At 45.3% G+C, this 285936-nt stretch overlaps 8 protein-coding genes, 4 long non-coding RNA genes and 4 pseudogenes across 41 annotated transcripts in view; 10 read left to right on the top strand and 6 right to left on the bottom strand.

The window, feature by feature from the left end:
* The window catches only part of Zfp638 (zinc finger protein 638), a 119117-nt gene extending 48456 nt beyond the window's left edge, over positions 1-70661 (bottom strand). For 13 of the 20 annotated variants that reach the window (XM_006236749.5, XM_006236751.5, XM_039107597.2 and 10 more), the window contains exons 1-4: positions 70507-70661; positions 10662-12174; positions 5804-5865; positions 462-500 (exon numbers count right to left, since the gene is read on the bottom strand). In XM_006236749.5, the coding sequence (XP_006236811.1) occupies positions 462-500; positions 5804-5865; positions 10662-12174; positions 70507-70592 (1700 nt within the window). In that variant the 5' untranslated portion in view covers positions 70593-70661. Of the gene's footprint in view, positions 1-461; positions 501-5803; positions 5866-10661; positions 12175-24037; positions 24205-70506 lie in introns of those variants that run through there. The other 7 variants (XM_063286054.1, XM_063286055.1, XM_006236754.5 and 4 more) reach the window with 6 other exon arrangements.
* LOC120102555 (U4 spliceosomal RNA) lies at positions 3275-3423 on the top strand (annotated as a pseudogene).
* Rps15-ps12 (ribosomal protein S15, pseudogene 12) lies at positions 52351-52845 on the top strand (annotated as a pseudogene).
* A 144-nt stretch (positions 70662-70805) lies between the features above and the next one.
* On the top strand, positions 70806-74290 carry LOC134486808 (uncharacterized). Its single transcript, XR_010066201.1, has 2 exons — positions 70806-71001; positions 73661-74290. It is a non-coding gene; the product is annotated as an uncharacterized LOC134486808 (long non-coding RNA).
* A 28877-nt stretch (positions 74291-103167) lies between these two features.
* Positions 103168-134564, top strand: Paip2b (poly(A) binding protein interacting protein 2B). 2 transcript variants are annotated; one of them, NM_001399545.1, is made up of 5 exons: positions 103183-103293; positions 103631-103688; positions 126248-126395; positions 130312-130488; positions 131761-134564. In NM_001399545.1, the coding sequence occupies exons 2-5, from the start codon at positions 103660-103662 to the stop codon at positions 131815-131817; spliced, it is 411 nt and encodes a 136-aa protein (NP_001386474.1). In that variant the 5' UTR covers positions 103183-103293; positions 103631-103659; the 3' UTR covers positions 131818-134564. The 2 variants fall into 2 exon arrangements, with proteins under 2 accessions (XP_063142123.1, NP_001386474.1); XM_063286053.1 differs by lacking the exon at positions 131761-134564 and having other exon boundaries at positions 103168-103293; positions 130312-130731.
* Positions 134565-137884: 3320 nt separating this feature from the next.
* Positions 137885-145428, bottom strand: Nagk (N-acetylglucosamine kinase). Of its 5 annotated transcripts, NM_001037768.1 has the most exons (10): positions 145143-145208; positions 143575-143659; positions 143327-143425; positions 142547-142688; positions 141609-141719; positions 140921-141033; positions 140088-140175; positions 139258-139355; positions 138894-138972; positions 137885-138187 (listed from the first exon to the last, which is right to left on the bottom strand). In NM_001037768.1, the coding sequence occupies exons 1-10, from the start codon at positions 145169-145171 to the stop codon at positions 138000-138002; spliced, it is 1032 nt and encodes a 343-aa protein (NP_001032857.1). In that variant the 5' UTR covers positions 145172-145208; the 3' UTR covers positions 137885-137999. The 5 variants fall into 5 exon arrangements, with proteins under 5 accessions (NP_001032857.1, XP_006236802.1, XP_038963273.1 ...); XM_006236740.5 differs by lacking the exon at positions 139258-139355 and having other exon boundaries at positions 137903-138187; positions 145143-145428; XM_039107345.2 differs by lacking the exons at positions 143575-143659; positions 145143-145208 and having other exon boundaries at positions 137903-138187; positions 141609-141780.
* Positions 145429-145688: 260 nt separating this feature from the next.
* On the top strand, positions 145689-159072 carry LOC108350722 (60S ribosomal protein L27 pseudogene; annotated as a pseudogene).
* On the bottom strand, positions 158464-166082 carry LOC134486595 (uncharacterized). Its single transcript, XR_010065838.1, has 3 exons — positions 165954-166082; positions 159830-163921; positions 158464-158596 (listed from the first exon to the last, which is right to left on the bottom strand). It is a non-coding gene; the product is annotated as an uncharacterized LOC134486595 (long non-coding RNA).
* Positions 165781-171139, top strand: Tex261 (testis expressed 261). 5 transcript variants are annotated; one of them, XM_017592548.3, is made up of 6 exons: positions 165781-165899; positions 166820-166899; positions 168024-168177; positions 169559-169626; positions 170366-170492; positions 170583-171139. In XM_017592548.3, exons 2-6 carry the CDS (start codon positions 166891-166893, stop codon positions 170696-170698), a joined length of 474 nt encoding a protein of 157 aa, XP_017448037.1. In that variant the 5' UTR covers positions 165781-165899; positions 166820-166890; the 3' UTR covers positions 170699-171139. The 5 variants fall into 5 exon arrangements, with proteins under 5 accessions (XP_017448037.1, XP_008761281.1, NP_001017537.1 ...); XM_008763059.4 differs by lacking the exon at positions 165781-165899 and adding an exon at positions 166093-166268; NM_001017537.1 differs by lacking the exon at positions 165781-165899 and adding an exon at positions 166181-166268 and having other exon boundaries at positions 170366-170468; positions 170583-171134.
* Positions 171140-173538: 2399 nt separating this feature from the next.
* On the bottom strand, positions 173539-179487 carry Ankrd53 (ankyrin repeat domain 53; the record flags this gene model as incomplete). Its single annotated transcript, XM_056985480.2, has 6 exons — positions 173539-174259; positions 176014-176134; positions 176535-176699; positions 178513-178712; positions 179009-179138; positions 179225-179487. Coding segments are annotated over 6 exons (1536 nt in total), but the record flags the coding sequence as incomplete, so codon positions are not given.
* A 4598-nt stretch (positions 179488-184085) lies between these two features.
* Atp6v1b1 (ATPase H+ transporting V1 subunit B1) lies at positions 184086-202745 on the bottom strand. Its single transcript, NM_001107867.2, is given in 14 exon segments — positions 184086-185137; positions 185223-185352; positions 185513-185617; positions 186609-186691; positions 186840-186990; positions 187185-187308; positions 188072-188169; positions 188740-188841; positions 189591-189730; positions 190581-190658; positions 191065-191158; positions 191324-191422; positions 196182-196237; positions 202567-202745. Coding segments are annotated over 14 exon segments (1542 nt in total). The 5' UTR covers positions 202685-202745; the 3' UTR covers positions 184086-184973.
* A 4201-nt stretch (positions 202746-206946) lies between these two features.
* Positions 206947-231009, bottom strand: Vax2 (ventral anterior homeobox 2). 2 transcript variants are annotated; one of them, NM_022637.2, is given in 3 exon segments: positions 206947-207747; positions 210874-211061; positions 230715-231009. In NM_022637.2, coding segments are annotated over 3 exon segments (879 nt in total). In that variant the 5' UTR covers positions 230962-231009; the 3' UTR covers positions 206947-207303.
* On the top strand, positions 207706-215505 carry LOC108350721 (uncharacterized). Its single transcript, XR_001837622.3, has 3 exons — positions 207706-210988; positions 211624-213534; positions 213968-215505. It is a non-coding gene; the product is annotated as an uncharacterized LOC108350721 (long non-coding RNA).
* Positions 231010-231304: 295 nt separating the features above from the next.
* On the top strand, positions 231305-245506 carry Vax2l (ventral anterior homeobox 2 like). The gene is made up of 3 exons (XR_005503337.2): positions 231305-231527; positions 244885-245153; positions 245371-245506. It is a non-coding gene; the product is annotated as a ventral anterior homeobox 2 like (long non-coding RNA).
* Positions 245507-263681: 18175 nt separating this feature from the next.
* Positions 263682-264596, top strand: Gapdh-ps70 (Glyceraldehyde-3-phosphate dehydrogenase, pseudogene 70; annotated as a pseudogene).
* Positions 264597-264997: 401 nt separating this feature from the next.
* Cd207 (CD207 molecule) lies at positions 264998-271310 on the top strand. The gene is made up of 6 exons (NM_001427630.1): positions 264998-265093; positions 265185-265301; positions 266944-267318; positions 268275-268426; positions 269785-269903; positions 270688-271310. Exons 1-6 carry the CDS (start codon positions 265009-265011, stop codon positions 270836-270838), a joined length of 999 nt encoding a protein of 332 aa, NP_001414559.1. The 5' UTR covers positions 264998-265008; the 3' UTR covers positions 270839-271310.
* The last annotated feature ends 14626 nt before the right edge of the window (positions 271311-285936 follow it).

The raw sequence follows: 285936 nt of genomic DNA, 5'->3' as shown, positions 1-285936 counted from the left end.
CATATCTATATAGACCCTAAAGGAACTCAGAACTAAATAAGACAACTATGAGCTTTCAAGGTATAATTAAGTTCCCACAAACAAAAAATGGTAATAGGATCAGAACAAAATATTAAGACTAAAGAAAGTGAAACCCATAGAAGAAAACGCATTTAAGCTGGAATAAAAATATCTATCAACTTTTGGATTTTCCAACTGTTTAAAAATAAATACAATAGCAGAGTGTTGTGGTGTTATGTCTTTAATCCCAGCATTTGAGATGCAGAAGTAGATGGATCTCTCTGAGTTCAAGACCAGCCTGTTCTATATACAGAGTTCCAAGCTAGCCAGACTCTATCTACAACAAAATACAAAACCAAACATGATAAAAATAGTACAATTTCAAAAATTTTTTAAAAATTTCCTGTTTACTTTTAAATGGAAATAAAGTTGTAATAATTAATATTGTTAAAAAATATTACCTTCTAGATGGGAGGATCTCAGGATTCCAATCAGGGTATCTATTTGAAAAATAAACACCATTAACAACAGTTCAAAAAACAAAAAACTTCAATTCATCTTTAACTGAAATGTGTTAAAACTGTTCAATCTTAAATTTGTATGGTGATGTAAGAACTTGTAATATAAATATTTCTTGAGGATAACATTTTATATATAATCCACTATATAATAAAGGTATATATGCTAGTAGATACATCAGAGAACCATTCGTTAAGACCTCAATTTTTTAAAAGTCAAATAAATAGGATAAACAAAAGTGTTTCATGGTACAAAATGTAAGTCTAGGTAGTGGTAAACAGAAAGTAGAGAAAATAAATGATAGGCATGGCGGTGCATACCTGGTTTCCCAGGACATGGAAGGTAGAAACAAAAGAATTGAGGGTCTTCGCCTACATCAGCCTTTCTCAACCTGTGGGTCGAGACCCCTTTGGGAGGTCAAATAACCCTTTTACAGGAGTCATATCAGATATTTACATTACAATTCAGAACAGTAGCAAAATTATAGATATCAAATATCAACAAAAATAATTTTATGGTTGCGGTCACCACACTATGAGGAACTATTAAAAAGGAGCAACATGGGGTTGGGGATTTAGCTCAGTGGAAGAGCGCTTGCCTAGCAAGCGCAAGGCCCTGGGTTCGGTCCCCAGCTCCGAAAAAAAGAAAAGGAAAAAAAAAAAGAAAAAGAAAAAAAAAAAAACTAGCAACATTAGGAAGGTTGAGAACCACTGGTCTACATGGTTCAGAGACCAGCTGAACTATGGATCATGTGAGATATGGGCTGAAAAGATAGCTTAGTCTATAAAGGACTTGCTATACAAAACAGAAGACCAGAGTTTGAGCTCCAAACTCATGTAAAAAGCTTGGCACTAAAACTGTGTGTTTGTAATCTCAATGCAGTAGAAGTAGAGACATGCCATTAACTTGGGCTCATGAGTCAGCCAGCCTAACATAATGATGAACACCAGGCAGGTCTCAGTGAAAGATCCTATCTCAAGAAAGTAGGTGGAAGATCAAAACATCCAACACTGACCTATGGCCAATAGAAGCCCCACCACCACCACCATCACCACACACTCAAACAGAAAGTGGGGAGCAGGGAGAGAGAGAAAAGGACAAAGAAAAAAAGTATCTCACCCACTTTATAAAACAGTATATAGAGGAAGGCTGAAAAGAAGGCTTAGCAAGGTTAAAAGGGTATTCGCTTGAAGAGGAGCACTCATATCTAGTTTGAGGAGGAACTTATATTTCTGGCATCATAGGCACCTACATTCATATGCACATACCCATAAACTGACACAATATTCATGGACATAAGTTAAAAACAAATCACTAGGGGACATTACCATTTTCATACTTTCTATCGAAACACACAGAACACAGTATTATATCAAACTCTAAGTTATATCCAGCAGCACTTGGAAAAATATATCAAAGAAAGAGGAATTGAAAGAAAATATGGCATTTTAAAGAAGCCCTTTAAAAACTTGATCTGGGCATTAGAGAGGCAAAGGCAGACATTACCTCTATAGGTTCAAAACCATCTAATTTACATAAATACGTTCCAGACCAACCAGGGTTACATAGAGATAACCTGTCTGAAATGAAAGAAAGGATAGCACAAAGGGAAGGGAGGGGAGGGGAGGAGGGAATATATTAGCAGGCCTGGATTTGGTTAAAGCTCACATGGTAGAACAAAGAACCTGGAGGCAAACCCCATATGCTCCCACTCCGGGCACTGGTTGCTGTAGCACAGAAATAACAGACAATAAAAAGGAGACAACCTAGAAAGTTTCATTTAAAACAGTGATTTTCAATCTTCCTCATGCTGCAATCCTTTAATACAATTCCTCATGTTGTGGTAACCCAACCATAAAATTTTTATTGTCACTTCATAACTGCAATTTTGCTACTGTTATGAGTTTATGTAAATATCTGTGTTTTGCAATGTTTTAAGCATACAGGTTGAAAACCACTACCTTAGAAGAAGTAAATTAGGAAGGGCCCTGGAATCAGGTTATAAGCTTACATAAAAAAAAACTAAGTGGCAGATGATCAACAAATTATCTTTCAAAAAAGTAAATCAAGCCAAAACCCTTGGAAAAGGTAAAGCAGTTTCCTGTTGCTGTTTTTGTATTCTTCAGATGTTGTTAAAAAGCTAACGCAACAACACTCTGAATTTCCTTTTCCCTTACCTGCCCACCATTCAAAAAAATGAAATAAGTTGCGTATCTGCTTTCCCACATCCCTAGAAAGAAATCAGCAATAGGTCTAACCCTCACCCGTCAAACCAACTAGTAGAAAATGACCAACAAGAAGCCAGGCATATGCATCATCTATGAATATTTGTGACAGAACATTCAATCTGAACTTATTAAGGAACAACACAAAAGTAGAGAATGAATATGAGACAGTCTACACATTTTTATAAAAAGGGTCAACATTGTGAAAGCACCCGTGAAGGAAACAAGAGGGAGGGAAGTCTTTCCAGACGAAGAAATTGCAATACATGAGTTTTGGCAGAATCCTGAATGTGGGATACAGATGGGTACTCTCAGTAACACTTGTAAAGGCTCTGAGTCAGGTTTGTATATTAGAAGATTGTGGAATTAGTGTTTATGTTCTTAATGTGGTGTGTTGTGACTGAAAAACTTCCTTATTCTTAGAAGACAAATGTTAAATTTGAATAAATGAACTAACTAAATGTTAACAAGTACATTCCATACCAACTTCTCTGTGACTTGAAATTTTTTCATATTAAAATACTAAAGAGAGCTTTGCACAGTGGCAGTATCGTAGCCAATGAGGTTTATCTGAGGCGCGATTATTGCTAAAATACTAAAGAGAAAAAAAAAGAACAAAGGGCCATGAGCTACATGAACTAATTGTATTAAATATTTGGTGTAGGGAAACTGTCTCCCTGTGTCTCCGTTTCCTCATTTGGATGAAATTAGCAATAATATATCGTGGATGATAATAAGATTAAATCAAGCATATATTATAAAGTATTCAGTATATCTGTGTTTAATAATAAAATTATGGCACAATGTCTTTTTGCCCCTCAGGCTAACCAGCTACTCCTTGTTCTATATATAATCCAGAAAAAGAAAACATAAGCCTTAAGGACTAAAGACACTGAGTATGTATCCATGTAGACTACATATAGTATATACACATAATGGAACTCAATGCACCTTAGGAGAACAAAGAATGAAGATGACAATTTATTTAAGTAGGTAAATATGTTGCAGCTGAGGAGAAGCCATGAGAAAAAGAAGAGAAATTCCTCCCATCACATAATAGTTAAAACACCAAATGCACAAAACAAAGAAAGAATATTAAAAGCAGTAAGGGAAAAGGGTCAAGTAACATATAAAGACAGACCTAACAGAATTACACCAGACTTCTCAACAGAGACTATGAAATCCAGAAGATCCTGGGCAGATGTCATACAGACCCTAAGAGAACACAAATGCCAGCCCAGGCTACTATATCCAGCAAAACTCTCAATTAACATAGATGGAGAAACCAAGATATTCCATGACAAAACCAAAATTACACAGTATCTTTCCACAAATCCAGCCCTACAAAGGATAATAAATGAAAAACTCCAACACAAGGAGGGAAACTACACCCTAGAAAAAGCAAGAAAGTAATCTCCTTACAACAAAATCAAAAGAAGAGAGCAATACAAACATAATTCCACCTCTAACAACGAAAATAACAGAAAACAACAATCACTATTCCTTAATATCTCTTAACATCGACGGACTCAATTCCTCAATATAAAAAGACATAGACTAACAGACTGGATACGGAAAGAGAACCCAGCATTTTGCTGGATACAGGAAACACACCTCAGGGACAAAGACAGACACTACCTCAGAGTAAAAGGCTGGAGAACAATTTTCCAAGCAAATGGTCCCAAGAAACAAGCTGGAGTAGCCATTCTAATATCAAACAAAATTGACTTTCAATCAAAAGTTATCAAAAAAAGATAAGGAAGGGCACTTCATATTCATCAAAGGAAAAATCCACCAAGATGAACTGAGAACAGGAAACTCCTGATGGGGTAGTTAGAGAAAGAACTGAAGGAGCTGAAGGGGCCTGCAACCCTATAAAAACAACAATACCAACCAGGGACTAAACCACTACACAAAGAGTACACATGGACATGCCCATGTCTCCAGCTGTGTATGTAGCAGAAGATGGCCTTGTTGGGGACCAATGGGAGGAGATGCCCTTGGTCCTGCCAAGGCTGAACCTCCCCTTCCCCCTACTGTAGGGGAATGTCATGGCAGTGAGGCAGGAAGGGGGGTGGTTGAGGAAGGGGACACCCTTATAGAAGGGGGAGGAGGATGGGATAGGGGACTTATGGACAGAAAACCAGTTAAGGGAATAACATTTGAAATGTATATAAAAAATATCCAATTAAAAAAAAGGAATAACTGTGGATGCTGGAGAGCTAACTAGTAGTTAAGGGCACTTGTTGCTCTTACAGATGCCTTGGGTTCAGGTGTCAGCATCCATGCAGTGACTCACAAACCATTCATAACTCCAGTTTCAGGGGGATTTGACAACTTTTGACCTCTGACAACTTTTGACCTCTGAAGTAACCAGGAATGCTTGTGGTGGCATAAACATACATGCAGACAATACTCACACACAAAAAATAAGTAAAAACAATCAAAGAATATTTTGAGTTAGGTTTATGACTTTATACTTGAAGAATCCTGAATAATCTCAAAACCCAAGAGAATATCAAGCTGGTGACTAGAACTATTTAACAATGTTAGGGAAACAATTTAACTTTGTTATTCAAAGGGAAAGAGGATAAGACAGTTAAGATTATAAATTCCATGTCTATGACGATCAGGAAAACCCTCCCAAATACCTCACTTAAAGAAAAGAGCTGATCAGGTTCTCCTTAAGCTTCATTCTAAAAACATGACCTAGAGCAGAGAAAATCTTATACTGGAAATTAAATACTGGCATATGGTCTGAGTTATGTTTAAATTATGTAACCTTTGAAAAATGGCCCAAGATAATGGAAAAGAATAGTATCTGTTCTCAACCATTCTAAGAAAGGTAAACAAGACAAGGAAAATCAATTAAAAAGATTTCTATAATTATCTACTAGGGTTTAAGTTAGAATGGAGTCAGTAAAAGATCACATGAAGCTCTCCTTTTGGAAAGCTAAACATACTTCTCTAAGATTACTATTTTAAATAACCAATAGCTTTAAAAGTATTTAACAAATTATCACGCCTGTAAAAAAAAAAAGGGAAGAAAATGTTCTTACTGTTGACGTAACTGCCGACAGCTCTCAATATGGGTGGAAGTATTTTGATGCTGAATCCAGTCCTATTGTAAAAAAAGAGAAGGCTGAATTAAAACAATCCTCACAATGACATATAAATTAAGACTTTTTTAAATGACAAAGAGTATTTGAGAAATTTACAAATCTAACCATAAATAGCATTTAGATATAACAGAATTTACACAAAAATTAAAGTACTCCAAACAAATACATTTAACCCCATACTGTGTTGAACCCATTTAACAAATACTAATATGAATATTTCTTGAATCAAGAATCAAAACATTCATTTTGAAATGCACATAGATTATATTTAGATTTGAAGAAAAGCGTAAGTTAACAAATAACACCTCAAATATAAAAACACTTCAAAAACCACCAGAATTCTATCAAGTAGTCCGATGGCTTCCTCCTCTAAGGTCAATCAAGCAAATGACACTGAGCACCAAAACATGTGAGCTAAAAAGCTAGTGGCATCCCAAACAAAATACTCATTATACTGGGGAAACGATTGGTAAAATAGTAAAACCTGCCACTGATCAAATCTAATTTCAAGATTTATAAGGGAAAGTAACACCATTTCAAAGACATGATATTCCCTTACATATATACACACAGCTTTATAATTAACAAAAAAAAATGCTTTCTTATATACTGTTTACAAATAAATGTCCTAAAATTACAATCTATAACAATAATTAGCTCCTAGAAGATGTGTTTGATTAAAAGAGAGGGCAAAGAAGGGAGGGCAGGCAATACAGTTTTTTAATATAATAGTCTCAAGGTGAAACAATGAATTAATTAGTTCACACCATCAAGTCTATCAGTGCTTTATTGTTCCTCCAGCAGTTGGAAAGGGAAAAAAGACAAAAACAAATCCTCACTAAACAGCTTTGTGTTAAACTTTCAGAGAAAAACTTCGTTCCCATTTCAAAAACACTTTAATTTGTATCATTCCTGAAGACAAAGCCTCCACAATTAAACTATGGTTGACTTTAATTCTGAATTCTCCTTGGCAAGAACTACCTGAATGTCAAGCTACTTCCAACACAGTGTATATATATAAAAGCTTTGGCCAACTCAAGGATTTCATTAAACTTCTTAAATTAATTGTACACTGTGAAAACAAAATGTCTGCTACCCTCCTTAGTGATACAACCAGGAAGCTAAAAGAAACCAGCAATCAAGAATCCATAGCAGTGCCCAACCCATGTCTTTGATATAAATGAGGTATTGTTTTTACCAAACAGACACACTGGCAGGCAGGAAATTAGGCATGATTTATTTGCACCATAAAATGTTTTATTTGAATAGTTACCAACATTTAAAATCCAGATTACACCCCCAAATCTCATTTTCAGCTCCGCTTTAAACACATACAAAGAAATGATGATAATAATGAATATGCTTCTTTGTCACATCTATGTAAGCTGAAGGTGGTCACTGCCCTGCTCATTCTAATTCAATTCACACATGCACACTGATACCCAAACCTCAGTAAATATAACCATGCAACCCCAATTTCTAGGCTTCATAATGACAGTACCCAGATATCTGTTCAAAAGCACCACTACTTCTATAGGAAAAAATAATTACCTGAGAAGCAAGGATGGTCCAAGAACTATAGACTTGGGCTGGCTCTGAACCAAACTATGAAAACACTGACTCCTATCAAAGCTTGCTCTTTATCCTCCTCTGATTAGCTTCAAAAAAAATTTTTTAAATAAAAAAATAAATAAAAAGTTTGTTTCCAATGTTGCCAGAGTTCAATCCTAACCTGGACCCACATGATGAAAGGAGATCGCCTGACTCTCACAATATTTTGACCTCCAGACTCACTATGGACGCATGTGCCCACACTAACAAACACACAAAATATATAAATAAGTAGATAAATTGGGGAATTTTTTTGACTCAAGTTATTTCAATCGGAAGGGCATAAGAAATCAAGTTAAGTTCCTTTAAAACCTGAACCCCAGTTTCTAAGAAAACACATTCTACATTCTATTATTACACTTTCACATTACATCTCAGGCTATAGTTTGAAAGACTCAAAAATAGAAAGCAAGGATATTGTAGGATTTACTTGGTAAGAAAAAGTCTGAAATTAGAAATTCACAATTACAGGCTACATATTTCTAATGTCACAAATATACAAATACACAAGGCAATAAAATATATCATGGAAACAAGAGGCAACTTGTACATCTAAATCCACATTCACATGCTAACACTGTCCATCAATCTATGAGGAATTCTATAATTAGATGAGCCCCAATCTGTTATGCTGATTAAAAAGACTGGGAGTAAAGCATGTGCATACATGTACAATGTATGTTAACTCACAGTATACAAGACAAGCTATGGCAAGCTTATGGAAGTCAGAGGACAACCTTGGAGTCAGTCCTCACCTTCCACCTTGAGACAGTCTCTGCTGTTTTGTCACTGCATACACCAAGCTAGGTGGCCTGCAAGCTTCCGAAGTTTTTGGTCTCTATTTATCCATCTCCCAATATGAGTGCTAGGATTGCTGTAGATGTTCATGCTGTAAGGTTTTGACATGGATCCTGAGGATTTGAACTCAGGTCCTCACACTTGTGTGGCAAGTGCTTTTACTCACTGAGCCATCTCCACAATCTAAAAGAGGTGTGTTTTTTAATGACTAAATGATTTTCCTCTGCTCTCAAAATTTTATTCTATCTTATTAATGCTTGTCCACCTTAGACTTGAATATCTAGGGAACGCTTCCTTAAGTGGCCCACCCCATATCCTTTCTTCCTATTCCTCTACATTGAAATCTCCCTGAAACACTTTCAATGTGTCACTTCATATACCAAAAATTTAATTAGCTCCCCAATGTCTTCCACCTGAAACTAAATTGACAACAGCTTTTCAAGGCCCTGCACATTTATTTCTAGTATGTTCTTCACTGCATCCTACCACAAGGCCTTCTCTTTTAAGAACCTTTTACTTTGCAAATGCTATAGTTCCCATCTGGAATGCCACTTCCTCTTTAGATAGGCATATTTAACCCTTTCAGCATTCAAAACTGTCTTCAAACTATTCCAAACAACTTAGTACAACTGCTAACTACCACTCTCTCAGTCTTATCTAACTAGGCTATAAAAGACTTCTGATACTAAGAGTATATGTACGTTTTTCTTTTTCATCGCGAATTGCTAGCTAATCTACAGGTATTGTAAAGCTGGACTGACCACTACAAATCTGAAATCAATGTAGAAATAATAAAAATCTTTCCCTTGTGGCATGTACAAATGGTTAAATATCACCAAACTATTTGTTTCTAACTTTTAAAATTTCATCAGGTATGTGGTTTTTTTTTTCATTGATGAGACTGTATAAATTGCTTTACAAAACAGTTTGATTTTATACAGTTCTTTATTTCTGTCTACTGAACAATCACACACAAAACTAAATTGGTAAATATACTAAAAATATTGTACTTTCTACAATACAAAATATCAATAAAAACACAAGTTCTTTAAGATGTATTTTCTTCAACTCATTAAGACAGTTCAAAATATATGGGAGAGTTAGTATGCCCAGTTAAAATAACAAAGAGCACCCAATACTCTGTCCAGAGCTACTTATAAATTACAAAACTCAATGAGTAAATTATTCTGAGATTTTTCTGAGAGACAAGTGACATCTATTCTCCTTTGGTGGAATAAGGCAACTACTACTGTATTAAAATTCAGCATACTTTTCTATGGACAGATTGCTGCTTTCTGATTGAACCCAGGGCCTGGTATGTGTTAAACATGTGCCCTACCCCTGAACTACATGCTCAGCCCAGAATGATGTTTTCTCTTGCTAAAGTTAACCTAAGACAAAAGCAACCAATTCAGGTTTTAGATCACTGACTGAAAACTGATAAATGAATACAAAGACAATAAAATGGCAGTATTTGCAGGAAAAAAAATAACAAAAGAACCAAAACCTACACATTTGTAAACCTCTTCAAGCTACCTAGCCAATTCCAGGCTAAACTTTTAAATCAAAGCTTCTTAAGGTACATTCACTCCTCCCTACCATCCTTACTTATAAACTGCATCAGTAAACAAAAGAATCAGTGGTTGCTATACATATATGTTAAAAAAGGGGAAATGTGGTAGTTCCTGCTCAAATTTACCAATAGTTACTATCAAACAGCATACACTACATAATACTATTCTTGAGCATCTGTGCAAAATTTTCCTTCTGTCTACACTAACCACAAAGGTACCTTAAGCATATATTCTGGATGTTTCTCTCTGAATTTCCAGCATTTTACTCTATTTTCTGAGCCCACAGTTGGTTCCATAATCATAATCATCTTTACATCCTGAATCATTATATGAAATTATTTTAAAAGTACCTTCTCAAGAAACACTAAAAAAAAAATCACTGGTCTATACAAAAATCAGAAACACTTAAAGCAACATTAAGATCTTTATCTTAGAACAGGTATGTGCAAGGCTGGAATATATATTAGTCTTCAAAAGTGTATATTACAAATGAGTTTTATATTTTTATTCTAATAAATCTTAAACATACTTTTTCATGTAACATTGTTATGAGTTCACAATTTATTAAATAAATTGGATGCTATATAAGTGGGATAACTAAAAGTTCAAAATAAAGGCAAACTATACAGTATGCCAAGTAACGTGATGTAGAAAGCCAAACATTCATTTCAGTACTAAGGTTACTTACGATTACAAGTAGGTGCTGGGGTTGCACTTTGTTAACGCTTTGTTAACAGCAGCATACGTAACAGATTTTAGAGAAAACCTGGGCACTGAGCATCATTGTACAGCAATCTTTTAAAAACACTCACCTTCAAATGACTACATTCTACGTTACACAGAGAACACAAATGTGGAAATATTCTTGGAGATGCTGCATAATAATCATTCATCATAGAAGGGGTTGGCAGTCTCTTCATTTTCTGGGCACCAGCTTGTGTAAACTTTGGTAGCCACGAAGCTTTCACAATCCCAAAGGGAGACCGAATAGGCAAGTCAGCCTCTGTTTGGTAACTCTTTTTACTTCCTCTAGGTCCACCATGTGTATCAGCTGAACTGATCACAGACTTCTGTGGGATCCGCTCTTGTTGGCTTAAAGCTGAAATTAATTCAGATGAAAAGGGTGGCTGGTTCATAGATGGACGATTCAGAGACTGGCTTGTTGTCTGGCTAACTGTTTGGCTAATAGACTGGCTGATGGATTTTACAGGTTCAAGGACTGACTGTCCTGAAATGTGTAAGCCTGACATCTTGGTTCCACTCTCAACTGGGAAAAAAGACTGACTGGAGGACTCACCAGGGAAGTCCATCTGACGAAATACATCTTCACCAGGAAACACAGAATTACATATCACATTTGGAGTGGAAACAGTTGCAGAAATGCTCTGCTGAGACTGAAATTCATTCTTGACTTCATCAGTTGGAATTTCAGGATCATAAATACGTACTTCAAGTGGATCTTCTGTATAACCATATTTGCTTGCATGCCCATAATCAATCACATTACTTGAAACTGTTTCATTACTAAGTGTTTCCTTATTTCTGCTGTGAGAAGGTAAATTAGGTAATCGGCGGCCCATTTTTCGCATTCTTATATCCCTCAATATTAATGGCATATTTTCAGGAGTTAGCTGTTCATCGGGATAACGACTTAGTTCTTCTAGGTCTTCATTTGATAATCCAAAACTTGCTAAAATACTTGAAGCACTTTCTTTTGTATAGCGGCTCTGTACTTTAGGACTCTGCTCTGTAACCTGGGTTACAGAACTCTGTTTCACTTCTACTGGTGGAGTTATATGAGGCTCATCATCCCATCGACTACCGTGAGGCTTCCCCTTCTTTTGTTGTGCTTCAGGAAAATCCAATTTCTCTTTGGTTAATCTTGGATCAGTTCGATGTTGAGTTACCTGAACATTCATTCTCTGTGGTCCCATGTTCTGATAAGATCCGTGGCCAGGAAATCTGTGTGGAATTCCACGGGCTCTCCCTGCTGGGTAAAATCTTGGAAGACCCATAGATCCAGGCCTCACAAATGGTCCTGGAGGCCTCATCCCAGGAGGATTAGGTGCTCGTGGCCTTTGAAGTGGAAAGGTCCCTCGAGGATTAAACCTGGGTCTCGACATGGCTACTTTCAAGAATGCCTGATTTAATAAAGTATAAGGTGGTGTTGAACCATGAGAGGCAACGGCATTCAGCTGCTGAAGCGCCAACTGAGTCTTAATCTGAGCAAAGTGCAAAGGAGATGGGCCCAACAGAAGTGGGTTTGCAATGCCCAGGCTCAAGGAATTCACAAGTGGTGCGAAATTTTCCAAGAATAACACAAAGCTGAAAGTTAAAACACAAATATTAGATCATTTTAACTCAAACTACTTCATGAAGTGGGTTCTACAGCCAGAGTAAAACATTTTGAAATCAAGCCATGATATAATTTTGCACTGCATATACTTTTAGAGTAAGGGCTTACAAAGATTTAAAATTCCCTCTAAAACTTTCTCTTCTTTTCTGAATCCAGAACACAAACCCCAAACCTCAAGCCAGAGTTCATGTACATTGCAGAGCAGTACTGGGTGCTGTCCTAGGTGCTGAGATGTAATTCACAAGTCCTTTTACATTATCTTGAAAAAAACTGAGGATTTATTTTTGTGCTTTTATACTGGAAAAAAAAAGACGAAGGAATTAAGATTCTTAGATATGAACACACACTCACCACATGTGTGGTCAGACATGAACAATGAAAGAACTGTAATTAAAGTTTTATTTAGAACCATTTTTTAAAGATACATTCTTCCTTGGAATCAGCCTTCACATGTACTAAATTCCATATGGCAATTAAACTACACTCACATTCCTGTTATTGAACAGTTGTTTCTGGTAAAGAAAAATGTGTCACCAGGAATCTAATTACAAAGTCTTTAACAAAGCAGTGCTGGGGCGTGGAACTCCTTATAATATACAACATAACATGGTAACAAAACCAGTTGGGGTTTGTTGTTGTTCTTCTTCTTCTTCTTTCCATTGTTGAGAATACAGACAAAATACATAGGTAACAATGATTAACTTTATAGACAACATCCATACTGTAGTTACTGTCCTAAATACTTTACATGAATTTAGTCGTTTAGTTCTCACAAGTCCCAGAAATATACATAGTTTTACACTGAGAGATTAAGTAACACATAGGTATGTGAGGCTGGGATTTGCATTCAGATCAAATTCAGACTCAATTTAGCCCCACAATTGATGCTTACAACCACTTAACAGATGCAAACAACACTATCCTGCAAGTTCCAGACATTAATTTTTCTAAAGGCGATTACCAAACAACTCCTCACATTGCTACACTACTAAAACAACTTCAAAGAGAGTAGTTCAGCTCTCATTCAGGACCAAGGACAGCAGCCATGGGGGCGGCTTCTCTCTTCATGCATTTAAAGATTTACTTTATTTTAAAATATATTCGTGTGTTTAATTAAATACATGCAAGCATGACTGCATGGGGAAGCTAAAGGCATCAGATTCCCTGAACTAGTTATAAGGGTTTGTGAGTTGCCCGACATGGATGTTAGAAAAACCTGAATCTCCAAGTTAGACAGAGCCATCACCAGAGTAGTTTTCTATTTATGTATATGCAATTAGAAGAGGATTTATTTCTGTTATTATTATTATTGTTATTATTGTTGTTGTTGTTGTTGTTGTTGTTGTTGTATTTTTTAAAACAAGGGTTTCTGTGTATTCCTGTCTGTCTTGGAACTCACTCTGTAAATCAGCCTGACCTGGAACTCACTGAGATCCGCCAGCCTCTGCCTTCTGAGTGCCTGGATTAAAGGCATACAATACCACCACCCAGCTCATCAAATTTTATTTTTAGACAGATTTTTTTATGTGTATATGTGTATGCCTCTATGCATATGACTGCAGGTGTCCAAGGAGGGCAGAAGACATCAGATCTGCTGGAACTGCAAGTAGATATGAGTTATCCAGCATGGCTACTGTAAACTAAACTCAGATAATCTAAGAGCAGCAAGTGCCCATAACCACTAAGCAAAAAAAAAAAAAAAAAAATCTCTCCAGCCAACAAAGTACTATTATTAAATTATTTGAAGAACAAATATCCAGGGTCTCCAGCTACTCTATCCCCAGCCTATTTGCTGTTTTCAACTAACATTTTAATCTCTACTTAATACTTTTCATAACAGAGTATTTAATGGTAAATCATTTGAACTGTCTTATTTTGATGAATAGCAATCTTAAGTTCTTTTCAATGTCCTTTAAGAAAACATATTACTCTGAAACAAAAATTTTATGTATCTGGTTAAGAACACTGACTGTTCTTTCAGAAGTCCTGAGTTCAATTCTCAGCAACCACATGGTGGCTCACAACCATCTGTAATGAGATCTGATGCCCTCTTTTGGTGTGTCTGAAGACAGCTACAGTGTACTCATATACACTAAATAAACAATTAAAAATATTTTAAAAAAGAAACTAGTAGCAATGTCAGTGAGAAAGCTCGGTAACTAAGGCACTTGCTGCCAAGCCTTACAATTTATGTTTAATCCCCAGAGCCTATAGGGTAGAAGGAGAGAGCTAACTCCTAAATGTTATCTTCTGACCTCCGCACAGACCCAATAACAGAAATTGGTTTCTTAACACAAGCATGAAGAAATGGCTTGACTGATTTAAAAAAAAATATATATATATATTGCCATTAGATCCCATTAAGTCTTTCTGAGATGTCCATTTCCATGGAAAAACCAAGAACTGCCTATTATTTTGATATCTTTCAGAAGGAAAGATATTTATTGATATTTCTGTGTAAATATCAATAAATCTGAAATTTCTTAGTATTTAGATCATCAAAAGTTAGCCAGCTAAATCATGACGCCTCCACTGCATTGATTATGAAAGAATTTACATATAACTCCACCCTTAGGGCAGTGAAATTGCTCAGTGGTAAAGGTGCTTGTCATACAAACCTAATAACCTGAGTTTGACCCTCAAAATCCATATAAAAGTAGAAGTAGAGAAAACTAATTTCATAAAGCGGGCCACTGGCCTCTACCTGAATAATTTGGCAGACACACACACACACACACACACACACACACAAAAGGGGATACATATATACATACATACTAATACATTAAAATTTTAAAACATTACACTTCAGACTTTATAAAGTCTCATGGTTTGCAATACTACTCAATACTCATTTCATTTTACATACACAAAATCCCGGAAACCAAAGCATATCCAATTTAAAGATTAATCCTTAGAACACAGCTAGAAAGTAACTACATCTCAATAGAACCTACATCCCTGCTCTCACTATTCTTTTCATGCTGCATTCTAGATATATACAGTAAATTTATCTTATAGCTTTTTTCTAATTTTTTAAAAATGTTTACTCTTCACCAAAACCAAAAAAAAAAAAAAAGAAGAAAAACAAGCAAACAAACCAACAAACAAAAAACCATCCTATAAACAAAACCCAAAGAAAAGTTTTCTATGAATTCATCACATTCTTTTATAGGTCTAGTCCCTCTATACTATTGTATGCTGCTCTGTTAGAACACAATTGCAAAATATATCAATTAACTTTGGCACTTAGGGACACAGCTAAGACAATAGTCAGTTAGAACAACAGTCCAATTGTTCATTGATTCACAAAAATAACATGCATTCTGTGCTTTTCTTCCATCTGTTGCTATCTCCTACCATGCAGATAAATCCATTCAGCCAACTCTGACATCTGACAACTTACTGACATTGGTTCTATTATGCTGTGTCTCACAAAAGAGATAACAGTCACAATTTATGTATCACAGTATGGCTTGGATAAGCTCCACTTTAGATGCCAAACTACCAAAATGTGTCATTTTTATAGAACTAGTCAAGCAAACACAATCAGAAGCACTAACCGGCATCACTAAAAGTAGCATTAACTTTCCTGATACTTGAAGGCTTCACATCTAACATTTAAAAACCAAAGACGGGGGCTAGAGATAATTGTGGCTGTTAAGAGCATTTGCTGCTCTCTTCCTAAGGACCCAGGTTTGGTTCCTAGCACCCATGTGAGATAGGTCACAAACATAACTCTATCTTCAAAGGATCTCATGGCCTCTTCGGCAGCTTCAGGCATCTGCACATACACACATGCACGCGTGCACGCAGACAGACAGACAGACAGACAGACAGACAGACACACACACACACACACACACACACCCTTAAAAGATTTTAAACCAAAGATCAATTGCTACTATGCAATGCTAGGGACAAATCGCCAAAAGACCACATATTAACCACCTCACTAGCAGTAATCTAATAGTTATTATTACCAGGAAAACAGCTTTTTGAAAAAAATACATGTAATAAACAGATAACTTTATTTTTTAGGAATATATTCTACATAAATAAATGCATCTCCACCGCATAGCATTAATTTGATTATAAAAGATGTTCTCCTGAACACAGGAAGATAGTCTCACCTATCTTGCCATCCTTAAACATATTAGAGTTGGGAAAATGGATCAGTAAGTATGGAGCACCTGGGTTTGATTCCCAAAGCTGGGTATAGTTTTGAACTGGGGAGAGAGAAGCAGACAGATCTTTGGGGGCTCACTGGCCAATCAGCCTAGACTACTTGTTAAGTTCAAGAACACTAAGAGACAAGGTCTCCAAAAAGGAAAAGACTGGGCTGGAGAGATGACTTAAGCATGTTAAGAGGGCTTGTTGCGGGCTGGAGAGATGGCTCAGTGGTTAAGAGCACCCGACTGCTCTTCCAGAGGTCACGAGTTCAATTCCCAGCAACCACATGGTGGCTCACAACCATCTGTAAAGAGTTCTGATGCCCTCTTCTGGTGTATCTGAAGACAGCTACAGTGTACTTATATATAATAAATAAATAAATCTTTAAAAAAAAAAAAAAAAAGAGGGCTTGTTGCACTACACTAACATAAGGATCCGAGTACAAATTCCCTCAAATTCACAGAAAAAGTGGGGCAGCCCAGTCAGTGCTTCAGGAGATAGAGACAACAGTATCACTGGAACTTGCTGGCCACTAGCTTACCTCTAGGTCCAGTGAGATTCCACTTTACAGTAGAAATAAGATACAGAGTAAAAAAATAAATAGGACACAAAAAGGTAGATAGTACCTAAAGAACATCCAAGGTATTCTCTGACTTCCATACAAACATGCATATGTGCACAAACATACAGACACACAAATAAATGGGTTAACTCAAGAGAAACTACTAGATCCAAGCTGGAATAAAGAAATCATCCTGGGGAGTAGTTAGTCATAATTACAAATGAGAAAAGAGGTGAATGTTTACAAAACTCAGATACTGTTAAGAACTCTATTTACCACCTTACTAAGAAAGCACAAGCACTAAAACAAAACAAAGCCACAATACAGGAAAGTAAGTAAGTCCAAAGGTAAACAAAACTGAAGGTTTAGATGTCCACCTCCATGTGTTTCTGAGATGCAACTCTTATCCTTGTCCAACCTTGTGGTTATATTCTTCTCTCAAGTAGGATATAGGCCAAAAATTGTTTCCACCTGCCTAAAGCAGATTCCAACATCTTAAAATAAGAATACTTAATTAAGGGGTTGGGGATTTGGCTCAGAGGTAGAGCGCTTGCCTAGCAACCGCAAGGCTCTGGGTTCGGTCCCCAGCTCCGAAAAAAAGAAAAAAAAGAATACTTAATTAAGGGGGCTGGAGAGATGGCTCTGTGGTTAAGAGCACTGACTGCTCTTCCAGAGGTCCTGAGTTCAATTCCCAGCAACCACATGGTGGCTCACAACCATCTGTAATGAGATCTGATGCCCTCTTCTGGTGTGTCTGAAGACAGCTACAGTGTACTCACCATATATAGAGAATAAATAAAATCTTTAAAAAAAATAATTATTGTGCCTTAAAGTGTCAAAAACCATAAGATACATAAGTGCATATAGAGCATGGTTTTCAATCTATGGGCCCTTGCATATTAGATATTAATAATTGACAACAGTGGCAAAATTATAGTTATAAAGTAGCAATAAAAATAATTTTGGGGGGTCATCACAACATGAAGAACTGTACTAAATAAATGGTCACTGCATTAGGAAGGTTGAGAAGCATTGATATAAAGTATCTTTTCTTTTAAGGGGGGCATTACTCATCTACAAAACACAAGAGTAACAGTAGAGAAAACCAGTTATTTATAAAAGGCAATGGTTTAAAAACACTAATAAGACATGGGAACATTTCAAGTAGGACATCATTTGTATGGTTTTGTCCTTAGGAGGCATGTGAAATTAAATCAATGAGGACAGAAAGGGAAGAAATATCTTTATCTAAACTAAAAGGAAACTGGTATAACCATAATTTACACGAACAATCACAATCCACTTCAGAAGGAAAAGAAAATTCATGCAAATAAGATATAAATCTAGGGCTGGAGAGATGGCTCAGTGGTTAAGAGCACTGACTGCTCTTCCAGAGGTCTTGAGTTCAATTCCCAGAAACCACATGGTGGCTCACAACCATCTGCAATGGATCCGATGCCCTCTTCTAGTGTGTCTGAAGACAGCTACAGTGTACTCATATATAATATATAAATACATTTTTTAAAAAAGATATAAATCTACTATTCAATTTAAATATGCTCAGTTTTGGCAGAGCTGAAGGAAAGAGAACAAAATTGTATTGTTTTCAGTGATATGAAAGAAACAATTCCTCTATCACTAGATATGGAAACAGTTTATTATTATTGAATTGAACAAGTAAATATTTTCATGGTGTTGGGAGTCAGAGCTCTTGTTGTAGAAGACAAGACATACAAATAGAAAATAGAAGGAAGAAATAATGAATTGAATAGTAATAAAGTACAAAATACTGACATCTGTACAATAAATTAACTGATGAAGAGAAAGCAAAGCTCTTCTTGAGTGCAGAGCACCAAAATGGAGAGGAAAGGTAGAATAAAAAAAAGTCATCAGGGGGCTGGGGATTTAGCTCAGTGGTAGAGCGCTTACCTAGGAAGCGCAAGGCCCTGGGTTCGGTCCCCAGCTCCGGAAAAAAAAAAAAAAAAAAAAAAAAAGAACCAAAAAACAAACAAACAAACAACAAAAAAAAAGTCATTAGTTTTAAACTATCGGTAAAGAATATCTTAAACAAGAATGCAAGTGTAATACTCAGAATGCCGGGGTGATATCTTCTATGTCTTCAAATGTCTCTCCACAGCAAACTATTTAACCAACATATGATGAAACAGCATCACCCATGAAGGGCTGATGGACATATGCAGTCAGATCTTACACATATAGTCACTATGTTTAATTAAGAATACCAGACAACTAGGAAATAGTATATAAAAAAAATAAATAGTATATGAAAACATTCCAGATTAAGCAAGTATAAAGATACATGACAACTACATACAGTGTCTGGTCCTAGACACATCTTAAATTTCAGGGGGAGAAAAAAAAAGTCTATAGAGAGCACTAATGAGTGAAGCAACAAACAAGAATACAGTCTAAAGAATTTTATCAGTTAAATTTACTGATATTGGTAATTGTACTATTAAAAAAGATCTTATCCCTATAATACACATGCTAAATATTTAGAGATAAAGGAGCACAATGTACAAAATTCATAGTCAAATAGTGACCGAGAAGAGAAAATTCATTTTCCTGTCACTCAAGAGTTTAAGTTCACACAATATTAATGATTCAACATTTTATGACCAACACTCGACTATATAACTTCTTAATTGTATCTTAGGTCAAAAGATTACAAACAAATAAAACAAAAGACAGAAAACTTCCAATATAATCAAGAGCATTAGCTGTAAAATTCTATTTAGCCCTCTTTTTTCTACATCATGTACTCTTCCTAACAACTATTAGTCGGCCAATTACAAAACTCCCAATAATCTAATCTTTGGGGAAATTTCCACTGATTTGAACATACCCACCCAGGCTAGGAGGAGTGCCAATACTGACTTCATACAAAGCTGGTTTACTCCCCTAAGGAAAACTTAACACTATCAACTAACTTTTAGAGAGGCAGCACAGAAAACTGCCTAAAAGTCTAGACCCTGAAAAAAGAATTTTGACCCTATATTCAGTGTTTTGGTTCTAATTCTGCTGTTTATTAACAATGTGGCCTTAAGCAAGCAAAGTGTGATTTGAAATGGAAATTTTAAAAAATATTTAAGGATGTCTCAACAAATAAGAGCCCTTGCTACTCTTACAGAGGATCCAGGTTTGGTTCCCAGCACCCAAATGGTGGCTCGGAACTGTCAGTAACTGCTATTCCAGGAATCCAATACTCTTTTCTGGTCCCCTCAAGCGCTGCATACATAGATCACAAACATACATTCAAGCATTCATATGCATAAATAAAAATTTAAAACCCTCAAGAATATTCTGTGATAGTTAATTAAAATTACAACTCCTGGCATGCAACAGGCACTCAACATTTAGGTAACTAAACGAAATTTTTTTTTTCCGGAGCTGGGGACCAAACCCAGGGCCTTGCGCTCTAGCAAGCGCTCTACCACTGAGCTAAATCCCCAACCCTAAACAAAATATTTTTAAACAGATAGGTGTTCTTTTATTAAACTTTTACTAAGATAGTTAACTCCTTCCTGAAAGCACTGTGTTGGAAACAGTACTTGTACATGTCTACCTTTCTCTCAGTAGTTCCTAAACTGAGATCTAGAAGTTCCTGAGTAATTTTAAAACACATTTTTATTCATTTGGAGATGAGGGGGTGTGGGTGTCATGGAGATTTGAGGAAAACTTGGAGCAAAGTGTGTCATCTCTTTCTATGGTGGGTTCTGGAGATCAAAGTTGTCATTTTGCAGCAAGCCACTTTGCCCACTAAGTACATATTTAAAGTTGCGTCAACGTGCATAGATTCAAATGTTGATGAATTAAGGCATTACTTATCAATTATTTAACATTTATGAAACAAAGTATTTCTTGGATAAAATAAAAAGCAGCCGAGGAACTTATAAATGAACTTAAGGGATATATCAAACAATTACAATAATAAACTATACCAGGTACAAATCTTATTTGGATCTTGGCTTCAATAAATTTATTATCTGCATGTATGGTAAAGGGGAAATTTCAATAGTCTGAATAGTCAGTTATTAAGAAATTTTTTTTTTTGGTTCTTTTTTTTTTTCGGAGCTGGGGACCGAACCCAGGGCCTTGCGCTTCCTAGGTAAGCGCTCTACCACTGTGCTAAATCCCCAGCCCCAAGAAATTTTTATTAACGACTTAATTTTAAAAAATTTAATCTGGTAAACAAGCATTTGGAAAGTTGAAGCAGACGGACTTACGAGCCAGTCTGAGCTACCTTGCTACCCTGTTTTCAAATACAAAAATAAAATTCAAAAAAAAAAGAGGCAATTTTCACTAAGAACAGACAATTTTAAAAACTACTTAAAAGTTTAATTTTAAAAAGTATGAAAATAAAAATATAAAGACAATTTAGGACTAGAACATGAACAGAGTTTGATTTCAAAAGAATGAGAAATAATCAAAATATTTACATCCCAAGTAATCACTATGCTCATACAAGCACCTTGAAGCTATTGCTATGTTCCCTACCCTGTCAATCCAAAACTTATTATTCTTGATTCTCATAGAAACAATATGGCTATGAGTTTTAATTCTACACATCACCTTCTCTCACAATTCTTTTCACTATTCTTTTCTGATTGTCTATATATTTTCCTTCCACTTTTATTTTCAACCACAAACAATGGAACAAATTTAGAATAATAAAAACAATAAAAGATTGGATATAAATGAGGGCTTATTAACTTTAGTCACAGCAAATGTTTTATTTGCTAATCTACTAACATCAACATTTCAATATTCATTAGTCCACTGTATTACTAGGTGCCTATTTTAGAAGCACTGTTTCTTAGTTTACTATAACATTTCATTAAGAAACTGGATACTTATTCAAACTGTCATCAATGTCAAGGCACAGTGAAATAAGCATGAGAACCCACCCAGGCTCTTGCACCTGTGGGCTGAGTTCATACATTTAATACTGGAGCATCCAATACATACACCAGTCACTCAGACACGAAGACTGACGTAATTATTTAGTTGCTACAAAGCAGGGGTCATGTCTGTAATCCTAGCACTTGGAGTTATCATCCTACTTCTGCCTCCAAATGCAAGGGCACCCTGATCTAATCAACACATTGAGTTCTAGGCTAATCTGCTACCTAGCAAGATTTTGTAAATAATCAATAAACTATTACACTAAATTCTGGTTAAATGCAATAAATTTATAGATGCAAGACATTTTCAAGTTTGATAGTTTTCAATTCTGTTAATCTAAATTCCATCTTTTAGTTAAAAGGAAGTATCCATAGGCTACAATTTTCTATTAGAAGATGTTACCTAGTCAAGTTAAATTTTGAAACAAGTAAAACTTGAAATAATTAAGAAACATCTATCTGCTGAAGGATAGGAGTATTCCATACTGGATCTCAGTATACTAAAAGAAAGTTCAAACAAGTAGCGAAGTTTACAAATAACATAAAATTTCACAAAGACTAAAACAACTGAAGTCTCACACATAATAATAGTAAGAGAACAATGTATTTAAATCCATAACTTCTGGTCCCAAAACCTATTCTCTGTCCATTAGACTCATCATTTTTATTACATAAAAATCAAAATTCAGAGATCTTAAGACATTCTTACAACATCCAGAAAATGATGACTGTGAGAACTTTTTAGAACTAGAATTTATGGTTAAAGCACACTCCATCACAACAAATGCAAAAAACTGCAATGTATCCAATGTACAAGGTAATATATGTCATATAAATACATTTGAAAACCAGTTAATCAAAACAAATGAAGGACATTTTTGTGATTTCTTTCAACTGTTTTGTCTTTACCCATTGGTTCCAACACAATGACAAGGCGGGGAATAGCCTAGGATATTTTAGTATATTACATTTTGGATTCCACAAATATGAAGGTACACACTACAGAATATGGAAATATAAAAGTCAAATTTTGTAAAGCAGAATGCAGCATAAGCCCATTATGGTTAAGTGTATAATCAATAACATTTTGAAAATATGTAATAAAAAAAATGTAATAAACAAACTTATTTTCCTGTGTTAACGTCCTTATATTAATATTTCTTGTAATCTTTTTCCAGTCTGTCATTTTAAATTTATAAACATAAGCAGTAAACGCAACTCTTTTGAAAAACAAGTTAACCCTTCATACACAAAATGACAAGAGGGAGAATTTTGTGTATGAACAATTTCAAAACTGGGTAGGAAAAAGATGACTTCACATGGTCGGGTGGATGCTGGTGAAGAAGCTTTTCTTCAGAACTTTTCACATTGAGTGTTCCTTCTAGAATTCCCAAACTGCCAAGGGTAATTTTAATATTAAATAGCTCGAGGCTACGATCATTGTCAAGCTCAAAGATTTTGTAATACTGAGACTCCCTCATAGGCAATTACTTCAAACAACAAAGGACGTCTGAAACATCCTCGGGGATGAGAGTCAGTGGTACAGACCTCCCTGCTCTTTAACAAAACAGGCCCAAGTTAGGAACCACACCAACAGAAGCAAATATCCCCACATCGGTGTTCTCGACTCCTCTAAGAATGTGGAAGTGTCACCGCCATTTTCGACGACATCCCAGGACCAACAATCTCGACTTCGGTGCTCACTGGGGCGCTTAGCCCACAACACCCCGCACACCCCACTCCCACCCCCTGCAGGGACGCTCTTCCAGCCCGGCTAAGGGCGCACGCGGCCCACGGGTCTCCGAAAGGCGCTCGGGCACGCGGCAGCCTCCCCGCTAGCTGTCAGGCCTGAGAGGCAGACCCGCGGCGCTGAGGAAGGGGCGGCAGGGATTCCCGGAGGACGCCACCCGCTCCTCCGCAAGCGGCGGCATTAGGCGGCTGCGCCGAGCGGCACTGCGGCGCAACGGCGCGGTCAGCGAGTGACAAGGGGAACAGGCCACGGCCGAGGCCCACCCGGGGTCCCTCAGCTCCGCCCGCCCCACCGCCGCCATCTTGTACGCAGCGGCTGCGACACATACAATAGTCGACCGCGACCTCACAGGGACGGCTCGGGGCCTGCGCTCAGGGCCTCCGCCTTCCAGTCCCCGGCTCCCCGCAAGGCAGCGGCCCTACCTATGCCTACCGACTAACAGCTGGATCCCATCCGTGCCCCACACAGTTTAGCACTCGGCCTCCAGTCACAGCGACGAAGCAGCTACCGCCTCCATGGGGCTACACGCATGCGCATCTTCGCCTAAAGCCCTCGTCCGCTCACCGCGCCTGCGTGCCTCAGGCTCAGCGTTCTCTGAAGACTCTGTCAGGGGCAAGGCCGCACTCTTCCAGAAGGGGGCGATCGCCAGCTATGGCTGGCCCCACACCTGCAGTTGTCTGGGTAGCATCACTCGGGTTTTAGAACCTGCAAACTATGCTGGTCTTGTTTGTCCTCCTCTCTTTCATGAGGCCTTCTCTGATTACTATTTCCTCAGTATCACAAAGTTATATTCACATAGCACTTATTTGCAATATGGTACTCGCGCCTTTACTGCTCACCCCCTCCACACACACTTTTTCAAGAAAAGTCTGGAACACCCTATGTAGCTCTAGGCTGGTTTTGAACTCACATAGCTCCTACCTGCTTCTGCCTTTCAACTGCTGGAATTATAGGCATAATTCTTATCTCCCACCTCTTAAATGGGAAATTAGGCTGCGCTGTGTTGGCATAGGCAAGAGGCAGGCAGGTATCTGTGAAAGAAGCCAGACTGGTCTAGAGAGGATATTCCAGGAAAACCAAAGCTACACAGAGAATCCCTGTTTCAAAAAACAAAAAGATAGATAGATAGATAGACAGACAGACAGACAGATAGAATAATAAAATGGGAAAATAGAATGGAATACAAGTTTAAGTCAAAGGACTAATATTGAAAATCCTTTTGTCATTTCACTATACAAGGAGGGAAAAAAACCTGGGTGGTAAACATCTATAATCCTGATTAATTTTACCCATGAAAAACAATGGGTTAAGACAATTTTAAAACTGTTTTCCTCATTGTTCTATCTTCTCAAGTAGACTCAGTTATGCCAATATAAACAGATCAATCAAAATTAAAGGACCATCTCCTTTGATGAAATTCTTAGGAGGCCGGTGGTATGGGGCTTCCGAGGGGAAAGATAAGCTATTGCACCTGGTTCCTCCCACTACCAAGAAAGAAGCACAATGTTTAGTGGGTCTATTTGGATTCTGGAATTAACTACAATCCAGAAAGGAGTTGTCATGCTGCAGCTGTCCACTTCTTGGTGGTGCTGGCATAATGTGTAGAACTGCCAGTAAACCAGGTCCGAGTCTTCTCTCCCTCAGTCAACAGATCATAGGGAACACTCTTTCTTTTTTTTTTTTTTTTTTTTTTTTGGTTCTTTTTTTCGGAGCTGGGGACCGAACCCAGGGCCTTGCGCTTCCTAGGCAAGCGCTCTACCACTGAGCTAAATTCCCAGCCATAGGGAACACTCTTAAGGCTATATATGCTTGGCAGCAGACAGCTAGCTCAGTTGGTCCAGCCTCATGCATTGTTCCAGCCAGGGCTTCAGTTATGCTCTGCAATTTCCCATCACATGGAGACTAGACAGAAAGCAACTGATTAAGCTAGCTAAATGATAAAGCAAGTGTCTTAGAGCCCCAAAAGATGCCTTCGCCCCAGACAGCCGGAAGCAGTTTTAAGAGAACAATGGCTTCACTCCCAAGAGGTGGAGTAGGTGGGTTTTTGGTCATCCCATGGGTGATAGAAGTTTGTCATCATTAAAGGGGGTTGGTCCAAGTTGTAAATGGTCTTGATTAAGAAAGAATAAAATATAGGAGGTTAGATTCAAGAATCTCCTCTCTTTCGCTTTATCCTTCTTTCTCTCCTATCTAGTGTTAGGAGGGAAGGGGGGAGGGGATGAAAAGAAAAAAGGGGGGATATAGGAATAATAGGATAAAGGGGTAGATTACTGAAGCTACTTTTAAAATAAAGAGCATCAACAAGCTAAATATTTAGATTGGCATGGAGTTTTATATATTGGTAGAAATTTAAGATTCTATTTCACTATATAATGTATTGCGTATATGTCTGACTCCTGTTTTAGGTATTTTACCATTGTGACTCATTTTAAAATGTGATGTAAAGTCCTCTAGTCCTTTTTTTTTTTTTTTTTTTTTTCCTTTTCTTCGGAGCTGGGGACCTAACCCAGGGCCTTGCGCTTGCTAGGCAAGCGCTCTACCACTGAGCTAAATCCCCAACCAAGTCCTCTAGTCCTTAAAACCTACTATTACAAACTATTTAGGATAACTAAGAAATGTAAGTTAGCAGTCAGTCAAACTTGTTTAAGATAGATGGTATTTAAACACTTCAGAGATCTGTAGAATATGGCATTTAAGATGCTTTATTAATAAAAAGCTTTTTGTGACGAGACACGTCTGTGCCTGGCAGCAATCTAATAATACTTGTAAGAAGACAAATAGCATCAAAGAACCTCCATATGGAATTTGCTTCAAATGTGCCAAAGCCAGACACCAGGCAAAAAACCTGCCCTTGCCTTAACTGTTGACAGCATACTGTCCAAAACTTAAACAAGAAAGACACAGAGGGGGCTGGAGAGATGGCTCAGCGGTTAAGAGCACCCGACTACTGTTCCAGAGGTCCTGAGTTCAATTCCCAGCAACCACATGGTGGCTCACAACCATCTGTAATGAGATCCGATGACCTCTTCTGGTGTGTCTGAAGACAGCTACAGTGTACTTACATATAATAAATGAATAAACCTTTGAAAGAAAGGAAGGAAGGAAGGAAGGAAGGAAGGAAGGAAGGAAGGAGGAAGGAAAGAAAGAAAGAAAGAAAGAAAGAAAGAAAGAAAGAAAGAAAGAAAGAAAGAAAGAGAGAAAGAAAGACACAGAGGAAGACGACTGCAGAACTTTGCCAAGACAAGGTAGGCCAATCCTCATAATTCCTAATTTATAAAAGTCTGTAGCCATATTCTGGGCCAGTAGGCCAAAGATGTACACTCAAATGCTGCAGAAGTTTGGGGGACTGACCAGGCAGCCAGCAGTCTCTGTCATTTCTATAATTTTAGAAGCTGATTCTCTGTAATTCCTGTTTACTCAGGTAATATATATATACTTCTCAGGTCTCTGATGGGATTGAAGACTACACAGTTATAGTCAGACATTATGCTTAAGTTGTTTAGGATTTAAGAAAATGTTATAAGGTCTACAATGAAGTCTTTAGGTTGATAAATCCAAGTTAACAATAGAAAGTGATTTAGGTGTAGAACTTTTGAACCTGCCAAGATAGAATGGATAATAGAGTGCTTATTCCAAGGCTGACAAATACATATTGACTGGACATTGTGAATGTAATTCTTACCTAATAGTTCTCATAATAGTTCTTATTCTGTATAGTTTATTGTTGTTAAAGAAAGAAACTTTTATTATAGTAAATGGGGGAGATCTTGGGAGATTCTTTTTGTAAGCTATTTCTCTGTCGTTCACCTACCTAAGGCATTCTCTGATTGGCTTTAATAAAAACTCTGATAGCCAATAGCTAGGCAGAAAGTGGACTGTGGGAGAAAGGGATGATGGAAAAAAGAGATGAGAAGAAGGGATTCAGCGAGTGGATGCTGTGGTTGATGGACATAAACATAAACAGAGAATAGACCAGGTCATGGTGGGATGTACACAGAATTAATCAGGTTAGAGGAACTGGGAGGTAGCCCAAAGTTAAACACCTAGGCTTTTAAAATATGTAAGAGTCTCTCCCCCCCCCCCACATAAACTCATATATTTGAATTCTTAGTCCCCAGGGAGTGAAGCTCTTTGATAGAAATAGAAGGATTAGGAAGTGTAGCCTTGGTTTCAAAAGCCCAATCTAGGTCCATTGTCACTCTCTCTGCCTGAAGATCTGAATGTATCTCCCCCTGGCTGCTGCCATGCTCCCTGACACCCTCCTCCCTGTGGTCATGGTCACTGCCATGATAATAATGGACTAAGCCCCTGGAACTGTAGGTAAGCCCTCGATCAGTTAAATGCATTCTTTTATAAGAGTTTCCTTGGTCGTTGTCTCAGTCAGGGTTTCTATTCCTGCACAAACATCATGACCAAGAAGCAAGCTGGGGAGGAAAGGGTTTATCCAGCTTACACTTCCACATTGCTGTTTCATCACCAAAGGAAGTCAGGACTGGAACTCAAGCAGGTCAGGAAGCAGGAGCTGATGCAGAGGCCATGGAGGGATATTTCTTACTGGCTTGCTTCCCCTGGCTTGCTCAGTTTGCTTTCTTATAGAACCCAAGACCACCAGCCCAGGGACAGCACCACCCCCAATGAGCTTGGTCCTCCCACCTTGACCACTAGTTGAGAAAATGCCTTACAACGGGTCTCATGAAGGCATTTCCACAAATGAGGCTTCTTTTCTGTGATGCTTGTATCAAGTTGACACACAAAACTAGCCAGTACAGCCATTGTGTCTCTTCACAGCAATAGAACAGTAACTAAGAAAACCTAGAAGAATGTCCAAAAATCATATAAAAGTCTCTAGATATTTCTAAATTTTTAAAAACTGTCTCAGGTACCTTTGTCAGTTCAACACAGCCTTAAATCATCCGAGAGCCTCAGATGAGAAATTGTCTGATAACTAGTAGGTTGAAAAGCATATACGGATACACACGTGTATATGTATGTGTATATCTGTGTGCATTTATATGTCTGTGTGAGTCAGAGGGTGGAGAGTGTTGTACACATGAATGCAGATGCCCAAGAAAGCAAGAGCCATCATAGTCTACCAGAACTAGAGTTACAGGCAAGAGTAAGCTGCCTGACACAAGTACAGGGAACTAAACTAGGAACTGTTTTTATTATGATTGGTGTCGGAGGGCCCAGCCCACTATATGTCCACTGTCATCCCTGGACAGGTGACCCTGGACAACATAAGAAAGCTAGCTAAGCCCATGAGCAAGCCAGCAAGCAGTGTCGCTCATGTTACTCCGTGGTTCCTTTCTACAAGTTCATGCCTTCAAGCTTCTGCTTTGACATCTCTCAAAGATGAATTGTGACCTGAAAGTAGAAGCTTAATAAACCCTTTCTTACCCAAGTTGCTTTTGATCACATTGTTCGATCAGAGCAATAGAATGCAAAGTAGAACGCCATAACAATTTTCTTGTCTTGGCACTTAAACATTTAATCAATCTAACATTTTTTTTAAAAAAAAATAAGATCTAACTTTACGTTCTTACAAATGAATAAAGTCAGTCACAAAAATTTCAAGTGCTAATCCTTTTGCCATAACTGACATTTATCTTCCCTTTAACATAAATAGATGACAAGGGCCAGTGAAATGTTTAGCTGGTAAAGGCACCAGCTGCCAATTATGATGACCTGGGGTTGATCCCTAGAACCATATAACAGAAGGAGCAGACTGACTCAAGCAAATTCTAACCTTCATACATGTATGTATATGGTACCATGCAAATTCATGTGCATGTGCATGTGCACAAACAAATACACATGCCCTTGCTAAAATAAACAAGTAAATATATGGTTTGGTTTTGGTTTTGCTTTTGCTTTCTTTTCACAAAACTTACAAAAACTATCTAGTTCCTGAATGCCGAGTTCACAGAACAAATGTGGATTAATGATGTACCTGTTGTACTGTCATTTGGTCATCCATTTACTAATCCACTAAACGTGTATCACATATATCTTTAGTTACGTTCATATTATGAATTGTGACATCCAAAAATCTTGGATAAGGAGAAATTATATTTCCTAGGACTACTCATTGCGGGTGGTGCTGTCCCTGGGCTGGTGGTCTTGGGTTCTATAAGAAAGCAAACTGAGCAAGCCAGGGGAAGCAAGCCAGTAAGAAATATCCCTCCATGGCCTCTGCATCAGCTCCTGCTTCCTGACCTGCTTGAGTTCCAATCCTGACTAGGACTAGCATATTCATAGAAAGAAGCTCTTCAAGGCATACTACTAATCCAGAGCCATCCTCCTTCATAGGTCCCAACTCTCCAGAAAGTCATATTCCTCAGCCTAGATCAATCATCCCAAGGTCAGAGACCAGGCAACCAAAGTCACCTATCTAACGAGGAGCCCAGCCTAAGCTGTTCACCCTGCATTCCTCACCCTTGCCTCTCCCTTCATCGCTCACCTGTCTACCACAGGACTGACTTAGGTGCTTCTCTCCACACATCATACTTCCTATCTCTAAGACTTAAGTGTCTGGGAAATTCTGTTTCCTGGGCCTCACCTCCATGGCTATTCTTGGGACAGCATCTGACTGACCATCCTATAAGAGAGCACAGGACAAAATGCCACCATAGGGAGTGATGTTGAACAATTCTTGGCATCAAGTCAGTGGCAAGTCAAAAGGTAACACTAAGTCCTGCAGTCAGGGCACATGAGACCTAGTACAAGAAGATAGGCATATCTTTGACAGGTATATGGCCAAAGAAATGCTGGAAACAAAAACAAGATCCAGAAATAGAGAAAAAGGGAGGCTATAAGCTGTCAACTGAAGTAAGACGGTCAAGGATTACATTGCTGAGGAAGAAACATTTGAGCAGGGAACTGAACTGGGAGGTATGAATATATAGCATAGACATATGAGAGGAAAAATGGTCAAACAGAAAGTTCTGAGAAGAAAGCACGCATTGGGGGGCCATTCACAGCTTGAGTAAGGGAATACAGGAGGTGGGTGAATAGGGTAAGTATGCCAGGAATGCCATAACAAAGTACCACACACTGGGTAGCTTAGCAAGCATCAGAGTCATAAACCACAAAACATTTTTTGTCAACAATATGTTGCAGGATATTTGATCACATTGAGAAACCCAAGATTGTGCTATTTACTGGAAAAAATAACTTCTTAGTTGTGGTGTGGTTCAACCTTAGCACACACCTTTAATCCAAGAGCTTTCTGCTTGAATATTGTAAACAAGATTAAATAAAATCGACCATAGGCCAAGAGACTGAACAAGCAGCCAGTTGACAGGAAGTGAACATTGGATTATTAAGACAAAGCAGAGTAAGAAGGAGTTGGGGGGATGGAGAGAGACGCACAGGAAGTAGAAGGGAGGGGCATTAAATCGAAGTTTTTTTGAGATAGCGTGAGAAAGGAGCATTCCTTCCGGAACGTCGGATGAGGAAGGTCAGCTGTGTATTTTCTCTGCTTCTCTGAGCTTGTAGGCTTTCATCTTAGCATCTGGCCCCCAAGTCTTCATTGGTAAAATTGAACAATTGAGATTTTGCTAGAAAACAACAACAGTAAGCCATGCGTGTGGCACCAGAACTGAAAGGTAATTGTCTTTGGGTTTCTATTGCTGTGAAGAGATACCGTGATCATGACAACAAAAAACCAAGCAAGCAATTGCAACAAAAATCAAATAAAGAACCCCATTTAATCGGGGCCTGATTATAGTTCAGAGGTTTAGCCCATTATCATCAATGGTGGGAAACATGACGGCACACAGGCAAACATGGTGCTGGAAAAGGAGCTGCGAGCTCTACACCTGAGTCAGCAGGCAGCAGAAAAAGAGAGACACTGGACCTGTCATGAGTATCTGAAACCTCAAAACTCACAAGCAGTGACACACTTCCTTCCCTAGACCAGACCTCCTACCAGCCCCACTCCCTAGGACCCCACGGGGACCATTTTCATTCAAATCACCAAAGTAGTTATAACAACGTCAAGGACACAAGATTTGTATCTGTAGTAAATACCTACGGTACAAACAACCTATATCTCTGCTAGCCATTTAATAGTATGCAAACTTATGTACAACACACGAGTAGCAACGATAATCGGTGATGAACGTTGTTTGATATACTTACTATGTTTGCTGCTATTATTTTATTTCTGGTTTTTTTGTTTGTTTGTTTGTTTTGTTTTTTGGTTCTTCTTTTCGGAGCTGGGGACCAAACCCAGGGCCTTGCGCTTCCTAGGCAAGCGCTCTACCACTGAGCTAAATCCCCAACCCCTCTGTTTTATTTTTTAGACTGGGTTTCATCTGTAGTTCAGATTGGCCTCAAATTCATAACCCTCGGTCTCCTAGTGTTGGGATTGCAGGCATGTATCTCCATTGTTAGCTCTGTGACCATTCTTTAGAATACACCCAACCTACAAAAAAGCTTACCGTCTGACAACATGCCATGACACATCAACAGCAGTCTTCTATTTATTTAGCATTTCTCATGTGTCTAGCAGGCACTTAAGTCAACTGACTGATACTATCTAGTTCTGTGCAAATGTATCCTGTGTTTTGCATTTCTCAGAAATTTCCTGTTATTAAGCAATGCATGACTGTATCTTGCTTAGTTCTGGAGGTCAAGGTGTCAATGGGTTCCTCTGAGGCCTTAGTCTTTGGTTCTCACTATTTTTTTTCACATGGCCTCTTCTCCATTCACAGCATCCCTAGTATCCCTTCTTCCTCTCACAAGGCCACTGATAACATTGATTTAGAGCCCCATGTTTATTAATTCACTTATCTTTAAGCCCATTTGCAAAAGCGTCTAACTGTAGCAACTTTCTAGAGAGCACTGGAGTTGACTTCAACACATGAATATAGGTGAGTATAGAAATAGATAAGAGCACAACTCAATTATACCACAGGCTACTGTAAGGGCTTTAGCAATGAAAGGTTCAAGGCGAAGAAGTAACACAGCTGAACCAATATTATGTGAGTATTTACTCTATGTAAGTATAGTATTCTATGCACTGCAAGACAGGGCGACACAAAATAAAGTTCTTACCCTCAAAGAATTCACCTTCAGTGGTATGAAATAATAAACAAATATATAATGTCATGATATAAAATATAATTTTCCATTTCCAAAAGAAATTGGGAAATAATGAACAGAGAGTTAAGGAATCTTTTATATGGGGGCTCAAGGAAGCCCTCTCTGAGGAGGCTGCATCTGAGAATAGATATAAAGGAAGCCATGCAGACATCTAGAAAAAGAGTTTTGGAACTAGAGAAGCGTCGAGTGCCAAGGCACAGTCTATGGGAGTCAGTAGGAAGCCAGTTCAATTGAAAAAGAGTGATGGAGAGGAAAGAGGAGGTGGGACCCTGTGGCACAGGGAACACTTGACCTTATAGGACACTTGCGATAAATAGACTTTGAATGAAACACTGGAATCACAAGTCATCTCTCTACCTTACTTTATCCTCTAAACTTATTGGAGTTCAGTTTTCTAATATGTAAATGATGAAAGGAGGGAAAATGGATTAGTTTATTCTTTTTTTTAAAGATTTATTTATTTATTATATATAAGTACACTGTAGCTGTCTTCAGACACACCAGAAGAGGGCACCAGATCCCATTTCAGATGGTTGTGAGCCACCATGTGGTTGCTGGGAATTGAACTCAGGACCTCTGGAAGAGCAGTCAGTGCTCTTAACCGCTGAGCCATCTCTCCAGCCCGGATTAGTTTATTCTTAAAATTTGAATCTGAAAATCTTATGTAAACTTAAAGATGGTCATAAAGACTTATGTCAAAAGAAAAATGTTTTCCCACAGACTCTTATATCCACGATAATCCCAGTTTTTATGCTTCCTTAAAAACTTCTTCACGGGGTTGGGGATTTAGCTCAGTGGTAGAGCGCTTGCCTAGCAAGCGCAAGGCCCTGGATTCGGTCCCCAGCTCCGAAAAAAAGAAAAAAAACAAAAAAAACAAAAAAAAACCTTCTTCACTAAGTCCTTATTTCCACCTAAAACTGCCAGTAATCTCTGCTGTGCGTGGGATGTGAAGTGCACCTGTCCTAGTTAGCTTCAACTGTCACTACAGCAATGTCACTACAAACAAAAGTGTCACTACAATTTAGGTTAATGACCTAAAAGTCTCAGGTGGACCTAGAAGCTCTGAATAGGAAAGCTGATTTCACTGATAAAATCTGTGAGCTCTTAGGTTCCAGCGCACTTCTGCTAACCTCTCTGAAGTGGTTACTTGTTGTGGTTTACCAGGAAGTTATCTGTATTTTGATACTAATTCCACTGCCCCTAGGACAGCTACCTAGTCACTACTCAGAAGTCAGATGACTTCACCAGAACCACCTCCCCATTGAATTTGTAAAGTACAGGTGAAGGGCAGGTACAGGATAGAAGGAAGCCTGTTATTGGAGGAGAAGGAAGGATGGGCGGGAGAGAAGTTTGAAGGAGGAGGAGGAGACTAGGAGAGAGAGGAGAGAGAGAGGGGAGAAGCCATGGCAGGTGATGTTAAGATTCTGCTCTGTTTATTTACAGGTTGTTATTAATGTTCTCAAGGGATAGATGGTACCGGGCTTTGTATGTTTAAGTGGGCAATTATATCTTACCAATTGGGTCAAAGATTATTGTGTTGTGTGTTCTTTTATGTGAGGGTTTGAGTGTAGGAAAGTGTGCGGCTGGGATATGTTTCCACCTAGATATCTAGCAGATATCTTGGGGCACCGCGGTGCGGACCAAAGTGGGTAAAAGACAACCCATACTTTTTTATTTTTATATTTTTACAACAACAGTTACCTACCTCTGAGACTGGAAGGGAACTGACCTGCAGAAGAATCTTCTACAAGTCCCCCTTTTGCCTTATTTACATAAAATAACCAAGCACCCCTCTGTCCGACTCCATGTCCCGTGTGTACATCTCCACTTCTGCAGAGAGACTGTGGATCTTTAGTTGTTTTGATTAAAAAACAATTCTGCTTCTGGAGATGGGGGTCTGATTTTTTATTTCCACTTCATCTCCATCCATCACAATTTAACAGACACAGCCAAGACTCACCTGTGAAGAGTCTCAATTAAAGAATTTCTCACATCATACTGGCTCATTGGCATGTCTGTGGGGAGCTGTCATTATTGTTAATTGATGTCGTATATTAAATGAGGTAGGCTGCACCATTCCATGGACAAGTATTCCTTGACTGTATAAGAAAGCTAGCTAAGCATGACCCTGAAAATGAGCCTTCAAACATCTCTTCTCCACAGTTTACGTGTACTTCCTTGGTTGGGAGTTCCTTGGTTACAAGTAATGCTGTGTGGATTATCAAGCAGGCCTGCATTGAGCTCCTGCCTTCACTTCCCTCAGTGATAGACTGATCTGTAAGTGCAAGCTAAATAAACCCTTCCCTCTCCTAGACTGCTTTTCGTTAGAGTATTTTATCACTGCAACAGAAAGGAAAGAATGGTATCCCAAAAGGCTCAAGTTGTCTCCAGCTGGAGGCACTACTGAAAGATGATGGATCATGACGTTGCTGATTTTTAATCACTGGATTGCTCCATGGAAGGAATCATGATTTGATACCATTAGTGGGCAGTCAAGTGAAAACTAGAAGGCGGTAATTGGTTAGAGGAAGTAGGTCATGTAGGTATGTGAGTCATGCACACTTGGGGGTCATGCCTTGAAAAGTGTCCAGTCCCCACCTCTCCTAATCTCTCTGCCTCTTGTCTATCATGAGATAAACCACTTTCCTCCACCCTCTGCCACAATGCTCTGCATCACCACACACAGATCTAGAAGCAACAGGACCAAGTTACAACGGGGACTGAAGCCTTTAAATCAATAGGCAACAATAATAAATCCTTCCAAACTTACATTGTATTTCTCAGGCATTCTGTTACAGAGAAAGAACACTAATACATACATACATACATGCTTGCATAGATAGATAGATAGATAGATAGATAGATAGATAGATAGATAGATAGATAGATGTAAAGAAAAAAATGCTCCCTAAAACTCCTTCTTCGAACTCCACAACTCCCCAATCTATTCTTTTATCTGCCCTGCTTTCCAATTAGTGTGGTGGTTTGAATAGGTATGGCCCACAAAGATTCGTGTGTTTGAATGCTTGGCCATAAGGAGTGACACTATTAGAAGATATGGTCTTGTTAGAAGTGTGTCACTGTGGCGGCTGGGCTTTGAGGTCTTAAATGCTCAAGCTATGCCCAGTGTGAAACATATCCAGTCTCTTCCTGCTGCCTGTGGATCAAGATATAGAACTCTCAGCTCCTTCTCCAGCACCATGTCTACCTGGACACTGAATTGCTTTCCACCATGATGATGTGGAACATTGAACCATGCCAGAAAACTTGGTAAGGTTGAGTGGGTTCAGAGTCCCTGGCACACAGGCGCCCACCTGAGATGGTAGGCCACTACCAGCTCCCTACCAGATTCCTGGCCTAGAATACTTGCCACACTTAACCACATAGGAAGCATTACCTGTGGTCACATAGCCCAGGACTCTATGCTAATAAGGTATTTAGAGGCCCTGAGGGTTTGTCCAATAAGCTAGGACATTCCTCGATGAAAAAAGTATTTAATCTCTGGTCCACCCTGAGGTGGTGGTATGCACCCATTTTCCACAATGAACAATCAATAAATAGTTTGGAACCAACTGTGGGGAGCATGGAGAAGGCCTTTGCCTACAGAGCTGAGCTGCCTAAGCCTCCCACAGAATGCTCCTCTGTGCTTCACTAAGCTAAGGACCTCCACCGATGAGCCAAGCCGGAGTGCCCCTCACCCTGGCCTCTTTGCAGGTTCGTGGACCCCCAACTCCCTGTGACCCAGCAGTGTGTCAGTATGTCCAGGAATTTGGAGGCCCACGGCTGGTCCCCTCACTGTGGGCCTGTGGACCCCAGCCCTTCGGTACTGATTCCATGTGGTTTCCAGCAGCTACTGGATGCCCAGGAGCTTGGGTACCCCAGCTTCGGCCTCCTACATCCTAGGCTGCGTTTCCCCAACCTCTGAGTAGTGTATTGGCGCTTTGCTTGAGGCCAACATCCAGCCGAGGCTGTGCAGGGTAAATGCAGTCACGCTCAGTGTTTAGTTTGCCCAGCACCCCAGCAGCTGGGCAAAACAGGGACCCACATTTGGTGCCCAAAGTGGGGCCTATGAGCTGACACATACCCCAGCTGGCAACCCACACAGAACCACATATGAACTCTGGATTAATCCAGGACTGTGAGTAACCCCTGGCACTAGCCTCAAAGAGCCAGGCCTGTCCCAATCAAGCCCTAACTAATTCTTCAAATGCTAACAGATTGAGTTGACATCCTGAAAGCAGCAGTATAAGAAACAGCAAAGAATTACCTGGTGAAGTTGGTCCTAAATTCTTGACTCATGGAAACAGTCTATTAGTGACTGTTCTATAGCTGTGATGGTTAAATGTCACACTCAAGACTAAGAGCTGAGGTGACTATTTAACATCAAAATGGAACTAGCCTCCAGGTTCTCCCAGCATCAGTCCCTACCAGTTACTAGGTGTAGCTCACACACTATGCCCTCTACCCTGACCTTTCCAGCCCAGGGGCTGGCTGGCCCTTCCCCTAAAGGCTCTTTCCTATATAATCCAGACATTTTGGTTATCTGCCCCTTTTGTATTTTGGCCTCCTGGCCGCTGCACCCAGTTGCCCGCCCCCTCTTGCCCACATGGTCCAGTTCAGCACTGTCAAGTCCACTCTAGACTACCCAAAATGTCCCTTCCTGTATTAGTCATGGTTCTCTAGAGTCACAGAACTATGAATTGTCTCTCTATATTGAGGAAATTTATTGTGATAACTTACAGTCTGCAGTCCAACTTACCCAACAATGGGCAGCTGTGGATGTCCAAGAATCTAGTACTTGCTCTAGTACTAGCCACAAGGCTAGTTGTTTCAGCTGGTCTTCTATTTAATCTAGAATCCTGAAGAAGTAGTTCCAACAGATGTGCTGGCAAGTAAGTGCAAGCAATTGAAGAAAAGCGAGTGTTTCTTCTTTCAATGTCCTTATGTAGGTATCCAGCAGAAGGTGTGGTGTGGCCCAGGTTAAAGGTGTGTACCACCACACCTGGATCTGGAACTTGCTTTGTCCTTGGCTGACCTTCAACTCAGTGATCTCCTTGCCTCAGTCTCCTGGGAGTAAAGGCCTGTATTACCTTGCCTATGCCTAAGCTTTTCAAGGGCACTATGCCTCAAGATCTCCATGCCAAGACCCAGGTCAGAAACTTGTGTCTTCCAGCCTCAAGATCTGGATCACAGGTGAGCCCTCCAATTCTAGGTTGTAGTTCATTCCAGATAAAGTCAAGTTGACAACCAGAAATAGCCATTACACCTCCTCTGCCTACATTCTCCATTTTATCTACAATAAACTTCCTCTTTCACCATACCTAAGAGCAGTCATGTCCTTCCCTCTCCTTTTTCTTTTTTCATTCATCTGATACTAAAACCCAGGAGTGGCTTAAATAAGTTCCCTCCCCAAGAAATGTGGACTCTCCAAACCAAGCTGCTGATCTGATTCTCCTAAGGTATATAATGATCATTTGTTTGATTCTAAGTTCCCCTCTTCAGCAGCTTCTCCCCTCCGCCTTAACTAACAATCTTTCTCTCCTCACCTACTCAGCAAGTGTCCTCTCTCTCTGCTATGGCTTTTTGAGCCACCTACCACATGAGCAGCCACCTCCTACATCCGTTTCGGCTGCACACCACGTGGGCACTTCCCTATTACCATCCTCTGGGCCCCATGTGAGTAGTTCCACTTACTAAAACACTTACGCCTCTCTAGCTGTTTTCTCCTCTAACCGCTTGTCTCTCTCCTACTGGATAGCACTATAGAGCCCCTTGCTTTGTCTTTTATTACAAAAGCCACACCCATGTGCCTAGAAGCTTCCTCTTACCCAACCAGATTCTCATCATATAGAAAGGGATGTCTCGGGCTGAAGAGATGGCTCAGAGGTTAAGAGCATTGGCTGCTCTTCCAGAGGTCCTGAGTTCAATTCCCAGCAACCACATGGTGGCTCACAACCATCTGTAATGGGATCTGTGCCCTCTTCTGGTGCATAGGTGTACATGCAGGCAGAATGCTGTATACATAATAAATAAATCTTAAAAAAAAAAAAAAAAGAGAATTGAAAGGGATGTCTCCGGCTGGAGAGATGGCTCAGCAGTTAAGAGCACCGACTGCTCTTCCAGAGGTCCTGAGTTCAAGTCCCACCAACCACATGGTGGCTCACAACCATCTGTAAAGAGATCTGATGCCCTCTTCTGGTGTGTCTGAGGACAGCTACAGTGTACCTATACATAATAAATGAATAAATCTTTAAAAAAAAAGACTATTGTGTATGTAAACACTCTATCTCAAGATTGATTTGTCACTTTGCTGGTTGTGGCTAAAGGATCTACAAAATCTGTAACAAATTTGGCTTTAAACTTATTTTTAAAAAAAGGTTTATGGTTAAAACCTATACATAGGAGTTTTAATTTGCTACAACACCCTATATATGTTGTTCAACTCTGCTTTAGAGTCTATATGTAACTTGGATTCAACTCTCATTTAAAAAATAGATCTACTAGGAAAACATGTTTTAAAGAGCAACCACGTGACTTGTCTCTATCGTGGCTAAGGACCTCATCAAGATGTAAGCAGCCACATGACTGGCTTCCATCTTTACTGAGGTTAAGGAATACATGTCCTGTGACTTCATCATCTTAAGATGACTACACGGGGGCTGGAGAGTTGGCTCAGCGGTTAAGAGCACTGACTGCTCTTCCAGAGGTCCTGAGTTCAATTCCAGCAACCACATGATGGCTCACAACCATCTGTAATGGGATCTGATGCCCTCTTCTGTGTGTCTGAAGACAGCTACAGTGTACTCATATAAATAAAATAAATCTTAAAAAAAAAAAAAAAGATGACTACATGGTATACAGCAATTACAAAACTTAGTCCTACTAAGCACTTAGTTCATCCTTTTATCATCTTTTAGACTAAGGAAGCAACAACAATTCTCCAAAATATTTTAGATTAGTATAAATTTTTATATGATGATAAAAATTTAAGGTTATATTTGACACAACATAACTGCATGTGTGATTCAACTCTGATTAACAATATACTCTCTATAGTGATAAAATTTTAAGGTTATAAAGGTCTATTTAGATTAACAAAAGTTGACTTAGAGATTTACACCTAAGAATTTATGCCTTTGTTAATTGGTCAACACCAAACTTCTAGAAAATTTAGATAAGTAACAAAATATGTTTGATAAATAAGATACGTTTGATTATTTAAAGCTAAACCTAACAAAGATAAAACTGCAAAATACTAATCTTGTAAAAGCAACTAACTTTTTATAAACTGTTAAAGATGATTAAGACACGCAAGCTAATAGTCACCTTATAAATGATCAAATTCTTTAACGTATTCAGAACTATCTTATAGTCATGCTACTTACTAATGTAATTAATTACAGGAAAAGCTTTAATCTCCTCCAAAGAAGATGATAGGCTTGGGAGAACACCTTCTGGAGCTTGCTTTAAATGTAGCAAAGCTGGACACTGGGTGAAAAACTGTTGTTCACCTCACCTACTGCCAGGACTCTGTGCAAACTGTATACAAGCAGGACACTGGGGAGTAGGTTGCCCTGCTTTGCCTAGACAAGGTAGGCTGGTCCTACTCCACAGGAAGTTTCTTGGATCTTCTGGCCCTGGAGGCTGAAGACTGACACCGCCCTGGGACCTCTGCCATCAACAACCACAGAGGAAGCTAGGGTGACTGTCCGGATAGCCAGTACAGTTCTGTCATTGTAATAGAAACTGCTTGGTCTGTACTTTTGGCTTACTCTGGTGAAATACATCCTTCTCCGAGCTCTGATGGCGTTGACAACCAGCTCAGTGATAGCTCTGTAGTTTGACAGCAGCAACCAAGGCTTCAGCTGCCTTCTCAGTGCTTTTTATGTGTAAACATCAGGCCAGAAGCCTCACTTTCCTAGAGCTACTACTAGGTCCAGACACAGTTTACCTTGCTACCAGACTCCAAAAACAAGATATGCTCACAAAACAGATTTCAACGTAACTTTTTACTATTCCTTTATTTAAAAGGAACTCACTTTACAATGACTGTTTTCAGAAATCAGCTACTTGTGTCTCATGGTGAATGGTTAGATAGAAAAAGAAGGTGTAAAGTTTACTTAAGGTCCAAGGATGAGAAGGCTTAAGTTGTAAGGATCTAAGAAAATGAGGGTCTAAGAAGGTGATTTAGGATGTGTGATTGCAAGTAATAAAGATCTGAGGATGGGAAAGTGTTAAGTTTTTTGTTTTTTGGTTTTTTTTAAAGATTTTATTTATTTATTGTATATAAGTACACTGTAGCTGTCTTCAGACACGCCAGAAGAGGGCATCGGATCTCATTACAGATGGTTGTGAGCCACCATGTGGTTGCTGGGAATTGAACTCAGGACCTCTGGAAGAGCAGTCAGTGCTCTTAACCACTGAGCCACCTCTCCAGCCCCGTGTTAAGTTTTAAAAAGAAAGTTGACTTAAGGTATGGAAAAATTAAAAATGTTTCAGATTGGGGCTGGGGATTTAGCTCAGTGGTAGAGCGCTTACCTAGGAAGCGCAAAGCCCTGGGTTCGGTCCCCAGCTCCGAAAAAAAGAACCAAAAAAAAAAAAAAAAAAGTTTCAGATTTCTTTCCCTCGCTATGCTATGCTACTATTATACTAAGACTTCAAAAGCTCAGTTTGAACATTCATCAGTGGAGTTCTGAGAAGCTATTAACCTGGCTCTGGTAAGCACTGAGTACTCACAACCTCAACATTTTATATTCCCTTTGGTTGTCGTCTAAGTATAAACTTAAAAGTGTTTGTTAGAAACATCTGTCTAACCTATATACTGTCTTCTGGATAGAGAAAAGAGTGTAAGGATTTTAATCAAAATCATTTTTGGGTCTCCAACAATGATGTCCCAATGTTAGCAGGAAGTACTTATAGATTATTTTACCCCCTATCATTATCAACAAAAAGCTAAGATGTTAAGTTTCAAACCCAAGACAAAGGATTCAGGTGCCTATTTAGCATATCAAAATGGACCAGGCCTCCAAATTCTGCTAGCATCCCTCAGTCCCTACCTGTTATAAGGCAAAGCTCATATATCACCAACCCCCTCTTCCCTGAACTCTCCAGCCCAGAGGCTAGGCTGTCCATCCCACTGAGGCTCTTCCCTAAATAATCCAGACACTTTGATTATCTGCCCCTTTTGTACCTTTGGCCTCCTAGTTGTTGCACCTGACTCCTATCTCTCCCTTCTTCCTTGCCTTCCTCCCCTTTTCACGTGGTCCAACTCAGTCTCGTCATCTCCTCTATAGACCCTCCCCATGCTCCTGCTGTAATAAACTTTCTCTTCCACCATACCTAGGAACAGTCATGTCCTTTTTTTCTTTCTTTCTTTTTTTAATTTTAATTAAAACTTAATTCTTTTTTTAATTGGACTTTTTATTTTACATTTCAAATGTTATCTCCTTTCCCAGTTTCCTGTCCATAAACCCACTATCCTATCCCACATTCCCCTTCTTCCATGCAGGTGTTCCCCCACTCATCCACCTACTCCTTCCCGCCTCCCCACCCTGACATTCCTTTACACTGGGGGTTACAGCCTGGACAGGACCATGGGCTTCTCCTCCCATTGGTGCCCAACAAGGCCATCCTCTGCTACATATGCAGCTAGAGCCATGGGTCTGTCCATGTGTACTCTTTGGATGGTGGTTTAGTCCCTGAGAGCTCTGGTTGGTTGGTATTGTTGTTCTTATGGGGTTGCAAATCCCTTCAGCTCCTTCAATCCTTTCTTTAACTTCTCCAACTGGGACCCCATTCTCAGTTCAATGGTTGGCTGCTATCATCCACCTCTGTATTTGTCTTGCTCTGGCAGAGCCTCTCAGGAGACAGCTATATCAGGCTCCTGTCAGCATGCACTTCTTGGCATCAGCAATATTGTCTGGGTTTGGTGGCTGTATGTATATGGGCTGGATCCCTAGGTGGGGCAGGCTCTGGATGGCCTTTCCTTCAGTCTCTGCTCCAAAATTTGTCTCCATATTTCCTCCTATGCATATTTTTGTTCCCCCTTTTAAGAAGGACTGAAGCATCCACATTTTGGTCATTCTTCTTCTTGAACTTCATGTGGTCTGTGGATTGTATCTTGGGTAATCTGAGTTTTGGGGCTAGTGTCCACTTATCAGTGAGTGCATACGATGTGTGTTTTTTTGTGATTGGGCTACCTCACTCAGGATGATATTTTCTAGTTCCATCCATTTGCCTAAGAATTCATGATGTCAGGGGTTGGAGATTTAGCTCAGTGGTAGAGCGCTTGCCTAGCAAGCACAGGCCCTGGGTTCGGTCCCCAGCTCCGAAAAAAAAAAAAATTCATGATGTCATTGTTTTTAATAGCTGAGTAGTACTCCATTCAATAACCATGTGACAGGCAATATTAGGCTGTCTTGAAGTCTCCACCATAAAAATTATTCCATTACCTTTATATTTAGCCTCAGGCAAGTCCATAAAACATGGGTAGAAAGTTGCCACTCTTCTCCCAAACTGTCACCAAATCATTCTCTAGATCAATTGCTAATATCATTGCCCACATGAAGCCATTTGCCTTGGGCTTCTCAGTCTGTGTGGCTCTCATAACTGTCTACCAAGCTCCCACTGAACAGCGTTCAACCAGTCAGTATTTTAGTCCAAAGTTTTTTATGTTATTCTAAAAGAGAGCCTGGTTAGCTCTGTCACAGAAGGAGCCCATTCCCTGGTACCAACGCCTACAGGAGTTACATTTTTTTAAGTCAGGGTCTCTGACTAGACTGGAACTTGCTATGTAAACCAGACTCTCCTCAAACTCGGAAATCCATCTGCCTCTGCCTCTGCCTCTGGAGTGCTGCGACTAAACCCATGCACCACCATGCCCAGCACGCAGTAAATTTTCTATTGTTGTGATAAAACACCATAACCAAGGCAGCTTACAAAAGGATGGGTTTATTGTGCTTCTGGTTCCTGAGGGGTGAGAATCCATCTATGCTGACACAGCAGGGAAGCTTAGCAGCAGGGAGGCATAGTGCTCAGATGGAGCTGAAAGCTCACTTTTAAAAATTAACTTATTGACTCATTTCCATCCCAATTGCTACCTCCCTTCTTAGTCTCCCCTGAAACCTCACATATTAAACCACAAGCATAAAACAAACACAGAAAACTGGAATGGCAGTGGCTTTTGAAACCTTAAAGTCTGCCTTCAGTGACATACTTCCTCTCTCAAGTTCTCATCTCCTAAACCTACCCAGATAGTACCACCAAATGAGGGCCAAGTATTTAAATGCCGGAGACTATGAAAGACATACCATTCAAACCATCAAAAATGGTAAGAATGAAAACATGTACACAGTTGTTACTGTCAAGTACCTGTTTATAAGGTGGTACTGTATAAACAAATATTCTTATCTGAATTTGAGGGATCCTCTTCATTAAAATCATGATTCAGAAGCATGACATCAACCATAAAGCAAAAAAGCTGTTTATTTAAGTACTAATTCAAGCAGCATTAATAGTTTCCTCAAGCATAAAATGAGATTATTCTGTTGCTACAAGATTGTTATCTGTCTCCTGCCCTGACAACCGTGTGTGGAGTTCACATACAGCCTACGAAAAGCAATTCAAGACAGAGGCCCACTTTGGAGAATGAATTATTGTGGTGGTTTGAATGAGAATGGCCCCCACAGGCTCATAGGGAATGGCATTATAGAAGGTGTGCCCTGTTGGAGTAAGTATAGGTACCAAGACAAAAGTGGGTACCAGGGACTGAGGCACTGCTGTGATTGGCCTCACTATGTTGATGCCTGCAGGATTATGGAACACTTTGAGACTTTTGACTAGAAAGTGACTAGACACTCTAGTGGGGCTTAATGGGCCATCTAAAGTATAAACATGGTTAGAGCCACACCAGAGTATTTTAAATTCTTTGGGACTATTGAACGACTATTGGTGTTTCCCTAGTTTCTTTTATTTTTTAAAAATTTATTCATTTATTATATATAGGTATGCTGTAGCTGTCTTCAGACACACCAGAAGAGGGCATCAGATCTCTTTACAGATGGTTGTGAGCCACCATGTGGTTGCTGGGAATTGAACTCAGGACATCTGGAAGAGCAGTCGGTGCTCTTAACCACTGAGCCATCTCTCCAGTCCGTTTCCCTAGTTTCTTTCTCAGCCTTTTTATCCTTTGAGTACTGATTTGTTTGAGTTAATTTTATTACCAGCCACTTTGCTGAAGTTGTTTATCAGCTGTAGGAGTTCTCTGGTGGAATTTTTGGGGTCACTTAAGTATACTATCATATCATCTGTAAATAGTGATATTTTGACTTCTTCCTTTCCAATTTGTATCTCTTTGACCTCCTTTTGTTGTCTAATTGCTCTGGCTAGGACTTCAAGTACTATATTGAATAGGTAGTGAGAGAGTGGGCAACCTTGTCTAGTCCCTGATTTTAGTGAAATTGCTTCAAGTTTCTCTCCATTTAGTTTGATGTTGGCTTCTGGTTTGTTGTATGTTGCTTTTATTAGGTTTAGGTATGCACCTTGAATTCCTGATCTCTCCAATACTTTTATCATGAAGGGGTGTTGAATTTTGTCAAATGCTTTCTCCACAAATGAAAGATCTGTATGACAAGAACTTTAAGTCTCTGAAGAAAGAAATTGAAGAAGATCTCAGAAGATGGAAAGATCTTCCATGCTCATGGATTGGCAGGATTAATATAGTAAAAATGGCCATCTTGGGCTGGAGAGATGGCTCACTGGTTAAGAGCACTGTCTGCTTTTCCAGAGGGTCTGAGTTCAAATCCCAACAACCACATGGTGGCTCACAACCATCTGTAATGAAATCTGATGCCCTCTTCTGGTGTGTCTGAAGACAGCTACAGTGTACTTATATATAAATAAATAAATCTTTTTTAAAAAAAATGGCCATCTTGCCAAAAACAATCTATGGATTCAATGCAATCCCCATCAAAATTCCAACTCAACTTCATAGAGAAAGAGCAATTTGCAAATTCATTTGGAAAGGTAAAAAACCCAGGATAGATAAACTATTCTCAACAAATAAAAGAACTTCTGGGTAAATCACCATCTCTGACCTCAAGCTGTACTACAGAGCAAGCTGTACTACAGAGCAGTACTACATGATAAAAACTGTATGGTATTGGTACAGAGATGGGCAGGTAGATCAATAAAATAGAATTGAAGACCCAGAAATGAACCTATGGTCACTTGATCTTTGACAAAGGAGCTAAAAGCATCCAATGGAAAAAAGATAGCATTTTCAACAAATGGTGCTGGTTCAACTGGAGGTCAGCATGTAGAAGAATGCACATTGACTCATTCTTATCTCCTTGTACAAAGCTCAAGTCCAAGTGGACCAAGGACCTCCACATAAAGACAGATACAGTGACACTAATAGAAGAGAAATTGGGGAAGAGCCTCAAACACATGGGCACAGGTAAAATTTTCCTGAACAGAACACCAGTGGCTTATGCTCTAAGATCAAGAATCAACAAATAGGATCTTATAAAATTGCAAAGTTTCTGTAAGGTAAAGGACACTGTCAACAGGACAAAACAGCAACCAACAGATTGGGAAAAGATCTTTACCAATCCTACATCCAATAGAGGGCTAATATCCAATATATACAAAGAACTCAAGAAGTTAGACTCCAGAGAATCAAATCATCCTATTTAAAAATGGGGTTCAGAGCTAAACAAAGAATTCTTAACTGAGGAATACCAAATGTCTGAGAAGTACCTAAAGAAATGTTCAGCATTAGGCATCAGGGAAATAAATGCAAATCAAAACAACCCTGAGATGCCACCTCACTGAGTCAGAATGACTAAGATAAAAAACTCAGGTGACAGCAGAAACTGGTGAGGATGTGGAGAAAGAGGAACACTCCTCCATTGTTGGTGGGATTGCAAGCTGGTACAACCACTCTGGAAAACAGTCTGGTAGTTCCTCAGAAAATTGGGCATAGTACTACCTGAGGACCCAGCTATACCATTCCTGGGAATACACCCAAAAGACACGTGCTCCACTATTTTATAGAAACCTTATTTATAATAGCCTGAAGCTGGAAAGAACCCAGATGTCCCTCAACAGAGGAATGGATACAGAAAATGTGGTACACATTTACACAATGGAGTACTACTCAGCTATTAAAAACAATGACTATATGAAAGTCTTAGGCAAATGGAACTAGAAAATATCATCCTGAGTGAGGTAATCCCATCACAAAAGAACACACATGGTATGCACTCACTCTTAAGTGGATATTAGCTCAAAAACATGGAATAGCTAAGAAAAAATTTACAGATCATATGAAGCTCAAGAAGAAGACCAAAATGTGGATGCTTCCTTCCTTCTTAGAAGGGAGAACAAAATACTCACAGGAAGAAATACAGGGACAAAGAGTGGAGCAGGGACTGAAGAAAAGGTCGTCCAGAGACTGCCCTACCTGGGATCCATCCCATATGCAGCCACCAAACCCATTCACTATGCCAAGAAGTGTTTGCTGACAGGAGCCAGATATGGGTGTCCCAAGAGGCTCTGCCAGAGCCCTACTGATACAGAAGAGGATGCTTGCAGCTAACCTTTGGACTGAACAAGGGGGCCTCAATGGAAGAGTTAGAAAAAAGACTGAAGGAATCAAAGGGGTTTGCAACACCATAGGAAGAGCAACAGTCTCAACCAACCAGAGCTCCCAGGGACTAAACCACCAACAAATGAATACAGATGGAGGGACCAATGGCTCCAGTCACATATGTAGCAGAGGATGTCATTGTCCGGCATCAACAGGAGAAGCCCTTGGTCCTGTGAAGGCTCCGAAAAAAAAAGAAAAAAGAAAAAAAAAAAAAAAAAAGAGCAAAAAGAGAGAGAGAGAGAGGATGCCAATACATTACTCATGCTAGTTTTTAACATGTGAACTCAAGTGCTCTGCTCACGTCAGCCTTCCAAAAGTAGGCGCCACAGGCACATGCCAGTGAACCTGGCAAGATTTTAAATTTTATCAGAAATTCATAAAGCATAGTGAGTAAGAACCCTCAAATTATGACTAAAGTTTGCCAGAGTCACCTAAGGATTCTTTGAAAAAGTAACCTCTCAGGCATGCTAAAGTTGAATGTGCTTCTAGCTTTGTCTCTATCTCAACAACACATTAGCTATAGAAAATTATGATTTATAAAAATGTAAAAAGCATAAAAGGTACTATAGTGGAGAATACATATCTAAGAACAGCATATCCTTAACACACATTACTAAGGGCTATTCCCTCATAAAACCATCAGTAAAATAAAAGTGACTCATCCGTCACCAACGTCTCCTCTTTGTCTCTGCTTCCCATCTCCTGTCTGGACTCTTCACATTTCACACCCACCTGATCCGGTGTGATCTCAGATTGACTTTTAGCTCTAACTGCTGCAGATGCTGGTTCCCAGTCAGGTTACATTTTGAGGATCTAGGCAACATGATTTCAGACCCTATTCAGCCTACTGCACCTATTTCTATCTGTGCTTTTGTTCTCGCTGACGTTTTACAGTATGAGGGTGGACCTACCTAATGAAGTAAAGAAGGGGGAAAAAAAGGTATAAAGATCAGAAATAAGATTACCACTCTGCAGATGACAGCGTGACTGATAGGCTATTTCTCTGCCAGTGAAATGAACCAGTTCAAGTCAAAGTAGATTATAGTAAAGGCCGGTTTATTGGGAAGCTGCTCTCAGGTGAATCACTGGCCCCAAGGATTGAGGCCAGGGGAGTTGCCATGGAGATGGGGTAGGGAGAGAAAGACAGAAAGGGCGAATACAGAAAGAGAGAAGAGGGGAGAGGGGCCAAATGTCTGGATTATATAGGAAGAAGCCTAAACTTAACCTACAGATGCTCAACTATAATTGATAATATAATCTAATTAAGTATCTTTTTAAAAAAGATTTATTTATTTTATGTATATGAGTACATTGTGGCTGTCTTCAGACACACCAGAAGAGGGCATTGATTCCCATTACAGATGGTTGTGAGCCACCATGTGGTTGCTAAGGGCAAGGAAGAGCTAAGGACCTCTGGAAGAGCAGTCAGTGCTCTTAACCACTGAGCCATCTCTCCAGCCCCAGCCCAAGTATCTTAATATAAGATTAAATCACAGCTGTCAAGATGTCTCAGTGTCTCAGGAACCTGCTTCCAAACCTAACAATCTGAGTTGGATTCAAACGTGGAAGAAGAGAACTGACTCCCGGTAGTTGCTCTTAACTGTGTAGCCAGTTCTCCATCCCTAACAATTTCTTATATAACACTCAAGACAAACGTGAAGGGATATTAATAAACTTGACCATTTAGAAGTAAAACAAAACTTATAAAATGTAATGAAAATTGTTACATTATGCCATAAAGGATAATATGACTTCATAAAGAACACCTACAATGCAATAAGAAAATATGAAACAGCCCATTAGAAAAATGGACAAAGTATCTGAGTAGGTATTTTATGGCCAAGGACATAAAAATGGCCAAGAAAAATATAATCTACTTCATTAGTGATCAAGAAAAGCAAATGGAATCTCAATGAAAATCATTCAGTAAAGTCAGCAAATGCTTACTGAAGTAGGCTATGGGCGTCCTACTTGCTCTAAGTTCTAGGTATAGCAATGGGCTGGACTTGCAAACTCCCCATTACCACAGCTTTCCTCTGTGGTGAACGTGCACTGGGGAAAAGCAAAGAAGGTAGGGTTAAGGAAAGGGGGAAGAAGCATGGGGTTTTAAAAGGGTTGAACAAGGAAGGACTCAGACAACCCGAGAAGTTGAGAGAACAAACAATGGAGTCTATAGATTTATGCTGGTTAATTTTCGTCAAAGCTAAGATCACCTGAGAAGAGGGACCCTCAACTCAGAAAATGTCTCCATCAGTGGCCAGTGGCACATTTCCTTGATAGATGTTTGATGTTGAAGAGGGCTAGTCCTGACCACGTGGTGCTGGATTGTATAAGAAAGCAGACAGCTGGGGTTGAGCTCAGTGGTAGAGCGCTTGCCTAGCAAGCGCAAGGCCCTGGTTTCGGTTCCCAGCTCCGGAAAAAAGAAAAAAAAAAAAAAAAAAAAAAAGCAGACAGCTGTCATGGAGGAGCAAGCCAGTAAACAGCATTCATTCCCCCATGGCCTCTGTTTCAGTTCTTGCCTTCTGGTTCCTGCCCTGGTTGAGTTCCTGCCTTAGTTTTTCTCAGTAGCAGACAGTGACTGGGAAGTATAAGTCACATAAAACCCTCTTCTCACCAAGTTTCTTTTGCTTAGTGTTTTATCACAGCAACAGAAACAAACTAGGACAAGAACCTCTAGGCAGAAGAAAAACTAAGTGCAAAGGTCATAAGGAAAATTCAAGAAGCCAGAAAAACTGAAGCAGAAATACCACACTGCACAAGCCAAATAAGAGTCAAAGAGCAGATGTTGATAAAGACTGTAACAGTGACTCTTGTACACTACTGGTACAAAGGTACAAGTGTAACAATCCCCTTACAAAACACTATTGGTCTTTGCAACATCACTAGATATTGCAACATCACTGTTCTAGATATATCTTCCAGAAAAAAATGTCAATATGTCTCAGGACACAGGTACAAATGTTCATGACAGCAGTCCTGGTTAAACTCTATGGGTCACAAAACAAAAACAAAGGGGCCAGGTGTCTTAGTTATGGCTTCTATTGATGAGGTGAAACACCACAACCAAAAAGCAGCTTGGAGAGAAAGGGGCCTATTTGGCTTATATTTCTTTACCAATGTTCATCACTGAAGGAAGTCAGACAGGAACTCAGGAACCTGGAGACAGGAGCTGATGCACAGACTGTTGAGGGATGCTGCTTACTGGGTTGTTCCTCATGGCTTGCTCAGCTTACCTTCTTTTTTTTTTTTGGTTCTTTTTTTTTGGAGCTGGGGACCGAACCCAGGGCCTTGCGCTTCCTAGGTAAGCGCTCTACCACTGAGCTAAATCCCCAGCCCCAATTACCTTCTTATATCACCCAGGACCGCTGGCACAGAGAGAGCACCACCCACAATGGGCTGGGCTCTCTCCCATCAGTCACTCAAGACAATGCCCTACAGGCTTGCCTACAGATTGATCTTATGGAGTCACTTTCTTTCTTTCTCCCTTCCTTCCTTTCTTTCTTTGAAATTTATTTATTTTAAATTTTATTTCTATGAGTACACTGTAGCTGTCTTCAGATACACCAGAAGAGGGCATCAGATCCCATTACAGATGGTTGTGAGCCACCATGTGGTTGCTGGGAATTGAACTCAGGACCTCTGGAAGAACAGGCAGTGTTCTTAACCGCTGGGCCATCTCTATAGCCCAGGATGTATTTTTTTTTTTTAATTGAGGTTCCCTCCCCTCAGATGACTTTAGTTTGTGTCAAGTTGACATAAAACTGTCATACCAGGTGTGGTGGCACACAGAGGCAAGCTGACCTCTGTGAGTTCCAGGTCACCCATGGTTACACAGTGTTTCAAAACAAACAAGTAGACAAACAACACTCCCTCCCCCACAAGAAAGAAATGAAAGTGAGAGGGAGGCATAAAGGGAGGAGTGGGAGGTTGAAGGGAAGGTGTTACAGGATTGTTGATTATTGTGCATAGAAAACCTAATTGTTAGCAACATATAAAAGCTTAAATGGATGTCAGAAGCAGTTAGGTGTGTCCTGAAGAGAGTGTTTGTGTGTGCTTCTAAAAGCCTACATAGATAAGGATCCTAAACAATGGCACGTTCCTGCCTAGCTTAAGGCAAGTAGCTGGGGAGAAGTTTTGTGGTCTTTGCTCTATGGCCCAAGGCAAAGTCAGCTAGGTGGTCTTGAGCTACCCTAACATAAAGGTGAAACACACACACACACACACACACACACACACACACACACACACACACCATGATGGTGGCATGGTTCAGCCTATCAAGGGTGTAGAGGGGAGCTAGAGACTTCCTTTATAGCAATTGGACCTTGGATAGGTGCTCTGTTTTGGCTCTCTTCATGGAAGGAGCTCTGGTAAGAGATAGAGATTTTCTCCTTGGGTTTTCAGGAACAACAGAGAAGCAGTGGGCAGGACACAGGTAAAACAGTATTCTGGGAAAGAGAGCTAAGGAGCCCTCTTGGGTTTGGAGGAGCTCAAGGGAAAGGTAGACTAGCTCGGTAGAATGACACAGGTAGAAAGCAATTTCTAAAGAGCTGGCAGTTGAAGACTGAACCCCCAGTGAACGTGATTGTTGGGGGGAGGGCGGTAATGGGGGAAGGATGGGGAGGGGAACACCACTATAGAGGGGGAGGGGTTAGGGGATGTTGGCCCAGAAACCAGGAAAGGGAATAACAATCGAAATGTAAATAAGAAATACCCAAGTTAATAAAGATGGAGAGAAAAAAGAAAAAGCTGGCAGTTTAGTTGTAGAGTCAGGCTTGTAGATATATATTTCGTATATAGTTAAGAAAATAAAGTTACCTCCTGAACTAGCAGGTTTTTGCCTCAGTCTACGACTCCCTCCTGTGTCTTTATTGGTATAAATATTAGTAAAGAAGGGTGAGTGTGGTCAAATACATTAGATAGGTGTATAAAACTGTCAGGATAAGTTTCATTAAAAAAAAAAAAAGTCACTTTTCCGAGTAGCCGCCAAGATGGCGGAAGTGGAGCAGAAGAAGAAGCGAACCTTCCGCAAGTTCACCTACCGTGGCGTGGACCTCGACCAGCTGCTGGACATGTCCTATGAGTAGCTGATGCAGTTGTACAGCGCCCGGCAGAGACGGCGCCTGAACCGAGGCCTGCGGACGAAGCAGCACTCCACTGCTCAAGTGCTTGAGGAAGGCCAAGAAGGAGGCGCCACCCATGGAGAAGCCGGAGGTGGTGAAGACCCACCTTAGGGACATGATCATTCTGCCCTAGAGGGTCTGCAGCATGGTGGGTGTGTACAACGGCAAGACCTTCAACCAGGTGGAGATCAAACCCGAGGTGATCGGCCACTACCTGGGCGTGTTCTCCATCACCTACAAGCCTGTGAAGCACAGCCGGCCCGGCATTGGCGCCACCCACTCATCCCAATTTATCCCCCTCAAGTAGTGGGGACAATAAAGACTCGTTTTAAAAAAAAAAAAAAAAAAAGTCAGTTTTGGTGGCACAGGCCAGTAAGGTTTGCTAGAGGAAGTAGAGACAGGTGAATGAGTTCAAGGTCAGCCTGGTCTACAAAGTGAGTTCCAGGGCAGCAAGAAATACCCAGGGAAACCCTGTGTACAAAAAGATGTTCCTAACAACTCTGGCTTTAATGGCAATGTTAAAAGTTTTCTTGATTTAGTACCATTTTCCTAGGACAGAGTAATAGTAACCTAGATGATATAATCACATATTACTAGAGAGCAGTCAAACCAAATGTGTTCTAGCTAAACCCATCTAAGTGGATTAACTAAACAGTTACCAGGAGCCAAGTACACTCAGGGATGTTCTGCTCATTATATGGTCCCTATCTCCAGGAAAATTAAGCCAGTTACAGCCTGCAGCCTTGGGACACCTAGCCAGTTGTCTGTTCTTATCAGTGTATAACTGCAATTTATGGTTTAGGACTATAAGGAGGGTGGTGGCAGTGATGGATCGGTCCTGGGTGACCTTTCTGCCTGCGTGTCTTTGTAAGCCGCTGTTTTTTGAAATAAAGTTTGAGAGCTTGATCAGAACACAGACTTGCTCTTCTTTGCGCCTCCTGTCCCCCATTCTTTCACCCCCTCCCAGGTCTCCTCTGAACCCCCACAGGCCGGGGCAAACGGTCACAATGTGTGGCAAGAGAAATGGCTCAGTGGCTAAAGAGCACTTGCTGCTTTTGGAGCAGAGAAACCACATGGCAGCTCACAATCATTTGTAACTCTAGTTCCCTGGGATCAAACAACCTTTCTGGCTTCTATGGACACCAGAATGGTACATACATGTAGGCAAACACTCACCTACATAAAATAAAATAAAACCTTCGTATCACCACACCCTGCTTGGATTTATGTGTGTTTGTGTATCTGTTGGTATGCACCCACTGGCCAGAGGTCAATCTTGGTCATCGTCAAGGGCCATCCACCTTGTTTTTTGAGATAGGGACTTCCACTGGTCAGGAGCTCGCCAATTTTGTTGAGACCGTCATCAAGCCCTCTCCTTAATGTTGGGTTTATAAGGGTGTACCACCCTACTCAACCTTTTTATCTGGGCCCAGGATCAAACTCCAATCCTCGTGCTTTGCATGGCAAGCACTTCACTATGCTATTTCCTCAAGCCCCTAAACTTAATTTTTCACACTAAAAAAAAAAAAAAAAATGCCATAGTGTATGTGTAAGGAAGGTGTCAGAGGACAATTTGTGAGAGTGGGTTCTCTCTTTCCACCATGTAGGTCCTAGGACCTGAACTCAGGTCATTGTCAAGATTGGTAGTAAGTGCCTTACTTAACCCAATGAGCTATCTCACTGACCCTAGATTTTTTTTTTTCTTAAGACAGAGTCTTAAGACCGTGTAAACCTGACCTAGAACTGTATAAACCAGGCTAGCCTCAAATTCAACAGAGATCTGTTCTTGGAATTTCCAACCCCAGTAAGCCCATATAAACATGCAATCTATTATAATTATAAATTGTTTATTATATTATAATTATTTCAAGTTATAAGCTTAGATTGGGCAGATGTAATACTATATTAACTTACTTCCCAGCTCTAAGACCCCTTGTTACTTATGCTTTTTCTTGGCCCTGTAGTTCTGTTTTATCTTGGCTTTTTCCTCTTCCTTTTAAATCCTCTCTCCTTTCCCTCTCAAAGTCTTCTCCCTGCTCCCACTCTCAAACACCACCCCCCACTCCCCACCTCCCCACCCCTCCACTCCCACCCCCCACCCTGCTCTAGCCTTTGTTTACCAGTTTGAACTGAGATCACCTAAGTGATCAACTGCTGTGGGGGAGGGGAGCAGCCCTCTTGAGCAATCTGAATTAACATCAGAATACAAACAGCATCAGGACCGCCCACAACTGAGGTCTGCCTACCTCAGTGTCGCACACTGGGATTAAAGACACTACACCCAGCCCTAAACTTTGTTTTTTGTTTTTTTGTTTTTTGTTTTTTTTTTTTCCGGAGCTGGGGGACGGAACCCAGGGCCTTGCGCTTCCTAGGCAAGCGCTCTTCCACTGAGCTAAATCCCCAACCCCCTAAACTTTGTTTTTTAATCATGGAAAATCCTGAGTAGTTCACTCATCTGGTTAATAGATCAAATTGAGGTAACTCCATCATGAATAAAGAAAAACAAAAAAAAAATTGAAAATTTAATTCCATAGAATTTTACATCTCATGTGCAATCTAGGATTGTTCGAAGTCCATTCACACTCTTAGACTCATCTAATCCCAAGAATAATACAGAATAAGGGGCACTACTGCAGCCTCTATTCTACAGACAGAGAAATGAGACACAAAGGTGAGTAGTTCACTGAATACCACACAGTAACTTGTGGGCTAACAAGCAGGAAGCCTCTGGAATCCACACCTTACCACTGCTTTGCACACCTTCCCTAGCTTATGAAGTTCTTTTAAGATTTATTTCAAAAATCATTTATTTATCGAAATTATAATTGCATCACCCCCCCCCCCTCATTTTCTTTCTTTCAAGGCCTCCCACGTACCCTTCTTTGGGTGCCTGCATGAGTTTTGGTGTACCACATGCATGCAGAAATTTAAGGAAGCCAGAAGAGTTGGCTTCTCTGGAGCTATTGTTACTTACTGGAGACTGTGAGCTTCTATTTAAGTGCTGAGAAACAGATTCTGCAAGAGCACTAAGCATTCTTAACTGCCCAGCCATTCTTCAGCCCTGCTGGCAGGGGGCAGGGGCTACGGAGACAGAGAGAGCAAAGAGCGACGGAAGCTGTACTTAACGTCTGCTAGAACCCGAGACAGACCTCAAATTCACTCAGCGGTATTGCTCTTTGATCGTGTTAATTGCCTTGAAAGGGGTTATGCCTTGCAAAAACTGGCCAGAGCAAGCATCGGGACTTATCCATAAATTCCGAAAGGGACATTCTTAAACTTTTACTTTCATCAGGGCAACACGAGATCTTTTCCAAGTCTACTTTTAAAAAGTATTTGAGTTCTGTCGCCACCTTGTGGTGCTTTGTTGTAGTACTGAACTGAAAACATCTCAGAATCTATGGAAGAAGTCAAAGCCGATTGATTTTAAGACTTATGTTTTATCTGCTTTTTATAATTTTGGTCACTTTCTATTGTGAACTTATCTACATCATTTTAAAAAGCAAAATGATAGAATTGGACACGTCAGTCTATTATTGAAGTACTAGGCCAAGAATGGCTACTCCAGGCTCCTTAGAGGCCTGTGTGACTTTTCTGTTACTGTCTGAAGACAGTTCTTTTTGTGGGGGGATTAGAGGGGTGTGTGTGCGAACAAAGACCAGAAAGAGGATGACACATCCACAGGAAGTGAGGCTACATGCAGTTGTGAACCACTTTCTGGGAAATGAACTAGGGTCCTCTAGAATTGCAGACCACTCTCTTGAAGACAAATCCATCTCTTTAACCCCTAAAGATCCAGCAGTATGTCACACATACACACACATGTGTGTTTACACATATACACACATATATACATATACATATATACATATGTACACATATACATATATACAAACATACATGTATATATACACACACACACACACTCACATAATACATACTTATTGTGTAGCCCTGGATAACCTGGAACTTGCTGTCTATAAACCAGGCGGGTCTTGAAGTGATAAGGGATACATACACCTGCCTCAGCCTCCTGGGTGTTGAGATTATAGGAATATGCTATCACTACACATTTTTTTCTTGCTTTATTTTATTTTTTACATTTTATTTTAGTTACAACATTTCTCCATTCCCTTTCCTCTCCTGTACATATTTTTAGTAGAATATCTTCTATTTATTCTTGGAAAGCTCTGCATGTGCATACAATGTATCTTGATTCTATCTACCACAAACTCCCTCCTTCCACTCCCACTAAACAGCACTAAAAGCCCCCCTCCCACTTTCCTGTCTCTTTTTGCCCTTAGCAACCCACTGAGCCCAAATAGTGCTTCCTGATGGAATGACTGGCTGATGTTGTTGACTTGATCTTGTGCAGATAACCAAAGCTGCAGTGAGTCCATGACACTGTGGCCGTGTCTCATCCAAAGACAACATTTTACAGCATAGTTCCCACCCTTTGTCTGGTCCTTACTTTCTTCTCTACCACTCTTCTACAATGTATCTAGAGTCTTTTTTTTTTTTTTTTTTGGTTCTTTTTTTCGGAGCTGGGGACCGAACCCAGGGCCTTGCGCTTCCTAGGCAAGCGCTCTACCACTGAGCTAAATCCCCAACCCCGTATCTAGAGTCTTGATTGAGTTATTACAAATGTCTCATTTAAGGCTGAGCACTCTGATTCTCAGCACTCTAACTAGTTAGTCATCTCTCTTATGCTATATGGTTGTCTGTCTTTTCTTCCTTCCTTCCTTCCTTTCTTCCTTCTTTTCTTTTCTTTTTGGATTTTCAATACAGGGTTTCTCTGTGTAGCCCCTGGCTCTCCTGGAACTCACTCTGTAGATCAGGCTGGCTCAAACTCACAGAGATTTGCCTGCCTCTACCTCCCCAGTGTTAGAATTAAAAGCATACACCACCACCACCCATCCTATATGTATTCTATATGGTTTCATTTTCAATGTTCTTTTATTATTTCTATAAAAATTCTGTTATTGAACACACTAATTTATTGCTCTGTTGTGAATTATTAAATTTTCTACTAATGCAACTGTCTTGTCTCACCACCTGGGCATATTTTCCTTTCTGGTTTTTTATTTGTTTGTTTGTTTGTTTTTTGTTTTTTGTCTTTTCATTCTCCTTCTATACCTTGTTACATAGATGCAAACTTACTCTAGAGATTTAGGAAGCCATGAATGAGTTAAATCCTGAGTGAAGTTTGCTGTGGGCATTGGCACAGCCATGTCAAGGATCCTATAGCCTAGGATTCAAAGGAATGGCAAAACCTTCTTCAGGGGACCAAGGGCTAGTGTTGACAGTGTAAGCAGAAAATATCCAGCATAGCTTCTCCTACCCTAGGATATTTACAGCCTGAAAACTGTTCCCCACAGAGACCACTCCTGTCTAGATTAGCTGAACCTGCCTCCTTGATGCAGCTGTATACCATAAATCTGTCTCCGTGTTGATCTGTGTGTAATGACCCATCTCCTGTTCAGTTGTGTGCAATGACCCCATGTCTCTGTTAAACTCCATATAATAAACATGCTGAGCCTCCAAGGTGCTGCAGTATCTCTATCAGAGCCCACCACACAATCCCAGCTTTTCTGTGTGTACATGTGTTCATCTGTCTGTCTTTTCTTCACTGTTTCACCACCACAGTCAGGACTATCCCTGGAGTCATTGCAAAGGACATGATAACTTCCTACACCATTCTTAATTGTGATCTCATAGGAAAACCATCCAGGCTGGGAAAATAACTTAGTCAGTAAAGCACTTTCCTTGCAAGCTCGAGGAGCAGAATTTGGTCTCTAGAACCTACATTTAAAAGCCACGTGTACACTTATAATCTCAGCAATGGGGAGGCAGAGACTGGAGGATCACGGGAGCTCTGTGGCCAGCCAGTCGAACCTAGTCAGTGATCTTTCTCCAAAGGACAGATACTATTGCTAGGGGTGGCCATGTTCTGAGAATGATACCCAAGGTTGTTCTCTAGCCACTTCTATTCTACATAGGAAGTGAAGGTCTAGTCAGAGTAATAGGCAAAACAAATAAATAAATAGCATCCAAATCATAAATAAAAAAGTATTCCTAAATGACGGGATACAGTATACTAGATCCTAAAGATCACACTCCAACATACCCCACTCCCCCACATGCAATACTTACCTGTGGAATTAATAAACTCAATAATCTTGAAAGATTTAAAAAACAACCAACACACAAATCACCTATGCTCCTGTACACTAAATATAAGGAATTTGAAAAGAATTAAGAAAACAATGACTTTGCTTTGTGGCTCACTCACTAGGGGGCAGGGGCAGGGGCAGGGGCAGGGGCAAGGGCAGGGGCAGGGGCAGGGGCAGGGGCAGGGGCAGGGGCAGGGGCAGAGGCAGAGGCAGAGGCAGAGGCAGAGGCAGAGGCAGAGGCATGTGCATCTCTGAGTTTGAAACCAGTTGCTTATACAGAGCTCGTTCCAGAACAGACAGGACTGCACAAAGAAACCCTCAAAAAAAACAAAAACAAAAACAAAACAAACAAACAAACAAACAAAACAAAGAACAAAGGAAACAGAACAAAAAGGAAAGAAAACAGTATCTTTATAGCAGCATCATAAATAATACTTCTAGGAATAAACTTCGGCCATGACCTCAAAAAGATGTACACTGAAAATCACAAAACACTATTGAGAGAAATCAAAGACACAAATAAAAGGAAAGAAACCCCATGTTCACAGGTTAGAGGATGGAGTATGGTCAAATGGCAATTCTACTCCCAGCAGGCTACACAGTTAATGCAATCCCTTTCAAGACCTATTTGCTTCAACATTTTACACATTGACTTGCCCAGTATCATATATCATGGGAACCACCTTCTTTTCTTTGATCTCTTGAAGAATCTTCAATGAGAATGTTAGAGCTTCAAGAAACATCTTCCTAGGGTGTGTTTAACCATGAACGGATCAGTTGAGGCACCAGTCCTCACTGTATTATTATTATTTTTTTTAAATACACTAATTTTGCTGCAGCACTGACAGTCTGGTTCTGAGGCAGATGTCTGCAGCCTGTGAGAAGCTGCCTTGTCTCCTTCTCCCTGGCGGTACTACCCTTTCCCTGGCTCAAATGCAGCTATGGATCTTCCTTCTCGATTGCTCACTGTGTGTTGTGTTGTCATAAAAGTGCAGACAGGAGCCTAGCATAACTATCTCCTGAGAGGCTTCATACAGCAGCCGATGGAAACAGATGCAGAGACCCACAGCCAGACATCAGGTGGAATTCTGGGAGCGTTGTGGAAGAGGGAGATAGGATTGGATTGAGGGAGCCTGAGGGGTCAAGGACACCATAAAGAAGACCTACAGAGTCAACTAACCTGGGCCCACGAGGGCTGCCAGAGATCAAATCACCAACCAGAGAGCGTGCAGGGGCTGGACCCAAGCCACCTACACATTTGTAGCAGATGGGCAGCTTGGTCTTCATGTGGGTCCCCTAACAATTGGAGCAGTGCTGTCTCTGACTCTGTTGCCTGTCACTGATCCCCTTCCCCTAGCTGGGCTGTCCTGTATGGCCTCTGTGAGAGAGGACATGTGTGCTTAGTCCTGCTGTGACTTGATATCCCAGGGAAGGGCAGTACCCAAGGGGAGGGAGTAATGGGAGGAGGATTTGTGAGGGTGGGACTGGGAAGCAGGGAGAGGCTGTGATTAAATTAATGAAAAACTTGGCCTTTTCCTTGCCCATGTTTGATCTTTCTCTGGGTAGGAACAGTGCAATTTCCATCCCTCTGCTTTTCTGTTCGCTGGAGACAGGGTCTCACTAGAGGTGGAACTGCTAGATCACATGGTGATCCTATGCTTGATTTTGTCTTTTAAATAACCACTTTTTTTTTAAAAAAATGCATTTCATTTGACTCCATTTCTGTTTTAGAGACCGTCTTGGTTTTAGTCTGGCCTTGAACTTGCTATCCTCCGCCTCTTCCTCTTGACAGATTCAGGAGTGTGTTTTCACACCCAGCGTGGCATCCGTTTAAGGAAGGTGGCTGAAGAAGGTTATGCTTCCACCATCAATTCACAGTTTTATTTATGTCTCTTCCTACACTAACATCACAGTTTTAATCACTATACCTTTGTAGAAAGTTTTGAAATCAACAAGTGTGAATCCTTCAGATTTGTCTTTTAGAATCATTTTAACCGTGCAGGATCCCTTATGAATTTTAGATGGATTTTTATTCCTCCTTCTATCAACTATCATTAGATTTTTGTTGTTTGTTTGTTTGTTTGTTTGCTACTGATTTTTGAGACAGGGTCTCACTATGTAACCGTGGCTGACCTGCACCTTGCTATGTAGACCTGGGTTAGCCAAACTCATAGGGATCTGCCTGCCTCTGCTACCCAAGTGCTGGGATTAAAGGCCTGTGCCACCTACCCAGCCATCACTGGGCTTTGATAGGGATTGCGTGAAGGGGGATCCCGTGGTATATGATACCAGTCTGATAAGTACGTAAAATGGCAAAACAAATAGACATTTTCCAAGTCCATTTCCTACAACTGTCACAATGAAACAATACAACACAAGAAAATAGGCTTAGTGCTCAACTAAGAATAAAAATGGCAGAAATGTAATAATAGTAATTAAAATAATGTGATCATCACATTTTCATAGACATCTACATTGGTTAGGGTTTTTTCTTTTTCTTTTTTTTTTTTTTTTTTTTTTTTTTTGGTTCTTTTTTTCGGAGCTGGGGACCGAACCCAGGGCCTTGCGCTTCCTAGGCAAGCGCTCTACCACTGAGCTAAATCCCCAACCCCTAGGGTTTTTTCTAGAGTAATAAGAAGAGGAATCCCCATCAGTTAGGCCTGCAGGAGTCCTGTGGAGCATTTTCTTGATTGATGTGAAAGGGCAAGCACACTGTGGGCAGTGCCATCCCTGGGCAGGTAGTCCTGGGGTATATAAGAAAGCAGGCTGGGGTTGGGGATTTAGCTCAGCGGTAGAGCGCTTGCCTAGGAAGCGCAAGGCCCTGGGTTTGGTCCCCAGCTCCGGAAAAAAAGAAAAAAAAAAAAAAGCAGGCTGATCTAGCCATTCAGAAAACACCAATAAACAGTGCTCCTCCATATTGTCTGCTTCGCATTTCTGCTTCCAAGTTCCTGCCTTGAGTTCTTTGACTTCCCCCGATGATGGACTGTTACAAATCCTTTTCTTCCCAATTTGTTTTGGTTATGGAGTTTTATTACAGCAATAGAAAGCAAACTAAGACAACATCTTACCCAAGAATATAGTTATGATTCTGCTCTGCCTCCCACCAATGATAAGGGTCATAATATAAAGACATCTGTAGGGCTGGAGAGATGGCTCAGCGGTTAAGAGCACTGTCTGCGGGGCTGGGGATTTAGCTCAGTGGTAGAGCGCTTACCTAGGAAGCGCAAGGCCCTGGGTTCGGTCCCCAGCTCCGAAAAAAAAAAAAAAAAAAGAACCAAAAAAAAAAAAAAAAAAAAAAAGAGCACTGTCTGCTCATCCAGAGGTCATGAGTTCAATTCCCAGCAACCACATGGTGGCTCACAACCATCTATAATGAGATTTGGTGCCCTCTTCTGGCCTGCACGTGTACATGCAGGTGCAACGCTGTATACATAATAAATAAATCAAAAAAAAAAAAAAAATCTGTAGGAGCCACAACAGTAAACTGCATGGCTAAAATGACCAAGATAAAAAGAAAACCCAGAAATCTGAAATCATGAAGGATAGTTCAGGCATGTCAGAGAACCAAGCATTTATTATCACAGTCCCTAAATCTGAAATTGAAAAAAATTAAAATTAAAGCTGGCCATAGTGGCTCATTCCTATAATCCCAGCACTGTGGAGTCTGTGGCAAGAGGGTCACCTATTATCCAAGGTCAGCCTGGGCTGTGAATTCCAGGCCAGCCAGAAGAACAATGTGAGATCCTGTCTCAAAAAAACAAAACAGCAATCAGGAGTACTTACTTCGTTTTTCTCACAGTTCCTAATATCCTTGACCTAAAACCCAAAACTTGATATAACTTCCCTTGTGCCAAGATGTCAATGTGACCTCCTGTAGAGTTACATGCAATAGATAATACAGAATGAAGGACTAGAGTAAAGAACTAAGTTTTCATTTTTTATTTTTTGTTTTGTTTTGTTTTTTTTAAACGGGGTTTCTGCCAGTTGCTGTAGCTGGTACAGTGAGTGAAAGCAATTGCTATTTAAGCCTAACTCCCTGAATTTGATCCCAGCATTCTTAGAGGGAAGTGGGAGTCAGAGACAGGAGAAGCCGGAGCCTGAAGTCTAGCTAAGCTATACAGTACAACAGTAGAAGAGAGATCCTGTCTCAAACAAAGTGAAAGAGAGAAACCTCACTTGTCATGCATGCCTACACACACACACACACACACACACACACACACTTCATTTTTTTAACTCAAGTTTTATGTGAGAAAGGAACACAGATACTTTTTGTTCAAAGATAAACACTTTACCAGTTAATGTTTTAAATTATGAAATGGTTTCAAAATATATCTGTAGAGTTCTGATGCTTTGTTGTGGGTTTGGGTAAGAAGTGTCCCACATGGGTTCATATGTTTGAACAATTAGTCACCAGTTGTTGGTACTGTTTGGGAAGATTACAGACCTCTAGAAGGTAGAGGCTTGCTGGAGAAAGTACATTACAGGGGAGAGGATTTGAGGTTTTAGAGCCTGCTCCTACTTCCTGCTGTTTTTTGCCTCCTGAGTGTGGATACAAGATAGCCAGCTTTCTATCTCTGCTACCATGGCCCCACCAATGCCTTCCTGCCATGGTGGGCTGTATCCCCCTAGAACTATAAGCCAAAAACTCTTTGAACCTTCAGTTGCTTTTGTCACAGCAACAGAGAAGGATCTATTGCATGTTCCAGTGATAAAATATTTACTCTTGGTACCTTCACCTGTAGAGTTACATGAAGTGTAGAATACGGAATGCATTCACACATTGTTATTCAGAATGCTGGTTCATTATCATGATGTGTACAATCAGGGAGCCTGCTTTGGAATTCGTTCTTAAATCCTACCATTTTAAGAATAAAGTTAAAGTTGTGATTTTCACTTCTGGGAACCATTTTCAACGTACATAAAAATGACCTATATTATTTCTTATTAAAACACTTTGCTTAAATACTTTTTATTAGAAATGAGAAAACTGGTTCATGTAAATACGGTACTCATAATGAATATTTCTTCAAAGAAATATTTGCAGTGTTTAGGTGGGCTGTAATGGAAATGAAACACAAGAGAGCTGCAAGCCAATCATTAGAGGTAAACTGAGGCAAAGAATGTTCAAATGTGTTTGGACGACTGCACGTGGTCCCCGTGTGGAAGAGCTCATGTGACAGACCTGACACTTCAACCTTTAGAAAGGATGGTTGCAAGGTCAGCCCTTGGCTGATATCTAGGAACTCAGATTTCTGGAAGGCTTCCACAATTCCCTAAGGAAGAAGGATGGCTCACTGCACCTAAACAGTATAAATAATATAGTTTGTATGAAACACCTGCTTTCCAAGAGTCCAGAACTCAGATACGCACTACACCAGTGCCTACACCACACTGCAGCCCCCAACAGAAACCTCACACAGACATTTTGTCACACCTATAATTGTACCCTGTGGAACTGCACGGAAGAAGGACTTTTGGAGCTTGTACCTTGGTGTTTGTTGGTTTTTTTTTTTTTTAAAGTGAATGTACTTTTTATTTCTTGATAATGGTAATTCTTTTTTTTCTTTTAATTTTTTTTATTTATTCATTTATTATATATAAGTACACTGTAGCTGTCTTCAGATACACTAGAAGAGGGCATCAGATCTCTTTACAGATGGTTGTGAGCCACCATGTGGTTGCTGGGAATTGAACTCATGACCTCTGGAAGAGCAGTCGGGTGCTCTTAACCGCTGAGCCATCTCTCCAGCCCCCGGTTTGTTGGTTTTTTTGTTTTGTTTTGTTTTGTTTTTTGCTTTCATTTTTCTACATGGTTTCTCTGTGTAACCTGGCTCTCCTGGAAATCCCTATGTAGACCAGGCTGGCCTTGAACTCAGAAATCTACCTATCTCCGCTTCCTGAATGTTGCCCTGCTACCCCATAGATGTGCCTTGCTTTTTGAAGACTTCATTCTATGAATCTTTTCCTTTTGCCACATTTCCTCCATGTCCTTTTACTGTTAAACATCCTAGCTGAGAACAGGAGTGTATTAAAGTCCCACGAGTCCTCTTATGACGCTGAACACCAAGATAGTCATGGAGATTTTACCGTATTCCATTCAGTGGTTCTGCTCCCAATATTTTATCCTGCATTCAGAGAAAATGGAACCTCAAAGAGTTAAATGGACTTCAATTGACAGAAACAAAGAAATAGAAGAAAAACTAGAATCAAAAAATTAATACAGTCTGATTCTCTATACCCCTTTAAAAAGGAGGTAGTGTGTGGCTGGAGAGATGGCTCAGTGGTTAAGAGCACAGAGGTCTTCCAGAGGTCCAGAGTTCAATTCCCAGCAACTACTATGGTTCACAACCATCTATAATGGGATCTGATGCCCTCTTCTGGTGTGTCTGAAGACAGCGACAGTGTACTCCCATACTCACATAAAAATAAATAAATCTTAAAAAAAAAAAAGGAGGTAGTGTAACAGCAGCTCAGGAGAGGCAGGGACAGGCAAATCCATAACTTGTGTTAGAAAGACACCTCTCAATTCCAGTGATAGAACCTGTCTCAGAAAACAAGGTGACAGCTCCTGAAGAACAACAGAGGTTGACTTATGGCCTACACACACACACACACACACACACACACACACACACACACACTCACCTGTACACATATGTGCACTCATAGACACTTGAACACACAAAATTTTTAAGACATACAAAGACTAAAAAGAGATTAAGAAAAATGATCTTTTCTTTTTTTTTTTTGGTTCTTTTTTTCGGAGCTGGGGACCGAACCCAGGGCCTTGCGCTTCCTAGGTAAGCGTTCTACCACTGAGCTAAATCCCCAGCCCCGAAAAATGATCTTTTCTTGGAAATAACTGGACTAAATGCTTCACCAAAATAAGTAAACTAGGACTAGTGAGACAGCTCAGTATTTGTTACACAACCTGATAGTCTGAGCGCAGCCCCCAGATCCCACAGTAGAAGAGAAATGATTCCCAAGTTATTCTCTGACCTTCACTTGTGTGTGCATACAGAAACACAAAAGAATAATAACTAACTTTTTTTTCACGTGAGTAAACCAGCCAGATGTGGTAGTGCAGGCCTTTAATCCCAGCACTCAGAAAGGAGTGACAAGTGCACCTCTGTGAGTTCGAGGCCAACCTGGTCAACATAGTGAGTTCCAGGTCAGCTAGGAATCCGCAGGGAAACCCTGTTTAAGCAAAAACAGGGTCTAACAGCAAAGGAATTATACCAGGAAAGATCACATGAACAACCCAGGACTCAGGCTGGAGAGTAGTTAAATATATTTATGGGGATGGAGAGATGGCTCAGTGGTTAAGAGCATTGGCTGCTCATCTAGAGTACCCGGGGTTCAATTCTCAGCATCCACATGACAGCTCACAGCTCCATGTTCCAGGGGATCCTCACACCAATGTACATAAAATAAAATAAATAGCATTCGCCGTCCTTACAGAAGAACAGAGCTACCTGCACCCATTGGCAGCTCCCAGTGGTCTGTAGCTCCAGTTCCAGGAGATCTGACACCCTTTCTGGCTAGTGTGGACACTGCATGCATATGGTGCATTTATATAAATGCAGATAAAACACTTGTACAGATAAAGTAAAAATAACTAAATCATAAAAAAGAAAGACTCAGAACCGTGTTGTACCTCAAACTCTGACAACATTGTTGTCTAGTCTTTTCATTCTCACTTCCATTTGGATTCCAGTTTTTATTTCCCAGAGCTCTGATGGTTTCCTTCCCTGCTGCTCTTGTGTGAGAACCTATCTCCTTGCCTCTTTAAAGATATTGTTCTTGAAAGAGCAGACGAGAGTGTAGATATGAGAGACATGAAGAAGCAGACTTTCTAAAACTGAGATTGACAGAGCCCTGCATCGTCTGGCCTATTTGATGGCATTAAAACAATTAGAGGGGGGTTGGGGATTTAGCTCAGTGGTAGAGCGCTTGCCTAGCAAGCGCAAGGCCCTGGGTTCGGTCCCCAGCTCCGAAAAAAAAGAAAAAAGAAAAAAAAACATTTAGAGGAAGGACTCAAAGAATGACAGAAAGATAAATAAAAGCAGCCTCATTTGGCTTTAAAGTAGCCATATTTACCCACATAATAATAGAACAGCTAAATAAGCTTCTCTTCTCACCAAACCCCAAACCTCTGGTGGCACTAACGCTTCAATGGAGAAAAACTGAAATCTTAATAAGGCCTATTGGGCTTCCACCCACTCACCCTAAAATGGCATATTCCATATATTAGCATTCTAAAATTAAAAGCTGAGCATGTAGCTGTGGGTGAAAGCAAGCAGAAGCAACTGTACTACTAATGATGATGATCCTTGGAAAAGAAGGGGTGGACGCATTAGTGCCCTAGGTAGCCTTATTCTCACCTTCACACAGCTTACAGTCGTCTGACACAGGAGAGCCTCGACTGAGGAACTGCCTAGATCAGACTGGTCAGTGGGCATGTCTGTGGAGGATTATCTTGATTATTAATCGATGTGAGAGGACCCAGCTAACTGAGGGTGGTATCATCCCCAGGTAGGTGGTCTGCGTTACACGTAAAGGCTAACTATGCATTGTGCTTTGACAGCATTGTTTCCTCACAGTTCCCGCCTAGAGCTCCTGCTCTGACTTCCTTCAGTGAGAGACCAAGACCCACAAGTGTAAGCCAAATAATCCCTTTCCTCCCCAAGTTATTTTTGGTCAGAGCATTCATTTATCATAAGAACAATAAGGAAGCTAGAACAACTAGGTATTTTTAGATTTTTTTTGCACTATTTCTTTAATGAAAGATGATACATTACCAAAAATAAAAGAGCTCAAAATTACTATTTAGTAAACAAAAGCGCAAATGTTCCATTCCAATGATTATCTTGACATTTAGAATTGTTTTAGATGAGGTACAGCATACTCTACCATTCTACAAATCATAGTACACTTTTAAAAAATAGTCAACTTAATATATGTTTTTTAAAACATGTTTTTAAATTTTATGTATATTGGTTGAGGATATCAAATGCCCTGGAACTGGAGATAGACAGTTCTGGGCTGCCATGTGGATGCTGGGACTTGAACAGTTATTATTATAACATTCTCCTTCTCTCTCTCTCCATACACACACACACACACACACACACACACACACACACACACACACACACAGAGTCTCACAACGTAGTTAGTTCTGGCTGTTCTGGAACTCACTATGGAGACCAGGGTATCCTTGAATTTAGAGATCTGCCTGCATCTGCTTCCTAAGTGCTGGGATTAAAGGCATGCACCACCACTACCTGAAAAGCATTTGACTTTTTTGTTTTGTTTTTCAAGACAGAGTGTCTCTGGCTGTCCTGGAACTAGCTCTGTAGACCAGACTGGCTTTGAACTCAGAGATCTGCCCGTCTCTGTCTCCTACGTGCTAGGATTAAAGGTATGTGCCAACACACCAGGCTAAAATAAAAAAATCAAGTCTATTTAGATTTATTTCCTTTATATGTATGAGTGTTTTGCCTGAATGTGTATGTGCAACATGTGCCTGCCTGGTAAGTGCAGAGGCCAAAAGAGAGCATCAGGTCCCTGAGACTGGAGTTACGGATGGTTGTGAGCCAATGTGGTGGATGCCAGGAACCAAAACCAAAATTTTCCCGAAAGCAACAAGTACTCTGAACTTCTGAGTCATCTCTCCAGTCCTATGTTCTCTAAATTATTCTATTGCCATAAAGCATTATTAAGCTTTTCCATTCTGAGAAGCTACAATAAGGAATAATACATTTTATAACCTCCCTTCTTAAAATATACTTAACTCTAAAAGAAAGACACTAAAAAGTTTTGACAAGTAGGGACAGCAAATCGATCTTTAAGCCTATGGCAAAGCAAAATGAACAGAAGATATAAATTCAAGGGTGTCTCAGTTATTGCTCTATTGCTGTGAAGAGACACCATGACCAAGACAACTTAACGAGAGCATTGTGGGCTTGCTCACAGTTTCATGGTCAGTCCATTGTTCTCAGGGTGGGAAGCGAACAGGCATGGAGCTAGAGCAGCGGTTCAGAGCTTTACATTCTGACTGGCAAACAGCAGGCAGAGATAAAGAGGCTGGGGCTTGTGTGGGCTTTTGAAACCTCAAAGCCCACTCCCAGCGACACCCCTCTTCCAGCAAGACCACAGCCCCTCCAGCAAGACCACAGCCCCTCCAGCAAGGCCACACCTCCTAAACAGTTCACCAACTTGGGATAAGCATGCAAGTATATGACCCTACGGAGGCCATTCTCATTTAAACCACCCCAAAGTGCTAGCAAATTCTCTGTAGCAATGTTGGTTTTGAAAAGGTCCATTCGAAGTTCTTCCTACTTACCGAATAAAATTAGTGTTTGTACATTCTTGTCCTCAAGTAAGAACAATCTCTAATATACACTCCTTTTAAAAGTCAGTAATACTATCATCGTTTAAAGACTTCAGATTAAGTTGCAGCACACACACACACACACACACACACACACACACGCACGCACGCACGCACGCGTGCGGGCACAAAACCAAACCAAACCAAACCCAGCAATTAAAACCACCTAGTGCCACCACTCCTTTTCACTCAAACCAACCCTGGGGGCTGAGAAAGGGCAAGGCAGACTGAAACAATGTCACAAGAACTTGACTCAAAAAGTTGGCACCAAGAAGGATGACATAACACCAAAGCGTTTCTCCACAATGCTTGTCATTCACACACACACACACACACACACACACACACACACACACACACACACACTAGGAGTGCAAAATGCAAAGTGATTCCCAGCAGGTCCCTACAGAAAACCAAAGAAGATTCCAGCCAGAAGGATGAATCTCTGGGACTGACGATTCCTCTTAGTGCCAATTCCTCTTAGTGCCCCCAATGCCTGCATGTAAACAGTGTCCCTTGTGACTCATGGGACATGCCAGTAGCTGCCCTGATTAGGGGCTGCTGCCTCCTATGCTGAGCTGTGGGTTGACTACTCCAACTGCCAGGTGCCGCCCACTTTCCCTCCGCTAAGGGGGGCGCTGTTAAACATTTTCTGAATCTAAGCCTGGGTGTCAGTGGGTGAAAATCACACAAATGGAAGAAATACAGCCTTTCAAGAACGTCCCAAATGCTGTGCAAGGCTCCTTTCATTTTTCCCATTCTTCAATATGTATGGTGGGCTTTTTTTTTTCTTGTTTGTTTTTTGTTTTTAAGTGCTGAGGATGAAACTCAGGGGGCTTTGCACAGAAGGTAAGCGCTCCACCCCTGAGCTTCCACAGCAGCCCCTCCCCCAACTTCTGATGACAGAAGCTTCTTACTAGCCAAATAAGAAAGCTCGAAAGTTACTCTTGGATGGGGGAATGTGACGGTCTTGCATTCGAACGTCTACAGTCTTGACATCAAAAACTATTTTAAGATGAGCCACAGCAAGTTATGCAAGTGTCATTTTTGAAAAAGATCAAGCTTTTCAAAGCTGAGCTCATCCCAGCCATTTCGCTGCACCGACGCTGAGCGGCCAGCCCTCCACCTATCCTCTCAGGGGTCTCCGTCATGTATGCTCCTTCGCAGAACCCAGGGCTTCGCGCTGAGCCTGTCCAAAGTGGCCAGGGACTGTGGCCGCAAATGTGGCCAAGGGCCTGTGCAGCCTAGGGGCTGGTGTCACCAAGGGCGCAAGCCCAGGCGTCCCGCGCCTTTAACTGACAGCCAGCCACCTCCTACACGCCCAGCGCTCAACGAGCGCAGGAGCCAGGGAGTGACTGACAGCCACAGGGGACTTGGCGGCCCGCCCCTTGAAACCTCAGCGCGGGCGTCTAGGGGCACCTGGGACAAGGGAAGCGCTCACCGCCTCAGGGAGTCCGACACCTGCAACGCCCCGGAGGCCCCGGACTTGGGGCTCGACGCCGCTGCCGGAACACCAGCCCCGGGCATCGCCGACCTGCACAGCTCTGAGCTCCTCCCTCACCTCGTTCGCCTCTGCCGTGTCCCCAGGCGTTGAGCTCCGTGCAGGGTCCCGCCCACCAACAAGCCAGCCAATAGGAGACGAGCGCGGGAATCCGGGGGCGGGGTCTGACCAGCCGATCCCCGCCCCCCGCCCCCCCCCCCCCCCCCCCCCCCCCCCCGCCCTGGTCACTCAAAGCTCAGCGAAGCATCAGTGAGAATTCAGGCTGGAGCTGACAGCAGAGGGGAAAGGTCTGTATCGCCAGAGACTTGCTTCTGATCTGGAGGGCTCTTCCCTGTTTAGACCAAATAGGTCTTGGTTGAATAATGGTTAATAGTCAACCTGACAGGATCTAGAATCACCCAGAAGACAAACCTCTGGGCACATCTGTGAGATAAGGTAAGTGGAGGTGGTAAGACCCATCCTGACTGTGCGCAGCACCATCTCAAGGGCTGGAAGGCCCTGGATTGACTAAGAAGAACACGACTCAGTTCGAGTGAGGATGCAATGACCATTCCCTCATGCTCCTGCTGTCTTGATTTCCACCATGACTTTCAAACTGGGCCAAACTAAGTACTTCCATAACTTGTTTTTGTCGGCCATTTGTTATTTTTAAAAGATTTGTTTTTATATGTGTGCTTGCTTACATGTATGTGCCCACAATCACGTCTTTATGTAATACAGCAATTGTCGACATCTCTGCTGCTCGTTATCTTTGCTTATTTTTCTCTTTTAGTTCGGTATGGTTTAGGATTGTAAAGTTCCTCTAAAGCACATGTGTTACAGTTGGTCGTGTTAGAAACTTTCCCAAATAGTGCACGCATGGGTATGGAGGTCATCAGTACCTCGCCCTCCAAAGGTATGTAGGCTCACCTTCTGCCTTTACATTTAGAGTTGCAATGTGGTGAACTGCTTCAGCCGAGGCAGCCGGTCTCACCACAGACACAAAGGCGGCCAGAGCAAGTGGACATGGTTAGAAAGTTCTGAAATCATGAGTCAAAATAAGCGGCGTTGGGATTTAGCTTAGTGGAAGAACGCTTGCCTAGTAAGTGCAAGGCCCTGGGTTTGGTCCTCAGCTCCGGAAAAAGAAAAAAAAAAAAAAGACAAACTAACAAATAAATCTTTTCTTTTCTTTTTTTTTCCAGAGCTGAGGACCGAACCCAGGGCCTTGTGCTTGCTAGGCAAGCGCTCTACCACTGAGCTAAATCCCCAAACCCCAAATAAATCTTTTCCACTTTGACTTTTCACGGGTCTTTTGTCGCAGAAACAGAAATCTGACACACAAACATACACATGCCAATTTATTATTTATCTTTTAACTTTTTAAATTAAATGTATTTGCTTTTGTGTGTTTGCACACACATCCACATGTGCACAGGTACAAAGGCATTTGTGCAGAGATCAACTTGTTAGGGTCGGTTTTGACCATGCTGGACAGGTTGTAAGGCATCTCACCAGTCCTCATGCTTTTGTTTTGTTTTCCTGATTTAATTCTTATTTTGGAGGAAGAGCACACGTCAGGTGTAGGTTCTCATGTATGTAGGTGTGTGGGAGCTAGAGGTCATCTTTTGGGTATCATCTTTTTTTTTTTTTTTTTTTTTTTTTTTGGTTCTTTTTTTTTCAGAGCTGGGGACCGAACCCAGGGCCTTGCGCTTCCTAGGCAAGCGCTCTACCACTGAGCTAAATCCCCAACCCCTTTGGGTATCATCTTAAGAGATTGACCACCTAATTTTTTGATACAGGTTCTCTCACCAGACCTGGGGCTTGCTGATTCACCGAGACTGGCTGGCCAGCAAGCCCTAGAGAGCCTCCAGTTTCTGCCTCCCCAGCACCAAGCAAGAAACGAGTCTTGGCCACAATGTCCAGCTTTTTAAATGGGTGCTCTGGGTCAAATTCAGGTCCTTTTGATCCACATCCTCCTGTTGGCATGGCAAGCACTTTACTGTGACCTATTGCCCCAGCCCACAATACATCATCTCTTTATGTAGTATACTATCTATTGACCATTTTAAAATGCAGATTATATATGTATTTATAAAGTATGTGTATAAAAATTAGTCCGTTGGGGTTGGGGATTTGGCTCAGTGGTAGAGCGCTTGCCTAGGAAGCGCAAGGTCCTGGGTTCAATCCCCAGCCCCGAAAAAAAGAAAAGAAAAAAAAAATTAGTCCGTTGTGAATAGTCTTTTACCCACCATACCTTTTGGCTTAATTAGTTTGGTTACATTTTGGGAAATGACTGTATTCATTTTCATGTAGTTACACTAAATGATTTTAAAATGTTTTTAGAGGTTTTTGTTTTTGTTTTTTTAATCTTTCTTAGAAAGTCTGTCATGGTTATTTAAAAAATAGGACACAAAGTTGGCATAGGGTAGAAAGATGGTGTATAGATCTGGGTGGGGTTGGGAGGAATTTGGAGGGAATATGATCAAAATACATTCTATGCATGTATTATAGTCTCAAAGAATTAATTAAAAATATTTAAAAGTCTATCATTAACCCCAAGGTTTAGAAAAAGTCTACTATGGTTAATTTCCCAATAATCAATAATGTATATTATCTATAACAGAAATAATATATGACATGACAAAAGGTAAATCATAACTTTTTCTTTAGAGAAGATGTATAAATGCCAACAAGCATGTAAAATATGCCTAGGTATTAATAGCTGCTAATGGCTTAGATATGAAATGTACCCTATACGTCCTCAGATACCGAAGCAGTGTTTCAGAGGTGGGACATTGGAGAAGTGATTGACTCATGATGGCTCTACCTTCATTGAAAGACTTAAAACACTGATAGATTCAAAGTCTGAATAGTCAGGAAGTGGTACAGCTATGGAAGAGGGTCTGAGTTAGAAGCACTGGGTTCCTGAGGACCTTTTTAAAAGTTGTCTTCCTGTGGTCCCTTCCTGACTCTTTTCTGTTTCCAAACCACTGAGGGGAAGACTCTCCTACTGCTGTGGTGTGCTGCCAAAGCCCATGGAGGCCAGCAACCATGGACTGAGGCTTCTGGAACCACAAACCAAAACAAATCTTTCCTCTTTTGAATTGTCTATCAGGTTTTTTGATACAGTGACAGAAAGGAAGAAAGAAAGGAAGAAAGGAAGAAAGGAAGAAAGGAAGAAAGGAAGAAAGGAAGAAAGAAAGAAAAAAAAAGAAAGGAAGGAAAGAAGTCAAAACAGTAGCCATCAAGCAAATGCAAATCAAAACCACATCACCATATTAATATTTTCTTATATATTAATAAAAAGATAGCGATTTTATATAGTATATATAATTTAGAAAAATATTGCAGCAAGTGTCAAGTGTTATGGACTGAATTGTGTCCTCTAACAATTAATACTGAAGCTTTAACCATCCCAACTTAAGAGAGGTGATTAAGGTTAAATGTCATCATAAGGGAAAGTCCCAACCCAGTATGACAGTCATCCTTATGAGAGGAGGAAGAGATAGGTATATGTGCAAAGACTCGGGGCTCAGCAGAGAGGTGCAAACCTGTAAACCGATCTCTGGAGAGGCTGAGACTGAAAGACCGTCACAAGTTTGAGGCCATGCCAGTTCTATAGGGAGACGGTTACTAAAACAAACAAACAAAACTCCATGCCACAGGGAGAAGACATCATCTGCTGATAACCATCTTGAATTTCTACCCTCTAGACCCGTGAGAAAATAAAAGTTCTGGTCTTTAATCAGCTCAGTCTGCGGTATTTTGTTCTGATAGTTCTAGCCAGCGAACACAGCATGTATGTGAAGAAACTGGAACTAATGCTCACTGTTATACACAAATAGTAAAAAAACGTAAGGTGGGAGACTACTTTGGACGACAGTGTAGTCACTCTAGTCCAGTCAAAGAGTTATGAGACGACCCAGCCCTGGCACGCTTACATACATACACAACACAGGCAGCACATGCCTCACAAAAACTGAGGAGTGAAGCAGGATTATTTATAATGGAGAAAAGGTGATGATGGCTCACATACCCATCAACTAGTACATAGGTAAAACAACGAAATACATCTACATGGTTATTCAATAATGGCAAGGGCTGACGAACAGACATGCTGCAGCATGGTGAACCTCCAGAGCGTCGTGCTAAGTTAAGTCTTTTGGTTAAAAATCACGTGTTGTAGAATTCCACTTATAAGACACATCAAAACAGACCCAACTATAAAAAACAGAAAAATTAGTGGTTATTTAAGACTAAAAAGGAAGAGAATTGGTAAGAATTAAGACTTAATACAAGGGTTTTTTTTTTTGTTTTGTTTTGTTTGTTTTATTTAGGGGGAATGATGAATTAATTGTTCTATGATTGACTGAAGTGTTAACTGCACATCTCCAAATATACAGAGATTCGATCAAGTACTTCAGTGGAAGAACTGTATGTAGGTGAGCCGTAGCTCAATGAAGGTGTGAAAACAAACCGTCTGGATCAAAGAGTTTACAGAAGAACAAACCCAAAGAGATAAACCTTGGAGGAAGTTTTAGCCTTACTGCAATGCTAATTGAAAGTTATAAAAAGGGTTGGGGATTTGACTCAGTGGTAGAGCGCTTGCTTAGCAAGCACAAGGCCCTGGGTTCGGTCCCCAGCTCCAAAAAAAAAAAAAAAGTTATAAAAAGAGACCATCGATGAAGCTAGGAAAAATAGATAAATATATGCTCATAGAACGATTTAGCAGAGTAACCATTTTTTAAGAATGCTGTATCAAGGAACAAGCCTGGTGAAATTACTCACTTTCTCCTGATCTATATTGGGAATACACCTACTCGAAATAATCCAAGTGAAAGAAAATTACTTTCAGACACTGCCTATGGCAGCAGCATTTGTGATGGGAAGCAAGCTGAAGCTGGAAACCACCTGCATATTTAATAATTGGGAGGATATGTATTAAACTAGTCATCATGGAGTCCGTTCATTAATGAAGAAGCATACATAAAATAATAAGCATGCATGAATTAGTTCAGAAATGTAAATGAGTGTACACTTATGTAATGAGGGGGAATTTTAGTGACATAATAAATACCAGTATTCCTCTTATGGGCAAACACTGTCTTTGGGAAAATGGCAAGCCACTCTGGGGGAAAGGAAACTATGTCAGTATGTGTAAGGGAAGTCCTAGCAAGATAAGAAAGACTTACCTGCATGAAAACTTTGGGGAGGATTTATCATTGGTTTTAGATAAAAGAGATAGGATGGGGAAGAAGGGGATTGGAGCCCTGAGTAAAATGAGAAGTCTGGGTGTGCACCAAGTGAAGGGCTAATAGGAAATTGTTGGTGATAGAATGGGGAAACTGACTTTTAAAAGAGGTAGGGTTAGTATATCAATTTAAAAGCTGTCTCCCTAATGTTAAAATCTCAGTGAAGCTTTGTGTGAATGGGATTTTTTTTAATTGGATATTTTTTATTTACATTTCAAACGTTATTCCCTTTCCCAGTTTCCCATCCATACGTCCCCTGTCCCATCCCCCTCCCCTTCTTCTATAAGGGTGTTCCCCCTCCTTAACCACCCCCTACCCACCTCCCTGCCCTGACATTCCCCTACACTGGGGGTTCCAGACTTGGCAGGACTCAGGGCTTCTCCTCCCATTGGTGTGTGTCCATGCAGCTCGACCCATGGGTCTGTCCATGTGCAGTCTTTGGGTAGTGATTTAGTCCCTGGGAGCTCTGGTTGGATGGTATTGTTGTTCTTATGGGGTTGCAAATTCCTTCAGCTCCTTCAAGGGATTTTTTTTTTTTTTTTTTTTAAGAAAACGAAAAGGAAACTGAACTTGAAGCCATTGGAACCATAAAAAGACACCTCACATGAAACAAGCTCAGGTAGTGTCTTAGTTAGGGGTTTACTGCTATGAACAGACACTGTGAGCAAGGCAACTCTTACAAAGACAACATTTAATTGGGGCTGGCTTACAGGTTCAGAGGTTCAGTCCGTTTCATCAAGGCAGGAGTATATGGGAGCATTCAGGCAGGCACGGTGCAATTCAGGCAGGCACGGTGCAGAAGATGCTGAGAGTTCTACATCTTGTTCTGAAAGAAGCTAGGAGAAGACTGATGTCCAGGCAGCTAGGATGAGGGTCTTAAAGCCTATATCACAATGACACACTTCCTCCAACAGGGCCACACCTCCTAACAGTGTCACTCCCCGGGCCAAGCATATTCAAAGCACCACATGTAGAAAGGCTGGAAGAATGAGGTGGGGGCTCAGAGCACCCTTGTAAGACTGCTATTTGGAGGATCAGAAGTTCAGGGTCATTCTTGGCTGAATGAGTTTGGGGATAGCTGGACTACATGAGGCCCCGGCCTCGCCCCAACAAAAAAGAGAAGACTCCTATAAATTACTAGTAATTGGGGGCTGGAGAAATGACTCAGCATTTCAAAGTATACCCACATTCGGCAGCTCACAACCATCTCTAACTCCAGTTCCAGGAGATCTAATGACTTTTTCTGACCTCTTCGAGCACCCATATACATGTAGTACATATTAATATACACACATATACATACTCATACATAACCCTTAAAAATAAGCATTGGTAATCATGGGGAAGGATGTGGATACTCATGTTGGATGTTTTGAATGAGTTCAGTTAGACTGCAAGAGGAGATGCTGTAGCTGAACCTTGCATTGCATTAAGATATGAAAACTGCACGAAATAGATGTATTTCAAGTTCGTCCATCTTAAATATATGGCTTTTGTATCCTATTTTGACAATATTGCTCACCATCTGTTGACTAACAACGCAGGAATAAACCTACAGAACACAGAATCCAGTGTAAGTAACAAGGTCAAGAATACTCTGAGAAAGAGAAATGGAGATGAATGTGTGAGGTGGAAAACCTTTTTCCACTCTCAGTTTAAAAGAGGTTTAGTTAGGCCGGACGAGTCCAATAGCCTCAGTACATTGGGCTCTCTGCAGAAGTGCTATCAGAGCGAAAAGTATCAACTGCTCAGTAAGGCTGGCCTGTGAGAAAAGTTCAAAAGAATACATGTGCAGATGGCACTGTTAGGGAGCGTCTTCAAGTTCTTAATCACCAGACTTCAGAAGTCATGACTGCACTGACTTAGACAGAGGAAGGTCACTAACCAGCCCTGATTTAGAGACGGCAGGTTGGTGGCACAGGGCCTAGAAGTGATTTTCCCAAGGTTAGAAAGCAAGCCAGAGGGTGAGCTGAAAATAGCTGCAGAGCTCACACTCCCATGCAGGCTATATGATAACTTGTGTACTGTCAGCACAGAATGGAGGAGTGAATGTCCTGGCGAGGTTAGCACATTTCTATGGCTGAAGGAGACTTGCTCAACCATCACAAATGCTGCTTAATATCAACAAATCACTTGCCTTATTTTATTAACTATAATCTCCTGGACATGTAATTGAAAGTCTCAGGAATAACAAAATTCCTCTCTGATTACAAAAAAAAAAAAAAAAAAGGACAGAGTCACTCCATCATACCTCTGGAAGGCTTAAAACTCCACCTTTGACTCTCACCTTTTATAAAGACTAAACAATCTTCAAACAGTGACTCTTCAGTTCTGTTTTAACAGCAACCTCGTAGGGTCTTGCAGGTGTGTCTAAATATTTTTGTAAATTCAGAATTTTCTGGAGACTTGGGCACTCACCAGTGACTTCTTGTAAGTTTCTTTACTGAACGTACAGACCTGAAACATTGAAGGACAGTCTAAAAGGTTTCACAAGGCAGGCACGAAGTTATGTCTCCAGGCACCCCAGCTGTGGAGATTGCTTATCTAGCTCCTATGCTCAGAGCTGCGGACGTGTAAGGGAAACAACGAAAGGCAAGCCCACTGGTAGACCCACCCTTTCCGAGATAGTCTCACGCAGTCCAGTGACTCTGTCAACACAAAGTGGTTTTAGAAGTGAAGGCAATCCCATCTTACTTCTCATTGAGGATTCTCTCTGATGGTGGCTGTGTAAGGTGGGACCATACTTCCTGGCCAACCCTAAGTGGGAATATTACCCTAGACTCCGGACTCCAGAATGCTTATTCCCTTTCCTTTATCTAAAGAGTCACTCGGTCACGGACTCTGCCCAGTTCTTTTCAACTGTACTTTCTGCAAGACCCTGGACAGAGAAAAGGTTAAGTGTACTGTAGAAGGTAATGTGTTCGGGGTTGGGGATTTAGCTCAGTGGTAGAGTGCTTGCCTAGCAAGCGCAAGGCCCTGGGTTCGGTCCCTAGCTTCGAAAAAAAAAAAAAAAAAAAAAAAAAGAAAAGAAAAGAAAAGAAAAGAAAAGAAAAGAAAAGAAAAGAAAAGAAGGTAATGTGTTCATTAACTGCCCGTGAGCTCTTACTTACCTGGCTGAGGCCAAGCCTTCTCACAGCATAACATGGTACCTGAAAAGCAAGACCCAGCTACCTGGACAAAAAGCATGCAAGCGACTACATTTTTTAGGGGGTGTCGGGGAGTAATTTTTTGGATAGCAAGAACTAATTCGAAGGGATAAAATATTCCTTGCAGAGTTACTGTGGGATTTAGGACACACATGGAGATGCTGAAGATCACCGTGAAGTATTTACAGGGTACAGATAAGCTTGTCTTATGGCTCAGAATCTGGTAGAAATTATTTGTAAAGAAAATATTTTTAGCCTGGCGGTGATAGCACACACCTTTAGTCCCAGCCCTCGGGAGTCGGAAACAGTTCCAGGATAGCCAAGGCTACACAGAGAAACCGTACCTCAAAACAAAAACAAAAAAAGAAGAAAATACATTTAGTTCTTAACTAAGCCCTGAGGAGTATAAGAGATGGAGACATGAGAAGTAGGGACCATGTTCCTCACTCGGTCCCATTAGATAATCTGACTCTGATAGAAAAGAGCTTTCCAAGAGGGGTAGGGGAGGGAGAGGGAGAGGAAGGGGGAGAGAGGGAGAGGGAGGGGGAGAGGGGGAGAGAGAGAGATTGAGTAGCAGCTTTGTAAAACTGAACAAGAAATGCTGAATGAGGGCCCAAGTTACAAAGTTTGACAGGACAGTAAAAACAGACTTATTCTCCCACATAGGCTAAATCTAAGTGTAACTATTGCCATGTTTGTGGTTGGAGAACAGGAAAGAGGCTGCAGGGGAAGGAGCCCAAGTGTAGTTGATTCTGTGTAGCTCCTAAGAGGGAAAGCTAAGGACAAATGTCACTGTCAGTCAGCATGATAGGTTAATGGTGTCTTAAAACTATGCAGTTTTGATATGTAAAGAAAGGTAGACATTCTAAACTAAGCGTAAAGCACAGTGAAGAACCAGAACAATGGAGCCGGCAGTGTATGGAGGAGCTTATGTCCATGACTCACAACCCCAGGACTGGCATGGGAAAAGGAGAAAACTGACTTCCACAAGTTGTCATCTGATTTACACACACACACACAGAGGGGGCGGGGGAGGGAGACAGACAATAAATAAGTAATTAAAATAATAAAATCTAATAAAATTACTTGAAGATATTTAGAACAATGAAAAGAAAAAGTGGTCTTAGGTTAACTAAACAAGGGCATGGAAACTGGCCAATTCTTCCAGGTCTGACTCAGTCCCCAGAGTAATGATTCTCAAAATTCTTAGCGTTAATTTCTTCTGTGCCTTTAAAATTGGGCTGGGGTTATAGCTTACTTAGTAGAGTATGAAGCACTAGGCTCAAAGCCCCAGGACTCCACAAGCAGAGTGTGGTGGCATAGGCTTGTACTCCTAGCATGTGGGCAGTGGAGGCAGGAGAATCAGAAACTCAAGGTCATCCTTGGCTACATAGTGAGTTCATAGCCAGCCTGGGCTTCATGAGACCCTGTCTAAAACAGGTAGATAATGTCTTTCAAATATTTATCACATTCATATTTTTAAAAATTAAAATCCAAACGTTTAGTTTTGATTTGTCTAACAGAAACAGGTCAGCTCCCTGACCCTAGTTGCCCTTAGGGGTTGGAGGTGTGGTAGCTAGGAGTGAACCCCTCCCCCACCCCCCAGCAAGCACCTCTAAATGCTGCTGCAAGCTCCTGTAATACCCCTCACCCACGCCCCATTGTTCCCAAGAAAGTGTATCTTTTAAACAGTAGTTCCCGATTGGCTGGCATTGTCTGTGCCAGCAATCATGGGTCTCTCAGGCAGTCCTCAATTAGGTCCTCCTGCAAGAGAGACCTTTGCAGCTGACATTTTATTAAAAAAACAACTATAACTTTGAAACCACACACAAAACTACATGGGAAGAGTAAATTTAAAATCACACACACACACACACACACACACACACACACACACACACACACACACACAACACACACCCCTCTTCCTCTTTATTAAGACTAGCTGGATTCTCTAGCTAGTTTCTGTTGCAGTGTCATTCATCATACTGCCAGTAAAAAGCCTCACTACATACTTCGGAAAAGGAGAGAGTGGAAAGGCTAATCATGCCTTTGTAATTTAAATTCATTTACCACTCAGACTCCAGGAAAGACCCTTGTGGAACTCCAGGATCCCCAGATCACGCGCCGGACATTGCTGCTAACAGGAATACCAAGGGGAAACCAGAATGGCCAGGCGTCCTGGTAATGCGATAGCTTAGTAATACTGTCCTACGTGCTCTAAGCACTTACAATGTTCCTTCAGAAACGAGGAAGCCAAAGCCAGAGAAGTGACTTCCCAACTTTGTACAGCAAGTCAGCAGCCTGACTCCAAAGGACCACTCTGCCTCCCTGCCACCCTAAAGGACAAAGGCCTGCAGTACAGGGAACAAAGGCCCAAGTCATCCTGTTGGCCCGCCCCTTCTCCACCCTCTCCCTGCCTTTTCAGAGGTCAATGCTCTTTTCTCTCCCTGCCTAGTTTGCGAACTCATGTTTCTTTTCACTATGGAGTAAGTCCTTGTCCACTGCCTGTTGTCCATTCTTCCCACCACTCCATAGAAACTGCTCTCTCCAGAGGCAACAGTGGCATTACAATGATGGGATTCAGTGCTGCTTCTCAGTCCTCATCTTCCTTGCTTCTGGAGACAAGGGATATTGACTACCGTCATTTTATTAACAATTTAATTTAAACAAAATTCCACCTATGCAGTATCTTTTCAGGAAAGCTTTTACTGGGGTGGTCTCTTTTGGCCTCTCTGCCCGTTTCTGTCCCTGGGCCTTTCTTGTTTCTCATTCTGTGTCTTCTTCCATAATCACACTATTTCTATCCATGACTTTAATTATTGGGTACATACATACTATTGACATCAGAAAATGCTATTTATAGACCAACCAAGTTCCATCATGTGCTCAGATGATGCCTAGTCATTTCCTTGGTACCCTAAAGATTGAATTATTTATCATCCAATTGGGTAGGAAAATATGAAAAGGATGACAAAGGAGCCCGGAAATATCAGAGATAATCTATGACCTCTTCTTTCCATACTTTCTCTCTTTGGCTACACATGGACACAGATGGAATTATTATTCACGATGTTCATATTTGAAAAGACGTCTTTGCATGCTATTGTATCTAGACTATCATTTGTGTGCCTGTTACACACATGTATATACCACGTGTGTATATCCATGTGCCTGTATTTTTGTGTGTGTGTACATACAGAGGCAAGAGGACAACTTCAGGTATATTCCGCAAACATCCTCCGCCTTCATTATTAAGACAGGTTCTCTTACTGAATCTGGAACTCACTGATTCAGCTAGGAACAAGAACTGTCTCCACCTCCCCAGTACTGGGTGGACAGGATGTACCTTCAGGCCTGGGTTTCGTTTTTTGTTTTTTTTTGTTTTTTTTTGCGTTTTTTTTTGTTTTGTTTTGTTTCGTTTTGTTTGTTTGTTTGAATTGGGCTTAAATTCAGGCCCTTATGCTGACATGGCAAGTACTTTACACAACTAAGCTAGTTCTCATCCCCAGAAAGGACAATTTTTTTTTCTTTTGTTTGCAATTTTTCTTTTGCTTTCCTTGGGGAGCATATATACAAGTGAAAGCCAGACTGTCAGGTGTCTTCCTTTCTCTCTCTCTCTCTCTCTCTCTCTCTCTCTCTCTCCTCCCTCCTGTCCCCCTTCTCTCTCTTCCTTCCTCTCTCTTTTTGAGACAGGGTCTCTCTGTGTAGTTACATCTGTCCTGGAACTCACTATATGGACCAGGCTGGCCTTGAACTCACAGAGCTCCTCCTATCCCTGCTTCCCAAGTGCTGGGATTAAAGAAGTGAATCACCACATTCGGCTTCCACCACCTTTTGTGACAACCTCTCATTGAACATAGCATTCAGTCAGCTAGGCTGGTTGGCCAGTGCCCACCAGGATCCACTTGTCCCCACCCTTCATGTGCTAAGATTATAGAAGTGAGTTGCAACCATTCCTGGCTTTTGTGCTGGGATCCAACTCAGGTCCAGCATTTTATTGACTGAGACAATTCTCCAGACCCAGGTGTAGGTCGATGTCTATATGTAGACATTGTGAGGACTGGCACAAGTTAGGTTAAGGCCATGATGGGACAGTAAAAAATAAGGCAGGGACAAAGTTTTTGTAAGGCAGGAAGAGGAAAGAGAGGAGAATCAAGATGGAGACAGAGAAGGATGACCCAGATCTGGGTGGTCCTGAATTGCTACAGTAGTTGGAATGGATTTCTGTAGGCAAATTTATCTTATCTCGGTGGGCAGTTTGTATCCTTATCAATTGGTTGTGAGTTCATTGTGAGGATGTATTGTGGATTGAGAATTTAACATATAAATCTGATTGATAAATTACAGTTTGTTGAGTCTTGATTTCACCGGGTAGTTGGGAGTTTAACTACCAGGGAGCAGTTGTTGGGAGTGTGAGCAGAGTTCGTGGCAGGGAGCTGTGTTAGGCCAACCCATGCTGGACTTCTAGAGCCCTGATTTTACCATGTAACTGGCACCGGAGAGTTCACGGCTAGCAGAGTCGCTGGGAGAGATACTAATCAGAGATAAATTATGGTTAGTTCCATTGGTCCCACGGGTGCCAGAACTAACACTAGAGACCAGCGTGGCAAGGTGCCATGCTGGAATGGCCCGCAGACCGCCTGGGTCAGAGAGTACTTGGGAGCAATGTGGAGCCACTGAGATAAATCAGCGATCATTCCTATGCCCCGACGAAGCCCGAACTACTGAGAGAGTGATGGCCCAGATCAGATAGAGCCCACGGAGTGGTACACGCAGGAACTGGTCGCACCACTTTCTTACCACAACACCCATTATGTGTAGTGCCTTCACACAATGTCATGCAGAGAGCACTGTTAGTTCCTTGCCTGCTAGGCTGCCTTCATTCCGGCCTGTTTGAAAGAGGCAGCCCATTGGCTCTTGTGACCTCCCTTAGTTGGGTGGAGATTTGGCCTTCAGATTATTAGCATTCCAGGCTGACTGCATGTCCTGATGTCATCCTCCTTAGTTACCTTAAGAAGTAAGAACCTGGGGCTGGAGAGATGGCTCAGCGGTTAAGAGCACTGACTGCTCTTCCAGAGGTCCTGAGTTCAATTCCCAGCAACCACATGGGTAATGGGATCCGATGCCCTCTTCTGGTGTGTCTGAAGACAGCTACAGTGTACTCGTATAAATAAATAAATAAATAAATAAATAAATAAATAAATAAATAAATAAATAAATAAATAAATAAATAAATAAATAAATCTTTAAAAAAAAAAAAGAAGAAGTAAGAATCTGCCCAAGTACAACCAAAATGCAGAAAACCTTTTGCAGTGAGGCCTGGAGTATAACAGAAAAGGATAGTCCAATGACTCTTCGGTTTGAATTTCCCAGAGAAGCAGGAGTCAGGGAACCTGTGGACAGTTATTAACCACAGGAAGGCAAGGACAGAGTGACAGAACTGAGCACTGCAGATCCAGGGTGCTTGAGTGGCCCTCCATCTCTCTCACTAAGGCTAAATGCAAAAATGCTCAAGGCTCCACCTCCCCCAATGGGGCCACAGTACACCTCAAAGACAGAGTTTGGCCAGAGCTACAGTGTACTCGTATAAATAAAAAACAATTCAAAATAGCTTTCCTGAAGTCCCTGAAACTGAGCGGATTTACTAGGCCCTTTCCTGTCAGAGAAAGCAGTAACAACTGAGAGTCCTTTTCAGATGAGATGCTGAGCTGCAAAGAAGACTCTAGCTGAAGCACCTGGAGAGGACGCCCTCCCATGTGTTAAGTCGCCTGTTCTCAGTGGGTTGACTTGCAGGCTGTGCAGTGTGCTCCAGGTTCTCAGCTTTGTGAGCTGTCACCCATGCTTTGGTGATACAGCTGTCTTTGCACCATTTCTGGTACTGTAAGTAACCCCTTACCCATGATCCTGTAAATAACAATAAAACTCATTGGTTCACCAAATTGGTCTTTGATGGTGTCTGTTCTTTGGTCTGTCCTGGCTTCCCTATCTGAGGTGAGTAGTAGACGTCTGTTTGGTCACAAAACAGCTTCCTTCAACAATTACTTCATGATTGCCGTTCCCATGCTGCTGAACCTGTGCTGTGGGACTCATGAGTGAATGAGCCGTGGATCTTGTTCTTGAAGGGCACACAATATGGGGAAGGGTTAAAAATGTAAGTTGCGTCACAGGGGCTTTCCAATTCCATTGGGTACAGAGAGCACACATACAGGAATGGAATGAACTGTGGTTAGCAATTGTTCTTATACAATGGTTTGGAACAATCTATATCTGCATTTAACAAATGGGGTAGGGTGGTACATGCTTGTAATCCTAGTCCTTGGACATAGACACACACAGAGAGAAAGAGAGAGAGAGAGAGAGAGAGAGAGAGAGAGAGAGAGAGAGAGAGAGAGAGAGAGGAAGAGAGAGGGAGAATGCAGTGCTTAGCTCCTCAGCAGCTCTTGGAACCTTCCTCTGGATCTCTTCCTTCAGCTGTCTATCCTAACTGACTTAACCATCTCCAATTTGGCCAAACTCTGTCTTTGAGGTGTACTGTGGCCCCATTGGGGGAGGTGGAGCCTTGAGCATTTTTGCATTTAGCCTTAGTGAGAGAGATGGAGGGCCACTCAAGCACCCTGGATCTGCAGTGCTCAGTTCTGTCACTCTGTCCTTGCCTTCCTGTGGTTAATAACTGTCCACAGGTTCCCTGACTCCTGCTTCTCTGGGAAATTCAAACCGAAGAGTCATTGGACTATCCTTTTCTGTTATACTCCAGGCCTCACTGCAAAAGGTTTTCTGCATTTTGGTTGTACTTGGGCAGATTCTTACTTCTTTTTTTTTTTTAAAGATTTATTTATTTATTATATGTAAGTACACTGTAGCTGTCTTCAGACACACCAGAAGAGGGCATCGGATCCCATTACAGATGGTTGTGAGCCACCATGTGATTGCTGGGAATTGAACTCAGGACCTCTGGAAGAGCAGTCAGTGCTCTTAACCGATGAGCCATCTCTCCAGCCCCAGGTTCTTACTTCTTAAGGTAACTAAGGAGGATGACATCAGGACATGCAGTCGGCCTGGAATGCTAATAATCTGAAGGCCCACCAAAAGCACGTACATAGTACTCAGTGTTCCTGGAATGTCCAAGAGCACACACCTCTTTAGAGGAGAAGGGACCCTAGACGGAGAGGCATGGAGAAAGACTACGGGTCCCTGTGTTTGTGTTTGCCTGACTCCACAAAGCAAAGCCTGCAATTAGCCGATTAACTGAATCTGTCAATGTTAGGAAAAAGAGCGAAACAAGCTTTGCTAAGGTTTGGGGCAGACAGAAAGGACAGTGCACTAGAAGGCTGCTGCATCGAGCTGTCCATAGCAGCTATATGTCCAGAGCCAGCTGCTGCCAGTCACAGGCTGTGCTTATTGTATGGACTTCCTGGCTTCTCTAACAGGAAAGCCAATGGCCAAAGCCCCTCCCAAAGTATACCAGCAAGGAGCGTCAGATCTTCTGTCAATTCCAGAGGCTCCAGATGTGCACTCATTTGATTATCGCCCTCCCTAGTACAAATGTCTGCTTGAACTCCTGTGCTAACCTGCCTGCAGCTAGCCAGGCATCTGTACTCCCCTCTTCTGAACTGGAAATTTTTCTCACAGTCTGAAACACCAATTCCTCATGCAGACCCTGGTGACCTTTATTGAAAGCTCCAGAAATTCTTAAAAAATTATTTAAAAAAAAAAAAAAAAGGGCTGGAGAGATGGCTCAGCGGTTAGGAGCACCGACTGCTCTTCCAGAGGTTCTGAGTTCAATTCCCAGCAACCACATGGTGGCTCACAACCATCTGTAATGAGATCTGATGCCCTCTTCTGGTGTGTCTGAGGACAGCTACAGTGTACTTATATACATAAAATAAATAAATCTTAAAAATTATTAAAAAAAAAAAAAGAAAGCTCCAGACATGTCTACAGCCAGAGTGTAGCTCATCCTCATATTAGAGACAGTGGACATTACTGGTGGCTCATTTACTGGTTTCCTATTGTTGTCATTGTTGGGAGTTTTTATTTGCTTGCTCATTTGGTTTGGGTTTTGGTTTTTCAAGACAAGGTTTCTCTGTGTAGCCATGGCTATCTAGAACAAGATTTGTAGACCAACTTGGCCTCAAACTCACAGATCCACCAGCCTCTGCCTCATGAATGCTGGCTCACAGCACCATGCTCAACTTAAATTTTCATAAATTTTTATGTGTATGAGTGTTTTGCCTGCTTGCATATCTGTGCACTATTTGCATGTCTAGTGCCCTCAGAGACCAGAAGAGGGCACTGGATTCCCCAGAACTGGAGTTGTGAACCACCATATGGGTGCTGGGAATTGAATCTTCTGGAAGAGTAGCTTTAACTGCTGAATCATCTCTCTAGCCCTGGAAAGATGATTTTTTTCCCCTTGAGATCCCTCAAAGTTGCTCTATAATCCAGAGCCTGGAGGCTTTGCCTTTCTCTTCTTGTACCTTGTGTGTGCCAATGTATTTTATAGTCTCTAGGTTTGTGTTAGTTATTTTTTTCCTGTTGTGATCTTGACAAGAAGTAGCTTAAAGGGAGGAAGGGTTTGCGTTGGCTCCTAAGTCAAGGGGATATAGCCATCACGAAGAGGAAGGCATGCAGCAAGGGTTCCCTGATGCTAGGCTGCAGGGACTCCTTTACCTTCTCACACCTTAGTGGACTGAGAGGCAGAGAGCAGACAGGAAGTGGGATTGAGCAGTAACACCTCACATTTAGCCCCCATAGTGACCTACTTCCTACAGGAAAGCTCCACCTCTTAAAAGTTCCACAACCTTACAAAACCATCATCTGGGGACTTACTTAAACACATGAACCTATGAGGGGACATTTCATATTTCACATTTGAACCATAACAAGCTCTTAGCTTGTGGCAATATTATAAGGGAATTGGTATCCCAAAAGGACATTAAGCCTGCTGATCACAAGTCTGTGAGTAGTTCTCATTCAAGCTAACTCTGGGGTAGGATGTACTATTCCAAGGAATGGGAATTCAAGTTTGTAGGTATTGTTCATCAGGGCTCAGCATCCGAGGCTAGTACACACATCTCATCACAGCCTGTGACAGCTACCACATGTATGGCCTCTTCTTCACAAGAAGGTTGCCTTTTTACTGTTCTGAGTTCTCAATCTTAGGTATAGCCCAGATGACTAGGTGGCCATTGTCCCAGAAGCTTATGTACATGTGCCAGGGCTCTGTCACTGTGCTTCTTGACAAGTCTCCAATCCCAGCATCAAAAATGGCATCCTGCACCTTTCTGAGACTCCCAGGCTTGAGGAATTATTGTGTCATCTCTGTTATCAATGCTTCCCTGGGAGTTTCTGACTCAGCATTCTAGCAAGGGCCTTTCTCATCCTAGCCAGTGATGTGGGTTGATTTTGAAATGTCTTCCTAACAGACTCATGGTTTGAACCCTTGGTCCCCACCTCATAGTGTCATTTGGGGGAAGTTCTTGAAGCTGAAGCCTAGCTTAAAGAAGTAGGTCACAAGAGAGAAAAATCTTTGGGGATTGTATCAGTCAGGGTTCTCTTGAGTCACAGAACTTATGAAATGTCTCTCTATTTTAAGGGAATGTATGTAATGACTTACAGTCTGCAGTCCAACTAACGCAACAATGGGCAGCTGTGAATGGGAAGTCAAAGAATCTAGTGGTATCTCAGTCCACAAGATGAGGTGTTTCAGCTGGCCTTCTGTGTAAGGTGGAATCTCGAAGGAGCAGGTTCCAACAGATGTGCTGGCAAGTAAGTGCAAGCAGGGAAAGAAGAAAGCCTTCTTTCTTCCAATGTCCTTATGTAGGCCTCCAACAGGAGGTGTGGCCCAGATTAAAAGTGTGTACTCCCATTCCTGGATTTTGAATTTACTCTGTCCAAGGCTGGCCTTGAACTCAGAAATCTGCTTGTCTCAATCTCCTGGGATTAAAGGCATGTACCACCTTACACGGTCCTAAGTTGTTTTTTTTTTAACCTTACATGGGCCTAGGTTTTTTATTGCCGCTACGCCTCAAGATCCAGATCAAAAGCATGTGTCATTGAGTGTCCAGATTTGCATCAGAAGCCTGCATTTTTCCAGGCTCAAGATCTGGAGCACAGGTGAGTCCTCCATTTCTGGATTCTCCAGTTCATTGCAGATGTAGTCAAGTTGACAACCAGGAATAGCCATCACAGGGATATCTTGTCAGTAGTCCCTTTCCGCCACACTCATTACTTTCTCCTTGAATGAACAGCTCCCCACTGTGGCTTGCCTCACCCCGAGCTCAGAATCAGTGGAATCCAGCATGCTGAACTGAACTCTCTGAAACTATAAACCAAAACATGTCCTTCCTTTAAGTTCTTTTGCCAGGTAGTTTGCCAAGGGATGAAAAGCAAGCAACTCAGCCTCTTCGTGCACCTTTATCATCTACACATCAAGCCTTCCTCTCCAGAAGTCACCACCATTTGACTTCAGACCTGGTCTCTCAGTTACCGAGGTTTAGAAGATGACATCATCGTTTGTCCATCTGAATTCTGCCCACCACTCACGGTGGTGATGAGAAGAGCATCTCATCCAAAGGCTTGCACAGTACCTCCCACTGATGCTGTGCCTTGCGGAGTCCTCACTGTGTGGCTTATGCTCCACAGGCCTCTTTTTTTTTTTTTTTTTTTTTTTTTTTTGGTTCTTTTTTCGGAGCTGGGGGAACGAACCCAGGACCTTGCGCTTCCTAGGTAAGCGCTCTACCACTGAGCTAAATCCCCAGCCCCTCCACAAGCCTCTTTAATCTGAGCACTCGCACAAGTCCTCGGACGCTGCAGCAGCGAGACCTCAGCAGCTTGTTCCAAGCCACCTGATGAGCTTGTGGATCAGAGCTGAAAGAATGTTAAACACAAGTATTGCTCAGTTTGGTTTTCTTCCTTCCTACAATAATCTAGCTTTTATCAGCTTTTGACTCAACCATGTCATCATTTGAGGCTCCGTTCCTACTTCTTAAGCTTTCTGAATGAACTTGGTTTTCTCAGCTCAATCATCAAGTGTTTAAAGACTATACATGGTGTTAACTACTCTGGTACTTCAGGACCTGTATCAGCCCTGTTAGGTTAGGGCAGAATACAATAGCAAACCATACCAGTATCCCAGAAACCTAAATGCAAGAGGTTGTTACCATCTGTACATCCATATGATCATATGACGTATAGGGACACTCGTTTACTCAGGACATCCAGACTCTTGGAGACTCTGTATCAACACCTGCTAGAAATGGCTGTGCTAGATATATGCTGGCCATGATGGCTCATCCCCATAGTCCAAACACAAGAAAGACAACAGGTGGGGTTGCAACAAGTTTTAGGCCAACCTGGTCTAAATAGTGCTTTCCAGTCTAGCCAAGGCTACAAAGTAAGGCCCTGTCTCAAGAAATTAATTAATTATTAGGTAATTAATTAAACACCTCCACAGAAAGAATATAAATTCCTACTTACATTTTATGTCTAGGCTTAACTTCAAGGAAGTAGGAAGTACTGTTAAGTACGAAGTGGGCCTCCAAAATGGCAGTGTTACTGACAATGTCCTAAATGACAGACTAGGCTCAGTTCAGGTTGGACTCTGAATAAAGAGAAAGATGGCTATCTAAACTAAGCATTCGTCAGGAGTCTTGTGAAGTGAGTTTCTGTTCGTTAGGAAAACTGTTACTTTCCTTAGCTGCCCCCTACAGCCAACTGCTTCCAGCAAGGGCATCTAATTCCTGATTGACTCAAGCCAGTAACAAAGTCCCAGGCTACTCCAGCACACACGCGCGCACACACACACACACACACACACACACACACACACACACTCTCTCTCTCTCTCTCTCTCTCTGACTCTACCTGCTCTCCTTAAAATTAGCAAGGCTCTCCCGTTTCCACTGTTTTCTCTGTCTCATGAAAGAATCTGGCAATTTGATTCCTCAATAAACCTTTCTTTCTACCCACAGAGTAGTTTAGTCCAGTGGTTTCACTGTACCCTTGCTTACAAAACCACTTACTAGGAATAGGAAAACCACTGGAGGGGCTGTCTGAATGACAGGCACAATAAGGCATGACTCATGTGACCCACATCAAGGTCCTCTCCAGTGTCCTGGTCCTCTCTGCCACTCCCTCCGTTCTTGGAAGGTGTCCTAGTTGGTTTTCTGTTGCTGTGATGAAACACTCTGACCAAAAGCAATTTAGGGAAGAATAGGATTTATTTGGTTTACACTTTCAGGTCACAAGCTATCATCTGGAGAAGTCAGGGCATGAGCCGAAGCAGCAACCACAGGGAAATGTTGCTTGCTGGCATTATTCTCAAGGCTCATGATAGTCTTTACAATAGCTTTGTCGGGGGGGGGGGGGTCAATTTTTGAGACAAGGTGTCTCTGGCTGTCCTAGAACTCACTCTGCAGACCAGGCTGGCTGTCTCAAACTCACAGAGATTCCCCTGCCTCTTCTTTTTGTGAATTGGGACTAAGGGTATGAACCACCACTGACCCGATTTAGCTAGCTTTCTTATACAGCCTAGGGAAGAGTGCTGCCCCACAGTGGATTGGGTATCTATCAACAATCTCTCACATCTATCAACAATCAAGAGTCCCGTACAGACATACCTGTAGGCCAACTAGATTCAGGCAATTTCTCAACCAAGGCTTTCTTCCCAGATGACTCTGGGCTATGTCAAGTTGACAGTTAAAGTTAAGTAGGACAAAAGGAGATTTCATTCTCCACATCTGTGTGTACATTTCATATTGTCTCAGCACCCTGGCTGCTGTTCTTCCCCTTGAGTAACTCTCTGTGTATGATCTCTTTTCTAGCCTTTGGTGCTGATCTCAGCCCTCTGGTCCCAGGTCACAGAAACTTGAGAGAAAAGTATTTTTTCTTATAGGCCACGCCTGGAGCCCTTCAAAGCAAAGTTAAGTCTTTTATAACCACACTGTAATGGAAGATACCTAGAGACTCAGAGTCCCCGACTTGTAAGTAGAGGACAGATTGCAGGGCTGTGTCCAAGACTGGGTGCTAAGGCTGGAGTGATCCTGCCAAACCTATCTATCATGGCAAGTAATGAGATCTCAAAACAAGGTCAGGGAGCCGGAAACATGAGAGTGAATACTGGCAGGGAAGGCTCTGCAGATAGAAACTCTGTAACAATCCCCCAGAGTCAACCTTGGGATTTTCTATGGAACTGTGTATTAGGCCAAAGTAATACCTAAGAATCATTTTTAAAATCAGTTGGCTTTAAATAGTGAAAAATCATCAGTCGACTTCTCCATTGAGGCAAATTTTTCAACATTTTTTAGCTGCTTCTTTTGATGATAGGTAGGTAAAGAGATAGATATAAGTAGATAGATGATAGATATTAGGTAGAGGATAGGTAGATTATAGATGTTAGTTAAACATAATAGATATGTAATATATAAATATATAGAGGATAGATACATAAATGATTAGTAGATCAATAGATGATTGATTGGTTGACAGATGATTAACAGGTAGATGATAGGTAGATGATAGATAAATGGTAAGTACATAGATAATGATAATAGACATAGACGATACATAGATATCTTCACATATTCATAACATGCTTATGTATTTATTGTTGCAGTTGTCTTGGGTTTTTTTTTTTCGGATCTGGGGACCGAACCCAGGGCCTTAGCGCTTGCTCTACCACTGAGCTAAATCCCCAGCCCAGTTGTCTTGGTTTTAAGGTACCTAATTTATGGGGCTGGGGATTTAGCTCAGTGGTAGAGCGCTTACCTAGGAAGCGCAAGGCCCTGGGTTCGGTCCCCAGCTCCGAAAAAAAAAGAACCAAAAAAAAAAAAAAAAAAAAAAAAGTACCTAATTTATCTCTTGCCTTTCTGCAACGAACTATGGGAAATCAGCTCTGACGGCTCTCACCTCCTCTCTGTCTCTCCACGTGGGTACTCCTAAATTTTGTTGTGTTCAATATGCACAAAATCACAAGATGTAAACATTGCTACAGAGCACAGTGATGAAGAACTCTGGACCTAGATGCTTCCTGTCGCCTTTTGAAGGATTCCCATGCAGGGATGCCACATACTGGTCACGAGAAGCCATGCGGGCTTAACATCCAAGGTAGGGCACGCTGAGCTGGAGAGATGATCCTGAGTTGCTGAGGAGAGGGGTCAGCAGCATCACAAGACTCCTTTCCAGAGGAAGGAAGAAGAACCAGTCAAGAGCTAGGAAGACAGGACAGGTATCAGAAGGAGATAAATCACTGCATTTCTGACCTTGAAGATGGGGGAAGAGGGTACAACCCAAGGACTACGAGGTCACCCCTAGAGCAGCAGTTCTCAATTTGTGGGTCATGACTCCTTTGGGGGCCAAACAACCCTTTCATAGAGGTAGTCTAAGACCACGGGAAAACACAGATATTTACATTATGATTCATAAAAGTAGCAAAATGAAGTTATGAAATAGCAAGGAGAATAACTTTATGGTTGGGGGTCACCACAGCCTGAGGAACTTATTAAGGGGTCGCAGCACTGGGAAGGTTAAGAACTGCTGCTCTGCTTTAGAGGGCAGATGAACTGAGTTCTCCCTGAGAGCCTCTAGAAAGTGCTCAAACCTGCCAGTGCCTTCACTTCAGCACTTGGAACATTCCAGAAGTGGGAGAAGTATCTCAGTGGTGAGTGCCTGCCCAGCATGTGTGTTTGAGTCCCGACACTAAACTAAACAACTCCAAAATTGTATTGTGGCTTTCTGCCTCTTAAACCTGTACATGTGTGTTTTTAAAAGTAATTCAGCTCTCTTCTCTCTTGCTCTTTGTTCTTCTCTGTTCTTGCCCCCTTCCCCCTTCCCAGCACGTGCCCATAGCTGGCCACCTTTCCTCTCCTCTACTCTTCTTCCCTCACTAAACCTCTCCACTTGGAAAAAATAAATAAAAGTAATTCGGTGGAGTAAAAAGAAATTGGTACACTGTGGGTTCTCTGGCAGGTGTATACCTTCAGCCTCTGTGCTAAAGATTCCTTTCTTGCAAAATAAATTGATATGAACAATAAATGAATTCAGCGTTTAGAACAGAGGACAGGCGAGGGGCATGGGCCTGTAGTTTCAGCACTCAGGCAGAGCAGGAAGATAGGAATGAGTTGAAGGTCAACCTTATCTATATAATGAGTTGCACACCAGCCAGAGCTACATAGAGAGAACCTCCTCTCTGAGAGATAAAGCAAGATAATTGGCCCTTGAGAGATTGCTCAGTGGCTAGGAGGACTGGCTGCTGTTGTAGAGGACCTGGGTTTGATTCCACAAACCTGTATGGCAGCTCACAGTCTATTATAACTCCAATTCTAGGACATGCATTACACATACATGCATGCACAACTCAATCATACACATGAAGTAAAAAAAGTTAAATATTTTTTTTTTGTTCTTTTTTTTTTCGGAGCTGGGGACCGAACCCAGGGCCTTGCGCTTCCTAGGTAAGCGCTCTACCACTGAGCTAAATCCCCAGCCCCTAAATATTTTTTAAAAAAAAGGTAGTTTCTATCCCAATTCTTCCCAATGTCACACATCACACTACAGAGAATTAAAAATACAGTCAACATGATGGTATACATAAAGGGCCCATGACAGGTAAATCCCTAAGACCCAATTTGTCTGTGAATGTCTTTATCCCACTCCCATGCTGCCTGGAATTAGATTTGTAGCTCAGAAGAATCAACCCTCAGAGTTTTAAAAGTATTCCCTCACTAGTTTCTGTCTTCTTGTTTTGGCTTTAAAAAGCGTGGTATGGCTATGTTCTGATTCCTGGTTTATTTTATTTTTATTGATACTTTTAAAAAGAGAGTCTTGCTGTATAGCCCTGGCTAGCTTGGGACTTAGTAAGTAATGACACTTGCCACTGCTGTGGAATGCTGAGATTATAAGCATGTGCTGCAATGCCCAGCCTGGTTTATTTTTGTATGTATGTATTTGTGTGGGTGTGTGCACATGTATTCAGGTATGCATTCACATGTGGAGGCTGTAGATTGGCATCAGGTGTTTTTCTCCATCTCTCTCCAATGTTTTTTGTTTTGTTTTGTTTTGAGATAGTGCCTCTAACCAAATCTGGAGTTTACTGGTTCAGCTAGACTGACTGGCCAGCCAGTTCCAGGGTTTCTCCTATCCCTCCCTCCCAAGGGCCGGGATTAGAGATACACACTGCCATGCCTGGTTTTTTACACAGGTTCTAGGGATCTGAACTCAGGTGTAGCAAGCACTTTATGGGAGGAACCATTTTCCCAGCCTACCTGGTTCATCTTTATGTGACTATTTCCTCTCTGGACGTTTATTAAATCTTTGTCTCTTGCTTTACAGAGCTTTGACTTGAGGTGGAGCAATGAAGACTCTGACTCCTCTTGCTCCCAAATGAACCAGAAGTGCTCCCTATAGTGGCCTAATCATCCCTCCTTTAGAGATTGCAAGCCCCAGCATAGCAGTGAAAATCCTTGCCAAGTTTCCAGATGAGCACAATTAAACCTGAAGGCAGTCCCACAGTCTGTCTCTTTGGGCACTGGTCATCTGCCTGGGAGCCTTAGACACAGGAGCTGTCACGGGGTTTATAGTACATTTCTCCATGCCTCCTGCTTTGTGTGTAATTTCATCAGTATGGTATCTGAGTCCACTTCTCCTCTGTGGGGACACAGAGTGCCTCCAGCTGCATGATCTGTCTCAGCCTGGCTGGTCCCTAAGTGGGGATTTTACAGCACTCATTCTGTTGCTGTGAAGATATAATGAGATTATCCAAATTTTGTGCTCAAAGTCATAGTTGGCTTATAGTTAAAACTGGTCCGGTATTGATCATTACTAATACAGGCCTTCTCCACTCAAAATGTGTTGTTTTTGTTGTTTTTTGTTTTGTTTGTTTTACCTTGGTAGCCTACGATGGGCTTGAACTCAGGAGCCTCCTTTCTCCCGAGTGATGGACTTGTAGTCATGCGCCACCACACTGGGCTTCGTGTTGAGTTCATTTTAATAAGAGACTTGGGTTATTTCAGCTAAACTACAAGATCTGTCTTCATTATCACTTTTACCCTCCCCATTGGAAACTACTTTCTCCTGGAACATTTTTCATAATGCCTCTCATGTCTTCTGTGTACGTTTCTCTTTTTATTTCACTCCATGAGACCTTTAATCAACTCTTTTCCAGCTCTACATCCATTTCCCTCGTTTTAGTTAACCATTTGTTCATAAATATTCCATTTTCTAGATTTTCTTGCAGCTAGATTTGTCCACGTAACCTAAGTTCTGAGTGGCCAGTGAAAATGCAAGTGCTGGGTGAAACATAGCTCTTGAAGTCACACACACACACGCACGCGCGCGCGCGCGCGCGCACACACACACACACACACACACACACACACACTTTTTTTTTGAGACAGGACTTTGCCTGGCCTTGAACTCATTCACTATTCAGCCTAGGATGACTTCAAAGTTCTGACCTCATCTTTACCTCACAACTGAGGATGTGCAGATTACACGTCTGGTCTACACAGGTCTAGAGGTTAGTCAAGCACTCTATTGACTAGGCTGCACCCCCTGTCCTCCCTTAAATCTCTCAAAAGGACAAAGCCAGGAGTTGTGGTACATAACCTTAATGCCAGCAGTTGGGAGGCAGAGACAGGTGGATCTCTGTCAGTTCTGGGCCAGCCTGGTCTACATAGCAAGTTCCAGATTAAGGCTACCTAGCAAGAGGAGGCATAGGTTTCTTGTCCCTGCCGATGTGTAGAATGAGGGAGCCTGCTCTCCTCCTTTCAATTGTTAGGGTAAAATAATGCTTCAGATTCTGAGGAAATTTTTAATTTTCTAGAACTGTTTGGTATTTTCTGAATATTTCTCATTTGAGAGCTTCATTTGTTGTATAAAGTTTTGTCTCATCTTTTCATTGTTTCTTTTTTTTTTTTTTTTTTTTTCGGAGCTGGGGACCGAACCCAGGGCCTTGTGCTTCCTAGGTAAGCGCTCTACCACTGAGCTAAATCCCCACCCCCTTTTCATTGTTTCTTTTGGAGCCAGTACCTCATCTTGCTGTACAAACCAGGCTGGCTTTGGACTTGTGATCCTCCTATCACAAACTTTTCAATGCTGGGTTTATAGGTGTGACCCACCACGGCTAGGCTGTCACCATTTGTCTCTGTCTCCACAGAGCTCATTTTTGTCTGTTTATCTGTGCTTACCTTGTCTTTCTGGTGATTGGCTTTCCTCAATTATCTGTCTGTCTTTAACTGTGTATATTAAAAGATGATGTACTAAAGGCTGTGGCATGGTTCGTTAGGAGAGCACCTTTTTAGCATGCATGAAACTGGGTTTTAATCTCTAACGCTGAAAACAAACAAACAAACAAACAAACAAACAAAGCAGGCATGATAAAAGGAAGTCTCCATAAAGGGGATTGCTGACCCACTGATCTCTCTGTGGGGAGTAAGGTAGCAGCACCCTTACATTTACTGGAAACCTCCAAATACCCAAATTTCCAGCTCTTATGTTGGTTAGTCAGTGCCTCTGTAGGAAGACTCTGGGGGTAGAATCATGACTGCTTAGACTTGTCAGTGGACCAGTGACTTGTAGAACATCAAAAAGAAGTGTGATATGGGTTAGTGGCTAAGAATGCTTGCTGCTCTTACAGAGGTCCCAGGTTTGTTTCTAACACACACACACACACACACACACACACACACACACACACACACACACGCACGCGCACACCATGTGGCTCACAGCCAAGTGTAACTCTAGTTCTATGGAATGATGCCTTTTTTCTGGCCCTAAGGACACCTGCATGCATGTGGAGCACATGGATATGTTCAGTTCATTCCCTAAACACGTATAATTTTAAAATAAACCTTTATTTTTCAAGTGTATTTAAAAATCCCTCCAGGATTGGCAACCTGAGTGGTAGTCGTCCTTCTGTTTTGAACATGCATAAGTAGAAGAAAAAAGTCAATGGCCTCTCCCTGGGACCACACAGCGGAGCCACACACCCTTAAAGATGTACTGCAAGGCTCTGTGATGGCTGTGCTGCTCCCAGTGGCCCTCTGTTCGTGTCAATTGACCTCTTGAGTGGCTTTGATTTTTCTTCCAGGAACCATGCTGGGTCGTGCCTGCCCCTCTCCCTCCATAAGTGTGGACGTGTGCTCTCATGCTCGTGTGTTCCTATAATCCAGAGAGATTCTGGATTCTCCATGATAATTTGAATCTTCATCTGGCTCAGCTGTACCACTGATACACTGTCCCCAAGAACTATGATTCATCCCGTCACAGAGACACTTGCCACATCAATGCTCTCTGTGCCACTAGTCACCATAGCTAAGCTGTGCAAACAGTCTAGATGCCCATCGATGGAGAAATGGATAAAGCAAATTCGATATTTATACACAGTGGACCCCCCCCCCCCCCCCGCTATGAAAGAGAATGAAATTGTTTCATTTGTAAGAAAGTGGGTGGGATGGGAGATCATCATATTAAACAAGTAAGGTCAATTGCAGGAAGGCAAATTTCATATGCTTTCTCTAATATGTGGTTCCTAGATTTTTATATAAACACATAAAATCATGTAGATATGTATGCCACGAAAGTAGATGCAAAGCTGCCCTAGAGGACACAGGGGACGATCTAGAGAGAGGATTGGCCAGGAAGAAGGCCGGGGGAGGGGGACTAGGGACTATACCAAACACACAGTACATGCTTGTATGACAATATCTCATGTAATACAGTATTATGTACAATGAATATACATATATATTTATGTATATTACATATGTATATGTAATACAGAAGAAAAGCTTGTCTCCACAGCAGGCTTCCCATGCCCCTGACTGCTTCTTCCTGGGGTGCTTGTAGGTACTGCTAAGAAAGAAGGGCTTGGGGTTGGGGATTTAGCTCAGTGGTAGAGCGAGCGCTTGCCTAGCAAGCGCAAGGCCCTGGGTTCGGTCCCCAGCTCTGAAAAGTAGAAAAAAAAAAAAAAAAAAAGAAGGGCTTAATCGATCTGAGATTCCTTGGGTCCACACAATCAGAAATACGTCTTAAACATTAAAAGAATTGTGAGTTTGAGGACAACCTGGGGGGTGTGTAGTTAGACTCTGTCTCAAAAGCTGAAAAAGGGAAAAAAGGGAGCGAAGGAAAGAAGAACGGAAGGGAAGATCAGGGCACAGTGGCACACACCTTTAATTCTAGCACTCATGAGGCAGAGGCAGGCGGATCTCTGAGTTCAAGGCTAACCTGGCTTACAGAATGAAGGCCAGGACAGCTGGGGCTACAGGAAGAAATCTTCTTTTGAAAAACAAAAGGAAACGAAACGAATTTCTATGATTCCGAAGCCAGCAAAGGATTTAAATGAGAATGTCCATCATGGGTCTGAGCAATGCATCCAGCCCCGGGTATTACATCTTTTTTTTTTTTTTTTTTTTGGTTCTTTTTTTCGGAGCTGGGGACCGAACCCAGGGGAGCTGGGGACCGAACCCAGGGGAGCTGGGGGACCGAACCCAGGGGAGCTGGGGGACCGAACCCAGGGGAGCTGGGGGACCGAACCCAGGGCCTTGCGCTTCCTAGGCAAGCGCTCTACCACTGAGCTAAATCCCCAACCACCCGGGTATTACATCTTAAAGGGAGTGCTGTACTGATACGTGAACTGGGAAGGCACTGAACTACAAAAAGAACAAAAGGACAAACCCAGTGCGATTTCACTAATAGGAGATTCTCCCATAGTGCTTGCGTTTACAGACACGAAAAGTAGAATTGAAACGACAAGCATAAAGCTGGCTCAGTAACCTGAGACCTAGGGCTTTGCACACACCCCTCTTCTAACAAGGCACCTAGAAACCCAGCCTCTTCACCTGCGTCAAACTGCAGGCACTCTTACTCAAACAATGAAAGACGTCTTGAGGAAGCCACTCCTCCCTAGCAGCTCTTGAAAGCTCCCTCCTTTGATGTCAGTTTCCTTCCCAGCATATTGAAATATGTAGTACAGGAGACAGGGGCTAATCCAGCCTGAATTACTTTGGGGTAAATTTTAAATAAGGCAAACTATATTGTGAGTGAACTTTGAAGAGAAAACCCCTTGTGATGACTGTTCTCTGACTGTCCTGGAACTCACTCTGTACACCAGGCTGGCCTTAGAGATCTGCCTGCCTCTGCCTCCCAAGTGCTGGGATTAAAGCCATGTGCCATCATGGCCTCGGTATGAGGGATTTTCTTAATCAGATTATTTGAATCAGAAAGACTCATCCTAAATCTGGGCCATACATTCTAGTGGCAGCCCAGATAAAAGGGAATAAGACAGCTCCCTTTTGCCTGCTTGCCCTCACTCTTACTGACAGTATCTATCCTGGTGCTTCAGCACTCCTTCATCAGTATCAGAACCAGCATCTTTAGGATTCCAGCACGGAATGATGACCAGCAGCTCTCCAGGAATCCTCTCCGACTCTAGCACCAGATTTGGACTCATGAGGCATCCAGCCTTGTGGATTGAACAACTCACCGGTTCTTGGCCTCTCCAGTGTAAGACAGTCATTGTTGGACTACCTGGACCACATCCTATAAACCAGTCTAATAAATATCATCATCTTCCTCTTCCTCTTCCTCTTCCTCTTCCTCCTCCTCCTCCTCCTCCTCCTCCTCCTCTTCTTCTTCTTCTTCTTCTTCTTCTTCTTCTTCCTCCTCCTCCTCCTCTTCTCTTCTCTTCTTCTTCTTCTTCTTCTTCTTCTTCTTCTTCTTCTTCTTCTTCCTCCTCCTCCTCCTCCTCCTCTTCCTCCTCCTCCTCTTCTCCTCCTCCTCCTCCTCTTCTTCTTCTTCTTCTTCTTCTTCTTCTTCTTCCTTCTCTCTCTCTCTCTCTCTCTCTCTCTCTCTCTCTGTCTCTGTCTCTATCTCTGTTCTGTTCCTTTAGAGAATTCTAATATACACCTATTTACCTTCTTATGCTTATGCATAGCTAGGCATGCGATGAAAATGAGATGCCTCGTGGGAAAGAACGTATGCAGTAAGCAAATGCATATATAATCCAAACAGAGACCTTCACTTTTATACTCTTGAGTAGCCAGCTCACAATTACCTATAACTTTAATTCCAAGGAAATCCAATGCCTTTGGCCTCCATGGGCATCTGTACTCATGCTTACCTACACAGGTACACACATAAACACACATTAAACTCTCTCTCTCTCTCTCTCTCTCTCTCTCTCTCTCTCTCTCTCTCTCACACACACACACACACACACACACACAGAGGAATTTGGGCCTTCAAGAAGCTCAGAGGGTAAAGCCATCTGCTACTGAGCCTAGCCACTAGAGGTTGATCCACAGCACGTACATGGTCAAGGGAGATAACAGATTTCTATAAGGTGTCCTCTGACTTCCTCACATTACCACACGAATAAACAAACAAATGTGTACAGTTTAAAAAAATCCATCCATTAGAAGTAGATTGGTTGAGAAAAAGAATGGGTGATAGACCTGGAGTACATAAGGGACCAATTATGGGAGAATGTCCTTTAGGAGAGAGGAGGAAAGGTTAATGTTAGATGATGAATTTATCCAAGTATCTTCATTACTTGAAGATATCCAAATATCTTTATCTACTCCTTTACTAAACCTACATATTGTGTTGTGGTTGTAATTAGCACAGTGGGTGGGAGGAGAGTGATGTATGAGGAGTTTCTTTTTTTAAATTCCACTTTAATAAAAAGATCTGTGTGCAGGAGTGTTTTAACTGCAAGTCTGTATGTGATGAATACCTTGGAGGCCAGAAGAGGGCGTCTAATTCCCCGGAGCAGGAGCTAACTGGTGGTCGTAAGCCACCATGTGCTGCTGAAAACTGATGTCTTCTGCATTAGCAGCAAATGCTCTTAACTGTTGATCCTCCTCCTCCTCCTCCTCCTCCTCCTCCTCCTCCTCCTCCTCCTCCTCCTCCTCCTCCTCCTCCTCCTCCTCCTCCTCTATTCTATTTTCGTTTTTTGGACATAACTTAAGGTTTGGATATTGTCTTAGTCAGGGTTTCTATCCCTGCACAAACATCATGACCAAGAAACAAGTTGGGGAGGAAAGGATCTATTCAGCTTACACTTCTGTATGGCTGTACATCACCCAAGGAAGTCAGGACTGGAACTCAAGGGGGTCAAGGAAGCAGGAGCTGATGCAGGGGTCATGGAGGGGTGGTGCTTACTGGATTGCTTCCTGTGGCTTGCTCAGCTTGCTTTTCTACAGAACCCAGGACTACCAGCCCAGGGATGGCACCACCATCAATAGGCCCTCCCACCCTTGATCACTAATGTCTTACAGCCGCATCTCATAGAGGCATTTCCTCAAGGGAGACTCCTTTCTCTATGATAACTGTAACTTATGTCAAGTTGACACATTAAACCGAATGGATAGAACAAATCTCTCTCTCTCTCTCTCTCTCTCTCTCTCTCTCTCTCTCTCTCTCTCTCTCTCTCTCTCTCTCTCTCTCTCTCTCTCTCTGTGCGTGCGTGCGTGCGTGTGTGTGCCTTGTTTTTCTGAGACTTGGTCGCACAATGATTTCAGGCTGGCCCCGAGGAATTTGCGATTCTCCTGCCTCAGTCTCGAGCCTGCTGGAACTGTAGAAGTCAAGTTTGTTTCTAAAAACGTGGAAGTGTCCACTTCTGTTCTTCCAAACTCTTAAATAGTCCCACATTTTTTTTTTCTTTTTTTTTTTCGGAGCTGGGGATTGAACCTAGGGCCTTGCGCTTGCTAGGCAAGTGCTCTACCGCTGAGCTAAATCCCCAGCCCCTTAATAGTCCCACATTTTAACCTCGCGACTTAACACATAAACAAATTCCCGCTCTCAAAACTCATTTCTAGCTAGTGGACAGCTGAGGAAATCCCTGAGTCTGACTCTTTCATAGTGACCTAGACAAGTGAGACTGGCTTCCAGCTTAGCCAATGGACGAAGCCGGAGCAGAAGCCGTTGTAAACAAACCCGGAGTCGTCGCGCTCCGGCTCCTCCCCCACGTGGGGGTGATTCATCCCTAGGATGGAAATCTAGGCGTGACCAATGCTTCTTCAACCAATCAGAGATTGGAATTTCCAATGAGGGCGGAGCCAATGGACAGACGTTAAGACCAATCACAAGCTGGAACTTCTGAAAGAGCTGGGCGGGCATTGTTTCACATTTAGACCAATCAAAACCAGGTAAGTGAGCGGCATTCTCTGCTGTCCAATAGATGAATGGGGCGTTGTCCGGCAGCCAATGACTGGCGCTAGGGGGCGGGGCGAGACGCGCGTGTGAGGCCAAGGTACCTCGAGCGTTTGTGCGCCGTGGCTCGCGCTCTCAGGAGGCGGCGCTGTGCTGTGGTACAGACCTCGGGGCGGCGTTGTCCGCGCGGCCAGGTGGGTTCAAGCGTCCGGGCTGGGTCCTCTGGCCATCCGAGGAAGCACACAGCCCCACTCCTCTCGGACTGCCCGGGAGTGCGCAGAGCCCCTCTCCCCGCGGGCTGTCCGAGAGCGCGCAAAGCTCCTTCCCGGCGCGGCCCGGGCCCAGGCCGTCGGACGCTCCGGCGCTCGCGGGCCAGCTCCTCTCACCTCATTCTTTTTCACCATCCTTGCTATGACCTGCCGACTCCGGCCGCCTCTCCTCTCTCTTGCCTTCCGAAAGGTTCGCCCTCAACCTCGGCATTTGAGCCCCATTTTCCCTGGAAACTAACATCTCTCACTTTGCTTTTTGTAGGCACCTGGGAGGGTGAAGGCGAGAGGCAGATGACGACGCTGAACACAGGCTCTGCAAGGTTCGGAACTGCAATGGGCTTGCTTAATCTATCTCTGCCTCCCCTTACATGCCATTTAATCACTCTCTTCTAGAATCTTTGTCCTCATAAAGTGCTTTTGCTCAAAACTGCTGAAAATGCAGGTGAAAAGGCTTGCCAGCAGCAACCAATTTGAAATCTGTTACGTGGATGGAACGGGATTCTGACACAGCTTAGAGCACTAATTTACACTCTAAGGAGGGGCCTGGTTATCCGGACGCCCATAAGATACGGGACATACGTGATTATCACACACAACCTCTGAGAGAATTACAACAGCTCAGAGGCTACCTTCAGCATTGTCTTCACAGAGAATTTGTTTGTGCCTCATAGTATGGTAGTGTTTGGCTTCCTGTGGTGGTTCTAGCCATATGTTTCTAGATGGTCTTTCACACCGTCTCACACCCAAATAAAAATTTGCCAGACATTTCCTGCGAATAAATTAGCTCATCACTGGTCGTCTTAACTGAGATTTTAGAAATTGAGGAATATTAGACAATAGGGGTTTTATTTTGGAAGCTAGAGGAAATTGAGTCCAAATTGAGTAAGAGTCTAGTACTTTGGGCCGAAAGGGAGGGAGAATAAGAATATATATATGTGCCCAAAACTGCATCGTTCTCATGTTATCATTTTCATGACTATATCTGAAATTGTTTTTCTTAGTTCTCAAAAAAGGAAAAGTAAATTGTAGTTTAGCATCAGGTTGACTGTTGTGGATTTGATAAGCTTTGCTTTACTAATATCCAACTTGTAGCGCATAACATATAGCTCCTTGTGTTTTGCTGTGGTAAGATTTTTTTTTTTCCATTGTAGTAGAGAAAGAAGTCTGTTAGAGGGAATTAAAAGCAGCTTTCACTGTTAGGTGACCGCATTGCCTCATAGGCCATATGTTTGAGCCATATTAGTGAATCACATGGAAAGAACGGGATCTTGAAACTCTTGTGATTTATGTCAGTTATAGCAGTTGTCAAAGTCATGGGCAAGCTACAGATCTCTGAGTTGCTCACTATTTGTGGTAAGTTGGCATTTGAAGATCAAATGTACCTACCATGTCTTTGATAAATCTGTGCTTAGTGGTTACTTGGTTAGAAATTTAGAAGATGGTAGCTTGTACTTCCTTCCCTTGGTCTTAAAGTTTAGTAGAGGAGAAACCTATAAGCCAGGGATTAAACGCACAGAGAGTTCTGTAGTTTAGGGTGTAGGACACAAGAGAAACCCTTTCCTCCATGTTCAAACCTCAACGCATTCCTCCAGACTTCCTCAAGTGCATTTCCTTAACCTTTGTGTCTTATGTAGATCATAGTCTTACATCCTGAAAACCACTTATGTTAGATTTTTGTTCCCTATGTTTTACACAACAGAAAATGATTTTCACAGGTGTGATTTCCCACTAACAGGTGCCAGAGTTAAAACACAAACTCTGTCCATTTAACACCAAAACTAGAACTTAGTAGGAAACTACCCCCTATTGCTCTGTCCTCTGGCATCTGTGAGCACCAAACCAAGAAGGTCCAACTTATTCCACCTTAGCTTAGGACAAGGGCAAAGAGCAAGTATGCTGCTATCAATATGCATGACTTCGTTTTCTTTTTTGTGACAGATACCTGACAAAAACAGCTTAAGGAAAGGAGTTCAAAGATTGAAGGGTCTATCATTGCAGTAGGAGCTGGGGTCCCATTGCATCCATAGTCAGGAAGTAAAGAGAGATGAATGCTCAGCTCACCACATGCACTCAAATGTACCAGCTTCTGATGCTGCTCACAATCTGGGTGGATTGGGTTATCTCTCCTCCATTAAGCTTTATGTCATACCTAGAGGCATGGTGATTTCCATGGTGATTCTAAATCTAGTCAAGATAGAAATGAAAATTAACTATCATACCAAGAATGACTTCAGAGGTACCACAGTATTAGTTTGGGGGTTATATGCAAATTTTAGCAAGAAAGATTTGCATCTAAGAATTGTACTTGTGAATGATCCCTAGTCCTCATTTCATGGTCTTTCTTTCCTCCAAATTCATCTCGGATAGTCTTTTAGTGTATTGGGGAATTTGTTCACTTCTTCATTCATTCTACTGTACTCTAGATGATAGCAAATGAGCTAGAGATTAAGATCCTGCCCTCTTGTATTTGAGCCAGAAAGATAGACAATTAGAACTCGAGTGGGTGAAATTAGAATTATCTCATCTGAGTTGACACTAAGTGTACTCTTTCTTGATTCAAGACCCAAGAGGTCTTCCAGACCATTTCTGCTTTTACAGTTCCTGATGTTGTGGTAACCCCCCCACCCCCGACAAAACTATTCTGTTGCTACTTTATAACTATAATTTTGCAATTGTTATGAATCATAATGTAAGTACCTGATATGCAGGATCTTTGATATTTGACCCTGTTCGACCTCCAAAAGGGTCATGACCCACAGGTTGAGAATCATTAGTATAGAGCAACAGTTGGTAATATTTAAGATAGGATTTTAGTCCTGAGTACCCACTTTCTCATGCTTTGCCTATCTAACATTTATATCTTCCAAAGAAGACTTAAAACTACCATATCTTTAATCTTCTAAAACAGTAGATTCCTATTAGGCAGAATTTTGAGTCAAGCCAGGTTCTTGGTGCTTAATCTCCAAGTTTAACCTATATATTGTCTTTAGCTGAGATACTGAGTCCTGGTCTGGTCTCACATGAACAAAGAAAAGGGGTTGGTCTCATGTCTTCTCTGTCTCATATACTAGTATATTTGAGTAGGATTCTGGAGACAGTAGGCTTCTGTGTGGACACCTATCTTACAAGATAATAGATACTGTCAGATAGAGCATCTAGCAAAATGGTTGACACATGTCAAATATTCACTATATCTTCCTCCTGGTGCTGCATCTGATTGTGGTAGAACTACTTGTTCATATGGCTCTCTTCCTGAGTATACTGAGCTCCATGACAACAGGCTTCACAGTCCCATCCCTCTACCTTTGATTCTTAGTTGAGAACCTGATACATGGCAACTATTCACAGGTATCTGATCTGGGACTTCTCAACTCCTCCTGAAAGGCTTTTCAGATATTATGCAAATAGGTTTCCCCTCATACTCAGCCACCTGTCCCAATCCTTTCTTCTTCCGCACACAGACTATCTTTCTTCCTCTGTTACTTCATAGAGTACCATGGTTTACTTCTGTGGTTAACATTGTACTGTAACAAACAGTAATGATAAACACAGTCACACACCCAGTTCATGCTTATACACCCTTGATGAGTCCTCTACAATCACTCAGATTGGATTCCCAACTAGTCACGTTTAGTAGGCTGAAAGCTCCATTCCTAATTTTTTTTTGGTTCTTTTTTTCGGAACTGGGGACCGAACCCAGGGCCTTGCGCTTCCTAGGCAAGCGCTCTACCACTGAGCTAAATCCCCAACCCCCCTAATTTTTTTTTAATTTATTTGTTTATTATATATAAGTACACTGTAGCTGTCTTCAGACACACCAGAAGAGGGCATCGGATCATGTGGTTGCTGGGAATTGAACTCAGGACCTCTGGAAGAGCAGTCAGTGCTCTTAACCACTGAGCCATCTCTCCAGGTCCCCCCCCCCCCATTCCTAATTCTTATTATATACAGTAACACAAAGCAAGACTTCTTTGGATGAAGCCAGTATACGCTTATGGGATGTATATTTATCTCGTTAAAATGACTAAACTCCAAACATTAACCTATTTCTCAACATACACAGCAGGTATAAAATAAAAACTACTGTGTGAGGAAGGTGTCTCTATGCAGCGCTCTATAGGTTCCCATTGTTTTGTCTCTTCATTTGTGTGTCTGGGAAGCCCAGTGGTGTCGCACTCCTTTATTTACAGCACTTGGAAAGAGAAGCAGACAAATCTCTCTTGTGTTTGAGGACAGCCTGGTATACAGACAGGACAGCCAGGTATATAGAAAAACCCTAATTGGGATGGGAGTGGGGAGTAGAAAACCAATTCAAGCAAAGTAGGACCCACTCATCTGCATGTCTGTACAGCACCTCTATGTGCTTGAAGAGCACATCCTAGAAAACTCCCCTCAGCAATCTGCATGTCACTGCATTTTACTCCTATCTCTTCTCATTACATGGTAAATCAGTTGTTGGTCTATCTGTCTCTGCTGTGTGAGCTCTATTTAGAGTGAGTTTCATATTTTCAGCACTTAAAACAGTGAATGATGCATGGGAGATTCATAGTGGTGAGTGAGTAAACGACTTCACTGTGTTACACACTGAAGAACTTAATATCTGCATTAATAAATTGTTATAGACCCCTCAGCACCAACCAGAATTTATATGTTTTTGTTTGTGTTTGTTCATTTGTTTTGAGATAATGGCATGTGGCCCAGGTTGGCCTGGAACTCTGTGTAACCAACATGCTAGGATTACAGGTGCATGTCAGTACACTCAGCTACAGATAATTTTTAGATTTTTTATTGTTTGCTAGAGGAACTATGTGAACTGAGGCAGCAATTGCAGGATGTCAGGGTGAGGAGAAGAGGAGCTCTGGAAGCCAAATCTCTATATAGAGGAGTTCTGCTTCAGTGAGCTTTTCTGGCTTGTCAGCTCTCTAATGTCTGCTTTCCTTTCTCAATCTCTCTTTTCAAACTGAGCAGCTAGGTTTTGAACCAGCATTTGGACAAGATGCTCATTTTGTTCCTTCATCCCAGAGAAAAGTTTGGGTGGGGAAAAGGAAAGGAGAATTAGATTGTAGGCTAGCCACTGTTTTAAAGTCTGGCAACACATCAGAAACAACCCAGGCATTTTCTAAAAAACAATTTGGGTTTCTTGGGCTTCTCTAAACTGTCTTGAGTTGTAATCCCTTAGTGTGGGGCCTCAGAGATTATGTGTTTAGAAACTTCAATATTTATGTATGTGTGCCTGTGTATGTATTTGTGGACCAGAGGTCAGTGTTGAATGTCTTTTTGAGACAGGTAACTCACCACATCTGTGTCTCATTGATTCAGCTAGATTACCTAGGTGGTGAGCTTCTGGGGATCTTCCTGTTTCTGCCTCTCCAGTCTTGGGGTTACTGGTATTTTACCTAACTCAGGTCCTCATAATCAAGCACTTTGCTGACAGCCATCTCTTCAAACCAGTGACCTAAAGTCATTTTATATAAATATCTTGGTGCTAAGTCTTGGATCAAATTAGTGCTGGTCTGTTGTGAATTTTCATCAGTCTGTAGAATAAGAAAATTAACCATATGGAAGGTGAATCTGTAGAGGCTCGTAAGCCTGTAAGGCCAGATGAGACTCAGTTCTGAACCATGTCCTTTTTGTTGTATATGATACTGTGAAGCTTCTAGGGCATCACTATTAGACATATTCATACTTCTGAACAAATAGGAATATTTGCACCAAGTGGATAAATGAAGGTACTACATCAGTTGAGGTCAAATTTTACTACCAACTAAGTCCTGACATGAAATATGAAATACATGGGATAAAAATTAAGTTTTTATAGCTTTTGGGATATTAGAATTTCTTATAAGAAACATTCTGAAACTATTAGCAAGCTTCATTTTCTTTAGCTTTTACTTCCTAGCCATTTGTAGTATTTGAGAAAAATCAGTTTGTTTTCATAGCTTTTTTCTGAAACTAAACAGGTAGTAATTAAGAACATGGACTTAGGGGCTGGGGATTTAGCTCAGTGGTAGAGCGCTTACCTAGGAAGCGCAAGGCCCCGGGTTCGGTCCCCAGCTCCGAAAAAAAGAACCAAAAAAAAAAAAAAAAAGAACATGGACTTATTAGGTGAGATAATACATGCAGTTAATTCCAGATGCCCAGGAGGCTGGGGCAGAAAATGGCAAGTTTTCAGCCAACCTGAACAACTTAATAATACCCTATCCAAAAAACAAAACAAGCCAAGTATGGTGGTACCTTCTTTTAATTCCTGTACTTGGGAGGCAAAGGCAGGCACATCTCATTCAAGGCCAGCCTGATCTACATAAGTGAGATACAGGTTAGCTAGGATTACCCAGTGAGACTCTTAGAATTAAAAAAATAAAATGAAATGAAATAAAATAAAAAGGAAAGGAGCAGCAGTATAGCTCATTAGTAAGACACTTGCTTCCAGCATGGGCTTCAGGAAGGAAATACGTAAGCTAAAGTCAGGTACTTCCACAGGTGAAGTAACACCTCAGGCCAGAGTCACTGCTCAGTGATGCTGGATAGCAGAGATCTTTCTAGAAGAGCCTGTGAGAGGAGAACAACCAGCAAGTACTTGGAAGAGCTGATACTTTAATCTGGATTTTGGGTGATTCACTTGTTTTGTTGTTTGTTTGTTTTTTTCCCTACATAAGTTATCCATAGAGGGCTTCTCTTTCTAAAAGGTCAGCATAGTGGTTCTCAACCTTCCTAAGTGCTGTGACCCTTTAATACAATTTCTCATGTTGTGGTGACCCTCCACTGTAAAATTATTTCATTGCTACTTCATAACTCCAATTTTGCTACTGTTACAAATTGTATTGTACATATCTGATATGCAGGATGTCTTATATGTGAACATCCCCTCTCCCCTCAAAGGTGTCGGACTTACAGGCTGAAAATCTTTGGTCTAGTGGAACTTGGTTTAAATGCTTTCTCACTTCATGATGACTTTAGTTCTGTTCTTACAGTTTACACATTCCAAGGCTCAAGCAGTTTTTCCAAAAGTCCTGAAGTGTAGTCCACATTCCACGACTGAAGCCTTTCCCTCTCTTAAAACCTGTCCATCCCTGATTGATTTTGTCTTCCTTGTCCTGTAGCACAGGGAAGCACTCTTTCTGGGAGAGCAATTCTGTCCTGACCTTGGCCTGCTGGACAAGTTTGAAAGTTTGTCCCACTTGAAATATGGCTCTTGCCAGTGGACTTTATTATATATGTGTATCTACTATGTTCAGTCTCATTATAATGTATTTAGGCTCTCTTCTCCCCTCTTAGCTATGATACATTTTTTTTTTTACTCAAAATCATATCAAATACAATGGTCATTTGAGTGAATTTGTTGGTCTTGGTAGTGAAGAATTCAGATGATTTGAGTTCAGATGATTCACTGTGGTAGCTTTTGTGTTTGGCCTTCAACTCACAGGAGAAGATCATTAGCCACTCATGTCATTGAGGGCTAACTAGTAACAAAAGCACATAAACATTTTCTAGAAGTCAGTTTTAAGTAACTAAGCCTGTCAGAAACAGATTGTAGTGGAGAGTCATCAGTGTTGGTCATCAGCCAAATGATGACCCTTGAAAGGCACAGATGCCCTTCTACCTAAGGAGGGAGATTTAGAATACTGGTAACATCTGAGAAATGTCAGTCAGAAAATCTTCTACTGAGGCCCAGGAGGTGGTTACACAGATGCATGCTAGAAACTCACTCTCAGGAAGCCATCACTGGTATAAGAAAACTTTTTAATACAAATAATTTGAGTCCTATTTTCTCAAGTGTGTGGTCAGGTGTCAAATGGAGATGATTACAGGGAGATCCTTGACAGAAATTATTCAGACTTCTAGAGTGAGGAAGATCCATAGCAGAGATGTATTCAAACTTCCATTGTGTCATTTGAGACAATTTTGCTTTTGTTATCAGTTGACAACAGTAGAGATTTGGTGAGAAAATAATTTTTTTTTCTTTTTCTTTTTCTTTTTTCTTTTTTTCGGAGCTGGGGACCGAACCCAGGGCCTTGCGCTTGCTAGGGAATCGCTCTACCACTGAGCTAAATCCCCAACCCCGAGAAAATAATTTACATGTAACAATTGCCTTTTTAAAAAAATTAGTCTTCATTAAAACATCATTTTACAGAAGAGTATATTTCATTTTGAATCTAAGCTGAAGAAGTCAGAGTCCCTCTGCTGACCCCTTTTGATGTTTTTCTGGAAAGATGATTGACTGCCTTCAACTAGAGAAAATTTGAAGGCTAGATACAATCTTTTTTTTTTTTTTTCTTTTTTTCGGAGCTGGGGACCGAACCCAGGGCCTTGTGCTTGCTAGGCAAGCGTTCTACCACTGAGCTAAATCCCCAACCCCGGCTAGGTACAATCTTAAGATTAAATATTAGTAAGTCTTTTGGTTCTACCTTTGGAAGTGGTTTTAAGTGCATTATGGAGCCTATTTTTGTATATAATTAGTAGGATAATGTCACAGTATCTTTCGGCTATTGTTTATAAAAGTCTGTAACAGTTAATAGGCATTAAGTTAAAAATAAAATAGCCAGTTGTGGTAGTGCACACCTTAAACCACACTCTAGAGGCTGAGACAAATGGATCTCTGTGAGTGGTCTGGTCTACAAAGTGAGTTCCAGGACAGCCAGGACTATATGTATAGTGGAACCCAACCTTAAATAAAGATGAATGAATAAACAAACAGCTGAATGGATGACAAAGAAAGAATGAATAAAGAAATAGATGTCTGATTGTGCAGCTATAATAAATATCTTTGACTGGATATTTACAAAGAACAGAAGTTTTATTTCCTTGTAGCTCTGTATGTTAGGATCAAGGCAGTGACCGGCTTGCTTTTCTGGTGAGGCTGTTTTGCTTACAGAATGGCATATTTCATCTTCTCTGCTGTCACCAGGTATAAGGCAAAAGCATGAGAGAGCCAGATACTGTTGGAAAGCTTTTAATCCTAAGCCTCATCCCTTCCTCAAAAGGATGCTCTTTCTTACTGCTATTATGTGGTAAGCAGCTCCTGAATTTTGGATGAACTACATTCATATCATAGCAATAATAAATTAATAGATATTATAAAAGAAATGACTAAATTAATAAAATTAGGAAATATTTAGTAAGTTGGATAAGGCTTCTTAGCTGTGAATTCCCATGATGGTGTGTGCACTTATAGGCTTATTATACAAGCACATATGTGCACATACAGAGGCCAGAGGTCAACATTAGATATCTATCTATTGTTCTCTGCCTTATTTTTTTTTCTTTTTTCTTTTTTTCGGAGCTGGGGACCGAACCCAGGGCCTTGCACTTGCTAGGCAAGTGCTCTACCGCTGAGCTAAATCCCCAACCCTCTGCCTTATTTTTTAAAACATTTTTCACTGAATCCAGAGCTCCTTGATATCTCAAGACTGGCTTGCCAGCCCGCCCAGGGATCCTTTTCTCCTATATCCATGCCCAGCCTTGGGATTATAGGTACATACCGCTGTATCTGGCTTTTTCACATAGGTGGTAGAGAAGGATTCAGGCTCTCCGTGCTTACACAGCAAGTACTGTACCCACTGAGTATCTCCCCAGCACTCAGCTGTGGGTTGTTGTTTGTTTCAAAGATTTCCTTAGATGTTAGTTTGAAGAATGCCAATTTGGGAACTGCTGTTGTAGAAATTTTACTCTAGATTTTCTATTCCACACAGAGTTTTACCACTATATTAAGGGAATGGCCTGTAGTCTATTCTACAGTCCCTCTATAAGAATGATCTATGGCAAATTAACAAGCAAAAATGACAGTGTTGGCTTAGACCTGACAAAGCAGAATTGGAAGGGGTGCTGGGGGAGCCTTGTAGAAATGCTTTCAAGTGATATGTTACTGAGAACTATGGACCAGAAGGATGTGCTTTCTCAATGCTTGTCAAATGCTTTTTAATTCTGTATGTTTTGTGTTCTTGACTCTGGTCCAGGAACCTGCCTTAAACTCGTGTTTGTGATTCTTCCTTCCCAGATGGACTGTATCAGTCTGTCACTGTGGGGTGCACTGTAACATCAGCAAAGAAGTTATGTTTCATTTACACCATCTTTCTTTTTTTTTTTTTTTTTTTAAAGATTTATTTATTTATTATATATAAGTACACTGTAGCTGTCTTCAGATACACCAGAAGAGGGCATCAGATCTCTTTACAGATGGTTGTGAGCCACCATGTGGTTGCTGGGAATTGAACTCATGACCTCTGGAAGAGCAGTCGGGTGCTCTTAACCGCTGAGCCATCTCTCCAGCCCTACACCATCTTTCTAAGCTGGGAGTCTTTAATTTAAAAGCTGCCTTTATAATTCATCTTTGTTTTTTGTTGTATTTTACTCTTAGGAATCACTTAAGTGATTTTTCTCAGTTTCTTGACATTCTCATCCATTAGTAATTCTTTTGTTATTTGGGGGTGTTGTGGTTTTACTTTGATTTGATTTTTAAGGGAGCAGTCAGGGTATTGCTGTTTATATCAAGGTAACCTGAAATTGGCAACCCTTCTATCTCATCTTCCCTGGTGTTAGTAAGTTTTTAAAAGTTGGTGTGTGTTGTGTTGTTTTGTGTGTGTGTGTGTGTGTGTGTGTGTGTGTGTGTGTGTGTGTGTGTTTTACTACTACAGGGCTTCTCACATGACAGGAAATGGATCTGTCACTAAACTGTATTTCCAGTCCTATTTATACTTAAAATTATTTTAAACACAGAACTCATTAAGTTACTCACTCTGATCTTGATGTAACTATAGTACTATAGTTCAGTTAGGCCTTGACTTTCAATCCTCTGTCTCAGCTTTCTGAGTAGCTGGAATTACAGGCCAATACCTCAGACCTAGCTTTGTCAACTTATAATTAGAGGACAGTTGCATTTCCTGTGTTTTTGATAAGCACATCAAAAGTGTGTTTGGAAGTGTTTTGTACTAGGTAGAGGGTAACCAGTGGAGTGTTTGTGTCTGTGGTCAGAAAAGGAAAGCCTGATAGGATGGTTCCGTATTTGTTTTCTGCTGAAGTCTGTGCATCCTCTCATAAAAATGGAAATGTGGAAGATAAGATCATTTTAATTAGGGGATATCTGGGACTTGGTTTTTCAATCTCTGCACATTGGTTCATTTTAAAATGAGCCACTCTTCCAGCTTTTATCTTGCCTGGGCCCCTTCCAAATGATGAGTTTGTAGTATGTGTAAAGAAAGACTGTCAAATATGAAGAGAGAAATATTCATAGTATGAAGTAAAATATGGCACATAAAACAAGTTCTACATAAAAGGCTCATGAAGTTGAGTGTTAGTATTGTTTGTTTGAGACAGTGTCTCTTTTTCTAGCAAAGAATAGCTTCAGACTCTGATCTTCTGACTCCACAATGCTAAGGTAACTGTGTAAACCATCACACCAGGCTATAATTTTTTTTTTCTTTCTTTGGTACTATAGATCTAACCCTATATAGTATGTGTCTTCCAGCACCTGACAAGATGAAGTAGGTGAACTTCAAGTTCAAGGCCAGCTTGGACTACATATAGTAAGACCCTGTCTCAAAAAAAACAAAAAAAAACAACACATGTGTATGGAAATGACCCCACGCAAATAATTAGGAGAAACCAAAAGGTAACCAGGAAGTTGGGAGTTTGATAAGGTGGTTTGGCAGCTGTGTAGTAACAATACTGCCACAGGTTGGAGCTCATATGGTTCTGTAGGAGATGATCTCCCTCTATATGCTCTTCCTCTTCTGATTACGTGCTCATCATGCCATCATTGGTTATCAGGATGAATCCCAGGCATTTGGACTTTAGATCACAGGAACATCTTATTCAAAAATAACAATTGGGCCAAGCATCGTGGTACAGATCTTTAATCCTAGCGTGGACTGGTGGATCTCTATGAGGGCAAGCCAGCCTGGACGGTGGGAGCCATGGTGAGACCCTGAATGATGTTGATGATGATGATGGTGGTGGTGGTGGTGGTGGTGGTGGTGGTGGTGGTGGTGGTGGTGGTGGTAGTAGTAGTAGTAGTAGTAGTAGTAACAGTAACAGTCTATTCTCCTCCCCTCCCAAGACCTAGACTATCCTTTATTTCTTTCTCAACTAGAGCCTTCTACAGTCACTTAAACATGCACTGACCGTACCAGCATAAAGATAAAAGCTTCTGCTAACCTCTTGTTCCTCTAGGTCCCACAAAGGCCTGCTACTTCCTTTGGAATCGGTTTGTCCCACTCCTCCTTTGTTTTCATGGAGAGAGCTCTCATTCTGATCTTAAGTAGCCTCCATGTTTCTTTCTGCCCTCGGTAGAAACAGAAACTTCTCAGCTCCTTTTTTTTTTTGTTGTTGTTGTTTAGTTTTGGTTTTATTTTTTTTTTTTTTATTTTCAAGGTATGGTTTTACTGTGTAGCCTTGGCTGCCCTGGAACTAGCTCATAGACTAGGCTGGCCTTGAACTCACAGAGACCTACCTCTCTGCATCTGCTTCCCAAGTGCTGGGTTTAAAGGCATGCACCCGTTCAGCTGCTTCTTATTCAACCTTTCAATAGTCTTCAACATCCATAAACACTTAACTGGATGTGTATTAGTATCTTACAGCAGCTATAACAAAATCTCTATAAACTGGTGGCTTAAAATTGATTCACAGGGGCTGGAGAATGGCTCAGCCAAGTAAGAACACAGACTGTTCTTCCAGAGGTTCCGAATTCAATTCCCAGCAACCACATGCTGGCTTATAATCATCTGTAATAGGATACAGCGCCCTCTTCTAGTGTGTCTGAAGACAGCGACAGTGTACTCATACACATAAATTGAATAAATAAATCTTTTTAAAAAAACAAAAACAAAACTTATTCACAGTTCTGTAGGCTTGTAATCTTCGAAAGCAGTGTATCTGAGACCCACAATCCTTAATGGCTCCAGGGAAGGCTCTGTCCTTGCCTCTTTCAGCTTCTGTGGGTATTGGCCCTTTTTAAAAGAGATGTCACTCTGGGCTCTGCCTCCCTGGTTACATTACCTCCCCTTTCCTGTCTATACTCACCCCCTCTTTGTGTTTCTTTTATAGTAACATTTATTAATGTTCACTTGATAATTTCAGATGGTCTTTGTCTCAGGGACCTTCATTTAATTACATCTACAAAGTCCCTTTTTAAAAATAAAATAATAATTACTGATTCTAGACTAGCATGTGGACATATCTTGATGGGGATGGGGGTTAGGGGGAGGTGCTCACTTATCTGAGTGCACTGGATTTATCTCATCTCAGCTTCATTTTCATGTTGTCTTCCTCCACCTGATTCCTTCAGGTCCTGGCACACATCAGAGCTGGGTCCTCTTTCCATCTGTCTTGCTCTTTCCCTCCATAGTGTCATTAATTACCATTTATACAAATGACTACTCCACCTGTCTGTGTTTAGCCAGGCTTCCTTCTGTTCTTGCTGTTTGTAGCCAAGCCTCTTAACATCAGCACTTGAGTGGTTCAGAGGCCTTGCAGATTTATCATGTCCACACATGAGCTTAGCTGTTTCTCCCACCCGCCACTAACACCCAAGAAAGGTTTGCTCTTCTCAAAGTTCTGTAGCCAGTGAACAACTACATCCTCCTGGATCCTTGGCAGTTCCCTAGTTCAACCCAGAAAGCCTCCTCCAGTAGTCTGGAGTCTGTCTCTTTTCCTTTCACTGCCACCATCCTAACTCAGCAACGCTGGGTGAGTCTCCTCAGTGATGTGCCCTCAGCTCTGATCCAGTTCCTACACAGCAAAACAGAATTTGAACCATTTTGCTTTGTTTCTGAGAATTCCTTACAATGGCTTCTTTGGTTTTAAGATAAAGCTCAAAGTATTTCTTGTGGTCTTGGATCCTGTAAGTTCTGGCCATGTTTACCTTCCCATCGTGTCTTTCTTCTCATTCTCCTGTGTGCACAGCTATCTTTTTTGAGTTTCCAAAAGTTCTCTCCATGATGAATCTTTGAACATGTTTTTCCCTGCTTTTACTCATTGCTAACTAACTTACATCCCTAGGTATAAGTGAAATTGCCCACTCCTAGATTAGATTGCCCCCACCTTGAGAGTTCAAATAGTCTTTTTATTTTCCCTTTTATGGCACAAACTACAGTAATTCTGTTTTTTGTTTGTTTTTGTTTTAGTGAGTATTGCTACAGGCTGGCCTGGAGCTGGTGATCTTCCTCTTCCTCCTGGGTGCTGGAATTAAGGCATGTTCTACCACACCTGACTCATAATTATTCTTATTTATTAATTTTTCTCTTGAGAGCACATATGTGCCACCAGGGCAGGAGCTGTGTATATTGTCAAGACAGTAGCCTAAGTAGACTCAGATTTTAATGAATGAATAAGTTAATAACTTGAGTTGCTAAGATGTCATTTAAAGGGGTATATTTGGAATAAATTTAGCAAGAGAGACAGACAGACAAGGTCTCACTGTGTATCTCTGGAATTTGCTATGTAGAACAGGCTAATCTTGAACTGGCATAGATCTGCCTTCTCTGCCCCCATTCCCAAGGCATGTACCACTATGCCAACTCAAAATAAAATTTAGCTAGCCAGCCTGAATGGAGTAATGAAACTAGAAAGTAGAATAACTTGTGAGTGCGCCAGTATGTCCGCATGCGTACACTTTGATATGGGCTCCATGCAGCCCGGGCTGGCTACATTTTCCATGTAGCCAAAGATTATGTTATACTCCTAATTCTCCTGTCTCTCTCCTGAAGCCAAATTTACAATTTTGTTTTATGTGATGCCAGGTATTAAATCCAGGACTTTGTTAGAAAATACAATTGCTTTTTTTTTTTTTTTTTTTTTTTTTTTTTTTGGTTCTTTTTTTCGGAGCTGGGGACCGAACCCAGGGCCTTGCGCTTTCTAGGCAAGCGCTCTACCACTGAGCTAAATCCCCAACCCCTACAATTGCTTTTATTAACTCTTCAGTACACTTTGTTAACAATAATTTGCTCAAAAATACTAAATATTCATTATGGAAAAATTGTAACCATGGGCACAATGCAGATTATAGCTTCTAAAAGGCCAGGAATGGTACTCAGTAGAGCATTTGCCTGGCAAGCAAGATGCCCTGGGTTTGAGTCAATAGTTCCCACATTATAGGTAGGGGTGTGTGTGTGTGTGTGTGTGTGTGTGTGTGTGTGTGCGCGCGCAAACTAAATTTGGTTCAGAGAACAGTCAGGTTTGTGTGTGTTGATCTGAGAGTTAATCAAGTTCAGAGTGTTGAACTGGCAAAGCATGTATTTTTAAACATTAAGAGTCCTGAGGCACGGTAAGGCTGGAAACTGGGACCTCTCTTTTAAACTCTTGACTGCAGTCATTCCGGTGTTTCATGAGTGTAGAAGTCATTCAGGTCTTGTACAACCTCTGTGCTACCTCCTGTGGACAGGGTTGCATACCCTGAATTTACTGTGCTTTCCTGGCATTAGCCATAATGACATTTGCCATTGTCAGCATGTTTCGTGTTAGTGGTTTGAATGTAAAGTGTCTTCCAAAAAGCTCATGTGATGAAGAATTGGTCTCCAACTGTTGTCACTATTGAGGTAATTAGATCACCAGGATACTAACTTCATCGGGGAATTCATCTGTTGTTGATTTCATTGATCATTGAACATAAGGACTTTGAGGAAGTCAGTCACTAGAAGTGACGTCTCTGTTTCCTGATGCTGTGAGGTGGAGCAGTTTTCTACTATGCCCTTCTGCTGTGATTTTTTTTTTTTTTTTTTTTTTTTTTTTACTGTGGCACAGGCCTAAAAATAGTGAAGCCAACTGGCAATGGATTAAAATCGTGAGCCAAAATAAACCTTTCCTCTTCTAAAATGTTTGTCAAATATTTTGTCAAGACATCAAAACTGAAAGAATAATTTTCAAATTGTTCTTGGATATCTGTCGTGCAGTCTAGATGCAGGCTAGACCTAAAATCTGTCTCATGTTAAGTCTGATCTTGAAGCACTCCTTGAACACTTTCCTACTTCACACTTACATGTTACCACATTGCTACTTAAGAATTAAAACAGCAGATATATACTCTGTGGTGAGGAATCTAGGAGTAACCCAGTCCTGTCTTGTTCCTGATAGTCTCGTGAAGTAGCAGGCAGGCTGTCAGCAGAGGCTGTGCTTGACAAAGCTTGAGTGTGGGAGGATGTTCTTCCAAGCTTACACACAATTGGCTCGCTCCCCTGTCATAGGGCAGCTCTGTTGTGGCTGACTGACATCGTGGCAGATACTCTTACTCTTAGTCTGGTTTATGAAACTGAACATTTTCTTTATCACTGACAGCCATGGGCATATTTTTTTCTTCATACCCACTACATTAGACTTTCCTCAGCATGTGTCTTGCTGTGAGAAAGGGTCCTGTTAAACAGTGCAGACTGACGAAATGGAATATCCAGGACCAGCTCATTGTTAATATCCAGGAGCATCTGGGTGGTAAGCTGGGGAAGCACTGTGGACAGAACGGACATGAAACTGGGAGCTTGGGAATCAGGGATATTAAGAATAGTGACCTCACATCACCACATATCTTCCCCACCCCTTAACATCTATGCTTCCCAAACTGCAATCTCCAGCAGAATCTCCTGTTTCCTAAACGAAGTTAGGGACACATTAAGGTACCGGTTCACACTCACCCAACAGTGTGATTCTTTGTTTTGTTTTTCTTTTTTTCGGAGCTGGGGACCGAACCCAGGGCCTTGCGATTGCTAGGCAAGCGCTCTACCACTGAGCTAAATCCCCAACCCCATGAGAAACCTCTTAAATTGCAATTGAGGGCAACTGGTAGCTCTGCGGTCAGGGACACACCCATCATACATAAGACCCTTGGTTCACTCCAGCTCCAAAAAAAAAATTGTTGGATGGATTATGTCTAGTCACTCAGAATATAGATGTGAGAGTACTTTGTTTTTAAAGCCTGTACAGTTATATGGTCATATTATACAACTATATAGATTGCTGCTGTTTAGAAAAGCCAACTTTGTACTTAGTGGAAGCCGCAGATTGGATGTAAAGTACAGCCTTAGTAGTCAGCACTGAGAACTGCAAAATCTTTTCTCTCTGTTTGTTTTTTTCCTCAAGATTTATATTCAGTTCTATAACATGATACTAAAAGAAAAGCAAATTCAGCATCTATTACTGTGTGTTTACAGTACAGATCACTTCTATGATCTCAAAATGTGTGTGCCTAAGCAGTCTGTTCTGCACAGAAACCAGCTGGGCAGTTTAATTCTGACATTGTCTACTTAGAGATAGCATCAGGTCCCGCAGCTGAGAGCTCAGTCTCAACATAAATTCAGATACCAGTTGAAATTTGTAGACCTTTGAAACTTTTGACCATATGGCTGTCATTTGGGGTTTCTGTCACATCCATCCTTGGGTTTAGCTTGCTGGTCAGCTCACAACTCAGTGGAATACTGTTTACAAGTTTAATTTAAAGAATATTTTGTAGGAAATAAATACCACTGAGTTTCGTGCTACATGCCTGTAATCCTAGCATCTGGGAGGCAGAGGCAAAGGATCGCACTGAGGCCTGGTCCACATAGCCAGTTTCAGACCAACCAGGGATACATAATGAGACTCCTATTACAAAAGTAAAGAAGACAACAACAAAGGGACAGATAGCCAGACAGAAATTGGTCAGATGAGGTTGGGAAATATCTTGTTTCCAGAAATTTCCATTCCTGTGGAGCTTGAGTCACCCCCTCCCAGCTCATGAATGAGTTCACTTTCCTACAAGCTTCCTGTGTTCAGCTGTGTAGAAATGCTCCAAACCCACTTCTTTGAGTTCTTTATGAAGGCTTCATTATAAAAGCATAATTGAAACAGGATGACTGACCCTATAATAGTGTGACCAGATGGAGAGGGTGTGGTCTAATGCTATAAGACTGCATAGGAAACCCCAGCAGGGCCTGTCTATCCAGATTCTTCTTGGACTCTGCACAACAATCTGTCCCCAGCTATGGGGCAGGGCCTCTGTTGAAATGGGGTTTTATGATCAATACACAAGTTCAGAGAATTTGTTTCTGGCAAGTCAGAGGCAGAAAGATAGGGGGAAATTCAGAATATATCTTTGTTTTCAATTACTTGTCTAGGGGAAAAGAAGTTTTAGTTTTTATGGCCTTCTGGGAGAAGGGGCAGAGGGAGATTCCTGAGATCTAACGCCCCTCAGCATTACAGGAGACTGTCCAGGGCTGGGATGCAGCTCAGTGGCAAAGTGCTTGCCTACATGTGCAAGGCCCTGGGTTCCATCCCCAGCACTAGAGAATGAAGAGAAGGATAAAGGACTGCCTTCCACCCTTATTGATAAGAAGCCAAAATGAACCAAAAAAGGCTGTGGTTCTGTGAGCCAGAAACCATGGATGAGACCTAAGATGGGCCTGCCTTAAAATCAAAAGCCAACACACCCATGTGGTGCCTGGTTTCCATTCCAGCTCTCATGAACTAGTGTGTCCTGCAGTTTACTGTGTTTTGTCTTGCTCTACACCAGAGGTATTCTTTTGCTCCCTTCCTTTTTATCCTTACAGTTGTATGGACAGGATTTCTTTATTCATTTTGGACAAAGGTAGAGAGTTTCAGAAAACTGAACTCTTTCTCTGGATGGTTTCTGAATTGGTGGACAGGAGTAACTGCCCATTATAACAGCTACCACTAAGGCCTTGAGAAGACAGCCCAGCACAACCTGCTGCACAACAAGGCCTAGTTCCTGTGTGTCTCTGTGCCTAGGAATACCATCTCATTTTATATAGGTGCATTGGCATTCAAAGCAGGCTTCTGTCCTCATACACTGCATATGGAAGGATCAGCAGTACTAAGCCGGATTTCCCCTCCTGGGGGAGCAATTGGAAATAGACTGTGATTTCTTCTGTCTCTGTCTGTCTGCAGTATGCTAAACACATGTATTGCTTTTTTTTTTTTTTTTTTTTTTTTCGGAGCTGGGGACTGAACCCAGGGCCTTGCGCGCTTGCTAGGCAAGTGCTCTACCACTGAGCTAAATCCCCAACCCCAGTATTGCTTGCTTTTGATATGCTACTTACACATCTGTTTAAAATGAAGTCATGGGGAATGGGCAAAGTCTCATTATGGCACAGTCTGACCTGGAGCTCACAATAAGCCTCCTGCCTCAGCCTCTAGAGTACTGGTGTTGCAGTCATGAGGTACCATAGATGTCCTAATATGAAATTCTCTTAGAACTCTTGAGCTGGTTTTTTTTTTTTTTTGTTTGTTTTTTTTTTTTTTTGTGCAGTACTAGAGGTTGTACCCAAGACCTGGCATGCACTGAGATAAGTTCCCAGCACATTTGTTTGTGACAGATTTTCCCTGGATAAACTCCAGCTTGCAGGTGTCTGAAGATGACCTTGAACTGCTGATCCTCCTACCTCCGCCTCCCAAGTTCTAAGAGTAAAAGCCTTTGCTATCATAAGTGTTCTCAAAGAATAGATAACTTTCAGGTGTGTTGCCTAGATGGCAACAAGAGAAAAATAATTCGTTAAAGGAAACTTAAGTCCCAGCAGCCAGAGGGGTAGAGTGGAGATGAGAGAGCAAGACTAAGCCCAACTAGGCCAGTTGGCACACGAATGGCAGTGTGTGTAGACTTTGGCTTTGTTTCTTTTTAAAAATACTTATTTTTATGCATATGGGTGTTTCACCTGCATCCACATTTGCACCACAGCCGTGGCTGGTGCCCACAGAGGCCAGAAGAGGGTGCCAGATCTCTCAGAACTTGAGAGTTAACAGATGGTTGTAAGCCATTGTGTGGTTGTTGGGAAGTGAACCCAGGTCTATTGAAAGAGCAACAAATGCTCTTAACTGTGGAGCCATCTCTCCAGCCCCCTGTTTGTTTCTCAAAAGTAGAGAATCTGATTGGAAGAAGAAAATGTATGCAGAGGAACTGGAACAGTGAATACTATTAATGGTGTGCTCCTAAGGCACAGCAGCTTAGAGGGGGAAGAGAGGAGTAATAACTGTAGAAAAAGACATAAATGATATAAAAATACCAAACTGAATTTAAAATTGCTGTGATGTTTATATTGATGGCCATTGTGGTGAGATCTATCTAGAATTATCTAGGAGGTCAATCTCTGAACATGTCAGTGCGGGAGTTTCTAGATTAGAAGTGCATAGCACAATCCCATGGGTTAGGATTCAAGACTGAATAAGAAGGTGTTGTTGTAAAAATATAAAAAATAAAAAAAGTATGGTGGTCTTTTACCCCACTTGGTCCGCACCATAGTGCTCCAAGATATCTGCTAGATATCTTGGCAGAAACACATCCCAACTCCGAGGCAGCCCAGTGTCTCCTGCCACCGCACACTTTCCTACACTCAAACCGTCACATAAAAGAACACACAACACAATAATCTTTGACCCAATTGATAAGATATAATTGCCCACTTAATCATACAAAGCCCGGTGCCATCCATCCCTTAAGAACATTAATAACAACCTGTAAATACACAGAGCGGAATCTTAACATCGGCCTCCATTGTCCTGCCACGGCTTCTCCCCTTCTCCTCCTTTTCGTTCCAGTCTCCTCCTCTTCCTTCAAACTTCTCTCCTGCCAATCCTTCCTTCCTTCTCCAATGACAGGCCTCCTTCTATCTTGTACCTGCCCCTCACCTGTATTTTACAAATTCAATGGGGAGAAGGTTCTGGTGAAGTCACCTGATTCCTGAGTAAGTGACTAGGCAGCTGTCCTTGGGGCAGTGGAATTAGCATCAAAATACAGATAACTCCAGGGCAAACCACTGCAAGAAGGGAAGCTGAGCCACTAGCATTCATTACTGTCTGCTTCCTGACTCTAGTGCCTTGTAAATGCTTCTCAAATACTTGTCACCATGCCTTCCCCACAATGGACTGTGCCTTGAAACCATGAGCCAAAACACCCTTCCTTAAGCTGCTGTTTTCAAGATTTTGGTTCTAGTAGAACTAATAAAGTAACTGATGTAGAAGCCAAAGAAAACAGTTATAGACATATGAACCTAGGCTGGAGACAAACCACTGCACTATTTGAATTCACCCATGTTTGCCTTTAAATAAGGACAGCTAAGGGCTGGTGAGATGGCTTAGTGAGTAAATTGTATAAAATTATTTGTCTTCCTTCTACCACGTGGGATCCATGAATAATATAACTCAGTCATCAGTCTTAGCAGTAAGTACATTTACCCTCTGAGCCATCTCACCAGGGAGGCAACAAATTAAGAACTTCAAATAAATAAAACCAATAATGCAGTGGCTGTGTTTCTGGCAGATAGTCTAAGAAAATCAATAAGATGATCAGAAAGATGGACAGACTCTTCCAGACTATGTCACATAGAGACACTGGACTCAGTTCCCAAGACAGGTTTTCATGCTGATAAGAAACATCATGCCATCCTAGTAGGGAGAAGGGAACAGGGGAATGTATGTATGTAGCTGCAGAGATCAGGAGTTAGGGCTAGGAAGGCTTTGTGCATGTGTTGCTCATTGTTCTTAACTAGGTGGTTGAACAGCTGGTGAACTTCTTTGATTTTGCTTAGCAATACGGTGATTTTTTTTTTTTTTTGTAGTCTCCAACCTCACCTCTCATGAATTCTGTTATTTTTTTTTAAATACATTTTAAAGAGAAACAGAACTTTATACCCAGAATGGAGATTAGGTGCTTTTTCATTATCAGTGCATCTGTAGGGGGCTGGAACGATGGCTCAGCTGTTAGGAGCACCTGCTGCTCTTGCACAGGATGCTAGTGTTGGGTTCAGTTCCCAGTACAGACCTTAAGGCAGTTCACGATTACATAGAACCCAGCTCCAAGTGGTCTGCTGCCCTCTTCTGACCTCTGAGCACCCTCACGCATGGTATACACTCATACAGATACAACATGCATAAATAAAAATCTATTTTTCAGAAGAATATACTTCTTCCTGTCTAAATGGTAAGGAAGCTGATCTGCAGTAGGTTCTAGGACTTTTAGGAATTTGGCATAGGATACTCCTTCCACACCATTTGGCTTTTTTTAGAAAAAAATAAGCTTAAACAGTTTTTCATATTCCCTTTTGTTTTTGTTTGTTTGTTTTGTTTGTTTGAGACAGGTTTCACAATAGCCGCCTAACCTGAAACTTGAGGCAGTCTTCCTGTTTTGACCTCTGAGACCTGAGATGACAGGTGTGAGGCCACCATGTCCCACTCCTCTCAATTCTTAAAAGAACTGTACATCTGTGTGGTTGGTAACTATGTAGATGTGAGGATGCCTTAACAGTTGCAGACTAACAGTTGTGTTCATGTAAAGTAATTAATTCTGTCCCTGTTAGCTTCCAAATGAATGAGACTGGAACCATAACTTATTTATTTAGCTTTGGCATAATTGCTGGGGGAATATCCCTAATCTATTTTTTCTAGCCCTAGACTTAGTCTCCAGGTGGTGCTCCCAAGTACTTGCTGTCTGAGTCTCACCTGAGTTACTTCTGCTCCAGCAGCCGACCCTGGGGAGGCAATTCACTCGGGCATGTGCTCCTGGTCTGTCATTCTAATGGAGACTTCCTGATCTGTCTTCTTCCTTCTTCACTCTCCTCTCCTTTCTCCTGCTTCCTCATAATCCCTACCTTTGACCCTCAGCCCAAAAACTAATCTCTGCCTCCTTTTCTGTTCTTCCCAGTATTTGGTTGTAGCCACTTTATTTTAACCAATAGTTTTTAATTGGGGTTTGCATAGTATCACTTAGTAACTGAGGAACATCTGCTCATTGGGGCCATCCAGATCTTGGGACCAGTACTTAGCATTTGACTACATAGCAGCACCAAATCAACACACAACATTTTCATTCAAGTCATCAGCCTACAACTTGAGAAGCTTCTGAAAGGAACTGGGTGTTTTAAAGTCATATTTTCTCAGTCCTTTATTTTTTGCTTTTTTAAAAATATCTGTTTAGAATCTCCATAATGAATGGATCCAGTGTGGCAAGTACATCACCCAGTGTGAAATGCAAAGAGGACCAAGGGTTAAATGGACATGAGGAGAAAGAAAACCCTTTTGCAGAATACATGTGGATGGAAAATGAAGAGGATTTCAACAGACAGGTAGGCAAAGGCAGAAGAGTCACTATCTCAGTGACTACTGCGATCTTTTTGCTGTACTTATAGATAAAGTATTAATAAAGTCCCAACACACTCAGAAATTCAGGAGTTCCAGGCCTTAGCAGCCCGAGGTTTATAACTCAAGTTAGAGTCTATAGCTCTGTGTTCTGAGCCAAGGCCTTAACCTTCTAAATCTTCATAAATCCTCATGGAACTGTAGTCTCTCCCTCCCTCTTCCCCTCCGCCATCTGTATGTCTCTGTCTTTCCTATACTTCCACCTAACCATTGATTACATTGCTGTAGTCAGCATAAAAGTGTTGCTCATGGTAAATTATATGGTAAAAGTGTTTTCCCTGGAAAATGCTTCTTTATGAAATCAAGTTTGAGTAAAATAATTAATAATACACAATTCATGATAAAATATGTAGTATTTGAAAACCTACTCAGGAAGAAAACAGCTTCTCTAGCTGGAGCATCAGCTATCCAGCAGAAAGCATGCACCCAGTGGAAGTCAAAGCAGTGCAGCTGACTGGAAAGCACTCCACAGGAGTGGCGGATCCTCGCTCACGGGAAGGATGGTGATCCTTCACTGTCTCTGCTGCTTGTGTGGAGTTTTCCCCCGTCCTCTCATCTGCTCATTGTCTACTACAACACTTTACTGACATGCTTGCCCTCTTGTGTATCATTCTGGAAAGTCATATTAAAATTGATAAGGCAAGAAGATACTTTATCTAGGTTTCCAGGCAGGCTACAGGTTCTTTACCCTAAGAGTCAACTCAGATTTCATGGGGCCTGTGAGATGGCTCAGTTGACAGTTGCTACAATGCTTTACAAACCTGAGTTTAATCTCCATGACCCACACACTGAAAAGAGAACAAACCTCTACAAGTTGTCATCTGACTTCCACAATAAATAAGTAAATAAACATAATAAAACCTTTTAAGTCTATAGTCCCTAATCCTAGTGTTGCCATTGGTTGGAGCAGAAGGTACACATTCACATGCACTTATGCATGACTTCTTCAGTTTCTGCCTCTGGACGCTAAGATTACAGGTACACACATAAAACATGAATGCTGAGGCTCCAAACTCAGGCCTTCATGTTTGTGCCGTAAGCACTTCACCTACTGAGCCATTTCTCCAGCCCCATTATTGATCTTTTGTGTGTGCGTGTGTCGGGGGAGGCGGTGTTCTTTGAAAGATGGTCATGGTGGTGCATGCCTGTAATCTCAACACTTGCAAGGTAGGAGTTCAGGAGTTCAAGGATTTGTCTCAAAAAAAGAAAAGAAAAAGATGAACAAGTATGAGGCTTGTAGAATCAGATTGGAATGTCATCTTGAGGAGAAAACTGCTAGGTCCTAAACAAGGAAATACCATTTGAGATCTCAGCAAGCAATATATGATTATGTACTACAGAGTCAAGAACAGTTGGAGGTCAGCTTCTTCACATTGAGTTTGAGTCCATCCACAGATATATGAGACCCTCACTCAGACAACAAATGTGATCTCAGGAAGTGTAACTCAAGGAGCTGAAGAGATAACTCGACAATTAAGAGTGCTTGGTTTCCAGCACCTAAATGGCAGCCCACAACCATGTGTAACTCCAGCTGCAGTGTATCCAGTGCTTTTCTTCTGGCCTTCTTATTTACCTGTACCAGTGTGCACTTACTCCCCCTCCCAGTTAAAGATAATATTTTAGAAGAAGGATAACTCAGGAAAGGGAAGAATTCTTGTAAGAAACACATTAGTTATATTTGTGAATGAGTTATATTCATACTCCGATAATTTTAATATTAAAAAGAAAAGGGACTCAGTTCTGCTAAGCAGGAGGCAAACAGCAATTCTCTGCAACTTGGAGGTGTTGCCAGTGGCAAGACATGACATAGAGTGTCAGAAGAGGAAACTGCTCAGTTGTTGCTAGGGGTTTTTTACATTCATGTTCTCTGACGGGGATTTTTTTCTTAAGCTCCTATCATTTCCCCGTGAGCAGGAAGTAATTCTCATTCATGCCTCAGAGTTGATGCTCAGGGTCTTTTGTTTGTTTTTCTTTTTTCTTTTTTATGTTCTTAGTGCTAATTTCCCAACTCTTATGCAAAGAAAATGCTATAATAAGAGAAATATGTACATGGCAAGGTCCTAAATGAAACAGCTATGGTAAAATATTTGAGCAAGGAAATATGTAAGAGAAAGGAGAGCAGAAATGTGGCAGCTTATAGCTCTGGTCCTAAGACCTGGTAGGCTGAGACAGGATGGTCAGTGTGAGTTCAAAAATATCAGACATTTCAAACACAAAGCTATGACTTAAAAATACTTTATTGTAATTATTTAAGATCTTCATAACTATAGAATTTATGAGATTTAAAAATATTTTGGCAATTATTAATTTAATTTGCTTTTCTTAGGTTGGGTAGTAGAACATGCCTATGATCCCAGCACTTTGGAGGGTCAGAAGTTCAAGGCCAGCCTTAGCTACAAGAGAGTTCAAGGCCACCTTGTGATATATGAAACTTTGTCTAAAAAAGAAAGTTAAAAATTTGTTATTAGTAACTTTTTCTGAGCCTATGATTCACAACTGAGTGATTGTTGTTGATGTTTGATCTATCTTGTGGAGTCAATGAGCTGGGAACTATTACCCAGCGGGAAATGGAAAAGAGGTTTGGCAAGTGTGGAGTGGCTCATGAAGTCACCGAAATCTACTGAGTAAACACTATCTGCAAAAGATTGAAAAATACTAGATCTCTTTGCTTCAGTTTGTAACAATGTTTAAGAAGTACAGAGTAATTTAAATATTCAGTGTTCTTGTTTTGAGAGGCTACTATACTGTGACATACATTTCTGGTGATGCGCCAGAAAGTATCCTTTGAATCTAAGATTCTGAAAGTATTTTTCTGCCTTGGGGTTCTTATTATTAGAAAAGTAAATCAAGAGCTAATGTTTTTTATTAAGTTTCAGAATACTAGTTGCAGACCAGTTACATACTTTGTCTTTTGCATGTTCCCTGTAAAGTAGAGAATTTAGGAATTTTATTTTGTTTTTTGAATCAGGGTCTCACTATGTGGCCCTGGCTGGTCTAGAACATAGACTAGGCTGGCCTTGAACTTACAGAGACCCACCTGTCTCTGCTTCCAGAGTGCTGGAATAACAGGTGCCACAAAGTCTGGCTAGAAAGAAAGTTTTTAACAAGGTCAAGGAAAGAATACAAGGTATAAAAAGATTCTTCCACACCACCATAAAAGTAGAGAATAAAAAAATAAGAGCAAGGGGTTGGGGATTTAGCTCAGTGGTAGAGCGCTTGCCTAGGAAGCGCAAGGCCCTGGGTTCAGTCCCCAGCTCCGAAGAAAAAAAGAAAAAAAAAAAATAAGAGCAAGAATCAAAAGTAATAATAAAAAGTGTCCCATAAAGATCTGTGAAGACCTCAAGTTTCTGCCATTTTGAATAACTAATATCATGTTTTCTTTATGGTTTCTGTGATTCCATGACCAAAAGCAACTTGGAGAAAAGGGTTTATTTTAACTTACAGTTCTATAGGGATACAGTCAGCCCATCATATCTGAGAAGGCATGGCAACAAACAGGCATTGCAACAGGAGCAAGAAGCTGGCTGATCACATGTTATCTACTAATTGGAAGCAGAGAGAACAAGACATTGGGTAAGGCTGTAAATCTCAAAGCCTGCCTCCAGTGACATACTTTCTCCATCACGGCTTCACCCTGCATACAGGTTCTGTGATGTCCCTAAACAGCACCACCAACTAGGGACCAAGTATGCAGAAACATGAGCCAATTGGGAATGTTTCTCATTTAAACCACAGTAGTCATTAGAAGCATCATTAGCTCCCGCCCATCTGGAGGGAAGGGCTGAGGACTCTGGAAGATCATCCTCTGGGACAGCACCTCTGAGCTTTCCCCTTTGTTGGCAGGTGGAGGAAGAGCTGCAGGAGCAAGACTTCTTGGACCGATGCTTCCAGGAGATGCTGGATGAAGAGGACCAGGACTGGTTCATCCCAGCACGAGACCTGCCTCAGGCTGTGGGACACTTACAGCAGCAGTTAAATGGACTATCAGTTGGTGACAGTCATGAATCTGAAGACATTTTGGTAAGAGCCTTTACTAGTTCCACCTGTAACATCCTGAAAAGAATATGGTATTTAAAGGCATAGATGCTCTGTGTGGTTCTATACCCTACATCAAGTCTCTGGAGCCTATGAGTTGCCATGCCTTCAACCCCTTAAATGACCCCCAAGCTCTGTGAAACTGTAGTCATCAGCCTTCATTTACCTGATGCTCTACACTGGGGATAAAGGTTAGAAGCCTGAATTGGGCTCCAGTAGACTACTTGATACTTTTTTCTCTTTGACTTCTGTATCTATGTACTCTCTCTTTCTCTGCTAGGAAAGCTGTTTCTATTAGAAGGAACATACCCGGCAGGCCAGTTTGCATGTCAGTTAAATCAGGGAAGTGAGTTCCTTGCCTTGTTTTGATGTGGCACTTTGAGTACTATTCAAAGAGTTATGTTCCTATATAGCTTGTAAGTGGCTGTGCCCTGCAGTGAGCCAAGACTTAGGCTGTTTACAAGTGCACCAACCGGCACAGAAAAATGAGGAAAACAGGTTCTGATATCCAAGCTAGCTTTGAGGATTATTTTTTTTTTTTACCATGTTCAGTGGCTTGAAGTGCTATTTGGAATGAATATCATTTACACATTCAGGGATATCCTGTAATGAAATGGAGCACATGAAGGAAGAGCCTCTGAGAACAATTCAGTTATAGCCTAGGGTATTACTACTCTTCCTTCTTTCAGACACTGGGTTCAGTCCTCAGAACTTCAAAAACAAATGATTTTTTTTTCTTTTTTTTTTTTTTCTTCTTCTTCTTCTTCTTCTTCTTCTTCTTCTTCTTCTTCTTCTTCTTCTTCTTCTTCTTCTTCTTCTTCCTCTTCTTCTTCTTCTTCTTCTTCTTCTTCTTCTTCTTCTTTTTTTTTTTTTTTTTTCTTTTTTGGAGCTGGGGACCAAACCCAGGGCCTTGCGCTTGCTAGGCAAGCGCTCTACCACTGAGCTAAATCCCCAACCCTACAAATGATTTTTTTTAATCCCTGTCCCTCTCCTCCTTCCTCTCTCTCTACCTGCAGGACTGGAGAGTTGAGTCTTGTATATGCTAGACATGTACTCCATCAGTTAGTTACATCCCTAGCTTAGAAGTAAGTTTTAAAGTGCACTTTAACATGAAAGCACAAAGACAGCCATTAGCATGGGGAGGGCGGTCACAGACACCCACTTGCCTCTGCCTCCTAAGTACTGTGATTAAAGGTGTGTACCACCCAAGGCGTGTACCACCATGCCTGGCATGTTTTCTCTTGGTTCTTATTTCAGAGCAAAAGTAACCTGAATCCAGATGCCAAGGAGTTTATTCCAGGAGTGAAGTACTGAGCTGTTGGAAGCTTCCAGAAGGACTTGTCTTGTCCCCGTACCTGGGGCCAGCAATGCACAAAAAGGCGGAGCTGAAGGGGGGTGGCAAGGGTGTGCAGCCAGGGCGGGTTGGGTTGGGAAGGTGGCTTAACTGGATATTGTGACTGAGTAACTAATGTGCGAGGTACTACTCTCCAAGCCTGAGCATGGCTCTTCTCTTGTGCTGACTTGCTCAGAGCAGTTTCCAATTTTACTTTATTTTTGATGAGCTCTTTGGAGTTAAGGAACTGCAGTTGTTTTTCCCTTGTAAGGAATGTTGTCTGCATTTTAGCAAAATAAGCTGACCAAGAAAAACAGTATTTAAGAAATAATTTTCCCTGCTGTGTACCTACCAGGAGCAGGGTACCTGGAGAGTTTAAGGAGTTTGCAGCTGGGTAGTAGAGGGAAAAACAGGAGATACAAACCAGATACAGCACTCAGCTCCCCATCCCCTGACATTTCCATGATGAACTGGGATACCAGTGGCCCATAAAGCTCTTGTCTCCTGTCCTGAACTCAAGAGAAAACAGATTTGAAAGTTCTTGGATGAATGTAACTTTGGATGGATGTGAGTTGTACATCAGGAAAGCAGGGCTTGATGGTGACTCATTTAGTGACTGCTGTCCTGTCCTCAGTGTATAGCTGCTGTCACTCATCTGGGTTGCTTTGCCTTCATGATCTTCATAGGGGCTGCTTCTGGCTCTTTTCCCCCTCAGCTCTAAAAGACACTATTAGTCAAAGTCTGCAATGGGCCTTTAGCTGTGTTAATTACATCTTGAATCTTTTTGGACAGTTTTGTTTTCCTAAGTCCCTTCAGTATCTGATTCTTATGATGTCTTAATTCCCTTAAATTTTCTGCTTTTTTTTTTTTTTTTTTCAAGGAAATACATGTTTCCAGACACTAGCAAGCTGCTTAGTTCAGTTTGGGTGTTTCTTATGCCTTCCAGAGTGATTCCCAGAAACTGAGCTGCTGCGCGGCCCCACCCAAGTGCACAAGACCGGGCTTTCTGTGTACATGAAGCTGTTACTAGGTGTTACTGCTTCCACAGACCAACCTCTCTAGTTTCCTCATGGTCCTGTCTGGTGCACTCTTAGTTCTACTTGTCACTCACTAAGGTTTTTGTTGATACTCTGTGGAACTGAATCTTACCAAGAGCTGCTGCTATGAGTAGAGGTGAGGTGGTCGTGTCTGAGGGTGAAAGAACAAGTGTCCTGTCCTGATCATACTCCAAGGACAAGGGACTTGGGAGGATTGATAGTGCTGTGACTTCTGTGTGGCTATCACTGTGCTGTATGATAGGTCTGGAAAGATCATGCAGCTTCCAGTAGTTCGTCAGATCAGCATGTAGATATGGGCAGAGACTGGAAGGAAAGGACTGCGGTCTGGAAAGTTGTTCCCCTTTTCAAATGGACTGGTTTGCTGAGTTTCCATTTTGTCTTGGTGCCATGGATAGAACCCAGAGTCTCACTTGTGCCAGGTTAGTCCTACCCTTTAGCTGTTCTCAACCCTCCCTTGATTTGAACACAGTCCCAGCAGTTAAAAAAGTCCCTCTTTTTCCTGTTTGAGTCTCATAAGATGGCATCTTGTGAAAGTGGCCTCCCACTCATGTCACATCTTAGCAGCTCAGGGAACTTGTATCAATTCCCAAAACCTCGCCATCAAGAGAGAATGAAACTAGGAACTCCTTCTGAAAGGACTTTATTCCTGCTTAAGCTTTTAGCTTGGCTTGTCACCTCTTATAAGAAGAAAGGGAGGGTATGGGTAGGACATTCAAAAAGATTCTCTTGTAGTCTCCATGAGATCAAAATTTATCAGGATTGCAGGAAGATCCTTGAGAATCTTTGTCTCCATAGTGCACCTTTCTCTGAGTACCCGTCTGGGAAGCTTATGCAAGCCTGAGGTGTCTTTGTTCCATCCTTAAGTTTTGCTCTTTGGAAGCTAAGCTGCTAGGAGTGGTCCAAGAGGCTGGCCTCCCTCCCTGTGCTGGCTCTTTTATTTGGATGTCATTTTCTAGCCTGGTTTCAGGGGTGTGTGCTGTTGGGTATACCTGGAATTCAAGGGCTGGTGTGTTGAGTCCACCTCAGAGGCAAGGTACTGTAGGCTTGGGATGCAGCCAATGAACTGGTTCTTAGTAATTTATGGAAAGACTTATTCCTGTGACCCAACTCTTCTACCGTCCAATGTTGTGAGGAAGCACAGTTGTACCCTAGACTACAGACTCAGCCCCAATTATGAGTTTTAGGTTGTTTTTGGAATTCTCAAACTCAAATTGCTATATAAATTCTTATACAGCAATAGAAAGCATTCTAAATAGTTGCTAGTCTGGCTGGTCACAGTATCCATTTATTAGAGACTGAGTTCTGTGATTATTTGACCTTATTAACTTGGGGGGGGGTGCCTCTTCATGAATTTTGGACTGCATCACAAATCTGAGGTAGCCAAAGCCTTGGTACTGTAGCTCAGGGTCAGGACCAGTTTCTATCTGTAGTGTACCTGACTTGAGGTTATCATATAAACAAGCCAGAAGATACTCAGAAGATTGGGTCTTTTTTATTGAACCCAGGCCCTCACATGTGCTATGCAAGCACTACACCAAGCTGTATTCCAGGCCTGCTAAAGGCTGAGACTGGGGTAGCATTCCTATTTCCAAAGTCACATGACCTATGATTGCTTCATTAAGATTGTAAGGTTAACCATGGCTTAAAAATAAATGGTTTTGGTGAACTAAGTATTTTCCAGGTTATTGTTATGTCAAGGTTTTGTTTTTAGAGAGACGAAGGTGTGGTTAAACAGCCCTGAGTTATCACCAACACTCTCAAGGAGCTGGGAAAGAGGGGAAGCCAGAGTAGACCTCTTGATTGGGACTGTGGCAATGAGCATGTAACTGCCTGGCCTTCTGAGTTTGTCCCCTATTGCCAGAGGGGACAGGCCTCTTCAGTAAAGGTCTTGATTTACAGGATGCCAAGGATGGGAACTCAGGAGCCTGACAAATTTTACTAGAAGTACCTACCTGATGGAAAAGCACAGCCCAGCCATTCTCCTCTGGGAAAATGGGTAAAGAGCATCCGTTTGCTAAGCAGAGAGAGTAGGATGCTGATATGTGAAGCAGGGACCCTGACCGATTGTGTCCACGATTGCCATGAGACTTGTTGCTCCTAGGATTGTCAGTGCTGAGATGGCTGAGAAGTGGGTATGAGCACCCACTAAAGCCCATCCTACTACCCTGAGGGTGTCACCAGACAGCAGTTACAATCTGGAAGGTGAGGTTTTTTTCCTCCCACACAGCACTATGGGTGGTAATAGGAACAGAGCAGGAATCTATTCAAGCAAACAATAAAGCTGACTGCATACTACCTGGCCTCTGTCTGTCACCTAACCCACTGCTGGACCCAGAACATTAGACTAGGACATTAGACACTGCTTTCTTCAGAGTATCAAGCTTAGAAGCCACACTTCCTATCTTTGGGGAACAGGAGGGAATTCAAGGACACATATATCTTTTCTTTTTTAATGTAAAAACCTCCCTACATTTTATTACTTATAATTTAAATGGAAGATTTGCTGAGCTCTTCTCCCCAAATTTAATTTTTTTTCTTTAAAATGAATAAACATTCTAGGCTACTTGATGCTCTAAAGGAAAAAACTTGGAAGTTCTTAGGATCAAACTCAGAACCTCACACAGCTAGGCAAGCATTCTACCACTGAGGTTAATATCTTAACCCTAGGCAAGGCTATTAAAAAATACTTGTTTTGAGTCAGTCTTCTGGTGGACTAGACTTGAACCTCTGATCCCCTACTTCAGCCTCTCCAGTGCTGACATTGTAGGTGTGGCTCACCAGGCTGTCCTAATACCTTAAGATATGATGTATAAATATAATATTTAACCTGAGGACTAAATGGAAGATTTCATGCATAGCTGAGAAAGTGTTCCAATAGCAAACTGCGTCCCTTGAGTATAAAATATATTTCCTATAAAGCAGTAAATGTCTCATTCCTCAAACACATATGGAGAATTTTGTCCTGATTGTGATCCTTCAAAAAACAGCCAGATGTGGGTGGTACACATCCTTAATCCCAGGACTTGGGAGGCAGAGATAGGCAGAACACTAGTTTGAGGCCAACATAAGAGTTCAGACCAGCCAGGTCTATATAGCAAGACTCCGTCTATAAATAAGTTAATAAAAATAAACTAATGCTCGAAAGGTGGAAACAGGGCCCTCAAAACAAAACACAGCTTTGAGCTAGGGTAGTTGTTCACTAATGAAGCCTACCATATAAATCGTGAGACTTACTATCCAAGTCACTGAGTGAACCACCATATTCATCTTTCTCAGTAAGCTCTTTCACATCAGGGCCCTGATATGGCTAGTGCATTTTTTCTGGATGTCTCATGTCAGAGTTAAACACTTAGTGGTCTCTTTAATTTGGCTGGGTTTTTTGTTATTGTTTGGGTTTGCAGGTGTGTGGGGGGGTTGGTTTGGGCTTTTTGTTGTTTTGGGTTTTTTTTTTTTTTTTTTAAAGGCGTTCTTTCACTGTGGAGCAGTTTCCTGTTGAGTATTCTCAACATTTTGTCAGAGTCCCTTAAGCATGGCTCTCTACCTCCACTTTGGCTAAGTACACACAGGACTTAGGAGATGCTGTGCCTCTTAGGAACCTCAGCCAGTACAGCTTCCTGTGAACCTCTGTCTACTGCAGGCCAGAAGTTCCTGAGGCCGGTTAGTAACAAGCACAACTTATGAAATCATCAGTGTTAAGATTGCTGAACTTTCTAATCATGTCTGTGGGTACTAAGAGCTGTACAGACTCTGCTGGACACATGAGGGTAAGAAGGTAAGGTGGAGGCGCACACAGGAGGAAGAGGGCCAACGTGGAGAAGGCAGAGCCAGTAGATCACATGATGATGCTCCAGCTGCCTGACAACTCCAGTAAACCTAGGTCCAGACTCTGGACTTTGGTTCCTGTTGCAAGTGTTTAAAACCTTGTTGCTCCAGGAACAGGTATTTTAGAACCTTTTTTTAAAAGGCTGGAGAGATGGCTCAGTAATTAAGAGCACTGGCTACTCTTAACAGGTTCCTGGCTCCATTCCTAGTACCCACATTGAAGCTACAACCACCTGAAACTTCAGTCCCAGACAGAGGATCTGATTTTTCTCAGCACACACACAGTACATTTGGAGGTAAAATATCCAAACATAAAATTTGCAAAGACAAAAACAAAAACAAAAAAACCCTAAAAGAACATGCCCCTAAAACCACAAAAATTGAAAAAAGTTACATAAAGATTTTTGCTCTATAAATCAAATGGCAGCTGTTTTAAAAACTCACACTTGCTGAGGTGGCACCTTCCTGGCTATGCCTTATGGACACTTGTGTGTTGGAGACAGGGGAAAAAAACCCAGAGGTTAAAACACTAGCATTGTTGCACATCCATACCAGGTTAATCAATCAGCAGCCAGCAGGATCTGGGAATGAAGAAGAAACCTGTCTCTGGGCAGGAGTATTTCCTGGAAGGATTCACTCCAGAGGAAAGACTCTCCAGCAGGGCTGGCAGCAATGGCTGCCCAGATATAAAGGTCTGAGAGAGAAGTGCCCCACTATAACCAGAGCCAGGTGAGGAGCAGTCAGAAGTAGGCAGGCCACTGAGTTAAGCAGTGCCTACTTGGCCCTCAGGGATTCATCTGCACAAGAAAAAAAAAATGCCCCGTGTATCTACAGCTACCAAATACAATTAAGTCAAAATTGAGACTAGGATTGTACTGTCTCCCAAATCCTATTGGGAACCTTGGGAGAGGGTATGATAGATCTCGGGTCAGTCCCTAGGAGGTAGGCATAGACACACTTAGTTCTGTCGTGAGGAATCATAACTGCCAAGAGGAAACTTGGGTCCCAGCTTCAGACAGCCAAAGCATATAGTGTAGAAATGGGAAGGGTTGGGCTATTATGTGCCTAAGAGCCTGGTGGGTGCTTGCAAGCCCCTGGAGTGGGTCTTTAAACTGAGAGCTTGCTAGGTCACCCTGCTGGAGGTGCTGAGGACATGTACAGCAATGTGTTGAGGATAACACCCTGCTGGGGAGGGAGTAAAGTGCATTTATTTTCTCATGTGTTTTTAAAAAAGAGAAATCTCCCAACACTCAGTGTTGGCTGAATGGGAAGAGGGGCAGCCCCTAGAAGGTATAGGAATAGAAGGCAATGGCATTGACGCTGTAGTCCATGGGAAGGTGGTGTCCAATGTGCCTGGCCCCCAGGCTGGCCCCTCCCAGTGCAGAAGAGTGCCTCAACTTCATCAGGGTGAAACTGGAGAAGGAGTTCTGTGCCTGTTGCTCTCGGCCCTGCGTCAGTGCCAGGAGAAAGCCTGGAGTGAAGAATGCAGAGAGAAGACCAGCTTCAGTGCAGATGCCAAGCCATATGCCAGCCATCACAGAAGCACCAGGATGCTATGGGTCCTGGAACCTGCAGCCCAAAGGCACCTGCATTCCTCAACTCTGGAGCTTGCAATACCCACAACTTCATGGTGCAAGAATCTAGTGGAGACCCTTGAGCTATTTTAGAGAATCTAATGGAAACCCTACAACAGGCTGAACTAAGACTGTCAAGCTAAATTTCTGGCCAGAATGGTGACTAAGAGTGCAACCATAGGTTATTACACTGGTCTGAGCTTTAAGGGGATGAAGAGATGTCTCCATGGTTAAGGACATTTGCTGCTCTTCAGAGAACAAGGGTTCAGTACCCAGCACCCACATGGTGGCTCACAATCATCTGTAACTCAAGTTCCAGAGGATCTCACACCCTTTTCTGCCTCCGTGGGCACTGCATGCCCATATGCACAGACATATATATTGACAAAAACATCCACGTAAAGGTAAACCTTAAAAAGTGATTAATGTCATTTGGAAAAGAATATCTTTTCAGGGGCTCAAAAGCTGGAGCTATAGTGGAGCATAGGCTTAGCAAGCACACACCCCAGGAGGAAGTCACAGGGCTTGGAATAACAGAAAGGCCCCCTTCACCTTCTTTTCCAGTTGCATCCTTTGTCTTCACCCATACCCACCCAGACTTACCTTCCTTCAGTAGCTCCCAGCTCTTCCACACTGAGCCCACACACAGAATGGGGAGGCCAAGCTCCCCTTGGAACAAAACCTGGGAAAACAAAATGGTTCACTGCAGGCTGATCTTAACCCTTCTCGCCAGTGTCAAACAGAAGGTGGACCCGAGGAGGGAAAAAGGCAAGAAAACATGAGTCATGAAAGGCAAGGAAGAGAAGAAAGGAATAGTTAGAAGGATGTAGAAACTAGAAGACAGCACCATATGAAGCCAGTTTCTACATATACAGAGGTACCAAAGCACATAGAACTTGATGGGACAGTCTCACCACCCTAGGCTCAGACCTCATTCAGACCCCCTTTGTGTCCTGCATCAACTCACTGGGTCAATCTCTGGCAATACTGCCACAACGTGTCTGCCCAGCATCTCCCCAGCCTTTCTGAAGATGAACCTGGAAAGAGGGTCTCCCTGCTGTGCACCTGGGGCAGGAAAGAGAAAGGGGCTGGAGACTCCAGGAAGCAGCCTACTTTAGCCACTCTTCCTGAGGTAAGGCAGCAAGCACAGGCCAAGTTAATGTTAGGATGGGTGCCCACATTGGTAAGCAAGCCTCTGCCCACCATTCCAGTACCTCTCCTTCCAGTGCCAATGCTAGTAGTAGAACTAGAGTCCAGTGAACTATTAAATCATGTTACTGCATTTGTCCCCAAGAACTATCAGCTCTCTGGACAAGGTACCCTATCTGAGGCAACTCCTGACTCTCAGCCCTGTGCTGCTGTCCAGCCTCACCCAGCCTGGTGTTTTGAACCTCAGTCCAGAAATAAAACATGTAAGCTGCCCTGGCCTAAGGAATCCAAGTTAAAAAGGAGCAAGTCTCACAAGATGCCAACATGCAGGCTCCTCCCAAAGCCAAAATGAGCTGCCTGAGCTTCCCAACCCCTGCTTCTGTGAATTTATCCAAAGGACAGTGGGTTCTCAAACCCCGGCATGCAGACTACACCAGCCACATGGCCACCAGGGAGAGGAACACAGGAATCTAGTGCTGTCTAAGTCCTGGCCCTATCTGTCACACCAAATAGAGCCACAGACTCCAGGTTACCTATTGAGACAGCCACCAGCACACAGGCCAGCCTTAATTGCTTAACTGTGTTATACCCTCCCATTAGACATGCTTTTGGGGAACCAAGTTACATACAAGCCAGCACCTACAGTACCTTCTGCAATTTTCTGACAAAATCCAGCAAACTTGGACTTATCAAAGTCCCTATACAAGTGAGTGAGGATTCCTAGCCGATCTGGCACCTGAGAAACGGAGGAGACACAAGCAGTCAATAGAAAATCCCTAGTCTGTCACCCAGAGTGACCTTCCTAGAGTGACTACTGAAATGACCACAATAATTGGGGGTTGTTTGCTTTTTGAGACACTCCTCTGTGTAGCCTTAGCTGTCCTGGGGCTCAGACAGCTGCCTTCCAGCTAAAGGCGTGGGCCCACTGCCAGGCCTTTTCTTCTTTGTAGCTTTAAAACGTAAGGAAACGAGATTTCTCAGCTGAGTAGTTTTCCTCAAGATCAAATTCATTGAAAAGATTGCTTCAGTTAAAGAGCAGGGCTCCCATGCAGTGTCTGTTCAAAGTAGCAGACCAAAGGTTCTGGGAAGTGATGTAACCAGGAGATTGATTCATCTCCCAAACCGTCCTCTTCTACCACCAACCTAACACATGTGACCTTCTGAGTCCCCAAGAACAGAGATTCTCCTGAGTACATTTTAGTGAGAATGAGATAAATGTCAGCATCTACAGAAACTACTGTGTTTTAATATTTTTTCTCATTTGGCTTTGCTTAAATGTTTGCAAAAATGACTAAAATTTCTAAGATGAAGTGGCAGTCACACTGGTTTGCACACACTGCCCACCCTAGATCCTGTTCTGACCTACACTTCACCCTGCTGTTCTGACCCACTTGGAGACCTTTATCCTCCTCCCCTGCAGCCTCTCCATCAGAGACTCCAGTGTCCTTCACGGGGTGTATGTGACTGTAGGTAGGACGTACCTGGAAGTAGTTGAACATGGCCTGCTTGACATGGCCAATATCATGAGGAGCTGCTTCCAGGTTGTCAATGGAGTCAAACACAATTTTCACAGCTTGGTGTGCAATCCAGTAGGCTGCCAGGAGCAGAAGGCGAAGAAGACAGCCAATCCCAGAGGCAGTCTCCTCACCAAGAAAGGCTCTCAGCTCAAGACCAGTTAGAAGTCACTGATCAGTCGGTCAGTGGTTCCCAGTAGGGGAAGGAGGCTTTTGACCAACTGTTTGACAGACCCAGACAAGGGAAAGCTGTAGGAAGACTGAATAAGTGAACTTGTCATGCTGGCTCCCATTCAAAGTCAAGGGTGGTGAGCTGTCACACAGTCACCAAAGAAATGTATACATGCTGCCCCAAAAGTAGTGTGAGTGAGAAGTGTTTCCAGACCCCAGACCCCTTTCCCATTAGCAGGGAGTTTCTGGGCAGCTAGGGCCTTAACCTTCAGTTTCAATTTTTTTCTTGGGTCTCCAAAAATCAACAGAGGTAGGCCACACCACCATGCCATGACGTACTCCCTAGTCAGGAGAGGCTACTAAGGAGCAAGATGGTATCTTTATGATTCTCCCAATATCCTGTACTCTGCAACAGGTTTAGGAGCTATTTAGGGATTCCTGTTTAGGTTTAGAGACCAAGAAGGTAGGCCCTGTGTGTACTCACCTGATCCCTCGTCTCCCATCATGTGGCCCCAGCCACCACAGCCACTCTCAGAGCCATCAGGGTTGATAAGCCTACAGTTGGAGCCTGTTCCAGAGATGAGCACAATCCCACCTGGGAAGAGGGCACGGGGGCTCAGTGTGGCCAAGGGCACGAATAGAGCAGCAGCTTCCCACTGCGAAAAATAGGACAGAAACCAACCCCACAGTGGAGGAATCACCACCCAACCTCCTAGAACAAATAGCCCACTTGCTTCCTGTCTAGGGGATAGAGGACGAACAAGTCTGCATCAATTCAAGAGAACATGGCTCCCAGCCAGCCAAGACTTCAAATGATCTTGGCTTTACTGAGTACCTAATGCCAGAGATTATGGCAGACCCTGTTCTTACAGTGACTATTAGCACCATAAATCATATAGATGTCGACCCTCCACTCCTGCATGAGGAAAGTAAAGCCCTCCCACAACTTTTCAAAGATGGGAAAACTCAAACCAGAGCATAGGCCAGTTTCATTTTTGAGATGATCTCATAAGGTAGCCCTGGCTGACCTAGGACTTATTTATGTAGAACAGGCTGGCCTTGAACTTTCAGTAATCTGCCTGCATCTTCTCCTGAGCATTAGAGTAAAGGTGTGCACTGACAGGCCTGGTGAGACTCAGTTATATACCAGCACACTAGGATATCACAGAGTCCCACACTTTCTACTCAGTAACCCCAGTTTCTGCCCCACAGAGATTCCACTCCCTTGCTTCACATGCACTTTTCCTGCCCCTCTTCCTCCTCTGTCCCTTTGTAGGGCATTATTATGCCCAGGAAAGGGTAGCTGGGAGAGAATAACAACTGCTGCCTTCCAGATGTTAGTAAGTTTTGCCAGCCATAGGAAAGGGGCTTTCCCCAGAAGAGAGCTCATTCTTAACCTCATTCCTCCCTTCACATCCTCACCATCCGGTGTAGCTGTGGCGATGGAACCTGCTGCATCAGTGGTGATGAAGTAACTTTCACTCAGGTAGGGAAATCGGTCCCTCAACTCCTCCATCAGGAGCCTCACTGCATCCTCCTGCTCCCCACCACTCAGGGACAAGCCCTAGGCCACAAGGGAGAAAGAAAAGCTGAACAAGGAAAGGAGGAAACAGCCCCAGACCAGCTCTCTTCTAACACCCAACTGGTCATACTTGGCTCACCCAATCTAGCCCCTTCACCCACAATAAGCCCTTAGGAGGTCAATCCTGCAGGAACAGCCTAGCCTAGGAAAGGGTGGAGGAAAGAAGACACAGACAAAAGAACAAGGTGAGGGGATACGAAGGAAACAGCTTGGCTTCACATACATGGGGTCTGCTATGCCTGTATAGCTCCCTTGCTATAAGTTAAGTGGGCAGAGCCACAGCAACCTGGGAGGGGAAAGAGCTAACATTTACAGAGCCCTTCAGGCTCCAGGGTGCTCGAATCACATTATCTCAGTTTCCCAACAACCTTAGTACCTGCATTTGCAAGAAGAGGAAACAGGCTTAGAGAAGGTGACTGATTTTAAGGGCCACTAAGTTGAGTGGCAAAGCTGAGATTCAAATCAAGGTCTCTAGAGCCTTATCCTCTTAAAATACACTCTCGGCTTATAGATTATTACTGAAACCACAAAAATGGACAAGAGCAAAGGCTCTGGCCCTAGAGACATTTTCTCTAGTTATACTGGCCACCTGCTGATGGCCCAGGCTCCAGCTGACTCACCAGGCTTCGAAGGGGTACCAGAGGATCCACTCCAGCCTTCCGTTTAGCCCTGTCCACCATCTCATTGATCCTCTCCACACAGGTACCTGTGCCAATCAGCTGGCCCCAAGTGGGAAGGAGGAGTTAGAAAGGCTTGCAGGATCTCTGCTGCCCCTATCAGCTACTAAGAGGCCCAGCCGCCACCTCTATAGGAGTTGAACTTTACATGAAGGCCAAGTTCTCTGGTCCCCAAAGGATGGCTTTTTTACCCAGTGATTTGTGCTCAGTCCATCTGCTTCTGCCAGGATCTGCCCATCCTCAGAAAGTAAAAGGACTTTGGACCGTGTGCCTCCCCTACAAAACACAAGAGGGCACTCAGTCCTGATAGAACTCCAGACAGAGCCAAACTTGCATAGTAGTCTCTTACAAGAGTCTAGGGCAAAGACAGCTTCAGCAAACTCAACCTCTACTCCCAAAGCTACCTGTTTAGTGCCTGCTACACTCTGCTCGTATTGCCTGGTAGGCCCTACTTCCTCTGCAAGATCCCGCTTACTATCACCGGGACTTTGCAATTTGTCTCATGTAGGGCTTCTCCATACATTAGTAAGCCCCTATTTAGCAAAGACTGCTCTGAATCAAGAGTGTATTAAATTGTTTAGCTTCTCATTATGAGTTCCACTGGCTCCAACCTATCTTCCTAACCTATACAGAGCATGGCCGGAATGACTTATGGAAAATACATCCGAGGGAAAAAGCAGATCTCTAACAACAGGTAAGGGCTACTTTGAGGTCCTATCTTCTGACACCAGGGTCTTCAAGACACCTGTAAGAAATGATCACCAGGGTGGGGGTGGGGGTGGAGGTTAAAAAAAAAAAAAAAAGAAATGATCACCAGACAGGAAACTCATACTGCCTTCAGCAACTAAACCCTCCTGAGTTAAATCCCTGGGGTAAGTGGTAGTTTAGAAGAAGGGTGATACGTGGTGGGATGATGTCCTACTGATCAATACTTCTTGTAATAGACAATAAAGACTTGATCCAACTCAAAGAGTACATCAAGTTCCAAGGGGATATTAATGCATGAGACAGCAGACTAAAAATCCAAATTAACTTCTTGACAAACTAAGAAAACTCAGTTCTACCTTCCATATGACTGTAACAAGGCTAAGTGCAAACTCCTACACTGTGCTGAGGGTTTTTCCTTGTAAGGTGTCAAAAATAAAGCCAGAAGTCATTCACTTTAGCAATTCACGGGAAGGAGACTTTCGGGTAAATCAGCAGTGAGCGACTAGGATACCAAGTCTCCCTATTATGTCCTGATTTGACACACCCAGATCCACAAAATGCTTGTCATGCGCAGGGTAGCGGATAAACCACCATCTTGCTCACCCTACATATGTGGCAACTGAAGCCCAGAGAGGACAGACGTCTCACCCAAAGCCATGCTTAGTAGAGCTACTTCCCAAAGTCAAACGGACCAGCTTCTGAGCAGGAGAATATAGGAACCAAGGCCTTTGGGACCAACAGCAGTGGGTCCCGAGCACCAAGACAAGACAGTGCTCTGGTGACAGCTTCTTAACTCCCGGGTTCCTTGGGCATAAATCTCAGGCTCGGCTTCCGCCTCTTTCCCACGTCCACCCGCGACCAGCAACTTTCCACCTGAACCCCCAGCTCTGCACAACTCTCCAGGTTAACACAAGAGCCCTGTGGCAGAAAGGTGGTAGCCTGGAGGGGCGTGGTCGCGCCATGGAGCACAAAGGCACCAAGCAAGGTGTGGACCGCCGCCCCCTGACCCGCCGCTCCCGAACGGACAGCCTCCGGCCGGTCCAGCGCTCACCCTTCCACGCCACCATAAAGTGCGGCCATACTACCGTCACCACCGCAGGTCTCGCCGTAGCAAGCCCGACCCTAGCCGGGACTTCGCACCCGCCCACGCGGGCACCGCCCCTGTCATGTGATGACGACACGCATGCGTAGGGTGTGGATGCTACATCCTCTCTCTCCCTGGCTGTCGCGTCCAGACAGCCTCTCCGGCTTCTTCCAGTCCGCTGTTCAAGTGCCGGCTTCCCGCGGAGGCGGAACCCAGCTGAGGCTCCTGAGAGGATGTGTGAAGGAACCGAAGGCTGCCAAGGGCCCGCCGGAAGCAGCTGGCAGCCGCGCGCTTAGTTGTGGGATGCGCACGCGCAGACGCTTGTGGAGGCAAGCTCAGAGTCTGGCGGAAATGTCTTGAGGACCTGGGCGGGAACCAAGGTCCAGACCACACCGCACTCTACCCCACCCTACCCTACCCTACCCTGGTTTATGAACACGCACTCTGCACTGTGCTGAGTATGTTGAGCGGTACGCAGTGAGGCCCCAGGTACGCAGTGAGGCCCCAGGCTGCTGTCAACTGAGGTTTGTGTGGTGGTGAGGATAGAGCCCAGGTGAGGATAAAGTCAGGCAAGTGCTCTCTCCCAAGTGATCTGAGCCCAACTCTATTCTTTTTGTACAGTATCTCGTCTCTATAACCCAGACTGGCATGGAATGCAATGCTGGCTCAGCATACTAAAAGCCGGCACTCACAGATCATATTTCACCTTCTGGCCACCACCTGCTACTCTAATCTAAAATGCTCAGTTGAACGGAAGAAGGAAGAGAGGAAAATACAGTTAGGACCTGTGTGACTCCTGTGTGCCTTCTCAGGTCCCAGGTTGTTCCAGGCCCACTTGGAAGCAGCTTCGATAGCCAGGAGGACTGTCTGCTGCTCTTAACATTTCTTTGAGACTTCAGAGTAGTCTCCATGTGTGCCTCTGTCTAACCTTGGACCTCTGTGCCTGCCTCCTGTGGTGAGATCTTGAACTGGGATCCTCTTTCCCTGTCAGCTGATTGGGTCCAGTTGTGTTTTGACGTGAACAGTTGGGAAGGTGGGCACACAGGGTTTTATATATCCCAAAGTAACCTCAAAATCTGGCTGAGGATGACCTTAAACTTCTGATTGTCCTGCCCCACCTCCCCAGTGCTAGGGTGTTTGGGTGTAGGCGTGCCTTTTAAGGTTCCAGAGTGAGTGAACTCTTTACCTCCTTTCTTACTTATTTGAGTCAGTAAAGCACTGAATAATTCAAGAATAGAAACAATATTATTGCCTGACAGAGAAACTAGAGAGAAGTGAGACATTTCCATTCATAGTACATCAAACTTCTTCCAACAACATTTTTAGAATCAAAGCTAATTCCATAGAATCTAACCAAACAGAAGATTTGGCAGAAATGTGATGTTGTAGGTGAATTCTGATGGAAAATTTCCCTTTTGCACTGGCGTAATGAGCCTTGGAACCTATTTGTGACAGTGCCAATGTGCTTTTGTACTGTTGTTAGGATCTGTAATGAGGTCTCAAGTCACCAGGGCTGGCCCTACTCTCCTGAGTTATCTGAGGCTGTCTGTCCTTGAATCCTAGTCATTCTGTTTCCACCCCCTAAATGCTAGGATTATTTAAAAAGGAATGTAAGAGAGAAAGTTTGGTTCAAAGGCAAAATTGACTTCTGAATTTGATTTTGGATGAGAATTACTATAATTGCTGCCAGTTCTCACCTTCAGAATGAAGATGAGAAACCTCAGGGCCATGACATGGCTCAGAGGGTGATAGTACCTGTTGTTCTTGCTAAGGACTGGAGGTGACTTCCCAGGACCTACATGAGGTGGCTCATAAACCCTGCAGCTCCAGCCCCAGGGGATTCAATTTTGTCTTCTGGCCTCCTTGGGCACTTCACTAATGCACTCACATATCATTCAACATAAAAAAGATTACTAACCCTCAGAGATCCAATCAAATAAAGCTAGCTCATGTGGCCCCGGCTACCTCCCTATATAGACAGGAAGGACTTTGAACCTCATATCCTCCTCCCTCAGCTTCCCAAGGGCTGGGATTACAGGTAATCACCACCATGCCTGGTTTATGTAATGCTGGTAACTGACCCCAGGGTTTTGTATGTTGTAGACCACCTACCTACCAACTGAACTACAACCCCATCCCAGTAGCTAAATTTGCTTATACCCACATGTACTGTTATGCACTTTCAAAACGCACAGGCTAGTGTACATTTTTCCTTTCTGCTGAGTGCTGGCTGCTTGCTGTTGATATGGGCAAGTTCATGAATCCTGGGAAAGAGATGCTTTTCCTAGCTGGATGCTACATAAACCCTCCGGACACAAAGCTGTCGTTGTGAAGAACATTGATGGCACCTCCGACCACTCTCACAGCCGTGTCCTGGTGGTTAGAACTGACCGCTATTCCCGAAAAGTGACAGCTGCCATGGGCAAGAAGAAAATCGCCAAGAGATCCAAGATGGAGTCCTTTGTGAAAGATTATAATTACAGCCACCTCATGCCTACAAGGTACTCTGTGGATATCCCCGTGGACAAGACAAGAATGTGTTCAGAGACCCAGCATTGAAACACAATGGGCGGGAGGCTAAGGTCAAGTTTAAGGAGGCATACAAGACAGGGAAGAACAAATGGTTTTTCCAGAAGCTTGCTTTTAGGTATATTTTTGTTTCTGTCATTAAAAATTAAAAAAAAAAGAAATGCACAAGCTTAGTAATAAAACATAGATCAAATATTAACTTTTATATGAATTCCATATTAGAATTCATAAAACATTTGGTTAATTTAGTGAGTTAATTTTTCATATGATTCGAATTGGTTTTGCCAGTCTTTAGCTTTTAAGTTTGGAACATGTAAGTCACATGTGTTACTCAGCTTCATGACTTACATTATGTTCCAGTGGCTGTTCCGGGTCTTCTGACCATCTTGACTAGATTGTTTTAAAGTCACCGTGTTGCTCATTTTAATGAAATATATACTAGCTGTTTAACTTAAAATAATACATGGATTAAAAGACTGATAAGAACACTCCCCATTGCACATAATTCTTTTGTGGCTTTGTTTTGTTGATGGTACTGGGGTTTAAACCTAGAGCTTTGCATATGCTAGACAAGTGTACCACAAAGTTACATCCCCAGTCCATGCTCACAACTCTTTAAGGCTTCTTTTGTGCCTTTGTTTATCATGCTAAAAACTGAGGAATTACAAGAGCTTCTAGACATATTAAAAGGAGGAAGAGTGAGCTGTGAAATCCAAGCAATTAGCCTCAGTTCGCTCAAATGCTAGAGGCTTATTATGTGAATGGTTACAAGGCTGAGGAAATATAGATGCTGCAGTGGAAGGTGTTTGCTTGCTTTTAAGTGGCTTTGTAAAGGTCTACTGCCCTTCTGCCCTCAGCTTGCAACATCTCGGCAGCTGTTCCCGCAATGCTCACAAGATTGGTGATGTTCTAGAAATCTGCAAGCCACAGCTATTGTCTTCTCTCCTCTGTCCCTGTGACCCCAGGAGGTCTTCACTGTAGAAGAGGCAGGATAAGGGAGGGTGGGAAGAGGGACAGTGGAAAATACCTCCAATGCCAAATTCAGTTACAGCAAGGGAACAGAGGATGCCAGCCCCAAGGTCCTTAGCAGATTACATTGGTCTACTTGGTGGGGTATGGTCATATCTGTTGTTATGCAGTGCTGTTTCCAGTGTTAACCTCACTTCTGGACAATGCTGTATGAAAGTGCCGAGGGACTGTAAGATAGTGCCATGACAAGAGCTATGGAAATGATAAAATAGGAAGAGAGCAAGTTCCATGACAAGGTTAGTTTTCACACTAATAAAAGATGGGGGAGGGGGGCAAAACTGTGAACTGAGGAAACAGAGCTGGACGTGAGGCCCTGGAGGTCTCGTTAGGATCTCACTGTGAAGGTTTCCAGTACAAGTGTGGTCGCAGCTCTATACTCTAGAAAAGTCTGGTAGGTTCCACAGAGCAGGACAAATGGGAGGGAGAAGCTTGAAGCAAGGGGACACTTAGAAGGCAAAAGATAAGCAAGGAAATTAGGTTGTGGAGCAGAGAACAGGAGCCACAGGAAGAGTTCCAGGCTGGGCTCATGCTGTCCCTCTGCTATGGGGTATAGGAAAGAAGGCCTGGAGCACAGCCCTTCCATTACCGTAGCAGTAGGCTTCTCCCTGGTAACTACAAAACAAAGGAGGGTAGGGCTAATCCCTGGAGGACAAGACTGGAGCAAGCACATCAGGAAGAACAGGCCTAGTTTGGCTCATAGTTCAAGAGTACAGTACCTCATGGGCTGGGCTGGAGTGTAAGGCAGCTGATCACATTACATCACTGTTGTAAGAGCGAACCAAAGGCAGAGAACTTCTCAACTACCCAGACTCCTCCCACTGAGGCCCCAGTCACAACCTTCTGTTTGTTTCTTTCTGTTCGGTTTCGACTGAACCATCAGTTGCCGGGGAGCCGTTCTGGACAAGAAGGTGATTGTTGGAGGGCCAAGGCCGCAGGAAAATGGACAAAGGTGGGCCTGCACAGGGGATATAAGGATAGCACCCTCCCACTCCTTCCTCTAGAATCTATTTTCTGTCACAGTCTGTTCTGGCTTGGCGATGACTTTCAGCTCTCTAGACTCAGAACATGGGCTAGATCAGACCCAGAGATATGTTACCTGATCTTGTGTTATTTTTATTGTATGAGGACAGGGTCTCATGTATTCCAGGCTGACCTCCAACTTGCTGCATTGTAGCCAAGAATGCTCTTTTACCCCTAACCCTCCTGTATCCACAAATGCTGGGATTGCGAGATCTGCCAGCGTACCTTGTTTAAGTGGGGCTAGGAACCCAAGGAGTCATGCATTCAAGGAAAAGCACTCTACCAAATGAGCTACCTCCTCAGACCGCCTCTTGTGTACTTTCCATCAGATACAGAGAAGTCACTGGGCTTCAGAGATCCACGTTGTTGGCTCCGTGTGGTTTGTTGTTTGTGTATGTTAAGATCTACTCACCCATATTCCTGGCTGGGATACTAGGGAAAGAAAGGCAGGAGAGGCATGCTGTAGCCCACATCTGCCCTGACTGCAGGCTCCTTGTGAGAGCAGATGTGGCAAGAACAGCGTGGGCTGCAAGACAGGCAAGGGCAACACAGAAGACTTCCTGGAGGAGGTGGGATTTGAGGCTGTCTTGGAGACAGGGTGCTATTTATTCTAATCCCAAATAAGAAGAAATTCAGATCCTTAAAAGGTTTGGACTCTTGTGGCCATGGTTGTATATGGGTATAATCCTGACCTTCCGGGGACAAAGACAAAAATATGGAGAGTTTGAGACTAACTTGGACTACATAGTGAGATCTGGTTTCAGAGATTCATGAAGAAGCCAGGAGTTTAGTCCCAACACTAAGGAGGCAAAGTCAGGCAGATCTCTGTGAGCTCCAGGCCAGCTACATAATGAGATCTTGCCCCAGTGCAAACAAATAAAAACAACCATAAAGACACCCCACAAAACAAAACCATAAAAAAGGAAAAAAAAAATAAGGCTTAGGCTCTGGCAAACTCTGCAAGGGTACACATTGCATTCTTGAGGTTTGAAAAGTGGGAGTGGGGGGGACCCCTCTATCGCGCCTCCAGGCCTTGATGTCTCCTGTGACCCTGGTTATGTACACCTGAAAACCATGTGGAAATAGTCAGCACCCACAGAGGATCCTAGCCCTGGTTGAGGAAAAGCCATTTCCATTTCCCAGGAGCTCTAAGATATCAGAGATGGGAGGGGATGGGACTCAGCTGTTTCTACCCTGAAGTCAGTCACTGCAAGTCCCTGGACACGGGTCAGCAGACATCATAACATCCAGTTTCGAGACCTTGCTACTGACTCTAAGCCGAGATGGACCTACATTTCCTCGTCTGATAGTCCAGGCCCCTGCCCTCTCTTCCTGCTCCCTGGCCGGCATGTGCTCTTTAGAGAAACACTGAGGAGAAGCCAGAACTCAGGTTTTTCAGCCCCTGGGTTAGCTTACGCACAGGTGCCCAGGCTTGGCCCTTCCCGATGTGATCGCAGTGCCCACCCAGAACCAGTACTATGTGCTGAGTTTTCTCATCTGCCTCTCTAGATGGAGTGTATGCATGGGGGTATGGGTGGGTAGATTGCCTAGTCTGTCCCACGCGGCCAGGCATGTGCGGTTCAGTGACTGGCTGAGGCCTAAGCAGAAGGGACAGCAGTGCCTTTCCTGAGACAAGTGGGAAGAAAGTATCAGCCACGGCTGACCGAGCTGTGACCCAGGGCCCAACACAGAGCCAATTAGCAGTCACCACCATGGTGGCAGGCTTGCCACAGTTTCCACAGGAGGCCCCGATGTGCAGCTAGAGTGTCAGGCCGAGTTAGCACCAGGAGGCTGAGTGAAGCCCAGCTGCCTAGATGGAGGGCCATGGGTGATAACACTCCCACTGGGCTCTGGTGGGGGTGGGAGGCAAGCCAGAGAAACCTGCAAATAGGCAAGCCTCCACTCACAAATGCATGTGCCAGCATGTTGCTGGATGTATGTTTGTGCATGTGCTTGCACGGCTGTGGCCTAGCCATACCTTTGTGTATCCAGTTAGCTCATCCAGTGTGTGCCTGCTGTGTACACCCAGACGCCTAGGATTAAGCAGTCCATAGTCCTTGTCCTTGTGGAGCTGGAGGTCCAGCTGGATAGGTGGGAAATGATTAGGCATCCACTGTGTACTCTACTGTGAAAAAGTAGATCTGGAGGCAGATGTGGCTTGCTCCTTAGCTGCTGTCCTCGAGGTAGGCCTTTCTGAGGAAAAGATGAGAGGAGCTGGAAGGGGATGGAAACTGGAGCTGGAGTATAGGGGCACAGCATCAGTATGGACCTACTTTCCCAGTCCTGATTCAAGGTCCAGCTTTGGCCCTTTCCCTTAGCCTAGCCACACAGCCAGGCACACAGGACCCTCTTTACTTACCCATCTGTGATGGGTATGCTCAGCTGTACAACCCTAGATGAGTGTACTTGGTACCCACAGGTGCCTAGGAGAAGGAATTAGAGCCCTCAAAACCTGGTGTGACCTTGGAACCCTAGCCTAAGGCTAATCTTGAAGCTGCCTTCTTGTGGTCAGAGGCAAGGATGCCCTTGGGAACTGAGATGCATAGTACCTGTTGGCAGAAGGAACACGGGGCAGGTTCTCTCAGCCCAGACTTTTACTCCTCACTGTCTCCTGTTTTTCAAGGGCTCTGAGCTCTAGCATGTCCTAGAAAGCTAGCTTTTAACCTTGAACTCCATCTCCCAAGATACATAGCTCCAGACACAGAGCCCACAGGAAAGAACTAGGTTGGCCTATTTAGGTGGCCTTAACAAAAGTTGGGTGACAACAAAGAAAGCAAAGTGGCATTGTTGTAGAAAACTCCATGCCAAACCAGTAGAGCTCTCCTCCCTTCAACTAAAGAAGTGTGTGACATTATTCCTGGGGAGATATGAACATGCACTCACCCCAGACAGGAAGCAATAACTGACCAAAATGCTGATACCATCTAAGTCCAACTTTGAACCAATGAGTTTTGTGGGGTCATGGGTGTATGGGTGACAGGTTAATTCAGGAATATGGTCAACTGAAGGCAGATAAGTGACTGAAAGCTACCCCAGTATGGCCGACAACTCACAAAATGGAGCCTTAGAACTCTTTATGCTTTGCAGGGAGCTCTACAAGGGAGTCTCCAGCAGCCTTACTGCTTTATACAACCTTTGAGAGGAAGAGGCCTATGCACCTGATCAGTTTCAGGGACTTCCTGAGACTCACAGGTTGCTTAGTTCCTGAGTTTTAAGACCCTCCTGTTAGAGACTCTTCAGTCTCAGGAACTTTCCTCCAGGGTGGAATGTTTCAGCTCAGAAGGTGTTACTGCAATAAGAAGAGTAGCTTGGATGTCCCGAGGATGTTAGGTGGGAGACTCACAGCTGTGTGTCTGTCTGGGTCCTGTTTCTATGGGTGGGCCCATGCATTTATGTTTGATTCAGGCCAAACTGGAGCCATCCTGCCAGCCTCTGAATATGAGCATGTCCCATGCACCTTTGCACTGTTTGCCTACCCAGGCAGACTGCTTGGCATTTGCCCTGTCCACTGTAGGGACCTCTCTGTGTCTGAGCTTTTCTGGGAGACTGAAGAAATATCTGCGTGTCTCCAGGTTTGTCATTCAGCTGTCAGCCTCTGAAATCTGTAAAACTCTCTTCCCCAGCTGAGCCAGAGGCTCTCAAAGAGTAAACTGCAGGCTCCCCCTTCACCTGGGCCACAGATGGCCACAGCAAGTAGACACAAGCAGTCTCCCAAGATGCTACTCTGTGATGTAGGTCAGTGCATTTGCGCACACACACACACACACACACACACACACACACACACACACACACACACACTCCAGTCCCTGTTTCTCTCTTGTTGGCCTCCCACCCTGAGGTGCAAGGAGGGTGGTGATGAGAGGTGAAAAGAAAATAGTAACACCCTCCAGTGCAGTGCAAACTGAATTTCCTGGGGGTAAAGGAGGTGACAAAAAGAAAACAAAACAAAACAAAATAAAAAACCCAAAGAAACACTTGTGTCAAAGAATCTCTAAGATTGGTTGAGTGAGTAGAATGTCCACAGTTGTGGAGAGTCGGAATGTTGCAAATCTGGAGCCAACTTATCTTGGGCTATCTTTAACCTTCTTAGTGATCATATATCGGCCACCTCTGTGTATGACCTGACATCCTGTGACTATCAGGGAAAGTCCTTTCTAGAACGCAAAACACATCTTTAGCTCCCACAAACCCGAAGTCTAAGAAGTCATCAGATGACAGACGTCTGTCCATGACAGAGGTTTTGCTGCTTCTTTGTGACCCGCCATCCTGCTGTTTCCACCAAAGTGTTTTTGTAGTTTCTCAGTTTTATGTTATCATAAAACCTGCACCAGGGGTTGGGGATTTAGCTCAGTGGTAGAGCGCTTGCCTAGGAAGCGCAAGGCCCTGGGTTCGGTCCCCAGCTCCAAAAAAAAGAACCAAAAAAAACCCAAAACAAACAAACAAACAAAAAAACTGCACCAAACTCTCCACCTTGGATTATGGTATTTACGGGGAACCTGAACCTGTGTCCCTAAGCTGGAGTCACTCATATTTGGCTCAGAATAAAATCAGCCCTCCCCCCTTCCAGATGACAGCTGTATTTTTGCATCCACAGTACAGACTTCTGAGTGTCTCCCTCCAGGCTAATGTGGGATCTGGTCAAGCTGTGGATGAGCAGACATGGGCCTCCCACATGGGGTAGAAACTCCTGGAAAGTTGCTTCAGAGCACAGTTGCTTCATAGCAAGTAGCCAAGAGGGTGAATCAGTGAGGACCATGGGTTGTGGTGCAAACAGGAAGCCAGGAGGAAAAGCGGTTGCCAGCTTGGCTGGAGGTGTGGACAGGATCTTCAGACTCCAGGCTGGGGAAGCTCCAGGCGGCTGCCTTTGCTGGAGAGAGGCTGGGATCATGAAAAGCATGGCTGGCCACATCCAGGCCCCGCCAAGGTGAACTATCACCTCAGCAAAGGTGCAGTGAGGAGTAGACACAGGAAGGCTGGGGGACTCAAGTCTCCAGAACACTCTGTGTCTTTGTTCCTAAGGCAGCAGCTCCCTTCCAGGTGCCTTGTGGAAACTGAACAAATGTCTGAGTGTCACCAGGTTTGTCATTCAGCTGTCAGCCTCTGAAATCTATAAAACTCTCTTCCCCAGCTGAGCCAGAGGCTCTCAAAGAGTAAACTGCAGGCTCCACCTTCACCTGGGCCACAGATGGCTACAGCAAGAAGACACAAGCAGTCTCCCAAGATGCTACTCTGTGATGTAGTTCAGTGCACATGCACACACATACATGCACATGTACAGGCACATACACTGTCCAGTCCCTGTTTCTCTCCCGTTGGCCTCCCACCATGAGGGAATGAGGATCTGAACATCTGCTCATGATGGACATATCTGGGAGGGCCAGGAGTCATCAAGAGTCTGAAACAGCAGGGATGAACTCTGGAGTTCAAGCTAAGGTGTTGTAGGAGAGACTTTGTCCTTCCTGCAAGAGGCAGGTGTGGGAGGCAGCTGGAAGAGGAAGGCCTGGGAACTGTAACCTGAGGGCCCAGATCACACCCACAAGCAACCTCTCCCAGAACCAGCCTTTTCATTAATGTCTTCTCAGCACAGATATCTCCACATGGATAAGATAGTTATCACAGACATGGCAGGCTGCCAGCATGGCAGGTCAGTATATACAGGTCAGTCTGGCGTCTCTCAGACACCTTTTCCTGCTGTAGGAAAGAGAATATATTCCTTGGTAAGCTTTAGTCAAGGATCCACCCCTCCAAAAGGATGACATGACCTGGCAGGATATGGCTTCCAGAGCTAGCCCATAGGCAGATGGCTTGTGCCTTATCCCACTTTGCAGGGTCCTGTATAGTTGGGGTCCTGGTTATAAACTCCCTCCCATGACCTTCTCAGGAGATATTTGAGCTGTATATTAAAGAACAAATAGGAATTTCCCAGATGTAGAGGCAGGCAAGTAGTACTGGGAAGGGCTGGTGAGCCTGTAGCTGAGGCAGAAGTTTTCTAACCCTGTAGAAAGAGGATACCTCCCGGCTGTCTCCTCTCTGTCTAAATGGGAAGGGAGCACCAAGACAAGGTGGGTGTGATGGCTAGTTTAATGTCAACTAGACACAAGCTAGAGTAACTTGAAAGGAGGAAATTTCAGTTGAGAACATGCCTAGAGAGATGACTCAGTGGTTAAGAGCACTGACTGCTCTTCCAGAGGTCCTGGGTTCAAATCCCAGCAACCACATGGTGGCTCACAACCATCTGTAATGGGATCTGATGCCCTCTTCTAGTGTGTCTGAAGACAGCTACAGTGTACTCATATACAAAAATAAATAAATCTTTTTTTTTTTTAAATCTGTCTGTAAAGCTTTGTCTTACTTAGTCATAGATGTGGGAAGACCCAGCTGGATGGTGGTTCTGGGTTCAATAACAAAGCAAGCTGAAGAAGCCAGGAGGAGCAAGCCAGTCAGCAGCACCCTTCCATGCCTTCCGCATCAGCTCCTGCCTCCAGGTTTCTGTCCTGTTCGAGTTCCTGTCTGGTTGCTTTCAATGATGGACTACAATGGGAAGTGCAAGGCAAATAAACCCTTTCCTCTCCAACTTGCTTCTGGTCATGATGTTTCATCTAAGCCTAAGACAAAGGCAATTGCATACGGGGACATCCTAACTGTGTGCTTTGGCTTCGAGGAGCATCTTGCTTCCTCTTGCCAACCCAGTTGCTCTGCAGTCAGATTTCCATATGCTAATGAGAAAGGCATTTGTGTGCATTTTGTATTATTATTATTATTAAATGGGGAGGGGCTGGAGTGATGGCTCAGAAGTTAAGAGCACTAGCTGTTCTTCCAGGAGACCTGAGATTGGTTCCCAGCATCTACATAATGGCTCACAATGGTCTGTAACTCCAGTTCCAGGATATCTAACACCCTCTTCTGGCCTTTTTGGACACTGCAGGCCTATGGTATACAAACATATTCAGGCAAACACTCATAGACATAAAATAAAAACAAATAAAATTTTTAAAAATAAATAAAAGGAAAACAAAGATGGAGCCCGCGGAGATGGTTCAGTCAGTAAAACGCTGGCTTCGCAAGCATGAGAACCTGAGTTCAACCCTAGAGCCCACATAAAAAAAACCAAGCATGGCGGTTTGTGCTTGTAGCATTAATGCTTGGGAGACAAAGACAGGTAAGGCCATGGGACTCACTCGCTGGCCAGACCAATGAACCTCTGACATCAGTGAGAGATCCTGTATCAAAACCAAACGTAAACAACAGAACAACCTAAAAACAAACAAAAAACCGAAACAAGGAACAATACCATTGTGGCCTCCACATTCACAAGCACAGTGTGCATACACACCTGTGTACATGCACACATGCCAGCACACAGAGTAGGAACAAGGTCTCTCTGTGTGTCCCTGACTCCCTTGAATCTATGTAGCTGAGCTGGCTGCACACTTGTAACGGTTCTCTGGTCTCTACTTCCAAATGCGTGGTTACAGGTATGCACTGCTTGGCCTGGTCTTGCATGTTGCTTTAAAGCAGGACACACTGCTGATGCCAATAAGAGATAATTTCTTAGAAATAAAAGAAGGGGGCATTCAGGCCCAGCACCCCAGCAACATGCCTGCTTCCTTTTTGATGAGTACTGGATTCTGATCCTTCCCATCGTACACATGTACACCTGGCTGAATGATGTGTGGGCACAATATGCTGTGCTGACCCAGCAACTGCAAGGGAGGGAGGAGTGTGAGGGAGGACTGTGAGGGAGGGAGGACTGTGAGGGAGGGAGGAGTGTGAGGGAGGGAGGAGTGTGAGGGAGGGAGGAGTGTGAGGGAGGGAGGAGTGTGAGGGAGGGAGGAGTGTGAGGGAGGAGTGTGAGGGAGGGAGGAGTGTGAGGGAGGGAGGAGTGTGAGGGAGGAGTGTGAGGGAGGGAGGAGTGTGAGGGAGGGAGGAGTGTGAGGGAGGAGTGTGAGGGAGGGAGGAGTGTGAGGGAGGAGTGTGAGGTAGGGAAAAGTGTGAGGTAGGGAGGAGTGTGAGGGAGGAGTGTGAGTGAGGGAGGAGTGTGAGGGAGGGAGAAGTGTGAGGGAGGGAGGAGTGTGAGGTAGGGAGGAGTGTGAGGGAGGAGTGTGAGGGAGGAGTGTGAGGGAGGAGTGTGAGGGAGGGAGGAGTGTGAGGGAGGAGTGTGAGAGAGGGAGGAGTGTGAGGGAGGGAGGACTGTGAGGGAGGGAGGAGTGTGAGGGAGGAGTGTGAGGGAGGGAGGAGTGTGAGGGAGGAGTGTGAGGGAGGGAGGAGTGTGAGGGAGGAGTGTGAGGGAGGAGTGTGAGGGAGGACTGTGAGGGAGGGAGGAGTGTGAGGGAGGGAGGAGTGTGAGGGAGGGGTGTGAGGGAGGGAGGAGTGTGAGGGAGGAGTGTGAGGGAGGGGTGTGAGGGAGGAGTGTGAGGGAGGACTGTGAGGGAGGGAGGAGTGTGAGGGAGGGAGGAGTGTGAGGGAGGGGTGTGAGGGAGGGGTGTGAGGGAGGACTGTGAGGGAAGAGTGTGAAGGAGGAGTACATTTTCTTTGAGGAGTTTCAGAGAGATGGTGATATGTATACATGTGGAAGAAGACTCCAGAGACTGACTCTCTCTCTCTCTCTCTCTCTCTCTCTCTCTCTCTCTCTCTCTCTCTGTGTGTGTGTGTGTGTGTGTGTGTGTGTGTGTGTGTGTGTGATATTCAAAGAGAGGCCATTCCAAAGCACTGTATTACTGTATTTATTTCGGTGGTTATTAATGTGACTGGAGTAGGCATGGTGGCACACATTTCTTGTCCCAGCAGCCAGGAGTTGAAGAAAGGTGGATCTCTGTGAGTTCAAAGCCGGCTTGATCTACCTAAAAAGTAAGTTAGAGGCCAGCCAGGGCTATACAGTGAGACCCTGTCTTTTTTTTCCTTTAAGAAGGAGGAGGAGGAAGAGAGGAAAAGGAGGAAGAAGAAGAGAAAAAAGAAGAGAAGGAGGAGTTCTGGAGAGATGATTCAGTTGTGAAGAGCACTTGCTATTCTTTCAGATGATCTGGGTTCAGTTCCCAGTACTTGTGTGATGGTTTGTGTATGCTTTGCCCAGGGAGTGGCCCTGTTAGGAGGTGTGGCCTTGTTGGAGTAGGTGTGTCACTGTGGGCTTGGGCTTAAGACCCTCACCCTAGCTACCTGGAAGTCAGTATTCTGCTAGCAGCCTTCAGATGAAGATGTAGAACCCTCAGCTCCTCCTGCACCATGCCTGCCTGGATGCTGCCATGTCCCCGCCTTGATGATGATGGACTGAACCTCTGAACCTGTAAGTCAGCACCAATTAAATGCTGTCCTTATAAGAGTTGCCTTGGTCATGGTGTCTGTTCACAGCAGTAAAACCCTAACTAAAACAACCTGCATGGTAGCTTACAACTGTCTGTAACTCCATTTCCAAGCAATCCAATGCTTTCTTCTGACTTCCACATGCACTCATGTGGTGAACACATATGCATGAAGCCAGAACACTTAAGACTATAGCATAAATAAATCCTTAAAACTTTTTTTAAAGAAGAAAAACAATATGACTGTGCCTGGTGGTGCACTCTTGTGATCTCAGCACACAGGAGGCTGGAGGGTCAGCAATTCAAGGTCACATACAATTATATAATGAATTTGAGGCCAGCCTGGGGTACAAGCATCTCTGTCAAAGAAATGAAAGACGAAAGAAAGAAAGAAGAAAGAGAGGGGGAGGGGGAAGGAAGGAAGGAAGGAAGGAAGGAAGGAAGGAAGGAAGGAAGGAAGATGAGGACCGGTAGAAGGAAGACTAGGGTCTAGGTTAACCACCTTGTCCCTGTTTACTGATGTCTTTCACAGTTTAAGCACTGAAAGTCTGATTTCCTGAGGACACTATGGTGGGTCAACATGCCTAGTTTCTCTGTGCTTCAGCTCCTTCTGCTGTAGAAGGGTTTAAGGGTGTAAGAGGGTTGTGTGTGTGGTCAGGAGAGGATGAAAACAGCCCTGGAGCATGCAGGATACACAGAGAGAGCTTTCTCTATACAGTTTCAGTGGGTCAAAACTGGGCCTATCTACTTAGGACAAGGAGGGGTTTCCTCACAGACCTCATGTCGTCAGCAGTATGTCATGTGTGGACTGACTCTGGACAGCACTAGAAAGGCAGAAGGCAGACTTGCAAGGTCTCCATCCTCCACTCTGCTCAACACTCCCTCTTCTTTCTTTTCATGAGAAAGGATCCAACCCTTTTCTTCTCAGGCTGAGTTCCTTCCTGTCAGGGAGATGCCTGGAGCTGCTTGAATAAAGGGGAATAAAGGGGAATGGCTCTGCCAGCCTGACTGGGGAGGTTTCCTCAAGAGGAGTGCTCTATGCCTGTACCAGCCGGGCTGCCCCCACCACTGGTGTGCCTCTCTGTCTCTGTCTCTTTGTCTCTGTCTCTGTCTCTGTCTCTGTCTCTGTCTCTCTCTCTCTCTCTCTCTCTCTGTGTGTGTGTGTGTGTGTGTGTATAATAGAAAAGTGTACAATGTCTTAAAGTCAGTCACAGGCCAGAGGGTAGAGCAAGAGAAACCAGCTAACAGTTTTAGGCAGCAGACAAAACTCCCAAGAGGATGACCACTAGGGTACCATCCCCTTATAGGACACCTTCCTCCAGTCCCTAAAATGTGCCCAATCTCAATTTAGCCTTTCTTCCCCAAGTTTTTCTTTCCTTTAAAAGTTTTTATTGGGGGTTGGGGATTTGGCTCAGTGGTAGAGCGCTTGCCTAGGAAGCGCAAGGTCCTGGGTTCAATCCCCAGCCCCGAAAAAAAGAAAAAAAAAGTTTTTATTGTATTTGTTGTATTGGGGGTTGGGGATTTGGCTCAGTGGTAGAGCGCTTGCCTAGGAAGCGCAAGGTCCTGGGTTCAATCCCCAGCCCCGAAAAAAAGAAAAAAAAAAGTTTTTATTGCATTTGTGTGTGTGTGTGTGTGTGTGTGTGTGTGTGTGTGTGTGTGTGTGTACTCATGTGAGCACATGCTAAAGTGCACATGGAGAGGTTAGAGGACAACTTGTGTGGATTTGTTCCTTCTTTCCACCATGTGGATCCCAAGGATCAAATTGATCCAACTCAGGTCATTGGTCTTGGCAGTGAGTGCCTTTACCCACTGAATCATCTCACCAGCACCCGGGTTCTCATGATCAAATATCTGGGGTAGCCATCCTAGTAAGAGAGAAGATCTCAAGACATACTTCTGCCCCTCACTTTGGCCATCGGAGTCCTAAGACAACAGACTCCAAAAAAAAAAAAAAAAAAAAAAAGGTTTTCTTGGAAGAATCTCACACTTGGAAGGGCAATGGCTGAAACTGATGCCGACCAGAGTGGGAGCTTGTCGCCCAGAAAGCGACTTCACACAGTTCTGACAGCCTGCCAGACCACCTTGCAGGCAAGATCGGAGCTGAGACAGTGAAGAAGGCTCAGTGATGGTGGACCACACTTTCTCCAGAGCTACTTAGCAATTGCCCTCCACTGAAACGTAAACCTCATGTCTGTCTGCTGAGAGAGGGACTTGTGGGTTGTTGGACCTCACCATTTTGTTCCCCTTCCCACACAGGATAAGTCTCCTTTCTCTGCTGCTCACTGGTACCTGCCTCCTCGGTCGGCATACCGAGGACAGTGGTCAAGTCTGGCTTGTTAGAGAGGCTGGAGAGAGCCCAGGCTGTGGCTCTAAGACCTCCGAAAACAGACACATGTTTCTAACCGCCACCTAGTTCTGCAGCTAGTGCCTGAGGGGAAGTGGTCCTGTCTTCCTGGCTTTGGGCTGTAATGGTCTCACAAACTCATTTCAGAGATCTCTCAGTCTCCAGAACTTTCCTTTAGCAACATGTTAGGGTCTGATCCTCCCCTGCCAGGTTCTTGTCTCTCCCCCTCAAATCCTGTGCACTTAGTCACTTTTCTTCCTCAGGGATAAGACACTAGGAGACAGCTTATAGAAGGAAGAGTTTATCAGGGGCCTACAGTTTCAGAGGACCAGTCCATGACCACCATGGCAGGGAGCAATGCAAGAGACAGGTATGCCTCTGGATAGTAGCCGAGAGCTTGCATCTGGAGGCAGAGAAAGCTAACTGGGAATGACATGGGCTTTTTAAACTTCAAAGCCCAACCCCAGTGACACACCTCCTCCAATTTAGCTACACCCCCCAATCCTTCCTAAATATTTCTACCAACTGGGGACTGCACATTTAAATATATAAGCCTGTGTGACCATTCGTTTTGAAGCCAACACAGTGCCCCTGCACATAGTTCTGTTGGACCTGGCACATTAGAAGACAGCACTTGAACAATGATCTAGAAGTTTTGAGTACATTTCACTAGAAAGTCCTTCAGTTCATGGCCCTGACATGTGACGGGGGCAGAGGTAACTTGGACCATCTGTATGCACCACACAGAGGTCAAAGCTTTCCTAATTTGCTCTTTATCTCCTTCTGGGATTGTGCTCTGGTAAATTTACCACAGGATACCAAACAATAGTGTGCTCACTGCATAGACCATCACAGGGAGAACTTGTCCCTTAGGAGGTCAGCACTATCCAAGACAACGTCTATTAGAAATATGGTGCGTATTTGTCATGGAGTACAGTAGAGCACATCTACTTATGGCTCTCACCACCCTATGCTGCTTCTGAGAGTCCTGGAGAGCTGACAGTCTCTCAGGCATGTGAGGAAAGAAGAGCCTGGTCTTCCCCCACCTCCCATCTCCATCCCCACTGATGGAGCCTGGCAAGATTGGGAAGTAGAAGTCCATGCTGAAATGAATCCTATCCACAAGTGTATGCAATGTGTGTGGTGGTGGGTGCTATCAGGCTTCCCTGGCTGCCCTTCACTGCAAGACTGGCAGGAAAAAAAAATCTCTGTCCCCCAAAACTCCTTTCAAGAGGTGAGGAAACCACTCCTCACTGTTGTTCTCTGCTGCACCTCTGATTGTCACTAGAGGGCAGAAGGCGACAGCTCCAACATAGGGAGGGGTTTGCTATCAGGATGATGACTCCATAACCTCAGCTTTCTTAATAAAGTGGAATCTAGTCCCAAGCAGGGTGGATCACTGGCACCACAGCTCAACGTTAATGTCCTTTGTCTTAGATCCAGTGGATGTGTGTGTCTGTAAGAATGTCACAAGTTGAGTTATTAAAGGCACAGTGTAAGGAAACAGAACTGTGAGAATTGTGAGAGGTATCCTTACAAGGATAAAGCCAGAGAGGGGAAATGAAGCCTGAAACCGAGGCAGGACCTAGTCCCTGGGCTGAAAGGCAGGCCAGCTGGCCAAGGAAAACCACATGGTTTCTGGAGCCAAGCTGCCCAGATTCAAACCCTGGCTCCTATGGGTACAAGGATTTGTGTCCTCTGTGGATTTGATGGGAACTGAAGCTCTCTGTGTCTTCATTTTTTGTCTGGGGGGACAGAGACAGCAACGGCACCATCCCCTGCCCTAGATGTGATGCTAACTGGGTCAGCTCATCTGAATCACTTAGGGCCACGTCTGCCGCAGAGTTGGAACTGCCAGCGCTTGGCATCTTCTGACCTTAATCTTAGCCAAAAGGCCAAGAAATTGTTTGGCAGTGATTTCCAAGGAAGAGACGTAGATGGGGCTGAACATCTACCATCTTCCCTCCACATGTCCGTCACAAATGTGAAATGAGTAAAGGTGAAGGCGTGGGCATAACCTTGGAATGAGGACATCTGCGGGGAAGATTCTGCTCATGACTAAGTCAACCTCTGCCTTGAATCTCTCAGTCTTTTACTCCTGAAATGAATCCTTGACATTTAACGCTCCCCTTCCTTTATCCCTTACCCCCTCAAATGGAGACTTGGGCCTCTTTGCTTTGATCCCTGATCAGCTTGGTTCCCAGGGCTCCAGAGTCCTATGGTATGAAGTTGGACTGGATGAAGCAAAAAACAAACAAAACAAAAACAAAAACAAACAAAAAACCAAAGTCCACCAAAAAACCAAAACCCCAAACCAAACCAAACCAAAACCTCCATTTTGTTTCTTCCTGCTTGCCTTTCTTGCCATCAAAGGAAATTCAGATCCATGGCCTGGCTGCCCAGGTCAGCTTGGGCTCTAACACAGGGGAAATGGCAGCTCCTGGCTGGTGTACCAGTTCTAACAGGCACAGTGAAACATGGGTGCACTCAGCTTTCAGGGGTCCCAGGTTCCTTTCTCTTCTGTTCTGAAAACAGAGCAGACAACACATCTACATTTTCTCCTCCATGAAGCATTTTTATTCATTTAAGCAATTTTATTTTATTTTTATGGTTTATTTTGAGACAGGGTCTCACTATGTAGCCCTGGCTAGCCTGGAACTTTTATGTAAACAAGGCTGGCCTCAGGCTCACAAAGACCCACCGGCTTCTGTTTCCCAAGTGCTGGGACTAACAGCATGCACTACCGTGTGTGGCCCATTTACTTTTGATTATGTATTTGTGGGTCTGCCTTCGGAGAGTATGTGTGCTGAGTATAGGTTTCCAATGGAGGTAGAAACATCAGGTCCACCTGGACCTGGATTCACAAGTGTTCATAAACTACCTGACATGCACACTGGGAAATGAAGTTGGGTCCTCTGTAAGAGCAACATGTGATCTTACCCACTGAACCATCTCTCTAGCCTGTTCCTTTATTAATTTTGTTTAAGAACAAGCATTTACTTTATGAATCAAGAAATATGATTGTTTGTGATATGGTGGCACATACCTGTTGGCGTCTAGGAATTGCCACACAAACCACTCAGACACTGATCTTGGTCAACTATGGATGGTTTGGTGAATGCCACACCCCAAGACTGATCAATCAGGGAGACAATTCAGGTTCAGGAGCCAAACCATGACCTCAAGTTAAGCTCCTACAGGGTTTTAAAACCCCAATCCTCAAACATCTGTGTCATGTTATTTCACCAATCAGGATCTAGGGATAGGGAGATTTCTTAGGAACATGTCTGTGTTATACACTCGTCCTGCTCCTATTGGTTGGGGCATTCAATGGCGGCAGGGGACTTGCCTTGTCTCATATTCATGTCTTAACTGGTCTACCAGGAAGGGACTTGTTTTGACTAAAATTCATATCTTAACTTGTCGATCAGGACGTCAGTTGCCCAAGTACAAGTCTCTTTCTTCCAGTTAGGAAGTCAGTTCCCTGGGAGGTCTTAGGAACTTAAACTTTACTTGACCCCTACTCAAAATGGAGGTCTTATTTTAAATAGTGTCTTATATCTCTGATGTTGGGGTTCATCCCAGGGGCAGCTTATAAAAGCAAATACTATAAAAGTTTATACATAGGTGAAGAAAGTGTTGTTGGGTGGTCAGTTCAGGTCCAAACTTATTGTGAGTAACGTACAAAGCGGTTCTATTGACTTCTATCATGATTGGTTTCCCTGGGCACAGAACATAACAATATGTAATCAATCTTGGCATTAGAGAGTTTCCTAGTAACAGCAGAAACAAATGGGAAAGTTTCCTTATAATGGCAGGCTGGCCAGGTAACAGTTACCAAGGACTTAATATTTTACCTAGTCCCTAACTTATAATACCCATGATTCCAGCCCTCAGTAGGTTGAAGCAAGAGGATAAGCATCTCAATGTCATCTTAAGGCTACATAGTGTCTTTAAGACCAGCCTGGGCCACATAAGACTGTTTCAAAAAAGAAAAGACCTTAGCCTAGTGTTTCTACACCTTTAATCCCAGGACTTGGGATAAAGCAGAGGCAGGCTGATCTCTGTGAGTTCAAGGTTAACCTGCTTAAATAGCAGGTTCCAGGTCTACAGAAAGACCTGTAATCAAAAAACAAATCAAAAGTTTTATTTCGCCCAAGCATGGTGGCACACATCTGAAGTCCTACCAGTTGAGAGCTGGAGATGGGAAGGTTGACAGTTCAAGGCCAGCCTGAGCTATGAGACCCTTCCTGAAAATGACAAACAAGAAGAGCTAAGAGGCACATTGACACTCGAAGCTTGTCTGTGTCAGCCACTAGGTGGTGCTCTCTCAGCTGATTGCCTACAGTGTCGCAAGTACAGTCAGTGCTTAGCGGTTGCTTTAGTCCCCACGCAAAAGTGCAGACTTGTATTGCAAAAGACCTCAGCCCAGGGGGAGAGTTAGGGCTGACGGCATCTAGGATTCCGAACTATGCGGCTTCCTAGAGTGTGACCTGAGATAAGGTAATCTTCCTCTCACAGAAAACTAGGATCCAGGGCCGTACGGATCCTACGTACCGACTTGAGCCAGTATTGGTCCCAGTCAATCCGGTTTCTGTGTAGGCGCTCCGTACCGGGTGCAGCGCGATTTTTTGATCCTCCGAGCCGGTTAGCGGCGCTCGCGGGCTTGGCGGGGTCGCAGGGACGGCGGCGCTCCATCCCGCTCTTCTCGGCGTCCCCGGGGCGGGGACAGCACGGCAGCGGCCGCTCAGTGTCGCGGGAGCCGGACCGCGCAGGCCCGTCCCGGCGGCCCGGGGGGCGCCATGTGGTTCATGTACGTGCTGAGCTGGCTGTCGCTGTTCATCCAGGTGGCATTCATCACTCTGGCCGTCGGTGAGAGCGCTGACCCGGGCCGCGCGCGCCCCGGTGCCCCGAGCCGCTAACCGCTGCCGCTTTTTGCAGCTGGGCGCTGACGACCCCGAGTTGGTCCTACTGGACCTCCGCCGAACCTTCTGGAGGGGATGTTTGGTTCCGGAGACGCATCCTTGCTCTCGGAGCCCTGGGCTCCCCACTCTGCCTGTCCCCTCCGGCTGGGGCAGCGGGGAGGCCCCTGCCTGTCTCTCACCCGGCTGTTTGCTAGTGTACAGCACCCGGCCTGTAAACTAAGTGTTCTGCAGGTGTTGGTTGACTGAGTGGAGTTTAAGGTTCCTGGAACAGAGGTTAACTTTATGCTGTACGGTCAGCATAAAGTCTTTCTACAGTTGTCTTGGCAAAGTTCTACTTGTGCAGTTGAGGACATCCCAGGGGTGCTTTGGCTTGTTCCCGACTTCCTGGAGTCTGGAGAGGCTTGGTAGGGGAATACGGGATAAGCAGGCTGATGGGAGTGCCCCTGACTGATCTCTTCCTGTTTGTCTCCTCCTGTGACGCCCCCTCCTCCTACCTAGCGGCTGGACTGTACTACCTTGCAGAGCTGATTGAAGAGTACACGGTGGCCACCAGCAGAATCATCAAATACATGATCTGGGTAAGAGGCCGCTTTTCCCTGGAGTCATCCGGGGCTTGCTTGCCCTACATCAGAAGCAGGAAGTGGGGATTGTTTGGGCTGGAACTGTTTTGGTGCTGAGAACCAGGTTCTGAGGGTGTCCCTCTTCCCCCAACCCTGCAATCTGCACTCCTGGGTCCAGATCACCCCTGACCCTCCAGCCTCAGGTGGCATTGTTTCACAACCTACTGCCACTCCTTAAGGTGACAGTGCAGATATTTCAATGACAGGTACCCACAGCTTTGCTTTCGTGTGGCTTTCCCCCTCTATATCCACTGTCCCAGCACCAGTTCCTCAATCCCAGTCCAGGCTCAGACGTATAGGGACAGTAAGGACAGTGTAATGCTTTCTTATTGCCTTCTCTCTAATCAGTGTGATTTGTTCTAAGGGAGCATGCCTGACCCTTTCTCTTGCTTCATGGGAGGCTTCTTTTCCAGAAGACTTGCTCCCTGTCCCTGTTAGGGAGGCTGTAGGTAGGTTTCCTTCAGCAGCTGTGAGGAAGGCTGAGGTGGCTGTGGGAGTGCCTTTGGACAGAGAAGTTCACCTTTCACTAGCCTAATATCTGCAGTTACTTTCAGTCTGAACATAGCCTGGGGTTGTAGATTGTGGTAAAGACAGGGCCACAGCCAGTTCATTGGCTCAGTCTGGGGTGTGGTTTGTATAGCAAGTAGACCTTTCATCACAGACTGCCTGCTGGGTTCATTACTGAATTGTGTAATTGATTCAGTAGATCATGCTTAGCATTCAAGAAAGCTATGAAACAGAGGATGTGGGGGGTGGGTGGGCATGGCATGCATGTGGCCTTGGGTTAGATCTCAGCTCCAGCTCCAGAAACAATAACAGTAAAGACTAGAGCAGACAAATTGAGTTTGTGCTCTGTCACACGTGTGGCTGTGTGTTTGGTACTGTGTAAAATATTTTTGCTCACTTTGGATCACTGTCAATAATGTTTTAGAAGTGACCTTCAGAGACACCACCTTTGAGAGCTGAGTGTGGTTTCTGTGAACCAAGAACATCAAAGTGTATCTGTAATGCTGTGCAGAGCAGGCAGGGGGTGACAGAGGAGGCCTGAAGGTCCCCTGAGCCAGTGCTTCTGCCTATTTCAGTTCTCCACAGCAGTGCTGATTGGCCTCTACGTCTTTGAGCGCTTCCCCACCAGCATGATTGGCGTGGGCCTTTTCACCAACCTGGTCTACTTTGGCCTTCTCCAGACCTTCCCCTTCATCATGCTGACATCACCTAACTTCATCCTGTCATGCGGTGAGAGGGGGCAAGCAGGGAGGACTTGATGGGACTAGATGCGGGCACTGTATCCCAGACACTGACCTGTTGGGGATACTGAGGAGGGGAGCAGCTGATAAGCTGCTGAGATTTGCAGGAGGCCACACTGCTTGGGGAAAAAAATGACTTCTCATTCCTGAGGACCCTAGAACCTGTCTCTGCCTAGGGCCTAGTCCTCATTAGTGGAAGGGCCCCAGCCAGGAAGACCTTACCAAAGAGTCAAGTTAGAAGGAAGACTTAGGAAGAGAAAGCACACTATTTCCTGTCCCTAGAAGGCCATTTCTCATCCCTGAGCAACTGTGTTAGACCCAGTTGGTTCATGCGGTGGTCACAGATGTACACAGATGTTTGTGAGGAAGGTTCTAGAAAGTGGTTGGCCACAGACACTGTTTTTCCTTGCTGTAGACTGGGTGGAGATGGCAGGTTGTGTGAGGAGTGCTTTAGAGTTGTTTCTGAGTCTAGGGGAAAACCTGAATGTTATCCATAGAAGGGTAGATTGTTAAGATTTTGGGGCATGTCAATATCAGGTGCGATTTTACCTCAGAATCTCTTCAGCAGGAGTTTGTTCAGCACCAGGCCCCCTGTAGGTCTTCCAACGAGCAGTTCTGGCCACCATAAGGCTCCTCTGGCTTCTTATGTCACTCCCTTGAAAGTTTTTCTGAGGTACCTTGTAGGTACCAGGTGCTATCTATGGCTTAGTGTCCCTTAGCCTTGTGCATGGCATGGCGGAGTGCCATCTTCATGGTAAAGGGCAGAAATGAGGCATGTAGTTGTGAGGTAGGTATGGGGAAACATGGTCTTTCTGGTGCCTGCCCTTCATCCTGCCGTGGAGGCAGGTAGGGCTTTGTACCTCTGCACAGCCGTCTCCTTACTTGCTCTTTTGCATGAACGTGTACACACTGGGGAAGAGTGTATGGGACCAGAGCACAGCAGTTTTCCCCATTCTAGATTTCCAAGGGGCGCTGAGAGTCTCCATCTGAGGAGGAGGCCTTCTCCCTGCTGTACAGTGTGGAGCGGAATCCGCCGTGGTGTGTGCTCTGCTGGCCCATGACCTCTTCTCGAACCTTGCTCTTGGGAGAGAAATGGCATGATCATGGATTATATGTACACAAACCCTTCTTTTTATAACATGCTACAATGTTCCAGTCTACCTTCTGATTCTGTTCCTGCTGCCCTCTGTAGTGAGAAAGTTGGGGCTGAGCACCTATTCTTAACAGATGGGGACTGAGGTCTAGGCAGTGCCCTTGGCCTAGAGCCATGCTGTGAGTTGGGATAAAGTCAAGATGAAACCCAGGGCTCCAATTTCGGGGGCTTCCTGGGTTTGGTGAGCACACTGTGACCAGACTCTCCGTCCCCACAGGGCTAGTGGTGGTGAACCATTACCTGGCATTTCAGTTTTTTGCGGAAGAATATTATCCTTTCTCTGAGGTAAGAAGTGCCCAGTCTCTAGTACATATTCATTGTGGCAGGGATGGGAGACAAAAGGGACTTACGTGATCTGCTTTGTGACTGAAGCTGTGAGCCAGAGCGGAGCCCATTCAGGAACTGTGGTTTTATTTATTTTATGTATGTGAGTACATGGTCGCTGTCTTCAGACACACCAGAAGAGGGCATTGGAACCCATTATAGATGGTTGTGAGCCACCATTTAGTTGCTGGGATTTGAACTCAGGACCTCTGGAAGAGTAATCAGTGCTCTTAACTGCTGAGCCATCTCTCCAGCTCGTTATTTTTAGACAATGATGATGATGATGACGACGACGATGATGATAGAAGGTAGGGTGTCTGAAGAAGAGAAGGGATCCCTTTGGTGAGATGGGAGGACACTGCTCTTCCCCAGTGTATCCCTTTGGGTGCCTCACTAGGGTCATCTTAGTCTGGAAGGGGCAACAGGCTGGCCTGTGTGAGCCAGACCTCACAAGGCAGGGCTCCTGGCTCCAGCTCCATCGGCACCTCCCCAGGATTCCTTCTACTTGAAGTCCCCCACCCCCATCCTCCGAGAACAGTGTCACTTTGGGGAGGGACTGCATTCGTACAGCTGTACTTTCCCTCCCCTCACAGTCTAAGTGTCAGAGAGTCCTGGTCCCTGAGTGCTTGCCCCTGCAGGGATAGGGTGGGCCTTTGGGACACCCCTGGGGCTCTCCCTTCTCAGTCTCTCCTGTCACCAGGTCCTGGCCTACTTCACATTCTGCCTGTGGATAATCCCGTTTGCTTTCTTCGTGTCACTCTCGGCTGGGGAGAATGTCCTGCCCTCCACCATGCAGCCAGGCGGTGAGGAAGGGCTTCTTAAGTCAGGTGGGGGGACTGGCACCAGCCCTGAGAGAACTGCATACATGTGTACACGCATGCGCATGCATGCTCACCTCCCTGCCTATGTTTCTGCAGATGACGTGGTCTCCAATTACTTCACCAAAGGCAAGCGAGGCAAGCGCTTAGGCATCCTGGTTGTCTTCTCCTTCATCAAAGAGGCCATCCTACCCAGTCGGCAGAAGATATACTGACCCTTTGGGGAGGGCATGTGGGGGGCAAGACCAATAGAGCCAGGCCCCTGGGACTCTGGGCTAATAGTGCTGGGGTGCCTGGAGGGTGTCTTCTGCCAGCCCAGGTTTCCCTCCCCTCTGTTCTGAAGCCCCATCCCCACCCTCCTCAGGAGGCTTGAATGCTGCCAGGGGCACCAGAGAGGGTAGCAGAGCCTGCTATGCCAGGAGGCTATGTCTCCAGCCCTCCCCTCTCCAGAGTTGGGTCTGGTCAGATGGGGCAGGCAGGGAAGCGCCTATGAAGGTAGGGAACTGACAGCAAGTTCTCAGGCAGGTGACCATAGGGAGGAGCTGAAGATCGGCACTTCCAGGAAAAGTGCATTTTGCTGTTGAATTGTGGGCCTTGTCCAATGCTGATTCCCTTTTGAATAAAGATTCTAGGCGGCACTGTTTGCCTTAACACCCCAGGAGTTCATCTTCTCTGCCTGCTAACCTTCTGCCTAGACTGGGCTAGCCTGCACTAGGGACCCCTCTTCTGCCTCTTGCCCTTCTGAAGGGATTCTCGTGCCCCTAAGTGGGAAGGGAACAGAGACGAGAATGAGTGAGCAAAGGCAGTTTTTCTGAGGCTTCTCCTCCTTTCCGTGTCTCCTCCCTGAGACTGTGATAGTCCAGAGTGGGGGAGGGGGTAGAAAGTTTATGGCTGGGTTAGAGATGCAGACCGTCTACATAATATCCTATTTATGTCTTCCTTTGAGAAAAAGGAGAGATTTCTTGGTAAATTCTATCTCAGGCTCAATATAAAAATAAGCATTGGCTTCTAGGCAGCCTAGGCTGTGGCCTGTTTCTTGAGAAATGGGGCTGGGAAAGGCTGCCACTCAGAGCACACAGGCCTCACACTCACCTGCGCTTCTGGCTCTTGGAGGGATGTGAGCTCTGTCTTCTAAGAAGGTGGGCCTCATCCCGGGCCAGACCAGCATCTGTCAACCTTGCACTCCAGCTACATACAGTGCCTTGCAGGGGCTCACAGTCCATGGAGTGAAGGCCCCTCCCCTGGCCATACCTCACAGTGAGTCTGGCAGGTGCCGAGATAGACAAAGCCTGGGGAAGACCCCAGCTGGTGAACATCATCTTTCTCATGCATCCGTCATCACATTGGCTCTTGCATTTTTGTCAAGTCTTGGCCTGCCGTTCCTTGAATTTGTCTTGCAGCTACAGGTGAGATGGCCAAACCGATTTCTGCCACTCGGGTGGGTAAGGGACATAGGCTGCTGCCCGACGTGGGCTCAGGCTGGCCCACTTGTTTTGCTGTTCAGTTTATCTTTGTTCAGACGGCTTTCCCAGGCCAACCCTGGTAGGCTCATCACGCATCACCTGCTGGGCCTTGGTGGGGCGGGAGGGGGTGGCACAGCTGATGGTCTGCTTCTTGACTCATGTTTCTCAGTACTGGTGTGACTGTTGTCCCTTTACCTCTGTCCTTTCAGTCTCTGTTATATAGGCTTCTTTCTTGCCCTGTGCACACAGGGGCTCCTTGGCTGTCCTGTGGATGTCCTCAGGAAGTGCAGCTGTGCTAGTGGCTTTAGGGATGCTGTGGAGGAAGCCAGGGCCAGCCTTCAGTCCCAGCTACTTCTTAACCACAGTTCTGCTGCCTTCTGGGCACAGAGACAGTTTGAGCTCAGCATCCGCTCTGTTCACCTGCTCTTCGACACCTGTCTCTGGTCTCGATGGCTCAGGAGCCAGGCCGGGTAGCCAGGCCGGGTACTGCTTTCTCTTTCTGCCCTATGCCTAACTGATCTGCTCTCTGTATTTGAGTCACCCTACTGTCTTCTCTCACCTCATTTGTTTTGACAGTTTCCTGTATTTATCCTTTGACCAGCTGGGGTTCTTTCTGAAATGCACAGTTGGCTGAGTCTTTTCTGCCCACCAACTCTCCCCAGCTCTCCACTGCCCTTAGGATAAAGTCCAGACTCTGTAGTGTGGTGTGTGAGGCTCTTGGGTCCCTATTAGCTTCATCACTCAACATGCGCTCTGGGCCCAGCCTCCTGTATGCAGAGACTATGGCTCTAGCTGCTTTGATTCCCTTCCTTCCACTTACTTTGGCAATTTGCCACTTTTCCTCGGAGATTTTATTCCTTCCAAGGAGCCTCAAATGTCCCCTCTCCTTCCCTAACCCCAACTGCCACACAGATCCTTCTAGGCCTGCGATATGGTCTGCCCTGCTCCCCTACTAGACTGGAAGCTCCTCGAGGGCAGGGAAAGCCCTTGGGGTTTTTATTATCTACTACCTGATTTTGGCGCCTGGCCCGAGGAAGGCACTCAATAAATGTTTTGTTTAAAGAGTGAGCTCTAGTGTGTGACCAGGGCATATGGGGGTCCAGGAGAGGTTTTCAATCAAAGCCACAGGTCTTCCCCTCTTGGCAGAAGTGCCCAGCCTCCTGGAACTTCGCTTCACACACCCCAGTGGGGCCATGAGCAAGGAGCATGGCCAGAGAAACCAGGGTGGGATATCGTATTAGCTGTACCCCATCGCCAGTCAGGGTCTGCAGCAGACAGGAGGGACATGTGGCAGAATTCCTAGGAGTATCCTGTCCTAGAAGCCTTGTCCCTGGGTGTGCTAGGGTAGGTTAAGGTACCTGAGGACCAAGGTGTTACTTTTGTATTGCTGTGTCCCTGGACATTACCAGCCCTCTACTCTGAACCTTGTGCTCTGTCCAGATGTACACATCCCAGGGAGCCAGGCAATTTCTCTATAGAGAAAAGGGAGGGGTGAGATGTGTGCTTTCGGGAAGAGGGATAGTTAGGGATGGCTTCTGCCCTTGGGAATGAACACCCTACCACATTTCTAACCACAATACAATTCTTAACACTTTCTCCTTTACCACAGCTTCCAGAACAACTTTATGTGAGAACTTGCTTGGAGGGTGAGGCCTCTCAAGTCTGACAAGCTTCCAGGGAAGCTAGGAAGGGTTCATCAAATGTGTCACGTAGGCTCATGGCCACTGTATTGGTACAAGTATCTCCCAAGTGCCGTTTCTGGGGCACTTTGAGTATGTCACGTGCATAGAAGCCCTGGGGCACTTTCATCCTGTAGGGTCGAGTCCCTGGGTACAGCACCCGGATCATCACCTCAAAAGGCAGCTGGGGTACAGGTTTCACCAATTGACAGTCCACTGTGCGCAGGCATGCACCCCCAAGTTTATTTCGAGTCATCTCCAGGAATCTGCAGAAGTCATGCTCCTTATAGGGTTCTGGGTGCACACCCAGGCGTATACCCTGTGGGTGGCCAATATCTGTGATCCGGGGCCTGGAAGGGTTAGCACTACAATTCCATATCTTGGGCCGACTGATTTTGCTCTGCTTGTAGACGGGCTTGGGTGGCACCATGGGTGAGGGCAAGCTTTTCAGCTGAGCTTCTATAGATGGATACTGGAAGCTTTTAATAATCTGGTGTTCTAAAGTCTTGGAGGCCAATGACCAAGGTTGGACACTAGCATTTTGCTTGGAGACAGCAGAGCCCAGGGTCCGGGCCAGCACCTTGCTTTGGAGCCACTTTCTGAAAAGATCCTCTCTCATAATTTGCTGTTCTTTCTGCAACAATGAAGGGCACAGGGCAATGGCTCTCATGGGCAGGAGACCCTGTGGCTAGCACCCTGGGAAACCTTAGGCCTAGTCTCCCTGCTGCCTTAGGTAAGCCTTGTTTTGATGGAGGAGGCATCTCTTGTTCTGACTGAGCTCCCAGGCTACAAAGGAGGCAAAGACTTTCGTAGTAGACCTCCAGCTTGAGGACAGACCGACAACCTCAGCTTGACAGAGAGACAGTACCACTTCCTCCAGAGGTAGCCCCAACCTCAATGGAGAAAGTCCTGCTCTCTGATTTGACCCCAGAAAGGATGAAGGGCTAGGAGGCCTGGCATTGGATGGAAGTAATGAAGCTGGACAGGTTTCTGGGAAGTGACCTTGAGGAGGACAGTGGCTGGCTGCCAGATTGGGTGGTTGGGACTTAGCCAGAGTTCTGTCTTTACCACTGCTGGCACTGTACTCCTGCGTGTGGGGAAATGTCCCTGCCCTATTATCTCTGTGTCTCACTCCCACACAGTTGCTAAGTAATCAGGTGCTTTGGAGATTGACCCAGCTCCAGAGGCAGGTTCTGATTAGATTAAGCCTGGAGCCCTAATTCCTCAGCATTGCGCTGCCCCAAGTCAGGCAGCATCTGGCTTCCTTTTTGTCCTAGCCAATGGAAGAGGAGTGGTCGTGGGATCCCATGGAGGCCAACAAGAGGATCCTGAGTGGAGGTCTGCAAGGGCTGCTGAGCAGGGTTGGGGTCAACAGAACCTGATAGCTAGAAAGGCTGGGTAACAGACTAGAGAAGCACAGCTGGAGCAACTGGAAGAGTTCAGCCATGGCCGGCCCTGTGGACATATGCTTGTGAGGCAGAGGCAGGCAGATTTCTGAGTTTGAGGCCAGCCTGGTCTACAGAATGAGATCTAGGACAGCCAGGACTACACAGAAACCCTGTCTCAAAAAACAAAACAAAGAATCCAAGCCTTAATTTTCCTGTTTTGTTTTAGTGTTTTATGCTCCATGATTATCTGCTAAACTCCTGCCCCGTCACTGGTCTGGACCCTGGTCAAACCTCTAGTCAGTCAGTCTTCATGCAACTTATACCTGATCCCCAAATTGGCTGTTTTCTGCCTCCACAATGCTCCAGTGTGCCCCATGTATTCCTCACAGTGATTCTGTCTGTGCGTTAGTCATTACCTACTTCAGATGGATAGATGCCTGTCAGTATTCAGAGATACCTCTTGGCATCACTTTGAGTACCCTCCTGGACCTTCCCCACATAACCTACCTCTCCCTAGCACCTAAGTTCCTTGAGTGGAGGACCATACTTTGCTGGCCTTTGGGACCTAGCAGAAGCTTAGTGTACAGTGAGGTTAGGGCATCTGTTAGAAGGCTTTTTTTTTTCTTTTTTCGGAGCTGGGGACCGAACCCAGGGCCTTGTGCTCGCTAGGCAAGCGCTCTACCACTGAGCTAAATCCCCAACCCCTAGAAGGCTTTTTTAATGAGTAGGAACTCCAACGTTAGGAAGTGTCCAGTTCCATTAGAGATCCTTATCCTAGAGGGTCAATGCCTAACAAGGACTCTGAATACCCCATAATTCAGGCTGCATTTGCTTTCTGGCACAGGACAAGACTTTTGGCCTAAAGGGATGCTTTCTAAGGGAGGATTTTGCGGGAGCAGGGGTTACTTCTGAGAAGGGAGGGTTCCAGCTGCTCCTCTCACCATGGCAGGAAGGCCCTAGTTTGGCAGCAGAACCCAGCCCTGGGGGAACTCCCCCTTACTTGAAACTCAGTCAGGTAGCGATACTCCATAATGGTCAGCTTCTTCTTCAAAGTCTTCAGTCTCTCCATCTCTCGGGCAAAGACCTTCTTATCATGTTTCCACATGGCATCCTTCAAGAACCTGGCACCAAGGTGAGGCTGTGTCAGGTGATAGTACCTGGGCTTCCCTTGAGGAGGTGCTGAGGCCCAGTGGGATGGGAGGGATTGCCAGAGCAGAGAAGAGTAAGGCACCCCCATCCCACTGCCCAGGGGTCCCTAGAGAGAGGAGAGAAAACTGTCTAATGGATTTGGACCTTGGCTGAAGAACAGGGGGAGGGCAAAGGCAAGGAAGGGGGCAATGTCCAATCTAAAGGAGGAGAGGTCAGGCAAAACTCATGCTGACAATATCCTGCTAGGGGCCTCTTTCCCAGACTTTAGCCATCTGCCACCTGGCTTCCTCAACCCTCCCCCTTTAGAGGTTCAGCCTGGGGGAAAGACCTTGCAAGAGGAAGTGGGAGCTGGTATGATTGTCACAGGCTCACCGGGCACAGGTACGGTGGTTCCACAGTCTGCAGTAGTCGATGGGCTTGAAGCCTATGGCATCTTGGGCGTGCACATTGGCTCCATTCTGCACCAGCAGCTTAATACATCCCAGAATGCCACTGATAGAAGCCAGGTGCAGGGGTGTGGAGCCGTTACATGTCTGCCTGTGAGGTATACCAGGGGTAAAGGGCAAAAGGGAAGGGTAAAGGCATTAGATAGGCAGGCAAGCCAACTTCCAAAGGCCCACTCTGTCACAACCATGGTGGACATAACAATCTTCTTGGGGCTTCATGTCTCTCTTCTCTAGGAGGAGGGACAGACTCTATGAGCAGTAAAATCTAACTATAGGATGTGACAGATGAGAACTACAGAATGTCCTGGGTTGCTTCAGAGTCACCAATCTCAGAGACTGTTGTCTTATTTTTGAGACAGGTCTCTTGTAGTACAGGCTGATTTGGAATTTGTAGTGTAGCCAAAGATGATCTTGAATCCCTGATCCTCCTGTCTCTGTCTTCCAAGTGCTGCGTGTACAGAGAGACATATACTACCAAGTCTGGCTCCCCCTAGGCTTTGGGCAAGGCAAGGTTAGCTCACTTGGTCCACGAGTTGAAGTTAATTTTAATGTGTGTGGTGTGCATATGTGTATATGCATATTCACATGTGTGTATGCGTGCATATGGATATATACACAACTGTGTGGAGGCCAGAGGTTGGCAATGTGGTATTTTCCTCCATCTTCCTCTACCTTATATGTAGAGACCGGGCCTCTCACTTGAACTCGGAGCACGCTGAATCAGCTAATCTAAGCTAGTCCTCTTGCTGGGGGATTTCCTATCTCTGACTCCCATGGAATTACATGGAGCTTCTAGAATTACAGGAGGTCAATGCTGAAGATTTGAACACAGTTCCTTGCACTTGCACAATGAGTGCTTTATCCACTGAACCTATAATTAAATGTTACAATTAAATGTCACCTCCTGGGGCTGTGGATGCACTTCCCCTAACAGAATGCTTGCCTAGCATACTCGAAGCCCTGGGTTCAATCCCCAGCACAGTATCAATCCAGGCATGATGATTCTAGCACTTGTGAGGCAGAGGCATGAGAATCAGGAGCTCAAGATCCTCCTTGGCTATCATAGCCAGTTTGAGGGTAGCCTGGATTACATAAGACACGTTAAAAAATGATGAAGAAAGAAGGAAAAGCTACCTTCTTAGAGGCCATTGCTTCTTATAAAAAGATCTTTCTCCAGTGCTTCCCCCTTGTTCCCTTCATAGCCGAGCTCTCGGAATTGTGGTCATTCATTCATGTATTTGATTAGCAAACTGTCCAGTCACTAGAAAGTCAGTTCTGTGAGGACAGGGGTTGGTTCCCTGTGTTCATGGCTATGTTCCTGGCTTGGGTATGGTATTTGTTAAAACATAGTGAATGCTTGGTAAGGACTCTGGGTGAACAAAGCAGTCTGTGGTATGCATTTTCCTTGCGGGAGAGATGGCTCAGTGGTCAAGAGAATGTAGTGGTCTTGCAGAAGACTGAGATTGGCTTCTAGCACACAAACGCCTGTAACTCCGACTACTTTATCACAAAAGCTATGTAGGACAAACACATCATCCTCCCAACCTCAGTTGAAGACAACCAGTTCCCGAACTTAGCATCAAACTAGAAACACCCAGGGACCATCAAGGTTTCCTAAGCCCACAGTGGTATCTGTGAGGCCCCATTATGTGCACACCTGAATGTGGGAACCAACCACGGAGGCTCAGAGGCAGAGTGACTTGCCCACAGACCCAGTTTGCCTGAGCTAAGATTCTGTGAATGGGGTCTGCCCTCTGCATGCCCAGTCTCTTAAGAACCAGGACACTACATGCTCCCCATGACTGCTTTCTCCAGGCAGGAACCCCTCATCCTGTCCTGCAAGGCTCCACCTGCATGGAGACACAGTGTCCCAAGTGTCTTTCCGTACAGCAGGCTGGACTCACGAGTTGATGGCTGCCCCTTTCTTGAGCAGGTAGTCAACGCAGGGGATAATGTCCGACCTGTTGTTTTTATGGATGACTAGGTGCAGGGGCGTCTGGCCTTTATTGGTGGGCAGGTCCACAGGATATTTGTACTCCTCTATCAAGACCTTAAGACAGGAAAGCTGGCATTTCTGGGCTGCGAAGTGGATGGCTGTGAACCCCTGAGGAGTGGAGAGCGCAGGGAAAGGCTCAGCAGGGTGGAGGCAGAGCTCACAACCCCGCCTTCTGTCTTGGGTTTGTCCTCCGCATTCCCTGTGTCCTTGAGAGGTGCTCACAGCCCTTATCCCCCTACCTCTCTGCTTCCAAATGGGCCTACTATGAGTGGATAATTAGGACCACAACATAGAAAAGGCCACTTTGGAGCTTCCCAGCGTTAGTTCATCGAATGGCATCTCTATGGGTAGTACTTGATTGGGTGTTGGGAAAATTCAGTCTGCCTTCATGCTGCAAGCTTTACCTTGTCGTCGACTACGACCTCCTTGCGTTCCGGATTCACACAGAACCGAAGCCAATCCACATTGCCCACCGAGGCAGCGAAAAACTCGGAGTAGGTCGCGATCACTTTTTGGTTCCACGATTCGGAGGTACTAGGATCGACCAGACCAGGGTGAGCGGGAAGACTGAGAACGGCCCCGGACTTCTACACCGCCCGCCAGCCGGCGCACCCGCCCACCTGATCTGCGAGGATTCGGGGTCGCTGCTAGGAACCTTCGAGTTGTGTTCTGCCTGCAGTGTGCTTCCCTGTGCAGAGAGGCGGGACTGCTCTTTTCTCCCCTGTTGCCCTCTGGAATCCAAGGCCCCAGTTCTGCGGGGAGTGGTGCGGCTCCTGGGGGGTGTAGCGGCATTAGACCGACGCCTCAAGTGGCGTCGCACTCGACCCGCCCCCGTCCCCGCCTTCGGGGCAGAGCCTCTGCCATCCGCGGCCCCAGCCAGGACTCAAGGAAGGGACGAAGTTTGCAATCCTGGGAACTCTGCACCCCGGGCTTAGCCTCTATTGGAATCACAGAGATGAAACGGAAAGGGCAACTGGTAAATGAATTGTCTCCATCTCTGCTTATAGAAAGCAGGGCTCGGCGCCAAGTGAACAAGCAGCGCGTTTGTATTTGAAATCATTAACTAGCTCCCTCTGCGATTCCAAGTACTAAATTATGACGTTCTCCTCAGAGCAACAGAATAATGGACAGCAGGTATGTCACACAGGTTGCCCAAAGCAGAGCAACTCTACTATGCTTCTTTTCCTGGGAATGGGAGGATAGTGAGTTCCAAGGTAGCCTGGGTGGGCTACACAGCCAGCTCTTATCTCAAAAAGGTGCCAGGTATGACGGTGTACGCCTGCAGCTCTGCACTCTAGAGTTTACATTGTTAGAACCCAGTAGACAGTAGGAGGCAAGGCCCGGTTGGGAGAAGTGGGTCACTGTCCTGTGCTTTTGAAGGATATGTGTGCCCTGGGAAAACTGAAGGAGAAAGGGTATTCTAAGATCTTCAGAGATCTTACAAACTAGAGATTCTCGGTGGCGGAGGGGTGGTCCAGAGGGTAAAAGCTGATCTTTCCAAGGAGCGAGGTTAGGTTGCCAACACCCAACATTATTTTATTTAAATCCAAAAAAATAATAAAATGTTTTCAAGAACAGCTTTTCCTGGAGCAGTGTGGGTCCTTAACTCACACTGAGTTGTGAGTCGGGATTTGGGAGAGGTGCAAAGCGACCTAGAAGTAAAATGTTGTGTCTTAGCTAGAAGGTGAACTATTTCCAACAGATGTTACTATTATTTATCCCATGATCTAAGGACACCTGCAGGGGGAAGGGAAGCCAGCCGATCAGCCATGGGGAAGCTCATCCATGGAGGGAAAACTCGATCTGGACCTCCAGCCGACCACCTCGGCAGTCAGTTTCCGCAGATGTTTGACAGCTCCCACACACTGCCGTGCCTTTGCTCTGGATCGTGCTTTCCGTTGTCTCCGACATGTTTTGAAATCCAGCTTTGATGGATGTCTGTCTGCTGCTTTTGTCTGTCTGTCATTTGCTGCTTTCTCTTTTGCCTGCTGTTCAATGAATAAACTCTCACATTGGAAACTAAGGTATGGCTGATGACCCTCATTTGCTGAACTGTAAAGAACACTGGAATTGGCACTCTCTCTGGGTGTCTTACAAACTAACGAATCACAGCCTTTCATGTTGCAAGTGGGGTTTAGCAACTGACTTTGCAGTAGAACAAAGTAAGGTCAAATCTTGAGGATTGTCTGGTGACTAGGACCATGGGAGGGGGAGGACAACTGCTGCTTCTGGAGGTGCTCATAGATGTTGTTATCTGCACCTGGAATCTTTTATAGTCTTATTTTCTTTTAATTTTTTATTTAGGCATTTTTCGAGTGGGTTCTTGTGTAGCCCATGCTGGATTTGAACTTGCTTTGTAACCAAGGCACCTGACCTTCCTGTGTCATAGTCTTCATGCCATATCCTAATCACCCTGGCATGAGGAGACAGACACAAAACACTTATACCAATAGGTTCAGATTAATCAGTGTGATGGGGATCAACTCATTGGTATTTGACAAAATCCCTTGGTTGATATTTCCATGCACCCAGGTTAGGAACTATTTCAAGGTGGTTCTGCCTTATATTCTTTCTGAAGAGGAAAGAGGACTTCTGGGAAAGGAGGGTCACCAGAATGGAACAAGAAGGTAGGGGAGTTGGGCAGAGGTGTCAGAAGGGATGGATGCTCTTAATGGAAGACTTTAGCCAGACCCATGCAGCACGGTAGAGGGCCTGGTAAAAAGCAGACAATTGACCAAGAGAAATATCAGAATCGCACCTGGAGGGTAGTGGCAATAGCAGGGCCCCAGAGTCATTTGCAAGGGGGATAGGAGGCTGGGTGAGGAAGCAGTGCTCACAGAGTGCACAGGACCCAGAAAGGTACTGTCCCCAGTATGCAAGTCTTGCTGTCCCCCACCATCCTGTGATCTCAAGGTCCTTCTGAAGCCTAAGCTAGTTTGAATTGGGTTTCTGTCACTTTCGGGATAGCTGAATAGGTAAAGGCTCTCTGTTAAATCTTCATGGGCTACACTGACCAGAAGTAGATAGTGGCCTTGGAATGAACTGTGTGGGTAGCACTGTGACACCCAAGGGGCAGTGGGAAATCTCTCTGAACTGTTGGGGAGCAGCAGATAAGTGACAGTGAGAAACTATCCTTGGACTGCAGGCATGGCTTGTCAGAGGAGGGCATACCCACATGGGTCGAGGCCTGCGTGCTCACCAGTACTTCCACTCTGTGGCTGAGCATGTGCTTCTATAAGAATGATTCCAGGGGTTGGGGATTTGGCTCAGTGGCAGAGCACTTGCCTAGGAAGCGCAAGGCCCTGGGTTCAGTCCCCAGCTCCAAAAAAAAGAACCCCAAAAAAAAAAAAAAAAAAAGAAGAAGAATGATTCTAAAAGTCAGCCAGTCCACTGGACCAGGCATGGCAGTGCACATCTGCAGTCCCAGCATTCCAGGGGTAGAGGCAGAAGATTGCACCAAGTTTGAGGCCAGCCTGGTCTACACAATGAGTTCCAGGGCTACATGGGGACAACTTTCAAAACTAAAAATTAAAAATAAGTAAACAAAAGAGCATTACCCTAAATCATATAAAAATAAGAAAATAGTCATGAAAATCAAAATATAAGTAACGAGAGGAGACCTCAGAGCCATCAGAGCCATTCCTAGCCCCACCCCTATTTCAGTGCAATCGGAGAAGCTCCAAAATGGGTGTGTGTGGCTGAGAAAGTAGGGATTCGTCTCTCCTCAGTTCTGAAATATATGAACTGGAAGAGCAAGATGCCAGTTTGCCTCTTCCTCCTTCTGTCACCAGCTCCAAGCCACAGACTGGGAGCTATGTGGAAAAGCTAAGTGTCCTTTTCCCCCAAGTCTTCACGAATAGGGTAGATATTCCTCTCAAAGGTTAGGAGAAAAGGCTTTTTGAGTTCTGATTGCTCAGAAACTTTTTTTTAAAAAAGCAGGATGTTACTGAGAAAAGTGGTCCATTCACCCACAGCAGGAGCTTGGGGGTTATACCTAGTCAATTTGAGGGACTTGAGAGTTTTAAAGATCCGTATCAAAGGAAATTATTGGTTTTTCTAAGTGTGGAGAAGTTCAAATCCTGGATATTTGGGTAGTAAATGGTTTAAAAAAAAAGGTAGTAGGCCAACTGGTTTACTAGAGGAACCCCTGGAGAGACAGCATACAAGAGTCTTCCTAGGCCAGAATACACATCAGTCAGGTCTTTGATAAAAATGGCCTCCGCAGTTTACTCCCCAGAGGCATCTTGGGAAATAGAACAAGAGGCTGGGAATTAGGGAGAGCTAGAAGCTTGGTGTAATATCAGCAGAGGCAGAGGGTTAAACAGAGATCAGACAGACAGTCAAAAAGGATTTTATTTAAACCCCGACTCTCCCAGAGTGACTGTGTGTGCAGGGCTGTTTCCAGAAGTAGGTACATTGAGGCTTTAAGAGAGGGGAAAGACATTGCTAAAATCACCCATGTGAGGCACCAACATATAAGCAACAAAACAAAGTCCCAGAGAGAGGGTTTGGGTAGGTGAGAGTTGCTAGCACACATACTGAAAATAAGCAGTTTTCAGAAGAAAAAGTGTGAGATGAACTAAGAAGTAGGCAACTGTAACCCTCAAACTAGAAACAAACAAACCTGGGCAACAAGCCAACTGAGAAGTCTGGACACCAGACTTACAAAGTAGTCCTTATACATGTGTTCCCAGAGCTAAAGGAAACTACAGAGGGAAGGGTGGGAAAATACCTTATATTAAAGACAGCACATTAATGCAGAGTGTTATTGAAAGAGAACAAAGTGAACGTTCTAGAATTGGAAGTCACACTGAGAACTGGAGCAAGGGCCCAGCGGGAGATGTGAAAATGCACGGGAAAGATGGCTCAGCAGTTCTTAGGCACTGGCTGTTCCTACTGGGGACCCAGAACCCACAGGGCAGCTTGTAACCACCTGTAACTGCAGTTCTAGGAGACATGGAGAGGAGAGAGGCAGCCTGGAAATCTGGGGGTTAGAATACTCATCTCCCCCTCTCTGAGACAGAACCTCTCACTATGCAGCTCTAGCTGGCTGAGAACCCACCTGCCTCTACTTCCTGGTGCTGGGACCAAAAGTATGTGCTGCCACGTGCAGCTAACTCCCCACCCCAACGGTTGCTTGTGTGTGTGCACATGTGCAAGTCAGAAGCCAAGATTTGGGAGGTGCTGTTCTCCTTTCACCATATCACCATTCTCAGGTAGTCAGGTAGCCGGGCTTTGTGGCAAGTGATTTTAATGGCTGGGCCATCTTAGTTCTATTTTGGAGGGCTAGGAACCCACCCCTAGACTGTGTGTGTAGTAGGCAAGTGCTTTACGAATGAGCCCCAGCCCTTTCGTATTTTACTTTTTTGTATTTTTTGAAATAGAGTTTCATGTAGCCCAGGCTGGCCTCAAATTCACTATGTAGTGGAGGATAACCTTGAATTTCTGGTCCTCCTGCTTCCACTTTCCAAGAACTGGGATTATAGTTACATGTAGTCATGCCTGGTCTGTGCAGTGCAGGGACTGGGACCCAGGGTTTCCTGAATGCTGAATACTCAGCCACATCAGCTCAGCTCTCATTTTAACAGAAATACTTCCCTAAGTGGAATTCTGTTAGGGTACTAATTCAACTGAGTTTTCCTGACTTTTCCCTTTTTCTTTCTTTTCTTTCTTTCTCTCTTTCTTTCTTTCTTTCTTTCTGTCTATCTGTCTGTCTGTCTGTCTTTTCTTTTATTTTTCTCTTTTCTTCTTCCTTCCTTCCTTTCTTTCTTTCTTTCCTTCTTTCTTTCTTTCCTTCCTTCTTTCTTTCTTTCTTTCTTTCTTTCTTTCTTTCTTTCTTTCTTTCTTTCTTTCTTTCTTTCTTTCTTTCTTTCTTTCTTTCTTTCTTTCTTTCTTTCTTTCTTTCTTTCTTTCTTTCTTTCTTTCTTTCTTTCTTTCTTTCTTTCTGACAGAGTTTGGCTACTTAGTCCTGACTAACTTTGAACTCACAGAGATCTGTCTACCTGACATCCTGAGTACTGGGATTAAAACCATGCTCCATTGTGCCCAACTAGAGTTTCCTTTGTAAATACTTTGTAAATACATGATATAATCTGCACTTTCAACAATCAGCTATTCCCACTCTTGTTTTCACCAGAGATAAATTCGTTTGTTACTGTTTTGTTTTCCATTTCAGTTACATCTCTGGAGGCGGGGCTTCTAAAATAAAAACATAGGCCCGAGGTGGAGTTCCGTAGTAAGAGCGCCTGCTTAATATTCTGGATGATGCCCTCCCCCGCTTCCATTCTCAGCAAGCCCCTAAAGAAAAAAAGCCCACCCACCCACCTACATCACTCCTGTCTAAAAAGAAGGCTGCGGCTGGGGGTTGCTTTAGAGCGCCGTGTCGGATGCGGGGTCCTGCTGCGCCCCCTGGCGAGAGTAGAACTCGTCCGTCACGCTCTGCGGAATGCGCTTCAGCATCTCTTTAGGAAAGATGCGCAGCAGTTTCCAGCCCAGGTCCAGCGACTCGAACACTGTGCGGTTCTCGTAGGGACCTGGGGACCACGAAGGACCGTAAGGACCTCTGGCCCAGAAGGAAAGGGCTAGGCGGTCGCGGCTCCGCACCCAGCCGTGCCCCACCTTGGTTGATGAAATTCTTCTCGAACTTCTGCAGGAACTCCAGGTAGAGCAGGTCCTCGGAGGTGAGCGCCTCCTCCCCCACCACCGCTTTCATGGCCTGCACGTCCTTCCCGATGGCGTAGCAGGCGTACTACGGAAGAGCAGTGGTCAGCGTGGGCTCACCACCGCTGTAGGCTGAGCTCCCCTTGCTAGAGACCAGCTTTGCCTGGACAAGAACTTCTTGTCCAGGTGGGGCTCAGAACTTCAGCTTCTAAATCGGGGTTATCTTCATCCACTGCCCCTCTCCTTACCAGCTGGTTGGAGACATCTCCGTGGTCCTTTCTGGTCATGCCCTCACCTATGGCCGACTTCATCAGTCGTGAGAGGGAAGGGAGCACATTGATGGGTGGGTAGACCTGGGAGCACAAGAGAGTGACAAATAACTGGACAGACGCTCTCCTTCCATACACCTGTTCCTCCACACCCTTCTCAGGACACTCCTACTCATCCTGCAGACAATTAACAAGCAGAGCAGCCACACTACACCTGCTTCGCTCCCCATAGATTCTAGGCCTCCGTTACCAAGTGAGAGAGCCTGAGGTGGTCTGTATATGTGAATCCATGCAGGAAGGAAGCTGGAGCTAGGGCTAATGGGGTGAAATTAGCCAACACAACACTCTTTTTAAAAACATTTGATTATTTGCACAAACAAGTAGTATCTTAGAAGCATCTGTGTGTATATGTGTGTGTGCATGTGCGTTTATGTGTGTGCAGGTGTGTGTATGTGTGTGAGCATGTGTGTGTGCATGGGTGTGTGTATTCATGTGTATTTGTGTGTTTTGAGATAGGGTCTCTTCTGGGCTCAAACTTGCTTTGTAGCTAAAGATAGCTTTGAACTTCTGATCTTCCTGCCTCCGCCTCCCTAGCCCTAGGATTACAGGCTTATGCTGGGATTGCAGGCTGAGTTGTTGCTTGGTTTATGCAATGCTGGGATTGGAACCCAGGGCCTCCTACATGCTAGGCAGGCTCTTAAGCAATTGAGCTACACCCCGAGCCCTGTTACCTCTATTTCGTGTCACCAAAGCAAATTGTAACAGAAAGAGAAGTATTTTCTATTTGATGGCTTTCATATGCTTCATATGTTCTAGTGTATCCACCTCCTCCCCCAGTACATTGGTGTGATATGTAAACATGGGTACAGAGGATTAGGGACATATTCTCAATGTCAAGGGGGCTACCCTGAGGCTAGTTGTGAAGCACAGGCTCCCCCACCACCTAGCTCTGGACGCTGTAACTTTGGGCCAGCCTCTCATCCCTCTTGCACTGGAGTCATACATGACTTCACTGTCTTGGTGGCAAGGAAGCAGATGTGGAGGGAAGGGGGTGGATATTTGGAGGGAACAGTACCTGCCGGTTATGTAGCTGTCTGTCCACATAAATCTGTCCCTCTGTGATGAAGCCAGTCAGGTCTGGGATGGGGTGGGTAATATCTGCAAGCAAATGGCCTGCCCTCAGTGTGTGGGGACTGGGTGGGTTCACATCTACTGGGGACACGTGAGTTCTGCTTTAATCATGGGAGTGATGGGGTGGCTGGTGGGAAAGGAGGGGGGACTCTGGAGGGCAGGGGTGTGAGGCTACCGTCATTAGGCATAGTGAGAATGGGGATCTGGGTTATGGAGCCACCCCGGCCCTCCACACGGCCGGCTCGCTCATAGATGGTGGCCAAGTCTGTGTACATATATCCGGGGAAGCCACGGCGTCCTGGTACTTCCTCTCGGGCAGCTGAGACCTGCAGCACCCACAACAATGGGTATGTCAGGAGATGAAAGACTAGATTCAGGAGGAGAGATTAGGAGGCTGGACTGGGGTGGGGGGAAGAAGAGGAATGGCCAGCCTGTGACTGAGCCCTGGGAATCACTGATGGATGTGGGAGTGAGAGACAGGGAGGAGGTGGTTTGAACCTGAGGCCTTTAGCCAGCTTACCTCCCGCAAAGCTTCCGCATAGGAGCTCATGTCAGTCAATATGACCAGCACATGCTTCTCACACTGGTAGGCAAGGAACTCAGCTGTGGTCAGTGCCAGACGTGGGGTGATGATCCGCTCAATCCTGGAAGCCAAGCATGGCAGTGCTCAGGGAGCATGGAGGCCCAGGCCTGGGTTCCATGATACCCATGAACTGAATGTTCTCAAGAACAGTGGTTCTCAAGAGTGGATGTTTTCTGGCAATACAGATGCTCCCTTTCCTACTGTCCAGGATGAGCCCCCCTCCCCCAAGTCCCTTTCCTACTAGCAGTTCTCCTAGCGTACTTCCTGTATTTAACTGGCCACTTTCAGTTCGGAGGCTGTGGTCCTGTGGACCTCTCCTTAGCAATGCCGTCTCAGCCTTCAGAGTTCTGTTACTTACGTAATATGCAGGATAGTCTAGTAGGTTTCTAATTTCATCCGTGTGAACCCTAGATTTAAAACTCCATCTTTGAAACTTTCAAAATAGAGCATTTCTTCCCCCCCCCCCCCCCCGGGGCTGGGGACCGAACCCAGGGCCTTGCGCTTCCTAGGCAAACGCTCTACCACTGAGCTAAATCCCCAACCCCTAGAACATTTCTTAAATATTGGAACCTGCCTATAGAGGTGATTCAGGCATGAGGTTCTCTGACTGGAATAGCACACAGATGCAGAAAGCAAAGGGGCAAGTAGGGTCCTGGTCTGGCTTCCTAGCGGCCCCCAGGTTGCAATTTCCATATCTGTACAACCAAGAGTTATTCTCAAAGCTCTGGCCCATGGCTGTCGTTCTGGGGTGTCCTGAACCCCTAGTATCCCAGGTCTAGAAAAGAGGCAGGTCCCAAAGGCAGTCCGAGCTTAGAAGCACTCACGTAGGGTCATTGGCCAAATTCAGGAAGAGACAGACATTCCCCATGGTTCCATTCTGCTCGAAATCTGACTTGAAGAACCTGGCTGTCTCCATGTTCACCTAGACACATAGCCAGGAGAGCTATAGGTCCAGGCCACATGGCCAAGGGCAGGGCTTAGTCATGTCCAGCTTTTCTCAGCAAATCTTGGGGACTGACCAGCTTAACAGTCATGGGGCCACAGGTGAATAGTCACTGAGGTGGCCCTAGGGCTCAAAAAGGACTCACCAGGTCCCCCCATTGCAAATATCTGCCTCTTCTCACACCCAGCTTCTTCTTGTCCTTCCCTTGGCTAGTTACCTCCCCACACAGCTTGTCAGCCTCCCATTGAACCCCCTAAGGATTGAACCCATGGTATCCCCTTCCAGAAGTTATCTTGTCTCTATAGATCCTCTGGGCTCCTTCCCTAGGTCAAGTATGGCCCATCTTATAGCAGCAATGGCCCCTGGGCTACCTCAAGGGTCACCCTGCCCTGGTCACTGAGTCCTTCTCTGTCCATTTGGTCAGGCTGAACTTTTGGGGCTTCTCAGGATGCAGGACTGGGTGTCCCTCATCAGAATAGGCTGTGTCAGGGCCAAGGCAGGAGTGGCTGCTTCTCACAGCTTCCAGAACTTGCCTCCAGCTTCCCTTACCCCCATGGCTGCAAAGACAATGGCGAAGTTGTCTTCATGATAATCCAGCACAGCCTTGGATTTCTTCACCAGCCCAGCTTGGCGGCAGATCTGGGCTGCAATCTGAGAGAGGATGGGCCAGGAGGGAGACTGTCAGGGCCAGAGCCCCTTGTGTGGCTTGCCTGAGCATCATGGAGGAGGACAGACTGTTAGAGACTTTGGATGGGGAGAGTCCAAGCCCAGAGAGTAAGGAACTGCCCTGAATCCTGCAGTCTTTCCCCGGGTTGGGGATGGTCTGTTCTTTTGGCTGTGAAGGAGTTGAAGGCACCTGTGACAGGGGGCAGGGCTGAGTCCTAAAGGGTAGTCTTGGTGTGAATTCAGGCAGTTTAGTTTCAGGGCCTGCACCTCCTCAGCCTGCTGGACGAACATGTGTGACCATGCGAGCCCTCTGTCCCAAACCAAGACATGTTGGGGAGGGAGACTCTTGAAAGAGAGCTAGCATAGTCAGGAATGGTGAGGAAAGGCTATCTAGAAACTGTGTCATACCATTGGCTCTGAGAGGACCACATGGCTCCTGTCTGGTGGTGTAGTCAGGCAAACACTACTAGTACAAGGACTGAGTACAGGCTGCAGGTTTTTTACACTGGAGTCTGCTTGGGCTCTCTGAAGTTAGTGAGCAGTCCATTCACTAGGGACAGCATGCAACCTTTCCCTGAAGCAATGTGTGACTGTGTGTGTTGGGAGTGTCTCTTGTGCAGCCCTGACCTCCAGTGGCCAGGAAGCACCAGCAGGGTAGATACTTACACTGCATGGCACAGAAGTGCTCAGTACTCGCCTGGAAGCCCAGGCCTCGGATTGTCCCTGGTCCTTACCTCATTGTGGGGGAGCCCCGCTGCAGAGAAGATGGGAATCTTCTGGCCACGGGCGATGCTGTTCATGACATCGATGGGGGAGATTCCCGTCTGGATCATCTCCTCAGGGTAGATTCGGTCATGGGGATTGATTGGCTGGCCTGGAGGAGTGAACATGGAGCCAGGTTCAGGCTCAAGCCCATCTCTGTACCACCAGCCCCCAAGGTGTCTGTCGGCCAACCTTAACAGCAGCCTCTGCAACAGTGGAACTGCGCTCTGTGGGCACAGTGGCACCCAGGCACAAGTGTCACGCCCGGTTCTCTTGTGCATATTAGATGCAGCTTAAAAATGAAATTTCCTTTCATCTGAATAATGCCAGGGGCAGCTTCAAGTTCAAGCATGGGTCCAATGCTATCTTAGATTGTATTTCCTAGCACCTTAGACGCATGTGGCAGGTGGTGAGGACCTTAGCTAGACAGCCCTTCTCAACACTGAGGCACCTGACTGGTGTTCAGAGAACCAGAAGGTGGTTCAAAGTCTAGGTGTGAACAGACTGTGCTTTGCCACTAGCTTGGACTGTGGCCTGGTTAAATGAGGGGGCTCCACAGGCCCCCATTACTCTCTCAGAAAACAAATGGGCTGAGGTTGGGGGAGTCAGGAAGGTCTCCTCAAGAATAGCTAGGGTCCCCGGAAGGGCTCTGTCTCTGCTGTGCCCACTTCCTGCCCCAGCTCCTGGGAGAGAGCTTATGAAACTGAAGGCCACAGAGAATAGCTGGAGGTGCTGTGCACTGACAGAATGGAGTGCCAGGGGCAGTTTGGGGACTCTATGGTGTATCTGAGGACAGAGGGGCCTTTACTGATCTGCCTGTATATCTGATCAGCCATGGGGTTAGCACTACTTGGCCTGGATCTGTGCAGGACTTCCAAGAGTAGGTGGCAGAAAGAATGGCTTGGATCAGACAGATGCTGAGGCTGTGCCCTCAAAGCCATGCGCAGCCTCCACTCTCTTACCATTGATGTCCAGAAAGTCCTCTGCCATGACAGCAGGTCCTTTGTCAATGGGTTTGCCAGAGCCATTGAAAATCCGACCTGGGAGGGACAAGGGGTGCAGGTAGATGTTCATGCTCCCAGCATCTGCAAGGCCACGAGCTCCCCATACCCCTTCAGAATCTCTCTACCCTGTATTCTCCCCCTCCTGAGTCCCCAGCTACTACACACAAGGCATTTTGGAGTCATCCTGTCCACTGACCTGGGCCCAGGTGTCACTTATCAGAGAACCAGGCTCAGCCATCCCTTTCAACCTGCACCTGCAATGATTTAGCCTCACCCTCTCATCATGCAGCCTGGTCTATATGCTGGTCCCTGCACTAGGGATGGGAGCTAGAGAGAGAAAGTATAGCCTCAGAGAGCACATAGGAAACATTCAAGTACAGGCACTCTGGGCTTTGCCGGAGAAGCCAGGAAGACCGAGGTGCACACAGCCTGCCACTCTCACCCAGCATGTCCTCTGACACTGGAGTCCGCAGGATGTCGCCTGTGAATTCACATGTGGTCTTCTGGGAATCGATCCCTGAGGTCCCCTCAAACACCTGTGAGTTAGACACCGCTGCTGAGTGGCTTGCTGGAAAGAGTGGGGCTTCCCACTGTAGGCACTCAGTGCGCAGCTCCGAGCAGGGGAATCGGTCCTTCTTCCCTCCAAGACTTGTAAGATAGCACGGGAACTGTGAGTTTGTTCTTAGAATTGGCACACTTACCTGAACAATGGCTTTGGTCCCAGCCACTTCAAGCACTTGGCCACTCCTCTGAGTACCATCAGGGAGGGTAAAGTTGACAATCTCAGCGTACTGGGCAAACTGTTAGGGAGAAGAGTCACCCAGGGTGAAGCCAGGTCACCTCCCTGTTTCTCCTCCTTCTGATCTTAAACTACTGCCTGTTTTCTTGTGCCCTGGTGTGGGGAAGGGGATTTTGTTTGGGAGGGGCACACTGGAGTGAACTGGGACTTTAATCAGAAGCACGTGTTAGAGCCAAAGCTCCCTCCTTAGTGCAAGTTTGTGGCAGGCGGCTAATTACCCAAATGATTATTGAGCCCTAAAGCCATTAACTCATGAGCCTTAGTCTTTTCATCTTTAAAACAAGAATGCTAAGAATAAGTCTCACTCCAGAGGCAGCTGTGCAGGGTGGGAGCCACACAGGCAAGCTGTGCACATAGCCAGGCAGGGGTGGGGTTTCCTGAGCACCAAGGAGAAGCACACTTGTCACCAGAAGAAAGACTCCCTGTTTTCCAGGTGTCCCTATGAACCAGTGATACCAATTCCTAGTTATGGAACTGGAGTTGATGCCTGTTTAATGAGTGACAACCCATTCCTAGCTAAGGAGTGGGGAATGGGGGGGTTGCTGACATCTGTGTAAAGCTTAGGAATTTAAACACAGGTCAGGTCAATAGGCAGGGAGCAACATGTTCCTGGCCATCCTCTCTAATCAGCAAGAAAATGAAAATGAAAACCATGGTGAGGTACCACTGCACACCTGCTGATGTGGTGTGATGGTGGTGGTGGTGATGGTGATGGTGGTGGTGGTGGTGGAGGTGGAGGTGGTGGTGGTGGTGGTGGTGGTGGTAGTGATGGTGGTGATGATGGTGGAGGTGGTGGTGGTGGTGGTGGTGGTGGTGATGTTGGTGATGGTGGTGGTGGTGGTGGTGATGGTGATGGTGGTGGTAGTGGTGGTGGTGGAGGTGGTGGTGATGGTGGTGGTGGAGGTGGTGGTGGTGATGATGGTGGAGGTGGTGGTGGTGGTGGTGGTGGTGGTGATGTTGGTGATGGTGGTGGTGGTGGTGATGGTGATGGTGGTGGTAGTGGTGGTGGTGGTGGTGGTGATGATGATGATGATGATGATGCTAATAAAGGCAGATTACACACACTACTGTGGATATGGAGAAATCGGAACCCTCTTTATTCTTCCAGGTGGACTATAAACCAATGCACTGAGGAAAGCAGTGTGCAGTCCCTCAAAAGGTTAGAATAGAGTTACCATTTGCCCTTAGAAGTTTTACTCTTAGATATGTACCTAACAACTAAACACATATATATTCACATAAAACCTTGACTGTAAATGCTCATGGAAACATTATTCATAATAGAAAGGGAAGGATGGAAAGAAAGAGAGGAAAAGAAAACAGGGCTGGAGGATCTAGTTCCAGAAGATCCAACACTTTCTTCTGGTCAATATGGGCATTGCATTCATGTGTATACACACACACACACACACACACACACACACACACACACACACACAAACCAAAAAGAACAAAGAGCTATTGGAAAAGGAAACCACAACAAGCTCTACCAATCAGATTCAGAAAACAATAAAAGAAATATGTATGTATGTGTATATGTATATATATGTATGTATATATATATATGAATTTAGAAGAAATGAATGAAGACTTAGGCGACTACAACTCAAGCCAGAACTAATTAAAAATTAATAGAAAGGCAGAACAATCTTACAATTTCTTTTTTGAGAAAGGTCTCACAATATAGCTCTGTCTAGCCTGGAACTCAATTTGTAGATCAGGCTGGCCTTAAACTCAGAGATCTATCTGCCTCTGTCTCGTGAGTGCTGGGATTAAAGGTGTGTGATACCTTTCTTGGCTGATTCTGTGAAGATATTAAATAGTTTAAAGCATTGGCCAGTGAGAGTTATGCCAGGAAATTTTAATAAGCAAGAACAAATAATTTGAAATTTTCTTAAACTTTTTAAAAGATACTGGGTTTAATTCATTTTATGAGGCAAGCATGACCTTGAAACCAAAATAAAACCCTGATAGGAAAGTTGGAGGCTACTTGATCTCTATCCCCAAATCCTAACTGAACATTCACACATGGAGTTCAGTGATGGATTAAAAAGACCACGTTACAAACTCAAAGAAAAAAAAAAACAGAAAAAAATGAAGATAGCCACATAGGACTAAGTTCAGAGCACAAGGTTACTCTAACGGAACTCTCCAGTGAAGCGCATCTTATTAATGGATTATAAGATCTAAAAATCAATATCCTAAAAGTTGGAGAAGAAAGTTAAAAAATTGTCTAAGGTGTCCTGGAGATGGCTCAGCAGTTAAGAGTTCACAATATCCTCTAACTGCTTTTGGCTTCTGGTGGCTCCTTGGGGGTGTGGTGGAGAGAGAGAGAGAGAGAAGGAGAGAGAGAGAGAGAGAGAGAGAGAGAGAGAGAGAGAGAGAGAGAGAGAGGGAGAGAGAGAGAGAGAGGCAGAGAGGAGGAGACAGAGAGACAGAGAGAGACACACACACACACACAGAGGCAGACAGAGACAGAGGGGGGGGCAGGGTAGCGGGCCCAGCCAGTTTGCTTACAGCAACGTCACAGATGAGAACACACTGGGGGTCTACAGAGATGTGTGATGGCGGGTCCTTCCACAGACCCTGCTGGGACTCAGGTCAGGGCACACTTCAGAGCAAGCACTCCTGCCTCACACCACTGTCTATCTGTATATGTACTGTGGCACTGAGGGTAGCATCCAAGGTAGTGAGCTTGCTAAGCACGCATACTGCTCCTGACACACCTGCTGCAATATTTATCTTCACATACAGTAAACACACAGGCCTCTCTGTAGCTCTTACACCACAGAGAGAATCAGGGTAAAAGGATGTGTATTCGTAAACTATTTGTAGCAGCAGAACCTGTAAACAGAATGGGACTACTCAATAAATCCATATTAGCTTTTTTTTTTCCTTTCTCTTTGCCTGACAAATGCAACTTAAAGAAGTCTTTGTTTTGGCTCATGGTCTGAGAGGATTTAGTTCACCTCGGTGCGAAAGGCTTGGGACAGAACTTGAGGTGGCTGGCCACAAGAAGAGGTGAATTCTGGTGCTCAGCTTCGGTTCCCCCTTTCCCTTTTTATTCAGCCTGGGACCTCACCTTATGGGATGATGCCACCTACATTCTGGGCAAGTCTTCCATTCTTTTTTTTTTTTTTAATATTTATTTATTTTATGTATTTGAGTATACTGTAGCTGTCTTCAGACACACCAGAAGAGGGCATCGGGTCTCATTACAGATGGTTGTGAGCCACCATGTGGTTGCTGGGATTTGAACTCAGGACCTCTGGAAGAGCAGTCAGTGCTCTTAACCACTGAGCCACCTTTCCAGCCCCCAAGTCTTCCATTCTTATTTAAACCTTTCTGGAGGTTGCTCTTACACACATACCTAATGGCACGTCTCCTAGGTGATCCTAAAACCTAGTTGACACTGAAGGTTAAGCCCTATAAATAGTATACCCAGAAACACAGCCTGCTGGGACACCATACAACAGGGGTGCAGGCAGCTCTCCCCACCTGCGCTGTTCACCTGTAGAAGAGCACAGACTCCAGGTTTCACGGGTCTGGAGGCAACGGGACAGATGATTAGCAGTCTTTCCTTTGTTTCTCTGGGTACAAGGAGCATGCGTTATTTTTGCTATTAAAATATATTAACATTTGGTGACATGTTTTAGTGCCGGAAGTTATCATCATCGTGGCTGTCATTCTGTCTCCTTATGGCCACACACTAGTGACCTTACGGGTCTGGGGAGAGTTGGATAGACTAGTAACCAGGGTGGGGATACTCTCCCAGGGTTTCCCTTCTCAGATTTTCAGTGATGACTGTCACCGAAGACGGTTTTGTTTGTCCTTTTCTCCCAGCGGTCTCTAGATCCCGTGGTGTGGGGTTTCTCTATGAGTGGCTCTTCCCAGCCCTAATTTCTTCGAAGTGGTTGAGTTGCGGAAGCCCAACCGTTTCGCCTCTCAACCACAAGAGGGCACTCAAGAGCAGAGAGCCAAAGGAAGTGAGTGCTACAGCAAAGTCCCACTCTTTAGTCCTCTGCTCCCTTTCGTGCGAGCCTGGGGTCTTATCTAAAACCACCCCTGTCTCCTGTGTTTGTCCTCTCACTAGAGAGATCGGACTGTCAGCCTGAAGAGTAAAACTTCAACAGGGAATACTAACTTGGGCTTAAAAGAAACCAAGCAATAAACCAGCTCAACAAAAGCGGGGGTGGGAGGGGTTGGGGATTTAGCTCGGTAGAGCGCTTGCCTAGCAAGCTCAAGGCCCTGGGTTTGGTCCCCAGCTCCGGAAAAAAAGAAAAAAAAAATCGGGGGTGGGGGGCGGCGCGGGGAAGAGGGAGGCAGGGAGGCAGGGAGGCAGGGAGGCAGGGAGGCAGGGAGGCAGGGAGGCAGGGAGGCAGGGAGGCAGGGAGGCAGGGAGGCAGGGAGGCAGGGAGGCAGGGAGAGAAATGCAGCTCAGGATACAGCACAGCTCTTGCCTGACATGCATAAGGTCCTGGGTTTGATCTCTAGCCCCTGGGTCGTGGGTCGGAGAGACTAAGAGATGAAGGAGGGCCAGCTTGGGTAGGCCGGGCTAGTACTAGCCCCAGCCCCCACTTCCCCAGCCTGTACCCTGTGTGCTTATGCTTTTTACAGCCTCTCACAGACAAGAGGAAACTTTGCAGGTGACTTGAGAAGCGACAGAATTAAAAAGAATTAAGACAAGGTCTCTGAATGGACAGCTTAAAAGAAACCTGGGATATAGCCTAGGGCCTAGGAGAGGGACTGAAGAGTCTTACCTTGACTTGGTCCAGCACCACCAGAGGCCCATTGACGCTGCATACTGTCCTGTAGGCTGGGGGAGGGGAGGGGTGTGTGAGGGTCTCACCCTTATGTCCCACTGTGCTCTACCTCCAAGAGAATCTGCATGGGCACACACACATTCATGCAGAGAGAGAGAATCATCCTCTGTCTCCTGCCTTCTGTGCACCCCCACTCCTCCTCAGCCTGGGCCATCAGGGTCATTAGCTGTGACAGCACCAGCCACCATTGCTGTAAGGGTCAAGCCCCTGCCACAGGCCCCCCACTGTCTCGACACCTGCAGGATGCTGGAGGAGGGCATGAGGGCAGAGGCCTCCTCAGAGTCCTGCCCAGGCCTGCTGAGCTCCCTACCCCATGTGCTTCCCCTCTGGCCTCAACCCCCACCTCTTCTACTCCCCTTACCCAACTCCACTCAAATTTTCCAAAAGGTTCTGGGCCACAGCTGTGGCCTCCTGGACCCTTCCCCAGGCCCCCACTGCCCTCCCTTCACCCTGCACTGATGAGCTCTGTGGGATGAGGGGCGCTGTAGCCCTCTGTGTCCTCCACCAAGCCCTGACCAGGTCCCACCAGCTCACTGGGCATCCTGTGGGGGAGGGAAGGGTGTAGACAGACAGACAGACAGACAGACAGACAGACAGACACACACACACACACACACACACACACACACCATAGTGAGAGCAGAGCTCAGCTCCCAGGGTAAGACCCATGGACTGTCAGCCAGGAAGCCCACCTTTGGTCCTGCTAAGTGCTGGGGCTAGCTGGGGATTCTGAGTAGGCTGTGGTCCCTGGTCTGTGGTAAGGGAGTACCATGGCTCATCCCTTTCAGGGATTCTGGAGTGCACCAGTAACACAGTAATTTAGACAAGTAATTTAGCCAGACCAGATGAATGGGATGCTGGGAAGGAACTGGGTCACTCACAGATGACAGAGTTCAGGGAAGGTGGGCACAGTGGGCCTGGAGCTGGGAAAAGGCAGGCTTGTGGCAGATCTGGGGAGGGCCTACCCTGTGCTCCCCATCAGCCCACACTGGTTCACAGCATGCCTGGCCCCAGAAGAAGTCAGTGTCCCTGTCCATGCCCTCCCAGTCATTTAAGCTGCATTCACACTGTGTGTGCACCAGAAGGAACAAGTGTGCAAGGCCAACCTTCCCAGGGTAAGGACCATGCAAAGCTCAAGGCTGAGCCAGGCGAGTGCTGCAGCACATCCCTTCCCTTCCCTCTACACTAAAGGAGGCCTACCCTTATCAGAGGCAGGATCCAGAAGCCCCTGCTGGAGTGAAGGGCCAGCTCCTATCCTGCATTTCTCCCTCAGGCCAGCCTTATCACCATGGCCAATGGCTCCCCTCAGCCTCCTCCTGCAGCACCTAGTCTCACAGGAGACCACTACAAACAACACCAGGCACATTCCCCCAGAGGCTCCTTTTCCTTCTCATCTTCCACCTCTAGCATCCTTGGAAGAAACCCACAATGTTCCCCACTGAAGGGCTTCTTACAGACCAGACCAGGCCCTGCCCCTTCCCTCTCTTCCTCCTCCCTTCCTTTCTTTGAGCACGGCTGTTCTGGCTGTTGAATGCCATCCAACCACCACCAATGAAGGCAAATAGACGATCACTCAAAGGGATGGCCTATTATCCAATGGAAGGACAGAGTGAGCGTGGTGTTACTGAAACTATCAGGAACTACAGGGACACTGTTGAGATGGGAGGATCAGGACAGCCGAGTGAGGTGAGCAACAGGATGGGTCTCATGGAGGCCAAGATGGGCAGATGAGTTGTGAAACCAGTAGGCAAAAGAGTTGAAGAGTCTATGGGACAGACATGAGACCAGATTGGGTGCTCAGGGAAGAAATGCCCTCAAGTAGGGGATGCCCTCAAGTTAAGGGGAGGTTTACAAGCAGCCCCAGGGAGTTGTGGAAAGTGCTCATGGCAGAGTTGAAATAAGCCCTGGTTTGTTTGTTTATTTGTTTGTTTGTTTGTTTGTTTGTTTAGCTCCTCAGTGCCTTGAGGGACAGAGAGGCTAGAGACATTCATGACTCCCAGGCTGGCTTCCAGTGTTGGGAGAGCCGTCAGGGATGGCCTCTGCTGTGCTCAGTATAAGGCAGACACAGGAATACATAGGGCTGTTTGATCTGGGAGGCACTAACTGGTTCCATGAACTCAGTATTCCCATGCGTCCCACATCAGAACCAACAGGTTTCTCCATCTTGGTCCCAGGCCAAATGGGAGTCCTGATGCCCAGCCCAAGGGCCACATTCCAAACTCCTGCCCGCTGAGGACAATGGAGGAAAAGATGAGAAAGAATGTGTATAGGGGAAGGGCAGGGGCGGGGGGGGGGACTGGTGGACCACGTGACATACACTCTGATGAAATTTTACACACTGAAATGGTGTAGAGTGGAGCTAGTGAGACCAGTAGAAGCAGGACCAGTAGCAGCACCTGACCAGGATGGGAAGCAGACAGTTAGGCAAGTGTTTCCAAGCCTGAGAGAGCTGGCTTTTGCTAGATCCATAGACTTGGGGGAAGACAGCGGTGAGCTTAGGGTCAAGAGACTGCAGCATGTCTGGGTCAGAGTGCCTTGTCTCAGGAGGGAAAAGAACCATAAAGCCCAAAGGGATCACTTGAAGTCTCACAATCTTGGGAGGCCAGCCTTTCTGCTTTCTTCTGTGACAGCCTGCCCCCCCCCCATCTTCAATACTTCATAGTCTGCCCTGTGTCATTTCTATCCAACAATTTTACCTGGAGAGGGGGTACCTGGAGATGAAGGTTAGGGACTAGAGGCTGGGCTCCCTGCTTGATATGGAGTAGGAAGGGTGGGGGGCAATGCTGGTGGCCTGGCTGACCCTCTGGGACTCAGGTAGGGAGAGCATAGCCTTGCTCAGTCAGACCACATAATGACCCCTGTGAGGTCTCTGAGCCATCTCAGCACACCCAGCTCTAGGCAGGGATGACAGAGTGACTGGAGACAGACAGAACTCTCTCTGTATTATGGAGCCCTCGCTTTAGAAAGCTACTCAAGTACCACTTCCTATTCAACAGCGACTGCAGGCATTTCAGGCCTTGCCCTTGCCTACCTCTTACAGCATGTCTACCCGACCTCTCTGAGGGATTGTAGACTCCAACTTTCTCAGAGCCATCTGCTTTATTGGGAGGGGGGGGGAGACTGATAAGGTCTCATTCTTGTTTCATTTGAGTTGTCATTTATTTGCCTTGATCAGTGACAGTTGGGTAGCATTCACAGTGCAGGCTTGCTTCAAATTCCCTTTTATTGACCAGGGTGACTTCAAGCTTGTGGCCATCCTCCTGAGAGTTAGGTGCATAGACACGACAGCACCCCTAGGTTTGGGCTGTCCAGTTAGGACTCGTGCAAAGGGAAACCAAACTCCAAAGGTCTCCCTGGCTGGTGGGCACCCTGACTGTGTCCCTTGCATGGAGCGGTAAACTAAAGTGGAGAGATTTGGCTGGTTCTGGGGCACTCAGGGATTATGGCCACCGCCCACCCAGAGATGTCCCACTTGACCCTGAAGAAAGAAACAGGATGGTGAGCTGGCAGGAGCGAGTTGGCTCCTCTGACCTCAGGGCACTCTCTCAATGGACTTTCCTCAGACTCAGCAGACACTCTCTGCTCTGCCCAACCCCTTCCATTGTCTCTGACACTGGAGTTGCTTTGGGGGCTGCGGGGTGGAAGAGAGCTCCCTACCCCCACGACCCAGTGGCCTTCCCTTGAAAGGCGCAGCAGGGCTCCTACAAGGCCCTAAAAGGCCCTAATTAGTGCAGGCCCTGCTACACCTGCACTGTCCGATCTTGGTCCCCCCCCCACATCCCTCCTCCCCAGCAGGCTGGAGGCCAGGGTTGGGGCAACCCTAGGGCAGCAGATCCTGCTCCTCCACCCCTGGGGGAGGGGTCACCGTTGGAAGATGGGTCTTAGAATCAAACCTACTTGTTAGGACCCTACTGTAACTTCTTCCCCTTTGGGTTAATAACCTGGCTCCATCCCTCCAAATTGTCCTTTTGCACCTTTGCATAAGCTGGACACCCCCCCCATGCAATGCTGCATGTCTAGCCATTGACCCCATGAAGCTGCACCTCTACAATCAGCAGAGACCCTCCGGGATTAAGGGTGGCTCCACTGGGCAAGGAGGGCCCTGATCCCAAGGTGGATATCGCTGGCACTCATATTCAGTCCCATCTTTGTTCTTCCCCCTCTTTTCTGGCCAGCTCTGTCCCTCAGCATAGCATTAAGACACACTTCCACCACAGTTGTACCCTGTGAGGGCCAGACTCTGATGATCAGACTTGCCTCTGTGCAAGGCTACAAGAGCCCTTGGGACCCTGACCCTCTGGGGTGGCCCATCTCCTAGGCTCCCTGTCCAGTTCTCCAGCCTGAGCTAGAGACCGGTGTTTCAGAGTAGAGTGCCTAGAGGAGGGTAAGGGAGACAGCCTACCTGTGTAAGGCGGACAACAGCCACACTTCCCAGGAAGAACATCTCCCAGATACCCAAGATAAATGGAGGGGGAATGGGGAGCTAGGCTGACCCAGTCTAGGAAGGTGTCCTTGGAGGGCTAGCCAGGCCTCTAGGGATATCCTGTGAGGACTGTCAGCCTGTGGTAAGGTGATGGACGGTACCACAGCAGAACCTGGAGTGCATCCTTCTGTAGCCTTTGCTGCGTCACTGTGAGCATGGCCTTATTGTCTTGGGTGGGGGGAGACTGTCACAACGTACAGGGTGTTGACAATAAACATGGTCAGTAGGAGGAAACTGGGGAGAGGCTGCTTTAGCTTGAGCCCTCCTACCTGGAGGAATACATGGTGGGTGAGGTGTGGCACACAAAGGTTGTACCAGGAGATCCTTTGTGGATCCCTGTAAGGCCACATTCCAGAAGGAAAGCTGAGCCGGGAGGTGCAGACATCTGCCCCACCCAACCTGGCAGCTCTCCTTTGCACGAAGGTGGGAGAGTCTGTGGGGCAGAGTATCGAATAGCCCCAAACCTGGGCACAATGGTGCCCTCTCTCCACTGATTTCTGGGCTCTCATGACCCAAGCTTTTGCCTAGGGGGCTATCTCTGGACTCTGTGTTCCTGAGGCAGGGCCTTCTGGCCTCTGTGAGAAACCGGGCCTGCCCCCTTGCACCTTTCTCCCTAGTTGGTGCACATTGTGCCCATGGCAGCCCCAGACAGTCCCAGCACCCAGGGCCATGGTCCCTGAAGGCTGAAAGACAATCTGCTTGCTCTGAGCTCAGCCGTGGGGCGCCCTGAATGTATACTGCACCTCCTCTGTGGGGTTGGGTGACTCTGGAGTCAGGGTGAAGGAGTGGCTGTGTCTAGCTCCTTCCCCTCCCCCAGCACATCCTGTTAAGGAGCCTCAGGCTCTGGTCAGCTGGGGCTACTCAGGCTGGTTTACTCCAGAAAGCTGGACTATCAGGCCAGGGAGAGTGACCTTGGACAAGAACGTGAGGGGTGGCTTTGGCCCTGTGGGCCTTGCCAGGTTTTCGACACTGGCGTGACTTACCCCTCCAGATCAGGCACAGTTGCCTACTGACCAGATGAGAAAGGCACACCATGTGTGAACCAGTACATGTTCTTACCCCAACAGTATACACTCATTACTGCAGTTACACTTCATGTAAGCGTGAATCCACTTGAACACACATGTGCATCACATTCAGGCACACACACACACACACACACCTCACCTCCACCCTGTGTGTACAAACATGCACACACATGCTGTTACATGTCTTGTGCCCCTGCCCCCAAGTGGAGAATGCCCTTCTAGTACATGTCTTTATGGATAGATTTTCCCCCTAGAAGGTGATGCAGGCATCCGTTGGCACAACACACCAGATACTGAATTCCTCAAGCCAAGTGCCCACCGACTATACTGCTATACACATCAGTACAGATCACTCTGTACCCACTCATACACGCTCGCCTGTGTTCTCCTTCCCTCCCTCCCCCCCCCCTCCCTCCCTTCCTCTGTCTCTGTCTTTGTCTCAAACTCAAGCTGTCTCTGTCTAGGTCTGTCTGGGTCTGTCTGTCGTCTGTCTGTCTGTCTGTCTGTCTGTCTGTCTGTCTGTCTGTCTGTCTGTGTCTGTCTGTCAGACTGTCTCTCAGGCTCTCTCTGGACTTTGGATCTTAGGATCCTGATGATAACTCAGCCCTCTCCTCTGGGCCAGCCTGAATAGGGACCTCCATCCTGCCACCTGCAGAGGTGACCCAGGCACACAGGCTCTATCTAGAGGCGATGCTGCAGAGTTCTTCTGGACTCATAGCTCCTGATCTCCCTAGGTCTTGGTCCTGTTTCTGAGGCAAAAAGCAATGATCCCAGCAGCCCACTCCCTCACCAGTTGGACGTGAATACTCACTGACACGGGGGTGGGTGATGTAGTTTCGGGTCACAACCTGCACATGCTCTCGGGCTGTGCCTGGGTCGCAGCTATTGCTAGTGAATCCCGAGGGCCTGCCGTCTACTTGTGTGGCCATGGCGTGTGGAGAGCTGCAGTCAGTGCCTGAGGAGACTGGTGGTAGCTCTAAGACTTCAGTTTCAGCTAGAGCTGGCTGCTCAGCCTGTGCCAGCGGCCACCCCTCCCCTTCCCTATGTCTCTGCTTCCCTCCTCTGCCAGGTTGACTGTAAACAGGGAAGCTGGCACGCACCAGTTCCCAAGGTTTCTCAGGCACAGGCTCAGCAGGGCCTGTAGTGGCTGCCCCACTCAGTCCCGAAAGCTTGCAATGAATGGCAGAGCAAGGTGCCCAGATGTCTCTCAGCACAGTTTCCATAGTGAGTGTGGCTTCAGCTTTCCTTCTTTTAACAAGTCCTTGTCCCCCACCTTATGTTTCTTTGGTTTCCTCATGCCCTATTTCTGGCAGGTTGTCTTCTCAACCTGCACCCTTTGTCCTGAGCCACACCTAGATACCCTTTCCTCTCCAATTCCATCATCTTGTCATCTTTGAGGGCCATCTCCTGGCCAGTTACAGGCCACCTGCTTCAGTAAGCTACCACGTCCCTTAAATCAGTCTGTGCTGTCTTCCCTGCCACTCTCTCCAGCATTGTCCACTTCAGGTCTCTGCTCCCCCTCTCATGCCTCCCATTCTGTAAAAGAACTCTTCGGTTGGGGGTTGTGTGTGGCTAATAAGGAGCAGACTCCTGTTTGCATGCGTCCATAAATCTACATAGCTGAAGAAATCATGTAAGCTTATGCCTGTGGTCCCCTGTTACCTTTCTGTGTGAAATTTTGCTGCATATTTAAAAAGCTGTTATTGTGGGTAATTAACTGTGATGGTTAACTTTGACTGCCAAGTTGACAAGACTTAGAATCACCTAGAAAGTATAGCCAGCCCATCCCCCTCCTACAACCACCATGCCTTCCTACCATACTGAATTGCAATCTCAAACCGTGAACCAAAATAAGGTTTTTCTTCATTGTTTCTTCTTCCAGATACTTTGTCATAGCAATGAAGAAGTAACTAATATGGGAAGGATTAGGAGGAGGTGGCACTTGGGGTGGGCTTTGAGGTTTCAAAGGACTTGCATCGAGTGTTCTGTCTGCTTCTTCCTGCTTGTGGATCTGGATGTGAGTTTCCAGCAGCTGCTCCAACATCACGCCTGCCTACTGCCATGCCACCCCACCATGATGGCCATAGACTCTAATTCTCTGCAACTCGTCTACACATTGCCTTGGTCGTGGTGTCTTATCACTGCACTAGAAAAGTAATTAATACAGCAGGACAGCATTCAGGCTGCAGCATGGTTTCTGCTCATCTCTCTTCTGCAGTGAGCAATGGCAGCAGGCAGAGCAAAGATATGAAGTGTGCAGTTTCTCAAAGAAGAGGGAGAGTTTAGAGTTACAGTTGAAGCAGGATCAAAAAGCAGAACTGTGAGAGATGTTTGAACCTTTAAAGAGAACCTGGTATTCTGCTCTGGGACAATAGGAAATGGGCTCAGAAGGCAAGCTCACCTATCAGAGGCCCCAAGTTGTGAAAATGCAAGTTCATTTGACAGGAGAGAGCCTGCACTGAGGAATCCCCAAGTGTTTTCTGATCTTTGACTGCTGGAGAGAACAGAGCCTACTCCAACTGTGGGAGAAGAGGCCAGACCACATCTCAGGCAGATAGCAGAACTTGGTAGTAGCATCCACTCCTTGCTGGTTTTACAGGCATAAAATGTAGGTGTTACACAGCTGTGGAGGCTTGCACAAGGTTCTAGAAAGCTTTTAAGGCCAGTTCACGTGTGGCAAGTTTGAATCCCCTGCAAAGAGGCCTTGAGAAGCCATTGTATGAAACTGTGAGGGTAAAGCTTAAGTTGTAATAGAGATGTCAGGCCATTAGTGTCTGTTGAGGAAAGCTGTTGGCATAAATTGAGTTAGCTTACTGTGAGTGGCAGAACTAAGGGACAGAGCTACCCAAGCCCATTGGCACCTTGACATCTCTGTCTGGATTCTTGGTCCCAGATGTCAGAGCTACAGGATTTGTATTTACCCTGCTGGACTCTGGTCTTTTTTTTTTTTTTTTTTTTTTTTTTGGCCCAGTCTTTTCTTGTTATGTGGTGGTTTGAACGGGTTTGGCCCCATAGATTCATGTGCTTCAATGCTTGGCTCATAGGGAGTGGCACCATTTGGAGGTGTGGCTTTATTGGAGTGGGTGTGGTCTTGTTGGAGGAAGTGTGTCACTGTGTAGGCAGGCTTTGGGGTCTTCTATGCTCAAGCTCAGCCCAGTGTGGAATCAGAGCCTCCTGCTGGCTGCCTGATGAAGACAATCCCCCTCCTGCTGCCTGCAGATCAAGATGTAGAACTCCTTCTCCAGCACCATGTCTGCCTGCATGCTGCCTTCAAGCCATGATGAAAATGCACTGAGCCTCTGAAACTGTAAGCCAGCCCCAGTGAAAGGTTTTCCTTTATAAGAGCTGCCTTGATCATGGTGTCTCTTCACAACAATGGAACAATAAGACAGGCCCATTCATCCCTTTTGGAACAGGAAAACTTACTCTGTGCCGCCATGTGTTGACAGTGTGTAGTGGTGGCTCACATCTTTAATCCCAGCACCCAAGAGGCAGAGGCAGAGGCAGAGGCAGAGGCAGAGGCAGAGGCAGAGGCAGAGGCAGAGGCAGAGGCAGAGGCAGAGGCAGAGGCAGAGGCAGAGGCAGAGGCAGAGAGGCAGAGAGGCAGAGAGGCAGAGAGAGAGGCAGAGAGAGAGGCAGAGAGGCAGAGAGGCAGAGAGAGAGGCAGAGAGGCAGAGAGAGAGGCAGAGAGGCAGAGAGGCAGAGAGGCAGAGAGGCAGAGAGGCAGAGAGGCAGAGAGGCAGAGGCAGAGAGGCAGAGAGGCAGAGAGGCAGAGAGGCAGAGAGGCAGAGAGGCAGAGAGGCAGAGAGGCAGAGGCAGAGAGGCAGAGAGGCAGAGAGGCAGAGAGGCAGAGAGGCAGAGAGGCAGAGGCAGAGAGGCAGAGAGGCAGAGAGGCAGAGAGGCAGAGAGGCAGAGAGGCAGAGAGGCAGAGAGAGAGAGGCAGAGAGGCAGAGAGGCAGAGAGGCAGAGAGGCAGAGAGGCAGAGGCAGAGGCAGAGGCAGAGGCAGAGGCAGAGGCAGAGGCAGAGGCAGAGGCAGAGGCAGAGGCAGAGGCAGAGGCAGAGGCAGAGGCAGAGGCAGAGGCAGAGGCAGAGGCAGAGGCAGAGGCAGAAGCAGAGGCAGGAGGATCTCTGAGTTTGAGGTTAACCTGGTCTACAGAGTGGTTTCCAGGACAACTAGGGAAACCCAGTGTCAAAAACAAAAACAAAAAGACAAAAAAATTAGTATGTAATTTTTAAAAATAGGGTCTTTCCGTTATTTTGTCTGTGTTTGTCTGAATCTCCACACTTTGAGCAACGGTGGAATTGTGAAGACTTTAAGAATCTTAAAGATGGATTAAACACACTTTAACTTTACATCAGACTTTAGAGCCCAAGGTGGAATGGTGTTGTTGAGAAGTGACGTTTATGTGCCAGATTAGCAGTGAGGGGGATGATGGGTAATCGATTGTCACTTTGATGGGATTTAGAGTCATCCTACTATCCATCCCTCTGGATATCTGTCAGGGCATTTCCAGGGTTTTAACTGAGGAGAGAGGACCCAACCTGAATGTGGAGACAGCAATCCTCAGACTGGGGTCCCAGACTGAAGACATTAAATGAGAAAGAGACCTAAGCACCAGCATTCACCCCAGCTTCCTGACTGAGGGTGCAGTGTGACCAGCTGCCTCACTTCTGTGGCTATGCCTTCCCACCAAGATGGACTGCACCTTCAATAAAATAAACGAGCCCAAATAAACCTTTCCTTCCTCACCTCGCTTCTGCTACATGTGCTGTTGCAGTAACTGGAAAAGTTAGTGGTACAGTGGGTGGACAACTTCCTGAGAACCTGTAATCATTGCTACCAACAAAGGTTGCATGAAAACAAACTGAAGAAGATGAGCTTTTTCTGAGTGCTTCATGTTGCACAGGCCCTCTCCAGACCGCAGTCTTGCTCTGGCTTTCCTCTGATCCCTCTCAGATCTTTCACTATGTACCGTTCAGCTCCTTGAAGGGCTTACTGCCCATGAAATGAGTATTTTGAAGTTTGAAAGGAAAGCTTACATAGAAGTGACATCTTAACCAGGGAAAGCACGGGTGCTTCAGGGCTGTGGCACCTGGATGGAAGCTGTTAATGGTGGATCCATGACTGTGCCTACCCCCTCCCTTTTGTGGTTCCCATTCTGCTAACATTGAGGACAGGGACAGCAGGGAGAGTTGGTGATGCTGGGACAGTTCCCTTCTTTATTTCAGTGACACATTCTCTCTCTCTCTCTCTCTCTCTCTCTCTCTCTCTCTCTCTCTCTCCCTCTCTCTCTCTCTCTCTTTCTCATGCACACACACACGCACACACGCACGCACACACACACGCACACACGCACGCACGCACATAGCACTCACACATCAGAGAGTACAAAGTCATTTTGGTTCAGTCTCTGAGCTGAGGGCAGGTGGAGAGGCTCATGCTGTGCCCATCCTTCCTCTTCCAGGCCTGCTCAGTATAGTCCACAGGGGCCAGGAGGCTAGGGTAGTGCTGTGCTGGGGACTCAGTGTCACACGGGGATGGGACTCTTAAATGTCAGCTTTCTTGTCACTTTGGCCAGGGCTGCCTACTTTCTGTTGTTCTAGTCTGCTGTAGGGCTCAAAAGCCGAGGACCCCAGTTTGTAGCTGGCGGGCAAGTCCAGGAGTGGAGCTGCGGAAAAGCAGACGGCTGGCAGAGGGGGTGGCAGAGGGGACGACGCTGAGGCTGAGGGCATTGGATTGAGGCGTTGGGAGGAGTTCCTGGGGTCACCCAAGGAGGTGCCCCTGTGGCCAGCGGTTAGACCTGGCAGGCCAGGGCTCAGTGCTAGGAGGCTGGGAGCTCTGGGCACGGAGAGCAGCCGGCCCTGTTCCAGAAGTCGCAGAACGTTGGAGGTGGCAAAGGCCTCGGAGGCGGAGGAGGATGCCCGCTTTTCCAGGTCTCTGCTCTGGTCCTTCTTCTGCTTGGTGCGGCGGTTCTGGAACCAGACCTTCACCTTGGGGCAGAGGGCACACCGGGTAGCAGAAAGGGAAAGGGGAGGAGCAGGAGGCGGAGCCAAGATGAAAGGAGAGGAAGTTCCGAGGTGGGGTAGGGTAACAGGGCAAAGGGTGGGGAGGACAGGAGAGGAAAGAAGAGCAGATTGTTAGTGTCCTCTCACACCAGGCTATTCTCAGGAGCTGAGTCAAGTCTCAAGGCATAAGCACTCACTCACTGCCGCTCTGACTCTGGCCCACAGGAGTAGATTGGCTTACAGGAGAAGGTAGGGTTTGCAGGTCCTTTGCTCTAAGCCAGATGTCTGGTCTTAGGCATCACTTATATGTAGGTAATTCTCAACTGCCCTTGGCCCAGAACTCTAAACTGCGATCCAAGCCAAGCAACTAAAGGCTACTTATTTATTTATGTTTATTTAGACAAGTATCGCAGACTGGCCTGGAATTTGCTATGTAGTTGAGGATGACCTTGAACTTTTGAACCCCTTGCTGGGGTTACAGTGCTGCCTTATAGACCTGTACCTTCACATCCAGTTGCACACCTTGCTAGGGATACAACCTAGGGTTGTGTGCATGCTGGACAAACTATCCACTGAGCTCCACATCCTGTGTCCCATATACTACGCATACATGAGCAGGGACAGCATGCGGCAGCAGAAGAGTAGGAACCGTGGCCCAGAGGCCTTGAAGGGGAGGGCCGGAAGCCTTTCTCATCCTCTCTGGCTTCCATAGGACCTCAGAGGTCCTGCCACGAGAGAAGGGCTCCAAAGTCATGACCCCTGTGCTAGGAAAGGAACAAAGCGACTGTGGGCAGAGGGGGATGACAATGACAAGGGGTGTGGCCAATGCAGACGGAGGGTGTGCCCCACTATGCCCTTTCCAGCAAGCAGAGTTCTGTGTGCAGAAGGAGAGGAAAGCCTGGGTTGACCAGAGGTGGAGGGAAGGGGAGGGAAGGTTGGGCTGGGGCTGGGACCTGGCTTTTCATTTGTCGTGTGTGGATTCTTAAGCCTGGCTGCACACACATTCCCTGTGTACATTGTAAACCCAGTGCCCTGTGCTCATTTGGAAACTTTCTATTAGAGTTGGGTCAGGAGGGAGGCATCAGGATTTCCAGAAATGTCCAGTGTGCTGCTGGTAGAGCACTCCCGACACGGGTGCCTCTCTGTGTCCCACCAGCAGTCCCAGGGCTTCCGGAGGCTGCTTCATAAGGCTCAGAGACCCCTGAACCATCCCTTCTCCTCCAGAAGCCTTTGGTTTCTTCTGTCTCTTGTACTGATTCTGTCTGCCTCTGCTCTGTCCCTCTTGCAGGAAACCATTGCCGCCGACTCCTGGAGAGCCAGGGCCCGTCCCTGTGGAGTTTCCTGGGCATTACCTGCCCCAGCCGGGCTCCTTAGTACCCTGCAGAGGGTCTCTGAGTGTTCCCACCTTGGCCACCTGGATCTCAAGGAATGCTTGGTGGCTTTCATGTTCTGATACTGGCTCACCAAGGCCCACAGATTCCAGGTCTGGGAAGCTCTACCTCTGACCCCAGGAGAATATCTCTTTGGGCCTAAAGGTAGTGCTCAATTCTAAGGCTGTTCACTCAAAAAAAAATGACATTAATAACAATTTAGATATCAGACAAGGTCTTCCTATAAAGCCCAGGCTGGTTTTGAACTCTGCTTTCTCCTGCCTCAGCCTCCTGAATGCAGGGATGATACTAGACATTCATCTTTTAAAGGCCATGGGCTCATACTGAGTCTGGAGTGTGGAAGGTGGGTTTCGTTCCTACGCTAGAGTAGCCCCTCTAGTCTGCTGTTCTAAGGCAGGGCAATGGACTGGTACTAAAGACAATTGCCAAAGCTACTTGGTGTCCCAGTGAGCCCTGGGGCTTGGCAACTTGTCCTCAGCCCATCCATTGGCCATTTGAGGGAGAGGACCACTGACTCAGCACCTCACCTTTCCCTCACTCAAACTCCATCCTTTCTCATTTCTTCTGGGCATGGTGTGAGACACAGTCTCATGTAGTCCAGACTGGCCTCCCACTCACTATGTAGCCAAGGATAACCTTGAACTCTTGACTCTCCTACTTCCAGCTCAAGAGTGCTGGGGTTACAGGTGTATAGCACCACACCCAGTTTATACAGTCTGGGGATCCAGCCCAGAGCATCATGTATACTAAGCCAACACTTTACCAACTGAGTCACATCCCCAACCAGCATACTACTGTTAAAATAGCAGCCCTTCACTGGGACTGGCCCTTCCTTTACACAAGAGGAACTCAGTCACCTCAAGATGAAGGGAAGGTGACAGAGGTTGAGAAAGGACCTAGAAGAAGAGAGAAGTCTGTCATGGTTCATTTCTTCCCAGAATCCTTTGTTTTTATTATCTGGGTTCACCCTGGGCTGCTAAGACTGGTCTTAAACTCTTGGGTCATGATCCTATCACCTCACCCTCCTAAGAACCTGAGACTGCAGGCTCTTGCCATTGTGCCTGGTACTCCCTGGAATCTTTGCTCCCGGAAGCCAAGTGATCACTATCCCAAGGCACCTTACCTGACAATATCTCTTGGATGGTTTGAAAAGAAAGATCCCCATAGAGTATATATTTGAGTGCTTAGCCACCAGGAAGTGGCACTATTTGAAAGGATTAGAAGGATTAGGAGGTGTGGCCTTTGTTGGTTTGTCTCCCGTTTCCCCATGGAGCATTGGGATTACAGGCACTCAGAGCTTTTAATGTATTGAACCCAGATCTTTATGTTTGTCCAAGTACTTTTATCCGTGGAATCTTCTCCCATTTCTTTCCTTCCTCCCTTCCTTTCCTCTTTATCTTTTAAATGGTGTTTGCTTTGACATCAGGTCTCACTATGTCATCCAGGCTGGCTTCCAGGTCTTCATGCTCCCTGCACTCCCGAGCGCTAGGATTACAGGTGTGTGCCACCACTCCCAGCCCAGACCTCTTGTTGGCACTGTTGGCTGTGCCTTACCTATACTTCTAAGCTTTTCCCTCATGTGTGTATGTTCCTCCCAAGTCATGCCCCTCTATGTCAGCCCTTGGCCTCATACACCAAGGAGTTCCCTAGGTATGTGGTGTTCACCATACACCAAGGAGGTCACCAGGACCAGATGATGGAAGCCTGGCCTGGCTCTCACCTGAGTCTCAGAGAGGTTCAGCTGGCGGGCCAGCTCTGTGCGCTCTCGGCCCACCACATACTGGCAGCGCTGGAACTCCATCTCCAAACGATACAGCTGTTCTGCTGTGAAGGAGGTACGGGTCCTCTTGGGTCGGTCGAGGTCCAGGCCCTTGGGCAGGACAATTTCCCGAATGGTCCCCTTGGCATCTGCAAGGACCATGAAGAGAGCTAGGTTAATTCACTAGCTGGGCCAGATCATCTGTGTTTTTTCTCCTCTTCTTTCTTCCTCTTCTTCACAGGGTTTCCATGTGTAGCTCAGTCTGACCTTGAACTTATAACCTCATATAGGGTTCTCTCAGGAATCTTCAGGACCCTGCCTGAACACTTAATCTGAGAGAGCTTGCTGAGCCTCTCTGAGCTGAGCTTCCTTGGCAACCCCATGCAGGGAGTCATGTGCTTGGAGATATATGAATGGATGGATAGATAGATAGATAGATAGATAGATAGATAGATAGATAGATAGTAGATAGGGAAGGAATGAGAGAAAGGTGGAGGAGGAAGAGAGGGGGAGGGAGACAGAAAAGATGGGGTGATGAGAGGGAGGAAGGAGAAAGAAGAAAGAAGAAAAGGGGCAGGGAGAGGGAGGGGGAGGGGAAGAGGGAGGGAGGGAGAAGAGTGAGTGAGCCTTAACAAAAATGTCAGGTCGGCTCTCATGGCCTGGGCAGAAATGACTCACACTGGTTCATCCAGGATTCTGTTCTCTCTGCAGAGTAAGGAATAACTGGCACAGACCAGAGACAAGGCCTCACGTCCAGAGGAGATGGATTAGAACTGAATGTGGTCAGTCATAGAAGGCTTTCTGGAGACTCGGAGCCCTGTTCCCTCCTGGGGTCCATAAGGAGGTTAGTGGATGTGAACAAGGGGGCACATTTGGAACTGAAAACCCCAGGAGGCGCCCAAGGACTGGTACCACCTTGCCAGGCTGCTGGGTTATCTTCCAGGGAACTATTGCGCTTGCTGTGTCCCCGAACTCCTGAGCCACCTCGGGCTTTAGTGTGTTTTCACAGCCTCTCTGGTGCTTTGGAGTCCATCTAAGAAGTGCCAAAGACCTGCAGCCCATGATCACCATCAGCACAGAGCAGCGGGGAAGGGAAAGGCTTTAATCTAAGCTCTCTGTCACGGATCTGTTAGCACGGGCAATAACCGACAGTGAATCAGGCAGCACTGTACCTGTGAGCCATCCACCACAAAAGAGAAGTAGCAGCAGGTCCCCACTAGAGGAGGAGAGCAGCCTGGAAAGCTTACCACCACCTCAGGAGGACATGGTGCTGCACCCCTGCAATCCCAGCACATGGGACGTGAAAGCAGGAGGGCCAGGAGTTCAAGGCCAGCCTGGCACATAAGAGACCCCGTCTTAAAACAAAACAAACCAAACAACAACAACGACAATAACAATAATTTAGCAACTAGGCAGCCCTTGTTCAGGAAGCCCCTGCAAATGCCACCTCCTGCACAAGAACCTTCCACTTCCACCAGGGGGCGCAGAGGTGGCGTTTGCTGTGTGCTGGGAAGCTACTCCTAGACTGGCTTCTGTGCCAAATCCTAAGAAGGGTGAGATAAGGCTGTAGATTCTGCTCAGTAGTGAAAAGTAGTTACTGTTTTTGCAAAACAAAACAAAACAAAACAAAACAAAAACAAAAACAAAAAAACAAAACAAAAACAAAAAACAAAAACAAACAAAAAACTCTGGGTTCTGTTCCCAGCACACGTTTGGAGGCTCACAACACCTACAACTCCCCTTTGGGGGATCCTACACTCTCTTTTGGTCTCATGGGTACACATACACACGTGCACATATGTCCCCATAGCATTTACATGTAATTAATTTTAAAAGATTTAAAAGCAGGAGACTTGTGAAGGAGTCCAGAGGTGTGAGGGTGGGGCTAAGAGGGTAGTGACTCTAGTCATAATGTAGGCAATCCCTGCCCTGGGTCTGGTGTTGGTCTTAAGTTTGAACCTTCCCAGTGTCTCCATGGAGATGGAACTGTCATTTCCCACTTTACAGAGGAGGAGCAAGTTTTAAGTAACTTCCTGAAGGTCCCACTGTCAGCATTCAATAAACCCTGATACGCCCTGATTATGCCAACAGTAATAAGAAGTCCCACCACTAGGGTGATACTAGCAGGAAGACTCAGGTTCAAGGCTAGCCCAGGCTCCATGGTGAGAGCCTTTCTCCACAAACAGAAGCAGCAGCAAGCAGGGTCTGGAGATGTAGGTCAGTGGAGCAGCTTGCCGAGGAGGCACAAGGTTCAATCCCCAGCATGGAAACCACAGCTGCGGTCCAGCCTTGCTTCATGAGCACACGCGGGCCATCCTTACTATAGCAGTCGACAAGTCTCAGCCAAGAGTTTAGCAATGAGTAAAGAAGGAATCTTCTGGAGAAGCCCATTGTTCCTTTGGAGAACACTAGACAGGATATCTGTTGGGATGCTGCCCGTCTTTCAGCCCCAGAGGACTATGGTCCTACTTTTAGAATCTCGGCTCCAGATCAGTAGCCTTAGCCGCTCCTTCCCGTGCCCTGACTTTATGGCTCCTGTTTGCTTCAGTGGATGTTCAGCCTTCAGGGTGAGCTCTGGCTCTGGTCCATCTCACCTTCATGTTCAGTCAGCCCTGGAAGCAGGTGAGTGGGGTGGGAGTGATGTGGGGTGGGTGGAGGGAAATCACTACGGCAGAGAGCAGAAGAAGGCGTTTGATCCCCTGGAACTGGACTTGAGGTGGTTGTGAGCTGCCATGTGGGTGCTGGGAACTGAACCCAGGTCTTTTGGAAGAGTAGCCAGTGCCCTTAATTGATGAGCCCTCTCTCCAGGACCTGTTTTGTTTTCTAGATGGACTCTCATGACTCTAGGCTGCCCACAAGCTCTGTGTAGCTGGGGACAATCTTGAACTCCTGACCTTCCTGCTGGGATTCCAAGCATATTCTATCCGCCATGCCTGGTTTGTTTGGTACTCTGAATTAAACCCAGGGCTTCATGCATGATAGACAAGTCCTCTTCATGCATGATAGACTGAGCTACACCCCAGGCCCCACTTTTTTTTTTATTGGCCTCCAAAAGGAAATAAGATGTTTTCCAGCACCATGCTAAAACCATACGACGAGATGCTGCTCATCAGAGAAGAAGGATCAGTGTTGATAAGCTCGGTGCACACAGTGAAGAAGCCGGACCTGGAAAAAGTCGTGGCTCAGTGGTTAAGAGCACCGGTTGTTCTTCCAGAAGACCTGGGTTCTAATCTCAGCACACTCATTTGTGACTCTAGTTCCAGGGGATCTGATGCCCCCTTCTGGCCATCCCAGGCGCTACATGCATGTGGTGCACAGCCGTACCTGCAGGCAAGACATTTACATACATGCAAAATGAGTTCAAAGACACCCTGGATTACATGGGTACAACTTCAGGACAGCAATGGCTCTCAAGTTAAGAACACTTGCTGCTCTTGGAAAGGACTTGGTTTTGGTTCCCAGCAGCCAGGTCAGAATTTACGGCTGCCTGTAACTCTACCTGCAAGGCGTCTGCCTCTGGCCTCTGAGGGCACCTGTACTTTTGTGCCATACCACACAGAGACATACTATAGAATTAAAAATAAAATAAGTCTTTAAAATTTTTTAAGAAAGGAAAAAGGCCTTCGTGCTGAGACAACGCTTCTGCATTTCAGCCACTTTATGGAGGTATGAGTGAGAGGAGGAGTCACAGGACTGTTAGACACGCAGTGAGGGACAGCACAAAGGATGGAGCTCGGGAGGTCGATGGCTGTTTCTCAGCCTTCCCCACTCACAATTTTCTATGTGATTTTTCTTGTTTGCTTTTTGCTTTACTGTGTGTTTTGAGGCAAAACTCCTGAAATCTAAGTTAGTCTGGAACTCTCTATGTACCCTGAACTGGTCTTGAACTTTTGACTCTCCTGGCTCCTGGCTCCTGACTGCTGGGATTACAATTGTGCACCACCAGGCCTGACTCTGTCCTCTGACTTTGATGATGTGCTGCAAATGCTCCTGATGAGGGAAGCCAGGCAGGGTGGTGGTTACTTGAGATCTTTCTGCACCGGTTGTACCACTTCTTGTGGCTCTAAAAGGATTTCAAAATATGAAGCTAACCACAACAGAAACAAAGAACAAAGCCAGGGTTCTATGTTGTCACCAAATACACAGATTCGTCAATGGAGAGAGAGGACAGTAGTGGTCCCCTGCGTCTCTGTGTACCCTGTGGCTATAAGATGATTTAAAACAGCACATGAGAAATGCCTGCCATTTTGAAACTTATTTTAATGTTTGCTAGGAACAGTTTAATCCATGTGTAGGTTAAATTTGAATGAAATTGTCCCCCATGGACTCAGATGGTTGGTTTGAACACTTAGTCTCCAGAAGGAGGCGACGTTTGGTTCTAGGAAGTGTGGTCTTGCTGGAGGAAGTCGCCTGGAGCAGGCTTTGAGAGTTCCCAGTACACACTTTCTGCCTAGTGATTGCCATTCAGGATGTGAGTCTCAGTTTGCTAGTCGAGCTGTCATGTTTGCCTGTTGCTATACTTCCCCTGCCAGGATGGTGATGAACTCCGATTCCTCTGGAACCAGAAGCCCAAATAAACCTTTTCTCTTATGAGTCGCCTTGGTCCTGGTGTTTTATCACAGCAACAGGAAAGCAACTAAAACAAAACGATTTTACATGGCTCAAATGAGACTAAAGTGAGTATTCAATTTTAGAGCCACAAAGATGTCGCAGCATGTAAAGGTGTTTGCTGCCAAGCCTGATGACCTGAGTTCAAGTCCTGGAACAGACACACATGGTGGAAGAGAACCAATTCCTGAAAATCATCCTCTGACCTTCACATACACGCCCCCCCCCAGTTAATAAATAAATGTGCAAAAGTGCACTATCCTAAAACGCTAAGTAAATAAGTGGACTACGGTGACGTCAGAAATGGAGCGTGCTCAAGTGGCAGTGCCAGAGGTGAGATGAGGGTACACTCACTATCAGACACGTGTGTACAGCAACAGGGCCATGGTCAGCCACATTCTAGAACTAGCCACCACCACCACCCTGCCCCGAGTGTGTAAACTGTGCCCACAGAGGCCAGAAGAGGCTGTTGGATCCCCTGGAGCTGGAGTTAGAAGCAGGTGGTTGTGAGCCATGCAGAATGGCTGCTAGGGTTCAGGTCCTGTAAAGAGTGATGGGTGCTCTACTGAGCCAGTCCTCCATCCCGTGAGGGACATTCCTGCTGTGGTGATAAGCTTAAACATACTGGTGGCTACAGATTATTTGTTTGGAATAAGATTAAGTGAAAATTTCCTCATGCCATTAAGTTTCGAGTGAACAAACCATCAATTACAAAATGGTAAATTAAGGGCTGGAGAGATGGCTCAGCGGTTAAGGGCACCGACTGCTCTTCCAGAGGTCCTGAGTTCAATTCCCAGCAACCACATGGTGGCTCACAACCATCTGTAATGGGATCTGATGCCCTCTTCTGGTGTGTCTGAAGACAGCTACAGTGCACTCATATACATAAAATAGATAAATGTAAAAAAATACAATACTTTTGAAATATATTGAAAAAACACTACTGTTCAAAAATAGTACAATACCATCTCATTTATGTCAATAAGGACAATCTTATGTATTCAACCGTTCAATACATATTTATCAATGTATCAATTGTGAAGTCTGAGGACACAGGGACCAACAAAGTAGACCTTCCAGAGGTCCTGTGCTGGGAAGGGAGAGGAAGAGATAATACACTTAAATTATTTTTAAATGTTTTAATTTAATTTAATGTTTTAATTTTACATATTTAATTTAAAAATAAAATCATTATTTTTAAATTAAATTATTTTATTTTATTATTATTACAAAATATTATTTTATTTTTCAATAAAAAATTAGTTTTAAATTGGACAAGCTATCAATGGGAGCAGAGACGATAATTAAACAAACCGGGAAGCTACAAACCCAATCTTCAGACAAACAGGGTTCCTCTGGCCCCTCTCACACAGGACCCTGAAGGGCTCCCTGACTTCCCTTCCTACCTCGTCCAGAAAGACCCTTTCTGCCTGAAGCTGTTTGTGAAGTGGTTTTGTTGCTGTTGATCTTCATTTTGATTTTATGAGACAAGGTCATGCTCTGCTGCTGTCCTTGAACTCAGCGATCTCCCTGCTTTGGCCGCTGGGATCACAGGTATAAACCACTGGACTTTGCTTTAATGCGTGGGCTTCTAATTGAGATAAAATTCTCTTTGCCTTCATCCAGAAATCGTATGTTGCCACTGTAAAACTTACTTGTGGAAAATTCACTCTCAAGTTTACTCGGAATTTTAAATAATTAAGATGAAGTCTTGGAAGGAAGATGAAGGAAGAGGAAAATTCAGTACGTTAGAGACACGTGACTACCCAGTTCCATTGCAACACTATTTACCCTAGCTCTCCACCACAGCTGACTGGACAGAGACAATGTAATGTGTATTACACAATGGAGTTTGGGGGGCCATAGAGAAGAATCAATGTATGAAGTTTGCAATAAAATGGGTGTAAACAGAAATCATTGTATTAATTGAAATAAGCCAAACTCAGAATGCAAATGCTACATGTTTTCCTCATCTCTGGATATATGCATATTATATAGATGCATGGAAATATATATATGATATATATATATCTGTATCATATATATATGATATAAAAGTAGAATCAAGACTAGGGGAACAAATAGGAAAAATTAAAGGGGGAGAAGTAGAAGGGAGGGAGCCAAATTACTTGATTCATATGTATGACATGCCTTTGTGTGTGTACGCGTGGGTATTCAGGCGTGTGAAGGGCAGAGGTCAATGCCGGGTATCTCCCTTTATTCTTTTCTACCTTATTTTCAGATAGGATCTCACAGTGAACTTGGAGCTCATGGATTGCTTAGACTGTTGACCAGTAACTCCAGGGATCCTCCTGTCTCAGCCTCTTAGCACAGGGATAACAGACCCACATGGTTTCTGCTCCCCTCCACCATAGGTGCTTTACAGAAAATCATCATCCCAGACTCTTAAAAATGGCTCTGTGAACCCATCACCATTTTCAGTGACTATATGACTATACAAATCATCAAACTAGAGCTGGGTGTGGTGGTGCCCTTGAGAGGCCGACGCAGGAAGATGTGTGCACTCGAGGCCAGCCTGGTGTACATAAGGAATTCAAGGACAGCCAGGAAATAGAGAGACTCTGTGTCACACACACACATACACACACAGACACACACACAGACACACACACACACACACACACACACGCACAGAGAGAGAGAGAGAGAGAGAGAGAGAGAGAGAGAGAGAGAGAACGCAATTCTTACATCACCGACACAGCAAAATCTATCACAATCAAGAGTCACTAGAGTGGTGTGACTCTGGAAAGAGAGCCTCCAAGCAGAGCCACAGGCCCGCAGGGACCTTGAGTGTCTACAAAAATGGCATTTCAAATTAGTTGGGGAAAGGACAGGACTGTTAAAGACCTGGGTGTTGGACGGTTAGCTCATTGTTTGGGATTAGCCAAACCATCTGACATTGCACACCTACCAAATTAACACTGAAATGTGAAAAACAGAGCTTCAAAACCAAAGAAACACACACAACACGGCAAGGAAAACAAGGACAATCCCACCGTTTCTTCGGAAGTGAAAGAGTTAAGGGCAGAGCTCAAGTAGAGACTCGGAATGTGCAGAACAGAACATAGCCAGACGCTCAAAACCAGGGGGAGCTTGACAGTCCAGTGGAAACTGAACACCACGCTATCCAGAGGAGAAGCAACCCAAGTGGCTAATTAAAACACTAAGTGTGGGTGGGAGGTGGCTCCGCGGTTAACCGTGCTGCCTGCTCTTCTAAGATGACCTGGGTTTGACTGTCACGTGATTGCCAGCGCCCACATGGCGGCTCACAGTCGTCCGGAACTCTAGTTCCAGATTATCTGATAAATACCCTCTCCTGATCTCCAGGAGCACCAGACACACATGTGGAGCACAGACATTCACGCAGGAAAAACTCCTCCTGCACATAAAATAATAATATGTAATGAATTATTTATACTTTGTATTATTATGTGTTATTGGGCATTTTATCATTGTATTTATTATAAATATATTTTGATATATTGATTATATACTTGTTATAATATAATATAAAATAAGATTATAATATAGATTTATTGTATTTTAATATATAATAATAATATATTATTATAATAAACTTGTATATATTTAATAAATAAATGAACCTTTAGAAAAAGATAAAATGGGAGAGTACTCAGGCTCACAGCAAGTCGGGAAGGGACTAGGAGAGCAGCTCCAGAGGTTTTCAGATTTTTGAAACATTGTTATTTTAGTTCTCACACTAGGAAACTGCTGGCTAGAGTCAGGGTAATTAGGTTCTCTGAGGCTGTTAACAGAGACATAAATCCACACAGTATGAAAAGTACTGGTGTTGGGGGGCAACTGCAGCTGTATTCATAATGGCCAAGATATGGGGTCTGCCTATGTGTCCATCAACCCATCAACCGATGAACAGATAAATAGAATGTGGTTACACAATGAGTTTTATTCAGCCATAAAGAAGAATTAAATTGGGGACCAGTGAGAGCTCAGTGGGGTGAGGCATTTGCCACAGAGTCTGGTGACCTGGTTTCTATCTCCTGGATCCACATGGTGGAAGGAGAAAAAGAGATTCACAGGAAGTTGTCCTTTGACTCCCATACAAATGCTGTGACATACCATGCATACACACGCATGCACACAGAGATAAATACCTGGAATTCTCAATTAAAGAAGTAGGCTTTAAACTAAAGAAGTCAATTACTAGAAAAAAATGCACCTGGAGGTTGTATTAATGGGAGTTACATGACATAAAACAGAATCGGAAAGACAAAAAACACATGTTCTTTCTCACTTTCAGGTCCTAGGTTCATATACCCGGACAACCATGACAAAGAAGAGAAACAGGAAGTGGGGTAACGAGGGGAAGGAGGAAAGGGAGGGAACTAACGGGAGGGATTGGGGGTGGTGCTAGGATCAAAGTGTGCACTGGAAAGCCATTTCCTGTGGGAAAACCAGTACCACAGAAAATCAACATAATCAATAAACAAGCAAACAAACACCAAATAGATACACAGTCCTTTCTAGAACCCCTGAAGAGATTTCCATCCTAAACAAACACTGGAAGCTTGATAAAGTCAAATTCATCATAAAGTCAAATTCATTCAAACAGACAAACAGACAAACAAGAAATGGAAATTGTGTCAGAAACCTGGTAACAGGCGAATGGCTGAAGAACCCAGGGAGCCTTTGGTAAGAATGAGGAATGTCTTCAGTGACTGACCTGGATGGACATTCTCCAGACACTGCCAAGTGCAACAGCAAGTGTGTGTGAGGTTGTGTGGGTGTGTGTACGTGCGTGTTTGTGTGTATTGCTTATTTGTACAGTAAACTCCCTGTGTGTTCGTGTGTACCCACTCGGGAATACTCTGTCAAGAAAAACACCTCCCCTTCTGTTCCCTTTGAGGACGTTGACCAGAGTAGGAAAATTTCTCTCACCTTCCTTTGTATAATTTTTTAAAGTATTTAGTTTGCTTCGAAACAGAACCTTCCTCCCCGCCCCCATCCCAGCACCCTGCACTGAGGAAGACCCAAGTTCCTTGAAAGGTAAGGGATAAGTGCTCTCCCGCTGTCCTCCCAACCTTCACCCCTAACTCTCAGACTCTCAAACTGTGTATTTGTGTGCATATTCAAGGATTCAAGTGAATGCAGATCAAAATGTTTAGTTTCCTAAACAATGCAGTTTAAGGACTGTTAGCATAGCATTTGCATGGCATTGGGTGTCCCCGGTGAGGATAAAAGCCAGGGGATGTGGGGGTTTGTGGGGGTGCAAGATCACGACCAGCACCCTGTCTTTTCATTTCTTCCTCCCTTCCTTTTTTATTTTTTATATGAAAAGCTTTGCAAATGTTCATGTTACCCTGGTACAGGGGCCGTTCTAATCCCTGTGCTTTCTAATTTTAATGTGCGTGCTGAAGCCACACCCAGCACCATTTGCATAAGCGATAAGTGGCTGCTTGTGGTTGTGTGGAATTGATTCACCCCTCCACAATTCTGTGCCCTCCCTCCCTCCTCCATGTCTAATCAGAGACTAAAATCTAGCATCCCCAAAGGAGACAGTCATTAGATGTGATGACAGTTTCAACTCTGATTCACACACAAATCTCAGAAAGATTTTAAAAAAAGAAAAGGACCCGAGGGATGTCTGCATCACCAAGCCACAGAAAGGGGGACTGTTTTCTTCGTGTGTAAATAGCCTTTCAGGGCTGGAGAGGCTCAGACTCCACAAGCTCCTCTGTCCTAGCAAAGGCCCCAGGTACCACCACCAGCACCTACAGAGTGGCTCAGAAGCAATACCAGGCACACACACACACACAGGCAGGCAGCTTTGCACCTGCTTTACACACAAAATAAGGAATCTTAAATTTAAAAAAGGCTCTTCCAAACTAGAAAGCCAATTCAACACGTAAGTATTAAGTGCACAGTGGAGAAAATTAAAATGCAAAGCACAGAGTGACACAGGTCTAACATCACTAGCAGCTGAAAACTGTGGTTTGTTTGTTCACTTGAAAAGATTTTACTCTAGAAGCTAAGTAATAATGTCAGTTGAAAGGAAGCAGTGAATGACTTCTTGCTTGCTGGGAACGTGAGCTACCATGTTTTGGCATAAAATATATAAATATCTATAATGGCTTTGTTTGTTTTTAGAATTTTGCTTCTAAGAATTTATCTTGTAATTGTAACCATACCATGTATCTGTGAAATGATTTCAATTATTGTAGATATTTTGTTATGAAGATTTCAAGCCCACAGAATTAGAGAACAGTTCAGTAGATGGTTACCGTCCCCGGTGTTCCTCTGTCTTCATGGCAGGGACAGTCCTATTCCTTTGGTATGGCCACATTTTTTTTTAACAAAACATCATGTCACTTCACCCACAAAAGACTCCTCTAAAAATTTTTAACCACTACTACTACTACTACAACAAAAATTAATGATTCTATGTCAAGTATGATGGGGTCACCTGCAACTCCAGCACTCAGGAGGCTGAGACAGGAGAATTACTGCAAGTTCAGGGATAGATGCCATATTAAAACAAAGCAAAACAAAATGACAGCAAAACCTGGACAACCATTCTTTTTTTTTTTTTTTTTTTTTTTTCTTTTTCAGAGCTGGGGACCGAACCCAGGGCCTTGTGGTTGCTAGGCAAGCGCTCTACCACTGAGCTAAATCCCCAACCCCTCCGGGCAACCACTCTTTAATGAAAGATCTCACCTGCTACTATATTTTCCAAAGTAAGATTTAAAAAAAAAACCTACTTGTTTAAATTAAGATGCAGCCTTGGGGCTAAAGAGACGGCTTGCTGGGTAAGAACACTTGTTCTGAGAGCACAGGGACCTAAGTTTGAGTCCCCAGCACCCACAAAGAAAGCTGGTTTGTGCCTGAAACCCTAGCACTTGAGGGCAGAAGCAACCGGATCTGAACTCATCAGCCAGCCAGCCTGATGGCTATGGCAAAATGTGGAGCTTCCAGTTCAGTGAGAGACCCTATCTCAAGGCAGTTAGACAGGAAAAAAATAGAGGACAACAGACCTTGTCCTGCTCTGACCTCTGCATGTACTTGTACTAGGCGCTCAGGGCATGTGCACCCACATTCCCATGCATTTTACACACACACACACACACACACACACACACACACACACACACACACACACAGAGAGTTAAGCACTGTAAAAAAGAAAAAGAACCAGCCTGAATATCCATCTATAGGAGATTAGTTAAATAAAAAACATGCTAGCTACACGCAATGGCACAATGTGTAATTTATTCAAAAAGAAATGAAGGCATTCTAGATATATTTCCACACAATATTTGCTGAATGAGAAAAGGAGTTTGTGAAAACATTGCATGATTTTGCATATATAATTTGTAGGCTTATGCTTTCCCATTACTAGAGACATCCTTGGAGTAGGCATAGATCATGCAGGAAAGTGAGGAGCTTCTCTCCAACCTGACGGACTTTATGATTGAGAAGACATCATACTTCTCAGAAAACAAAGGCGTCACAAAACTGAGAAGCAACCTATACACCAGAACAACCTCAGTAAGGCTGAAAGCAACAAGGGGACTAAAATACAGAGCTGAGCCAATACGGAAAGGAGCTACTGCTGGGCTCACAGGTGTGGGAAGACACAGCTTCATTAACAAAGAAGTGAGGTTAAATGTCAGTCACTGATCCACAATGCTCCGGGAAGGGCAAAGGTAGAAGGGTGAATTACTAGATTTTTTTTTTTTTTTTGCAGAATAATTTGACAATAACTATCTACATGCATATAGGCCAGGTGTGGTGGCTCTCACACACAATGGGGATGTGGAGATAGAAAATCCAGAATTTGAGATCAACCTTAGCTACATAATGAGTTTTAGGGCAGCCTGGGCTACATACACAGATGTTTTAAAACACCAAAACCAGGGGCCAGCAGATGGCTCAGCTGGTCAAAGGGCTGTGCTGCCAAGCCTGCGGACCTTCCCCTGGGTTCCATCCCCTGGTTCCACACGGCAGAGAGAGCTGACTCTGACCTCCAAACACTCACACTCACACATGCAAGAAAAAAGGAAGAAAGAAAGAAAGAAAGAAAGAAAGAAACAAACAAACAAACAAACAAACAAACAAACAAAATGTAAAAACCAAACCAGGAGCTGGAGAGATGGCTTAACAGTTAAGGGTGCATATCGTTCTCTTGTAGAAAGAACACACTGTTCTTGGGAAGGATCAAACGGTGGTTCCCAGTTCACAATTGTCTGTAGTCTGTAACTCCAGCTCCAGGGGATCCAGTAACCGCTTTTGGCCTCATGTAAATACACACACACACACACACACACAACACACACAAATATAAAATTGTAAAATATTTAACAACAACAAACTCATCCTAAATCAACAAACTTAACGAAATAAAATAAATTGAGTGAACAGGCTAGGAAAATAGCTGAAAACCTAGAGGCTTGCCCAGCCTGGGGTGCAGAATGGGTGTGGAAAAGTAACTGTTCAGCATTCTTGGTAGGAATGTAAATTGTCACCACCAAGAGCAGTTTGAATTATCTTTCAAATTATAAACATAGACACCCTTTGACCCAGTAACCCACTTTGAGGAACTCCCTCAAAGAATATACCCATCAAGTGGAAATAACTGAACAAAACAAACAAGTTTATTTACACAGCATGTATGCAATAGCAGTAGCCCAGAGTCCATGACTGTGCACTAGCTCTGTGACAGATTTCTGTAGAAAGAAACACCATACATTTGTTAAAGGCAGGCAAGGATTCTTTGTATCTAAAATGCAGTGGGAGGAAAATAAACACATAGCTGTACAGATGTGCAAACACACGGCTAAAAGTTTTTTTTTTTGTTTTTTGTTTTTTTATCTTAGAGTTTAAAAGGGAGGCGGGGATTGGGGTGGTGAGAGGACTCAGCAGATTCTAGGCAGTGGATATGGGAAGAGACAACCTGAGTTGCCTCCCCAGGACTCAGACTGTAGGCAGGAACCAGCTCTTGACAATTGTCCTCTGACTTCACAAGAGTGAACACACACACAAACACACACGTGCACACACACACACACACACACACACACACACACACACACACACACACGATTGCATGTGCTTGCCTACCCCGGGTATGCAAAAAAAAATGTATAAAACAAACAGGTATGTATGAAGGAAGTTTTGGTGAATTCCCCACTTGACAGTTAAATGAAATAGTTTAAATATCACGTAGGCTTTCAAATCAGCACTTTTGCTGCTAGAAACTTATTTCACTGAAACATTAAAAAATTTACACAAAGCCAGGGGCCTTCGGAGCTCATTTCACTGCATTTATATTAAATTAGAGCAAGTGCAGGTCCTTCCCATTACAGAATTAGCTTACTGCACGGTCAGAGGACACAGAGCTGTTGGAACTGCAAATGCCTACAGCAGTTTAAAAATTTTAAAGATGAGTTTCAAAATAACATAGGGAAAGTGCCTCGAAGGGTAGGGAGGTGCTTCTGGCCGTCTTCCCTTCCTCCTCAGGTTCTGTTTTCCACTGAAGTGTGTATTCTGAAAGGAAAGCCTGATAGTCCATCAAGTTGAGGGAGGCCTGCCTAAGCTGCACCTTGAGGGTGGGATCCTCCCTGCAACTCCAGAGTGAGATCAAGTTTCCAGGGAAAGGGAGCGATTTCTTTTTTTCTAAGACACTCTATCTTATGGGTTGGTGGGTGCAGATTTATCTAGTGGTTTAGCTAGCTTGTTCTTGGATTTTGTTGTTGGTTTGGTTTGCTTTAAGTTTTGTTTTCCTTTTGTTTTTTGGTAGACTTCAAGGCTGACCTTGAAGCTGAGGTAATCTTTCTATCTCTGCCTCCTAGAGTGTGCTGGCATTACCAACCCGACCACCACTATGGAACCTCATAGAAGCATGCACAACGGTTCTGCATTTCCTAAGACCTTGCAATAATAGATCTCTCTCTCTCTCTCTCTCTCTCTCTCTCTCTCTCTCTCTCTCTCTCTCTCTCTCATGTGCACATGCACAAGCACACAGGTGCACAGGAAAAAAATTAAGGTTGTTCAGTCTTAGTTCTTAATGACTCTCAAAGTTAGGAAATTTAAAAATAAGATGCTGTCGATCTCACACTTTAACAGTTAAGTAGGATGCTCCTCCTGTCCACACGAACGTGACGCCAAAAGAAAAAAAGGAATTTCAGAACATTTGGGAGTGGACACTAACCGTCTCATGCCTAGAAAATAGGTAATAGTAACGAATGGTCTTCTTTCTTCATTTGTTTGACAAATATTTGGGTGCCCATTGTGAGCAGAGAACGGAAAAGTGGCAGGGGCTTGGCAGACCTCCTCCTCCTCCTCCTCCTCCTCCTCCTCCTCCTCCTCCTCCTCCTCCTCCTCCTCCTCCTCCTCCTCCTCCTCCTCCTCCTCCTCCTCGGTTTCCACCCGCACTCTCCTGACGCTCCCTCCCTCTCCGCTCGATCCAGGAGTCCAGTGCGGACAGTTTTACAGCCTTAGGAGACAGACAGCCAATCTCCAGGCTAAGATACACGTAGGCTCAATCATTCAGGTACACAGAGACATTGGTGTCTGTGGACGGAGTCAAGAAGAAAGGAGTGCATAGCTCTGCGTTCTAAGGGCTTGAGAGAGACACTGCCTCTTCCGGCTGACACCTCACCGGCTTCAGCTCACAATCTCGAGGCCTGAACTTGATTGCGTTCATCCTCGGCCAGGAAGGCCAGATCCACGAGGATCGAGGATCGCTGCCCCCTCTCTACGCAGTGTCTAGGCCGCGGGAAATCCCAGGCGAGTTTGGAAAGTGGAAGAACCCTAACCGCCATTCCGGATTCAAGGGAGGCCAAGCCCGGCTCCGAGGCTACTCTGGGTCTCCCGGGGCAGGGCTTGCTGGCCTCCACGCCTTTCGGTCAGACCTGCGGTGCAGACACGAGTCCTCACAGTCTCCGGATCTCAGGAGAACCAGGTCCTCTGGATTTCTCTCATATTAAACAAACAGAAAAAAGAAGGCAATAAAACAAAACAAAAGGCTCCCTCTGTCGCCCCCGATTAAAATGGAATAGGAGAAATGTATCCAACCAGGAAAGAACCGGAGGCAGATACAGTTGAGCAATGGCGTCTAGGCTTAAAGGATGCATAGATACCCTTTCTCATGGATGCCTAATCATGAAGAGGAGTTTGGAGGCGAGCCCGCCTACATCTCGATCTCCCTAGCAACACCGGATCCACACTCTCAGTTCCAGTATTCCAAAAATTTGTCCTCACCCCCCAGTTTTTGGGTTCCGTGGATGTGGGGATCCACCGTGACTATGCAGGAGAAGAAAGCTCGAGAGAACAGAGCCATTCGAGAGAACTGTCTCCACGGTTCTCTAAAAATGAGGCTTGGAAAGAGCCGAAACAATGCCACATTCTGCCACCTGCTCCAGATTCCTGTGGGGTGGGAGGGTGGTTAGAACATAAAGGGGGAAATACAGACCCAAATCAAGGGCGGCACAGACCAGCGGTGAGATTGCGGGTCTTCGGCCATCCTCAAACGAAATAATGGTGAAAATATAAAACGAAGCAACCTGAAAAAATTTAAAAGGACTCCTCGCAAGAGTTAAAAATTTTTAAAAATTAAAATAAACTTCAAATTTTCCCAAAGCGCGATTTTCTGAACGGCTCTTCTACAGCCCACAGCATATGTTCCGGGCTTGTATGGGAGCAAGGTTTCCGAATGCGGCCACAGATTGAGAGGCCCAGGACTGGTTGTGCACTTGACCAGCTCTCTGCAGTCCAACGCGGCCCTGGCTTTGCTGCACAGCGCCTGCTCAGCAAGACCAGGCCTGAAGCCTGGAGGTCTCCTAGGCTCAGGGGCCAGCTCCAAGTGACCATTCTGCTGGGTGCTCCGTCACGGCTGGCTGAAGGTTTTGAACGGGCAAATCGTGCTCAGGTCAGGGTTTAAGTCAAAGGCTTGGGGACCCCGTGGACCTCTGAGTACCGGGCTTCCACTCCAGAGCATTTTAGCTGAGTGGATGACCACCCGGGGTGGTGCTCCTAGGAAGGATCTGCCATTCAGAGACCTTGCAAAGGCTGTGGGAGGCTGGAAAGGAGCATCTTGTTTGGAGACCTGCTGAGGAGGCCCTGGGTTTCAAGGGACCTGACAGCAGATTATTGGTGTCTCTTGGCATTGACCATAAAATTGTGGAGCCTTTGCAGATCAATCAAAATCAGTTGAATTCTCTTCTAGGTTGCTATGGGTGGCGGCAGGCTTGGATTACCCATTGCTGGGCTCTTTTCCCTCTTCCTCTGCCTGTCCCAGTTCTGCTCCAGTAAAGCATAGTGTTGGCCAGCTGCAGGGTGAGATTAGAGTTGGAGGCCCCATTCCTTCTGGAACTACCCCTCCTTGGCCAAGGGACGGCCAGGCCACAAGGGATGCCTTAAAGACTGTGGAGTCCTGGAGGAAGCCTCACTGTGGAAGTCATCTTGGTGGCACAGTACTTATGCCAGCCGCTGGAGACAACACCTCCATTTTGAAGGCAGGGTGAACAGAACTGGGGTGGGGGTGGGGGGCTTCCGAGGCTCCCAGCGTTGTATTCTCAGGGGAAATCTGAGACATTGGCCAAGTAGGTTTACTCAGAGGACCGAGGAGAGACTCACTGCTTTTTTTCTTTTTCTTTTTTCAAGGTGGTCTGATTCTCCTTTATCAGCTGGTTCTAAACTGCAGTCTTTCCACAGCAACTCATTCCCTGGGGCCATAATATGTGTGTGTGTGTGTGTGTGTGTGTGTGTGTGTGTGTGTGTGTGTGTGTGTTGGGGATAGTTAAGAGAGGCTTCTGACTAACAAGTCACACCACCCTATCGATTAGACAGGATTCATAGGTCACTCTCCAGTCCTACCCAATCCTTCCTTTCACAAATATTTTTGGAGAGCCTGCAGAGTGTTGTCTGTGTTTCTGACAGGATCTTGAATCCGAAGCAAGCTTCCAGGAAATAAGGAAATCACGGAGGTAGGAGGTGAGACACGAATTCTGCTTACCTCCGCCTCCAGCTGTCCTTGGCCTTTCCAGTGCTAAAAGCCTCTTTCAACAAATCCCACACCCAGGGGTGGGTGGGAAGGAGAGTGAAAAGAAGTGGAGAGGGTGGGGTCATTTCTTAGGAGAGCCTTATGCCCAGAGCGACCTCTCCTTGCACCTTTTAATAGCTTCCTTAGAAGATATGGGGGGTATGTATTCCGAGGACCGAAGGATAGGGGTACAATGTGCTGAGGACTCTTTTTGAGGGCTGTTCATTTTGGACGACGAAGTTTTGCCTTCCCCAGTGTTGGTGCTTTACTTATGGAAGCCTCCACCCTTAACTGTGGTGGGGCTTCAACTGAGTAGTTGAGCAGAGACTGACAGGGGTGACCCTGCCTAGGAGGGATTAGCGGTAAATGACGTCCTGGGCACTTCAGGCCTGTAATAACAGCCCCATCATCAAATGGGGGAGGGGCAGAGGGATTTGTGAATTCTGCATTTGTTTTTTATTTCAGTCCGGTGGCTAACTGTACTTCATGTTTAAAATTTTCATTATATTTTACTAATGTAAGGGAACTACTTTGTGTGGGTGCATTATAAAAGTATGCCCCTGAGGACGTACCTGGGCAAACTGACATATATGTGTCTCGCTGCTTGACTTAAATGGCTCTACCCCAGAGGATGGAGGGCCACATTTTACTCCCACATCTGCAAGTCTGCACCAGAGACAATCCCACTGATGCCCATGAACAAAATTTATTTGCTCTACACGAAGGTTGGTAGAATGGAGGGGGTGGTGTTTGGGCTCAGAACTCAGCCATCCTGACCAGGGAAACCGCCTGTTCTTAATGCCTAGCACTAGCAAGGTCCTTCGCCTGAGAGCCATAGAGGCTGTGTCTTCATCTCTGGAAGACTTGCAGCTTTCCTCTACGAAACTCAACTGGTGGTCACGCCTTGCCCTTAGAAGCCCTCAGATGACAAAATGGGATTCATATTAACCCCAAGTAACCGACAAGTCCTCACATCTGCCGAGATTCCCATGTAGCTTTAACTCCAAGCCGGTCCCTAGAATGGCAGCAACCTTCTAATGACCACACCTATTCCCAGGAGTGTTTCTTTAGTAGGATCCCTGCCAGCGGCTCCATTCAAAAAAGTTTCCTGTACCTCTGTGCCCTGCCATAGCTTGATCTTAGATCCCCGGGATCTGAGATGGTGGTGGTGGTGGTGGTGGTAGGGTACAGGAAAGTTGTATTCCACTTGCTCTAAGATGTGAGACTTGGGTGAGAGACCTAGGTTCTCCTAGGTAAAAGAAAGTTGGCTATGGTCGTTGGCCTCCTGAGGCCTGCGGGAGGCAGCTAGGGGAAGCTCAGTGAATTAAATCCAAAACCCCAGGATGGTGGAAAACAACAGGCCTCAGGCCCGGGATCAAGTTGACCTCAGGACCGGAGACTTCTTTCTCCAATTATCTACCTCGGCCCAGACCGAGGACACTGGCATTAGGGGCCTGGATCTGGACAGACGAGAGCAAGAGAGTATTGTGAATGCAAGTTCGCCGCGTGGGGGAAGGGGCTGTACTCCGGGTGAGGGTGGGTGGAGCCGAGGAAGAAGCGTCAGCCAAGCCAGGCGGAGGAGCGCCTGAGTCGGCGGCTCCGAGCGAGCGAGTGGGAACTGGAGCCGCGGAGCCGCGGCAGGACAGCCTACCCTACCTTAGTGTGCACCAAGTCTCTGAGCACCAACCTATGCAAGGCCAGGTGCTGGGAAACAAGACTGGGCTGAAGCCGTCCGGCCGCCTACGTGGCCCAGCCTTCTTCAGCGGCTACCCACTCGGGTCCCTCCCAATCCTGCCCCTACAGCGCGCGCGTGACTTTCTCCGCCCTTGCTCTGAGAACCCCGACTCAGAGGCCCTAGCTCTTGGTGTCCGGCTTCCCCAACTGATTCTATACCAACCAGCCCGGATGGGCCTAGAGAAAGAGGACCTGTCTGGCAGGATGAACTGCAAGGCGGAGAAACAAGGACTTCTTCCAGCCCCCTGCTTTGTCCCCCCGCGTTCAGCTCAGTGTCCCGCACACAATAGGCACTCGGAGTATTTACAGGATGAACTGCTGAATGAATGAACCAGTATATAAGCCGAGAGATGGACGCTGTATGGGAGGTCGGAGGCCCCAGGAAAGGCAGCTTGGTGGCCCAGGACAGCCGTCCCCTTACCTCGTACCAGGATGCGGCGGCAGTGGTCCGTCTCACCGAGCGCCTGTTGTCCGTCGCTGTCCCCGCCGCTCTCCCTGGAGCCTGCAGGGCTGGAGGCGGAGGTCCCAGCAATCTCCCTCGGACTCGTGCTACCCGTGTCAGCACGCAAATCTTCCGCTCCGCGGTGCTCCCCACGACACCCGCTGCGGCCACCAGGCTCCTCCCGGCGCTTGGGGCCGCGGTCCCGCTCCGCGCCCCCATCGCCCATGCCCGCCGCCACTGCTGCCTGGCCCACAGCAGCCGCTAGTCCTGGCTCGGGGTAGCAGGTCCTTCCCTGCCCCTCCCCATCCCTTCCTCCATTGGCCCCGCCCCTTCTACAGGCCCCGCCCCCGTCTGCGATTGGGTGCGAGCTGGGGTTCCAGGACTCTGGGTGGATTCCATAGGCGCAGCGCATTGGGAGAATGTTCAGGGAGAGGAAAAGAGGAGGGGGTGAGGGGAAGAGGGACGAGGAGAGGGAAAGAGGAGAAGGAGGAGGGATAATAGGGAGGGGGAAATGTGGAGAAGGGGGAGGGAGAGTGTCTTCGCGCCTCCTCGCGTGGGGCGGTGTTTAGAGCCTGGCAATAGGAGGAGGACAGGACGGCCCCGTCGTACAGAAGACCGCCCCATACCTCTCATAAACTTTATTATCTCCCATCTATTGATCCCTCTCGCCCCTCTTCTCTCTGTTCCCTGTGTCCCCAGAGAAATGCACCTAGCTTTCAGGCTAGCTCCGCCTGATGGATAACCCAGAGTTCGAGGAAGGCGACCCCGGCTCGACTCGGCAGAAAACAGGAGGTTTGCTGGGCTCCAGAACTTGGTGCGGTGGGGGCTGGGGGGTGAAGAGTGGGGTGTAGGCCTGGGGTTCAAGGCGCCCGTCCTCCAGCCAAGCCAACACTCACACTCAGGCACATAGAATAACACCTATCGTGGATATCCCACGAGTTTCGCTAGACAAGTTCGGGAGGCCCATGCACATCCCCAGCCGGGGTGAGGTGCCTAGCTGGACCGGCAGACCACCAAGTTGTACTGCCAGAAGCAAACGCTGGGCTTTCTCGAAGCTGAGGTTGTTACTCCCCCGGACTGACACCTCGAGAACGAGACTGGGCTTTTTCTTGCGCTTTCGGTGTAGGAGAAGCCCTTGTTCAGTGCCGGCCCAGGACAGGGCCATGGACTGGAGCCTGGTGCACCCTGGACTGGAGCCTGGAGCTTTGAGGTGTCCTCTTGGCTACACGTTCTGCAGAGTCCAGCTTCTGTTTAGACAGCTTCAGGAGGTGGGGACCAGCCTCATTGTATTTGGTTCAGCTTCAAAAGCGCTTTGAGGGAAAAATTGAGATGGAAGGTGTGTGTGTAATCGAGGGTCCATGGCTCCTTCTCTAAAGACTGGTATCCTGATCCCTTAGACTCTTCCTATCTTCCACTTGCAGATCTGGAATAAATCAGGTCCCCCTAGGTGAGCCAAATGCTTGGTACGAGTCCAAGCCAAGGTACTTCAGGAGGTCCCAAGATCTGGTGGTCCCAAGACCACCAGAGGTAGGCTTGTGGGGTCTCTGTCTCTGAGAGTGAACTGGTGTGTGGGTGTGGGGAGTCAGTCAGTGCCTTGGCTGTGTTCCTTGTGTGTGAATGAATGGTTTGGGTATTGTCCAATCCCGGGTGTCCTTAGCCAAAGGGGATGTTGGTAGATGTGCACCAGTGACTATGCCACTCTCACTGATTCTTGTAGTGTTAGAAAAGGAAAGAAAAGGGCACAGAGAGGATGCCTGCTGCCCCTACTCGGAAAGAAGGGGAGGAAGAAAGAAGACAGAAAGGGTGGGAGAAGGAAGGGAATGCAGCCAGAATGCTTTGAGCCAGAGACAATAGAGGAGGAATGGCTTCCATGGTATGCAATTAGGACCCGCAGAGGGGGCAGTGCGGACTAACTGTAGGTGTCTGAAGTTCACATCATGCTGGTTGTGTGGGAGAAGAGGGGGGGAAGAAGGGAGGGAGGCAGGGAAGAAAGAAGGGCGAGGAAAGGAGGGAGGGAGGGAAGGAGGAAGTAAAGGAGGGAGGGAGGGGAGAGAGAGAGGGAGGGAGAGGAGAGAGAGAGGGAGGGGAGAGAGAGGGAGGGAGAGGAGAGAGAGAGGGAGGGAGGGAGGGAGGGAGAGAGAGAGAGAGAGAGAAACTGAGAGAGCACCAGTGCTTGGCATAGTTAAGGCAACTGGATAACTGAGATCTGGGCAAAGTGGCCAGCCTTGTGCTAGTCCCCTCCTAGCCTGTAGGAGTTCTCAGCAGCCCCCACAGGGGCCAGTGCCCTCCCCCCACATTGACCACCTTACCTGGGCCGTCTGCATTTATCTCATCTCTGGCTTTCTCAATTTTTAAAAGTATGCCTTACATCCAGTGTAGCAAAACAGAAGCAAAAGAAGCTAACAGCAGCTAGACCTTATACCCTCCACCCAAGCGGCTCCCCCTGACACCAACGAAGCTGTTTTTGTGCCAACAAAAGCAGAGTTGTTTCTTTTTGCAATGTTTTAGTTGGTTGGTTTTTCCAATCAGGGTTTCTCTGTGTAGCCCTCACTGTCCTAGAGCTCACTCTGTAGACCAGGCTGGCTTCAAACTCAGAGATCTGTCTCTGCTTCCTAAGTGCCGCGACTAAAGGTATATACCACCACCAGTTTCTTTTCGTGATTTTAAATCTTCATTTCGCTGATGGCGGAGGTCAAGTCTTGTTCCAGGAGCCTTTTCTGGCTTAGTTCACAGTGAGCTGGACTTCCTGGAGAGGCTGATGGCTGGACTTCCTGGAGAGGCTGATGGTTTGGGAGAGTGGATTGTTCTGAGTCTCCTGGTGACCTGTAGGCACTCACTTGATTGGTTCTTAGTGTCTCTGATCAATCTTTGCACTCAGGGAGACTGCATTCTTTAGTTCAGTCCTGGCAAAGGAAGTCTGAGCGCTACTGCATTGTTATTTGGCCAGTGAGTGCCACAGTCCATGGTGGGTGAGGGAGATGGTGTTGGCTTTTTCTGAATGTCTGAGGTGCCCTGGGAAGGGAGGCACCTGAAGACCCGACAGGGTCTGGCTGCGAGGATCCCTTCTACTCCCAGAGCCGACAGCAGGTTGAGTCTATGAGTTCTGCCTGGTGTGAATTAAGAGGCTGAAGGTTTTTCTCATCTGTTAGGGAGCCAGGAGGCCTGGGTTTTATTCCTACTATGTCCTTCTGGTCATCAGTGCCTGCCTGCTGCTTTGCTCACATCCCAACCTAACCACAACCCTAAAGAATTCCCCCATCCTTCTCCTCTCCCAGATCCCTTCTTCCTCATTCTCAATCCTTCCCTTCCTCTTCAGGGTCTTGGGTAGCAGCACAACCTGGCCTCAAATTCACAGCTCTTTAGCTATGATCAACCTTTGATTCTTGTGCCTCCACCTCTAGGATGCTGGAGTTATAGGTGTGTGTCATCCCCTTTTTTAAATGCAGGGCTTGTGCAGGGCTAGCGATGAAACTCACAGTTTCTTACATGCTGGGCAGGCATTCTGTTGAGTTACATCTGCCTTTCCCCTGAAATGTGTTGAAGAGTCTGAGGGGGCAGCTGAAATTACAACCCAAAGGTGGAGGAGAAGGACAGGAGGACACAAGGACAGCTCAGCCTAGTTTTTGCTTGCTGCTTCCTTCTTGCATGTGTGTGTGTGTGTGGGGGGGCTCTACTTCAACCTCCAGGAGTGTGTGTTGAGCTTACCCTCTTGCACACTGCCAAGCTCTTTCCTGGTTTGGGAGTCCCCAGAGAATCTAGCACTTGGGTTTGTCACCACTTCTCCCATCGCTAAAGGGAGTTTGGGGTGAGCAGTGCAAAGTGCTTATAGAGCTCAGAGATGAAGCAGACCTTACAAAAAGGGTCCACGCCTCACTTCCTTTTCCAGCCTCCCATCTGGGAGCCAGGCCTCTGCCCACTCATGCTACAGGAGAGCCTGCTCTCCTGCCTATCCCATTCCCATAGAGAGCTGATGGTTTCTGAGCAGAGTAACCATGCTGAATGAGGAGGGGGAAGGTAGGGGAGACTGAGTTCTCTGAAAAGTCCCTGTGGGTGCAGAGATGTGCCGGGCTCCTCACGTTCTCATGCCTAGCCCCCTCCTGGGTTAGCCCCTCCAGGTTCACAGAGATCTTAAAAGAAAGCTAAACATTTCAGTGTTTGTCATGCATAGTGACATATACTTTTCTTTAGAAGAATTAATTTTATGTATGAGTGCCTTGCATGCACTTATGTCTGTGCACCATGTGTGAGCTTGCTGCTGGCAGAGGTCAGGAGAAAGAGTTGGATTTGTTAGAGCTGGCATTACTAGAGTTATGGATGATTGTAAATCAGTAAGTGATGGAAATTGAACCCAGGTCCTCTAAAAGAGCAGAAGGTGTTCTTACTGAGCCCTCCCCTCCAGCCCCATGGACACGTTTAAAGCAACATGAGATGGTGATGATGTGTTTGTGATCTGGGGATCTGCAAGGAGCTGTACCTTTGTGCTGTAGGACAATGGGAGTGGGTACAGAACTGTTGGTCACTGTTGAGGCTGGAGCAGGAGCTTAAGCAGACTAGTGCTAACTGATCCCAGCTAAGGATACCAATCATTCCAGCCACAGTTTTGTTGGCCTTGGTCCACAAGGGTCCAAGGTTGGCAGAAGTGCTCTAGGCCACAGAGCAGGTAACCATCAGTCAACTGGTTCCAGATCCCCACTCCCCACACTCTGGGTTCCATTGGTATGGCTCTGACCTGTCTAAGCTGTCTCTTGTGGGTATCCAGGCTGATTCTTCAGCTCATGCAGGAAACCTAGCCCAAATTCTGTCATAGTTCTAGAGTGAGCCAATACATGCTGTCCATGTGCCAGCCCTCTAGCAAGGAGCTGAAGACTTCACATAGCTGCTATGTTCCTGCTTCTAGCCAGAAGGGTACCCAGGGCTGGCTATGGTGTCACAGTGGCACTTACATTGGCATATAACTCAATTTCACACAGCTCACCTGTTTAAAGTGTACAGTTCTGTAGATTTCAGAGTATCACAGATAAACACAGCCATCCCCACCACAAATATTAAAGCATTTTCATAGGTTAAGGGTGCTGTCTGATAAAGTGTGTAGCAACCAGAAAGCCTGGGGTTTAGTTCCCAGACCACAGAGACCAGCTGGGCAAGCCTGCAATCCCAACTCCTGAGAGATGGAAGTGACAAGATCAGGGACTCAAAGCCACCACTGGCTTCATAGCAAGTCTAAGGTCAGCCTGGGCTACAAGAGACTTTGGAGGGAAACTCACCCCACAAACTCCCATTCCCTCTCAGCCCTGAACTGCCATCATCTTCCTGTGACTATGGATTTGCCTAATTGGGTTTTCTCATATGAGTGGAATCTAACAGTGTGCACACCGGCGGCTGGCCTCTTTCTCTCAGCGTGTTTTCAAGGTTCGTTTGTGTGTAGTATACACCAGCATCCCACTCCTTCCTACAGCAGCTAGCATCCACTGTGTGACAGTGGCACTTCTGTGTTTACACTGTAGTCAAAGAATTTCCTCTGCATCCTAGGTGAGAGCATTTGAGCTCCACCAATTCTGGGTGTCCCACCAGCAGTTCAGCCAGGAGAGGAACTTTCTGAGGAGTAGTCAGAGAGGAGGCTCAGGGAAGCATCGCTGGTCACCTGGTGGCTGTTTGTATGTCTTCAGTCACCTTGTGGAATCATTTTCCCCAATTCTGTCCAATGAGGAGCTTCTGGACTCGGGCTCGTGGGGATGATGGCACTGGATAGATGACTCAGAGCTGTGGGTCTTGGCTGATCTTTTATGCCACCAAGTAGTCACTAGTGGGTTGATTAGCATCTGTGTCACAGTGTCCCCACCTGTCTAATGGGAATGTTAGTTCCAACCCCTAGAATTGTTATCACAGGTTAATTGATTTGTGCAGACCTCTGGCTCCCATACCTGACAGTCCTTGTCACCAGGGGAATAACAGACACTTGCTTATTCAGGTTTAAAGTCAAGCACACACCATAGCTCCTGATGATCCCCCTTCCTCCTCCAGAGGAAGTTATGGTAGCCAAGGAGGACATGGGAATGGCTTCATCCATGACCTCAGCTGTCCCTCAGTCTGTCCCAGGTGGAGGTACAGAAAGAGCTCAGCTGGCCACCAGGGTTCCAGGACAGCACACCAGCCAGCATGGCTTCTGTTTCTCTAAAGAGCCATTAGCTGTGAAGCCCAATCTAGAAGCCCCATTCTTCCGCACCCAACTTGGATACCTGGCACAACTATAGCCCATCTTTTCTTGTTAGTAGTTCTAGTCCAGTGGCCACATGGAAACTAGTTTTGAGCTGTTTCCAAGCCTGAGGCGCCCCACTTGGCCACCAATCCTGTAGCCTTTCCCAGCCCCAGAGAAGAACACTGTGGCAGACAACTAGACAGCACCCTTCTCTTGGAAGAACCAGGGGTAGAGGGGGCTGGCAGAGCTGCCTCCCACTCCCAGCAAGTAACAGCCCCTAAGGCTGGAATTTTCAGGTGCTGCTTGAAGCCTAGGGTAAACTGCCCATACTATTCCTCTGTCTACCTTCCCGGAGAAGCCTAGAAACAACACCAGCGTCTTTCAAGTCCTACAGCGCCAGGACTTTTGTGGACTGTCACTGTTGAATGAATCCAGTAAACCAGCATTTTAAAAAACGGTTGGTTCCAGTGGGACAGAGACATTTTGCTTCTATCGTCTATCAGGAATAACAGACTAAATTTCCTCTCTGGCCACCCTGCTTCCATGTGAAGGAATACTACCGCACAAGGGCACCAGTACTGAGGATCTAAAAGTCCTGTTGCTTTAAGGAGAACCTGAGGCCTCTGCTCCCTGGTGGGTGGCCGGGGAAATGTAGGAGAATCCTAGCCTTGGGTGAGCTCCCCTCTGCATCCTGTCTCATTGGGGACTGAACACAGGATCTTTTGTATGACAAGCTCTCGACTCTGGGAAGTGACTTCCAATACGTGGAGTTGAAGAACAGTGCGGCTGCCTTTGCAGGTGCTCCCTGAGCCTCCTGGGAGTGTCTGAAGATCCCAGCCATCCGCTGAGCCCTTCATCGCAGTTACAGCTTAATGAGCCTATTCTATGATGCCCCTGACTTCCTCAATTTTCCCGAAATGAAATAGCTGCACACTCCAGAAAAACCTTCCTCTGTCGGATGGACGTGCATCTCTAGAGATCTTCCAACAGCTTTGCCCCTGGACGGCCAAATATATCGTGTGATGCAGAGCCAAGGCTGGAGACCTCAGAGGTCCTCATTGGGTGGGGCCACCAGGTGGTTCCCAGATGCCGACCAGGCAAGCCTAGGGTCTAAGCTCCGGTATCTAGTTTAACAGTTTGGGAAAGCAGGACGCACTTACACAGCCGATCTCTGAGAACCAGAAAGGAAGATTTGTTCAGCTACGAAACAAATCTAACAGCTTCTAGCAAACCTGCAGACCCACACTTTGGGGCATCTGTGCAGGTGTGATCTAATTTTACCAACTTTTAAAATAATAACAAGTTTTAAAATTTACAGAGTAAAACATACATCTATGAAAATTCTAGATACGAAGAATTATATAAGGGCAAATTATTCCCTCCAGACCCAGGCTCCATCACTAGTGTCATATCAGACAAAAATCTCCCTCTTTAAAATCTGGAACGAACTCCTTGTGTCTGCGGTTCTTCCGGCCTTTTTCCGCTCTTGCAGGGCACCAGATTCTGGCTTTTCCTTCCCAGGCCCTGGTCGCTGGTCAGCCAAGGTGGCCACTTCTTTACCGGACCACCAGTTTGCTAGGTTCGTCTCCGTTCCAGAAGATTGATATTCGTCTGGTTATTATTTTGAAAAAAAAAACGAATTAAATTAAGGGCAGCCAAGGAGAGGGATGTTTGTAGCTGAGGCCATTTGCTTCAGTTCGGAGCCCCGGTGGTGCCCTTCAGAGCCTCGGGCCGAGAGGGAGTGGGGGCTGTGGGGCCAGCGGGAATTAGCGCGTGGAGTGAACGTTGGGGCAAGAGTTGGGGTGGATTAGCGGGTTCAAAAGCAGGTCAGGGGGAGCTAAGCGTGGCGACCAAGTCCATGCTAGGTCAAGGTCCTTGGCAAAGGCTGGCTCGGGCGATCTGCAGGGAGCCGCACAGGTCTGCAGCTGCCCAGCCTGGAACCAGAGCCCTGCAACAGGAACCCCTGTGCGTCTGCAATATTTTACAGGACCCGGTTCGAGCTCCCTTGTTGAGCGTGTAGCCTCCTGAAAGACAGAATTTCTCTGTTATATTTTTATTTTTTCTTTCTTTCCTTCTTTATGTTTGAGACAGGACCTCTCTATGTAGCCCAGGTTGGCCATCCTCCTGCCCCAGTCGGCGGAACTCCTGAGATCACAGGCTTGTCTCACTACGTCTCACCTCTTTGTTTTTATACTATCTCTTTCCGTTCCGACTAGATAAACATATCGACCCACGCAGGCAGAATTTTCTTCTCAAGAGTCTCTTTCTCTTACTGGCATCGGGGCCATGTGGATCAAATAGGGGAGAGGGGGGACTTCTGAGACACTATAAACGAGTCACACCCTTCTCTCCCAGAGCGAGTACCTGCGGTACCGAGGAAAAGCTGGGGACAGCTGATAGCCGACGTCTTCCCTTTCCCAAGGCTCAGAAGTGACTCTGAGCTCCAAACGTTTGTAGGGCCCTGTATATTCCTCCTTTTCCTCCAAAAGGCTTGTGAGTTTTCACAGGGAACAAAGGTGGAGACACTGTGACATTCGAAATACTGATCTTGCTGGTTACCTAAGAACAAGTCACAGAGCGGCGGGGGTGGGGATGAATCGTCTATCTCCACCGATGGTCGTTGCCCCTCCCGGGTCCTCACTTCCAGCGTCCCCAAGCTGCAAATAGCCGGTGCTCGCTTGGGACCTGATATCCGGCTTCTTTTCTTTTTTCGCCCCCGGGCTGTGCAGGTCCGGGGAGTGGGGTGCGCGGGTGGACTTTGGCGGGTCTGGCCTCGGTCGGGGTGCTTGCACGGAGAAAGTTCGACTGGATCCCTGCAGGGGAGAGTTTCATCTTCCCAGCTCTCTGAGGACTGGGAAAAGCACAGAAACCGCGGTGGCAGGGAGCGGTGGAAAGAGGAGGTGGCTTGGGAGAGGCCTGGGCTGTGGAGTTCCCGGGCGGCTCCCGCGACCTCTCTGGAATGCTTCCGCACTGCAGGCCCTGGATGCGGCAAGAACGTGCAGGGTGCAGGATAGAAATCGGTGCAAAGCTGCGGACTGAGATGGACCGGCTGGTGCAGGGCTCGGTCCGAGTGCAAATGCCCTTCTTGGTTCCCAGTCCCGCGGAGCCTGACATCTATCTCTCCCCTTGAAAAAAGCCCGGGGCTGAAGACGCTGTCTCTTCCTTCTTTAGGCGGGCATTCTCTGATCGCGGCTTGCGACCGGCCTACAGTTCCAGCTGCCGCAGCAGAGATAATGGGTCTGATGGCAAGAAAGCATCCTACCTCTTTCCGACTTCCCCTGCTCTTCTAGGGCTTCCTCCACCCCTCTCCCGGCCTCTGCACCTTTGATTTTGAATAAATTTATGCTGAAAGTATGTAGCCCTTTCTTTTTTTTCCCTTTCTTTCTATTCTTTTTTTTTTTTTACAAACTTGTATACTAGTAATTTTTTTTAAAGGATTCGCTGTGTGTGTGTGTGTGTGTGTGTGTGTGTGTGTGTGTGTGTGTGACAGAAAAGGACATCGGATCTCCTATAGCTGGAGCCAGAGTTGGTCTTTTAACCTCCCAGCCATCCCTCTACCGCCCTTAACTAGTATTGTTTAAATTACATTTGTTTGTTATGTGTATACATTCATGCATATTAGCAAGCCTGGAGTCAGAGGACAACTTTTGGGAATGGGCTCTGTCCAACCATGTAGGTTCTCGGGATGGATCAAATCATTAGCTTGGCAACAGGAGACTTTACCCGCTGAGCCATTTCTCCGCCCAGAGCAAGCCTTTGGATGTTTATTTTATAGGCTCAACAGCACAGAGACATTTCCACTGTGGAGAAACCATCACTGGATTTGCTTTCTAAAAGGGACGGTGAGGCATTTTCTTTGGAATTTGTTTGGCAAGAGTCGGATCTCAGACACCAATACTGTCTAAGACAACCTCTGAGCTCGAACCTATGCAGGGGTGTTCCTGAACAGAGCGCAGGAGGAGAGACTTCTAGGACGAAGGAAGAGAGGTCAACCTGACGAGCTCAAGCTCCCTTCCCCATCTCCGAGGTGAACATTATTGCTCGGATAAAGCTTCAGAGGAGGTGTTTGAAAAGGAGAAACCCCAGAGCCAACCCCAGGATCTTGCCTGGCACAGACTCTTGTCTCTTGGGTTTGCAAAGGGACACTTTATAGTAGTGGGTTCACTTCAGAGTGTAGGTGGGAAAGCCACGGAAGGCTGGTCCATGGTTAAGGGACTGGGAAATAGATCTCATCCTGCAGCATTTGTAGGACTTGAGAAGGTTAGAGTATCATTAGATACTCTAAGTGACTTGGGCTTGTTTAAAAAAAAAATCTTTCTTTTTTTTTCTTGAGAACCGGTCTGGAATTCAGGCTTATCTGGGACCTTTGATCCTCTAGCCTTTACTATCTAATGCTGGGGTAATAGGTGTGTACCCCTCTCTCCAGGGCACAATGTAAACAATTTAATAAATTGAATGCAGTATTTGCATTTTGTCATAACGAGAATATGTATGTGTTTTAAGACTAATTTTTAATTTTTTAGCTAAAATTAAACAAAAAATCTTAAGATTGGTTTAAAAAAAATCAGGACTCAACAGAACCTCATAATATTACTAAACAGGAATATGTAGGAGTCTCTTGTCTTTGCTTCAGGAGATGTATGACTGCAGTAACCACATATGTCTAAGTTATTCTGTTTTTACAAAAAAGTTTCCTACTACCCCAGCTCTCTGGCACCTCTTATCTGTCCTCTAGCTTTTGTCAGGGTGGCAGCAGGAGGATCAGAAGTTCAAAGCTACTATTGGTCATAGTTTGAATTTGAGGCCACTCTGGGTTATAAGAAAATAAAAATGTCAAATTTATGGAAAAGTTAGCAGAGTAGTAGTAGAAAGGCCCCAGCACACCGGGCTTTGCCAGAGCCGCTTATCTGTTCTTCTGTGTAGTTACTGTTGGAGTTGGAGAGTAAACTGAGACACACCGTCCTTCCTCTTCAGTTACAGTGTGGCCTCCTAAGTGGCATGAGGTCCCTTATATCAGTGTCCAGAGAAGACTCAGGAGGGGTTGATGTAGCTTGCACTCCTGCTCACATTGTATCAGCTAGCTCAATGGTATCCTTTTTAGTTTTTTTTTTTTTCCTGGCCCATATTTGAATCCAGTATTGTCTGTTGCATTCTGTTTTAGAATCCTTTTGGTCTTTCTTAGATAGAAACAGTTCTTTTACTTCTTTGTTTGTCTTTGCAACATAATTTCGAAGGACACACACAGTCTTTACATATATTTTTGTTTTCTAATTAGTAGCTCGATTTTTGAGACAGGGTCTCACTACCTAGCTCAGAGCAGCCTGCGAATTCATGATTTTCCTGCCTCAGCTACTCCCTGTTTTAGTTTAGATAACCTGATACAGAAAAGAGCTGTACAAAGAACCCTTGTCCTGACCTATTTGTGCATTAGTTGCCTTCACAATGCTTTACTTTGCATCCTAACAAACAAAGACATTCTCTTGGGGTTACAATGCAGTCACTAAAATAAGAAAACCTGCACTATCCCAGAATTCTCAGCCCTGCGAAGGTCACTGTCACCCATGTTCCAGAAGTGTTTCTCATGTGTGGATCCAGGTTCTTAGCTTTTGTGTTTGGTTACTGTTTCTCTCTGGTCGGTTTGGAGACCTTTAAGGACAGTTTTTCCCAGACCTTCATGGCCAGTTGTCTGGAGGAATGTACCCCAGTGTGGATTTGCCTCATGTATTCTTGTGACCCAACTCAGACTGGGCACCTGTAATGGGAACATTTAAGAAACTACCTTTTCTCTTTCTTTTTTTTTTTTTTTTTTTCTTTTTTTTGGAGCTGGGGACCGAACCCAGGGCCTTAGCGCTTGCTAGGCAAACACTCTACCACTGAGCTAAATCCCCAACCCGAAACTACCTTTTCTCACCACATCCTCTCAGGTGGGATGTGATTTACCCATTATTGGAGAAGCTACCTGCCATTTGGAGAGGGAGATGGGATTTTGCTGAAGGCGATGGCGATGATGGTTAGTTTTAATTGTCAACTCGTCACTGTCTAGAATCACCTGAGAGGAGATTAGAGATGTAGATCAGGTTAGGCAGTCAGCTTGTTTTTAGGGGATTGTCATGATTATGTTAATTGATGTGGGAAGACCCAGCCTAGATCTGAGTGGTGTCCTTTCCTGAGCTTAGGTCTAGAATTGTGCAGGAGCCGAGAAAGTGAGCTGAACTGAGCATGCTCCACATGTTTCTCTCTGCTCCTGACATTGGATGGGACTGGCTCCTCCCAGTTCCTTCGTGATTTCTCCACAGTGCTGGCCTGTGTCACGGCTGGGCAGTGTGAGCTGAATGCCCTCTTCTCCCCCTGAGCTGCCTTTTGTTAGGGCGTGTCATTACAGCAACAGAGAGAAAGTCGGGGAAAGCAGATGTTCTCCTAAAATGCCGCTTTGCTTCGTAATTGACTTGCATTTTATGGGGAAGAGTTTTGAGATTGTGATCAGATGGATTCCTGGGTGCCAAATATGTTACTTTTTACTCTCGCTATGACTTTATTCTCCCCAGTGTTGGAGTCCCTTAAGGTCGCTTCTTTGTCCTTCTTTTGATGACAGTTTTATTGAGGTCTGAGTTACTTGTGATATAGCAAACTCTCAGAGCCAATCTTTTAGATTATTACCATCACCAAGAAAAGAACCCTCAGGGGCCAGGCTGTGGTGCCCTGGCAAATGCTTGCCTAGCGTGTGTGAGGCCCAAAAGAAAAGCACCAAAAGAAAAGCAAAGTAGTGTTCCTTCTGCCCTGCCTCTAACATTCCTTACTTTTGGCAGGGGATCCACACTTCCGTGAGGTTTTCTGTGCTATCTATGTAGCCCTGGTTTTGATGCAGCCATGTCTTTTCCCTAAGGCATCTTGGCCCTCTAATGTAGCATGATTTACAAGGCTCCATCTGGTTTTGGCCATGCTACTGGGGTGCAGATGCAAGTCCTCCCAGAGGGTGGTGGAGCCTGTCCACACACTCAGTTTCATTTATTGAGAACCATATGTTCCCGCCTAACCAAAGGGTCTGCTATAGTTCTCCTGTTCTTCTTTGTTCCCCCCCCCCCCTCACTGTGTATCTGACTGGTCTGGAACTCACTATGTATATCCACCTCTCTCTGGCTGAGTGCTGAGATTAAAGACATTTGATACCTTTTCTTTCTTCCTCGCCCCCTCCTTCCTTTCTTTTGCTTTTCTTTCTTTCTTTCTTTCTTTCTTTCCTTCCTTCCTTCCTTTCTTTCTTTTTTCTTTCTTTCTTTCTTTCTTTCTTTCTTTCTTTCTTTCTTTCTTTCTTTCTTTCTTTCTTTCTTTCTTTCTTTCTTTCTTTCTTTCTTTCTTTCTTTCTTTTTTTGAGACAGGTTTTCATGTAGTTCATGCTGGCCCCATATTATGTAGCCTTAAAATGCTGACCTTCCAGCTCCCACCTTCCCAGGGCTAGGATTACAGGCATGAGTCACCATACCCCGTTTATATAGCTCTGGGGAATCACTGGGCTTTCTGCAGCATAGGTGAGCACTCTACTTACCGCGCCCCGCCCCGCCCCGCCCCCGCTCACCTGCCCCGCCCTCTCTTACCTGCCCCGCCCCCGCTTACCTGCCCCGCCCCCTCTTACCGGTTCCCCTTTCTTGTTTAGCCATTCTCTCCTCTGGTGCTGAGAGAGCTGACTCCTCTATTATGTTCTTGTTACCACCCTATTCCTCACCTAGAGACACTTGGGATTGGGGCATAGGCATCCACTCCAGACACTGTGCCCAAGACTGCAATAGGTTGCTGTGGCATACACCCTTCCCGGTGGGGTGGGGAACCTGGCCTGGTTTGTCCCCACCCACTGGTTTTTGATGGGACTTTTCTCAAGGGAAAGGTTTTAAAGATCACACCCTCTCCTGACTGCAGTGACTCTCTTGTGTGTGACCACTCCCTCTTATTGTTCTTCTCCAGGAAAAAAGGCTCCACTCTTGCCACCTCAAAAATCACCACCACAAGCCTCCTTTGCACACTTCCCTAATCACCTGCAGAAGAGGATCTGAGATGTCAGCTCAGGAGCAGAGCCCCTGGGTCCGTGGCATGGAGGGGCTTGACTCAGCAGCCCACCGAGGGCTGTTCCACCACCCTCGCCAGCTTCCTTCCCACCTTCAAATATATATAGGAGGTCCCGGCTGTCCTGGAGCTCACAGAGACCTGCCGTCTCCACAGTGCTGGGATCAAAGGTGTGAGTCATCCTCTCCTGTATTTTCCTATTCTTAGATTTTAAAAGAATTTCTTTTTAAAAATTTAAAAGATTTTCTTTGAGGATTTCAAGCATGTATACAATGTATTTTAGATCTGGACAGCTCATCTCCTCCTGAACTGGCATACCCCCACCCCCACCCCCTGTTCCCCTTCAGACTTCATGATATCATCTTGTCTTCCTCCTTTTTCTCCTAGCCTACAGGGTCCAATCACTGCATTCCACATACTCCTGAGTGTGGAGCCATCTGGTGGAGCATCAGCAGCTTACAAGGGACAGCATTTAAAGAGAATGGACCCTTCTCCTCTAGCAGACATGAACTATGAATACATCCTCAGCTAGAGGTGAGGGCTGTGAGCCTTTCCCTAGTCCATGCTGGAACGTTGGCTGACTTGGTCTTGTGCTGGCCAAAGCTGCTGTTGAGTTCAAGGTCCTGATATGTTCAAAAGACATTGGTCCACTCTCCTCCTTCACAAATGCTTATAGTCTTTCTGCCCTTTTCCAAAATGTCCCCGAACCCTGGGTTCAATGTAAATGTCCCATTTGTGGCTTCCGGTCTTCCACCTTCAATGAACCAAAATTGAAGGAGCTTTTGTTGTTCCTTGGATTTCCCTACTTCTAATTTCTGGTAATCTTGGGTGTTCTCCCAACATGTCTTTGGCTTTTCAAGGTCTGGACTTGTAGTCAGAAAGGGCTTAGAGTTGCTTAAAACCTACATAGAATCAGACTGTTCATTTTGTTCTCCAGATCCTTGCCCCACTAAGGTGCCTTAAAAAGCTTTTTGTCAGCTGCATAGAAACCCACAGCTTGTGTGGCCCATGAGGTATTAAAGTGTTTTTCTGTGAATGGGCATCTTGATGAATTTCCACTAACACACAAGTATATACACAGTGCACACACAAACTCACGATGCTCCCACTAACACACATGTATACACACAGTGCACACACAAACACACGATGCTCCCACTAACATGTATACACACAGTGCACACACAAACTCATGATGCTCCCATAACCATCCTTAGTTTTATATCTTTGTGCCCATTTCTGTAAGTGGTGCCACACATAGTAGGCACTGTATTTGACTGTGACTGTGCATGTACAGTCAATCTGTAATGCACAACAGGCACTCCATCAGGGGTGCCAGGCTGGGGGAGAAAGCCCGCAGCATTGAGAGGAACTCTCTACTTTAGAGATGGGAGGAGTCGTTGAAGCTGGGAGTAGGTGGCCATGTGCAGGCCAGGGTGGAAGAGGCCTCAAGCTTCTGGAAACCTCTGAGTGCACTTCCTCAGATCCACTGAGGGGAGCCCCAGGGAGGTGCACCTCTCCTGTCAGGAATGAGTCTCTGTGGCTTGGTGTGTGGAGTGTGCACAGGGGCATTCACCCGAGGAGAAGAGATTCTTGGTCCACGAGACTGGTAGGATCCACATGTACAGCTTGCACGTTGTGCACAGGGAAGTTAAACACAGTCAGAAACTGGACAAAGCCAAACTGCTCCTTCGGATGCTTGTGTGGGGTGTGGTTCTGACTCTGAGCCACACAGGGGAGACAGTGCTCCAGGCTTCCTGGCCCCTGAACAGCCATGTAAAACCACCTAGTAGTTTCAAGACTTCTCTCCTGAACTAACTCCTGAAAGGGAAGTGCCCCTCCAGCAGTTCCCAGTGAGGCAGCCTTGCCTCCAAGCCAGGTCCCACTCCACCACTCTCTGGGCTGCACTGAATCCTGTATGCTGTTTCCAACTAAAAAATGGCAGATACTTATTGACAGGGTTTCTTCCAGCATTTATTACCTTAGCCTACACACACACACACACACACACACACACACACACACACACACACACACTACTGAAGCATCAGTGACATAGGAGAGTATATAACTTTTTTTTTTTTTTTTGGTTCTTTTTTTTGGAGCTGGGGACCGAACCCAGGGCCTTGCGCTTCCTAGGTAAGCGCTCTACCACTGAGCTAAATCCCCAGCCCCGAGAGTATATAACTTAAGATTAGAGTTATGCATTAACTTATGTTGTAAAAACTGACTACGTGGGGAATCCCAGGCAAGTCAGGCTGATTGTTACATTTCTCTCTCTCTCTCTCTCTCTCTCTCTCTCTCTCTCTCTCTCTGTCTCTCTCTCTCTGTCTCTCTCTCTCTTTCACATGAGTACACTGTAGGTGTCTTCAGACACACCAGAAGAGGGCATCAGTTCCCATTACAGACGGTTGTGAGCCACCATGTGGTTGTTGGGAATTGAACTCAGGACCTCTGGAAGAGCAGTCGGGGCTCTTAACCGCTGAGCCGTCTCTCCAGCCCTTACATTGTTCTCTTAAAGGCAGATGAAACAATCAGGCTAAGTACACAGTAGGATAGCAGTCTTAGGTCTTAAGTGACCTCAAGGTTCATTATTAATTGGGCTGTGAGGTGTGGCAAAAGTTCCTGTGTTTTACAACATACAAGATATTTTCATAATAATGCATTACTACAGTGGTGCGGGTTAAATCTCAGCTGCAGGTGGACCCCGGCAGATGCTGACTCTTGGGTATTAGGGACTCTGAGGAGGAGGGCTGCCGGGTGGGCTTTGAGAACAGCTCTTCTTTTCTCTGAGCAAAGGTCTGGCTCCAGGATGCTCCAGGGAGCTGGAGCCGGAGGGGATGGGACGGGGCTCAGGTAGCTAATTCTGTTTGTGGTCTGAGCCAGGCACTGAGGGCCAGTGAGGACCTGCATCCTGGTCTTGGTTACTTTTCTGTTACTGTGAAAAACACTACGACCAAGAGAACTTACAAACGGGTTTATTTTATCCTCTAGAGGATACGCATCTATCACGGAGCTGAAATAGCAGATGTGGCAGCAGAAACTGGACGCTGAGAATGTACATCGTTTAACCATAAGCATGAAGCTGAAAGAGCCGGAAGTAGGTAAGACCTCTTTACTTTCAAAGCCCACCCCCAGTGGCATACTTCCTCCTGCAAGGTTGTACCACCTTAAACCTCCCCAAAAATGGTGCCACCAATCGGGGAGGGACCTAAGGAGACATTTCTCTTTCAAATCATCATAACTCTGCTTAGCTCTTTGACTATATTCCAGCTTCCAGAGCAGCCAGCCCATCTGGGACAATACTGGGTCCTGTCAGGGTCAAGATGGCTGACAAGAGTCTTCTACTCAGGGAGATCTCTTGGACAGAGAGTTCAATCGAGTTTTTCTATCAAGCTTCCCAACTGCGAAAGGAGAGACTCTAGCTCCCTCTAGTGGAAGCATTCTCTCCTGCGGGGAGGGAGCCGACTCAGGATGGGGCCGGCTTTCCAGGGGCTGTTAAAACAGTAATGGATTTCTAGGAAGAGGAGATTCTTTAGGGAGGTTGGCTGTAAACTGGGTGTTTGGTTTCGGACCCCAGGACAAGGGACTGAGGGTATATTTTACACACCAAAGCAGACCTGGCCTCCCAACATCCTTCAGTCCCTACCTGGAATACCCTGTCCCAAACCCTGAACTTTTCAGCCCAGACTCTGGGCTGCCCTTCCCCCAGAGGCTCTTTTTTATATAATCCAGACATTTTGCGCGCTCTCTCTCTCCTCCTCTTCTCTTCTCTCTCTGCAAGCTGCCCCTTCTCTCATTCTCTTCCTCCCATACCTTCCACCTTTCCCCCATGGCGACTTCCCTGGCCTTGGTCCTTGGGGCCAATGAACTCGCCCCAATAAACTGAGAGCAGCTTCCCAATAAACCTGTCTTTAATATAATATAATCTGGTTTAAACTGGCTCATTTCACCGGCAGCGGAGAAATAACCTATCAGATGGTGCTGAAACTCGGGAGAAGTTAAGTCCCCAGGCCCCCACGTGGGGGACCACTTGTCTCTCTTCTCTTTGGATTCAGTGAGTACCCATCCCCAGCTACTGCCTTTCCGGGTCCAGGACCCTCCGGGGTCTCTGCTGAGTTGCAGTCCCGCCAGTTAGCCCCATCCGAATAAAGACCAGGTCTTTGTTTTGGGTGAACCCCTGATATAGAGATGTCTTATCTGAGGTTACCGCCCCCACATAAACTCTTCGTTCGATCTCAGACTATGAATTGGGATGCCCATTCAATAGAATTGGGATCTCTGGCAAATGCTGGAAAGATGGGTGCCCCGAAATCTAAAATAAAAATTTATTCAAATTGGCCTGAACTTCCTATGTCCAGTTCTTTGGAAGCCGTGCTCCCAATTTCCCTTCACTGCACTGAGCACAGTGCCTCAGGTGCCGCCTAGCTCCTCCCTCTCCCGCCTCTCATCCCCATCTCCTCCCTGTCCACCTGTGGCAGGGGCAGCACCACACCAGCGTTGTGATGGCAGACAGTCGCGGGGCACTCATGTTCCCAGAAGTAATCCCAAGTAAACTCCTTGGTTCACCTTGGTTCTCCTTGGTACATTTAGGTGGGCTTGTCACTTTGCTAATGGTTGGTGCCCACTCTGGAGTCAACGAGTCATAAAACAGATTTGCAGCCAGGCAATTGTGGAGTTTTAAGGTATGTGCTGAGGGCTGGAGAGATTACTCTGCGCTCAACAGAAGGACTGAGCCAAGCCCCAGGACCCACACTGTAGCTCATAACCATCTGCAACTCCAGTTTCAGGGGATTCCATGTGCTCTTTTGGCCTCTGTGAGCACCAGACATGCATGTGATACACAACATTTATGTAGGTCAAACACCCATACATATTAAGAGAGAGAGAGAGAGAGAGAGAGAGAGAAAGAGAGAGAGAGAGAGAGAGAGAGATACGAAGGGCTCTCTGCCCCTCGTCTTGCATGCTTGAGTTCCTTAGCCACCCAGTGAGCCCCACTGGCTTAATGGAGAAATCAAGGCTCAGTTAGTGTAGGAACTTGCTCAGAGCCACACACCATGGCAAGCCTGTGTCTTCCATTGCCACGCCAGAGGTATAGATGTGCTAACTGTATAGGTAGAAATTGGAGTTGGTAACCTCTCTCCTGCAGACCAGGTGTAATCTCCCCTGACTCAGGCTGGGGGGGGGGGGGAGCTCTCTGACCTCCACAGCCGGCAGAATAGCAATCTGAGGCAAGAAGGCGATTGGGTTCCACAAGGACTAAGTCACTGGTGTTGGTTCAGACTTGAGGAGTCTGACCCTGGAGGGTTTATTTTATGCATGTTTAAGCACAGGGCAATTTGGTGAAAAATTTCCTGGTGATAATTAACTCAATCCTGTGTGCACAATAAAGCTCAAGGCATGAGTCCATCAAAACTCTTCGTAATGTAATGCGACCTCTTCCATAAAGATGGATTCTACAGCTTGACTACATGTGACACCTCCCATAAAGGATTTATAGATTGATACCTCAAGTGTCAGGGGGGGGGGTCCAGTGTGGTCTCAGCCACACAGCACAAAGGCTATTAACCAGGTCTGCTCCAGCCTTCTGGGCAGAAGACAGGACACACAGTCCTCCCTTAGAAGGGAAACCCTGCGTGTGTAACATTCCTGGCGCCCCTAGTGCTGACCTGCGAGCGCAAGGCCGGGTCATCCATACCTTCTCCAACTAGTGCCTGTCCTTGGTATCCCAGCTGGAGCCTGTGTGCTCCAGCTTTGCGTCCCAGGCATGGTGGGCCACTTCCTGGGAAGTTGCTCATTGCTGGTCACTAGCGCACATCCCAGGCCCTCTGTGTGGTGCTAGAAACTCATGGTTGAATCTGCTGTGAGGTTCAGGTACACTCTTCAATTCCAGGTCATCTCAAGGGGTTGAAGGAGGGTGGTGTGTGTATATGCATGGCAGAAAATCCTCTTCTAAGAACACTGAGGGATGTGTGTGTGTGTGTGTGTGTGTGTGTGTGTGTGTGTGTGTGTGTGTATGTCAGAGGACAACCTGTAGGGGTTGGTTTTCTTCTCTCACATTTGGATCCTGGGCCTAAATTTCACAGCAGCTTTGATATTTGCTAAACTATCCTGGGCCCTGGCATAGGGAGTGAAGGAGGTCACATGCCTGCTGCTCTCACTAGTTCTGTCTCCTATTTCTCTCCCTCTCTCTCTCCCTCTCTCTCTTTCTCTAACTCAGGGACCTGCCTGCCTTTGCTTTCTTTCTTTCTTTCTTTCTTTCTTTCTTTCTTTCTTTCTTTCTTTCTTTCTTTCTTTTATTTTTTTCAGAGCTGGGGACCGAACCCAGGGCCTTGCGCTTCCTAGGCAAGTGCTCTACCACTGAGCTAAATCCCCAACCCCCCCTGCCTTTGCTTTCTTAATGCTGGGATTAAAGGAGCACACCACCATGACCCACTCCTTTTTCCTTTTTTTCCTGAGAGATTCCCTTGCAGCCCACACTGATATTAGTCTCACTGTGTGGCTGATCCTTCTGTCTCTGCCTCGCAAGTGCTGGGATCACAGGAGTCCATCAGCACAGTGCAGAGGGGCTTCATGTGTGATAGGCACTCTATAAACTGAGCCCCAGCCCCAGTCACAACTCCAGGATCCAGTTATACAACTGTACTCTACTGTGGAGGACCAGGTTCCTGACCCTGATGCAAATGGAGTTCTGGTCCTGCGTTTATGCAGAGGTAATGGCGCCATCTGTGGGTCATGGAGGAAAGTGTACAGCATGAGTTTAGTAACAGTCTGGCCCTGTCAAACAATACTTCAGCCGGAACCGAAGTCCAGACTCCTGTTGGTTTGTGAGAAGTGAATGCCACAGTGACATAATCTTTCTTTAAAGTGACAAATTGCTTCAGAGCAACAGGAGAGATGAGTTGAGCCATGTGTGAACCTGACTTGTTTCCTGTGGACCAGCACATGACGCCCTTCGTAGGTGTCTTGTAGTCCTTAAGCAGACACCAGCTTGGGATAAACGCTCTCACAGGCTTCCCTTCCTCCAACCTCCATGGAAGTCAGGCTGTCACGGTGGTCTCCTGGCTGTCAGCCTCCTTCCGACCAGTGATGATCATGCCCCACACATTTAATGTCTGTTTAATCCTGCCCTGAAGTCTGCTTCCCGGAGGATCTGTCCTGACGTAATCCCCTGGCTCAAGACCAGAGTCCTTCTTACTTACTTCTTTGTTAGTTAGTTTTAAGATAGGGTTTCACGTTGCAGCCCATGTTGGACTCAGCCTCTTGAGGTGGGATTATACACCTATACCACCGTGTCAGACGGAGATCTGCAGGAGCGATCCCTGCAGTGAACACTGACTGGAGCAGGCAAACACACACAGGAGGCAGGAAGGATGGGAAAGAATGGTGGCTGGACCTCATCAGCTGCACCATGGGGTCTGTAATTCACAGGCTTTTGATAAAGTTCCTTGAAAGGTTTTGCCTCTGTTACTGAGGATTCTTACCCTCAGACTCTGTAGTTCCAAGCCAGAGTCACAGATCAAGACAGCTAGACCTGGAAGGTTCTGGGAAGGATGCGTGAAGGTGTCAGAATTAAAATGGAGTCATTAGTGTCAACCATAATAACAATACAGTCAGGAAAGCTTCCAAAACTATCAGCTTCCAGAGATGCTACAACCTCAAGGAGCTCTGCCCAGCCACCCCCTGTTCAACCTCTGCTGGGTCCTGCTGTACAGTTGCTATGTATCCCACTGCCTTCATAGATCCAAGAAATGTCTTCCTATGCTTAGAATTTTGTCCCTCCCATAAAAAGGAACTTTGTTTCTTGTAGACACATAGTCATTCTCCTACTATGTCTCTGGTGGCCAAGCATATGGCTTTGTGGTCTGGGTAGATTTTGTTCCAAGGAAGTACCTGGTTTCCAGGGGGTTTCCCCTAGCAAGTCACCTGCTTTGAGAATGTGACCATGACTTTCAGGGTGGGGAACCATGCTCACATAGGGCATTGTGGTTGTGGGGCTGGCAGGCTCTGTGGCCAGCAAAGGGGAACCTTTCTTTCTGGAGATCACAGGCAGAACCTCCAGCCAGCAAATATCTGTTATTGGTGGAACTGGTGAAAATGGATGGTGCATCTGAGGCTAGAGAACACCCAGGAGATCAGGGCTCAGGCTCAACTTCGTCCTGGGGTCTTTGTGTTTCTCCCTGATGGCATTTGACAGTGTCCCAATCTTTTGATCTTAAGTCTCTAGTTAGAGGCTCTTCTCTGCTCCCTGGAGACTACATCTGGAGAAAGCCTCTTTATTGGACAGTCTGAGGCCTGAGAAGAACATCAGTTCTTGTCCTGTGGAGATGTGCAGGAACCGGCCTTGCAGACTTTTGAGAGCCCCCAGTGTGCCTTGTTTCAACTGTGTGTGGAGACACTGCACCAACCTGAACGTTGCTACTGTGAGAATATTTACACCGTGAGAATATTTGCTACTGTGGGAATATGGCAGGCGGCAGATACGCCACACCAGGGTCCCCACTGGACAGAGAACGCTGTCGTGGGTTGCACCCGCATTTCCATTTGTTTAAAATTCTTTTCTTTATTTTTATTTTCTCGGAACTTTTCTCCTGGACCAGTGAACTTAACTTTGAGAGAAGACTTGATGTTGGTAATGTTGTTCATTAAAAACAAAACAAAACAAAACAAAACTTAGAGACACAGGAAGAAATCTTTTCTCCCTGAAGTGGATCCTGTGCGTTGAGTGCTGAGGACGAGGCCGTGGAGGACAGAGACTGAACCACGCCTTAGCCTACTTTCCAGGACAGTTTGTAAGAATCTAACAGAGGGTGTTTGTTTCTTTTATTTTTTTGTTCAGTTTTTTTGGACTGGTACAATCATGATCAGGTACCGTAAGCGGGAAGCATTTGTCTTTAAATGAAAATCATTTTATTGTAAAGAAACTTGCAAATAGATAAACAGGTCACAGATCTGGGTTAATGTAACCAGTCAAACAGTCTCCCGCCTGGACCCCAGGTCCACAGCTTCCTGAACAGCAGCCACTCTAAGGTGGTGGGTGGGGCTCTTCTTTGGGACCCCACCCACACCATCTGTTCCATTGTTATGCATTTCTCTACTGCGGTAAGTCAAAAAGTCCTGGACAGAGTTAAACTAGAATCTCCTAGCCTTGCCCTTCCTGTCCTCCTACACAGTGTGCTGTACCCACACACACAGTTGTTTCTAGGGTCACATGTGAGGGAGAATAAGTGTTTTTTGTTTCTGAGATTCTGTGGCCTTGCTTAATTTTCTAACTCCACCTGCTTTCCTGAAAATTTTGTGATTTAGTTTTTCATCAGAGCTGACTAGCATCCCATTTTGCATATGTACCATATTTCTATTTCCCATTTCCCTGCTGGTGGACATCCATGATGGTCCCACTTCCTAGCTACAGTGAACGCAGTATCAATAGACTGGCCCTGTGAGTATCTCTGTGGTAGGGTGTGGAATCCTCTGGCTATACACCCAGCAGTAAAATAGCTGGATCACGAGTTTCAACCATATTTATTTTTTACTTTATGCATATGGATATTTTGTCTGAATGTATGTATGTCTACCACATGCAGACCTGGTATCCTTAGGGGCCAAAAGAGTGTGTGTCAGATACCTTGGAACTAGAGTCATAGATCGTTGCAAGCTGCCATGTGGGTGCTGGAAACTGAATCTTTGTCCTCCAAAGGAACAGCCAGAGCTGTTAGGAAAGAGCAAATGGAACTATCTTCAGATTATCCTGCAGGTTTCTGGAAGTGGTGGTGGTGAGGGGCAGGAGCCAATCTGCACTTCCGCCCTGTTAAAGGGGAGACAGGGGAGGAGCAGTGTGTGAGGCAGAGGATGTGGACAGCAGGAAGTACCACCCGAGGACTGGAATGAGTTTGTGTCGCCTCAAGGTTCTTCTGCTGAGAGGTAGTGGCTAAAGGCAAGCCAGGCAGGCCTTGATCTTGTCATGTCCGTGAGCCTCAGCTCAGCCTGCCTACACCAAAGCAGGGCTACATCTTGTTAATTTTGTTCCCAATCCTGTCTGAATCCCCTTGACGTATCTTTATATTCATATTTTTTAAAAAAATTATAAATATAAATTTATTATTTAGGGCTGGAGAGATGACTCAGCAGTTAAGAGCACTGACTGCTCTTCCAGAGATCCTGAGTTCAATTCCCAGCAACCACATGGTGGCTCACAACCATCTATAATGGGATTCGATGCCCTCTTCTGGTGTGTCTGAAGAGAGCAACAGTGTATTAATATACATGAAATAAGTAAATAAATCTTTTTTAAAAATTACATTTATTTATGTGTGTGCTCATTTGAAGGTTCAGAGGATATTTTGGGGGAGTCCATTCTCCTCACCTCACATGTCCCAGGTCGTCAGGCTTAGAAGCAAGCACTTGCCCACTGAGCCATCTCTCTGGCTTGATAGCCATATTTTCTAGTGAATTATTTGTGAAACATAGGCCTGTAACCCCAGCATTTGAGAGGCTAAAGAGTGATGTGAGTTATAGGTCAATCTGGTTACGTAGCAGGTATTATAGAACAAAACAGAGGACACAAATAAGTAAGTAGAAAAGTTACTCATGTGAACTCTTTTTTACTGTCTGAATATTGAATTCTAATTTAAATATTTTTCACGATGCTTCTTATAGGTTAAAAAGCAGTTTTAGTTGGCATGATGGCACATGCATTTAACCCCTCCACTTAAAAGGCAGAGCCCTGTGAGTTTGAGGCTAGCCTGGTCTACATAGCAAATTCCAGGCCAGCCAGGTACACACAGTGAGACCCAGTCTCACAAAAGTAATTAAAAATTGTATCAGCTACAAATAGCAATACTTTTGTTTTTCTCCCCTTAAAAGTTGTTGGGACTGGGAACTGGAGAGATGTTCTATGGTTAAGAGCACTCGTTGCGATTGCAGAGGACCTGGGTTCAGTCCCCAGAACACACATGGTGTCTCACAACTATTGGAAACTCCAATTTCAGGGAATCCAATGCCCTCTTCTACTTCTGAGGGTACCAGGCTTGCATTGTGGACATACATACATGCAAGCAAAACATTCGGACATATAAACTAAAATAAATCTAAATGAAATACAAACCAGGATTATCAGTCAAAAACTGAAAACATATAGTCAGAACAGATACAAAAGAAAGAGACTCCCTCCTGCAAACTGTCTTTAATGAGTTATTTTATAGCTTTATAAAATTCGACTCAGAATCTCAGTAGGATTTGCCGTGTAATGGTTAGTGTTCATTGCTGACAGAGTTATCTGAGAGATGGGCCTCTGGCATACTTATGGGGAATTATCTTGATTACATTAATCGATACAGGGAGAGCCATCTTAACTATGGGCCTGACATTACCTGAACTTGGGGTCCTCTGCTGTAACAATGTGACAAGCTCCCTCAAGCTCTTGCTGCTCTGACTACCCCAACATTATCACTACGCAACCATGATAACTACCCTGCCATGATAACTACCCCACTGTGATAACTACCCCACTGTGATAACTACCCCATCATGATAATTACCCCACCATGACAGACTACAGCCTGGACCCGTGGGCTAAATGGACACTTCCTTCTTTTTTTTTTTTTTTCCGGAGCTGGGGACCGAACCCAGGGCCTTGCGCTTGCTAGGCAAGCGCTCTACCACTGAGCTAAATTCCCAACCCCGGACACTTCCTTCCTTAACTTTCTCTTGTCAGAGTATTTTATCACAGCAACAGTATAAGAAACCAATACATACCAAAATATAGCTTATTATTATTATTATTATTATTATTATTATTATTATTGACAAGGTATTATATAGCCCAGGCTAGCCTCAAATTTATGATGGTCTTTTTGCATCTGCCTCCCATTGCCTGGTGCATACCTATGTGGGACCTGGCACATAGAAGTCATGAGATAGACTTGAAAGGCTCTGATAAGTTTTATTTCCCTGGAAATGTGTTTTGTGGTCTGTGAGTGACAGGTGGGTGGTGGGCGCCTCTCTTCAAGGCTTGGTGTGCACTCTTGAGGATCCAGAGCAGCTAAGGTGTGGATTAAGTCAGGACATCTAATTTTGTGGCTGCAGAATGAACTGAAGGGGTTCAAGGTCCTTAACTCTGAGCTATAGCAGCAAGAGATTTTCAGATACCTTTGTTGTCCATGTGACCTTGGGGGTAGGGGGCACATCATGCTCAGCGTTATTGAGTTAGGCATTTCCATGTAATGCACTCCACGTAGTTTTCATTTTTAAATTCATTTTTATTTTATGTGCATGACCGTTTTGCCTACATGCATGTATGTGCACCATGAACTTGCTTAGTGCCTCCAGAAGACAGAAGAACTGGAGTTCAGATGGTTGTGTGCTGGGAACCAAACACAGGTCCTCTGGAAGAGCAGCCAGTGCTCTTGACTACCTATAGCTATAGGGATGCTGGGATTACAAACATGTGCCACCATATCTGACTCTTTTCATATGGGATTTGGGGATGGACTCATTAGGCTTGTAGAGCAAAGCACTGAGTTACCTCACTGGCTTCATGGAAAATTCTAAGTCCTACCAAGTTGACAACCCATACAAATGTATGATTGTGGGATTTCATGTCTTGGCAGCCCTACTCTTTCTCTGGGTTTGGACGCAGGACTCTGCATGACAATTGGGGCACACAGGGCAGGACATTTTTGCCCACTCTGGGCATCAGAAAACTCAATCTGATCAGCAAACCGGACAGTTGTGGTCAAGATCCAGGTAATTGCTCTCTGAACAAACGCACACACATGAGGCCTGAGAAAGCACGTCACTTGTGATTCACACACACCATGACATTGCACACTGCCCACCAGGTCCACCATGCCCCAAGGAGGGGACACTGGCCCACAGCAGTGTGACATCTGAATAGATGAATGGCAGGACCCTTGCCAGGACTCTTGCTGTCATCAGCTTTAGTTCCTCCTTGCTGACGCACTCGTGCTAACCCCTGACCACTTGTGGCCAAGTGGACAGTTTCCCTCTTACGGGCTCCTTGGGGTGTTCTATGACATCTTCCCATGCCGGGTGAAGCTGCGCTCAGGTTTTCTGGAGGGTTCCTTCTCTATTTGTGATGATAATTAGCAGCTCATTTTGTGTGATCCTGAAGACAAATGCTGCAGAGGGAAGAGCTGGGTCCAGGTCACTGTCACACAGGGTCTCCTAACTTTACTAGTCTGCACCCAGGAGAGAGGAACTGCCCTGGTTAGAGGGTAACTTCACATCTCCTGCCACTTCTCCTTCAAAGCTGCTTCCTTGCTTGTTCCTCTTCATCCTGGGGCAGAATCTCACACAGTATATACCCTCCATGATCACATTAACCATAAAATCCAGTCAAATAATGAGAGAAGCTCACGCTCTCCTCTGATTAACATGCCCCTGGCTCTCTGTGATCAATGCTTTGGGTCTGAGATGATGGCCCCCCCCCTTTAGTCACCCTCACGGTGCTTCCCTCCCCCAGCTGGGACGCCTGAAAAGGAGAAACATGGCTGGCTGGCCTCTCTTCTTCCCTTCTCCATAGGAAGTCTGAGAACCCCAGGAACACAGCAAGGGGGAACAGAAAAATGGGTACGGTCGTCTCTTTCTCTCATCAGAGAGTGATTTTCAGTCTCTTGAGGTTAAAGCAGAGTTCCTCTTTGTTTAGAGCTGGTTTGCTCCTGACCGGTTTCCTAACCAAGAAGGCTCCTTCTTGCCTTGTCTGTCTCCTCTGGGGGAGGACGGGGCCAGTTGTATGGCCTGGGAGTTTTTCTCCTGAACCCCTAGGTGGCTCCCAAGCAGGATTCTTTGCTTTTTCCTTTCACACTGGTCAGCCTTTGGCTCAGAGATCATCACCACACACCTGTTTCATAAACAGCAGGTCTCCCCCTCTGCTCTTCCCACAAAGAGAGCCCCAGCCTGCTGGAGCTCCCAGATGCCTCCTGGACCACTGAGACCTCTCACTCAGCATACAAACATGCTCATATTTGGGAAATGTCAACTATTTTTAATTTCGTCTGTCTGTGTGTGTGTGTGTGTGTGTGTGTGTGTGTGTGTGTGTGTGTGTGTGTGTGTGTGTGTGTGACAGGGTCTCATTGTGTAGTCCTTGCTGCCCTGGTATTCAATATGTAGAAAAGACCAGTCTTGAACTCATGAAGATCCTCCACTTCCACCTCCTGAGTGCCGGGATTAAAGGCCTGTGCCACCATGCCCAACAGAAAGTCATCCTAAAGAGATTAAGTGGTTTTGTGTGCGTGTGTGGATCATGTGTTGGGCTATTCACCTTGAACCCCTCATTCTCCCTTTATCTTCCCCATTTCCACTGCTCCCCTTTGGTTGGGAGCTAGACTGACCCAGGACTTTCTCAGAAGCCCTAGTGAAAGGACAAAGGAAGTGTTAGCTCTGCGTCCTGTCCAGGAGTGGACTTCCCCCTGGACGTGGTTATCAGTCCTAGAGCAGCTGTGTCTGAGGTACCCCATGTTCTCCTCACCAACATTGTCCGTCTGACCTCTGCTGACCTTTCTTGTTTTACCCTGTAAATAGTATATAGGATACCATTTTTTTAAAAATAAACTTGCTTGGCATAAGTCGTCAACTTATGTCAGGTCAGACTTCCCGATCCCAGCTATTGCTTTTGTCATTTCTATTCCTCGATCCCTGGTGCTCCCACCCCACACCTCACCATTAGGGACCCTTATTTCTGCAGGCAAGGGTCACCCTTGGCTCTCTTAAGCAAATTCACTTGTACTTTCAAATCATATGTATGTCTATATACATGATGCATATATGCATGTGGTTTTATATAGCTACATAAACTCTAGAAATCACAAATGAGGGAAGCCATATATTTGTTTTCTGCAACTGACTTAATTTAATAGGATGCTCTGTGCTTGTATCCATTTTTCTGCCAATGACATTTTATTCTTTTAAAAATATATGTATACTGTTTTAATTCATGTATCACTGGGTTTATGCCTCTGTGTGTATGCATAGGTATCCTTTAAGGCCAGAAGGAGGTGTTTGATCTTCTGACTCTTGAGTTACAATTGGTTGGAGTCACCTAATGTGGGTGCTAGGAACTAAACCCTAGCCCTCAGGAAGAGAAACAAGTGCTCTCAACCACCAAGCCGTCTCTGTAGCCATCATTTTATACTTCTTCGTGGCTAAAAATGTGTTCTACATATACAATTTTTATATTGTACTTTTATGATGTATATTCACAATATCCTTCCTTATTCGTGTCTCTTGAAAAAAAAAGTCAGCTTCTTACTAGAGGAGGAAGGGACCAGACACCCCACACACTAGGTGGCAGCCCCTTTTGCAATGCCCTAGGATACCTGGGCCTCTCTGCCAGGATCTTGTACTCTATTCTCCTCCACCTCCTGGCCCTGGCCCCAGGTTGCTGCTGTAGAGCCTGGAACAGAGGGCTGGAGTGACTTAGCTTACACAGGGCACTGGATTGCTACTTTCCCCATTGCTCTGGCCAAATATCTGACAAGAAGCAACTTAAAGAAGAAGGATTTACCACGGCTCATGGCCCAGGGGATACAGTTTACACAGACTTATGAGGAGGCACTGGTTCCTGTCTGGCAGCAGAAGAATGCTTGCTCGAATCCTGGTGGATAGGAAGTAGAGAAAAGGGAGTACCAGGTCTGCTGGTTTCTTCCTCTTACTCCACATCTGTTTCCTGGTCGTGGGATGGTAGTATTAGCATTTAGGGAGGGTCTTCCCTTCTCAGTTAACTTTCTCTGGAAACTCCCCCGCATGCACCCAGAGGAGTCCCTCACTAACACCCTAGGCATATATCAATCCAACCAAGTTGACAATTAAAATTAACCAGGAAGGTCCAGAAACAGGACGCTATTATCATCCTTATAAACATGGCTGGAACCAAGATGGATGGAAGCAAGAAGAGGCAGCACCATTCTCGAAAGTTCAGAGCAGCATTGCTTCAAGTTCAGCAATTGGCTTGGAAAGTGCTCCTGCCAAAAGCCAGATCAGACCAGCTGCAGACAGAGTGGAGGCAGGAGAACCTGAGACAGGACTGCTGGAGCCCCAACTTCCCTTCCCAGCTTCCTTTCTGTGGCTAGACGGTGAATGGTTGGTGGGATCCTATCTGCATTTCCCACCCAGAGACTCAGCTCCAGCATGAGCTCAGTCATCTAGCAAAGGTAGCGAGGGCTGTCACTTCCAAGGGATGCTGAGGAGGACCCTGGGGTGTCCAGACAGGGAAGTGAGCTGTGAAGAGATGAGGTTCAGACTGACTTCATCAACATGGACCAAGACGTTGGGCAGTCTGAAGCCAGGTGGTTTATTGTCAACATGTTTAAAATACAATACAGCATGGAAAAAAGCTTTCTGGTGTAATATCATCCCCAGTGCTTTGGAAAGACAATCCTGTGCGCCTAACATTCCTGATTTCTCTGGAGATCTGTGGACACAAGGATCTTCGCCTGTGCTCCCAGCAGGATGCTAGACAGAACCATGCTGAGCAGGGAGGCAGGATGCTCCCGAGTTCCCTGCAACAGTAGGCAACTCCTTGACCCTGCTGATTACCCTGCTGCCCTGATATCCTGATATCACCCATTTGTTATCCAGGGTCAACACACAGGGAGGCTAGGTCAGCTGTCCAGCCCTGTGGCCAGAGCTTTTATTAATTCTTATGTACGGTATAAGCCACACCTCTTTATGCATTTCTATGAAATGGGGGCTGTATTCAGTGGTGGGAAATGGAAACTTCTAGAAAACAGATTCCTGGCTATAGATTGGGTAGAATTCTGATCAGCCTTCAAATAGCCCGTTTATTTATCACCTATCTATTCATCTACTGATCTTCTATCCACAGAATCCTCATTGCTTCTCTATTCATATACTTCCATTCATTTATCGTCTATCCACCTATTCAATTGTTCCACCACTCATCCACCTGTTGATCTTTCATTCATCTTATCACCCATTGTTTCTCTGTCCATTCATTGATCTTCTGTCCAAGCACTGATCAATTCACACATTTCTATTCATTATCCCATCCTCTTCTACTCATATACCTAGCTGTTTACCTTCTATCCATCCATCACCCAGTCAGTCATCATCCATCCATCCTTCCTTCCTTCCATCCACCATCCACCATCCATCCATCCATCCACCATCCATCCACCATCCACCATCCTTCCATCCATCCATCCATCCACCATCCTTCCATCCATCCTTCCATCCACCATCCACCATCCATCCACCATCCATCCTTCCATCCATCATCCATCCATCCAATTATCTGTGCCAGTTCCTTCATCTCCTCCCTGTTCTTTTTCTCCTTTCTTCTTCACCCTTCTCTCTTTCCTACCTTCTGAGGAATATTTGTCTAGAGTCTGCTTTCTACCAAAGTTCTTAGATATAGCAGCCTTCTTCAAAGCAAAACACTTCTCAGGATAAAACTTACTTGTTCACTGAGTCCCTGGTCAGTTCCTCAGAACCCTGAGTATCCTCTACATGAGGAATTCTGTTCTGATTCCAGAGAGGAGTAAAGAGGGGAGAAGAGACAAATGTCTGGGTCGACTGCAGCTGAGAAACTCTACTTTATGTGAGATGTCCAAGCCTCAGACTTAAAGATGTAAGTCTTTGTGTTATATTTTATAGTTATAACATCTGAGATCATATGAAAACATTCTATTGTAGTGGTCTCCCTGCTTTCAGATTCTTGTATCGTAGTCGATGTTCCTCACCATAGCCAGAGGGACGTTTCTTTTTTACACATGTTCACATATGTACATACATGTATGTGGATGCTTTAGAGGCCAGAAGTTAATGTCCAGTGACTTCCTCAATCAGTTTCCACCTTATCTTTTGAAATAGGGTCCCTCTTTGTCAGTCTTGTTAGCCAGTGATCTCCTTAGATGCTCCTGTCTTTGCCTCCCTAGCCTGGGAGTATAGGTGTCAGCTGGTGTACATGGCTTTTACATGGGTGCTGGAGATCTAACAGCTCCTGCTTATGTGGCAAGCACTTTACTGACTGAACCACCTCCCTAGCCCCTCAGAATGTTCTTTCCTGTCCTCCAGTCCTCTGCCTGGACTCACAAGAAGGAAGTAAAACTCCTTAAGATGCCTCAAAAGGACTTTCATCACCTGACACCAGATGGTTCTTTAGACCCTTGCCCACCTCTGTCACATATCACACATGTATACAGCACCAGAGCTATCTACAGGTTCCCTAGTATCCTATAGTATTATTTCCCACCCCCTGAGTGTGGCCATCCCTCAATCAGCACTCCCGTCCACCACCCTGCTCCCTGTATAGACTTTGACAGTGCTTATCCATTCACTGCCATGTTCATCATCTTGTAATTCACTTGCTCAGACTGCTTTTTCCTATCAGGTTGCAAGCTGCTGAGTGAGAAGACTGAGAAGTTCATCTCTGGGGTCCTGGGTTGAGCTTTTAGAAGGCACTCAATGTGAATTTGTAGGGTGGGTGGATAGATAATGGGTGGGCAATAGATGAAAGACTCTTTACAAGAATAGAGCAACCTTTGGATAGGATGATTAAAATGGGCTCTCTGCTCCTCCCTGCTCCAGAGACAGCCGCATCTTCTCGTGCAGTGCCAGCCTCATCCCGCAGACAAGATGGTGAAGGTCAGTGTGAACAAACTTGGTGCCTGTTTACTGGGGCTGCCTCGTGCTCTGCATTTGGCAAAGTGGACATTATTGCCATCAGTGATACCTTTGTTGACCTCAACTACATGGTCTACATGTTCCAGTATGACTCTACCCACGGCAAGTTCAACGGCACAGTCAAGGCTGAGGATGGGAAGCTTGTCATCAACGGGAAGCCCATCACCGTCTTCCAGGAGCGAGATCCCGCTAACACCAAATGGAGTGACGCTGGTGCTGAGTATGTCGTGGAGTCTACTGATGTGTTCACCACCACGTAGAAGGCTGGGGCTCACTTGAAGGGTGGGGCCAAAATAGTCACCATCTCCACCCCTTGGGCCGATGCCCCCATGTTTGTGACGGGTGTGAACCATGAGAAATATGACAACTCAATCAAGATTGTCAGCAATGCATCCTGTACCACCAACTGCTTAGCCCCCCTGGCCAAGGTCGTCCATGACAACTTTGGCATCGTGGAAGGGCTCATGACCACAGTCCATGCCATCACTGCCACTCAGAAGACTGTGGATGGCCCTGCTGGAAAGCTGTGGCATGATGGTCATGGGGCAGCCCAGAATGTCATCACTGCATCCACTGATGCTGCCAAGGCTGTGGGCAAGGTCATCCCAGAGCTGAACGGGAAGTTCACTGACTTGGCTTTCTGTGTTCCTACCCCCAATGTATCCATTGTGGATCTGATATGCTTCCTGGAGAAACCTGCCCAGTATGATGACATGAAGAAGGTGGTGAAGCAGGCATCCAAGGGCCCACTAAAGGGCATCCTGGGTTACACTGAGGACCAGGTTGTCTCCTGTGACTTCAACAGCAACTCCCACTCTTCCACTTTTGATGTTGGGGCTGACATTTCTCTCAATGACAACTTTGTAAAGTTCATTTCCTGGTATGACAATGAATATGGCTACAGCCACAGGGTGATGGACATCATGGCCTACATGGCCTCCAAGGAGTAAAAACCCTGGACCACCCACTCCCTGCCCAGCAAGGACACTGAGAGCAAGAGAGAGGCCCTCAGTTGCTGAGGAGTCCCCATCCCAACTCAGTCCCCAACACTGAGCATCTCCCTCACAATTCCATCCCAGACCCCATAATAACAGGAGGGGCCTAGGGAGCCCTCTCTACTCTCTTGAATACCATCAATAAAGTTCACTGCACCCACAAAAAAAAGATGATTAAAATGTCTGTGTACCAGGAAAGAAGTCAGATGGCTTCCTCCTCAAAGTCCAGATATTTGTGGAAAGGATGAAGCTGTGGCCTCTGTCAGGCAAATCGTCCAAGCCAAGAACAGGGAACTGCTTCTTGACTCATTTCCTGTTTCTTTCTGGATAAAAAGGTCCTTGGGGAGACAGCCATTGAGATGTTCCTATGCCAGAGGTGGAGATGAAGGAGACAGAGGTTCCTGATGCTCACTTCACGGTGGACAAACAGAACATCTCTCTCTGGCCTCGAGGCAAGTGCTAGCTACTGTTCCATGCCCACCTGGTGCTTATGCCCACCACTGCTCTTCACGGATCCTTAACAGACCTCTCTGTCCCTTCCAGAGCCTCCTCCCAAGCAGGACCTGACTCCAGTTCTAAGGAAACCTCACTGTATCTGTGCGGCCTTCATCTGTCTGGCGTTGGTGCTGGTCACCTCTATTGTGCTTCAGGCTGTTTTCTGTAAGTCACTGGACCCTGGGGATCCAAACCTTTTTGCTACAGTCCTTGGTGTCTCAGGTCTATGACATTTCAGGAACTTTCCTGATGTTTCTGGAAGCTGGCCTGCTACCCTAGGGGGGAAACCTTATAACTGGCATTAGAAAATGTCTGTTCTCAGGGTACTCTTTGGTCTTCAGGAAAAAAATCACTAATCTCTGCCTTTGACTCTCTTAGCTTCCAGTCACCCACAGCTCCCAGACTGTGGGATTTAAAGCTTTGTGACTAGCTCCCAATAGGGAGCTTGATGACTCCCCATATTGCTAGGTACTTACTAGGTACTGGTTCTGCACTGAGCCAAGCCAGCAAACCTCCCACTCTCCATACTCCCTTGTCTAGGCAAAGAATAGGTCCACACTTGGAGGCTTCTTATTACTCTTCTAGAAGTTTCTTAGCCTCTGCTGTGGTCATACCTTCCCTTCTGCTAAGTCTCTAGAGAGCATAGGGAGAAATGTCTTCGTTTTTTATGGCCTACATGCCTGGTCTCAGATTCTCAGCCTCACCCTTCACTGACCTTGATCTTATCCTAGACCACTAGTCTTGTCTCTTCTCTTATCTCCCACCTCTCTCTTTTTGTTTGAGACACGGCCTTACTGTGCAGTCCTGTCTGGCTTGAAACTGAGTAGATCAGGCCTGCCTGGAACTCACTGATCTCACTCTGCCTCCTGAGTGCTGGGAGTAAAGGTGAGGGCCACCCGGCCCTACTGTTCCTGACTTCTAGCACTTCCTTTCTCGTAGGACTCTTTTAAAAAATATTCTTTTCTTTTGTATATGTATGTTTTATATATGTATGTTTTATATATGTTTTGTATATGTATGTTTTATATATGTATGTTTTATATATGTTTTGTATATGTATGTGAATGTTTTGCTTGCCTGTTTGTGCGCCACGTGGACTGGTGCCCTAAGTGTAAAGAGTGCACCGGACTTCCCTAGAGCTGAAGTTATAGTCAGTTAGGAGCTGCCACATAGGTTGGGAAGTAAACCCAGGTATTCTGCCAGGATAAGAGTTCTTCCTGCGGAGCCATCTTCCGTCCCACAGGACTCCTTCGACAGTTATTGGTTAGCTTTGCTTCCTGTGTCTATGAACTTAGTGGAGTAAGAAAGATAGGGCCAAGAAAGTGCAGAAAGAGTTTCGTGCCCCTCCCATATGCTTTGGAGTCTGCATGTACATGCTCCCACTCATGGCCATAAAGCAGACTGTGGGCAGACAAGGGAGGGGTGTCTTCCCTAGCTGGTGGTGGGGTCTTTGACAGGAGATGGCTGGGGACTAACTCATAGGCTGAGAGGGAACCTAGAGATCGAGTTTTGAGGGGGTGACTAAGGGAACTCCTTTACCAAGTTCACCCAGACCACACTGAGGAATTTCAGGGCTGGGCTTTCCCTCTGCTTCTTCATGAGGACTCTTGGTCTCCTCCCTGCCTGTGCCAGCCATGATGCTTGGTAGCGCCTGATGCACACTTGCTGTATATTAATGCGTAGATGGGGAGTAGATGGCCTTGGTCCTTTATGAAGCTTGATCCTTCAGCTTCTCCTTCCTTTGGACAACACTCCACCTCATGGCTTAGGAACCCCTCAGCTGACTCTCTGACTGTCTCAAATCCAGATCCTAGGTTGATGGGCAAAATATTGGATGTGAAGAGTGATGCCCAAATGTTGAGAGGTCGTGTGGACAACATCAGCACCCTGGGTTCCGATCTTAAGAGAGAAAGAGGTCGTGTGGATGACGCTGAGGTCCAGATGCGGATAGTGAACACCAGCCTCGGCAGGGTGCGTTCTAAGATCCTGTCTTTGGAAGCCAGCATGAAGATAGTCAGCAATCAGCTCCAGGTATTAACAATGAACTGGGGAGAGGTCGACAACCTCAATGCCAAAATCCCAGAGCTGCAAAAAGATCTGGATAAAGCCAGCGCCTTGAACACAAAGGTCCAGGGACTGCAGAACAGCTTGGAGAATATCAACAAGCTGCTCAAAGAACAGAGTAAGTAAACAGATCGTCCAGCAGGCTGACCAGAGGCCACAAGCCTCTCCCTGTCTTGAACAGTAGTGTGGGTCTTTACACTAAGGTGCAGAACATAGAGGCATTGGACGTCTAGTCTGACATGGAATTCGGTATCATCTGGAAAATAGCCACATATTTGGTTTTGAGTGAGAGTTTAGTAAATATATAGTGAACCAAAAATAGAAGAATGGACAACAAATGATGGGTGAATAAATGATTGATAGAGAGAGTCGCAGGTGATAGATTGATATAGCAAAATGTCAAATTGGGCATTAAAACCTCTAGCAGAAATCGACTGGGGAGGGCCCACTGAGGCCCTCTGAGGGATTTTCTGAGAGAGTCCCTGAGGAGCAGAGGGTCCCTCAGGGTAAGGCTTCCAAGTAAAAGAGCAAGCAGAAGCTGAAGGTGACACCATCAAATCAGGGGCTTACAAACATCCAGCCGAAACTGACTGGGGAAGATGAGGCAGTCAGCTGGAGTTCCAGGTTGAGCTTTCTCTCTGTGGCTGGACTGTTCTGTACTCTTCCCTCCTTGTCACAGAGGCAGGGGCCAGCCTGTCTCCAGACAGAGTGGGCAGCTTCTCACTGAGCTCACATAGAGACATTTTACCAATTGACATATGCTACACCTGGCCTCTACTGTGCTGGTTCCCGTGATGCTCATTACTGTAAGCCAGGGCCTGGGCTGATGGTCCCTGTGTTCCTGTCATATCTCCCTTCCCTGCCACTGTCCCTGTCTAGTCTCAGAGGCTCAATTCACAAGTCTCAGACTTTTAGGATCCCAATGGAAGGGCCCCAATCCTTGACACTAGAAACTCAAGGTCCCTAGAGCCAGGACTCGCTCACTTCTGTCCCCAGGATCTCATCAAACACCCCATCCCATCAGGACAAAGCAGAACCCAGAGCACCGCAGTTACCTCAGCCCCTGTTTTCCAGGTGACATTCTGGAGATGATGTCTCGAGGCTGGAAGTACTTCATGGGGAACTTCTACTACTTTTCCCGCACCCCAAAGACCTGGTATAGTGCGGAGCAGTACTGTATTTCTAGGAAAGCTCATCTGACCTCAGTGTCCTCAGAATCAGAACACGTGAGTGCAATCATCCAATCGCCTGGCTCTGTGAAGGGGTCCTTAAGGCTGGGCACTAACAAAAATTCCTCAACTGTGCATGACCTAATATGTATGGTGCGGGGGTACGTGAATGAGTGTATGGAGTTCCAATGCCTATGTGGAGACCACAGGAGGACATCAAATGTCCTGTTCTATCACTGTGTTGCATTCCTGCATTCCCCAAGTACTGCCTAACGGGCCAGCAAGTTCCAGTGATCTTCTGTCTCTGCTGGGGTTCGATGTAGCTGGGATTGGAAGGCAGATCCTCATTCTCATGCAGCAAGTAGCCTTACCCACTTGGTCATTTTATTATCTCCCCACCCTCCCACCCCCAGAGTTTATTTCTCATGTATATGACTCGTCTTGCAAAGGATAGCAGGGGTCTGCTTGACATGGGTATCAAGGACCTAAGCCAAAGGAGGCTTAATGTCAACAGCACACATCCGAAGTTGCTGAAGCAAGGGGCACAGAGAGCATCGGCCGCTAAAGCTCCTGCCCTCAACTAAAGTAGAATTTCTGCTCACACGCCCGGGGGGGGGGGGGGGGGCCCAGGCACATAATCGCTAATAGCTTCAAAGAGGGCCAGGAGGGGGCGCTCGTCCCACATGCCAGAAAATAGAAATTCTTGTGAACCAGATACTCCAGGACCTAGTAAGCCTCCTTCCTGGCGGTGCAGACTGTAGACCAGGCTAAGTGAGCCAAGAGACAGGGGGGTAAAGCAGGTGAAGGCCCAGGTCTGTTCTAGCTGTGTCACAGTCTGCCGTCAAACTTGTCCCGGAGCCTTAGGGAATTTTCCCAGGCCTCACTTTAAGTGAATTGATGAAATAGTGCCGGGAGGATAATGGAGGTTGTCAAGTGTCCGGCACAATTAAGGGTTCATGTAATTTAGGTATTGCCATTCAGTCAATTCCCTTGATGTCCCTGTCTGCAGCTCAGCTGACTCTTCTGCCTTTTTTTTTTTTTTTTGACAAAATGTCTCATTATATAATTAAGGATGGCCTAGAACCTTCGGTCCCTTGGCCTCAGACTCTACATTGCAGGGATCGCAGCCATCTGCTGCTGTGCCTGGCAGACGGAGTCTCCTATGTCCTCCAGCCCCTCACTGGAAAGCACAAGTTCCAAGTCTGTTAGTTGATAAACTAAGCAACGAGGAATTGGGAGTGGGCTCTGGGTCCAGGAAGGGCACTGAGAGAAGACGCCGCACCCGTGAATCTGCGACGCTCATGGGGCATTGTTAGATTCAGGGCCGCCGCTGTCCCTAAGTGAAGAATGCCCAGTGATACCCAGAGGTGCAGTGGAGGCTGGGCCTCTGCTCACTTACTCTGTGCTCCCCACAGGAGTTTCTCTACAAGGTAGCAGATGGAATTCCACACTGGATTGGACTTACCAAGGCAGGAAGTGAAGGGGACTGGTACTGGGTGGACCAGACATCATTCAACAAGGAGCAAAGTAGGAGGTGAGTGAGTCTGTTCCGCCCTCCTTCCCAGCCTGGCTTGCTCCACGGTTCCCATGAACACAGGGCTCTGCTTTGTCCTTACCCTAGCACACTGGAGTGGAGCTAACTGTTTCTGCTCATTCTGTACCTGGGGCCAGTTAGGGACCTCTGTGTCTTATGGGGCTTGGCAGCAAGCCAGGCTGGGGTGAGGATCTGACCCAAGTCTAGGCCTATGCAGTATGGACTCATGAGAGCCTTGAGAGATGCAGGCCAGGGGCACAGCAGGGGGCTTAGAGTTGAAAGATTACTTAGATCTTCTTAGGTTTGGGAGCTAAACCTTGCAATGTTCTCACCCAGGACGGAAACCGGGGTCAACATAACTCATCATAAGTTTTTAAAATTTATCTTATTGTGTGTGTACATGATGGGTGTGTCACATGTGTGTAAAGGTCAGAGGGCGACTTGTCCAGGTCTGTTCTTTCCTACCGTGTGGATTCTGGGGATCGGACTCGGGTTATCAGCTTTACTTGCAGATATCCACCATGCCATCTTGCTGGCCTCTAAAATAACCAATTTTAAAGACAGCATCTCATGCTGGCTCGGGCTGGCTTGGAAAGTTGCTTTGTAGCCTAGGTTGACCTTGAACCGCTGATAACCCTGCCTCTACCTGAGTGCTTAGATAAAGGTGTGTGCCACCATGGCCCAGTCTGTTTGGTGCTGTGGATAGGATTCAAGGCTTCCTTCATCCTGTACAAGCATCCTGCCAGGTGCACAGAGTGTCTTTCTTTCTTTCCTCACGTGATAGGTTCTGGATCCCAGGTGAACCCAACAATGTTAGGAACAATGAACACTGTGCCAACATCAGGGTGTCTGCCCTCAAGTGCTGGAATGATTCTCCCTGTGACAATGTATATTCTTTCATCTGCAAGATGCCCTACATCCGAATGATCACATGACAGGCCTGACCTGAACTCAGCATTGCTGGGACAGCAGTGATACAGCTTGCCCAGATGTCTCTCCCCCTGATGCTCCAAGATTGCTCTGCACCAAATGGTTTTCTTGCCCCAAAATTGTCCCAAACATACGCTGGGGTCCTTCTGTCTTTGCTGGCAATTCTCGGCTCCTGGAGCCCTTGGAGGAGCTTGGGTTAAATGGATGAGGACCTGGAGAGGATGTAGAAGTCCTCGCTTCCCAGGTGAGGCAGATCAGTACCCCAAACATTTTGTTTAGACTTTCCTGATCCTTCTAAGAAGCCTAGGCTGACCATATAAGAGCTACATTCAAATATGACCAGTATTTGAGGAGGCAGACATGCCCAACCTAACTATAATACAATTTATACCTGTATTAGAACACCATGTGGTACTCTCAAAATATGTCAATATGTTGTTTTCTTGAGCCTACTGCAAATAAATGTAAAGACTTACTGCTTCTTGGTGTGTGTGTGTGTGTGTGTGTGTGTGTGTGTGTGTGTGTGTCCATCCGCAGGGCCCAGAAGAGTGTGTCCTGTAGCCTAGAGTTGGAGTCACATGTTTACGAACAACCAGATATGGCTGCTGACCTCCAAACCCTGGTCTTCTGATAGAGTAGTAGGTGTTCTTAGCTGCTGAGCCATCTCTTCAGTCCTGGAGATTTAAATTATAAGATAAAAGAACAAAATATTAAAAATACGTAGGAAGGCTGGAGGTGTGGTTCATTGGGTAAAGCGTTTACCTGGCATGGGTGGCCGTGAGGCTAATCTGCAGAACCGCAGGGCTGGGTATGTTTGTGTATAGCTGTGATCCCACACACAGGAGGTGGAGGCAGGAGACTCACCAGTTCAAGGTTATCCTCAGGTCCACAGTGAGTTTGAGGGCCATCCTGGTATAGAGGAGCCTGTCTTGAGAGAGGAGGCTGTTTGCTTCAGGATAACCAAGCAATTGCTTCCGTGTTGCTATGAGGCTCTCTCTAGTTGAGATTCTCATATGTCTGACTAAATACCATGGAAACAGTGGCTCTTGGTCACCCAGTCCCTGACATAGTCCTTCACCTCTTTATACACTTTCTCTGAAGTCTGAATCCCTCTCTCCTTGAGTGAGCTAATCCAGGGCACTTCGGGATTGGCAGGTCCTCTGTTTCGTTTGAGCTGCCTGGCTCAGCTCCCCTCCCTCCTGCCACCAGGCCATCACACGCCCAGGCCACCACAGCCATCCCAGCCTCCCCCATCTCCTCTCCACTGTGTTCCTCTCTTGCTGTGACACCCTTGTCTACTTTACACACCTCTTGGATCAAAGTTTTTCTTGGAGTTCCTGTTTCCATTCCCAGTGACCGCTGTGAACTGAAAAGAATGTGCAATGGTGGGGTACACTCAGACAGAGGGCAAAAACGAATAAGGGCAGCCTGTCTCTAAAAGCCAACAGCCACAGGCAGAGCTTATATTTGGTTTTATGTGCGTGAAATAAGGTAAGGTTTGATAAGTTTCTTCAGGGGCTCCTAGGTAGCAAGACTTCTGTCCTCTAGCCCTCTTCCGAGGGGATCCTTCCCAAGGTCCCCATTCTTCACAAAGTCTGGGTGTCTAGATATAAGCAATTATCTAAGCCAGAGACAAAGGCCTGAAAACAGGGGCAACAACTGGGGCCTGAGAGAGAATGCAGGGAGCATGAACTGATCTCCACTGAGGATTCTCAACAGAAAGAGTCCCTTTGAGAGCCACCACCAGGGTACTGTTGAGTGAGAAGACAGCGCACATGGTCTTTGTATTTCACCTGGAACTAACCATGTAGATCAGGCTGGCCTTGAATCTACAGCGATGGGCCTATCTCTGTTTCTGCCTCTCGAATGCTGGGACTAAAAGTATGTGCCACCACACCAGGGTATAGGTTTGTGTTTAGGGCCAAGGTACCTTTGATACCCCCAAGAACCCCAAAAACTGAGGTTCCTTGCTCTTACCAATAGGTCCTTCCTGCTGAAAGACTCCCCATCTGGCTAGGCACCCCACCCACCATGGGGCCAGCTGCCTTCCCTTCGGTGGCTAAAGAAACTCCATTTTGTGCTTGTTGCCTGTTTGTTGGCCTTTTTGCCCCTGGTCTAAATTCCTGGAAGACAAATCCGTGCAACCCTGACTCCTTGACCCCTATCCAGCTGTCACATGACAACTTGCTTGTTATCCTATGATATGTCTAACTGCTAAGTTTTGGGTTCTGTGACCTGCTTAAGCAGATCTTCAAGGACTATTCAAGGGCACCTTGACCACTTAGTCTTGGTCAAGCAGAGCAGCATTTTGGCTTGTGCGACTTGCTTGAGCAGACACTCATGGACTTCTTGAGGTTTTTGCCTTTAAAAGTCCTTCCTTCACCTCCCTCTATGTGGCATGTCTCTGACTTGGGTTAGGGATTGCAACACATTTGGGGTGCGCTGTGTGAAGGTTGTCTCTGTACATTCAATTGTTGATTGGTGTGCTGGCTCAGAGCTGAGTGCTGGTCAGATTTTGGTATTGTTTTTTTTTTTTTTTTTTGGTTCTTTTTTTTTTTTTTCGGAGCTGGGGACCGAACCCAGGGCCTTGCGCTTCCTAGGTAAGCGCTCTACCACTGAGCTAAATCCCCAGCCCCAGATTTTGGTATTGTTAATCTTTATGATCTGCCTCGGCATTTTGTAGGCACTCTTCCTCCCTACTACTACCTGTTAGTAGTAACAGATTGGCTTAGTAAAGAGCTGATGGCCAATAGATGAACAGGAAAGGAAAGGAGGAAATTTTGGGCTGAGAGAAGGTCTCTAAGAGAAGAATTAGAAGTGAGGGGATTCACCTTCTGGACAGGGAGGTGGTTAGACAGACCAGGATTGAGAGACGTAAAGAACTAGTCACATGGAGGGTCATGGGCTACAATAATACACTCGAGTTAGACGAGCTAGCCAGGTGGTAGTCCAAGTTAAATGCCAAAGCTTTTCATAAACATTAAAAACTCTCTGTGTCGTTATTTAACTCCTGGAGGGTCTAGAATGCCCTCCTATACAGTGCAGGATAATTTGGCTGATTATAATCTGAATTTAGCCTGATAGTCTTTCCCCAGTGATCTCAAGCTCCATAATATCTGGAAGCCCCAGCGAGACGCAGGAAGAACAGATTCAGGGTCTGGGGTCCAGGATATGTCCTAGCAGGGGCAAGTACCGCACTCTGAGGCCCTGGAGGTGAACAGCCCTAGTTAGGGGCAGATACATTTATAGATTTGGGGGCCAGGAAGGGAGCCCCAGCCTGTGGCCACCACCAATTTACAAACTGGAAACACAACTAAAGTAAGAATTTCTGACCGACATGCTCCTGGAACAGGACCAATCAGTGAGTTGTTCTGGATCTCTGGACATTTGGAGAGAAATAGAGGAAATCTGAAGCAATTGTAGACCCGGTCTCCAGGGGCAGGGTAGGAGACTGTTTCGGTGTGCTTTTAATTTTTTGTTGCAGAAATGGGGGCCAGACTGACACAGCTAAATCCCCTAGGATTACTTTGCAGCACTTCAAAGACTTCTTCAAGGGGTCTATGGAGCTAAGATGTCACCCTTGAAGCTCTACACTCTCTGTGAACTAGAATGGGCCACTTTTGATGTGGGATGGCCAGATGTAAGTGTCATTTGACCCTAAAATAGCAAAAAGAGTCTGGACAGTGGTCACAGGGAACCTGGATACCCTGCCTTACACTGACTGCTGATGCCCCCCCCCCGGCTGAAATGTTGGGCCCTTAAACAACTCGAAGTCATTGAGTCAGAGGCTGAGTAAAAACCTAAGCAAAATGCCTGTATCTCTGTTCTTGTCCTGGAGGAGCAAGAGGAGGAAGAGGAGGGGGTGAGGTGGCAGGGAATCCCATATCTTACAGTCCACACACCCAGGAAGCCCAGGACCCAGCTGTCTGAAGGGGACCATGCACTTGCAATCCCAAGACTTTTTCTGGCCCTGACATCACGTTCACAGCAGGAGAGGGCTGGATTATGCTACACCCCAGCTGAGCCAGACCTCTGCTTTTCTCCCTCCTAGAGTAGCACCCCCAAGTGGGCCTCCACCCCTGCCAGGCGAAAGGGCTAGTGGATAGGAGAGGCCCAGACTTCCTTTTCTAGTTTATGTCTCTTTTCCAACCAGTGGTCTTTACAACTGGAAGACCCAGCCCTTCCTCCTTTGAGAAGCCTCAGGCCCTCATCAGCCTGCTGGAAGGTGTTTCCTTTACCTAATGGGGCTGATTTTAAGCAGTTTCTAGGTACGTTTTTCACCACAGAGGAGAGGCACTGAATCATGACTGAAGCCAGGAAAGCTACAAAGGGTCTCAAGGTAACAGGGAAAGATGGAGAAAGAGGAGTGACTATTGTTCTCAGAAATACCAAACTGGTCTCCCAGGGCTAATCAATGTCAGGGGCACTAGACACCTATCGCTGCGGCCTCCTGACAGGAATGAGAGCAGCAGCTACAAAGGCTTAAAGGTACCTGAGGTAACTCAGAGAAATCAGTAATCTTCTGCTGGGTTCCCGGAACACCTCTGGGAGGCTTTCCAGAAGTTTATTCCATTGATCTGGATGCCCAGACAGCCAGACGGCTGTTAATATTGCCTTTGTCGTCCAGTTGGCCCAGATATACACAGGAAGTTACTGAAATTACAAGGGTTTGAGAAGCTGAGTTGGTTAGAGTTGTCAGAAATAGCTCAGAGAATTTTAACAATAGAAATCCAGATGAGAAAAGAGAGACAAGAGACTAGAATAACGGTGGCTGTGTTCAGAGAAGCGACCAAATCAGCCTTGAGCCAGGCTGGAGAGGGACCGATGTGAATATTGCAAAGAAAACACTCATTGGAAGAATGAGAGTCTGCAACTCAGACAGGAGAAAGCGGTGTAAATCCTCAGTCTGACAGGATTGGATGGAGTGACCAGAGCTCCATATGAATGATCCCTCAGGAGCCCAGGGTTGCAGAAAAGGTGGGGGGCAAAACTGTGGTTTCTGGTGGATACAGGTGCAGCCTGTTCTGTGCTAATGAAACCCCTCAGTTCCCTCAATAAGAAAAAGACTACCATCCAAGGGGCCACCGGGACCAGAAACTACACTTAAATCACCCACAGAGGGGTGGACAAGGTACTGAGACTCATTCTTTTCTTGTTATGCCAGATTGCCCATAACCTCTGATTTGGAGAGACTTGCAGAGAAAACTTGGTGCCACCATCAAATTCACTGAGAATGAAGCCGCCCCAGACCGAGGGAGTCCATACTTAGACATCCTGGTTACTTGCCCCTTATCTGAAGAATATAAAATGACAAAAAGTAATACTGAAAAACGGGGAGTGGACACCCCTCCTGACAGGATCAGTGCTAATATTCTCTGTAGTATGGGCAGAGACCACTTGCCCCAGACTGGCCTCACATTGGCCACCATTGTTGGCAAGCAGGAAAGGAGATCTTTTTGAGCATTTTCTCCAGGTTGTTCAACATAAACTAAGTCCTGGAGCTCAGCCTTCCCTGTAAGAGTAAAGCAGTACCCCATCTCAAGAGAGGGATAGAGATCCTGAAAGATGTCTTTTTCTCTCTATCTCAGGGCTCCGTGAGCCAACCTGTATTCTGATTTGAATGGACAGACCCCGAGTCAGGGTTCAGTGGCCAACTGATCTTGAGTTGAGTATCATAGACGCCTAAGAACTGCCCTATTCTGTTTGATGAAGCCCTTCAACCGAGCCTCCTTAAATACTGACAAGGGCACCCAAACATCACCCTCTTTCAGTATGTGGGTGATCTCCTCATCACTGAGTGCCCCTGAAAGAATGCCAACAAGAGAGCAAGGAACTGCTGAGAATGCTTCAGCATCTGGTCTACCACATGTCTGCCAGGCCCCAGTCATGCTCCAATGAGGTGGCTTATCTAGGCTATTGCTTAAAAAGAAGCATGAGGACCCTGTCCTCAAGCAGGATCCAATCGATCTTGGATATTCCTGAGTCATGGCATCAAAGGTGGGTGAGAGAAATCTTGGGTACAATTGGATACTACAGGTTTGGATACCCGACTTTGCAGAAATAACAAAGCCATTATACCAGAGTCTAGGAGAAAATGGGTGGGACAGTGTCCCCATGGAAGGGCAATCCGAGACATGGGAGCCCAGGAACCACAGAGCTCTGAGAGGAAGCCTTCTCAGCAGAGGTGTTACAGCTCCCATGGTAGGGGATCCCCAGCTGAGCAGAGGCGCTCAGGAGCCTCAGCCCAGCAGCTTCTCTGCTTCTTTTCTTCTTGGCTTCTTCCAACAAGAGAGCCACGCCAGGCAGAAAGTCTCACGAAAGAGATTGGAGGGCCCAGGGTATGGAAGGACAAATCAGGGGGTGAGGGGGAAGCTTGCCTCTACTCCAGGGAGCAGACAGCAGGAGATTGAACAAAGGGGCAGTGCTTATCTAGGACTTCTTGGGGGGGATGGTGGAACTTTTCAGGGCAGATATTCCCAGAATGTGGATTGGTGGGCTTTCAAACCCTGTGTTTGGGGAGCTAAGGGAATGGTGGGTTTTCCTGGTCATGGATTTGTGAGTTTTCCTGGTCGTGGATTGTTGGGTTTTTGTGGGAAGGTCAGGGATTGATGGGGGGTTTTCCTGCTTAGGGATTGGTGGCTTTTCAACCCCCTTTCCTGCATGGGGCCCATGGGTTGGGATGGGAAGAACTTAGCTGCAGGCAGCTTTGGCTGAGCTACTTGGGGAGGCTGGAGAAGGGGTGCTGCCTCTGTGGACGGTGGTACCTCACGATGGCTGACGCATGGAAGAAGTTGCCACGTAGTGGACAGCTCCTTGCTGCAGGCTGAGGCGGGAAATGGCACCATTTTGATAGTTCCTGAAGCATGTCTCTCAGGGACTACAAACTTTGGAACCCAAAAAGCCTGTGGCCTGTTTATCTAAATGCTCAGATCGTGATTCAGCAAATGGCCATCTGTGTCCTGACCAGTGTCACCACACTCTTGATAAAGGAAACTGATAAACTGACCATGGGACAGGAGCTGGTTGAGACCACTCCTCACTCTGAGAATGCTCCTTCAGAAAGCGTCTGAGCCCTGGATGTGGAACACATACCTCACTCTTTAACAAGCACGGAGGACCAGATTCTCATCTTCTTCATGTTCAACCTAGCCTCCTTCCTGCCTCACCCTGAAGAACTGCCAGCTCATGACTGTGCCCAGGTTAACCACCTGCATATGGGCAACCGGACCTCTGAAACCAGTCTCCCAGGAAGATCTGACCCTATTCACCACGGGGAGGAGCTATGTATAGGACAGATTGGGTATGCCGGCATGGGTGTGGTGATTCTCCCCGGGGTCATCTGGGACTCTGCCCTAAGGAGGGAGCATCACCACAAAAGGCAGAGCTGACCACCTTGACCCGGGTACTCAGATGAGGAAATGACCACACCGTCAATGTCTACAGTGATAACCAGTGCTTTGGCCGCCACACACATACCAGGAGGGGCACTTGCTGCTCTCTGCCGAAAGGAGACGAAAAACAAAGAGGAGATCTCAGCTCTCCTAACATGTACCTGGCTGCAGGACACCAAAAAAGGAGACCGATGGTTTGAATAGGAATGGCTCTCATAGGCTCACATATATGTTTAGGGAGTAGATGTAGCTTAGTTGGAGTAGGTGTGTTCTCGTCAGAAGAAGTATGTCACTGGGGTGAGACTTTGGGGTTTCAAACACTCAAGCCAGGCCTAGTGTCTCTCTTCCTGCTGCCTGAGGATCCAGATGTAGAACTCTCAGTTCCTTTTTCCAGCACCATGTCTGCTTGGGCACTACTATGGTCCCCACCAGGAGGACAGTGTACTAAACCTCTGAAACTGTGAGCAAGCCCCAATTAAAGGCTCTCTCTTATAAGGATTGCCTCTTCACAGCAATAGGACACTGACAAGGCAGAGACTCAGTTGAAGCCCAAGGCTTGCTGATACCACGGCATAGAGAGCATTCACAGAGCCAGTGAGGCTACTGCAAACATTATGCTTTTCCTATGCTCACCCTTCTGCCTGAATCAGACCTGCTAGACCATCCTATAAAGACCAGAGTGAAAGAAAGCCGGGGTCCACTAAGACAGAGGACTGGCGGGTTCTACCAGACAGCTGCCCATCATACCCGAAGCCCTGAGATCATCCCTTCTCTCACACATTCACCAAAGTACACACCTTGGGTCAATCAAGTTGAATGAATTTAATCAAGAAATTATATGATTAAATTCTTATATGAGAGGTTTGAACAAATTACCTTTTGCCACACCATCAGTGCCCAGGGGAACCTGAAAGGAGGAAACCCAGAGCCTCTGGATATCTGGGAAAGGGGACTTAGTCCTGGTGAACACTGAGTATTGGATCTTACTGGAGTTATTCTGACAAGTAACTTCAGTCTCTTGATGTTTACTAGTTTTTGTAGATACTTTTTAGGATGGGTAGAAACTTTTCCCAGTAGGCCAGAACAGCTGATGCAGTTACTAAGGAGTTACTAAAAGAGATCATTCCCCAATTCGGGCTTCTCTCCACTTTAGGATTGGACCCAAATTCACAGTCAAAATCTCTTACCAAGTGGCTAAAACTCTAGGAAATTACACTGTATCCATAGACCCTGAGCTCAGGGCAGATAGAAAGAGTTAACAGGACCATTAAAAACAAACCAAATATTAAATTCTTGACAGAGACTGGCAAGAGGTGGACATAGTCAGTGCTCCCTGCTGTTCTTTTCAGGATCAGGGGCTCCCCCTAGTGGGACAAGCTAGTACTATGAAATAAAGTTTGGGATCAGGGGCTCCCCCTAGTGGGACGAGCTAGTACTATGAAATAAAGTTTGACTGCCTGTCTCCACTTAGTCCTACAAAGGTGTATTAGAGTTTCTATTGCTACAACGAAACAACACCATGACCAAGAAGCAAGTTAGGGAGGGAAGGGTTTATTCAGCTTACACTTCCACATTGCTGCTCATCACCAAAGGAAGTCAGGACTGGAACTCAAACAGGGCAGGAACCTGGAGGCAGGAGCAGACACCGAGGCCATGGAGAGGTACTGCTTACTGACTTACTTTACATGGCTTGCTTAGCCTACCTTCTTAGAGAACCCAGAACCACCCACTATGGCCTGGGCCCTCTCCAATCCACCACTAATTAAGAAAGTGCCTTAATTAATTACAGCCAGATCTTATGGAGACATTTTCTCAATTGAGGCTCCTTCCTCTGTGATGATTCTAGCTTGTGTCAAGTTGACTTAAAATCAGACTATTGAGGGGCTGGGGATTTAGCTCAGTGGTAGAGCGCTTACCTAGGAAGCGCAAGGCCCTGGGTTCGGTCCCCAGCTCCGAAAAAAAGAACCAAAAAAAAAAATCAGACTATTGAAATGTCTAATTATTCCTTTGCCAAGTCCTTACACGTATTGCAGAAGACAACTGGAGACGCCCAGAGTCATCTGTCACTCCCACTGCCTGAATGACCTTTGATGGAGCCAGTATACAAGTTCCAATGTGTGGGTTTGGTGTGGGTCTGCTGCCTACCCAACAGAACCTTGACCCTTCCTGGAAGGGACTGTACCCTGCGATCTTGACAACCTACTGTCAAGGTAGAAGGGACCATAGCTTGGATCCACCATTCCCATCTATAGGTGAATAGGACCAGCCAAACAAAAGGTGAAAATGGAGGGTAACGTGAGCTCCCCAGTACCTCTAAGTGTTCAGCTCATCTGTACCTTAGACTCATCTGGCACTGACTTTGGGAATCATGACACGTATCTCTCTCTTATGCTTGGCCAGCTAAAAAGGTTTGAGATTGAGAACTGTCCAGGAAACCATTCACCCTTTATCCAGAGAGAACATATTCTCTGAAATGTCACCCCCTCTCAGCCTATGTTTAAAGTTGATCTATAGGACTTTGGCTGACTCACAAGATTAGGACCAATCACTTCCATGGTGTGCTTTAAAGGAAGTGGGATGATTTCTAGGATGTGCTGAGAATTTTCTAAATAAAACTCTTTTCCATATCTGTGCAGCTGATGGGCCAGCTCATGGTGATCAGCAGAAAGAAGATGGCCCTTGGTCCGCCTCAGACATAAGCCTGAGTATCTGAAAAGGGCATCTGGACCCACACATGCTTCTTGAGTGGGAACACCCTCTCAGGCTGTGCCTTAATGGGCCCAGATAAAAGCTGGCTTACTTAACTGAAGGCTAGTATGTCTCCCTCCACTCTCAGGGCACTCCACCCACAGCAATAAAGTCATAGTCTCAACCAAGGGGGGCTGTTGTAAACTCTAGGGGGTAAAGGACATGGGACAGTTTCACCTCCTGATGATATTTCTGAGCTTGAGACCTTAAAGTCTCTAAACAGTGGGATAAACCATACTTTCCCCAGCCTTGGGAATGATTACTTGTAACTTTAACTTTTTCAAATCCTATTTTTAATGATGGTTCTTAAATGCTTTAACCCCCCCCTTTTAGCCCACCACTACCCACCAGAGGTAGTGGGGGAAAAAAGGATATGGGGTTGTGGGAGGTGGCCCTGTTTAGAAAGGTTCTTTGGAGCACCTCCCATCTGTGTTGTCTGGAAATCGGCAGCTCAGTTCACAGGTCAGCAGGCAGTGGCAGCTCAATCCATTCGAAAACACTTCATGGATACACCAGCAGTCCAGTTCGGGAGAGTCGGGTTAGCAACAGCAGTAACACGATCTTGCTCTTGTGGAGAGAGCCAGCCTTCAGCCTCAGCTCGAGTCAGCAGAAGAGACTAGCAGGAACACTAGGAGAAGTTCTTGGCTGTGTTCCCTCAGGAAAGCAAAGGTCAGTGAAGACTTGAGACCCACAAGCGTTGCACAGCTAGCTGTACCAGCAAGTCAAGCTCTTTCTCTGCCACTCGGTCCTATTTATATGCTCCAAACATCATGTGTTCTCTACGTGCCTTGCCTCAGTACAGGTCTCGCCTCAGCACAGGCCTCGCCTCAGCATGTGCTTGATTAAAGTACTTGTTTAATCACATCAACTTAGAATTAGCTCTCCTCTATGATCAGTCCTATCCTGTAACATTTTCTTGCACATCAGTGCATTTGAACATAGTAGGCTGTATTTTCTGGCTCCTTTAGGGACACGATGGGCCTGTACATTTGGTCTTGCTGAACTTCTAGAACTAGGATCACAGGAAGGAAATCTCTGTATTCCAGCCCATATCCTTCCCTGAGGAGGCGTATACGGGACAGGAGGACAGAAAATACTTGCCTGCATTTGGAGGGCACGCTCACTATGAAGTCCAGGGCAGAGTTAGGATAAAATCAGTTTCAGCTGTAGCATAGCTCTCCTCGCGACAGCAGGGATTGCAGGTGTGGCTGCTCTGGAAATATCAGCATTGACTATTCAAGAGCTAAGTGATAAATAACACCTAGAGGATCCTACAGGACAGCTTGAAAAGCAAGTAGATTCCCTGGCAGAAATGATCTTACAAAACTGTTGAGGACTAGATTCGCTATTCCTAAAGGAAGGAGCCCTTGTGCTGCCCTGGGTTGTTTTTATACAACTCAGGGAGATGAGTTTCCTGAAACCCTGACTCCTTGACCCCCACACCCAGACACGGGGGGAGCACCCACTTGCTATGATATGACTAACCGCTAAATTTTGGCTTCTGTAACTTGCTTAAACAAACATTCGAAGACTATGTTAAGGTCACCTTGACTACTAAGTCTTGACCAAGCAGAACTGTTCTTTGGCTTCTGTAACTTGCTTGTGTAGACCCTCAAGGACTTCCTGTGGTTTTGCCGTTAAAAGCCCTTCTTTCACCTGCCTCTGGGTGGCCCATCTCTGATTTGTGTTAGAGGCTGAGGCTCTGTTAGCAGTTTAAATAAATTTGGCTAATTATAATCTTCGTTGAGTCTAGCTGTCTTTTTCTGGTGGTCTCAAACCCCGTAACATCAACTTTATGGGTTTCCCTTCCTTGATAGCCTAGGAAATCCTTCAGCAGGCTAAGCTCACCCCGGGAGGGGTGTCACTCTCTCCTTGTGATGCTACCACACGCCTCCCATGCCTTTGATGGCTGAGCTCCTAGATGTCAGGCTGTGAAGCTCTGCAGATGTGCCCCTCTCCCCTAGACTATGAGGATCATGACTGGCAGGTCTCTACTGTTGTCTACTGTGTCGGGCATGGCTTGCAGAGTGAACACATTGTACACCAGGATGAAAGGAGGCCAACAGGGGTCTGGGGTTGCTCCTGGTGAAAAGAGATGAGCTGGCAGAATCAGAAAATTTCTCTGGAAATAGAAACTGAACCAGAAAATACAAGGGGATGAGTGAGGCAACTGAAGGGGGGCGGGGAGCCATGCTGGATGGTCTCAAATTAGAGCAAGGCTGGGGACATCATGGAGACCCAAAACTGGAATCTCACAGCCCTGGTCCCTCACAGCTTGGGCCCACATAACATCAGAGGGAAGGAGATCTACTTTCCAAGAAATCTAACAAAAAAATAAGCCCAGGTCTGGGTCACATGCTGATCCCTGAAGCTATGAGGAAGTAAGAGCAAGGGGTGCTATGGGTCAAGTCACTTCTCACTCCTGGTGCCAGATCCTGGTCCAGCTTTGGTCATGCAAGTTCTGCTGATGGTGAGGGAAGGATGTTGCCAAGGCAAACCTTAAGCATGCAACCTGAAGCTGGGAGCCGTGCAGCCTACACAGGCACCTGTGGTGTCCTTTGCAGGTCTTTGTGCTTCATCAACTGTTGACCAAGTCACAGTTGGCCAACTTGCCGTTTCTGATGTGTTAGGTATTAGCGCTGTTGATACTCAACGCTGAGCATCTATAGTTGCCGGATTCACCCATCTCTAAGACTGGACGTGTGTCTATGGGGGATACTGGCTTACTATGCACAAGTCCTAGACTCAATCTCCAGCACTGCTAACAAACAGACAGACAGACAAACAAGCAAATGAATAAACTGGAATAAATGTTCAAGGATCTCTAAGAGCAAGCCCTCTGGGAAAGTGTATTCGGAACAGAAAAGCGAATGTGTGAGTGATGTTCCTCATGCTAATGTACAAAAGGCTCCTTTGCTTCTTTGTCTGAGAGTAGAGAAGCCTCTTTGCAAGGAAGAGGGCAGCATCCGGAGTTCCTTACCCGCAGATGGTTTCCTGGAGGAAACAACCGCTGGGACCCTGGTCTGAGGGGAGAGAACAGGGAAGGTGAACAATGGAAGACACCTGGTGGTCACAGCCTGTGGGGTGACGCCCCTCTTCTGCCCAGACTATGCCCTGTTGCTGAGCAAGGGACCCTCAAAGTTCTGCTTTTCAGGTCCCCTCCAGCTTCTCAGGATGTCAGGAGAAATAGTTTCTGAATTGGGTCTAGCTTGACCTTTCTTGTGTGTGGGGAAATAGAAACTAAGACCAGCCCTTTCCTCTCTCTGTGATGCTGGGGAAGGCATTGCTTATGACTTCCAAATCACCCCCCACCCCTCAAGAGAGAAGGACTTGGAAGACCCAGCTGGGGGGGTTCAGGCAGGACTTCTGAGTGACCTAGAAGGGGTGCCTTTCCCTACACAGAAGGCCAGCATTCAGTAGACAGGAGACCAAAGGTCAACAGAGTGTGGCTTTTGGGCTTTATATCCTATGTGCTCTGCTCTTCCCTACATACTTTTACACACACACACAAACACACACACACACACACACACACATGCACACACACACACACACTCACACAAACACTACCCATCAAGATCCACCAGATCCAGCAGATCCACCCCCACAGGCTGCTTTTCTACTGAGTGGACAGCAGCACCATTAGACAGACTCCTCCTTGCCCAACGGGACCCCTACTGGTCCCCGTCAGAGTGGCTTCTGGGACACTGGACTTGCAGGGTTCTCAGTCAGTGCCCCTGGGCCTGTGGGGGGGGGATGGCTCCAAGATTTGGGGAAAAGAAATGGGAGTGAGATATAGGAACTACGTATGAAAACTAAGTAAGAAGCATCACATGGGGGCTGGAGAGATGGCTCAGTGGTTAAGAGCACTGACTGCTCTTCCAGAGGTCCTGAGTTCAAATCCCAGCAACCACATGGTGGTTTACAACCATCTGTAATGAGATCCGATACCCTCTTCTGGTGTGCCTGAAGACAGCTACAGTGTACTTATATATAAAATAAGTAAATAAATAAATCTTAAAAAAAAAAGAAGCATCACATGGTCTGCATGGGACAAGGCATCTATAACTGACAACTGAGAGCGGCCGTCATGGTCACTATCAACTGAGTTAGTTGTAAGCTCCCTCAAACAGGCACGGGGGAGTGGGATCAGAACACGGCAGGCTCCTCTGACTTTGGAGGGGTGTCTTGACTAGTAAGCGGCAATATTAGTCCCACTCCTGGTTCTCCCCAGGGATGGGGGCACCACCCTGCAGGATGCCATATCCTGTCTTTGGGGAGCTTTCCTTCCCTCTCATCCTATGTCCAGGGAGCAACCAGAAGCCCCCAATAGTATTTGTTTTCATTTCCTTGTTTTAGGCTTTTGAGACGGGGTGACACTCTGTGGCCCAGGTTAGCCTCGAGCTCACTATGTAGTCCAGGTTGGTCTCAAGCTTGGTGATCTTCCTGCCTCAGCCTCCTGAGTTCTGGAATTACAGACATGTGCTATCATGTGTCTTAGTTACTGTTCTGTGGCTGTGATAGGACACCAGGGCCAAGGCAACTTGTAAATGAAAACATTTTAATTGGGCCTCCCAGTTGAAGATGGCACCATGGTCATCGTGGTGAGGACCATAGCACCAGGCAGGCAGGCATGGTGCTGGCGCACTGCCCGAGAGCTTATATCTTGATCCACAAGCATAAGTCGAGGAGAGAGAGCTAACTACGAATGGCATGGGCTCTTGGGACCTGGAAGCCCGCTGCCAGTGACACACACACACACACCTCTTCCAGTAAGGCCATACCTACTTCCTTCCCATTCAAACCACCACACCATGCCAGGCCCAAAGCAGTATTTGTTCTCTTGGAAGAAGGTTACGGGTCTCATCCAGAAGCAGTACTTTGGACCCGGTCTTCTCTGTTTCTTTTGAATTAGTTCTGAGAACCCAAAGGCATCACCTGCATAGATGTCATTGCTAATGATG

The sequence above is a fragment of the Rattus norvegicus genome, chromosome 4 (assembly GCF_036323735.1).
Source record: "Rattus norvegicus strain BN/NHsdMcwi chromosome 4, GRCr8, whole genome shotgun sequence".
Lineage (NCBI taxonomy): Eukaryota > Metazoa > Chordata > Mammalia > Rodentia > Muridae > Rattus > Rattus norvegicus.
The sequence above is the reverse complement of the archived record's forward strand: the minus strand, read 5'-3'. Positions and strand labels throughout refer to the sequence as shown.

Bases quoted from the DNA above. Each gene is read 5' to 3' on its own strand.
- Paip2b (XM_063286053.1), top strand. From the start codon at position 103,660: ATGACGACGCTGAACACAGGCTCTGCAAG. The intron at 103,689-126,247 runs GTTCGGAACTGC...ATATCTGTTTAG, and splicing joins CTGAACACAGGCTCTGCAAG to AATCTCCATAATGAATGGAT. The intron at 126,396-130,311 runs GTAGGCAAAGGC...CTTTGTTGGCAG, and splicing joins AAGAGGATTTCAACAGACAG to GTGGAGGAAGAGCTGCAGGA.
- Nagk (NM_001037768.1), bottom strand. From the start codon at position 145,171: ATGGCCGCACTTTATGGTGGCGTGGAAGG. The intron at 143,660-145,142 runs GTGAGCGCTGGA...TGTGTTTTGTAG, and splicing joins CTTTATGGTGGCGTGGAAGG to GGGAGGCACACGGTCCAAAG. The intron at 143,426-143,574 runs GTAAAAAAGCCA...ACTTGGGGCCAG, and splicing joins GACTGAGCACAAATCACTGG to CTGATTGGCACAGGTACCTG.
- Tex261 (XM_008763059.4), top strand. From the start codon at position 166,199: ATGTGGTTCATGTACGTGCTGAGCTGGCTGTCGCTGTTCATCCAGGTG. The intron at 168,178-169,558 runs GTGAGAGGGGGC...CCGTCCCCACAG, and splicing joins TAACTTCATCCTGTCATGCG to GGCTAGTGGTGGTGAACCAT. The intron at 169,627-170,365 runs GTAAGAAGTGCC...TCCTGTCACCAG, and splicing joins AATATTATCCTTTCTCTGAG to GTCCTGGCCTACTTCACATT.
- Vax2 (XM_039108321.2), bottom strand. From the start codon at position 210,954: ATGGAGTTCCAGCGCTGCCAGTATGTGGTGGGCCGAGAGCGCACAGAG. The intron at 207,748-210,873 runs GTGAGAGCCAGG...CTCTGCCCCAAG, and splicing joins TGAACCTCTCTGAGACTCAG to GTGAAGGTCTGGTTCCAGAA.
- Cd207 (NM_001427630.1), top strand. From the start codon at position 265,009: ATGCCAGAGGTGGAGATGAAGGAGACAGAGGTTCCTGATGCTCACTTC. The intron at 265,094-265,184 runs GCAAGTGCTAGC...TGTCCCTTCCAG, and splicing joins CATCTCTCTCTGGCCTCGAG to AGCCTCCTCCCAAGCAGGAC. The intron at 265,302-266,943 runs GTAAGTCACTGG...TCTCAAATCCAG, and splicing joins TGTGCTTCAGGCTGTTTTCT to ATCCTAGGTTGATGGGCAAA.